General features: G+C 36.7%; 4 protein-coding genes and 5 long non-coding RNA genes across 26 annotated transcripts; 4 read left to right on the top strand and 5 right to left on the bottom strand.

The window, feature by feature from the left end:
- Nucleotides 1-20,145: 20,145 nt before the first annotated feature.
- On the bottom strand, nucleotides 20,146-30,164 carry LOC144303790 (uncharacterized). Its single transcript, XR_013370766.1, has 4 exons — nucleotides 29,748-30,164; nucleotides 25,399-25,476; nucleotides 24,477-24,523; nucleotides 20,146-21,230 (listed from the first exon to the last, which is right to left on the bottom strand). It is a non-coding gene; the product is annotated as an uncharacterized LOC144303790 (long non-coding RNA).
- Nucleotides 30,165-30,272: 108 nt separating this feature from the next.
- On the top strand, nucleotides 30,273-119,597 carry CENPE (centromere protein E). Of its 6 annotated transcripts, XM_077882174.1 has the most exons (50): nucleotides 30,283-30,443; nucleotides 40,592-40,683; nucleotides 42,031-42,120; nucleotides 42,206-42,324; nucleotides 43,030-43,149; nucleotides 43,610-43,691; nucleotides 43,845-43,912; nucleotides 43,986-44,051; nucleotides 47,169-47,220; nucleotides 49,735-49,822; nucleotides 50,153-50,282; nucleotides 50,831-50,950; nucleotides 52,398-52,556; nucleotides 55,267-55,408; nucleotides 56,488-56,576; nucleotides 57,842-58,009; nucleotides 61,885-61,959; nucleotides 62,187-62,306; nucleotides 64,129-64,251; nucleotides 64,335-64,500; nucleotides 64,948-65,102; nucleotides 66,849-67,166; nucleotides 67,279-67,551; nucleotides 67,707-67,865; nucleotides 71,635-71,838; nucleotides 73,676-73,834; nucleotides 76,144-76,434; nucleotides 77,708-77,998; nucleotides 79,411-79,653; nucleotides 79,804-79,962; nucleotides 80,150-80,434; nucleotides 80,575-80,679; nucleotides 80,849-81,136; nucleotides 81,729-81,887; nucleotides 82,066-82,347; nucleotides 83,149-83,307; nucleotides 83,957-84,226; nucleotides 85,041-85,199; nucleotides 85,364-85,654; nucleotides 86,909-87,013; nucleotides 88,946-89,164; nucleotides 91,195-91,392; nucleotides 92,087-92,290; nucleotides 94,137-94,355; nucleotides 96,510-96,695; nucleotides 103,501-103,613; nucleotides 111,494-111,591; nucleotides 113,800-113,983; nucleotides 116,417-116,703; nucleotides 119,057-119,597. In XM_077882174.1, the coding sequence occupies exons 1-50, from the start codon at nucleotides 30,388-30,390 to the stop codon at nucleotides 119,149-119,151; spliced, it is 8,283 nt and encodes a 2,760-aa protein (XP_077738300.1). In that variant the 5' UTR covers nucleotides 30,283-30,387; the 3' UTR covers nucleotides 119,152-119,597. The 6 variants fall into 6 exon arrangements, with proteins under 6 accessions (XP_077738305.1, XP_077738304.1, XP_077738300.1 ...); XM_077882175.1 differs by lacking the exon at nucleotides 61,885-61,959; XM_077882176.1 differs by lacking the exon at nucleotides 85,364-85,654 and having other exon boundaries at nucleotides 30,284-30,443.
- Nucleotides 64,018-93,998, bottom strand: LOC144303792 (uncharacterized). Its single transcript, XR_013370767.1, has 3 exons — nucleotides 93,329-93,998; nucleotides 64,472-64,595; nucleotides 64,018-64,236 (listed from the first exon to the last, which is right to left on the bottom strand). It is a non-coding gene; the product is annotated as an uncharacterized LOC144303792 (long non-coding RNA).
- A 4,906-nt stretch (nucleotides 119,598-124,503) lies between the features above and the next one.
- On the top strand, nucleotides 124,504-145,969 carry BDH2 (3-hydroxybutyrate dehydrogenase 2). Of its 2 annotated transcripts, XM_077882162.1 has the most exons (10): nucleotides 124,504-124,650; nucleotides 126,929-127,020; nucleotides 127,887-127,965; nucleotides 129,789-129,885; nucleotides 131,652-131,760; nucleotides 138,384-138,444; nucleotides 139,642-139,755; nucleotides 142,877-142,935; nucleotides 143,489-143,581; nucleotides 145,618-145,969. In XM_077882162.1, exons 2-10 carry the CDS (start codon nucleotides 126,949-126,951, stop codon nucleotides 145,669-145,671), a joined length of 738 nt encoding a protein of 245 aa, XP_077738288.1. In that variant the 5' UTR covers nucleotides 124,504-124,650; nucleotides 126,929-126,948; the 3' UTR covers nucleotides 145,672-145,969. The 2 variants fall into 2 exon arrangements, with proteins under 2 accessions (XP_077738288.1, XP_077738287.1); XM_077882161.1 differs by lacking the exon at nucleotides 124,504-124,650 and having other exon boundaries at nucleotides 126,919-127,020.
- LOC144303786 (uncharacterized) lies at nucleotides 133,347-144,905 on the bottom strand. The gene is made up of 2 exons (XR_013370762.1): nucleotides 143,388-144,905; nucleotides 133,347-136,685 (listed from the first exon to the last, which is right to left on the bottom strand). It is a non-coding gene; the product is annotated as an uncharacterized LOC144303786 (long non-coding RNA).
- An 830-nt stretch (nucleotides 145,970-146,799) lies between the features above and the next one.
- SLC9B2 (solute carrier family 9 member B2) lies at nucleotides 146,800-211,239 on the top strand. 4 transcript variants are annotated; one of them, XM_077882158.1, is made up of 13 exons: nucleotides 146,800-148,055; nucleotides 149,595-149,665; nucleotides 161,446-161,580; nucleotides 162,244-162,424; nucleotides 167,139-167,309; nucleotides 170,955-171,097; nucleotides 171,639-171,766; nucleotides 173,314-173,489; nucleotides 180,998-181,104; nucleotides 185,070-185,219; nucleotides 199,800-199,908; nucleotides 202,835-202,971; nucleotides 206,381-211,239. In XM_077882158.1, the coding sequence occupies exons 3-13, from the start codon at nucleotides 161,491-161,493 to the stop codon at nucleotides 206,600-206,602; spliced, it is 1,614 nt and encodes a 537-aa protein (XP_077738284.1). In that variant the 5' UTR covers nucleotides 146,800-148,055; nucleotides 149,595-149,665; nucleotides 161,446-161,490; the 3' UTR covers nucleotides 206,603-211,239. The 4 variants fall into 4 exon arrangements, with proteins under 4 accessions (XP_077738284.1, XP_077738286.1, XP_077738283.1 ...); XM_077882157.1 differs by lacking the exon at nucleotides 146,800-148,055 and adding an exon at nucleotides 148,700-148,882; XM_077882160.1 differs by lacking the exons at nucleotides 146,800-148,055; nucleotides 202,835-202,971 and adding an exon at nucleotides 148,699-148,882.
- On the bottom strand, nucleotides 146,960-148,713 carry LOC144303784 (uncharacterized). The gene is made up of 3 exons (XR_013370761.1): nucleotides 148,296-148,713; nucleotides 147,977-148,037; nucleotides 146,960-147,767 (listed from the first exon to the last, which is right to left on the bottom strand). It is a non-coding gene; the product is annotated as an uncharacterized LOC144303784 (long non-coding RNA).
- On the bottom strand, nucleotides 162,377-244,123 carry LOC144303788 (uncharacterized). The gene is made up of 2 exons (XR_013370764.1): nucleotides 243,825-244,123; nucleotides 162,377-162,668 (listed from the first exon to the last, which is right to left on the bottom strand). It is a non-coding gene; the product is annotated as an uncharacterized LOC144303788 (long non-coding RNA).
- SLC9B1 (solute carrier family 9 member B1) lies at nucleotides 214,132-275,613 on the top strand. 9 transcript variants are annotated; one of them, XM_077882151.1, is made up of 15 exons: nucleotides 214,142-214,272; nucleotides 214,542-214,671; nucleotides 223,179-223,268; nucleotides 234,439-234,508; nucleotides 236,635-236,770; nucleotides 249,196-249,366; nucleotides 250,575-250,717; nucleotides 251,842-251,969; nucleotides 263,979-264,154; nucleotides 268,057-268,163; nucleotides 269,047-269,196; nucleotides 272,773-272,881; nucleotides 273,332-273,468; nucleotides 273,849-274,005; nucleotides 275,273-275,613. In XM_077882151.1, the coding sequence occupies exons 4-15, from the start codon at nucleotides 234,440-234,442 to the stop codon at nucleotides 275,437-275,439; spliced, it is 1,650 nt and encodes a 549-aa protein (XP_077738277.1). In that variant the 5' UTR covers nucleotides 214,142-214,272; nucleotides 214,542-214,671; nucleotides 223,179-223,268; nucleotide 234,439; the 3' UTR covers nucleotides 275,440-275,613. The 9 variants fall into 9 exon arrangements, with proteins under 9 accessions (XP_077738275.1, XP_077738277.1, XP_077738278.1 ...); XM_077882152.1 differs by lacking the exon at nucleotides 223,179-223,268; XM_077882150.1 differs by lacking the exon at nucleotides 214,542-214,671 and having other exon boundaries at nucleotides 214,145-214,272.
- The last annotated feature ends 12,745 nt before the right edge of the window (nucleotides 275,614-288,358 follow it).

Raw genomic sequence — 288,358 nt, 5'->3', positions numbered from 1 at the left:
ACAAATCTTTTTAACAGACTCATTAAATTTGTCTTCTCAGCTTAAAGTTCTAGTTCTTTGCAACTTGTTGAAAGACTGAATTTTCAATAACCCTAATTGTCTAGATAAATAGATAAATCAAAGAGCATAAGATAGTGATAGCAGCCCATGATGAATTTATTTATTTTTTTTTAATTTTTATTTATTTATGATAGTCACAGAGAGAGAGAGAGAGAGGCAGAGACACAGGCAGAGGGAGAAGCAGGCTCCATGCACCGGGAGCCTGACGTGGGATTCGATCCCGGGTCTCCAGGATCGCGCCCTGGGCCAAAGGCAGGCGCTAAACCACTGCGCCACCCAGGGATCCCCCATGATGAATTTAAAGAAAGGTTTCATTTTCACATCAAATATTTAGCACTAACACGGTGTCATACATACAGTAAATGCTAAAGATGAATTATTAATTAACTTTTCAGCATCACTCAAGGAACAATAGTTTTAAAAAAAAAAAGTAGCATAAACCAGAATGAGAAAAAACTATATATTTATTCAGTGTCTGTTGCATAGCAAGAACTTACCCAAAATTCTTTTAATATCCACTTAACTGATCTATAAGTGAGAAAAATTCACATATAAAACTGACAAAGTTTAAGTAATTTGCTCAAGGTTATAGAGTTAGTAAGTAGCAGGGCAGAAATTAAACCCAAGCCCCGAGCTTGGGGAATGGGGAGGTGTTGATCAGCAGTACAGACTTCCAGTTATAAGATGAATAATTCTGAGGATATAACGTACACCATGGTGACTATAGCTAACAATACTGTATTACATACTTGAATGTTGCTGAGAGTAGAACTTAAATATTCTCACCATAAAGCAAAACCAAAAAAAGGCAATTACGGGAGGTGATGAGGGTGTTAACTAACCTCATTGTGGTAATCATTTTGCAATATGTTTGTGTAACAAATCATCACATTGTGTGTCTTAAACTTAATATGTTACTTATATCTCAATAAAGCTAGAAAAAATATGCCTTAAAAAAGCTGAGGCAGCCAAAAACTCTGAGACTCAGTAATAGCTCAATTTATCCTGGTCATCATCATCATCATCCTCATAGCATAACTTTCTCATCAGATCTTCTCAAATTAGATTCTCAAAACTTAGCAGACCATATGTTTTAATTTTTATTTTTCAGGCCACATGTTTTTAAAGATCTAGCACCTAATAAGGAGAACACAGTAGTGTCTAATAGTTGTTTATATGAATGATTATGGATAAAAACTATCCATAATATGAGAATTGTTGGCAGTTTCTTTTTTTTTTTTTAAGATTTTATATATTTATTCATGAAAGACAGAGGCAGAGAGGCAGAGAGGGAAGCAGGCTCCATGCAGGGAGCCTAACATGGAACTTGATCCTGGGACTCCAGAATCACACCCTGGGACAAAGGCAGCACTAAACCGCTGAGCCACCCAGGGATTCTTTTGTTGGCAGTTTCTATTGAAAATTAGTTAAGCTGTAACAGATCCCCCAAAATTATAAAAATATAAAGTATTCCAATTGTTTTTAACTTTCATTGTTTTCATGGCAATACTGAAGCAAGTAAAAAGATATAAAATTAATTAATAAGTGTAATATGCTTTCTCGTACTTCAAAGTTTCTTAACTAATATATACCATAAATCACATACAATATTGAGCCTTTCAAATATTTCAAAGAAACCAGAAGCTATGTTTGGGCAAACTATGTAATAGAGGGAAAATTAAGTAGAAGTCAGGTTGGGTAAAACACGAATTTTCTAAAAGACTGGTTTTCTCCATATTTTTAAGTAAGACCAGACATTCCCTGCTGATAATAACATTCTAACAAGAAAACAAACAAACAAACAAACAAAAACTGTAGACAAGGTTTAAGCTCTGTATGCTATAAAAAAAGAAATACATGTTTTCTCTCTGGAATGTCATTATGACATGGTCAAGTATAGGAAGAAAAGTTAAATTTTTCAAAATAACTGCCAGGCTTGTACTTTCATGATTTTATTATTTCTGGTATTATGTTTATAAAAATGTTAATGAGTCACTAAGAGTATAAAGAATTTGCTTGTCCATCCTTTCTTCAGCCATAGAGAAAGTTGATGAGAGATTATGTACTATCTCTAAATCTGTCAAATCAGCAGTATTGAAAGCCAGTGATAATATTCACTTACAGGCTACTGAACAGGTTCATAAAAGAAGAGAAGAGCAAGGGAACCCGAAACCATGTTTACTTTTAAATCAACAAATATCCGTTATAAACTAAGTGAAATCCAGTTGATAAGTGCCTTTGAGAATATAAAAAATTCAAGCAACACACAATCTCTGTACTCAGTAATGTGTTTTTAAATTTAGAGAAATTTTTTAAAACACATAAAAATGAGCAAGCAGTATGAGCGTGCAATTATATTAAATGTAAATATTTTGTTAGTGCTTCTAAGAAAAGGTCAGCAGACAAAACAGACTACTAGCTTCCACTCTTCTTGAGAAGTAGAGAATGATCTTAAGACTACATATTTTGGGGATCCCTGGGTGGCTCGGCGGTTAAGCGCCTGCCTTTGGCCCAGGGCACCATCCTGGAGTCCCGGGATCGAGTCCCGCGTCGGGCTCCCGGCATGGAGCCTGCTTCTCCCTCTGCCTGTGTCTCTGCCTCTCTCTCTCTCTCTCTCCCTCTCCCTCTCTCTGTCTAAAATAAATAAATAAATAAATAAATAAATAAATAAATAAATAATCTTTTAAAAAAACTATATATTTTGTTTTTGTGATGCACAAACATGAAAGAATTCTGAAACACAGTAGAAATCTACGAGGAATTACTTCAACAGAAGATAAAACTAAAGTCTAGACGCATTACTACCACAGGTGGTAGCCAGGAAGAGATACACAAGCATTTACTCTAAGCTGACTCACAGTCCAAACTGCTAAGGACATCCAAGGACTTCTAACTTCAAGTAAAGTACCTCAAATGTATACTAAACACATACAAATTGAAGTCTGTGGATCAAAGTGTTGTTGCAATAAGCAAGTATCAATAAGAAATCAGGAGAGTACCAAATGCTACAGAAGTGTGTATTTATCCTGTTAAAAACACTGTAAGAAATATTTCCCTTACTGTTTAATTTTATTTACCATAGTGTTTTACCTTTTTAAGTAAAAGTAAAATTTAACCTGTATTTTATATAAAGCATTAGATGAATAAGACTAAAATACCAACTACCACTCAAGAAACGTTTCATTCAAGACAAACCTTAAAAACTTTAAGTGGTAGTACTGTGAACCAAAAAGCTAAAATGTAACACATGTACGACAAACATAAATATTTGAGTTTAGACATTGTATTAAAACAGTAGCTGACCTACATTTTCTTTTTGTTGATGTTTATCACCACAATTTAATCCAACAGAGATTTATTGAGCACTCATTATGTACCAGCCACTGTGACAGATGATGGGATAAAGAGATGAATGAACTAATTAAATGGTGGTCCAGAATCTAGCATTGGTTTTTCTCCTCACAATTTTCACACTCTTCTCCTCCCATTTATCTCATCTCATCTAAGCTGAATTTTGAACCAATAAAAATTAATCTGATAAAAAGCATTTGGAGAAATTCATATCATTTTAGATTTGATCCAAATATTTTCCAATTTCAGTGAAATAAGCAAAGTAATTCAATTATAAAATTCAAAACAGACTATTGCATAGTTTTAGCTCCGTCTTGCATTTTTCAATAATAGTCATCTTTTCAATATTCCTCTTTTAATCTCTCTCTCTCCCACATACACACACCCCTACAACATTAATCCACATTTAATCTTTTAGACATCATTCTCAGCTAATTAGCTAACTTCTTGAATGATCACAATTTCAACATTTTCATTGGTCATGTATATTATTTAAAACCTAAAATCATAGTAATGTGCTGCCTCTCTATAACAGTATATACAGTAAATGCTATTAAAATAGCTCTAAAGTGAGTCGGGCAAAATATAAAATCCATATTGAATGTGAACTCATTTCTGCTGATTCACTATGAGAAACAACATAGTCGGAAGGTAGAGGAATTTAACTTGAGCAACCTTGAAGCCCCACTTAGGAAACGGGGGCACAGGTGGTGCTTCATCTGCCTCTATTGAATGAAGATCATGATTTTGGAAATGAAAACTGAACAGCAGCTACATAGATGTTGCACAAGAATAGGGTTTATTCATTCATAAGCCCTACTTTGCCAGGCACTAGCATTTAGATGAGGGAGAAAGAGAATAATATCATTACAAATCCCCACATAGAAGAAAGGAATGATACCTCACTGGCAGAGGTTACAAATCCAGTACAAAGGTAAGAGATTGTAGTCTCAATTAAACAGACTATCTGCTAAAAGTCAAATCCTTCTTAGGAAAAAGTACTCTACTTCAGAAATTCATTCTCTTTCTCTCTCTCTCTCTCATTCTTGCCTCTCTGATAATATCCTTATGCACAAGATTAAAAAATATTAATATTCTATTTCGGACTTATTTGTAATATAGACATGATAGAAATTTATATAGGGAACGGCTTCTTCATTTTAAAATAAATAATAACAAAGGAAGGAAATATTGGAAAGAGTCCAATATAGTCGAACTACAAATATAAAATGATTTGAAAGAGAAAAGGAGGGGGATCCCTGGGTGGCTCAGTGGTTTAGCGCCTGCCTTTGGCCCAGGATCCTGCAGTCCTGGGATCTAGTCCCACGTCGGGCTCCCGGCATGAAGCCTGCTTCTCTCTCCTCCTGTGTCTCTGCCTCCCTCTCTCTATGTCTATCATAAATAAAAATAAATATTAAAAAAGAGAGAAAAGGAGAGAAAAATGTGATATCAAAGTTTTAAACACAAATATCACAAAAGTGACAGAGCCTTAAAATAGCTCTGGAAAGATTTAAGCCCAGGATGCGCTGAAATTGTGGGAAACAAAGAAACAACTGAAATGTTTTCAGCTCATTCCAGGAAAGCAATAATCAAGGAATGTCTATTTCCCTGCTGGAGGTAGATAATGGGATGTTAATGGATAATAAAGGAAAGGCAGAAAGATCCATTAAGCAATTTCATTTTCATCTTATCCAATGAGTACAATCTTTATCAATATGTTGCCTCTAAAAAATATATATATATGTTGCCTCTTAAGCTTGCCTGAGCTGTTAAGATACCAACTGCAAATACTAAACAACTTCTGGAGAGCCAACGAGGCAGGACTAAGTAACCATTTCCACTGAGGAGCAAATATCAGACATTTCATTTCACCCCTAAATGTTTTAGAATATATATCTATAAGAAAAGGGTTCTTTAAAAAAATACCATTATCATTCTTCTTAAAATTAACAACTTTTTAACATTACCAATGTTCAAGTGTCTAATTGTTTCATTAATGTTTTATTTGGAGTTGATTTGTCTCAACCAAGAACTAAACCAGGTCCGTATGTTGCATTTGGTTAACACGGTTCTTAAATCTCTTTAAATCACACATTCTCTCTCCCTTTTCTTTTCCTTACAATTTTATTTTTAATTTTAAAAAACAGGACTGCTGTTTCTATAGTTTTCCACATTCTAGATTTTGCTGACTATATACCCATGGTGCCAGCATATCATGCCATCTCCTATACATAGTTAGATACAGAGATCTGATCAGATTCAGTTTATTTTGTTAAGACTAAGACATAGTTAATATGGTGTACTTCTACCAGGAAGTGTGTCATATTTGGCTTTCCCTCTCTTTGTGACTTTAGGTGTTGCTGGCCTGCTTCTTCCATTAAAATGTTTTTAGCAGCTATTGTTGGCCTTTGCCTAGATCTATTTTTTATTAGAAATTAGAAAATGATAATGTTCTCATCATTTGATTTCTTCTTTATTATTATTAGCTGGAATACTTCAATAAAGATCCCCTTATCATCTCTATGGCCACACTGAGGTTCTTCATACAGGAAAGACATGTTTATATACATCCTCTTCCTTACCAGGATTCAGATGAATGAGTTGGTTCTGTAACATTATTCAAAAGTAACCAATGAGGCACTTTTTTTAAGGTTTTTTTAAATTCCAGTTAGTTAACATAAAGTGCAATATTAGTTTTATGTATACAACTCAACACTTCTATACAACACTTGTGCTCACCACAAGTATACTCTTAATCCCCATTTCCTATTTCATCCATCCGCACTATCCACCTCCCTGCTCTGGTAGTCATCACTTTGTTCTCTATAGTTAAGAGAGTCTGATTCTTGGTTACCCACTCTCTCTCTTTTTTCCCTTTGCCCATTTGTTTTGTTTCTTAAATTCCACATATGAGTGAAATTATATGGTACTTGTGATTCTTTCTCTGACTTACTTTGCTTAGCTTAATATTCTCTGGCTCCATCCACATCATTGCAAATGGCAAGATTTCAATCTTTTTCATGGCTGAGTAGTATTCCTGGGTGTGTGTGTATGTGTGTACCACATCTTCCTTATCCATTTATTTGATTATCATTATGAAGTCATGAAGTTTCACATATTTGATGTCTTTTAATCCAATACATTCATTGATCCTTATATGAGGAAGCCTCTTTAATTTGGCTCCTATGCCATGTTTGTCATAACTCATAACAATATTTGGTAGTTTCCTCACTTCCTGCTGTAACAAGATATTTTTGATCCCTCTTGTACATTCTCTGTCCTGGACCTGGAAACACTCATTTCTGCAAAAACTGTGGTTTCTTTTTATGGAAAAAAAAGAAATTTTAAAACCATAGCTTGAGTACAATTAATTATTGTCTCAGGACTTTTTTTAGCAGACAGGGCTAGGAAACAACTTGTTTTAAGAAAAAAAAATGTATCATCATGAATTCGTGTTAATTTTTCCAATGCAAATTTAGGTTGATGTTTTTAGTTAATTTTTTGTTTCTACTTCTATATGTGTCTTATGCTAAAAAAAAATGGGTTCCTAACAGCTTAACATAATTAGTTACTAATTAGTTTTGAATAATACCATCGGTAACACTAATAACTGAAAAAACAATCTAATACTTCTTTGCAGATCTTTTTATCCTTAGGGCATATTCACTAGAGCTTTACAGTCAAAATTATTATGTTTTAAGGTCACTTGAAGAATCTACTCTCTGTGTCACGAACCTACCAACTCAATTTGTTTCATTTTGCTCCCAGTTTTTAGGAACTCCTTTTTACTTTGGATTAATTTATTACATAGTTACGTAAAACATTCTCATGGTTCCAAAGTCAAATCTAAAAATTTAAAATTAAAAAGATATATTCTGAGAACTCCAGCTTCCATTTCTACCCCTCCACTCTGTTCCTTCCACAATCCTTGCAGTTCTCAAAATAATGCCCCCTAGAGTCATTTGGCAATGTTTGGTTGTCACAACTAGGAAGATACATCTATAGGTTAGAGGCCAGGAATGCTGTTACCCATTCTACAATGCATGAGATAGTCCTACAGCAAGGAATTATTCAGTCCAAACTTTCAATATCATTGCTGCTGAGAAACCCTACTCTATAAAAAACACTTGTTTCTTTTAGTTTTGGGCTACTCTTTCATTTTCAAATACAAGCAAAAGAAAAAATTACTTTCTTAGATAAACAGTATGTATAATACATAGTTTTCCCCTTATATTTTTATGTAATGATCTACCCTGGAGTGCATTTCAAAGCAGTGTATAGATAAATTATTAATTCTTTTTTACAGGGGCATAGTACTTCATAATGTGGATGCATAATTGTTTATTCAACTACTTATTCATGGATATTAGACTTGAATCTTTTTCTATTAAAGACAGTTCTGCAATGAGTAGTATTGTGCATATGTCCTTTGTACTTTTGCAATATCTATTTATTTGGATGAACTTCTAGAAGTGGGGTTGTTAGGTCAGGTTTGTACCTTCTTCATTCCCATCAGGCAATAAAATGTATTTTCAGATTTTCTTAGTATTGTTTTTCTGAAGATTGAGAAATTGTGTGAGTATAATTTTAGTTTGCATTTCTCATTATTTGTGAGTTGAATAGCTTTCATTTCATTTAAGACCATTATCATTTATTATTACATGTTTTAGTTAGCTTCTGCCAATTTTTCTTGGTGTTACTGGTCTTGTTCTACTGTAATTTTAGCAGCTTTTTTGCATTTGAGGTAGAAATCTTTTCTCTGTAATATAATCACACTTTTCCCAGTTTATTATTTTTTCTTTTAATTTTCTTTTAGCTTTTTTCCATGCAAAAGTTTTTTCAATTTTAGCACAAATTTATCTGTCATTTTCCATGTCTTCTTTTGCATTTTCATCAAGAAAATTTTCCCATTTACAAATTATAAAGGAATCTGCACATTTTTTTTTTAGTAGTTGCACGACCTCTCTGATACATTTGGAATTTTTCCTGGCATATGGTTCAAGGAAGGATCAAATTTTATCATTTTCCATGTAGCTATTTATTATGCCAATATCATTTATTACAGTATCCATCTTTTCAGCACTGCTTTGATATGCTAACTTTATCTTATAACAATTTCTATATGCACTTGGAACTATTTCTGAATTTTTTTATTCTATTAGTCTGTCTAGTTATATTTCTATCACATTGGTCTGTCTAAGTCATGCACCAATAACGTCTGCTAAAAACTAGCATCTCAATCATTTCAGAGCTTCCCTAGCTATTCTTGCTTGGTGTTCTTTTTCTTTTCTTTTTTTTTAAGATTTTATATATTTATTCATGAAAGACACAGAGAGAGAGAGGGGGGCAGAGACATAGGCGGATAGAGAAGCAGGCTCCATGCAGGGAGCCTGATGTGGGACTCAGTCCTGGAACTCCAAGATCATGCCCTGGGCTGAAGGTAGGTGCTCAACCACTAAGCCACCCAGGCATCCCGCTTGGTGTTCTTTCAAGTAAAAATTGAATAAACTAATATATCTCTACTTTTCATTTGGATAATAATAAATTTATAAATTAACTTAGGAAGAGTTGTCATTTTTATGCTATTCAGTCTTTTAGCTAATAATATGGTGTGTCTTTCCATTTGTTCTAATCCAATTGTGTGCATTTTGAAGATGTCTCATTGGTTTCCTCAGTTAGGCTTGAATATTTCTTAAGTTCATGCCTAGATACTCTATCTCCGTTCGTTTCATTTTCTATCATGAACAGGATCCTCCATTTCTATTGCATTCTAATAGATTATTAAGTGTAAATATGAATGCTATTGATTTTGTCTATTGATTCTTTAACATACTCTTTTACCAAATATCAGATTATTAGAGTAGGTTTAGCATTCCCCTTATAGTAGCTGGAAGAGGTCCAAAGTAATACTGCTTTATTATGCTTGAGAGTTTCTATTTTTAGCTTAGGTTGATGTGGCCAAGGGAAACAGATTGCCATGAATCAAAAGAGTAAAACAAGTACCACTGAGAAAAGATGGAAGACCCAATCGGTAAAGGAAATACCAAAAGAACACTTAGGAGAGGAAATTTTCTGAAGTGATGGAAATATTTTGCATCTTGATAGATTTGTGTGTATGCAAGTGACATGAATTTGTCAAGATTCATGGGATTGCACACCTAGAAGATTTCTACATGTCACTACATAGAAATTTTATCTCAGTAACTTGTAAATAAAAAGTGTACCTAGGGTTTTTTTTCTTACTTTTTTAATCTAGATAAATATCCACTAAAAACTTAAAACCAACAGCTATAAAATTTTTTTTTTTAAGATTTTATTTATTTATTCATGATAGTCACACAGAGAGAGAGAGAGAGGCAGAGACACAGGCAGAGGGAGAAGCAGGCTCCATGCACCGGGAGCCCGATGTGGGATTCGATCCCGGGTCTCCAGGATCGCGCCCTGGGCCAAAGGCAGGCGCCAAACCGCTGCGCCACCCAGGGATCCCTTTTTTTTTAAATTTTTTTTTTTTTAAAGATTTTATTTATTTATCCAACAGCTATATATGGTTAAAATTTCCCACCTTCCCAAGCCTATTCTCCAGAGAAAATCACTGTTAATACTCTGATGTCAATACCTGTAGATTGTCTATAACAAATTTTCAGCTGTTCTTCTTCCCTTCTTCCTCTCTCCCTCAATTTCCTCTCTCCTTTCTCTATCTCCTCTCCCTTCCTCCGCCTCCTCTCATCTCATCTTCTTCTTCTTCTTCTTCCTCCCTCCCTCCCTACCCTTGTTAAATTCAAGAACCTATACAACCCAAATTCAAGGAAGAGACTCCTAAAGGAATAAGTTTCAACAACCAAAACATAGTATCAAGTTCTTTTATTTCTCAAATATAGTGAACAGGACATATACTTCATAGCAGTATTTCTTAACCCCCCACCATTTTTTTCAAAGATTTTATTTATTTCTTTGAGAAAGACAGAGAGAGAGAGAGAAAGACAGTGGCGGGGGGGAGCAAAGGGAGAGAATCTTCAAGCAGACTCCCCACTGAGCACAGAGGTGGACACTGGGCTCAATCTCACAACCCATCTGATCACGACCTCAGCCAAAACCAACAGTCCAACGAAGAACCAACTGAGCCACCAGACCCCAAAATTCCCCTTCTTCCATCAGTTTGCAGTACAAATGAAGGGACTTCATCCAATTTGGGGGAACAATCCTCTGAAATATCTCTTCCCTCATTCCCAAATTGCTCTCTTTTTCTATTTTACCTCATCCCTTTTCCCACCTCTACATCACTAACACAGGAAGTATCTGACAGCTTAGACCACTGTTGGAGCCTTAGGAAGAAGAAAAAATGTGAGAAAGCAGAAGCCACCAAGGAGTGGGAAGGAAGCTGAGAATAATATTTGTCATAATAAAATTATACACATATAGATACACAGACACAAATTATAAACCTAGTTTACAAATGCCCTGCAATATGATTTTCCATTTACTCAACTATAAATTCAAAGTGCTTAACTGTACCATAGACCAATACATATTTTAATTATTTCAAGTCATCAGACAAGTCAAAAGACTCAGAGATGTGAATTGGATAAAATAACTAGGTATGGTTACTGGTATTGAGAATAGTAACTAGATTGGTGATTAATGAGCGTCAACCTGGAGTTTTCTCTAGTGACTTACTGAAGAATTCTATCCTTGCCTCTGCCCTGTTCAACATTTTTATTGATAATTCAGATAACATAAAAATCATGCTTCTGAAAATTGACAAGCATAAGAGGAATTGCTAATGCAATGAGTGACATAATCAAGATTCAAACTATTCTTCACAAGTCTAATTAAACTAAAAACCAACAAGAAAAAATGTAAAAATAAAATATAACATAGAACAAACCTCGATAACTTAAGTATAAGATGAAAAATACTAATAGAATTTCCAATAAAACCACCAAAAAGTACATGCCAAAAGTACAATATTAAGTAATAATAACTCACAAAACCTAAAATAGCTAATAGACTTCTTCATTTGCATTAATAGGAAGTTAACATCCAGATCAAAGTAGGTCATAGTACCCAATACGCACTGTAACCTGACAATGGTCAACAACATTAATTGTTTTAATTCTGAGCACCATGCTTTAAGAAGGACATTGACGGGCAGCCCCAGTGGCGCAGCAGTTTAGCGCCGCCTGCAGCCCAGGGCGTGATCCTGGAGACCTGGGATCAAGTCCCACCTCAGGCTCTCTGCATGGAGCCTGCTTCTCCCTCTGCCTGTGTCTCTGCCTCTCTCTCTCTCTCTCTCTCTGCATTTCTATGAATAAATAAATAAAATCTTTTAAAAAAAATGAGGTATGTTCTGCTGTCACTAGTGATGCTCATCATTGGTTAGCTATGCCTTCTATTTCCTCTTTCCCCTGGTCCATCTAGAGCTAAAATGGCTTCTTTGCCCTAGCATGCTAATCAAACTTTTTTTCAATAACAGATGGTTCAATAGCTGTACATTTGAAAAATTCTTTTCTTCTTATCCTAGAAAATTTTTTGTATTCTCATTAAATGCAAAGGGAAGAAATGAAAGAAAACACAAGAGAGGGACTGTGGACAAAACTATCCTTCAAAGAACTTTCAAGCTTAACCTATGAACCATGAAATTAGTGAGGTGCTAAATAAGCTGAAAATTTTACAATTTAAAGATCCTCACAATATAGAGTGAGCTGCTTCCTTGTCCATGTATATATAAAGAAATACATAATTAGGGACAGAAACTGCAATTTATGTAAACACGCAAAAAGAGCACCTAAGCTCTTGTTTCTAAGACAGGGGTTGGTAAATGGGCCTATGTGCCAAATCCAGCCTGCCACCCATTTTTGTGTGGCCCAGGAACTAAGGATAGTTTTTACATTTTTGAATGGTTAAAAAATAAAAGAGGAATAATATTTTATGATATACAAACATCAACTGAAATTTAAGTTTCATTGTGGGTAATTATTTATTAGAACACCAGCACACCATTCATTTAAGAACTGTATATACCTGTCTTCACACGGCAGTGACAGAGTTGAGTAATGCCAACAGAGACCAGATGGCCCACAAAGCCTAAAATATTTACTGTATGGCCATGGCCTTTTAGAGAAAAAGAATGAAGAGTATCAGAAAACGTTTAATCATGTGAATGGATGCTAAGTAAATACTTTTTGAAAGCAGCAGTGGTGGAAGAGAAGCGCTGGAGCTGCACTACACATTTCATTCATGGCACATCATATTTTCATTTAGATCCCTCAACTGTGAAATGGAAATGAGAATATTTCACTCGCATTTTTAAAATAAACCATGTAATTTGAAGTATAATATACATAATATACAAACTACAAGGGTCCATTCAATGAACATTCATGAGGTGAACACACACTTATAACCTCTATAAATATCAATAAATAAAATATTATCAAGACCCTCAAAATCTCCTTTCCAAATTACAATGCTCCTCTTCCCAAAAAGAAATCACCATTCCTCATTTCTAACACTATGAATTTCTTTTGACTATTTCTGATCTTTAATTAAAGTAGACCACACAGTATACATCCTTTTGTGTCCAGCTTCTCTTGTTCAGTGTTGCATTTGTGACTTTTACCCATGTCACGGTCGGTAGCAGTACCTCCTCCATTTCATTTCTGTATTTTATGTCATTGTATGAAAATACTATATTTATTCATTCTACTGTTGTTAACCATTTGGTTGTTTCTATGTTTGGGCCATGGCAAATAATGCTGCTATGAACATTTGGAGGGAGGGGGAGTAGGCAGAGGGAGGAGGAGAGAGACAATATCAAGCAGGCTCCAGGCTCAGCAGGGAGCCCAACACAAGGGCTCCATCTCATGACCTATGAGATCACAACCTGAGCTGAATCAAGAGTCGGGAGCTTACCCAACTGAGCCACCCAGGCTATGAACATTTTTACATGTACATATGTACGGATTTCTGTGTGGTATATACACAAGTTTCTCTCACCTATTTACTTATACCTCAAACTGTTCCAAAAAGTATTAAAGACAGCTTTCACAATTACTATAGTCGAGTTGGAAGTATTAATAGCTAATGCCTAAACTCCATCAAAGGAAGAATTCTCTGTTAGGAATGAAAGGTAAGACTCTGGAAATATACATTGGAGAGAAACAATAAGACAAAAAAAATCACTGCATTTTTTTTTTTCATGAAGAAGTGTATGGGGGAAAAAAGCATAAGAGAAGAGGAAAGAATTTATGGAGATAAAGGGAGAAGACAATGTGGCAGAAGAGTGCAGCCTATAGATCTAATTGGTCTATGAGAAGTCACCAAGGAACTTTGAAGAAGAGGAATTTTAAACATTCAATATTAAATTGCACGAACTGTACTGTGTAAACCATCTCCATTTATCTCCACCTAAAAACTTAGCTGCCTGTGCAAATGCCGTTGTGAGTAAATTGGTCAAATTTTTTTTTCATGAACAGCAAAAAAAGAGGGAGTTACTACACATCTAGAGTAACAAAGCATAGCAAATTTAAGAATATAGCTAGAATACAGCACAGCAAAATTAAGAAATAAGCAAATATGTTGAGTGCCTGAAATGATTACTTTGTCTTATTTGTTATGGACGATGGAAGCAAACAACAATAAATAAGACACAGTCTCATCCTGAAGTCCAACGTAATTGGCAATCTATAAAATTGATCAATTTATTTTTATAAGTCATATGGCTTTAAACAAACTAACAAAAAGAACCCTCTCTTTTTCTAAGCAAAATATTTACAATTGTGTTACCTAGAGTGTGAAGAGTCCATCCTCTACATTCATAGAAAACCTATTTTATTAAATATAATTTAGGGCTTTCAAAATTCTAACACAAAGATTAGAATAATTATTTAAGAAACTGTTAAGCATTAAAGTAGATCGCTTTTTTAACTTTCAATTTTGAAATAATTGTAAACTCACAGTAAATTGTAAAAACAAACAAAATGTAGAGGGAGATACCATATTCTCTTCATCTAGTTTCTCCAATGGTCACATCTTTCATATTTATAGTACCATACCAAAGCCAGGAAAATTACCTCTGTACAATCTACAAAACTTACTCAGATTTCACTACTTTTATATGTACTCATAACTGTGTGTAGTTCTTTTTTTTAAGATTGTATTTATTTATTCATGAGAGACATAGAGAAAGAGAGGCAGAGACAGGCAGAGGGAGAAGCAGGCTCCCTGCAGGGAGCCTGTTGCAGGATTCCATCCCAGGACCCTGGGATCACAACCTGAGCCAAAGGCAGATGCTCAACCACTGAGCCACCCAGGTGCCCCAAGGTGTGCAGTGCTATGGAGTTTTATCACGTGTGCTGATTTCTGTAACCATCACCACCATCCAGATACAGAATTGTTGCATCACCAAAAGGTTTCCCCTGGCCTCTTTATAACAACTCTACTCCTACCTCCCTTCCCTAATACCAGGCAACCACCAATCTGTCTTATGTCTTCATAATTATATTTCAAGAATATCACGTAAATGGAATCATAAAGTACATAACTTTTGAGATTGACTTTTTTCCACTTGGCATAATTACTTTGAAATCCACCCAAATGATTACATATGTCAATGGCTCATTTTTATTGCTGACTAGTACTGAATGTCATAGATATACCAGTCTGCTTAGCCATTCACCTGTTGAAGGACATTTGAATCACTTCCAGTTTTTGGCTATCGTGAATAAAGCTGTTAAGAACACTGATGTACAGGATTTTGTGCCAACTTGTTTTTCTTTGATAAATGCCCAAAAATGCAATTGCTGGGTCATATTTTTTAAGAAACTGTCAAACTATTTTCCAGAGTGCCGGTGCCATTTACATTCTCACCAGCCATGAATGAGTGATCAAATTTCTCTGCAGTCTCGCCAATATTTGGTGGTATCATTTTTAATTCTAGCCATTCTGACAGGTGTATAATGATATCTTTTTGAGGCAGCCAGCTTTAAAAAAAATACCACTCACTACCTCTGGCACTAAAGAATTAAGAATGATAGTCTTTATATAACTTAAATAATAAAAAAATCTTTTATCACCATTGATTTTCTTTGTCCTTTGAATTAGAAAGCATGCATATAAAAAGTTTTGTCCTCTTTGTTCTAAATGAGGAAATGTATATTAGGCACGTGCTTTACATACAGTAATCATATGCGGAAATAATTTTACCTGTTAGCAGTAGTATGAATAGTAGTAGTAGCAGTAAGACAAAAAACCCTTTATAATAGGTTCTGCAGAAAATAAGTAGTCAATATTTACAGGGCTCTATGCCTGCTGAAAAATAAGTATATTCTTAAAGGAACAAAGTCCTATAATAAACCCAACTTGTGTTCTTTACTCTTGATTAGTCTTAATAATGTTTTTTATGTAAGAGTGAATTCATCAGTTTCTCAAACTTCTGTAATGTTGGTTTTCTATATTTCAAGGCTATATGGCCAGTACTTACAAATAAATGATTATTTTATCATTTTTGTAATGTTTCTTTTATGAACATATATTGCCTTATTTTAACCTCCATTAATACTTTTACCATCAATTCTATCTTGCTGGATATTAATATTGTTCTACCATTCTTTATTGGCCATGCTTAGGTTGGTATATTTTTCCCCTTCTGTCTACTATTAATCCTCTAGGTCATTTTGTTAAATCTGTCATTGTAAGCAACATTTAGCATTTTTTCTTTGTATCCAAGTGATTTTTTTTTTTTAGTGACTGAATTTTTTTACAGTAATTTTTCTATATATGTATATATCAGGACTTATTTCTATTCTTAGTTGGTACTTCTGTCTCATCTATTTTCCTCTTTATCCTTGGCTTAATAAAATTTTCTATTCTCCTTTTCCATCTCAAACACACATACAGAGTTTTTCTCTTCTTGATCTAGTAGTTATAGATTTCCTCTGCTGGTTGGAAATTAGTCATTAATGATACCAGATTGGCAGAAATCTCAGATCACCACCTGGGTAAAGCAAACAGGGTTTAACAATTCAAAGTCATCAAAAATAGGGGGAAAAAAAAAGATCAGTAACATTCTCTAGAAGAGACAACAGACCAAACTTTGAGACCCCAAAAGCTTCAATAGTGTGTAGACTAATAGACTGGTATGAGTAATAATCTCTGTCAAATTAAGAGGCATATCAGAAATTCAGTTGTCCTGAGGTGACTGCGTGGCTCAGTTAGTTAAGCATCTGACTTTGGATCAGGTCATGATCTCAGGCTCCTGGGATGGAGTCCCCTCCCCCACCACCACCACCAGGAGGCAGGCTCGTAGGGAGTCTGCTTCTAGCTTTCCCTCTGCTCCTCCCGCTGCTTGTGTTCCCAGTCATGGGCGCATGCACACACACACACACACACTCTCTCTCAAAGAGAAAGAAAAGAAAGAAAAGAGAAAGGAAGAGGAAGAGGAAGAGGAAGAGGGAAAGGAAGAGGAAGAGAGAAAGAAAGAAAGAAGAAAGAAAGAAAGAAAGAAAGAAAGAAAGAAAGAAAGAAAGAAAAGAAAGGAAAGAAAGAAAAAAAAGAAAAAGAAAAGAAAAAAGAAAAGAAAAGAAGAAAGAAAAGAAAAGAAAAGAAAAGAAAAGAAAAGAAAAGAAAAGAAAAGAAAAGAAAAGAAATTCAGTAGCCTAAATGTCCTCCTCCTGGTCCAGACTTATATTCTCAGACCAGTCAGGAGATGTACCAACTACTTCACCTGGACTGGGTGCAATTCACCAATGTAGAGTTAGAAATATGATCAAATACAGGGTAGAACTGACCCAGTAACAAGGATATTTAGATGTCACAATAAAGGAGATTCTTAGTTCATCCACATAGCCTAATTTACACATTCTTAACTCTACTTTTTTTTTTTTATCTAAGTATAAAGTTATTGAGGATCTTCAGTCTCCTCCCAAAACAAAAACCTTAATATGTTTCAACTACCCTTTGAACTTTACTCCTCTCTCATATCCCTTATTTACTAGGGGTTTATCTTTTCCTAAAAATATGCCTTGAAAATCAGTAGTTCATTAAATTTATCAGAACATTTGCCACTTCCTGTTTCTTTCATCCACTTCTTCCTCTCCACCACCACCACCACCACCCCCCCGCCCCCAACACATGCTTTGGTAGTTTTCTCAATGAACATCTAAGTTCTCTTATTATTTCTATGTCTGCCAATATTGGTTTAATCCTACCCTCACTCTTGTAATAGGTTCACTAGATATAAAATTCTAAATGACAATTATTTCACCCCAACATTTTGAGGACAATTGGTATATTACCTTCTGTTATATGCAACTACTGGTGGGGAATTTGCTGTCTAATGTCAATCCTCTTAGGTAATTATTTTTCCTTTCTGGAAGCTTTAAAAATTTTTCTTTGTATTCTTGATGTTCCCCAATTTCACAAATCTGTGACTAGGTGTGAAGTTACTTTTAATTATCCTACTTGCTCTTTGCAGTACCCTTTCAATCTTGGGCATTTTGAAAATTCCTCAAATTTTGAAAATTCTTCAGGCATCTGAACATTGAATATTTGAATATTGCTTATTTCCTCTATTCTTCACTTCTGGAATCACTGTTCGATTTAAGTGCAAATGTTGGAGCCTCTCTAGCTATCCTTCATTTCTTGTAATGAATCAAATCGTTTTGTCTATCTGGGGTGCATTCTGAACAAACTCCTGAGTATTATTTTGCAATTCACTAAATCTCTCTTTGATTGCGACCTGTCTAGGAGGAAGTCCTCTTCTACCTACTGCTTTTGTTGGATGGGTTTCCTAAAGTGAATTTTCCACATTTTGGAATTTGGATTTTTCAGGTTTTTTTCTCTAATTGAAGGTTCTTGATGACTCTCTCTCTCTTCTGCTCACCTCTCTTTCACCCAATGTTTTGACAGTCCAGAACCAAATCTTCCATTAGCAGCTCCAAGTTCCTCCCTCCCAATAAAATTAAGCCTACTGCAAATCAATTTGCTGCACCAGAGGGAAGCTTGGCTTGGGACCTGGTCAAAACACTAAATCCAGAAACCTCCACAGACTCAAGCTTTGTATAAGCCACTGCCTTAGCAGTCATTGGTAGTAACCTTCCAGTCTCCCCTGCTGAATAGAGAAGTCCTCTTGTAGCCCCTGGATTCAAACCAAACCTGGCTTGGTGTTTTGTTTTTGCCCTCAGCCCATTACCTCACAGGAGCCAAATACCCAGCAGATCCTTGGCTTCAACTTTTCATCTTGTACTATTTCTGTACTATTTATACTCTTGTACTATTTCTGGTTTACAGAAATTCTAACTTTAATTTTTTCCCCTTATATTGTATACAGCATTTATAATAGGTTTGGATGCAGAGAGTAGGGTGAGGTCATGAAATACTAAAAAGAGTGAATTTATAATCCTTGTTCTTTCTATGTTATATTATTAAATAATATTTCTTATAGAATAAGGGAAGTTTTTTTACATATAAGACAAAATCCAACTTTGTTAATTGATCCTCAAATAAAACAATGTACATAATGCTTCAAAAGTAAAAACATTGTGCTTGAGAGACATAAAATCAAAAACATATAAATGATCATTAAACTTTTGTTATCTAGAGATTAAAAATAAGTCCTAAAACACAACAGCTTAGCTAAAATAAAAATGTTAAAACAGATTCAGAAAGAATCATACTTGATGGTCTGTAGCAAGAAAAAAGTAGAAGTGAAAGGAAATCTAATTAAAAGTACATTTGTATTTCAACATTTACCATTAAATAATACAAATTTTACATAGGTGAGTGAATTAGCGTGTGTGTGTATTTGTGGAGAGGAAAAACAGGTCTATAGGGAATGAAAATGTAGTTGGAATTTCAAATCTTTTGGTCTAAGCCATTATTAAAGTAAAACAAAAAACGAAACATTATTAAAGTAAAGTAAAACAAAAAAAAACGAAAATTAGAGCAAAATATTTTTATCTGTTTTGTTCAAAGATGCATCCCAAATTCCTAGTTCCTGGCACAAAAAAGATATTCAATTACTAATTGTTGATCAATGAAGAGTATGTGGTTGACAGATTGTACCTTGATTTTACCTACATAATTAACAAGTATTTTTACTTAGGGAACAATTAAAGAAATTAGACTGAATAACAAGTACAATTAGGTAAAGTAATCATTAGTTCATGACCTTTCTCAATGTTATTAGTGAATTGAAGTGATCTGAATTGAAATGAAAATAAAATAACAGTTTCAGACAATCTAATTCCAGGACAGAAAGGAAGAATGCCAACTATAGTTATCCATCTGGAAAAGCTGATATGATCCATCCAGAGACACCTTCTCTAATGGGGATCATTAGCTACACGAGTTGCCTTCTATTTTAACAGCCTCCTCCCTATATAATCTCTTTCCTTTTTACTCTACCTAGAGAACTCCATTGGGTTGTTTGGCACCCAAATGTATTTCACTGATGAGAACCCAGAGCTCAACATCTCCAAAAGCAATGGGTTCATAGCAAGTCAAACCCAGCTAGTGGGGGCAAAGGAGGGGAAATTTCAACCTGGTCTCCATCTTTCCCCATAAACCATGAAGTCATTCTAGCTAATTTTCTCCCCAGTATCAATCATGCTAGGTCAAATTACATAATCTGATCAAAGGGACAAAGACTGGTAAGAATTACAATTTGGACAAGCTGGAAATATTTTCATTTTACTTTATTACTTCTTCAATTAGCAAGCAAAGGAGATTCACATTTGGAGATGCAAGTGAATTCTGCTTTCATGCTTCTCACAGTCAAGACCAGATTTAGTGAAGGATCCGTATCCATATACCCAAGGATCCCAGAACTACTAACTTTCTGGTTTCATTCTCTTTTACACAAGAAACATCAGTCCACCATACTAGTTTTTGGAAGCAAGGCAGAAAGGACTGCATTAGAAAATAACCCTTTCTCTTTGGGAGTGCTTAAGGAATCTCTTACCTGTGGTTCATTTGATATAATAATGGTTTCCCTGTGTTATCTGGCCATAACGGACTCCTGCCTCAGTCACTGATCCTGTGTGTTTCATTCTTCTCTGCAGTTCAATCACTCCTGGAGAGTCTTTGGAAGAAGTACTACTCAAGGAGGATCAATCCAGCTTCCTTTCAATGGAAAGGAATAGCCCATAAGAAATAACACAAGAAGTAAAGGCCAAATTTAGGGTTAATAACTTTTTTTGTAAGTTTTCTTTTTATAAGTTGTTTTATTTTTATTAAAATAGCATGTGTACATATTTTACAAATCAAGTAGTGCTAAAAATCTTGGGAATATAAGGGAAGGGAGAAGAAATGTGTGGGAAATATCAGAAAGGGAGACAGAACGTAAAGACTGCTAACTCTGGGAAACGAACTAGGGGTGGTAGAAGGGGAGGAGGGCGGGGGGTGGGAGTGAATGGGTGACGGGCACTGGGGGTTACTCTGTATGTTAGTAAATTGAACACCAATAAAAAATAAATTAAAAAAAAAAACTTAAAATAAAAACAGAAGTTCCCCACCTTATACCCTCTACCCCTCATCCACTACCTACTCCCACTCCTCAGAGACAGCCATTTTCAAATCTCTTGAGACTATGTAATGTGGACACTGGGCATGTTTCCAGTTAATAGATGCATACAGTTCTACAGGATTAGGTTGTTACTATTGGGTTGTTTCAGTCTGAAGTAGCAAAAGTTGGCAGTAAAATAAAGGGATCAGTTATTTTTAGGAGTTCCCTAGGACTTGCTTCTTTCTACTTTCAGTTAACGCTCCAACAGTTTCTCATAAGATGACAGGTTATTTCACAAAGAGATCAAATTACAAACCTATTAAGAAAAAAAAGAAAAACAATTAAGAGTACATTCCAGCAAAAAGCTCAATGTTTTACTGTGGCAAGTGCCACTATTAGGTTTTCAAATAAACCCATTCCAATGATTATTCTGTGTACTAAGAAAATTCATGCTGTTCCCATGCATATATTGCAAAGGATTTGGAAGTAACTCTCAAAAAGTAAAGAGGTCATGCTTACAAACTTAATAGAAACATAGGTAGCAATAAGTTTAAGCCAGGGTGTTTTACTGGTGAGATCTTATACTTCACCAAATTAAATAAATATTTTATTTTAAAATTTCAGTGTTTCCTCTTGTACTAAGGTATATACATTAAAGATTATAAAAGTCAAAGTAAGCAAAAAATTAAATACGTGGAAATCATAATAAAAATATATTTTTAAAAGATTTTATTTATTTGAGATAGAGAGAGAGTAAAAGCCTGGAGGCAGAGGGCGGGTGGGGGGGAGAGTGGGCAGAGAGAGAGGGAAAAGCAGACTCCCCACCGAGCAAGGAGCCCAAAACAGGGCTTAATCCCAGGACTCTGAGATCATGACCTCCTGAAGGCAGACACACTTAACCAACTGAGCCACCCAGGCGTCCCCAAAATAATCATTCTTACTCACCATGCAAATGTAAAAGTATGTAACCTACATGGTAATTTGTTCTGCTAATTACATATGCAATGCCCTTTATGTATCCTGGAATGAAATGATGTGGTTCTCAATACTATGAGTATACACATATTCCAGAGATTACATTGCAGAGATAGCTCTAGGCCTGAAAAAATTATGTTATTAGGGTTCATTCTAGTTATAGCATATCAATTAACATTTTTAAGAAGATAGTTACTTCATGGGTATTTTCAGCTACTTCTCTCAGTACAAAAATAACTTAACTTCTTAGACAACAGTAATTTTTCATAGTTATTAAAGAATTTGTATTTCATCTCCGTCAAGGGCATGATAACTATCACCAATTGTGATTTAAGAAATGGAGACACAGCCCTACTCTCAAAGAGCTTATAGCCTAGTTGGGAAGCCATATGGAAGCTATAAGATAGATATAAGTACTACATATCATGCTAGAGGAACACAGAGGACCAACAAAGGCTTCTTGAAAAATGACATTTGAACTACTTATGGAAAAAAATAGTCATAAAAGGAAGATGAAGCTGAATGTATCAGTGGTATTAGTGATGCGCAAGAAAACAAGGGTACAAAAACCTGTAGGACTTGCTGACTGGTTGGTTGTGTTGGCTGTGAGAAAGAATAGGACTTAAAAACAACTTCCAATTTTTCTCTTAGATAACGGGGTTGTTGTTGAACCAACTGACACACACATAACTTGGAAACAGTGATCTGAAGAGCACGTGGCACAGAGCGGGGAGGTTATTCACTTAGAGTGCATCTCTGAGAGACAGCATTCATGGAGAGACCCCTCCAGGGACAAGGAACTGGCTGGCAACATTTCCTTCTTCTGCCCCTCATCATAAGCACAGGGCTACCTGTGGGAACCAGCACAGTACCAATACTCCCTACCCAACTTGCGTACCTCACATCTAAACCCCCATGCTCCAGTGGAACAGCCCTTTCTAGCCAAGCTTGCCTCAGTCCCAGAGCAGCAGGCCCTCCCCCAGAAGACTGGCCCAAAACCCCGCCAACATTGCATCTCCCCACTAGGGAGTTTGGCAAGGCCTCAGTTCACATGGAGGCAGCAGCCACGGATCTCATTTCCCAAGCAGATCAAAGCACACCTAGTTCAAACACACCACATTCAGGCCAGGGACCAATGCTGCCTACAACACACAAAGACAGTGGTTGCAGACAACTGTTCTGAAGGATAAAGCAGCCAGGGTACAACTGCAGAGCACATGCAGCAAGGGAGCAAAGTATTTGAACAGATAAAAAACCCACCAAAAAAATAGCAAAGGACTTTAATCCAAATGAACAAAAAATAAGAACAATAAATAATACATAATAATGAAAGGATGCTCAATTCTATTTGCAGTCAAGGAATTGCAGGTTAAGTTAATAATAATAAATTAGTAATAATAAAATATCTTTTTCTCCTATAAAAATTTTAAAATAGAAATACCTGATATACTATCAAGGAATAGTGATGAATGGGGAAGCAGACACTCACATGCTCTTGCTTGTAGTATAATTGGTACAAGCTATTTAGAAAGTAATTTGGTAATATTTGTTATAATTCAAAATAAGCGTATTATTTGGGTCAATATTTTAACTTCCAGCAATCTATTCTATGAAAATAAGGGCAAGAGTATGTAAAAGTGTACACAGATGGATTTTTGTGTTATAAGCTATATTAAAACGGTGGCAACAATCTAAAAGTCCATATAAAGGAATGGCTGAATATACTACAATATAACGATACAATTGACTATTAGACAGCCATTCAAAAAAAAAAGACAGATCTACACATTGATTTGTTAGCATAAAAAGCAAATTGCATATCAGTAAGTACAGAATGATTCCATTATGAAAATACAAATACGGCTACTTCTCCAAATAGGTTTTTGCACATATTCAAGAAAAGGTCAGAAAGAAACGATGTTCATCACCTTAAGGAAGATGGGAGATAAGGAACATTCACTTGACAACTTTAGACAATTTTTTTAGAGTAGTAGACTGACAGATGATTCTTCCTTTTGTTATTTTATAGCCTTTTTTCTAAAATAGAGAATAATTCCTGATGCAAGGTCCTGAAGGAGACTGCAGAGGATGGAATCAGGGCATACACAAAAGAATCTGCCTCAGACATGACAAATACCTCATTCTCTGGAAGTGTGTGAAAATAGAATTGGCAGGATATAGGTCAGCTGGAGCACAGTCAGCAGGGTAGGAGAGCTGGGAGGTGAGACATCCTGCCTGGCGACCTGGTCTCTCAGTAAGGATGAAGATGGGACCCAGGCATGCGGAGGGTGAGAGAAGTTTGGAATCATTAGTGAGGGAAAGAGGAGGCTCACTGACCAAATGGACACCATGCACCCATGAAGTTCTTGTTCTCTGGGCCTAGAAGTAACAGCTTTAAGTGCAAAGCTTGCTTTCTGGCCAGAAAGAAGATGAAGGATTTTGGTGAACTATTATATACATCTCTGCAGCACCGTGACCACCGGGGATATCCTCTGCAAACTTATCCTGCTCCCTCATTCCTGTTCTGACACACATCCAAACTCAATTTTAACAAGTTCCTCTTTTTATGAAGATGTCATGGACTTACTTGTGCTGACAGGAATGCTAGAAATTCTCTCAACCAATTTCTTCATTCTGTGGAGGAGAAAATGGTAAATCACATAGATGAATGATTTTCTGGTACTGTTGCAGAGATTATAAACAGTGAAGCTGGACTGACCCAGGTCATTGCCATTTCCAAGATGCCATCCAAATCCAATGTAACCATGATTAAAAGGAAATGGGTACTATGCTTGTGATCACTGCAAATAATTATACCAAAATTAAAGATAAGACTTGTGCTTTGGGAATTAAACATCGTGTCTATTAAAGAAAAAGCATTCCTGTTGAAGGTAATGGTATAACTATATATTGTAATTAATTTTATCCCAAATGCATAAAATAAGTGAGTACAGGAGAACAAGTTGAATTGATGCATATTTTTAATTATCAGGAGCTTCTCTGAATCCTAAAATTTGCTCCATATTCAAGAACTGCAAAACACTCTTTCAGGCTATGCCATGCTTTTGGAAGGTGTACAGTGCCCTCTGCAGCTTCAGCAGAAATAAACACAGTTTGGGGGGAGAAACAGTAATTTAAACAACATGGAAAAATACACAACTAACATGCCTCAAAAATTCACTTTACCGTCTTAAACTGAATGAAAATATTTAGGTAAAGATCACATTTTAAGCAAAGTGCACTACAGCATGTACAACAGGTATTTTTGTTAAAAGATATGTAATATAGGAAAAGATATTTATGTGTACATCCATAGATTAATTTGAGGATAACACTCTAGGAAATGGCAAAATTACCTTTGGGATGACAATGGTACCCTGGGGACCAGACGGGCCAAAAAGATTTATTTTTCACTGTGATTCTTCATTTACTACTTATAATTTTTCATCATGTGCATGTACTAATCTTCCAGGTAAGAAAAAAAATTAATCAATAAATGTTTTAAGTACCTTTTTGAGAAAGGTTATGCATCCAAATCTTAAACCACTCTCTCCTGAAGTTCCATAACTTCAGACAAGTTGTTCAATCTGTTAAACAAATAAACAAACCAAAAAACAGGCCCCAAATTAAGTTATTTATGCCAAGCCTCACATCACCAAACTGAATTTAATTACTCTTTCAGTTCTTCCAGAAATAGAATCTTAAACCAATCAATCAGGAATCACCTAATCAGCACTAGTTAGGTAATCTGACTGGTTAACCACTCCTATCTCCTAAAGGAAAGTAACTTTTCAATAACTAACCTGTTTTGTTTTGTTTTGTTTTGTTTTGCCTAGTATGACTTCCTTCTTCCCATTCCCTTCCTCCTATAAAAGTCTCATTTTGTACAGGTCCTCAGGGCTCCTTTCTATCTATTAGATTGGAGAGATAGAATCAATTTGAATCAATTTGAATTCAATTTGAATTCAATTTTTTGCCCAATTTGTTGTTGTTGTTTTTAAGATTTATTTATTTATTCATGAGAGAGACACAGAGAGAGAGGCAGAGACACACAGGCAGAGGGAGAAGCAGGCTCCATGCAGGGAGCCCATGTGGGACTCGATCCCAGGTCCTGGGATCATGCCCTGAGCCGAAAGCACTCAACCCCTGAGCCACCCAGGCGTCCCCAATTTTTTGCCCAATTTGAATCAATTTTGTCTCAAATTATTAAAACTTAATATGCTTCAGTTTATCTTTTAACAAATCTCTTTGCCTTACCTGACCACTCATTAAAATATAGCTTCCTTCACTGTATTTTATATTAGATACAGCCTAGTATCTTCATAATTTAAAGTTGTCTATACTAGTTAACCAAAACCAATCCTGAATGAACCAATCCTATTTTACATACAGTTTTTACCTATCAACTAATTTCTTAAAGTTGAGGGAAATAATTAACATTTACTAATTAAGATATTAATGATTATGAAAGAGTATACAATGAAAGGTAGACCTATTTTCTAACACACTCCTCCTCACCAAAGAAGATTAGTGGTCCTCTGTGTAACCTTCTAGAAATTATGTTAAAAAGCACTTATTAAATAATTGAATAAGCAATTTTGTAATTGAATGTTTACTAGACTCCAAATCTCTTACTAGGTGCACGGCGTAAGGTATAAGCAAAAAGAAGTCGCTAACCTCATAGAGCTGACACTCTAATAGGAAACAAACAATACACATAAATTGATATATACATATCATTTCTGGAAGTTATAAGTAATCTTTAAAAGAAGAGTAAAGAAAGAGAAGTCATAAAAAAGACAGTTGCTATTTTCTAGGAAGAGAGTTCTGAGAAGGTGACATCTGAGCAGATAGTGGATTTAAATGGAAGAGGGAAAACATGGATATCTAGGGTAAGACCCTACCAGGCAGAGAACAGCCAGTGCAAAGGCCTTCAGAAAGCGTCTGTCTAGTATTCAAGAAACTGTCAAGAGACCATTGTGGCTGTAGTAGAAACAGCAAAAAAGAGAGGGTAAGGCCACAGAGATTACAAGGGATGATATCATGTCAGAGCAACAGCTGAGACTGTGAATCTTATTTTGAGAAAAAACAAGGTTGGGGGTGGCACTGGGAGTCTTAAGAGAATTAACATGACCTAACATACTTTTAAACGATCACTGAAATTGTGTTGTGAAGATACTAGCAGTACTGGTGGGCAAAGGTAGAAGCATGGAGATGAGCTCGGTGAGAGATACGGGTATTTTGGACCAGATAGGTAGCAGAAGTTGTGATAAATGGTCATATTCTAGAAAATGCTCAAGGTAGCCCCAACAAAATTTTCAGGCACACCAAATATAGACTAAGAGAAAATAAATTAGACCTTTGTGGTCTAGGTAACTGGAAGGGTGGACTTGCCATCAACTGAGATGTGGAAAACTGCAGATCCACTAAGTTTTGAGAGGAAGATCACAAATTTGGTATTAGACATTTTAAGTTTGCAATATATCTTAAATGTCCAAGATGAAAGAAATTATGACATATATTTGCTAACAACTAGTTTATTAGAGAAGAGGAAATGACGACATCAGACAGAAAAGCAGGAGGGCCAGGATCTAATATAAATGTGAAGAAGGTTTCAGAGTGGAGGAGAGACAGTTGTCGACCTAGTTACAATCTGGAAATGGGCACATACAAGTAGGTGTGTAACCAGGTTGGCAGGAGTCAGTGTAAAGTTTCTTCTGGTTGCTTCTATTTTCATAGTTAAATAGAAAAGAAAATCTTGTTTTTTTTGTTTCTATTCTATATCTATAGAAAATAAATTATCTGTTGAAAAGAAATTAGTGAATCTCTTTTTACCCCCTGGCTTAAAACCTTCCATGGACTTCCCTTCACCATTGGAATAACAGCCAAACATTTTATCATAGCCCACAAGGCCCCACAGGACCTGGCTGGCCCTCACCTATCTCCCACCATTGCCCAAAATGTTTCAGCCGCAGGGGCCCTCTTTCCCTGCCTCAGACATGTACAAGACAAACTGCACAAGCCTTGGGTTCCCTGACCTACTTGTCTCTCTGTCTGGGACATGTAAAAAAGGTGCCCTATCCTCCCAAGCATGGCTAATTCTTATCATATAGGTCTCACCTCCGAAGTCCCCACTGTTGGCCTTTCTTGAGCATCCCATCCAATATGGTGCCTCTTCTTATCAAAAGTTAGTTTACTTATGTGTTATTGTCTGTTTCTTCCCACGTATGTGTTGCATGAGAAACTAGCACCTCCAGCCCACCTTCTCATTCTCTTTCCTCTGATCTGCTGTTTACTTTTCTTCTCGATACTCATTACCACGGTATATATAGGGCATTATCCATCTCCCCTAAGAGAAGAATAGCTACATCTGGCACAGTAGGTGCTCAATGAGTATTTCCCAATGAATATATATGGAAAATTAAATGAAAAAAATGCACGTGGAGCATATAACAGAGCACCTGGCACATAGTAAATCTCAATAAATGTTAGCTGCTACGATGATGACAACAGAGACTAGCATGGCAACAATCACAGCTATGAAAGGCAAATCCTCTGTGCTTTTGAACCAACTCCCTTTGTGCTGTCAGAGATTTTTCTCTCATTAATTGCATGTTCCTTCTTCCTCTTTACAGGCTCTTTCCCTTCAGCTAAATATGTGCTGTATTTCACTACTATTTTTTTAAAAATCAGTTAAAATATACTTTGCTTAACTCTGTCTTATTAGGTACAGCCAAGTACCATCACAGTATAGCCACAAGAGAGAGTAGTCTATACTAGCTCGCAGCTGGTTAAACAAATCTTGAATGATTAAACTCATTGTGACTTGCTGGGTTTTTTTTTTTTTTTCCTATTAGCTAGTTTATTCAAGTTGAAAGAAACTACTTAATATTTGCATGGCTGAAATATTAATAATGATAGTAATGATTAATAATGAATTATACAAAGGAAGATAGATCCGGTATCTCACTCAGCCTTCCCTCTCCAAGGAAATCAGGTATATTCTGTGTATCAGAAACTACGTATGCATATCCAGACATAAACATCTTTTGAAATATCAACTAGGATCCCATCCTGCACACAATTCCACACCTTGGGTTTCTTTCAAAGGAAACACCCTGAAAGGCTTTCTAAAGTTCACATTAAGAACTGTAATCATTCTTTGTACTGGCTACATAGCATTTCACTGTATCGATAAAACGCCATCCATTTAACTAGTCTCATATTTATTATTTACAGGCATTTAATGTTTTTAGCCATTTGCTATTATAAACAATGAGGCAACCTATCTACATTATATCCTTGCACAGTCCTTTAAATACGGGTATAAATAAATTCTTAAAAGCAGAATTTCTAGGGGATCCCTGGGTGGTGCAGCGGTTTGGCGCCTGCCTTTGGCCCAGGGCGCGATCCTGGAGACCCGGGATCGAATCCCACGTTGGGCTCCCGGTGCGTGGAGCCTGCTTCTCCCTCTGCCTGTGTCTCTGCCTCTCTCTCTGTGACTATCATAAAAAAAAAAAAAAAAAAGCAGAATTTCTGCAGAAAAGGCACATGTGCCTTCAGTTTTTTATTTTTGAAGTTTTTTATTGATATTGCCAAATTACCTTCCAAAAGTTTTATTAAATCACCAGAATTTTCTACTCCTCCAAATAATAAGCAATTATTAACTGCAGGTCCTATTTTCGGTGAGGGAAAGGGAATAATTCCCGAAACGCCTTAAATCAAGAAAGGGAATGAAATGCTTCCTAAGGAAAATGTTAACACTTTACTATGATACATATTTTTAAAAAATACAAACAGCACCATTTCTGGGAAAGCATTAGAATTATTTTCCCACTTTTTCCTAGTAAAAGCTCACCTCACTCCTCATAGTTTTTCCACTCCTCCATAATTCCTTTTTTTCTAAAACAACCTCGTAGGAACTCACAGCCAATGGCAACAGGAGTTCAAAGAAAAAGGAAAACCCAAAACTCAGTTTCTAAGGAGCACAAGATTCTTAGGTTTCAGGGCAGTGCAGGGACTTCAGTTCTTGTCGTTCGAGGGGTTTTTAATAAAAAAAAAAAAAAAAAAAAAGTGGATTCTTTAAAGGACTTAACACCTATTGGTGAAAAAATTCTCTGCCTTATTTGTCGTACAGATTGCAAATACTGTTAGGGTGAGGTGGAGGAGGAGTCCGTAAACGGCGGCCTGCATTTCTGGGGCTTTCAGCGGGAAACAGCCGCCGCCGCTGCCGCCGGAGGAGCGCGCTCCGCGGGCCTCCCGCATCCCTCTCCGCGACTTCCTACCCGACCCCCCCCGCCCCGACCCATAGACGCGCCGCCGGCCTCGCGCCCCCCGCACCGCGCGCAGTGGAACAACCCATGACGTCATGAGGCCGCGACGCAATCAGACGCGGCGTTTCGGAAATTTTAAAATTAAAGGCGGGGCGGCCCGTGCGCTCTGGAAAGCGGCGGAGGTTGAGCTTCTGCGCCAGTTCGTTTGGAGTCAGCCTTGGCGGGATGGCGGAGGAAGGGGCTGTCGCGGTGTGCGTGCGGGTCCGTCCGCTCAACGACAGGTAGGTAGGCCCGGCCGAGAGCAGGGCCCCGCTGCGGCTTCCCGGGGAGTCCGCGCTGCTCCATCCCGGCCGCTGACTGGCTTTGTGCCACGGTGTCCCCTCTGCGTAAGCGACGGGGAAGGACCGGAGGAGGAGGAGGAGGAGGAGACACGTTCCAGCTGTAATCGCCTAACCGTACAACTCGGGCTGGCTCCCGTGTAGGCCCTCCACGCCGGCGCTGCGCTGACTTGGCCTGTCGGCGCCTCCCCACCCGGCTAAGGGAAGCCCGGTCGGACGGTTGTTACCGGCCCTCCTCACTCCTCAGGGCCGGTCGTTTTGCCTAACTGCACCTAACTGCCTCTGCCTCCTCGCTGTATATGCCCTGAGAGCAAGGACTAGTCTGTCTTGTTGCACTGTATTCCTAGGCGCTCAAGACGTAAGTCGCTGAATCCGACATTCGCAACGTCGGCTGATCGCTATCAATACGGACTTTTTTTTTTTTACAGTATAGCTGTACACCCCTCAACAGACACTGCTGCTGCAGGAGAGCTTGGTTCTCGTCTCACGGGAGTCCCAAGAATGAATCTCACAGAGGACGAGAGTGAGCGAAGCGCTAGGTAGAAATGTACTAAGCAGAGAGAACAGCGAAGAGGGGTCCCGGCAGGGTTGCCACTGAGGGCTTTGATGGTCTTTTAGAAGATGTCCCAGAAACTTGGTAAATTTCTTGTCAGCACCAGAGCGGATTTGTAAATGTATCTATATTTAGAACAAACATGGGGGACCTGTAACAAACAAAATGTTTCTCTGTAAATATCCTGAGCACAAACAAGGTGTTCCCCTCTCTCTGGTTAATACGCCCTCCATAAGATTTCTCTACATCTGGGATTTCTTGAGAGTACTCAGTAGCCATTAAAGGGGAATACTCCCTAATATTTTGGAGCTAAGGAGCCCGGTTTATTTGTTTTTTACTGTCTCATCTCTGTTTCCTTGGGATATTAGGAGCCTGACTCCTGGGGCCTTTCAGGGTCTATGGGAGCCCACAGATTGCTGGAAGCCTGACTCTGGACCTTTCCCTTATCTTTCCCTGTCTGCCCCTAACTCGTTCCGTCGTCTTCCTCCCCCTGGAAGAGTAATCCTAACTACCATTAGGGAACTGGACGATGACCAGTCTGGCTGCTTCAGGCTGAAAAGGGGCGGTGTGGGGTGGGACAGCAGAGTATTCTCAGGGGTTGGGTCAGGAGGTCCATGGTATGGCTCCCAAGAGATGTTGGAAGGCATGAAGGGACATAAGCACCAGCAAACAGAGAAAAAGAAAACCTAACAATTATTTCTATGAAGAAAAAAAAAAATCACTGAAATAATTGACCCTGGTTTCCAAACCAATCAAATATTGCCCCAGTTTCCAAACCAATCGAATAATCCTGGAGAGACTGATTTTGTCCAGTTGAGCTTGAATGTCATGTATTAATTGTGAGAGCTTATGAGAATTGTCAGTTATATTAAAACAGCACATGTGGAGAAACCCTTTCAACCTAAGTGATGTTGAAGTAGTAAGTAATCAGTAGTGGTCTGATTCTCAAGAGTCTTGCCCTGACCTCACTTAGTTCTTGATTTAGGGCATCTAACGTTTGAGACCCGTCATTCAGGGTTCTGCTGAGTAAGCAGTTTGTTGGATCTTAGGATGTAAGACTTTTCCTACTGCCGGCAGAGTCACGAGGGAGAGAGCCAAAGCCGCTGTTTCCCTGTTTGATATGAGAACCACATAATCATGGGGGGGGGGGGGGGGGGAGGGTAGATGAGGCATTTCTCCTTGGTAATGGGCTGCTGTGGGGGAGGCAAGAGTGATGACGCCTAATCCCTGTTTGCCTACAGCAGGGAATCCCAAGAATTGTTTAGGAACGGTGTAATAGGCCATATCAGGGCAAAACAAAGTCCATTCTCTTGGCAGATGGGCAGATGTGATTCGTTAGTTGGCAATGGGAGGTATAAAGTTTCATTGATAGTAGCCTCACTGCAGACTATACATATACAATTGGCTTGAATGGTAGGTTTTATACGTATGGAGTGGGGGGGCCTGTATTGCAGAGAAGCAGCTTGAAGCTGAGTAGTAAGGCTTTGGTTGAGTCATAAAATTTCATCATGGCCCCCACACCTATTACACTATTAAAAAGCAAACTTCGTGGGAGTTAATGCAAAAGGATAAAACAAGTATTAGGTTCTAAATTATGATTACTTACATAAGATTTTCAGTTACCAATTTTGTTGAATAGATCATGGATACCTTATATCCTTTTAATTGATCACAGATGTCCGCTATTAATTGAACACTTTGTAGGAGTTAATCGTAATGTTGAAACAACACATGTGAGGATACTCCTCCTACCCCAAATGATGTAGCAATAGTCCCTAATGGTGCGGTCCTTGAGAAGTCCTCTGACTTCATTTAATTATTGGTTGAGTGTATCCAGTGCCTGGGAAGTACCATTTAGAGTCCTGTCCAGCAAGCATATTTTTTATTTATTTTATATTGCAGTCCTTCTAGCAGTCATACTGTCCCATAGTGTGCCCTGAGGTTTTTTTTTTACCATGAGAGCCAAGGTATGCTTGGCTGTGCTTGTTTACAATTATACCTTAGAGGTGGCTTCTAGAATAAATATGACTAAAGGATAAAACCACCAAGAAGCCCTCTTGGTTTGAGGTCTAGCCTGAACAGTATTATAATTAAAAGGAATCACTAACAAGTAGGAGAAAACTTGTCTCAAGAGATATGGGCATCCCCATGTACATCATCCAATCCAATCAAAAAGTAGGGTCATCCATTATCTTTACAAGTCCATAGTTCACCCCATGCAGTAGAGTACGCTCTGCCTTTAAAGGAGCAATTTTGTCATCCCAGCCATACAGAATGGTCAAAGTGCTAGTTGTATATACAATTGCTGGGGAATTCCATTTTTTTGTTGCTTTAATAATCAGACCAATGCTGTCCAGTTAATTATCCCCATAGGATAAAAAGCATAGAGTATCTTGTACATGCCCTATTATGTAGAAATGAAAAAGCTATTTCTCTGAAGTTTACCTCAAGAAGTCTAGCTAGGCAAACGACATTCATTTAAAGATCATCAGCTACAATTTAACATCCACAAAGATGTGATTTTGAAAGTTTCTCTCTATAATCCTCACTTCTTAATCAGAGGTAGCCAAGTCAGGACTGACCTGTCTACAAAACAAGTCCAGTTTTAATAAACTTGGCCTAATTATTTACATAAGCTCAGCAAGAATAATGATTTGATCACATAGGTCTTTTAGAATCTGCTTTGCTGGAACTTTTTATAAGGAATCTCCAGGTTGAACTTTTAGTGGCCTCTACAGGCCAGAAGCCAGGCCAAGTACTTGCCATCCAACATGCCTGCAATACCTGTAGATTTGGGCAGGTTCTTCTTCACAAGGTCCCCGAAGTATCTCCTTGCACCTGCCAGTGAGTGACATTCTTTACTCACTTGATGAGGCTGTGGGGAGCTTACTTAGCTCCTTAAGCAAGGTATCAGGCCAACATTTCCAAGGGGCTTTATTGCTCCAGGTTTCACGAAGTCAACTTTCGTTCCTTAAAGCTGTTTGGTCATATCTGAGTCTATGCAGGTCTCTCAAATATGACATTCTAGTCAAAGCCTTGGTAAAATAACCAATTATTTCCAATGGTGTCCTGTTAAAAGAATGGAATGTATGCAAATAACTATGATTGCCATGGAAGAATGCTTATTACTAAGACACCTTTTGAATTTCAGAGGGTCCAAGTAGGGAGAAAAGTTAATGCTTTATTTTGTTTACGAATGAATACTTCATATTTCTGTAAATCAGGTATCTTAAGAGAAAGTTTTAACCTGGGAGAGTAAACAGAACCAGTAGTGGATCAAACAAGGAGTCACAAAACTATAATCATCCTTTTGGTTTATTTATTTCCATGTTACTTGTTCTTGTTTAATTTGAATGCAATTTTAGTTCTGGAAATTATTACCCATTTCAGTTTTGATTTTAAAGAAATTAAAACCTATATTTGTCCTAACGATCCCTTATATGAACCTCCTTGAAAATGAAATTCATCTTACAAGAGATAACAATTATAAATGACAAAAACTTAGAAATGGAATCTAATCAGTTATTTCTGTGACACCTAACATTTCAATGATCAAAATATCACTTGATGACCTTATATTAAAACATACTAAAACTTCAGATGTTGCATATTATCTCTTGAATAGTTATAGTATTTACCCAAACGTAACCTAAGGTGTATCATTTGTTCAACAGTACTTTCAGAGTAACTTAACATACTAAATAAAAGTCCTAAGGAGTCAAAAAGACTCCATTTCCAATTAAATCTTGAGACATTCCTTAAAACCTTAGAAAGTTTTAAAGCACATGCCTAAATAGGATTAGGGATGTTAGAGACCTGATAAAGGCAAAACCTAGAAACTTTTCTGGGTAGGCAAAGAGAAAACTTTATTTTATTCTCTAGAGCAACCAACAATTCAAGAAAACTTGTCTTTTCGAACAGAGAGAAAGCAAACTAATTTTAGTCTTATACCTGTGTACTTTAAAAAAAAATTCATTCATCATCAATCTTAGTGTGTTCTGACCACATCTAGAAATCTTTTTCAAGGATTTCCCTTCACAAACCTGTACAATTTTCTTTTGCATGCAGATTTTTGTACCAAGCCATTTCTTTTTAAACAATCTCATTTAGGACAAAATTACCTTCTTTTACCTTTAATAAAATGCATTCCCATTCTTAGATTTCTTATGTCTCGCCAACCTTTCTATGTACAGAGGTTTCCTTATTCTCCATGAGTCTTAATTACATTTAGCAGAATTTTTCACTCTTAGAAACCTTAGCCTCCAGTGAAAACTAAGTAGTAACCAATTGTGAACTGTTACACAAGAACTTTAGGTGGCAAATTTATGATTAAGGGCAAAACATGTTTACAAACAGATTCGAGTATTCTTAGTTTCTCTGCAGTAAGAAGTCAAAAGCACAAATATATTTAGTACTTGATGCATTAGCATTATATCCTATTTGGAAAAGATCTGAATATCCAATGAATTCAGTCTCAGTTACCATCCAAACAAAACTTTGAAAACTATCTTAACAATTACCTATTAAAACCAAGACAGGAGATAAACCATTTTTCAGTCATCTTTGTGCTAACATCGCAACAGATAACCCAAGTTTATTTGACCTTTAGCAAAACCGAATAAATGTTACACGTCTATCTTAAACCAACAAACTTTAAATACTGAATAGGTTTCACCTGGGTCTACTTTTTAAAAGCCCCTTTGCTCCCCATTTGTCAATTTTTACCTGAGACACTGGTCGGGAAATCTGAAGTGAGTGGAGTATGCAGGCAGCACCCAAGATGGTGCAGACCCAGGAGTGGGGGGGTGGGGGAGGCAAAGTGCAGCCAGAAGACTGAGAAAAAGGATTCACTGTTCTAAAGCTCATCCACTTGGACAGATGAGCCAATTTCATGTTCTTCCCCAATGAGTGGAATGAGGCAGTGGATGTCAGTCTAGAGAAGACAGGGAATTTCCCCGGAAACAGTTTCGGCAACTGCTTGGGAATATTCCTTAAAGTCCCTGTCCTGAGGGAGACTAACCACAGATGGCTCCAATTATAACCATTAACCTGGGAAATAAATGAGGGAGAAGCTCCTCGTGTATAGCTAGAGTAGCCCGTATCTTTTGGGAGAAACAGAGAGAGAGTGTCCGCATCCCCTTTACTAGGGAGGGCCTGCGTTTCCTCCAGCAACCTGGGTTTATTCTGAGGCCTACTTAGATAACTATCCAATGTCAGGAGGGAGTTTACCAGCCAACAGGTTCAGGCAAACACACATTCTGCTAGAGGCCCTTAGGTGGGGGTCCTGATGTAGAGCCCTGTTCTCTGCAGAAGAGCTGATAAATCCCAGTGAGGCCATGCAGTGCTCCAGGAGATCAGTCCTTCCTTAAATTTTGTAATCCAAATTGTTTCCAGTGGGTTAAAAAGGCGCCCCAAGGGGAAGTCCTTGGGAACTGACCAGACCATGCCTTACCACGAAGGTCACACCTTATTTTAACCTTGCCCTGAAGAACTTTTTTAACCCATGGAAAACACTAGGAAAGTTTTACAAGGGGAAAATACTCAACTTTGCAGTACCCAATCTGGAGAAATAACCACGGAGGATGGTTTGTTTCCCATCTCGTGATCCTGGCAGGAATCTCTTACCCCATACCTGTTGTTTTAAGCATCAGTGGGTCAAATTTTCCCCAACTTTTCATAGTGAAATCCAGAGGCATCTCTGCCTAGGATGGGTTGTTTCCCATCTCGAAATCCTGGTAAGAGTCTCTTACCCCTACCTGTAATGGAGAGGTTGACTATGAAGGCATCCCTACAAGTCAGCTCTCACCTAAACCAATGCGTCCCTTGGTTCACTGCCTACCCAAGGTGATAGTGGCCTAACATCTTAGGATAAGGAGGGATCAGGCCAGCAGCAGGAGCCACTCTTACCCACCCATTTGCCACCTAATCCGCCTGCCTCCTCTAGATTTCCCTGAAAAAAAGTCTGACCTAATCACAGAACTTAGTGAGGTTAATAATTTAAATGGTGATACTCCTTTTAGAAAGGTGAGGAAGTAAGCAAAACACCTAGGACCTCTCAGCAGGAGGCGTGTGCTGCTTATGGATGAAGCTTTCCCAAGTGTGACCCCCCAGGGCTGGTCTCATCCTTTTATGTGTCTCAGAGACTCCAAGGCCGTCAGTGGGAAGGTTCAGAGCCCTGGACTGCTAGTCCTAAAGTGCACCCTCCAGATGAATCTTAGGCTAGCAAGGAATCCTATAAATTACTTTATTCCTCAAAGTTCTCTTGTTTGAGCCCTCCTCCTTTGGTCATGTAAATTCACTTGCATGCCTAGCCCCATGGTGCCTGATCTGTCAGGCCAATTATTGGCCAATTTCATTTAGGTTTTCCTCCCCTCACCCTTGCTGCCTTTCTGTTCCCTTACCTGTGGCCCCCTTTAGGAGCATGGCCCTGCAATAAGCAAAACCCCTGAGCTGGGGAAAAGCCAATTCAGAAAGCTCGAAAACAGAAAGTGGAACTGGTTAGGGTTAGGCCAATATTCCCTTCCTTTGGGGAAGGGGGATTGACCAAACCTTTCCCCAGAAGCCTGTCACCTGAGTGTTTAAGACCAGCAGCTGCACTATTTGCCTTTAACTGGCTGACAGATGTCTGGTTTTGCTGTTTGTTACAAGAAGAGGTTATCCAAGGGAAAGACTTCTCCCAGGAAAGAAAAGAAAAGAAGAGAGTCCACTTTTACTCACCCCTCAGTGGGAGTTCTGGTTTTGGGACCAAAATGATACAGGAGAGCTTGGTTCTAGTCTCACTGAGTGGAAGAATGAATCTTGAAGATAACAGAGAGTGAGCAAATCACTAGAGCTTTATTAAGCAGAGATACAGAAAAAGCTCTCAAAAGTGAGAGAGGTGGACAGGGTTACCACTTAGGGTTTTTATAGTTTGTCTTTTACAGGAAACTGACCAGGGAACTTGGTAAGTTTCTTATCAATATCAGGGTGGATTTGTAAATATCCTGTCTATATTTAGAACAAACACCCCTGGACTTGTAAGGAACAAGATGTTTCTCTGTAAATATTGTGAACACAAACAAGGTGTTCCCTTCTCTGGTTAATGTCTGCTCCGTAACACTTTTCTAGGTCTGGGATTTCTGTGATTGCTTGGTAGCCATTAAAGGGGGATACTCCCTAACATTTTGGAGCTAGGGAGCCAGGTTTATTATTTTTTTTAATTTTATTTATTTATTTATTTATTTATTTATTTATTTATTGTTTCTACTGTCCTATCTGTTTTTTGGGGATGGGTAGGATTCTGACTCTAGAGCCTTTCCTTTATCTTTCCCTGTCTAGCCCTGTCTGCCCCTCTTGTTCCTACATCACTACCATCATTGTCTCTGTGGATGTGGATCCACATTCTGGGCGAGAAGATAGGTAATAAAAAAAATACAAACTGTTAAGTTGACATAACATTATAGGAGTAATAAATGCTGTAGAGAAAAAGCCAGAAGGGGAAGAAATGAAGTCTTTGCCTTCACTCCAGAATACTAGCGTATTTTGCGTGTAAGAAATAATTGCTAAATATTACCAGGTGTTTAATAAATGACAGTATCAAAATCAAGAATTTCCAATTTTTTTATAAATTTATTTTTTATTGGTGTTCAATTTGCCAACATATAGAATAACACCCAGTGCTCATCCCATCAAATGCCCCCCTCAGTGCCTGTCACCCAGTCACCTCCACCCCCCGTCCACCTCCCCTTCCACCACCCCTAGTTCGTTTCCCAGAGTTAGGAGTCTCTCATGTTCTGTCTCCCTTTCTGATATTTCCACTCATTTTTTCTCCTTTCCCCTTTATTCCCTTTCACTACTTTTTATATTCCCCAAATGAATGAGACCATATAATGTTCTTCTCCGATTGACTTATTTCACTCAGCATAATACCCTCCAGTTCCATCCACGTCGAAGCAAATGGTATTGGTATTTGTGGTATTTGTCATTTCTAATGGCTGAGTAATATTCCATTGTATACATAAACCACATCTTCTTTATCCATTCATCTTTCGATGGACACCGAGGCTCCTTCCAGTTTGGCTATTGTGGACATTGCTGCTATAAACATTGGGGTGCAGGTGTCCTGGCGTTTCATTGCATCTGTATCTTTGGGGTAAATCCCCAGGAGTGCAATTGCTGGGTCGTAGGGCAGATCTATTTTTAACTCTTTGAGGAACCTCCACATAGTTTTCCAGAGTGGCTGCACCAGTTCACATTCTCACCAACAGTGCAAGAGGGTTCCCCTTTCTCCGCATCCTCTCCAACATTTGTTGTTTCCTGTCTTGTTAATTTTCCGCATTCTCACTGGTGTGAGGTGGTATCTCATTGTGGTTTTGATTTGTATTTCCCTGATGGCAAGTGATGCAGAGCATTTTCTCATGTGCTTGTTGGCCATGTCTATGTCTTCCTCTGTGAGATTTCTCTTCATGTCTTTTGCCCATTTCATGATTGGATTGTTTGTTTCTTTGCTGTTGAGTTTAATAAGTTCTTTATAGATCTCGGAAACTAGCCCTTTATCTGATATGTCATTTGCAAATACCTTCTCCCATTCTGTAGGTTGTCTTTTAGCTTTGTTGACTGTTGCTTTTGCTGTGCAGAAGCTTTTTATCTTGATGAAGTCCCAAGAGTTCATTTTTGCTTTTGTTTCCCTTGCCTTCATAGATGTATCTTGCAAGAAGTTACTGTGGCCAAGTTCAAAAAGGGTGTTGCCTGTGTTCTCTAGGATTTTGATGGAATCTTGTCTCACATTTAGATCTTTCATCCATTTTGAGTTTATCTTTGTGTATGGTGAAAGAGAGTGGTCTAGTTTCATTCTTCTGCACGTAGATGTCCAATTTTCAGGAATTTCCTATTTTTAAAGGGCTTATCGTGTAACGCATTAGAAGACAGTTACATAAAAAACCATTACAATACATGATAACAAGCGTTATGGTGGCTAGAGGAGTCATTCATGCCTCTGAGATGACACCAGGGACAGAGCTGGTGTCAGGAAGTCCTGACACTTTCCATGAATGAAAGAACAGTTACTTAATGGAAAGATAAGTCAGGGTATTCCAGATACAGAGGGGCTGCATTTCTTATTTTGAAAGGGATCTTCAGGTGGCTGTATGGAGGTAGCTATATATCGGAATTTAGCACAAGATAACATTGAAGAGAGAAATAAACATGATCCAAATCTAGTGTGCCATGGTAAGAACTTCAGATGTTTTCTTAAAGTTTTGAGCAAGAGGGATATAATCAGAGTTGCATTTGAATGTATCTTTTCAGCAACCAGTACTGGGTAGGAAGGTGGAAATCAAGAACTTCACAAAGAAATTCCCATGGGAAGGCAGGAGGTTACTAGTTCCCACTTACAAGTATTGACCTCTCAAAGTCACATTTTCCATATTTCTCTTATACATAGCATAAGCCAATACTGTCTTTTAAAATAATCTTCAGAAGTTGGGAATCTTTTATCTGTCCCCTATAATATGATTTCTATGACCAGTTTTACTAAAGTGCAATGTTTTTTTTCTTTCAGAGAAGAAGCTCTTGGAGGAGATACCCAAATTTACTGGAAAACTGACAATAATGCCATTTATCAAGTTGATGGCAGTAAATCCTTCAATTTTGGTAGGCTTATAATAGCATCAAAAGTTAATCTGTCATCCTTTTCCTATTAGGAATATAAAAGCCTTTTATATTCCTGGACTTGGCATTAAAGATCAGACTAAAACTTCTATAAACTGCTTCAGTAGAAGCTTTAAAAAATTGTTCATCCATCTTGTGTGATATATAAGATAATAAATTGATACTTAAAATGCAATTATATCAGAGTGCCTTATAGTTCAAACTAACATGTTTTCTCTTATTCGTTAGTGTCACAAAACCCCATAAGCGTAAACCATGTTGCTTAATGTCAAATCATCTTTAAGATCTTTCAGTTTATTTATTTATTTTTTAAGATTTTATTTATTCATGAGAGATGCAGAGACATAGGCAGAAGGAGAAGCAGGCTCCATTCAGGAAGCCCAATGTGGGACTCGATCCCAGGACTCCAGGATCTCACCCTGAGCCAAAGGCAGACGCTCAACTGCTGAGCCACCCAGGCGTTCTTCTTTCAGCGTAGTATATACTTTCCAAAATTATTTTTAAGGAATTATTTTTAAGAAATCCCCATAAAGAATAAATAGTAAAGATATTCCTTCTTTGCTGGAATACAGCAGATACCTACCCTGTCTTACGTGGAACTTACCATATGGTGAGAGAAAGGCTTTAAACAAGTAATTAGCCTTGTGTTGACATAAGCTCTGTGAGAGTTTATGGTAAATCTAACTAGTCTAGGTGTCTAAAAGGGTACCACCGACCTGGGACCTGCAGGATGCGTGAGAGCTAGCTAGGATAAACATGGAGACACTGAAGGTTGACTAAGTTGATTTGTGTGTTGATTTAATATGGATATGTGCTGAGAGTATGCCAGACACCGTTCTAAACATGCATGCATATTAACTCATGAATCCTCCAAACAAGCTTATATGACCAGTACCTTTCCATTTCAGTGAGGAACGGAAACAGGCCTGCAGTCACACAGCCAGCAAATGGAAGGGTCAGACTCCAAATCCAGCCACACTAGCATGCTACCACTTAGGCACCTCAGGGCAACAGTGAGGTCCTCTCAACTGCAGGAGTAAGAATGGTTAGGCAGTTCGACTAGCATTAAACTAGAAAGCCATCATAAAAGGTTTTAGATCAAAGCTATATGAAAGAGAAAAATAATTTCTGGTAAAGGACTGTTTTTAGAGCATTAACATAACTTTTAAAGAAGTATGAACAACAAATAAGGTGAAGAGAATATTGTGTCCTAAATATCTTACCATATCCTGACAATTTTATTTCTTTGGACAACTGCTAAGCAAGACAACAAAGTTGATTTGTTTGATTTAACTTTTGTGTATATGTGTGTGGTTTGTCTTTTTTTAGATCGTGTTTTTCACAGTAATGAAACTACTAAACATGTGTATGAAGAAATAGCAGTCCCAATCATAGATTCTGCCATACAAGGCTACAATGGTTTGTATTCACTGTAGAAATATTTGCGTATCAGTTCTGTGTTCAAGTATTGATAGTTTTACACGTGTGTGATTTATTTTTACAGGTACCATATTTGCCTATGGGCAGACTGCTTCAGGAAAAACATACACGATGATGGGTTCACAGGATTATTTGGGAGTAATACCCAGGGCAATTCATGACATTTTTCAAAAAATTAAAAAGGTAAATACCTAGGTAAACTTCTAGTACGTACAGATAAAAGTAATAATAGTAGGATCACATAACCTTAGTATTATCTTGTAATGATGAAAGGAAGTAGGTTTAGGGTTATCTCTTCATTACCTATGGGTAAAGACGGTATAACATGAATTCCTTTTTTCCACACAAACTTACTTTGTAGAGCTTACAGTTTTTTCATTCTTTCCCTTGAATCCTGAAACAGTACTAATGACACCGAGAAGTAGGTGTCGAGGAACAGGAATATCTTACCAGAATGGTTAGCTCCACATTGCCTTTGCTTAGCTACCAGTGATTATTAAGGGGCAGAGAAAAGTAGAGGTAGAGAAAAGACCAGAATAAGCAACCTACTTTAAGAGTTGGTTTTAGGTTTATTTTTTCATTACTTTTTTAATGATTTTTAATGTCCTTATTTGAACATTCATTGGTAGGGTTTTATTTTTAGAGTTTAGAGAGATGGACTGAGCACTCTCCTTTTCTAATAATTTGATACTATTCATTATTCCTGAAACCTATTTTTAAGTTCTTGTATTTATTGTCTATATAAAATCAAATGAGGTTTTGTTCGTTTTCTTTACGAAGATAATTCTCAGAACATTTCTATATTTAATATTAGCACATAAATACTCAATATTAGGTTTTCATAAATGGATGATCTCTGATGTTTTTACATATTTCTTTTCCTTCTAGTTTCCTGATAGGGAATTTCTCTTACGTGTGTCTTACATGGAGATATACAATGAAACCATTACAGACTTACTCTGTGACACTCAAAAAATGAAGCCTTTAATAATTCGGGAAGACTTCAATGTGAGTAACAGAGTTGAGATGGCTCTAAAAACAAACTTGCTTATTGAGATTATTGTTCTTGAACATTTACCTTTAAGTTCTGTAGTTTTTAAACTGTCTCCTGTTTGTATGGTTTATTTTTTGTTTCTTAAGTGTTTACAGAGATCGCATATGAGCAATATATATAGTTTTTAAACATTGACAGCTGTGGTATTTTGACATAAGTGCCTTAAAGAGCAAGATGGAAATTTCAGGTTAGAATATGGTGTACTTTGGGATAGGAAATAAATTGTACATATCATAGGTTTACTTGTTACTTTCATATATTTTCCACTTGTAACTTCCACAAATGAATTCTATAATAGTTTACACTTTTTTTGAGAGTGTTTAGCCATTAAAGAAGGATAAACACTTACTATGATGTGTTTCTTATCTCTTAGTAATTTCTTCTCTACTCTTCTCATAATTAAACTTGTTTCAGAGGAATGTGTACGTGGCTGATCTCACAGAAGAAGTTGTTTATACATCAGATATGGCTTTGAAGTGGATCACAAAGGGAGAAAGTAAGACTTTATACTATATTTCTCCAAAACACTTGTAAAAACTATTCAGCTAAATGTATTTAGGTTTCAAATCACATCTTTCACTCTAAAAAAACAAGTTGATGTTCTTTGGAATTTTATGTACACAGCTGAAACATGATTTGCTTTTTACAGAGAACAGACATTATGGAATTACAAAAATGAATCAAAGAAGCAGTCGTTCTCATACCATATTTAGGATGGTAGGTAACTCTCTGTTTGGCCTCTCCAATTAAAAATGCACTAAGTTTTTTACAAGTTTTCTTTTCTGTCTAGATTTTGGAAAGTAGAGAGAAAGGGGAACCTTCCAATTGTGACGGATCTGTCAAAGTGTCCCATTTGGTAAGTACTGATGGACCATGATGCTGTACCATATGGGTCAAAGAATAATTTAATTTGGTTGCTGGATGTTTGGTTTCCTAAGAACTGTTAACTGAATTAAGAAGGCAGAAACATGTATAAATTGGTAGTTTAATTAATTTCATCTATAAACATGAAATTACTAGCTAAAACATAGGAAGAATTCAGAGGGTCTTTCTTTCTGTTGTTATGGGTGCCATCTCCTATGATTTATATGGAAAGACTTTTCCTAACCAGAGTGTTTGGGGAGAGTTTCCATTTGCATTTAGGAGTTAGAGTATTCTTGGAATGGGGGTGGGGGCCATTTGGTTTTGTTGTTGTTTTGGTCTTTGCCTATAGAATTGAAACTTATGATATCAACAGAAACCTAGCTGGGACTGGTAAACAGTAAATCACATTACTCAAGTATATTTGTAAATATAATAAGAAAATGTTTTATATTATAAACCTAGTGTCTTAGATTATAAATCCCTTGAAGGGAAGAGTGATATCTTATGCATATTTATAGCCTCAGCGCATTTTACATAGTTTATATTCAATACTTGTTTGTTGAATAGTGAATGTAAACATTATTCAGATGTTCCTTTTTTCCACATCAGTAAACCTCCCCTTCCTTCTTGTTGTACTCTTATCACTTCCCTCTTTTTTTGGTGCTTCCTTCCTGTTTCTTCCAATATTCTCTGTCTTCATGGTCTAAATTTTTTAGCTTTTTTTAAATTTTTTTTTTTTTTTTTTTTTTTTTTTTTATGATAGTCACAGAGAGAGAGAGAGAGAGAGAGAGAGAGGCAGAGACACAGGCAGAGGGAGAAGCAGGCTCCATGCACTGGGAGCCTGATGTGGGATTCGATCCCGGGTCTCCAGGATCGCGCCCTGGGCCAAAGGCAGGCGCCAAACCGCTGCGCCACCCAGGGATCCCAATTTTTTAGCTTTGTATAGGATGATGTCAGATTATTTTTTCCCTAAAGTTTTCAAATCAAATAGAATAATTTTTTTTTCACTTTCAGATTTGAGAAATCAGAATCTTAATTAAATATCGAATTCTAGTTTGCCTAGAATTATTTTACTGTACCACTCTTAACCAACCTAATTTCACTTCCTTCTACTCCATGTGAGCTGCTCTCTGATAGGTAGATTGGGTCTCTTGGTGCCTTGAACACTGATACTTGTTACCACCTTTATTTCTTAATTCATGCTGTCTTCCTCACCATTTTACTCCTTTATTACGTATCTAGGTCTTCTGTAATATAGATACTATACAAGAAAGATTAGACGTTGAGTATTTTAGAGACAGTAGTGTCTGAGACCGTACATAACTAAAGCAGAAGTACACATAATTAATGCCCATCCTGAAAGTCTCCACACAGAGATAGAATTTAAATCTCTTTGTTTTAATTCATTAAAAATACTTGCTGAGCTTTCATCACATTCTGAGCGTAGTACGGCTCTGAGATTGAAAGAATAAAGAAGATATCTCTCCACCACTCACTGTCTGCACTGCTACTTCCCTGGCCCAGGCTGCATCACCTGTCATTCAGACTCCTGCAGAAGCCTCCTAACCAGACTCCCTGCTGCCACTCTTGCCCCTCTCCAGTTCTTCTCCATCCAGGGGCCACAGGCTATCCTTCAGAAAGTTAAATCAAGATGTGTTTGTCACTCTCTTGCTTAAACCCTTTCCCATCACATTTAGAAATTCCAGAGTTCTTACTCTTCCTTACAATGCCCTGCACAGTTCAACCCCCACCTACTTCTCTTACCCTATATTGTCCCATTTTTACTTCACCAACTCTGCCACACTGCCCTATTTTTGAATAGACCAAGCTGATTTCTGCTTAGTGACTGGGTGTCCTGGCTATTCTTTCTATCCAGAGTATGGTTCACTTGGTCTTTGCATGACTAGCCTCCTCTTCTCTGTCATTCCAGATGGTAGCTTAATGGGAGATCTTCTGCCATTAAGCTACCATCTGCTTATGCCATGGTAGCCATGGCATGTCTAAAGAACCTGCTCTGTACCTTCCTCTTTCCTCTTTCAGCATTTTATTTAAATTTTCTTAAACACTTACCATGATGTGTTTCTTATCTCTTTTTCTCACTTCTCACCTCTTCTTCCCATCCGGCCCCATGTAGAATAAAAGCTCTGTGAATACTGAGAACTTACTTTTCTGGTTCACTGCCATATCCCTAGCACCTAACACACTGCCTGGAGCATGACAGGCAGTAACCTTTGTCAACAATATTTGTGAACTGAAGGAGAGGCCAGTGCTTTTAAAGACTCTACAGTGTATTTAGAGACACAAATGACTAGCTCAACATAGTAAGTGCTAAAGAATAAGTTGTATTTTCAAAGACCTCTGGGGAGTACAGGATTGAAAGAGAAGTTTATTTAAGGTGTGGGAGAAGAAGGATAAAGGTGGAAAAGTTTTACTAAGGAGGTAACAGTTGTCTTGGTCCTGAATAAAAAATAGAGGCAGACTAGAATATTAGAACTAACTAAACAAAGGGAGTGGCAAGGGACATCTGGTGGCTCAGCAGTTAAGTGTCTGCCTTCCGCCCAGGATGTGATCCTGGAGTCCCTGGGATCAAGTCCCACATCAGGCTCTCCCTGCATAGAGCCTGCTTCTCCCTCTGCCTATGTCTCTGTCTCTCTCTCTCTGTGTTTCTCATGAATAAATAAACTCTTTTTAAAAAGGGGGGGGGGGGGAGTGGCAAAAGGTAGCTCTTGGAAGCATAGAAAAAATACGTAAGACATTAAGGGATAGGCAGTAGGTCAGCTAGAATTCACAGTGAGTACTGGCTAGATTTAAGGCTGGAGCAACAAAGTGCCAGTTAGTAAAGAATCGTATTCACTGCTAAGGTTTTGAACTTTGTGTAGAAAATGGAGAACCTATTCTGACAGTATTTTGGAGGATATGTTATAAAGAATGAACAAGGTTTACAGATCAGTTTGACTCAGAAAGGGGAAGGCCTAAACAGTGGGATGAAAGACAAGCATTTCAGATGGGATATGCAAATAGACCATGTGTTAAAATTGTTCTTTCAGTAATTGGGATTTTTTAATTTCAAGTTACCCTTCCTAAAGTTTTATTTTTATCTATCTTACAGAATTTGGTTGATCTTGCAGGTAGTGAAAGAGCTGCTCAAACAGGCGCTGAAGGTAATGAAAACTCATAAATGGATTTGATCTCAATGTCATCTTGTTCTTTTACAGAATAAAAAAAGTGCTACCTTGCATTTTAGAGACTATTAAAAATGGTAATTTTGTCATGAAAGTCTTTAACATAAACTGTAGCTTCTGAGGGCACTTGGGTGGTTTAGTCAGTTAAATGTCCCAACTCTTGATATCGGTTTAGGTCATGAGCCCTGTGTTAGGCTCGTGCTGGGTGTGGAGCCTACTTGAGATTTTTCTCTCCCCCACTCCACTCTCATGTTCTCTTTCTCAAAATATTTTTTTTAAATGTCTTTTAAAGATTTTATTTATTTATGAGAGAGAGTGCACGCGCGCACACACAAGCGGAGGGCAGGGAGGGCCAGAGGGAGAATTAGACTCCCCATTGAGCAGGGAGCCCAACATGGGGCTCAATCTAAGGATCCTGGGATCATGACCTGAGCTGAAGGCAGATACTTAATCAACTGAGCCACCCAGGTGCCTCAAAGTTAAAAACGTTTTTAAAGTTCATTTAAAAGCATCTGTATCACTGTTGGGGATTTACCCCAAAGATTCAGATGCAATGAAACGCCAGGACACCTGCACCCCGATGTTTATAGCAGCAATGTCCACAATAGCCAAACTGGAAGGAGCCTCGGTGTCCATTGAAAGATGAATGGATAAAGAAGATGTGGTTTATGTATACAATGGAATATTACTCAGCCATTAGAAACAACAAATACCCACCATTTGCTTCGACGTGGATGGAACTGGAGGGTATTATGCTGAGTGAAATAAGTTGATCGGAGAAGGACAAACATTATATGGTCTCATTCATTTGGGGAATATAAATAATAGTGAAAGGGAATAGAAGGGAAGGGAGAAATGGGTAGGAAATATCAGAAAGGGAGACAGAACATGAAGACTCCTAACTCTGGGAAACGAACTAGAGGTCGTGGAAGGGGAGGAGGGTGGGGTGGGGTGAATGGGTGACAGGCACTGAGGTTGGCACTTGACGGGATGAGCACTGGGTGTTATTCTGTATGTTGGCAAATTGAACACCAATAAAAAAAAAAATTATTTAAAAAAACATCTGTATCTGGCAAATTACCTATTTTAGGCTACTATAGCATCAATTAAAAAGCTTAATTAACTATGCAGTTGGTAGGATTGGATAGCCACAGAGTTTGTGAGAGTGCCATGAAAACCATCTAAATTTTCATAATTAGTAAGGAAATTCAGAAAGTTAGTGGAATACAAAATTAATATACAGACATTAATAATTCATAATACAAACAACAACCAGTTAGTATATTTAGTATACAGAAAGATACCATTTACAATAATGACTTGAAGATCTAATACCTAGGTAGAAACTCAACAAAAATTACCCAAGACCAAAATAAAGAAAACTCTAAAGCAGACCTAAGGGACATAATCAAATATTAAAATAAATGGAAAAACATACTTAGATGGGAAGTTTCAAAATTATGAAGATGTCAGACCTTTCTATGTTAATATCCTACAGCCTAACAGAGATACTCATTGAGCATGTCCTATGTCTACCAAACTAGTGGATCCTGCAACCTGTGAATAAGAAATGAGTATTTGTGTTTTAATCTGGCATGTTAAATAGCATATTATATCTGGCATATTACAGCAGTAGGTGAATAATTCACCTGTGAAGTACTAGCTGTCCAAAACTATTTATTGTAGTACTTTTTGTGTATGTGGTAGATTGAAAACCTACATGTCCCTCAATAGAATGCTGAGTGAATGAATTCTGATATATCCATACAGTGGAATTTTATGCTGGTAAAAGGAAGGAAAAACACCAGTGTTTACTGATATGATATATAAATTAAAACAAAAAACCCACAGTACAGATTAGCATATATACTGTGCTACTATTTGTGTAAAAAAGGATAGGAAGAAACAAATGTATATGAGTTTGTATTTCTAAGAATCTTTACAAGAGTCGACTAACAAAAGTGATTTCCCAGTAGGAGGACTGGAACTGATTAAATGGAACATTAGAGTGGAAGAGAGTTTTTTTTTTTCAGTGTTGTTTTTCTTGTTTTGTTTGTTTACACGTAAGCCATGTGAGCATCTTAGTTTAAAAATAAGAACTTACCCTATAGGAATTAATTTGGTTGCTAAACATATAGTTGCCTATATTTGGAGGTTTGGAACAAACAGATTTAAACTGAGGAGCTAGGTTTTTTTTGGAAGTGAACTTCCCTCTGATTGATTGATTGATTGATTGATTGATTGATTTTTTTTGCCTTAGCTATCTATTTCTTTTCGTTCTTTCTCTCAGGTGATAACCTTTCTGATCCACTTAATAGGTGGGAGGAATAAGGAGAGCGCTCCTTATAGCAGTGGTATTAAAGGGGATTTCAGTCTAATAAAAAGCATATACTTTACCATCTGATGCTTTAATTTTTAACTTCTCATAATTTATAAGTTCATCATCTAGTACAGAGGTCAATTTTTGTTTTCATATTTGCCTAATAAATGCAGGTGTGCGACTCAAAGAAGGCTGTAATATAAATCGAAGTTTATTTATTTTGGGACAAGTAATCAAGAAACTTAGTGATGGACAAGTTGGGTAAGTTTATTCCATTGTACATTTACCTATTAATGCTTACTTTCATGAGGTTGAAAATTGTAATGTTTCAGTTGCAATCAAATAATGTACTGATTTCTTCCATGTATTAAAAAAGCTTTTGTGAATCTGAGCATGCGTAGTTATACATATGACTGTGATCTAAATTTTTTATTTTAAATATTTTTTAGTTAGTAGTTTTGATCTGCCTCACATAACCTGTAAAGAAATTTTTTTAAACTGTAGCTAATTTAAGATTCTGCATTAAAAACCAACCACTTTGTTGTATAAAAATTCTTATTATTTTTTTCCCCAAACTCCTTTCTCACAAAGTGGTTTCATAAATTATCGAGATAGTAAATTAACACGAATTCTCCAGAATTCCTTGGGTGGAAATGCAAAAACACGTATCATCTGCACGGTTACTCCAGTGTCTTTTGATGAAACCCTTACAACTCTACAGGTAAGTTTAATTTTTATTTCAATATGGGGGGGAAATCATCTTTAAGCAGAAAAAATAACCCACTAAAATTAGTGTATCTTTTTTTTTTAATGATATAATGTACCAGCTACAATAAAACTGATGTGTTGCCTACTAAATTTCACAATTTAGCAGTCTTAGAAGATAAGACCTGTCTTCCAATGTGATTGCCTTGGATTAATTAACTATTAATAAATAGTTTGGAGGAAGGAGAGGTACTTCCAAGTAGAAGCAAACTTCAAAGTAGAGGGAGCATTTACACTGGAGTTACTGGGATTCCAGTAAGCCAATGTTTTAGGTTCGCTGTTGGCATCCATCTGTCTTCAAGATAATTTCCTTCACTCTTCTGAAGACTAGTAGCCAGTGTAAATTATAAGGACATGGAATACTCTGCATGTTCAAAAGTATTTTAATCTACTTAGGAAGAGTATTGATCTTTCTTTATAAAACTTAATTATAAAAAAACCCTAAATATTATTAATTAATTTTTTAATATTGAACACTTAACAGTCTTATATTTTTTCCCCCAGTTTGCAAGCACTGCCAAGTATATGAAGAATACTCCTTATGTTAATGAGGTATCAAGTGATGAAGCTCTCTTGAAAAGATACAGAAAAGAAATAATGGATCTTAAGAAACAGTTGGAGGAGGTATGTATGAATGAAGTATTTTAGTAAAGAATAGGGACGGAATGAGAACTAATATCTGCCCAAATGCCCAGAGATCCATTATTCATTAATAGTTGAGATCTATAACCTAAATTTATTGGGGTGGGAGGTTATATGTTTATTTTTTATTTTATTTAAATTCAATTAACATGGGGATCCCTGGGTGGCTCAGCGGTTTGGCGCCTGCCATTGGCCTTGGGCGCGATCCTGGAGTCCTGGGATCGAGTCCCACGTCGGGCTCCAGGCTTGGAGCCTCCTCCTGTGTCTCTGCGCCTCTCTCTCTCTCTCTCTCTGTCTATCATAAATAAATAAATCTTAAAAAATAAATAAATAAATTCAGTTAACATATAATGTATTATTGGTTTCAGAGGTAGAATTCAGTGATTCATCAGTGTTATATATAACACCCAGTGCTCCTTATATCACCCAATTACCCCATGCTTCCACCTACCCCACCCCCCTCCAGCAACCCTCAGTTGTAACCTATATTTAAAACAGCTTTCAAAAAAATAAAAAATAAAAATAAAAAATAAAAAAAATAAAAAATAAAACAGCTTTCAAGTAAGGAGAAATCAACTCATAAAAATTTTAGTTTAATTGACTATAAACTGAAAACTTTAGGTTTCTTAAAATTATTTTAGATTTTGTTTTTCATTTCCAAAGGGCAAAATTTGAGATTTTTAAATGAACCAAGTAGAGATATTCTTTCTAAATTATCACAGATACATAGGGAATTAGGTTAAAAAGAGAGACCACATATAGGTACTTAAAACTATCTTTTGTATTTTCACATTATCTTGAATTCTTCTTCTGACCCTGAGATAACCGTCTAATATGGTAGCATAATCACTTGTCATAATTTCTTTGTTTTAACCATTATGGTTTCATATTTTGTAAAAATCTTATATTTTAGTTATCTTTTTAAAAATGAGCTGAAATTTTAAAAAAAATAAAATATAAAATGAACTAAAATGCCAAATGGAAGTCTTATGAGAACATCTGTTCTTTTGCTGTAGGTATTGCAAGTCTCTGCTTTTATGACTTCTGTACCTATTATTTATATATTTTTAGGCAATTAATGGAATTACTTTAACAGCCTTGTTACAATCTTATATATGGCATCTAGAATACTCACATGGGAAAAATACATTTTATACTTCATTATATGTTTGAGAAATTACCATGGTAACTGCCATAGTATTAATCTTTTGTAGGTAGGGTATATTTCATTTCACTAAACCTGATGTGGGGCTCAATCTAACAACCCTGAGATCATGACCTGATCTGAAGTCAAGAGTCGGACGCTTAACCGACTGAGCCACCCAAGAGCTGCCACATGTGAATTTAATATTCTATTCTTAAACTACTTTCAAGGATTTAAAATCTAGCTACAATTATTATTAACATAACTTAATATTACATACCATAGGTTTCCTTAGAGACTCGGGCCCAGGCAATGGAAAAAGACCAGTTGGCCCAACTTTTAGAAGAAAAAGATTTACTTCAAAAAGTACAGACTGAGAAAATTCAGAACTTAACACGGATGCTGGTGACCTCTTCTTCCCTCACATCACATCAGGAATTAAAGGTAAAATTTAAAAGATGACAACTCAGGCTTGGTATACAGAGACTAGGATAGGTATTCCTATATGTTTATTATATAGTTACATATCTCTTAACCCCTTGATACAATATATTCAGAAAACCTGGAACATTTTGTGTGTTTGCTATGCATCAGCAAAACCTAGAGGTTCACTAAAAATATTGATCTCTGAGCTTACATTTAGAGATTTTAATTCAAGAAGTCTGAAATATTGACAAGCAATCTATGTACAATATGCTTAAGAAATTCTAACGAAGTTGGCCAAATGATTGGAAGCATAGATGTCTAGGATATATGGTAATATTTTCTATTTAAAGAAATATTAATCTCAGGAAAATTGATTTAGAATATGGATCACAATGATCAAAATTCTGACTTCCAGTATTTGTACTTTTTGTTTTGACTAGTTAGGTTTTTTTTAGTCCAGTAGATATTTTTTGGCTATGATGGTATCATGATTAAAAGGATAGCCTGGAGTTTGACTGCATGGATTTAAATCCTGATGCTGTCAATTCCTAACTCTACCTTAGGCAATGTCTTAAATCCATTTGGTTGCAGTTTCCTTATCTGTAAGATAATTTGATTCCCACCTCATAGGATTGTTGTGAGAATTAGATGAAATAATATAGAATGTGCTCAGCATACTTTCCACAGGGCAGATCCTCAGAACATGGATGCTCTTAAGATAATTATTAGCAGACATTATGTTCAAGTCACCATACTAGGTATAAAGAAGGCATTTCAAGAGCTGTTTGTTGACTGATGGATGAATAGGAAACAGCCCAATGGAAGGTGTAGGGAAGAATATTTCAGGAAGAGATCCCCAAGTACAAATGCTTGGAGTAGTGAAAACAACATAATGTATTCCTTGGACTTAAAATATTTTGGTGGCAGGGTCTGACTTTAAATCACAATGAAGGATTTGAATATTACATTATGCTAAAAGCAAGGAAAAATCTTATATGGTAACATCACAGTTGTATTTCAGAAAGATGTGATTGCTAATGAGCATTGATTGGCTGGGACTCTACAAGGACTGTGACTCTAGAGATGGAAAAAAATGGATAAATTGGAGAGCTATGTAGGAGGTTGACCCAACAGGGCTTTGTGATTGTTTATATGTGAGGGGCAGGGAAAGGGCAAAAGAGGTATACAGGATGACTTGTAAACATTGCTGGGTAGCTGGTAACAGTATTCATTGTTAAGGAACACCAAATGAAGAGCAGTGGAGCTGCTGTTTTATTTGGGACATCTTCAGTTTAAGACTTGAGGCCATTGAAAATGCAAATATATGAAAATCAGGTGAACAATGTGACGTAGAGCTTTCCACTTGGACATTAGCTACTGCAGATCCAAAGTCAAGTCATAGTAATGGATGGGCTTGTTCTGAGAGCATGCTGAAAGTGAAAAGAAGACCAAAGACCAGATCCCCAGAACAGTTTTTTAGATAAAGGCAGACAATTTTTTAGATAAAAACAAGCCGAGATTAGCTCTAGAGTTAAGAAGGAAATCAGGTGAATTGTGGTCACTAAAGGAAGAGCATATTTCAGAGCGGTTGTGGTCATCAGTGTCACATTCTGATGAGAAGTTAATTAAGATAAATATAGTCAAAATTTTTTTGGATTTGGAAACAAGAAGCTTATTTACAAAGCAGTTTGAGTTATGTACTAGGTATGAAAGCCACCTTACAGAGGGTTGGAATGATTCCAAGGGATGGGATCACAAACACAGTAGAGGGGACTGGACTTAGAGAAAAGGATCATTTATAAATTAGCTCACCTATGAAAAGGATGTAGTAAAAGGAATGTGGAGAGGATCAAATAAGATGAAATAGTACTTGTACCGTATAGAAGGACAAGAGAAGAATGGTAGCTGTGAAATCTGGAAAAACACAAGAAGAGGAGGAAAAATCAGCAAAGGAGAGTGAGTGGTGAGGGTAGCTGGCCGGGTGGGATAAAGACCAGAAGACAAAGGTGTTCCTAAAAGGATGAGGAAGTAGACAAATGACGAGAAAGGGCACAAAAGAAAAATGAAAAGAAAATTGTAGCTAGAGAGAAGTAAGGAGTAAAGAGTTTAAAAAAAATCAAAAGCAGACAGGCCTGGAACATTCATTCATCAGGAGAATTCACCAGGAGGGAGCTGGTGAAGATAACAGATGAATAGATAACCAGGGAGCAAGAGGTCCCAAGGGAGAAAGGAACAATGAGGTTAGGAGCTCTGGAGCAGGCATTAGCTTTATTGAATTGAAAAAGAACTGGCATCTTGAAGGCTGTGCGTAAGATTTACTCATTGAAGAAAGTTCAGATAGACTCTTTGTCCCTTCCCAGTGAGAGCTGGACACCCCAGAGTGCTTTGGGTAGCTATGGTGTGACAGTGGCAGGTTCCCTAGATTATTTAAAAGGGTTGAGTCAGCCCATTCCTTTCAATGAAGTCCCAGAAAAGTTTGTAGGGAAACTTTCAAATAAAACATGATTTTTAAATCATAATTTCGCATCACATTTTTTTTATGGGGTTAAACACTGATTTTAAAAGTTTGAGTGTTTTCTTAGGATGTCCTTAGACTAATAAGATATTAAACCAGGCTTAAAAAGAATTCTACCAAGTCCATGGTTTCCAAAAATGTAAACTAATCCCCATGTTTTATAACAGTTGAGCCCAGATCTGCGTGAGGTAATTTTGATTTCTACCCTTTTAGGCTAAAAGAAAACGAAGAGTCACTTGGTGTCTTGGCAAAATTAACAAAATGAAGGACTCAAATTATATAAATGAATTTAATATGTCAACAAATATAACAACACGTAAGGCAGCTCTAACAGTAGTGGGCGAAATTGATGAATGTAAGTGCTTTTTCAGCTACTTTTAAATTACAGAAGCATCCCTGTAAAGAATTACTTTATTTATAACTCCATTAATGTGATAAGCATATTTAATAAAATGTATGTATTTTAAATGTGATTTCATTGGAAATAATGCTAAAAATTAGTGACTTTAAGAAAATGAACATTCGAGATCCCTGGGTGGCGCAGCGGTTTGGCGCCTGCCTTTGGCCCAGGGCGCGATCCTGGAGACCCGGGATCGAATCCCACATCGGGCTCCCGGTGCATGGAGCCTGCTTCTCCCTCTGCCTGTGTCGCTGCCTCTCTCTCTCTCTCTCTGTGACTATCATGAATAAATAAATAAAAAATCTTAAAAAAAAAAAATAGTTAAAAAAAAAAAAAGAAAATGAACATTCTCCATTATTTTCACATCTCTTAATGATACACTGTAGTTAAAACACATGAGACTTTTTTTTTTTTTTTAAGGTTTTATTTATTCATGAGAGGCACAGAGAGAGAGACAGAGACAAGGCAGAGGGAGAAACAGGCTTCCCATGGGGAGCCTGATGTGGGACTGGACCCTGGGACTCCAGGATCATGCCCTGAGCAAAGGCAGGCGCTCAACCACTGAGCCACCCAGACGTCCCCACATGAGACATTTTTATCATTGGTTTTGTACTAATCATTATCCAGTTAAATTAGTATCCATATAACATCTGCCTTAAGTTTTGTCTAATCTTGAAAGGCTGGCATTACACAGGCATGTTTCAAAATAATGTGTCTCCAACATTAGCAGTATTTTTAAGGGGCATTTTAAAACCTACTTAAAATGATCACTTCCCAAATTCAGAATTTGTCCATTTAACCTATACTGTATTAAGGATTCAGTATTTTATTACTAATTCTTACTAAGAATCTTAATTCATACAGTAATATAAATGATCATATTTGTTATTAATGCATTTTTGGCATTCATGCTGTGAGCACATGTTAGCTAATTGGAGCTTATTACCTCTGATCAGATTTTTTTTTTTTTGTCTTCAACTTTTAAGAAATTTTATTAACATGTTTATGGATAAATTTCCTTCTCCTAATTATAGCTCTCTGCTCAGAGTCTGATGTTTTCAGTAATACTTTTGATACATTAAATGAAACAGAGTGGAATCCAGCAACAAAGCTACTAAGTCAGGTAACTTAAATGCGTGTTATAGTATATTACCCTTACTCTTTTTAAAATTCATTTCTTATTGGTGTTTATGTTGTTGCAGTACATTACTGGCTCTGACTTAATTTCTTTAACAGTTTTGGTTCTAATTATTCACTATATTCCTAGTTGGTATCTGACATGTAGAAGGAAGCTAAAAACTTCATAATGCAGATGTATGGCAATAGGTAAACTTTTGTGTCTAGTTCTTTACCAGCAGATCTTGGTATCTATGATTTTTAATTTTTTAAGTTTTTATTTTTCCTTAGACAATCCCTAAGGATAAAAAGAGCTAATTCTTTTAAAGTGTCAAAATTCTCAGGCATATAGTAGAAGAATGGCACATCAGGGAAGCGGTAATACTGCCAAATCATACTGAAAAATAAAAGTCAATATATTAGTACGTGTGGTTTTATCAAAACTTTAAGGAATACTATAGTGAATTCTTTGGTAGGTATAGAGTCCATGTTTACTTTCTAGGCTACTAATGTCCAAAGAAATACAGTATAGTTTTATAAATGCATTTAAGAAAATTTCATGTTCGTTTTAGAATAAAATTACAGTGATTCTTAGGAATTATTATTATCATTACTTAACGATTGTATTAGTTTAAATTAAGTGAGTATTATAAAGTGCTTTTACATCTCTAAAACATTCACTAGAAGTGTGTTGTTTTTGGAAAATCCCTGATGTTAATTTTTTTTTTAACTTACAGTTTATCACTTTCTGATAATAGTATATAAAACAAAAACAGGCCTCTTTTGAGTATGGTAAAACATAGCAGCCATTAGAGTGTTAGAGGTCAATAAATAATACCTCTGTTCCCTTTCTAAATTCAGACCTATCTGAGAAATAAAACAGGCATCAAAAAGGTGGAGAATTAAATTATCAGCTTTATGACTATGGAGCTTAATGATCTGTGGTCAAGTGGACTTCCCAGGATGCTCCCCAGCCTCTTACATCTGAAAACTTTTCCAGTCAGATACAGGCAGAGCACTTGTTTACATGATCTTTTCTTTTTTTCATACCCCTTTCAAAATAGTCTTCTAAGCTAGTTTACGAAGTGCACACCCTTTATTTTACCCTGGATCAAGTTAGACCATTAGAAAGATATTGAAGAAGAGAATGGCCTAAGTTAACTACACGATTTAAGGTTAAAATATTTGACAAATCCAAATTCTAGTTAAGGAAACAAAGAATATATTATTTGAATTCTCTCTGACTTAAAAATCTGGTTTTGTTTCTAATAGGAGAACTTAGAAAGTGAGCTGAATTCACTTCGTGCCAACTATGATAATCTGGTATTGGACTATGAACAACTAAGACAAGAACATGAAGAAATGGAATTGAAATTAAAAGAAAAGAATGATTTGGATGAATTTGAGGCTCTAGAAAGAAAAGCAGAAAAAGATCAGGAGGTAAGAGATATGGAAACATGAAACTAAAACTACACTTTTAAAATAAGGATCATTCTCTTAAAGATACTTATTTCTAAGGTTGATATGTGGAGAATCCAACCATTTTCTCTATGTATACACAATTTAGAGAATTTAAGAAATAATTTGTTTATATTATTTTTAAAGTATTTAAATCGTATTTGTTTCACTTGTACTTCACACAAGAAGTACCAATTTAAAATGGGAAGGTTTGGTGCATCTGCCTACAGGTGGATTTGTCTTGAAGAAATGATTTCCTTGTAATTTGTATATTAGTTAATTTGTTGAGTACACTGGAAATACTGTCTAGAGTATAACCATTTCCTACTGAGACCAATATGAAATTTTACTATCTGGCTGAATGTTCTATGCATGGATACCATGTATTAATGGATTTCATTTTCTTTAAAAAATATATTCCTAAATATTTAGAACATTATTGGAATAACTGGGGAAGCTGATTTTGCTCATGTCTTTTAACATATCAGAGTTACTGTGAAAATTAGTGTAACTAATACTAGTAATGAAATTTTAAAAAATGAAACCGATCACTTAAATTTTCTAAATATTTAATATTAGGCTTCATGTGAAGAAAACCTAATCCAAAAATCCTCAGACTTCAGACACTTAGAAATTATCCAAGAAATTCAAGAGATTTCTTAGAGTCCTTAACTTAGAAGTTACAGATATTATGAATTATTTTACAGAATTTTTGAATGCATATTCATTTCTCTGGAACAAGTGTCCATAGCTGTTATCAAACTATAAAGCGATGTAGGACTCTCCTCTCCTACCTCAAGTAGTAGCCAGTGTTCTAGTGTAGTTAAAATATGAGTTTATTTGCAGCTACTTCTGAGATTACTGTAAGGTTAGCCCAAAGGGACACAATGCTTTTTCCTCTGTTGCTTCATTTCTCATCCTCCTTTTTTTTTTTTCTTTAAAGGAAAAAGAGTTCAGTGCAAAAAGTATTATTTCCATTCTAAGAGGCAGTCTATGTGTTCTCCACAGGGTTTCATTTAATTTGTTTTAAAATTGGCATGTTAACAAAATACAAACTGTTGTATATTAACCCGTGGACTTCAATCAATAAAATTGAGTTTCATAAGAAGGGATGTGGTCTAGTGTCATGGTTAAGAGCATGGCTCTGGAGACAACCTTGCATCTGAGTGGAATACAAGGCCTTGAGCGAGTCCCAGAATCTCCCAGGGCTTACTTTCTAAGTTTTTTACATGATTTATATATTCAATTAATAATAAAAACTAAAGCTCACAGAGTATAGGACTTGACTCTCACATCCTGATTTTTTTTTTTTAAATTTTTATTTATTTATGATAGTCACAGAGAGAGAGAGACAGAGAGACAGAGACACAGGCAGAGGGAGAAGCAGGCTCCATGCACCGGGAGCCCGACATGGGACTCGATCCCGGGTCTCCAGGATCGCGCCCTGGGCCAAAGGCAGGCGCCAAACCGCTGCGCCACCCAGGGATCCCCTGATTTTTTTTTTTTTCCTTTTAACCACACTCAAGGGGGTAACAGTGCTTTTTCTCATTATTTGGACACAATTAAATTTCTAGATTTTATAAGGTAACCTAAAATGTTAAGTAATAAAAGCTTACTCCGTTCAAAGGCAGTTCCATTCCATTTTAAACTAAAAATGAAGTCTGTGTATGCAGTAAAATATGTTCCTAAACCTCCATTTTGGGGAAAAGCTTAACCAAAAAGGAATAAAATGTCAAATTATAGCCTTAGGACATGTGGTCTTTGCCCTGGTTTGCCTAATGGTCTTATAAATCACCAGAGCTGTGTATCATTTTCAAATGGGAATATAGAAATACGGGATGTTTAGATAGTAATTTTTAGAAGGAGGGGTAGACAAGGTCAAGTATCATCAAGCTCAGGGAACAAAAGAAATTCCAACCCTCTAACTGATTTAACTTGATTTATGTTAGAATTTTAACAACTTGGAGGTTTTCATCTTAAGTTAAATATTTTCTTTCAGCTGCTGAAAATTATAGCTGAAATCTGTAATATTTTCTTAATGTAGCAACTGATTAACTATCAGTCATGTCATATACTTTCTCCTATGCTCAACATCTTAAATAATACCTCATTAGGAAGTTACAGTCCAAGCTTTACAAAAGCTAATCTTTCTCCATTAATGAGAACTAATACTTAAAAGTACTATTTCAGAAGAGAAGATTTCTTTCTAAATGTGTATTTTCTAAAATGAAGACTAATGATTTAGTTCTTTATTGGTAAATGTGATTTTGTTGCACAAAATTTACAAACAGGAAAGAAAAAAGACAAAGCCAATTTAAATTATACCCAATGCAAATGTCTGAAATTTTGCCAGTTGATAACCATTAACCATATGTGATGGTTGAAGTGTAGCTAGTCTGAATTGACTTAAGTATAGAAAAAAGAATGTAAGCTATTTCTTTAGTTTTTTATATTGATTACATGAATAAATGATAACATTTTGTTACATTGTCATTTGGATATTTATATCAGTGTGTATCAGTTGGATATTTTAGGTTACAATAGATTTTTAAAATGAATTCTGTTTTTTTAATGTGGCCAGTAGGAAAATTTTTTTTTTGATATTTTATTTAAATTCAATTTGCCAACATAATAACACCCAGGGCTCATCCTATTAAGTGAAACTTCGCTTACTAATTTGGCTCACATATTTCTGGATGATGCTCTCCTAAAATGGGAATGCTAACACTAGCACTGCTCTGAATCTAAAACTAATTAGGACTGAATTATTAACATTCAGAAAATATTACTTAAACCAGCTGCTATTTTCATAAATCCCTTATATTCTACTAGAATTTGCCATTACTTATTTTCTTCTTTTTTTAGTCTTATTTAAATTCAGTTAATTAACATTTAGTGTATCATTACTTTCAGGTATAGAGTTCAGTTAATCATCAATTGCATATAACACCCAATGCTCATTATATCAATTGTCCTCCTTAATGCCCATCACCCAGTTACCCCAACCCCCCACCTACCTTGCCTTTAACTTTTTAAGGACTCATCGAATTATGAAAATTTCATAATTCTAAGAAAAAATGTTTATCTGTGGCAAATTGTCATTTACATGTTTTGACACAAAAGTGTCAAATATTTAATGCACCAGATATTTGATGGAAAGGAAACTTTAAGAGAAATTCTTAAATCTTTAAGTATTCTTTATACTTTACACAGTTAAAAAAAATAGGAACAATAAATCATCATTCCAATACTTTCTGTAGAATGAGTCAACAACAAGGTAATAATTGGTAGTCCTATACATATCTCTGTAGCTTTAGTGAATGGTGATATTATTGTAAAGGCACCACATGAAACTACCCTAAACCAAACCTAAATTCTAAACCACAAATCCTTAGAAAGTATGCCATTTAAAGCTAAATGGATAATTGATGGGAAGAAAAAAAAATAAATACACAACTGCATTTAACTTAGCCAAAACAAGATCTATTAAAAGTGTGGTTTTTTTTTAAGTTTGCTTACCAGTTTATCCCCTCCAAGGGATGCGTACTAATTTGCTTTTAACATTATAGCATTATTAACAGATGACATAACTGTTACTTGGGCCACGCTGAGGGTTTTTTCTTGTTTGCTTGTTTTGTGAGGTTTGGGGATTTTTTTTTGTTTGGCTTATCATGTTTCTGTTTGTTTTGTATCTTCAAATAATGAGGTGCTCTTACTGTTTTGGTGTTTCTGAATCAGTGAGTAAAGCAGTCTTTTGGGAGTTTTATTTTTTTTTTTTCTTTCTCTCTTTTTTTTTTTTTTTTTTTTGCTTTATTAACTGTTGGTTTGCTCTGTTGTCTATTCACATGCTCTTCCAGATGCAACTAATTCATGAAATTTCCAACTTAAAGAATTTAGTTAAGCATGCAGAGGTGTATAATCAAGACCTTGAGGTGAGCATTTATGTTGGTATTTCTATTATAAGGAACTAGAACTATAAAATGTACAGTATATGTAATTGAACATGATTTCAGAAAATAGAACATTTTGTCTTTTAAATATCAACTTTTTAAAATTTCACTCTTTAAACTATTAAACTTTATTTAAAACTATCAACTATTTAAACTTTTTAATCCCCTAAAATTTAAATCCAATAAAATATGTTTCACACTTCTTATAGAATGAACTAAGTTCAAAAGTAGAGCTGCTTAGAGAAAAGGAAGACCAGATTAAGAAGCTACAGAAATACATAGACTCTCAGAAGTCAGAAGATATTAAAACGGACTTGTCCTACTCATCGGTAAAAATCAGGTTTATTTTGTTGTTTAGTCATGTTAAGCATTTCTAGTATACCATCATCATTATTACAGCAAATACTTATATTGAGCCTGCTCTATGTCAGGCACTCTTGTAATTGTTTTACATATTGTATTTTGTTTAATTTTGTCAATAAGTCCATGAAAGAGGGACTATTAGTATCATTGCCATTGTGTAGTTAACGAATCATTTGTAGAGAATTGAGGATATCACTCTGAATGAGAATAAGTCAGTTAAAGATGAACTTCCATTAAAAATCAGTTATTCCGGGAAGCCCCGGTGGCCCAGAGGTTTAGCGCCACCTTCAGCCCAGAGTGTCATCCTGGAGACCAGGGATCGAGTCCCACGTCAGGCTCCCTCCATGGAGCCTGCTTCTCCCTCTGCCTGTGTCTCTGCCTCTCTCTCTGTGTCTGTCATGAATAAATAAAATCTTTAAAAAAAAAATAAGTTATTCCAACATTTTTATTTCTAATTGTTTTATGCAAATGCATGCAGAAGTATGTAGTCCGTATCTCCAGGTAAGCTCTTATGTTGATATTGATAACTAGAACTATACGTATCATGAGTGAGCATGGTTTTATAAATTTCATTAATATTAATGCATTCTCACTATAATTTAAATAAGTATTTTAACAGTTTGGTATTTTTCAGAAACTGTAGCTCTAGATGACTTTAGTTGGTATAAGATATGGCATTAAATTGAATCTCATGGTGAAATTGTTAATTTTCGCTATTTGCTTTCTATTCTATTTGCTCTTGGTCCTCCTCATTGCTTCAAGAAAGTATCAGTTTGATTCCCATTTTCAACATTCTCTTTAAGAAGTTAGCAGATTCTAGCTGGAATTTCAGTTTCTGTTCTTTTGTTTTCATTTGAGTTTTTCAGAATACTTTTTATTACCTTCTCTTGGTACTCTTCTATTACCTGTTATTAATGACAATCCGTTGTGAAAGTGATCTTACTATGGTAAGGTCATGGGAAGAAAAGCAGTTTCATCTGATCCTGGAGTATCTATTGATAGAGTGGCAAGCAGAATTGCCCACTTTTTAAAAATTGTTATTTCTTTCTCTTAATTCATCCAACTTATTCATTTGTTCATTGTGCATTAATACTCTGCCAAACACATGGATGGCTGAATTTATGTAAGCTGAATTTAAGATAAAAAATTATATTATCTTAAAATGACACTCAGAGACTGGATCTTCTCATGTATTTATCAATCATTTGCATTTTCTGTGAGTTGCCCGTTCATCCTGTTTGTCTATTGGATTTTTTGTCTTAATTTGTGGTTTCATATACTTAATTTTAACTATGAACTACTCACCTACCATGTTTTAGAATAACTTAAAAATACATAGGAAACAATTGTGTGTTAACTTTTTTTTTTTTTTTAAAGATTTTATTTGTTCATGAGAGAGACAAAGAGAAAGGCAGAGACATAGAGGGGGACATGGAGGGAGAGACATGTGGGACTCAATCCCCAGGCCCGGGATCCCGCCCTGAGCCGAAGGCAGATGCTCAACCACTGAGCCACCCAGACATCCCTGTGGGTTAACCTTTTATAAACAATAGCAAATTTCTTCAGTCTATGTAATACTATAATATGGAAAAATATAATCAGAGGTTTTAAAGTATTTTTATTATGGAAAATCTTTCTTTTCATCTTTCCTAAATACACATTTGATAATTAGTATATTTTCACTATTTTTTTATTTATCTGGAATAACATCTGTGTACGTGTTCTCTAAAGTCTTTTCCAATTCTCAGAAAGTTAGATTTCACTAAATTATTTTTATCATGTGTATAGGAAAGCACTGAAGACCTAAAACAAATGAAACAGACTTTACTTGATGCTGAAACTGTAGTCCTTGATGCTAAGAGAGAATCAGCCTTTCTTAGAAGTGAAAATCTGGAGCTGAAAGAGAAAATGGTAAGTGATTCCTATAATATTTATAATAAAGCAGTTTTTACAATCAGTACATTTCTGTGAATTTGTAATATTTTTCTTAATAGAAAGAACTTAGAAGTAGATACAAGCAAATGGAGAATGATATTCAGTTATATCAAAGACAGTTGGAGGCAAAAAAGAAAATGCAAGTTGATCTGGAAAAAGAATTACAATCTTCATTTAATGAGATAACGAAACTCACCTCCCTTATTGATGGCAAAGTTCCAAAAGGTATTTCATAATTTCAGACTTCCCTCTTTGCAGATTTGACTTTATCTGGAAACCTACATGAAGGATTTTGTGACTACATTTCAATGATTAGAAATCTATTATTCAAAAAGAAAAAGAAAAAGAAATCTATTATTCTCTGATCTGATTTTTTTAATAGACTAATATAAGTTTCAGTATCATTTGGTATTACTATTTATAACTGTTTCCATGGAATTAGAGTCATAAGGGTTTAGGAATTATTTTTCAAATAAATTGGACCTAATTTTCAAAAAGTAACAATCTAATTGTTAAAATTTGAAGAACTATTAACAATCAGGTTACCTGTTAACCAATACTCTTTCCTTAATAAATTTTATATGGTCTGATTAAATGATCTAACTTTGCCTGTAATTTAGATTGTTACAATAACTGCAAGCTGTTTTATTTAATTTACCTAAAATGTCCTAGGTTTGCTCTGTAATTTGGAACTGGAAAGAAAGATTACTGATTTCCAGAGAGAACTAAATGAAAAAGTTGAAGAAAATGAAGCTTTGCATAAAGAAGTTAAGTTGCTCTCAGCGTTGAAATCTTTACCCTCAGAAATAGAAATGCTGAGGAAAGAGGTAAACACATTTTCAAGCAAATAACTCTTCTTTTGAAATAAAAACCTTTGTGATAGCACTTTAAATATTTTGCCATAGTTTATTTTAAAGTAGCAAGCAAGAGACTATAAACATTTCATTCAGCTTGTTGGGAATAGAAATGATTGTAGTTCCTCCTGATTTTTACTACTAGACGTAAAAACACATTTTCAAAGCATACTTAACAGTATACTTAGTAACATTATTCACCTTGCAACCATTTCTACAGTCCTCAAATGTTGCATTTAAACAGAGTTCTAGGGGTGTCTGGGTGGCTCAGTCAGTTGAGCATCAAGTCTTGATTTCAGCTTGGTCATGATCTCGGAAGTGGTGAGATCTAGCCCCGCAGCAGCTTTGCACTTAGTCCATTCCCTTTGCTCCTTTCCCTTTGCTCCTCCCCCCGCACTCTAAAATAAATTTAAAAATAAATAAATAAACAGAGTTCTATAGGGGGTGTCTGGCTGGCTCAGTCAGTAGAGGGTGCAGACTCTTTTTTTTTTTTTTTTTTTAAAGATTTTATTTTTCATGAGAGACACAGAGAGAGAGAGACAGAGACACGCAGGCAGAGGGAGAAGCAGGCTCCATGTAGGGAGCCTGATGTGGGACTCCATCCTGGGACTCTAGGATCACGCCCTGGGCCAAAGGCAGGCACTAAACTGCTGAGCCAATTTTTTTTTTTTTTTTTTTTTTTTAAGATTTTATGAGGGTGCAGACTCTTGATCTCAAGGTTGTAAGTTCAAGCCTTACATTGGGTAGGAAGATAACTTAAAAATAAATTCTTTAAACAGAGTTCTATGGCCCATCCTTTTTCTAATCTTTTTTTTTTTTTTTTTGCACTAGTCTTATCACTATGTTGAATAAAAAAGAGTAATGAGATATCAGGGAGGGCAGTGATAGTTTAGAAATCAGTGTAAATCTTGTAGGCTAGTGAATAATCCCATAAACCATCTACCAGCCTTTCCTTTCTCTCTGCCTTTCTAAAAGAAATAAAAATGACAAGTGTTTGAAGACCAAATGACAGACATCATGCTAAAGAACTCTAGAAACATTATTTTATTCAGTCATCCTAAAAACTCTTTAGTGTAGTTGCTATTTTTTAGCTCAACCAATAGTTGAGCTTCATAGATGCACCTCCTATCCTCAGCCTGTGATTGAAACAGCCCTGCTATATTATCCCTGTCCTTGGTCTCTGCTTTAGTTCACTTCTCTTCTTCCCACCATTTCTACCTTACCTTTCACAATGATTTTACTTTTTATAAGCTGGCTATGGCTTATTTAAATAATAATTCAAATAAAGCTTAATTATTTAAACTATTCAGGGATTACATTTTTAGAAATCGGAGCTGCATTCAAAGGCTTTAGGAAAAAAATGTGTCAAATTCTAAGAAAAATCATAAAATGTCTGACACACCAAGAGGTTAGAAAATAGAATGATAGATAAGGAAATAAAGGCACATATTGAAATGAAATGTTTCTGAGTGTCCCTTATGCATGCATTTCTTACTAGAACCCAAAGAGATCAGAAAACAAAACTTTTAATGTATTAAAAAGGATAATACATTGTTAAGGGGTTGGTGATGATAAAAATGTTGCCTTTCCTCGGTCAAAGCTTTGCTTAGTTACAGTCTTTCCACCCTGCCCCAGAAGAAACTCTTTCTTTTTTCCCTGACAACTGCTTCAGTAGATCACACATTGCTCACAGAGCTAAATTTTATTTCTTTTCCATAGATACATGATAAATCTGAAGAGCTCTATATAATAACATCGGAAAGAGAGAAATTGAATTCTGAAGTAGTTCAAAAGGAAAGTAGAATTCAAGATTTACTTGAAGAAATTGGGAAAACTAAAAATGATCTAGCAACTATCCGGTTGAATTATGAAAGCACTGATCAAGAATTCCAAGATTTTAAAAATCATCATATTGAATTTGAGCAAAAGTATAAGATGGTCCTTGAAGAGAATGCAAGAATGAATCAGGAATTAGGAAATCTCTCTGAACAAGCTCAAAAACTTGGTTTAAGTTTGGATGCTTTGAGCAACACAGAGGTTGGTATAAGACACCCTCTAGGGAAGTGATCTGTAGTCTTCTGGGGTTTAGTTTCCATATATATACACCATGGAGTGCTCTGCTTTTTCACATTTACTTCTTATTTTAAAGCTTTCTCCCAAATCTGAAGAACTTCTACAAAAAACAACTGAGAGTCAAAAAAGATTAAATGAAGTGGAAGAGCTGAAGGAACAATTAGAAAGTACAGGTTCAAGGCTGCAAACTATAGAAAAGGAAAAAACACTGATTGCTGAGCAACTTCAGCAAACCTTGGTAGAAGTAAGAACCTTAACCCAAGAAAAAGATGACCTAAAACAACTCCAGGAGAGCCTGCAGATTGAGAGGGACCAACTCAAAAGTGACATTCAGGATACTGTAAACATGGTAAGGCTTTGAGTAAACTCTGAAAACTCAGAGCCTCTTCATACAAATATTACAGGAGCCATCACTTAAGATTCACGTTCAAGTAGTCACTACAAAGTTATTCCTACTGGTTCACATTATTCTAACAGAAATTGTTTTCCGTTTTTCTGACAAAGAATATAGACACCCAAGAACAATTACGAAATGCTCTTGAAGCTTTGAAACAACACCAAGAAGTAATTAACACACTAAGACTGAAAATTGCTGAGAAAACTTCCAGGCATTTGGAAACAGAGGAAAACCTAGGAGAAGCTAAGGATGAATTCCAGGAAGAGGTAAAAATAGTGCTTCCATCCAAAGTTTTTATATATGTGTAGATGAGTTTTCCCTTTTACTTGAAACACTTAAGAACATAATGATAGTCTCAATCCCATTTATCATCCACTGTGCTAGTAACTAAAATAATTTACAAGCATAACCCTAATGTCTTTGAAATAACTTCAGATATAACTGCTTACAATCAATTTGAAACAAAAAGAGAGAAATTCATTTGAACTTTGAGCTGATATTTTCAGAGGCCTGATGTATTTTTAATGTCTTTGAAAACGCCTCTGAATTCTAAAATACTTGGTTTTATGTCAGATTTTAAATATGAAACTTGCTTAGAGTTCACTATAAAATCAATGTGTATATTGCATTTATGACTATTTCTAGGGCTTGTGCTATAATATTAATGTTAGAAAAAAAATATTAATGTTAGAGGCTTAAATCTCAACCTTAATTTATTCTAGATGGTATGGCTCATTTTGTCCTGCGACCTTAGGAGAATAAGGTCGTCTTTTTTTTTTTTTTTTTTTTTTTTGGGAGAATAAGGTTATTTAATTATATACAAGAAAGGCTAATGTTGTGTTTGTTTGTTTGTTTTTATAAATTTATTTTTTATTGGTGTTCATTTTGCCAACATTGTTTTTTGTTTTAAGAGCTGTGTTAGTCCACTAGGGTTGCCATCACAAACTATCACAGACTGGGTAGCTAAAATAACAGAAATTTGCTTTCTCTCAGTTGTGGAGGCTAAAGTCCAAGATTAAGGTGCTAGAAAATTTGGTTTCTGTTAAGTCTTTGCTTCCCTGCATGCAGATGGCACCTTCCCTCTGTGTCCTCACATGGCCTTTTTCTTATACTTGAGCTAAGAAAGAGCACTAATGTTTTTTCCTCTACTTAAAAGGACACTGATCCTGAGGCGCCTGTGTGGCTCAGTTGGTTAGGCAACTGATTCTTGATTTCAGATCAGATCTTGATCTCAGGGTTGTGAGTTTGAACCCCACATCTGGCTCTGAATGAACGAATGAATGAATGAATGGTCACCAGTCCTATGAGATTAGGACCCCAGTTTTATGACCTCATTTAACCTTAATTACTCTCCTTAAAGACTTTATTTTCACATATAGCCACATGGGGTTAGGGCTTCAACATGAATATTAGGAGGACACAATTCAGTCTCTAACAGGTGATTGCATATAATTTTGTACGATGGATTCATTTACTGTCTTTCAATTTTATGTACTTAATACTATTTAATCTAGAATATTTGCTACCAGGAATTTAAAACATTCATCAGTGGGAGACTGATGAAATAATCTTTTGTACATCCATAGCTTGGAATAGTCTATGTAGATATGTATGTATATAGATAAGGCAACTGGGTTTTATATGGTCATATAATTTTTTAAAACTACATATTATATGCAAACAGAAAAGTCACCAGATGGACATATTACTAAATAAAAGCAAATAACTACTTCAGAATAATTCAGTAAGCTCCAGCTTATGTAAATAAATCTTTATATAGATTTATCTACTATTCTATATAAGCAAGCTTTTATTTTTCCCATGGGGTACAGTATTTTTGCCTTGGAAAAGCTTTTCCTCCCTCTCCCTATGCTTCAGTTCTTCTCTCCTAGAAAAGCTTTTTCACTTGTTTTAAATATCTTGTGTTCTCAGCTTATCTATAGTTTGGATCCACCAAATGAGCCAAAGGCGTTTGACCTTGATTTGAAATTTCTGACTTTCACTTTCATTAGAGGAAGGTTTTTTGAAAAGATTTTTGAAAATAAGCCAAAATTAATAGCTGCTTTAAACAAATGTAAAATGCAATCATAGGGCCCCCTGAGAAGGGGCAATGGCAGCAGAGTGAGGGAGAGGGAGAGTTCTATTCACTGGAACCAGCTGGTTTGTGGTATTAAGTTTATGTTAGAATCATCTGTGTTCATAAAAAATGTCCTACTGGCACTTTTCTGTTTCTTGGAGTTTCTCAAATCTGGGATAGAAGGGTAGGATCAGCTTGGTCTTCTGTTAACATGTTCATGATGGAATCTCATGTGGATCCCTCTATTCATCTGGGCCCCAGAGGGCTGTATTAGTAGGTCTCTCATGAATTCCCTTAGAGTGCCCAATTTGAATCCTGCCTGATGTTTCTCTCTAGAAATGCAGTTCCTCTAGTCTGTCTCAACAGAAATTTTAAACAATGATTAGTAAGCTTATCTAATGTAAAAGACACAATTCTTTTTCTTTATTTTATAATATCTGTTAGATTTTGCTCATGATAGCTGAAATACTTTCTGGGCTGAGTTCAGTTCTGAAATGTACCTTGGGTATTCTCACATACTTTGTCTCAGCCTGCTTTGTTTTTGTGTACATTCCTACATTTAGAAGTATAGATGCAAGTTTCTGAATTACAGTATCTGACAAGCTAGTCCCAATGACTTTTCCTTACCTTAAGTTCTCATGTAATTAGCTCTGTGTTTGCTATTGTCAGAAACTCATGCATGCTGCCAACAGTAAGAGAATAGATTTGTCCAAACTCATTTAAGAGAATTGAGCAACTACTAAAAATTACAATTTGAAGATTATGTAACAGCATGGGAAAATGCATGTGATCTAAGTGGAAAAAAGCAAAAACGAATTTTACATATATTAATCATTAGTCATAATTACTGTGTTCAAAATTTTTTCAAGGACAAACTGAAAGAAAATATTCTAGAATTCTAGTACTGGATTGTGTAAACTAGTGACATTGGATGGGATTTTTCTTTCTGTTTTTCAGTTTCTAATGCATTTGTAGATTATCATAGAATTTTTTTAAGCTTTTATTTATTTGAGAGAGAGAGCAGGGGACAGAGAGAGAGGAAAAGAGAATCTCAAGCCAACTCCCTATTGAGCGTGGTGCCTGACACAGAGCTAGATCACATAACCTTGAGATCATAACCTGAGCCAAAATCAAGAGTTGGATGCTTAACCAACTGAGCCACCCGGGCACCCCTATTATTAAAACTTTTTAAAACATATGTGGCCGATATGGAGCTGAATTTATTTCCTGGATGTGTAAGGTTATATAGTGATAACCTAATTTCATACCATTGATTATAATGTCAGTCTTTGTCTCCTTTTATCAAGGAGTAAACATATTAGATTATCTTTGCTTAAGACTTATTAACAGATAAATGAATTTATACAACATGCTTTTCTTAAGCAGAATATAAAAAGTATATATTTTAGAAAGATGGATTATACTACTATAATATGAAATCCGTTTCCATCAAAATTATTTTGCCCTCTCATATGATAAAACTCCATCCAGCCTTGTATGAATACGACTGCTTCTGAAAATAATGATTTCTTGAGTGTGAGGGATAGAGAATTATTTCCAACTTTTGATGGAAAGAATGTGGGGGAAATGTGAGGTAGCTTACTCTTTCATAAAATTAGGTTGATCTATTATCATACATGACGATACTTTTAATTATCTACAGCTGTGTAGGTAGTTCTTATCCATGAACAAAAGTATGCTTAAGGGCATAAACTCTGGAGCCAGACCTCTTGAGTTCAAAACCTGAGTGACTTTGGGCAAAGGACCTGTCATCCTCTCTGGGATTCAATTTCCTCATCTGTCAAATGTAAATATTACTAGTACATACCTCATAAGGTTAGAGTGAAGATTAAATGTATATGCAAGTAGTGCCTGATAAATAATTTTAAAATGTAAGTTTTGGCAATTTTTATTTAAATTGTTATTAATTGAGAAATTCTTCTTTATTTATATTTTAGATGGTTGACACAGATAAAAAACAGAATTTGAAAGCCAAAAATACTCAAGCACTGGTTGTGAATGTTGAAGATAATGAGCTAACTGAGCAACAGAGAAATATATTTTCTTTAATACAGGAGAAGAATGAACTGCAACAAATGTTAGAGAGTGTTACAGCAGAAAAGGAACAGTTAAAGACTGACTTAAGGGAAAATATTGAAATGGTAGGATCTGGCACTGTATCCTTACTTAGCAATATGTTTTTGTCTTGTATGTTCTGGGTTTTTATGACTTCACTGAGGCATAATTTACATATGAGAAATGCATCTCATGCAAGTGTACAGTCTGATGGCTTTTGACAAATATCACTCCTTGTGTACCCTCCACCCTAGTCAAGATGTAGAGTATTTGCCTCACCCTACAGAGTTCTCTTGAACCTTGACCCAGTCAATTCTAACCTCACACTCTGCCCTATATAGTCACTGTCCTGATGTTTTTTAAATATAGATCACTTTATCTCTTCTAGAACTCCATACAAATAGAATCATACAGCATGTACTCTTTTGTACCTTACTTTTTTTTTTTTTTTTTTTTTTTTTTTACACTCCTTTTTATTTCTGGTAGTGTTCCATTTTGGATAGACCACAAGTTGTTTAACCTTTCTCCTGTTGATGGAAATTTGAGTTCTCTCCACTGTTTGGCTATTTTGAATGAAGCTGCTGTAGTAAACATTCTTACATAAATCTATGAACTCTTTAAAAAAAATTTCTCTAGGCTAAGTATCTAAATGGAATAGCAGGGTCATAGCAAATTACTAAACTGATTTCCAAAGCAGTTGGACCATTTTACATTCCTATCAGCAAATTAAGAGAATTCTGATGACTCCACATACTCAGTACTTCATATTCCTGGTGATTTCAATTTTAGCCATTCTATTGGATATGTACCTCATTGTTTTCGTTTGCCTTTCCCTAATGATTAAGGATATTGATAATTTTCTCATATGCTTTTTGGCCATTGCATATCTTTCTATAAGTTATCTGTTCTCTCAGTGTTGTGTTGTAGATTTTAGTGTTCCAATCTTGTCCATATTTGGTTAAATTTGTTCCTAACTGTATTCTCTTTTATTTATTCTGTTGTAGTTTCTAAACTTCATTTCTAATTATTTGTTAATGTTTTCCATATTGTCAAATCTACTTTAGTTTTTGTATTTAGGGACAGTATAATATGGGTAGATCGAAATTAGCATTTTTAGAAGTTTACTGTGGATTACAAGAGAACCTGACCTTTTGTGTAATTTTCCATATTCTTGGGATTGTCTGTTAGGTCAAAAGAGCTAAGTATAAATAAGAATACAGACAGAAGTTGTAACTCTTCTTGGTCTTACTTTGCAGTGTTTCTGTGGTCATGACCCTTGAGAATGTCACTGTTTTAAGTTTATAACTAGGGTTAGCCCAAGTCATGCTAGCAAAGATTGGCTGCCATTTTGAGCTTGCTGTTAACTGGTGCCCCAAACCATAACCATTCTAGCATATGAAAAGCCCATAACTGTAGTCTCACCATCAGTTCATGAGAGCTTAGAGACAGTCTCCCTTGGCTTGAGGGTGGGAAAATATCAAACCTCTCAAGATAGAATACTAAATCCAGTTCTAATTCTCATGGTAGGAATATAAGTGAAGCAATAAAGAAACAGCATAAAAAGCAGATGTTTGGCATCTATATGATTAAATTAAAGACTTTCTTTTTTGGGGCGTGTGAGTGGCTCAGCGTTTAGTATCTGCCTTCGGCTCAGAGTGTGATCCTGGAGTCCCAGGATCGAGTCCCACATCAGGCTCCCTGCATGGAGCCTGCTTCTCCTTCTGCTTGTGTCTCTGCCTCTCTCTCTGTGTCTCTCATGAATAAGTAAATAAAATCTTTTTTAAAAAAAAAGAACTTTCTTTTTAAGGCAGTCTTTTCCCATAGAATTTGCCATGATTTCTTCATTTTCAGGCTGAGATAAATGCTGATTTTTATCGGATTTCATAAATGTAATATTTAATCTCAACTTTCAAAAAATTCTAGACTATTGAAAACCAAGAAGAATTGAGAATTCTTGGAGATGAACTTAAAAAGCAACAAGAGATACTTGTACAAGAAAAGAACCACACTATAAAGAAAGAAGAAGAACTCTCTAGGACCTATAAGAAATTAGCAGAAGTTGAAGAAAAGTTAAAGGAAAAGGTGAATTTTTAAAGCTATCATCCTGACTAAACTTTTTTTTAGTACATTTTGATTGCAGTAGAACTAAATTCTAGAAATAGCATATATTTCCCAAATGAACAGATCTTAATGCTAATATTAGTGGACAGTTTCAACACCTACCTAGCTCTTAACCAACATCCTTTTTTGTGAGATTTATCTTACCCTAATCTTTAGATGAGACATTACCTTGATTCATCTAAGTTAATCATACAATATTCATTCATCAGAGACTTACTGGGAACCACCTTAGCCCAGGAGCTGTTCTGGGTACTTGAGATCCATCAGTTAATAACACAAAGATCCTGCCTTTATAAAGATATATTAATGATTCTTAAAATTCTTTAAAGAATTCTTTAAGATTCTTTAAAGATTTTTGACCGTTACCATCTCTTAGACATTTACAGTTTCCTGTGTCATTTCTTTTATGGAAGTCAGGTGCTGTTATAATTCATAAGAGCTAAGACTCTTGTAATAATGGTGCTGCCCAAGTAATTCTAGAGTGTACCTACAAAGATTTTTTTCTGTTTTAAGGATAGTGCCAGATGCATTATAAATAATAGATTGTGATTTCCCACTGTGCTTCTGTGGAGTGCTTTTTCCTAGTATGTACTCTCTTAATTCTCCTCCTTTTCACTATAACGTAATCAAATACTAAAATCTTATGTCAGTTTCATACTCATCCTAAAGAAGGGAATTAACAGGCTTGTATAAAACATAATGCCTCACTAAAATGGACAACTCAACTCAGGAAACAACACATATTGACAAGGATGCAGAAAAAGGGGAACCCTCTTACACTGTGGGTGGGAATGCAAACTGGTGCAGCTACTCAGGAAAACAGTATGGAAGTTCCTCAAAAAGTTGAAAATAGAGCTACCCTGTGACCTAGTAGTGCACTATTGGGGATTTACCCAAAGGATACAAAGAGTGAATCAAAAGGACATGTGCACTCCAATGTTTATAGCAGCAGTGTCCACAATAGCCAGAATATGGAAAGAGCCCAGAAGTCCATTGACAGATGAAGGATAAAGAAAATGTGGTATATACACACAATGGAATATTACTCAGCCATGAAAAAGAATGAAATCTTGCTATTTGCAACAACATGGATGGAGCTAGAGGGTATTAGCGTAAGCTAAATAAGTCACAGAAAGACAAAAATACCATATGATTTCACTCGTGGAATTTAAGAAACAAAACAGATGAACATAAGGGAAGGGAAGGAAAAATAAAATAAGAGAAAAATCATAAGAAATTCTTAATTATAGGAAACAAACTGAGGGTTGCTGGAGGGGAAGTGGGTGGGGGAATGGGGTAACTGGGTGATAGGCATTTAAGGAGGGCACTTGAAGTAATGAGCATTGGGTATTATATGCAACTGATAAATCACTAAATTCTACCTCTGAAACTAATAATACACTATATGTTAATTAAATTGAATTTAAGTAAGTTTAATTTAAAAAGTTGATGCCTTATTGTTTGGGCCAACCCGTAAGGACCTCATTAGAAGTAAAAATAGATTATCCAAAAAGTTTTTAAGGAATGAAGAATTACAGTTATTTGGCAGCTATACCTTTATATTTAATGTTTCTTTTCAAGTTTTTCTCATTTTCACTTTGTCTCCTTAATTAAGCTACTGATACTGTATTAATTTCCTAGACCCTCTATCAAATTACCATAAACTTGATGGCTAAAAAATAAGAGAAATTTATTGTCAAATTTCTGAATCTTAGAGGTCCAAAGTCAAGTTGCTGGCAATACCATGTCCCTCTGAAGGCTCTAAGGAAGAATCTTTTCTTGAGTTTAAATGTTTCTTTAAAACCGAGCCAGCTGGAAAAGAGGAAGGCAGTTAGGATGATGTGGTTATAATACCAACTATTCCTGGCTGCCAACTGTCCTTGGTGTCCTGGGCTTATAACTATATCCCTTTTATCTCTACCTCCATCTTCATAGAACTTTCTCTGTGTGCCCTTTTTTGCCTCTTATAAGGACTCTCATTGCATTTATGGCCCACCCTACTCCAGTAGAAATCCATCTGTAAAAACTGTATTTCCAAGTAAGGTCATATTCTGAAGTTCTGAATTGACTTGAATTTTGGGTAGAACACTGTTCAACCAACTACAGTCACTGTGCTTAGAAGGTTACTTTACTTGAAAGCTGTTTGACCATTTACATTGGGAGTGTATGCAGGGCTGTGATAATGATTATTTCAGTTCAGAAAATACATTTTACGCAAGAATTTTAAGAATATATAGGCAAAATGATAATTAAAAATTTTATTTCTTAAGAACCAACAACTACAAGAAAAACAGCTACAACTTCTTAGTGTACAAGAAGAAATGAGTGAGATGCAGAAAAAGATGAATGAAATGGAGAATGTAAACAATGAATTTAGGAACCGAGAACTGACATTGGAACGTATAGAAATGGAGAGGCTAGAGGTGGCTCAGAAGCTCCATGAAAATGATGAGGAAATGAAATCATTAACCAAAGAAAGAAATGATCTAAAGGAATTACAGGAATCATTTGAATTAGAGAGAGAGCAACTTGAAGGATTCATAAGAGAAATCGAAGTTACAGTAAGTTATTACCCTTTTCTTTCATCTATTAAATGTTTCTTTAAAATGGAACTGATTGGAAAAGGGGGAGGCAATGTTAGGATGATGTGGTTATAATATTCTTTAAACTCCATTTACTAATAAAGGGACTAGAAACAAAAGAACAACTAAAAATTGCTCACATGCATCTTAAAGAACAACAGAAGCTATTGATGAACTAAGAAAAAATGTTTCTGAGAAGAACGTTCAATTAATAAATACTTAGAAGGACTTAGAAAAATCCAATACTGAATTACAAGAAAAGATTTCTGTCTTCCTTCTCTCCTTTGTCCCTTCTTTCCTTTTCTCTTTGAAGGAAAGATGATTAGTAAGTGGTGAATGTGTTTGTTCATTTATTGGATATTATTTGTTGAAAGTCTAATGTGGCAGGCAGAGTTACAGGTTATAGAAATAAAATGGGAACAAGAGGAACAAAATTTCTGTGATCATAGAGCGTAATCTAATGGAAAGAGATGATAACGGGTAAATAAGCAAACGAACAAAGGTAATTTGAGATAATGGCAGCTGCTATAGAGAAAATGAAACATTGAGATAACTGAAACAACCTATGTTAAAGGCCACCATGTGCAAGGTATTGAAACTGTGAGTGAATGAGTCATTGTCCTCCCCATGCCCCCCCCCAGTAGGGGCATATAAAATAATCCCTCAATTCCAGTAGGACAAATGCAGAAATAGGACATGCAAATTTATATGGAACCATTAATGACCATAGGAAAGGGGAATCAATCTGTAAACATAAAAAAATTGAGACATAGCATTGGAGCTCATCTGAAAATGAGGGACCATTCATTAATTGACATATAATCTGCTCAATGATTGATTTTTCTCTGGTAGCATTTGGGAACTAGTAAAGAAATTAAGTGTACAACTCACTGAATCAACAGTATGTTAGTCAAGTATAAGAATTGGTTCACTCTGGATGTAAGCTGGAGCAAAAGAAAATTATGGCAGAAAATGACCAGCAGAAAAGTCATGAAGAACTTCAGTAGGAATCAAGAGAATGTGAATAAATTGGGGAGTTCATGATCCACAGTAGGCAGTGGGTTCTAGATCACTTTTATTTCTGTGGACAGTATCCTCATCTTTTCTCTTTAAAGAATTATGATAATACAGCAGCTCTTTCTGCTCATGGGTCCTGTCCCCGTGCTTTAATAAAGTCACCTTTTTGTGCGCACACGCACAAAATCATAATAACCTCCAGATAGTAACCTTGGTATTTTATGTATATCACAAGATCCCAGTGCTTCATGAGGAACAGGAGCTACTGCCTAATGTGAAAGAAGTCAGTGCTACTCAGGGAACAATGAATGAAGGGGAGATATTGAAAAAGCAGTCCAAAACCAAGGATTCAATGACACCAGCACGCATAGAAATAGAAAGGCTTGGGTTGACTGCAAAACTTCCAGAAAGTCATGAAGAAATAAAATCTCTAACTGAGGAAAGAGACAACCTTAAAACAATAAAAGAAGCAGTTCAGGTTGGACAAGAGCAACTGAAAGAAGACAGTAGAGAAATGTTGGCTGAAGTAAGTTTCATGCTTTCCTTTGATTTAAGAGGTGTTTTATAAGAATCAAGTCTTTGAGGGATGCCTGGGTGGTTTAGTGGTTGAGCATCTGCCTTTGGCTCGGGGCATGATCCCAGGGTCTGGGATAGAGTCCCACATTGGGCTTGTTACAGGGAGCCTGCTTCTCCCTCTGCCTATGTCTTTCCCTCTCTCTTTGTTTCTCATGAATGAATAAAAAAAAAAAAGATCTAAAAAAAAAATCTTTGGGGAAGGAAGCACTTGTGCTACAGTTACAATATTACTACCATGTTTTCTTTAAATGTCTCTTAATTATAAAGTGATTGGAAACAGAACTAAAAATATAAATACTAGCAGGGTGCCTGGGTGGCTCAGAGGTTGAGTGTCTGTCTTCAGCTCAGGTCATGATTCCAGGGTCCTGGAATTGAGCCCCATGTCAGACTCCCTGCTCAACAGAGTCCACTTCTCCCTTTCCTTCTGCCTCACCCCCTGCTCGTGCTCTATCTTTAAAAAAAAAAAAAAAAGAAGAAGAAGAAGAAAATCTTAAAAAATTAAAATTATAAATACTAGAAAACTAGGTAGATGTGAGTGTAGGTAGGTGTGTGTGAGAGAGAGAGAGAGAAATCTTCCCCCTTTTCTCTCCACATTGCCAACACCCTGATCCAAGCCACTGTTATTTCTGTCCCTGACTTTCTGCAGTAGCCTCCTTACTGGTCTCCCCATATTCATTCCTATAGTTCTGTAATTCATTTCCCATTCTGAACCCAAGTAATCTTTTCTTCTTGAAGTCCTTTAAAATCATTTATTGCTGCTCTTGAACTGAAGACCAGAATCCCTCACATGGCTTACTTATGAGGCCCTAAGTCCCATTCCTTACTGGTCTCTAGCCATATTTCTGCTCACTCTTACCCTTGCTCATGATGCTTCAGCACTGTGCTTGGTCATTTCATGGCTTCCAGATGTTCTGGGGTCCCTGCCTACAGCATTTCCATTCCCCCTTGCCCAACTAGTTCTCTCATCCTTCAGATCTCAGTTGAAGCTTTCCATCCCCCAGGAAACCTTCCTAACCACTAAGGGTAAGTTAGGTCTGCCACATACCCTGCAAGAACCCAGAACCTCTGTTGGATAAGATTTGGCATAATGTCTATCTTTCCCTCTAAAGTGCAAGTCTCAAAATGGCAAATATCATATAAGTCTCATTTACCATTTTATCTCTAGCTTCTAGTAGGATGGTGACAATACAATGAGCCCTCAGGAAGTTAGTGTTCAGCACCTGAGTATTGTCGAGTGGGAGTGAAAAGAATGCTCTGTAACGAGCCACTGAATCCTGACTTCATTGTTTTAGGAAGTATCATGATTTATTTTATCCTAGAGTTAAAATAAAAGATCTTTGATTGTCAACTCTATTGTTTTAGGATTCTCTTAATATCTCAGAACCTCAAAATAAACAAGAACAGTCCTTTGACATGAAAGAAAGAGAAGATGAAGCTGAGGAAATCGTGAGTGAGTTGGAGCAACTGCAGGAGCAGCTTAAAGCCAAAGAGGCACCACAGCCAAGAGTGGGCATGGAAAGGCTTGAGATGTCTGAGAAGCTACAAGAAGTTCTTCAGTCTGAAACTAACCAACTCAAAGAAAACATGAGAGAAATCATAGCTAAAGTAGGTTTCACCTTTCCCCATGTGCTTTTTTTTTAACACTTTATAAGCAGATATTTGTGCAAAAATTAAGCCTTTCAAAAAAGAAGTTAGAGTGTAATAGTTAAAATGTTTCTATAAATTTCTCGACAATTTTCTCTGATAATAAAGCAGCACCTGGAAACTGAAGAGGAACTGAAAGTTGCTCGTTGTCACCTGAAAGAACAAGAGGAAACTATTGATAAGCTGAGAGTGAATCTTTCAGAGAGGGAAACTGAACTATCCAGCCTTCAAAAGGAATTAGAAATAACCAATAATGAATTACAGAAAAAGGTAAATTGGGGGTGAAGTTCATGTAGGAGAAAACTTGAGGGAGCTAGCTTAACTGAATTGTAGAAACTAATTTTATGTACTAAATTGTTATGCAGAACACTCTGGGTGTTTTTCCTTTAAAAACAAAAACATTTATGTATACACACACACATATAAACACACATGTTTTATGTGTATATGTATTAAGATCCAAGAGCTTCATGAGAAACAGCAATTTATGAGCACCAAAGAAATCACTGAGACTCAGGAAAAAATGAGTGAACTGGAGCAATTAAAGGAGCAACTCAGAGTCAAAGATTCATCATTACAAAATATAGAAAGTGAGAAGCTTAAGTTGACTGAGAAACTTCAGGAAAGTCAAGATAAAATAAAAATTGTAATTAAGGAAAGAGATGAACTGAAAAGAGTACAGGAACTTCTTCAAATGGAGAGAGACCAACTCAAAGCAAACATTAAAGAAATTGTAGCTGAGGTGAGTTTCCTTCTAATGTTTTTTGGGGTGTAAAAATAGTGTTAAGGTAGTTAACAGATTCACTATTGTTTCATTTTTACCCAACCATAAAGGGACTGAAAATCAAACAGGAACTAAAAACTACTTATGTTCTTTTGAAGGAGTACCAACAAACCATTAGTACTAGGAATATTTCAAAGAAGACAGACCAAGAAGCAAATATTGAGAGAGTTATAGAAAGTTCAGATGCTGAATCACAAGAAAAGGTAGATCTTGTTTCATTAAGTTGGAAAATGACATCTGATTATTGTGTTGCTCATTGTCCAGTAGAAGAAAATAGTATATACATTAAAGATGACTGATTTAATTTAGAAACAATTTTTATTTTTCCTACAAATTTCTGCCTGTGTCCTAACTTGTTTTATTTTTTCCCAGATTCAAGAACTTCAGGAGAAAGAGCATCAGCTTCTTAAGATGAAAACTGTCAGTGAGACTCAGGAAAAAATATGTGAGATGGAACACTTGAAGAACCAGTTTGAGGCCCAAAAGTCAACTCTGGAAAATATAGAAATGGAGAATGCAAGGTTAACTCAGAGACTTCATGAAAACCTTGAAGAAATGAGATCTGTTACAAAAGAAAGAGATGATCTTAGGAGTATAGAGGAGACTCTCAAAGTAGAGAGAGACCAGCTCAAGGAAAACCTGAGAGAAACTGTAATTAGAGTGAGTTACCACCTTTCCCCCATTCAGTAAATATGACATTGTATCCTAAAAGAACCATGGGCAGAAGGGTTGATGGGAGTGTAAAATCCATCCAACTGGGTAAGGTTGGAGGGGTAATATTTGATAATATATTTCAAATATTTCAATAAGTTTATTCATTGACCCCAAAAGTCCAGTCATAGCTATTTATCCTGTACACATCACATTAACACAGTTGTGCAAAGATATCTGTAGAAGGATACTCATTGCAAAAAGTTGCAATAACAAAACAAAGCAAACAAAAAGAAAATAAGGAAAATGCTAAATGTCTATCAGCAGGGGACTGGTTAATTAAGTATAACACATGCAGACCATAGACTAGTAGGCCACTAGTAAAGAATGAGGTGGTGCCAATGGTGCTGATTTGGAAGTATCCTATTGGGGAAAGGAGATAAGCTGTGGAGTAATATATCTAGCATGTACTGAAATTAAGGTGAATTTAGAGGATGAGACCTAAGGGGGCAGGGCATATTTACCTCTTGCCCTCTCTATCTTTCTATACACTGAATTTTCTTACTCTGAATATACCATTTTCCTTTCTCTAATAATAAAGGACCTGGAAAAACAAGAGGAACTAAGAATTGCTCGCATGCATGTGAAAGAGCACCAGGAAACTATTGATAAACTCAGGGGCCTTGTTTCTGAGAAGACAGATGAACTATCAAATATGCAGATAGATTTAGAAAACACAAATGATGCCTTAAAAACACAGGTATTTCTTTTTTTTTTTTTTTTTTTGAAAGGTTGAATTAGGTCTTTTATGTAATGAAGCAGGATATGAATTAGCCTAAAATTGAAGACAAATATTTGCCTACCTAATTTTGAAAGTATTATTTAATATTTTTTTCAATATCTATCTATATCTTAATTTATTGTATGATTATCTCAAGATCCAAGAACTTCAGGAGAAAGAACATCAACTTCTTAAAGTAAAAAATGATCTCAGAGAAAATATGTATCAAACAGAGCAATTGAAGGAGCAATTACAGGCCCAACATTCAACCCTGGAAAGTGTAGAAACTGAGAGGCTGAGGTTAAGTCAGAAACTTCATGAAAACCTTGAAGAAATAAAATGTGTTACTGAGGAAAGAGACACTCTAAAAAGAGCAGAGAGAACCCTCAGGATGGAGCAATGCCAGCTCAGAGAAAGCCTCAGAGAAAAGGAAGCTCAAGTAAGTCACTCTTCCTATACTAGTGAGTAAACATGATGTTTTCCTGATAACGGTGAACCATTCTTTGACATAAGTGGCACCATAGATATGAGTGAACTGATAACCTTTCAGGCAGGTAATTTGGTATTGTTCTAAAAGTGTTAAATTCTGTAACCATTATTTTCTTTTTATTTATTTACTTATTAAGAGAGAGAGAGAGAGCGAGCACGGGAAGGCAGGCAGAGCAAGAGAGAAAGTCCTAACAAACTGAGTTTGGAGCCCCACATGGGGCTTCATCTCAACAACCCTGAGATCATGACCTGAGCTGAAACTAAGAGCCAGACTCTCAACAGCACCACCCAGGCGCCCCTGTAACCAGTATTTTCTTTGTAGACTTCATCCTACATATATATTTATGTATGTACACAAGCACACAAGGTTGTTGATTGTAGCAATTTGTAATAAAAAGTGGGAAACAAGCTAAATGTCCATCAGAAGGAAACTCAGTAAATATGAGCGATATGTCATAATACTCTGCAACACATTAAAAAGAAGAAATTGATTTGGGCTTCCAAATCAGGTTATTCAAATCTTAGAGGGAAAAGCAAGCTGTAGAATAGTATATATATCATGTGTTTGCTTCTCAAAAGTAAGACTAGGTCGTGGAGAGGTGAGGGCAGGGAAAATTTATAAGTTTCTAATAACAAAGTTGGAGAGTAAGAAGTAATAGTTTTATTATTTTTACTAAGGAAATGGGTCACTTTTAGGAAAAAAAAAATAGCATTAACCTGTGTCACCATTCTTAAAATTTCTCTGACAAAGGATCTGGAAAAACAAGAAGAACTAAGAATTGTTTGCATGCATGTGAAAGAGCACCAGGAAACTATTGATAAACTCAGAGGCCTTGTTTCTGAGAAGACAGATGAAATAGCAAATATGCAAATGGATTTAGAAAATTCAAATGCTAAATTACAAGAAAAGGTATGGAGAATATGCTTGCTTGGATATTTGATTTAGTTGTACCTAAACTCCTTTGGGGGATGTAAAATGGTTTAGCCACATTGGAAAACATCTTAACAGTTCTTTACTGTTGCTGAACATATACCTACCCATAACTCAGCATTTCTTTTTTTTTTTTTTTTTTTTTTTTAACTTTTTTTTTTTTTTTTAACTCAGCATTTCTATTCCTTGAGTATATACCTAAGAGAAAAAAAATGCATACTTCTACATGGCTATGTGCAAGAATGCTCATAACAGTTCTGTACTCATAACAGCAAAAAATGGAAAACAAGTGAAGTGCCTATCTATAGGAAAATGGATAAATCTATTGTGATTTATAAGTTCAAAAGCAGGCAAGATTCATCTAGAATGAAAAAAGTTCAGAACAGTGTTTAGTTGTGGGGGGGGCATACAGGAACCTTATAGTGGTGCTAGATATGTATACATGTGTCAAGAGTAATTAAGCTATATACTTAAGATTAATGTACCTCAAAAGAAAAATTCTGTATGAAATTAGGCAGGATATTAATGAGCAACATAGGAAGACTTGTCTTAATCAATTTAGACACTATTCTTTATGCTTCTCTTAAAAACTCTGTGTCCTAACACATTATTTTATGATTACCTTCAGATTCAACAACTTAAGGCAAATGAACATCAACTTTTTAAGCTAAAGGAGGATGTCAGTGAGACACAGAAAAAGACGTCTGAAATAGAGCGATTGAAGAAACAATTGAAGGGCCAAAGTTTAACTCTGGATAAAATAGAAATGGAGAACTTAAATTTGGCTCAGAAACTTCATGAAAACCTTGAAGAAATGAAATCTGTAATGCAAGAAAGAGATAATCTGAAATTGGAGAGAGACCAGCTCAAGACAAACCTACAGGAAACCATAGCCAGAGTGAGTTGTGCTCTTTTTACTTACCCAGTAAACATGTTTTTAGTACAAGAAGCTTTCTTTTTATTTATTTATTTTTTTTAATTTTTATTTATTTATGATAGTCACAGAGAGAGAGAATGAGAGACAGAGACACAGGCAGAGGGAGAAGCAGGCTCCATGCACCGGGAGCCTGACGTGGGATTCGATCCCGGGTCTCCAGGATCGCGCCCTGGGCCAAGGGCAGGCGCCAAACCGCTGCGCCACCCAGGGATCCCAGAAGCTTTCTTTTTAAAGTACTGTTGAACATGTAAATGTTAAAACCTTCTAGGGAGACAGTTTAACAATGCCTTATTAAAGATTTGTCAGCATATATATTTGCTACAGTGATTCCACTTGTAGTGATTTATCCTACCAATATATGCGCACATTGGGGCAGAAATACAATAGCGTTCACTGCAACATTGTTAGTGCTGACGAAAATCTAGAAGCAATCCAACTGTCCACCAGGCTAAATGGGGTACACCTGTATAATGGATTACTCATAAGCATGAGAATGGGGCCCTTTTTACATAGTGTACTGATTTAGAATGATGTCCAAGTGGTATGAAAGGGACGAAAGCACTGACCGAGTTCACCAGGAAGCCCAACGAGGATAGATGAGGCTAGGGACAGGGACTTTCATTTATGTCCTTCTGTACGGTTCCAATCTGGAGGTGGTGTGCTTGTTTTTTGAACTATGAGCGTGCATTTTTAAAGATTTTGGTTAACTATTACATCATTAAGAAAAGGTAATGTACCTTTATACCATGGTATTTCTCAATTTCTTCTAATAAAGGATTTGGAAACACAACAAGAACTAAAAATTGCTCTTTTGCATTTGAAAGAACACCAAGAAACTATTGATAAATTCAGAGAGAGAGTTTCAGAAAAGACAACTCAGATTTCAAATATCCAAAAGGATTTAAATAAATCTAAAGATGAGTTACAGAAAAAGGTATGTGTTGTTTTGTTCTTTGAGGAGTAACTGCCCACAATCATTTGTGGAATAAGAAAGGATATAGATACAGATATAGAGATATACATATAACCAGTAGACACTATTTTCCTTCCTTGAAGGAATTCTGTTCACATTCTAACTTGTTTTATAATGATCTCAAGATAGAAGAACTTCAGAAAAAAGAGCTTCAACTTCTCAAAATGAAAGAAGATGTCAATAAAACTCATAAAAATATAAACAAAATGGAACAATTGAAGCAACAGTTTGAGGCCCAGAACTTATCTATGCAAAGTGTGGAAATGGATAACTTAGACTTGACAAAGAAACTTCATAAATGCCTTGAAGAAAAAAGAATTATAGCTAAGGAAAGAGATGAGCTAAGGAGGATAAAAGAGTCTCTCAAAATGGAAAGAGACCAATTCAGAGAAACCTTAACAGAGATGATAGCTAGCGTGAGTCCAGAATCTTCCCTTATCTAGTAACTGTTTATAAGAATCAAGCTTTTTCAAAAAGGGGAATAATTTGGTTTTGTTGTGGTGTGGGGTTTGTTTGCCTTTTTTGTTTTGTGGGGGGAGAGGAGGGTTGTTTGTGGGTTTTTTTTCTTTTTAGAAATTTCTACAAACAGTAAAAGATCATAGGATAACTATTACTATAATTTTTCACACAAATAGAAGATGCAGTTTTAAAAGAAGCCAAAATATTTTTCAGGAAATATCATTTTAATTATTTATTTTTAAGAAAAAATTTCTTACATAAAGCATACTATTTAATTTTTTAAAAAGGTTTTTAAACCAGGAAATGCCATTATCCTCCATAAAAAAATATTTGAAGGACTAGATTTGTAAAAGAGCTAAGTGCCCATCTCTCTGTCTCCTTATGATGGAGTTTTAGGCATGGGATCTTCTCAGTGAAGTTAGAGGGAAGCGGCCAGACACACAGCAGAATGAAATTCATCCAGTGAGACTGTCTTTAGGTATTCAGAATCACACCTTAAAAAACTCAGTGGAACCCTCTAGAAAATAACATACAATTCAGACAAGAAATTGCATAAAATCTATAAAAATCTTTTATTCTCATAATTCAGCAAGACTAGAACACCTTATCATTTGCAATATCAACAGAAACATGGACACTTGGGAACCATCCTTATGTGGGCCCTAATTAAATTTATAAAGAAATTTAATTCATTCAACAAATATTTATTAAACAGTGATTCTTCTAAATAGTGTAGTGAATAAATGAGAGAAAAGGTTTTGTTTTATATTTCTAATCAGAAGTACAAAAAGGAACAGGATATGTATTTTATGTTCCATTGTGCTGGGAAAAGTCTGAATAGATAGATATATTTCAGGTGGTTTTGCTAGTGTATTAATTGGCAACAATTCAGAGACTTGAAATTGTAAGAATCAGATATAAATCTAAAATCAAATTTGTGACTGAGCGTTATGGGAATAAATCCTGTCTCAAAAAATAATGTGGTTCTTACACGATTTTTCTTAATGAGTTGAGGCCACTCCCTACAATACTTAGTGGTACACTTGTTATTTATTTTCTGGCCATTTTTAACTTTGTTTTTGAGTTGCAAGCTTATAATTCCATTATTGAAATGACATGAAAAAATGTAATTGGAAAAGCATATAGAGGTTATAAATATAAATGAATGTAGCTATAGTTGAAGCCTTATTTTTTTCTTTGTATCAATGCAGGACCAACAGAACCAAAAAGAGATAGTAAAATATGAAAAAAGGTTACAATGTAATGAAAAACACCACCTCACAGAAAGCCTAAGGGAGAAGTGCTCTAGGATAAAAGTAAGTGTCCCATGTTAAAATTATGAATGAATATTGGTACCCTTCCAAAGGCCTAAATGGAATCAAAGGAACCTCTATGGAATGAATAGATAGTGTTCAGTGTTTTTTTTAAACTTTATAATCTAGTATAGGTGTGCATGTGTATGCATATGTATATGCATAAACACACAAAACTGGTAGGGGGAGGGAGGTATGATTTTAAGGCCCCATTGGAAAGGTGGTATTTGAGCAAATACCTGAAAGAGGTAAAGAATTAAGTCACATAGCTGTCTGGGGGAAAAACAGGATGAGAAGAAAAAATGATGAGTACAAAGCTCCTGAGGCAGAAGCCTGCCTGATGGGTTCCAGGAACATCAAGAAGGGGAAAAGCTAATAAGAAATGATGTCAGAGAGCTCATGGGGAAGATACAAGCTGTGGGGCCTTGAAAGATCTTTGGGTTTTACTCTGAGTGAGATGGATATCTGTTGGAGGCTTTTGACCATGTGAGAGACATAGTCTAACTTACATTTGAAAGGGATGACTCTGATCGTTGTGTTAAAAATAGAGAGTAGAAGCAGGAAGAACATTTGGGAAACTAATTCCAATAATCCAGGCAAAGATGATGGTGGCTCAACCTAAAGAGGTATCAGTGAAAGCAGTGGGAAATATTTGGATTGTGAATATATACTGAGGGAATGATTTAACTGTCCTTCCTCTTAGAAGGCAAGATCCCTAAAGACTTTTTTGGTGTGTTTTTTATATCATTGAGCACATTCCTATCAGAATATGTTTTAAAAGTATAAACGAATGACTATACAGGGCTGTTCCATACCATAATTTGATCATACTGAGACCAAAGGCGGGAATCCCCTTTCCAACATCCCAGATGAATGAACAGCCTTAAGTTATTAAAAAGGAAACTCATTGTCAGCAGCCCTTTGTTTTATTATTTAGCACCCTGAATTAAACGTGTCATTTGTTATATGACTAGCAATTTGAACTATTGTGTTCTTCCACCTATACAATAACCAGTGTCCCCTGCATGGCCTCTAGTCTTTTTGAGCTTATAGGCCAGGCTTATTTAGTGTCTACCATTTGTATTAATACCAGGTGCCTTACCTCATGAGATACTCTTTATTGTTCCACTTACAGAGAAACTGAGGAGAGGAAGTTTAGTAGTTGCCCAAGGTCACATTAGCTAGTAGGTTGGTAGTCAGGATTTGAAATCAGGTGTAAGTTTAAAACTTGACTACAGAAACATTTTTATAAATAAAATTTTATTTCCCTTAAGCCATAATGTCTGTATTTTATAGATTACATAGATACAGGTATCATATAATAATTATTTTCCCCTAAAAACTCCATGGCAGTTACCATAGTCTTCATTTTGTAGTTGGAAAATGGTTCAGTGAGTTCCCTAGATAGAGCCTGAACTCTAACTCTGATAAAAAGTTAGAAAACTGAAATGCTAGGCAGATAAATAGAAATGTGTAAAGAGGCTGCACCAAGCAGGCAAACAGCTATTGGATTCTTTGTCACTTGTTTTACCTACAAACTCACACTGCCTACTGTAAACATGAGCCAGGATTCGGTCTTGAATTGTAATAGGTACTAGTTTGAATTCACTCAAATTTGTCTTCACTCTTTGTAGGTGGTCATTTAAATCATGAATGCAAAAAACTAAAAATGTATCAAAATGGTAACAGTAGTGGTTTCTGGGTTTGTTATATTTAAGTCTTTAAAATTTTCACAGTAATCATACATTATTACTATAATCCAAAATCAACAATGAACGTTTCTTTTTTTTTCTTTCTTTTTTTTTTTTTTTTTTTTTTTTTTAGCACAAAGGTCTTAATTTGTTTCTGTACTACGGAAAATGTTAAAGCATAAATTTTGTTACAATTCTAGGACAAGGACTATTGTTAAACTGAATGATTTCTAATTTTTCTTAGGAGCTTCTGAAGAGATACTCAGAGATGTATAATCATTATGAGTGCTTAACTAGACTATCCCTTGACTTGGAGAAAGAAATTGAAACCCAAAAAGAGCTTTCAGTTACAATAAAAGCAAACCTCTCACTTCCACATTCACAAATCAAACAAATTGAAAAACTTCTCGCTGTAAACCAAAGATGTTCAATGGAATTCCACAGAATCATCAAGAGATTTCAGGTATCACCTTTTTTAGGAAAAGCTTTTAAATATTGCTATAAATTTTAGTTTTAACATCAGTATATTTAGGTCCTACTTTGGGAGTTGGCAAATTTGCTACTTAGTATATTTGCTACTGAATTAAAGGTTATGTGTATCTCAGTATGTGCAAGATCCACTGTACATCTAGGATCTGTTCATTCACCAAAACTTGAGCTCTACCTGTGAGCCTAGATATCATCATGGTGCTTAAGAGACAGATAGCATTAACATCTCAGGTATCTCCCAATCTAGTGCATGAAGCAAACATAGAACCAGGTAGTAAGTATTGTGATAGAAGCAGGTGCAGGTTGTATGACATACCAGATAAAGAGTTACAGAAAACGAGATCACAGTCGAAGCTGGACTCAAACAGTAATGCTTGGAGTTCATTTTGCAGATGATGGGGAGCCACTAGGCAGTTATTTTCAGTGGTGGCAAGAGATGATCAGATTACCATCTTAGCTGCTTAACTATAGAAAAGCAGTGAGTTTCCTTGCAGCAGCGGCAGCTCCTGAGCAGGGTTGAACTAATAAACTAATGGTAACCAAATGGGAAAAAAAAAAAAAGAAAGAAAGAAAGAAAGAAAGAAAAGCAATGAGTTTGTGGCAGAGAGAAGAGACAAGAGGCAGTATAATTTATAGTGGTCCACATGAGATAGGTGACCATACTACTAGAAAAGGATTTATAGGCATAGGTAGGATAAAAGAAATTAAATATTCAGCAATTTAAAATAATAGGTTCATGTGATTGATAGTGGAGGTAAAGGGGGAGACATTTAGATTGAGTGCCAGAATTTGGGTGTAGCCAGGTTTGTGCCATTAACTGACAAAAAAGAAAGAGAAACAAGGCAGATGAGGGCAGGAGAAGAGATCAGGTGTTTAGTTTCAGATGTTGTAAGGTAGAAATACCCATGATGGAGCATTCAAGAAGAGAAACCAAGTAGGCACTTAGTTGTGAGTCTGAGGTTTGTCAGGACTAAAGATAAAGGTATGAACTTATCAGCATGGAGATGCTAGATAATACAATATGTATGATAGGGCCACCCAGAAAGCATAACAGAAAAATAAGAGCCTTCGGATAAGAAGAGAACTCTAGAAAAGATCAATTTTCAAGAGCCAGTAGCAGAAAAGAGAGCAACACAGGGCTTTGAGGTTGGAAATGTCAAAGAGGCAAGAGAAAAATGAAGCAAAAGTGCCATTGCTCAAGTCAGTGGCGGACAGCATGTCAAAGATGAGGTGGTCAAGACAGACAGATTCTTCAAACAGCCAGAATATGAACTGAAGAGATGCCCTTAATTTGTTGATAATAGACTTTATTGTTGACCTTTGTCAGAGTGATTTTAATTGAGTGGTTAGGGAAAAGCCAAATTATAAGAGGTTAAGGAAGAGTGGAAAATTGAAGAAGTAGGGAGCTGGTGTCTGTCTTTCCTAGGTAGATTGCCTCTCAGGTCCTGATATTTTTCCACAAATCTTGGCAATCAGATACCCAGAATTTATCCAGGAGGTCTGTGGAACATAATGGCATTCAAATTGTCACCTTGATGTCATACATCTAACTAACTACATGTGAGAAACACATCTTGAGGCTGGCATACCCACATTGGCCACCCAGTCAAGGTAGGAGGAAATTGAAAATGAATCTCAGGCATCTAGCTGGGAAGTCTGTGTGATTGGTAGTATAATTAACTGAAAAATGAGAAGAGAAAAGGAAGTTTATAGGGAAAGAGATTATGTTACATTGTAACAGCAAATCTGAGGTAATTGTGGGACATCCATGAAGTGTATCCAGTAGGGAATCCGAAATAAGGAACTCGAAGTCTGGAAGTTATTCTCCCAAGATACTGAGGAGAAAATTAGGGATAGAGAAATGTTCTTTCCTGCTTCCTCAGCTTACCAGACGATATAGATAAAAGATGCCATCCCACTTCTTAGTCCTGAGTACTCAAAACTTCCTCTAAATGTGTTGTTAAAAGGTTCATTTCCCAATCTGTTTAATGTTTTTCTTAAAAGTACGTATTAAGCCAGATTACAAAGATAAAGGAAGAACAACATGAATCCATAAATAAATTAGAAGTGGTTTTTATTGATGAAGTGGAAAAGCACAATGAACTGGTAATTAAAATACAGCACCTTCAACAAGATTTTAATGTACCATCTGGAGAATTAACGGACCTCAAATTGAGCCAGAAGATGGATCTACGTATTGAGGTATAAGTTATTTCAAATGATTTAGATTTTTTTAAGCCTTTTTATCATATAGAGAAGGTACGTTTTCATGGGCTTGGAGCCATTTTCATATTCCAAAAATTAAAAATAGCTTGCATGCTGACTGCTGGCCAGATGTAGAGAGTGCCACGTAATGGACTAGGTGGCCTCCTTTTAGGACTCCGCAGATACAGAAAAATAGATTTAGTACCAACAAGCAGGAATTCATAGAATCCCAGAATAAGTTTCCAAATGCTTTCTAAAACATCCTAGATCTATGGTTGGGAATCAGGAACATTTTTATTATAACTCCACATGGATTATCTGGCTTTCACCCAGCAGTGTGAGGCTGGCAAACAGTTACCAACATGCATACAAGGCCTGGGTGCACAGAAAAGCTACATGCCGAAGCATTTCACATACTGTGATTATTTGTCACATAGTTTTGAGTTTTCAATTCTAACAGGCAGAATTTGTAGACATTCCTTACATAGCCTGTACAGGCAGATTTTTATGATTGGAACAAGGTTGTAAATTAGAATTCTATTTCTAATACAATTAAAATAAATTAGAATTATTTCAAAATATTAAGAATGAGAGTTCAGTAAGGTATTTTCCCCTTTTTATGATATTTGTATGCTATTTAGATAAAAACTTTCTTAATGTCCAGACAACTCAATACTTATTTTTCAAACAGGAAATTCTCAAAGATCTTTCAGAAAATGATTTCCACTTACTAAAGACTGAATTTCAACAAGTGCTAAGTAATAGGAGAGAAATAACCCAGTTTTTGGAAGAATGGTTGAATACTCATTTTGATATAGAAAAGCTTAAAAATGGCATCCAGAAAGAAAATGATAATATTTGTCAAGTGAATAACTTCTATAATAACAAAATAATTGTAAGTAGTGATTTTTATATGCTACCTCATTCTTCTTGTTGTTTGCTCTAGTTTCTCTACCTTTTTCTTATAAAGGACTTCGAGCAACTTAATCTTAAGTATGCTTCTTTAATTTATTTGTATATACTTTATTTTGTTATTTGAAAATGAAACGAGAAAAAATTGGGTAAAACATGTTCTTCCTCTAACATGTTATAATTTAAAATATCAACTTAGACTTGTAAAGAAGACAAAATCTTGGGATATAATAATCAGTTTCCACTTACAGAATCTTGAATTATCTTTCTCAATTCTCTCTGCTTCTGTAGGGATTAAGTCTTTTCTCCAAGTAGCCTCAGATAGGGTAAGATACGAGCCTATTTCAGGGCTACAGACAGCTGCTGTGTGGTCTTTCCATAGAAAACTTGTCTAGTGACTTTACTGAGATGTTATTTTCATCTCGGTGACCTTATGCACTCACTGGTCCTTCAACTCTGAGGTTCAGAGATGTGGTTTGTATCTTCATTCCCAAAGTGACTGGCAGAGTGTACAGATTCATAAGAACCAACACTGCTTAGGACCAGTTTGTTAATTTGTTTTACTTTGCACTGATCAGAATATTCATTCTGCTCTCTGAAGTATCCTGGTAAAATATGCAGTGGTCAGAAAGTTGTGTGTTGTATCATGCAGCTGGAGGAAAGGGAACTAGATCAATATTATAGCTTCTAAGATTGGTTTTATGTTTCATATGTTTGCGTAGGTCTTTTTTGAGACTTTAACTTCATCTGGAAACTATACTTAAATCACACTGAAATGCAGATAATATTTTCAAAATATGTTTTCTTCTGGATGTTCCCATTTGTTGACTACCTCAAGCTAGCAAAATAGTAAACGAGATGCCTCAAAAAAAAAAAAATATATATATATATATATAAAGTCCACAATCAGTAGAGAAAAGCATCAAAACCAATATTTGGATAAGATAATTGCCATGTATAATCAGGGTTTTTCTTGTAATATCGAAGGCCTACTTGTGAGGTAGAAAGTAGGGATACCTACTGTGCGGATGAGTGGATATGTGTAGATATATGGCTTCTTCCAGCACCTTGAAAATAGGAATTGATAACTTCATCTGGTATGAGCGCAGTAGTCTAGAACAAAGGAGAGTCCAGGATGCCAGCAAGAACACAACTAATTTAGCATCCAAGTCTGATAGAAGTGCCTTAAAGATGTAGATAAGACCAATAAGGCATTAATGATGAGAGCAAAGAGAATATCCCATAAGAATTAGAAGTAAAAAGATGCTATAGGAGTAATTTCAGAATATGCCTTCAATATAAAGTATTAATTGACTGTTACTCCCTGCACAGAAATACAAGATTTTCAGATTCATTATAAAAGTCAGTGAATTCTTTTCCCTGTAAACACTGAGGTTTGAACTGAAGCAGGAAAATAGATTGCTGTTAAGTTTATTGGATATGCTCTGCCATTACATGTCAGTTAATGTTTGTATATGACATTATAAATGTCATAATACACATAAGGACTTTAACCTGCACAGTTGTGCAGATTTCCTCTTCATGTTACGACTGATCTAATAAAGTGAGATTTATCATCTTGCAAATCAATGTAAATCCTCTCCAATCCTTATTCTCCTTTTATTCTCATCATCAACATCCAGCATCTTCTGAAATTTCAGGAACTGATGCAAACCACAAAGAATGTTCACATTCTTTTAAAGTACTGCTCTAGAATGTTCTAAATAATGAATTTCAGCATATGCGTTGCCCTAGAATTCTAGTAGTTTTCATAGTATTTTTACATGTAGTTGATTTTAGTGTTATAATGGTGTTTTACTATTTAATAGGCTATAATGAATGAATCTACAGAGTTTGAGGAAAGATATGCCATCATAGCCAAAGAATGGGAACGTGACCTGAATTCAGTGAAAGAGAAAAATGAACAACTATTTAAAAACTATCAAACTTTGAAGCTCACCCGGACGTCTGGTATCCCGGTAAATTCTGCCACAGAAGACAATAAGAATCTTCATGTTACATCAGGAGCCACACAACTAACCACAGAGGTATGTGATTTCTTATAAGATGCTTTTCAGTTTGCAGATTGATCAGAGTTAAAATGTATTTTATATAATATTTCAGAACAAAATTATAGTACCAAATGTATTAGGAAATATGGACAACGTTAGTGTGTGTGATGGGCTTATTTTTTAAATATAGTTTTATTGTGGCTATCACTCAAATAACTACAGAACTGTATACTATATGACATCTTCCCTTTGAATTATAAAACATAAGTAACTCATAACTTAATTTGATTAAGAGATACATACACCTCTTAAGGTGCCATTACAGTACATTATAAATTTCTTTGATCATGAACTGTAATCTGTGTCTATTTATAGAAGTAGCTTAAGGGAAAGAATAGTCCAGCTCTTCTCTATCATCAGAGTCTTTAATATTGGTTAATGTTCTATCAAAATTAAAATGGAAGAGGTTAAAAATATAACAAATGCCTTGCAGATTAGCCTGTATCCAAGAATCAATACCTTATTCTAATGATTCACTTATTTCATCAACTAGCCTTACTTGGGAATCTGTGAAGCAAATATGCTATTTTATTTTGTTAGCACACAAAATGACTTAGTGAAGAACCGAAGAGTAAATTACAATTTATCATTTTTACCAAAGTAAATACAATAAAACATCAACCACTAGTTTAGTAATCAATTACCAGTGGAAACTAGAAGATCACTAGTACAGTTTATTGGTTTGCTAATCCCTACAGATTTGCTAGCTGGAGGAGACAAAAGTAGCAGAAATATTAAACCTATCTACCAAAGCAAAAAGGAAACAGAAGGAAATTCCATCTCCAACGATCCCACGAAATACCTTATCCGATAATTATCATTTGCTAGGAGTTTGGTAATTATGCCAAATTAGAGTAGCACAGCATAATTTGGTAATGATAACGGAAATAGTCAAATAGAGCAGTGGACCAGAGTAGAGATTCAGCAGCAGTATACTCAAGTAAGGATGAGAACTGATAATGTCAATAGCCTAAAGAGGATTTACGTAATATTTGATTCCAGACAACCAGTTAGCCACCTGGAAAAAAATAAATCTGGATTCCTCACTCATTTAAACAAAAATAAACTCTGCTTTGGCCAAAAAGAAACAGACGTTTTCTAGGAAAACCTGTATATGTGTGTAGGTCAGTAATCTTGTAAATATGAAACAATTTGGGTATTTGGGGGACACCTGTGTGGTTCAGTTGGTTACGTGCCTGCCTTCGGCCCAGGTCATGATCTCAGGGTCCTGGGATGGAGCTCCTCATCTGGCTCCCTGCTTCTCCCTCTTCTCCCCCCACCCCCAACACACTCCTGTTCATTCTCTCGTGTGCGCGCATGCAAAAAACAAGTAAATCTTTTTATAAATAAATTCAGGTATTTTTATACTTGCAAAAAAAAAAAAAAAACTGGAAATAACCTAGATGTTCATTAGTGGTTGATGGGTTAACTAATTTATAGTACAACCAAGAAACTAAGTATGTATCCATGAAGACAAAAAGGTGGAGACATTTATATGTGTTGGTCATGGAAAGATCTGGAAAATACATTGTCAAGTTAAAAAAAAACTGTATACTCAGTATGTTCCTACTTGTGTATATGGCTGTTTTTATAACTATAGATTTCACAAATGCTCAGATAGGCCTAGAAAGTTTCTAGAAGGATACAGTTGAAAGAGTTTAGTAGTGGTTGCTGCAGGGTCAGCTGACATTCTGAGATGGGGAAACTTACCCTTCATTATATGCCTTTGAATTTTTCTATATACTTGTATTTTTTAATTTAAAAACCAGGTAATAAAAATAAAGGGAAAGATATACTATGTACATTTCTTAAAGAGTCAGTTAACAAGTGTGCTTTAAGTGATGTTAATTTAAAATGTTAATTTAAAATGTTAGTGCTTAACACTGCACTAACCATAAATAAAATAAGCACTAAACCTTATATTATAAAATTTGGGTCTTTTTTAATCCAAAAATCATCAGCTTCTAATAAAGAAAACAATACATGTGTAAATTGAGTGACATTTGGTTTCTCTTCTATTCTTTGTTAATGCAGTCTGAAACATTAATATCTATAGATGATCATCTTTGTCTTAAACTTATATATACTGTGATTCTGGCACACCTTATATATGTGTGCTTTCTCTAACAGAAAATTCAGGAGCTGGAAGCTTCACTGCATGAAGCTAAAGAAAGTGCTTTGCACAAGGAAAACAAGATTGTAAAGATGCAGAAAGAACTTGAGATGACTAATGACATCATAGCAAAACTTCAGTCGCAAGTTAATGAATCAAATAAATGCCTTGAAAAAACAAAAGAAAGGATCCAATTACTTCAGGTAACTTAACGAACTCATTCTATAATAACAAGGTTTTTTTTTTTCCTTTTACTGTTGAAATGGAGGATAATTTGGGTGTCTGAACTTTGAACTTCCTATTACCTATGTACACGTGAAGTTCAGTACTCAATCTTTTAAAAAGCAAGTGGAAATTGAGAAATGAAATGCATGTAAAATATTTCCATATAAAATTATTATTTTTATATTCCTAGAAAAATTATTTTGTAAAAGATATATAAAGATTATTCTTTATAGTTTAAAATGTAATTTTCTTTTTCAAAAAAACCCCACTTATCTAAATATTTATTAAGTAAATTTTAAAATCCTTTATTTTTTTTATTTTTTATTTTTTAAAGATTTTATTTACTTATTCACAAGAGACACAGACAGATGGAGAAGCAGGCTCCATGCAGGGAACCCGATGTGGGACTTGATCCCAGGTCCCCAGGATCATGCCTTGGGCTGAAGGTGATGCTAAACCCCCTGAGCCACCCAAGCTGCCCCCTGTTGTTTTTTTTTTTTTTTTTAATTTAATCCCATTAGTAAGTCCCACCTGGTAGCCTGTGGCCTGACTCTGACCTGTTTAGGAAAGCTTGTCTTTGAACTTGATTGCCGTTAAACAAGTCACCTTCATTCATCACATCTTTACCACTTTTTTTTTTTTAAAGCCCCAGCCCTTCCCACACTTCCGTTGCTTGAGCCTGACCCCTAATAAGCACTTAAGTTTGCTATCTCTTCATTTCAGTTAAAATTAGGAGCAAGTCAAGAATGTCTGCTCCTTTCATCATTTTAACATTGTTCTGAAAGTTCTGATTCATTCAATAAGACATGAAACAGAGAGGCAATAAAAAACAATCTTGTAAAAAAAAAAAAAAATCTTGTTAAATGTAAAGCTAAAAGCCATGAAAATCAATTGGAAAGCTCTAGAATTTTTGAGAGAAATCATTTAATATGTCAAATCACATTTTTATTCAGTCAAGATACATATCTGTTGAATATCTGGCATATGTTGGTCATTGCTCTAGATGTCATGTGTACAGCAATGGAAAGAAATAAAAGTCCCTCCTTCCTTCAAGGAGCTTACATTCTGGTTTAGGAAGACAGAAAATAAGCAAGTACATATTTGTGTCAGATGGTGAAAATGCAGTAGGAAAATATTAAGCGAGACGAGGGGTATATGGGTACTGGGTGGATGTGAGGGCATGAGGGAAGCAGACATGATCTTATAAAGGGGAGCTGACGAAAGCCACACCACTGAGGTTTCTTGAAGGGATGCGTGAGCTATGTGGTAGCAGAAGAGCCTTCTTAGCAAAGGAAATCGCAAATAGTGCAGGTATGTTTAAGAAACAAAGCCCATGTCTCCTGAGCAGAGTGAGCAAGGGGACAGAAGTGGGAAATAAGGTGAGAAGTAGCAGAGAGTCCAGTCATAAAGGGTCTCACAGGCTGTTGTAAGAACTTTGGTTTTTATTTTGAGTAAGATGGGAAGTCATCAGATGATTTTGGCAAAAGGTTATGATGGTCCGATTAAATTTCTTAAAAGATGCCCTTTGAAAATAGAATCCAGGAGGGTGTGTTTGTTAATCTGACATACCAACTGCTACAACAAAGGGAACCAAACTGCAACAACTCAAACAAGAGGGAGCTTTATTTCTCTATCTCCTATAAAAGTGTGAATTCCAGGTTGGCAGATGGCTCCACAGGCTCACTTCCCTCCTGTTTTTCTGCCACCCCCTCAGGTGCTGTTTTCATCTGCATGGTTAAAGCCAAGTTGTTAACTGTCCATGCCCTGGTTCATAGGAAAGGGACAGATAGAAAAGTTAAAAATCATCTTAAAACCTCTACTCTTAAAGGCTCTGGCCCAGAAATGGGACACATCCCTTCCTCCCATATTTCTTGGAGTCAGAGATGATTCCAGAGTTTTTGGCCTGAACATCAGGAAGGATGGACTTGCCATTTATGGAGATGGGAAAGATTGTCAGAAGAGCAAGTTTGAAACCATGAGAGCTGAATCAGAACTAAGTTTTGGACATATTGATTTTGAAATGGGTACTAGGGACATCCAACTTGAGATATGACTAAAGCAGTTGTATACTTAAGTCTAAGAGAGCTCTAGACTTGTGGTGTAAGTTTGGGGAATTGTCAGTATATAAGTCATGAGATTGGATGAAGGCATGAGCATAATGCGGAAGAGATAAGGAGTAACCAAAGGATACCAAGGTGGAGTAGCCAGTAAGTTGGGCAGGGGCAGTACAGCATAGAGTGCAAAACAGTGGTTACAGTTTCTTCATGTAAGTAAAAGTATTTCAAGAAAGGAAGTAAGCAACAGATTTCTTCACATTCTGTCTGGATTGATACAGGCATCTATGGAGACAGATATATTTTTGCTGTATACCAGGAATAACTATTTCTGGGTTTTGGCATTATATAACACCTATGGGGAAAGAAAGCAAAATATAGGGTATTCATAAAATCTTTATACAGTTTGAGTTTTCTTTCATTTGCTTTTCGGTATTACTATAAACATTCTATAAAATGCAACAATGTGGGCAGCCAAGGTGGTTCAGCAGTTTGGCGCGGTCTTCAGCCCAGGGCCTGATCCTGGAGACCCTGGATCGAGTCCTGGAGACCCCGGATCGAGTCCCACGTCGGGCTCCTTGCATGGGGCCTGCTTCTCCCTCTGCCTGTGTCTCTGTCTCTCTGTCTCTCATGAATAAATAAAACATTTTTTAAAAATACAACAATGTATTTAACTCAAGACTTGACATAAGAAAAAACTTTTGTTTAACCTATTCACCATTATTTGAAAACATCTTGGCTATAACTGTCCCAATATAATAAATAATGTAGGGTTTGTTAATTGAATAGAGAAGAAAATAATTTGAACAAATGAATCATTAACAATTTTGTTTAAATATTGATACATTTCCTCTGTTATATCATTACAAATTGTTTATATCAAGTAGCAGTGAATTGATCAAAACTTTAAACTGTGCTGGAAAGGCATCTGCCTTCTGCTCAGGTTATGATCTCTCACCGGGGGTTCTGGGATCAGCCTGAGTCAGTTTCCCTGCTCAGCAGGGAGTCTATTTCTTCCACTCCTTCTGCCTCTGCCTCCCCACTCATGCTTGCTCTCTCACTCTCAAATAAATAGATAAAATCTTCAAAAATAAATAAATTGCACTAGAACTTTATGGACATCCTGCATGATGAGAAAAAGATTTTGCCATTATTTATAATGGACACAAAATCTAAAGATGTTTGAATGACTAACCTTAACAAAAAAAGTGAGGGCAAAGGATGTGAAAAGAAAAAAAAAATTAAAAAGAAATAGAACATGTGGTTTTATAAAAAACACATCATTTCCTAGGTTGGAATCTAAAAACTATATGACCCTAAGTTTTTCCCAAATTAATTCATAAATTTCATGTCATTCAAATCAGAATTTCAAAGAAATTCTTTTTCCAGTAGAGCCACAAAAGTTTAACAACTGAATCCATCCAAGCTGCAGATGATAAAATAGGTGATGTTAACCAAGAAATTCGTTTTCTGTCTTTTCAGACAGTAAAACTGTTTAAGATCATCAATGTTTCTTGAGTGTAATTTTGGCCATGTGTTTGAAATACGGAATTCTCTTGTCTTTCATTTCTAATTCAGTATTTTCTATTTTGATTTATTTTACCTAAGAATGTTTTAAACAATTTTAAATATGACTGATTTATTTTATTATACTGTGGCAAAAAACAAAAACAAAAAACAGTAATTTCTGCATTTCTAGAATATTTTGAAATTTCCTTTTTGGTGTCATAAATGGATACCTTTTATTTATTTTGAGAGTTCTTTGAATTTTTTTTTTAATTTATTTATGATAGAGAGAGAGAGAGAGAGGCAGAGACACACAGGCAGAGGGAGAAGCAGGCTCCATGCCGGGAGCCCGAAGTGGGACTCGATCCCAGGACTCCAGGATCGCGCCCTGCGCCAAACACAGGCGCTAAACCGCTGAGCCACCTAGGGATCCCCTTCTTTGAACTTTGAAAATAATATGTAGACAGATAGTTCAATGGAAGAGAATAGAGAGTTTATAAATAGGTCCACACAAATGCAGCCAACTGATCCTTAACAGAAGAGCAAAGGCAATTCAGTAGAGAAGGATAGTCTGTCTTAACTAATGATGCTGGAACTGGTCTTCCACAAACAAAAAAATCTTGACACAGACTTTCTATATTCCACAAAAATTAACTCGGTTGATCAAAAATCTAAGTGTAAAACACAAAACTGGAAAATCCCCAGAAGATGAGATAGAAAATCTAGGTGACCATGGGTTTGGTCATGACTTTTTAGATACAACACCAAAAACACTATCCGTAAAAGAAAAAAAAAACTTGGTAAGTTAAACTCCATTTAAGTTAAAAATACCTGGGACGCTGGAGTGGCTCCGTGGTTGAGCATCTGCCTTTGTCTCAGGTCATGATCCTGGGGTCCTAGGGCAGAGTCCCACAAAGAACTCTTAACAGTGATCACAAAAACAAGCCGATTAAAAACTAGGCAACAGATCTGACCAGACACCCCACCTAAGATGATATACATGTGACAAGTATATGAAAAGAATCTCAGCATCATATGTTATGAGAATTACAAAATACCACTACATAACCTGCGATACTTCAACATGCCATAATGGCTAAAATCCAAAACCACACTAAATGCTGGTGAGGAGGTGGAGCAGTAGGAACTCTCATTCATTGCCAGTAGGACTGCAAATGGGACAGCCAGTTTGAAAGGGAGTTTGGCAGTTTCTTACAAAATTACAATACTCCAGCCAGTCATATGCTCAGAGAGTCCCTGATATCAGCACCTGATTGAGAAGGTGGGGTTGAAGTGGTGCTGTGACTGAGCAGACAGTGGGCTCCTCCAAGAATGGGCTTCTCTTACCCAGTCATCGACCTCCTTAAGCTGAGCATTTACCATTTATGGAAGTTTTGCACCTCTTTAGTCTGCTAGCCATGGTGTGCATGTAAATGTACAGCGGTTGGGAATAAACCCAACCCCCATAGAAACCCTATTTACCTGGAGGAATAAAGAGAACTCTCTGGGTCCCTATTTAGATGGGTTTTATTTTTTGTAATTCTAATTCTCCATCGTATGGCTGTGGTACAGCAATAAAAAGAAATGAGTGATTTATTCAGTAATGATAAGAAATGAGCTATCGAGCCATAAAAAGATATGGATAAACCTTAAATGCACACTTAATTAAAAGAAGCCAATCTGAAAAGACTTCGTAATCTGTGATTCCAACTGTATGACATTCTGAAAAAGGCAAAACTATGACAATAAAAAGATCAAGGCTCGCCAATGATCCAAAAGGGGTAAGAGAGGGAAGGATGAGTAGGTGGAGCAGGAGACTTTTAAGACTGCAAAACTATTCTGTAGGATATAGTAATGATGAACACATGTCATTAGATATTTGTCAAAATTCATATAATGTACAATAGGAACAGTAAACTCTAAGGCAGCCTGAAATGTATATTGCCTCATCATTTGTAACAAATCATACTAATATGTGATGTTAATAATAAGGGAAATAGGTGGGGGGGGGAGGGAGATGGAGCATATGGAACTCTGTACTCTGCTCAGTTTTTCTATAAACCTAAAGTTGCTCTAAAAAATAAAAATCTATTTATAAAAAAAGAGCCTAAATATATGTAAGTATGGGGGCACCTAGATGGCTTAGTCAGTTAAGTGTCTGCTTTCTGCTCAGGTCATGATCTCGGAGTCCTGGGATGGGAGCCCGGATATCTGCTCAGTGGGGAGTCAGCTCCTCCCTCCCTCTGTCCCTCCTCCTTTCCACTTGTGCTCTGCTCTCAAATAGATAAAATCTTTAAAAGAAATAAAACTCAAAAGTTTTTTTAAAAACTAATAAATACATGTAAATATGTATTTGCATAGGATTTTTGATTATCTAGGAGAAAGTAGATACATTTACAGCACTGGATTTAACCATCTTTTAGTCCAAATATCACAACAACACTTTATAATACTCTATACCTTGAATTCAGTTCCAGTTTGGTATTTATATTGCTATTCTGACTTTTTGTTGTTGTTTCATTTTCCTGATTTACTTTGTCTACTCCTTATTTTCAACTTTTCTGTTTCATTTTGTTTCTCTCTCTCTCTCTCTTTCTCTCTCTCTTTTTTTTTTATGATAGTCACAGAGAGAGAGAGAGGGGCAGAGACACAGGCAGAGGGAGAAGCAGGCTCCATCCACCGGGAGCCCGATGTGGGACTCGATCCCGGGTCTCCAGGATCGCGCCCTGGGCCAAGGGCAGGCGCCAAACCGCTGTGCCACCCAGGGATCCCCTTGTTTCTCATTTTTAATTGAAAAAAAAGTCTTTTAAGAACTGAAAGTCAGGGCAGCCCCGGTGGCGCAGCGGTTTAGTGCCTCCTGCAGCCCAGGGTGTGATCCTGGAGACTTGGGATCAGGTCCCACGTTGGGCTCCCTACGTGGAGCCTGCTTCTCCCTCCGCCTGTGACTCTGCCTCTCTCTCTCTCTCTATGAATAAATAAATAAAATCTTTAAAAAAAAAACAAAAAAACCTGAAAGTCTTATGTTCTTAATTATACCTTCCAATAGTTTCATGTATACCTCACATCAGATATCTACTTGTTATTCATTTTAGGGTTAAATTTTGTGCCTTTTTGCTTTTCATATGTTTGGAATTTGCTGTTTTAAAATGTTCCTACCAAATAAGGTAGTTAACAGCTCTTTAAAAGTGTTCTGGAATTATTTTTCTTTTCCCTAAAAATTTAGGATAAAGTTGCTTTAGGAGCTAAGCCCTATAAAGAAGAAATTGAAGATCTCAAGATGAAACTGGTGAAAATGGATCTAGAAAAGAAGAAGAATGCCAAAGAGTTTGAAAAAGAGTATGTCTAACTGAACACGACTTTAATAGCTTAAGTTTCCCTTCTAAATTATATAAAATTTTTTGCTTTGGTTAACGTTTTAAAATAACTTCTTAAACTAAATACAAACATCCACAGATTTTAAACTTGTTAAATTCTTACTACATATGCAAAGTTTTTAAAAATAAGCATAGTTCTGGTCAATTACTAACACACCATGTTTTTTGATGATGATTTTTTTTTTTTTTGATGATTCTTGCTGTCTTCTATAAACAGCTTAAAACTGGCCTTTTTTATGCTTGAAGATGAATAATAATAACATATATATATATACACACACACACACATCTGTGTGTGCTTGGCAGTTCAACTAAGATTTCTGTTGGCTCTCATAATTTAATTTGTTCTTCCTGTTGTGTTTTTATGTAAAATCGTATTTCCTTTTAAATTATGGTACCTAGTACCCAAAAGCATAACCTCTTTTTATTTATTTATATATACTACTATACATCATGGCATGCCTAAAGTTCTTTATGATCTAATCTGATGAAAGAACATTAAACAGAGTCAGGGACAATGAATTAGAAATATAATATTGCCACTTATTATTATATCACTTTACATACAGGCAGTTTAATCTCTCTGGTCTTTATATTCATAATCAGTTAGGATAGGTTTGTAGTAGAGGATTTCTTAAGATTCCTTCTGACTCCTGATGCTTTTTGTTCTTCCTATAAATATTTAACCGTGATACCAAATTTGCCCGGAAAGCACTCAAGCTTCCCACATTCCATTAAGAAGACTATTGGTGGGGGGGAGGGGCAAGATGGCGGAGGAGTAGGGTCTCCAAATCACCTGTCTCCACCAAACTACCTAGAAAACCTTCAAATTATCCTGAAAATCTATGAATTCGGCCTGAGATTTAAAGAGAGAACAGCTGAACGCTACAGTGAGAAGAATTCGCGCTTCTATCAAGGTAGGAAGACGGGGAAAAAGAAATAAAGGAACAAAGGCCTCCAAGGGGGAGGGGCCCGCGAGGAGCCGGGCTGAGGCCGGGGCGAGTGTCCCCAGGACAGGAGAGCCCCGTCCCGGAGGAGCAGGAGCTGCACCGACCTTCCCGGGCGGAAAGGGGCTCGTGGGGAGTTGGAGCAGGACCAGGAGGGCGAGGAGGCCCTCGGGCTCCCGGGGACAGTAACAGCAACTGCGCGCCCAGGAGAGTGCGCCGAGCTCCCTAAGGGCTGCAGCGCGCACGGCGGGACCGGAGCAGCTCGGAGGGGCTCGGGCGGCGGCTCCGCGGAGGGGGCTGCGGGGCCCCGGGAGCAGCTCGGAGGGGCTCGGGCAGAGGAAGAGGCTCCGTGCGGAGGGGGCTGCGCGGTTCCAGGAGCAGCTCGGAGGGGCTCGGGCGGCAGCTCCGCGGAGGGGGTTGCGCGGCCCGGGAGCGCGAATCCACCAGCGCAGGCTTCGGAGCACAGGGCGCCGGGACACAGCCCAGGATCCCGCCTCCCCCGGGACAGGCAGAGGCCGGGAGGGCCCAGGACAGCGAGGACGCTCCTGCCCCAGCTGAGCACATCAGCGGCCCCGCCCCGGAGCCTCCAGGCCCTGCAGACGGAGTTCCTGCCGGAGCTGAATCCAGGTTTCCAGAGCTGCCCCGCCACTGGGGCTGTTCCTCCTGCGGCCTCACGGGGTAAACACCCCCGACTGAGCCCTGCACCAGGCAGGGGCACAGCAGCTCCCCCAACTGCTAACACCTGAGAATCAGCACAACAGGCCCCTCCCCCAGAACACCAGCTAGACGGACAACCTCCAGGAGAAGCCAAGGGACTTAAAGAACACAGAATCAGAAGATACTCCCCCGTGGTTCTTTTTTTGTTTGTTTGTTTTTGTTTTTGTTTTTGTTTTGTTTTGCTTTTTGATTTGTTTCCTTCCCCCACCCCCTTTTTTTCTCCTTTCTTTTTCTTTCTCTTTTTCTTCTTTTTTTTTTTTTTTTTCGTTTTTTTTTCTTTTTCTTCCCTTTTTTTTTCTCTTTCTCTTTTCTTTCCTTCTTTCTCTCCTCTCTTTTTCTCTTTTTCCCAATACAACTCGCTTTTGGCCACTCTGCACTGAGCAAAATGACTAGAAGGAAAACCTCACCTCAAAAGAAAGAATCAGAAACAGTCCTCTCTCCCACAGAGTTACAAAATCTGGATTACAATTCAATGTCAGAAAGCCAATTCAGAAGCACTATTATACAGCTACTGGTGGCTCTAGAAAAAAGTATAAAGGACTCAAGAGACTTCATGACTGCAGAATTTAGAGCTAATCAGGCAGAAATTAAAAACCAATTGAATGAGATGCAATCCAAACTAGAAGTCCTAACGACGAGGGTTAACGAGGTGGAAGAACGAGTGAGTGACCTAGAAGACAAGTTGACAGCAAAGAGGGAAACTGAGGAAAAAAGAGACAAACAATTAAAAGACCATGAAGATAGATTAAGGGAAATAAACGACAGCCTGAGGAAGAAAAACCTACGTTTAATTGGGGTTCCCGAGGGCGCCGAAAGGGACAGAGGGCCAGAATATGTATTTGAACAAATTCTAGCTGAAAACTTTCCTAATCTGGGAAGGGAAACAGGCATTCAGATCCAGGAAATAGAGAGATCCCCCCCTAAAATCAATAAAAACCGTTCAACACCTCGACATTTAATTGTGAAGCTTGCAAATTCCAAAGATAAGGAGAAGATCCTTAAAGCAGCAAGAGACAAGAAATCCCTGACTTTTATGGGGAGGAGTATTAGGGTAACAGCAGACCTCTCCACAGAGACCTGGCAGGCCAGAAAGGGCTGGCAGGATATATTCAGGGTCCTAAATGAAAAGAACATGCAACCAAGAATACTTTATCCAGCAAGGCTCTCATTCAAAATGGAAGGAGAGATAAAGAGCTTCCAAGACAGGCAGCAACTAAAAGAATATGTGACCTCCAAACCAGCTCTGCAAGAAATTTTAAGGGGGCCTCTTAAAATTCCCCTTTAAGAAGAAGTTCAGTGGAACAGTCCACAAAAACAAAGACTGAATAGATATCATGATGACACTAAACTCATATCTCTCAATAGTAACTCTGAATGTGAACGGGCTTAATGACCCCATCAAAAGGCGCAGGGTTTCAGACTGGATAAAAAAGCAGGACCCATCTATTTGCTGTCTACAAGAGACTCATTTTAGACAGAAGGACACCTACAGCCTGAAAATAAAAGGTTGGAGAACCATTTACCATTCGAATGGTCCTCAAAAGAAAGCAGGGGTAGCCATCCTTATATCAGATAAACTAAAATTTACCCCAAAGACTGTAGTGAGAGATGAAGAGGGACACTATATCATACTTAAAGGATCTATTCAACAAGAGGACTTAACAATCCTCAATATATATGCTCCGAATGTGGGAGCTGCCAAATATATAAATCAATTATTAACCAAAGTGAAGAAATACTTAGATAATAATACACTTATACTTGGTGACTTCAATCTAGCTCTTTCTATACTCGATAGGTCTTCTAAGCAAAACATCTCCAAAGAAACGAGAGCTTTAAATGATACACTGGACCAGATGGATTTCACAGATATCTACAGAACTTTACATCCAAACTCAACTGAATACACATTCTTCTCAAGCGCACATGGAACTTTCTCCAGAATAGACCACATATTGGGTCACAAATCGGGTCTGAACCGATACCAAAAGATTGGGATTGTCCCCTGCATATTCTCGGACCATAATGCCTTGAAATTAGAACTAAATCACAACAAGAAGTTTGGAAGGACCTCAAACACATGGAGGTTAAGGACCATCCTGCTAAAAGATAAAAGGGTCAACCAGGAAATTAAGGAAGAATTAAAAAGATTCATGGAAACTAATGAGAATGAAGATACAACCGTTCAAAATATTTGGGATGCAGCAAAAGCAGTCCTAAGGGGGAAATACATCGCAATACAAGCATCCATTCAAAAACTGGAAAGAACTCAAATACAAAAGCTAACCTTACACATAAAGGAGCTAGAGAAAAAACAGCAAATAGATCCTACACCCAAGAGAAGAAGGGAGCTAATAAAGATTCGAGCAGAACTCAACGAAATCGAGACCAGAAAAACTGTGGAACAGATCAACAGAACCAGGAGTTGGTTCTTTGAAAGAATTAATAAGATAGATAAACCATTAGCCAGCCTTATTAAAAAGAAGAGAGAGAAGACTCAAATTAATAAAATCATGAATGAGAAAGGAGAGATCACTACCAACACCAAGGAAATACAAACGATTTTAAAAACCTATTATGAACAGCTATACGCCAATAAATTAGGCAATCTAGAAGAAATGGACGCATTCCTGGAAAGCCACAAACTACCAAAACTGGAACAGGAAGAAATAGAAAACCTGAACAGGCCAATAACCAGGGAGGAAATTGAAGCAGTCATCAAAAACCTCCCAAGACACAAGAGTCCAGGGCCAGATGGCTTCCCAGGAGAATTTTATCAAACGTTTAAAGAAGAAATCATACCTATTCTCCTAAAGCTGTTTGGAAAGATAGAAAGAGATGGAGTACTTCCAAATTCGTTCTATGAAGCCAGCATCACCTTAATTCCAAAGCCAGACAAAGACCCCGCCAAAAAGGAGAATTACAGACCAATATCCCTGATGAACATGGATGCAAAAATTCTCAACAAGATACTGGCCAATAGGATCCAACAGTACATTAAGAAAATTATTCACCATGACCAAGTAGGATTTATCCCTGGGACACAAGGCTGGTTCAACACCCGTAAAACAATCAATGTGATTCATCATATCAGCAAGAGAAAAACCAAGAACCATATGATCCTCTCATTGGATGCAGAGAAAGCATTTGACAAAATACAGCATCCATTCCTGATCAAAACTCTTCAGAGTGTAGGGATAGAGGGAACATTCCTCGACATCTTAAAAGCCATCTATGAAAAGCCCACAGCAAATATCATTCTCAATGGGGAAGCACTGGGAGCCTTTCCCCTAAGATCAGGAACAAGACAGGGATGTCCACTCTCACCACTGCTATTCAACATAGTACTGGAAGTCCTAGCCTCAGCAATCAGACAACAAAAAGACATTAAAGGCATTCAAATTGGCAAAGAAGAAGTCAAACTCTCCCTCTTCGCCGATGACATGATACTCTACATAGAAAACCCAAAAGTCTCCACCCCAAGATTGCTAGAACTCATACAGCAATTCGGTAGCGTGGCAGGATACAAAATCAATGCCCAGAAGTCAGTGGCATTTCTATACACTAACAATGAGACTGAAGAAAGAGAAATTAAGGAGTCAATCCCATTTACAATTGCACCCAAAAGCATAAGATACCTAGGAATAAACCTCACCAAAGATGTAAAGGATCTATACCCTCAAAACTATAGAACACTTCTGAAAGAAATTGAGGAAGACACAAAGAGATGGAAAAATATTCCATGCTCATGGATTGGCAGAATTAATATTGTGAAAATGTCAATGTTACCCAGGGCAATATACACGTTTAATGCAATCCCTATCAAAATACCATGGACTTTCTTCGGAGAGTTAGAACAAATTATTTTAAGATTTGTGTGGAATCAGAAAAGACCCCGAATAGCCAGGGGAATTTTAAAAAAGAAAACCATATCTGGGGGCATCACAATGCCAGATTTCAGGTTGTACTACAAAGCTGTGGTCATCAAGACAGTGTGGTACTGGCACAAAAACAGACACATAGATCAGTGGAACAGAATAGAGAATCCAGAAGTGGACCCTGAACTTTATGGGCAACTAATATTCGATAAAGGAGGAAAGACTATCCATTGGAAGAAAGACAGTCTCTTCAATAAATGGTGCTGGGAAAATTGGACATCCACATGCAGAAGAATGAAACTAGACCACTCTCTTTCACCATACACAAAGATAAACTCAAAATGGATGAAAGATCTAAATGTGAGACAAGATTCCATCAAAATCCTAGAGAAGAACACAGGCAACACCCTTTTTGAACTCGGCCATAGTAACTTCTTGCAAGATACATCCACGAAGGCAAAAGAAACAAAAGCAAAAATGAACTATTGGGACTTCATCAAGATAAGAAGCTTTTGCACAGCAAAGGATACAGTCAACAAAACTCAAAGACAACCTACAGAATGGGAGAAGATATTTGCAAATGACATATCAGATAAAGGGCTAGTTTCCAAGATCTATAAAGAACTTATTAAACTCAACACCAAAGAAACAAACAATCCAATCATGAAATGGGCAAAAGACATGAACAGAAATCTCACAGAAGAAGACATAGACATGGCCAACATGCACATGAGAAAATGCTCTGCATCACTTGCCATCAGGGAAATACAAATCAAAACCACAATGAGATACCACCTCACACCAGTGAGAATGGGAAAAATTAACAAGGCAGGAAACAACAAATGTTGGAGAGGATGTGGAGAAAAGGGAACCCTCTTACACTGTTGGTGGGAATGTGAACTGGTGCAGCCACTGTGGAAAACTGTGTGGAGGTTCCTCAAACAGTTAAAAATATACCTGCCCTACGACCCAGCAATTGCACTGTTGGGGATTTACCCCAAAGATACAAATGCAATGAAACGCCGGGACACCTGCACCCCGATGTTTCTAGCAGCAATGGCCACGATAGCCAAACTGTGGAAGGAGCCTCGGTGTCCAACGAAAGATGAATGGATAAAGAAGATGTGGTTTATGTATACAATGGAATATTACTCAGCTATTAGAAATGACAAATACCCACCATTTGCTTCAACGTGGATGGAACTGGAGGGTATTATGCTGAGTGAAGTAAGTCAGTCGGAGAAGGACAAACATTATATGTTCTCATTCATTTGGGGAATATAAATAATAGTGAAAGGGAAAATAAGGGAAGGGAGAAGAAATGTGTGGGAAATATCAGAAAGGGAGACAGAACATAAAGACTGCTAACTCTGGGAAACGAACTAGGGGTGGTAGAAGGGGAGGAGGGCGGGGGGTGGGAGTGAATGGGTGACGGGCACTGGGTGTTATTCTGTATGTTAGTAAATTGAACACCAATAAAAAAATAAAATAAAATAAAATAAAAAAAAAAAAAAAAAAAAAAAAGAAGACTATTGGTTTTAGTGAAACTAATACCCATCAAGTTTTTCATTATAAAAAGGCAATTTTAGAGGAGCCTGGGTGATACAGTCAGTTAAGCATCCAACTCTTGGTTTTGGCTCACATTGTGATCTCAGGATCTTGAGATTCAGCTTCATGTCTGGCTCCCTGTGGAATCTGCTTGAGTTTCTGTCTCCCTCTATGTCTTCCCCTCCTGCACTCTTTGTGTGTGTGTGTCTCTCTCTCATAAATCAATCAATTGATCTTTTTTTAAAAGATCAGTTTCACATATAGAATAGAATCGGTTGATACTGCCAGAGTCTCTAAAGGCAGAAAGTCTCTTGATTCATAACTGCTGATTAATACTTAAGCCTACAATACATAAAATGTCACTTTGTACTAGGGAATAGTGAGTAGAATTTGACCTCTGATTGTATCACATTAGACTAAAGCTGCAGCCAGTGTTTGCTTCCCTGACAATGTAGAAATAGGTGTAGAAGTTCTCACTTTATGGTCTGGTAATTGTATCCAATTAATAGCTATTGGCCTTCCAGAAATTTAAGAAGAATTTTAAAAATTACTCTTGCAACAAAATAGAATACTTCCAATCTGATGGTGTTATAGCTATAAAATTTGATACCAGGGAGTTATCTACTGCCACTTATGGGTTTTATGTCAATGAGATAAATCTTATTAGAAAATTCTCGACAGCATTTCTGTTTATCCTTCCATTAAAAATCGGTTGCTAGGCTTTTACATATTTCCATTGTTGTTCTTATTAGAATTACTTCTACAAAGGCCACTGTAGAACATCAAAAAGAAGTTATAAGGGTACTGAGAGAAAATCTCAGAAGAAATCAACAAGCCCAGGATACCTCAAGTAAGTAGAAAATGCTGATGTTTCGAGGTCCTTTCCATCTTATTTCTCAATACACTTAGACATTTTGAAGACATTGTATATGTGACAGTCAAGAATAAACCTGTTAATCACTAATTTAGAAAAAACTATCTTGAAATGAATTTATTGGGATCAAATTTATTGTGTGACAGACATCTCCTTAGCTTCCTGTAATCTCAACTGCTTATCCATTATAGATTCTTAAAAAATATTAATTTTACCTTTGTGTTATTAGATCTTTACATGAGTAGAGTATCTTCAGTACTATAAAAGAATCCTGTAACTATCAAGGTAGAAGTACCCTTCCCAATAAAAACACAAACATGTTCTAATAGATTTTAACCATATGCGCAGTAAAAATACAATCAGCACACAGTAGAAATAAGGAAATAATATCCTACATATTCTTAGTATAGAAAATAGAGTTGATGCTTACTTGAGAAAAACTTTCAGATTTATCTTAGACACAGTTTCAAATCTTTTTTTATTTTTATAAATTTATTTTTTATTGGTGTTCAATTTGCCAACATATAGAATAACACCCAGTGCTCATCCTGTCAAGTGCCCACTTCAGTGCCCGTCACCCAGTCACCCCCCACCCCCTGCCCACCTCCCTTTCCACCACCCCTAGTTCGTTTCCCAGAGTTAGGAGTCTCTCATGTTCTGTCTCCCTTTCTAATATTTCCCACTCATTTTTTCTCCTTTCCCCTTTATTCCCTTTCACTATTTTTTATATTCCCCAAATGAATGAGACCATATAATGTTTGTTCTTCTCCGATTGACTTACTTCACTCAGCATAATACCCTCCAGTTCCATCCACGTCAAAGCAAATGGTGGGTATTTGTCGTTTTTAATGGCTGAGTAATATTCCATTGTATACATAAACCACATCTTCTTTATCCATTCATCTTTCGATAGACACCGAGGCTCCTTCCACAGTTTGGCTATGACACAGTTTCAAATCTAATGATCAAATTTCTACATATGCATTCCTCAACCTGTACCTTTTTCCATATTACTGCCTCTTGTGTTTCATTTGAAAAGAGAGGATGCTGAACAGTGTTTGGGACAGCTTTGTGTAGTAAACAAGCACTGAACTAAGGGCAGATTCCCCTCACTTCATGACTAGATGAAATCATGGGGACAATACCTGTCCTTCTAGCTTATGTATATACTTATTGTAAGGATCAAACTGAAAATTATGTGTGAAAGCACACTACAAATTCTGAATGTCAAGCAAACATAAGATAATACTTCTGTGTATTTTTATCCATTCACTTAAAAATAATGAGATAGTGTTCAAGATGTTGTCTAGTACATGTTTGGCCTGAACTTCTCTAGAGTCTATTGCAGGATAAGTGCACCCCTATCTGGAAAACTTCAAGGGATAAGATCGAAAACAAGCAAGCAACGAGTATGCCTTTTGAAGGGTCAGGATGATTATTCTTGATTTGTGACTTTCGGGTACATATTGTATCTGAATTCAGAATAATTCAAAAGGAAATGGATATTGAGTATCTTCCCCCCACACACATAACCCTCTTGTAAATTGTCAGTTATGCAGTGGATTATTTTACTTTATAAGTACCTCACATTTTTATGCAGTTTTACCTAAGATTTACAAAACAATTCCTTACCTTATTTTCACACACATAGTATAGAATACTTAATAGTATATACTTAAAAGTATACTTTAATAGACTCTTGAATTTAGTATATCGTAATAGTATAGCTTTGGTATCATTCTGAGTTTTATTTAGGTAACAGGTATATGTTGAGAATTTACAGTGTGCTGAATGACTGGTGGTGGACCCTACACACATTCTGTGTTGCAGGAAGCCCTGCTGCGTTTCCACTGATGTAGAGGAGAGAGCAGTGAAGGACACCACTAACTAGGGTGATTGCTACTGCTGCCATGGTAGTGAAAGGTTCCAGCGAGCAGTGTTGGGCTAGTGGAATTGGTGGGTAAAGAGAAGCAGAAGGACTCTAGAAACAATTAGAAGTGTTGATCAAAAAGGTATGGGAGGTGAGGTAGGAGGAAGAAAGCAAGGATGGCTTCTAGGGAGATGGTGATTAAGATGTTCTGGTTTTTGCAGTGACTTCCTGCTCTTTTTGTAATGTTACTTTTATTTTGAACTCTGGAGATAATTAAAATTATCACCTATTTGTGTAATTTGTCTCCCTCACAGTTGTATCAGAATATACGGACTCTCAGCCTCCAAATAAACCCTTAACTTGTGGAGGTGGCAGTGGCATCGTACAAAGCACAAAAGCTCTTATTTTAAAAAGTGGATATATACGGCTAGAAAAGGAAATCTCTAAGTTAAAACAGCAAAATGAACAGCTAATAAAGCAAAAGAATGAACTATTAAGGTAAGATCTGCTTAGGGCAGCCCAGGTGGCCCAGCAGTTTAGCGCCGCCTACAGCCCAGGGCCTGATCCTAGAGACCTGGGATTGAGTCCCACGTCAGACTCCCTGCGAGGAGCCTGCTTCTCCCTCTGCCTGTGTCTCTGCCTCTCTCTTTCTGTGTCTCTCATGAATTTAAAAAAACAACACAACAGATCACAAGATAAAAGCCCTAGCCTTTAGAAAATGGACACACGCACACACACACAAAAGGTAAAATCTGCTTATATGATATCAAAATTAGGTATCTGGCTATTACATGTGGGGAGCTTGGTGTATACACATACGTATTTCTTGGAGTTGACAACCCTTCACACGTGGGGAAAGTCATTTTTAGAGTAAATGTAATAAATGTCTTTTAAAAGGAATAAGACTGGTACCCCCCCTTCCAGATGTTGGCTATCAATTGATCTATTTTTAACAAAGCCAAGAAACAGGAAGTAAATAAAGATCTTTGAGGGCCAGCTTAACTATACCACAAGTCTGCATACCCAAGTCAAAAGAGAACTCCTTAAGTCCATTACTGTAGCCTATTTGCTTTTACTTTTTAAACAGTTCTGACAAATTATTTGACTTCTATCAAAGATTAGAATCTTGTGCCAACCACTTTACTGTGATGATACAATAGAGGAAAAGTAGGCATTAAACAAATAACTATACAAACAAGTAATTTTTTGCAATGAGTGCTATTAAACAGTAACAATAAAAAGCCACAAATAGGACCTTATCTGGGTATGGGGAAGAGTGATGATGAAGAAACTGATGTAAGAGTAGCTGTAGGGCAGCCCCGGTGGCCCAGCGGTTTGGCACTGCCTTCGGCCGGGGTATGATCCTGGAGATTGGGGATTTAGTCCCACGTCGGGCTCCCTGCATGGAGCCTGCTTCTCTCCCTCTCCCTCTGCCTGTGTCTCTGCCCCCCCCCCCCCCGTTATGAATAAATAAATAAAATCTTTAAAAAAAAAAAAAAGAGTAGCTGTGGGAAAAGGATAAGAGGCCAGATAAAGGCTTTCAGTCAGAAGGAATAACCAATTGGTGGAGCTCAAAGACAAACAGTGTGGGCCAGGGCATAGAGAACGAAACAGAGTCAGGTGCAAGGAGAGATGCCAGAGGTAACTGGTGTAGGTTACACAGGACACTCTGAAGAGGTTTGGGTGGTATCCAAAATGTAATGGGAAAATTACCTCCAGTGGAGGATTTTAAGCCAGGGCCTGATGAGATCAGATAGTGTCTCTGGCTGCTGAAGCAATCAAGGAAACCCAGTTTAGGAATCTATCTGCTGCAGTGCAGGCAAAAGATAATTTTGGCATGGGCTAGAATGGGGTCAGTGGGCATAAATATAAGGAGATAGATTTGAGAATTAAGTGTGGAGTTGTGTCCACAGACATGGAAGACCAGATAAAGGAGAGCAGGGCCTCTGGGACTTCCCTCTAGGTTTCTCTCTGCAGGAACTGGTTAAATGCTGGTGGCATTTCCTGCAACAAGCAAGACTATAACTCAGAAGTATGGTGTAATATATTTCTTTTAAAATAACGGAAGTACATTAAAGATTCATCTATTAGGGGATCCCTGGGTGGCTCAGTGGTTTAGTGCCTGCCTTTGGCCGAGGGTGTGATCCTAGAGTCCTGGGATCAAGTCCCACATCAGGCTTCTGCATGGAGCCTGCTTCTCCCTCTGCCTGTGTCTCTGCCCACCCCCGCTCTCTCTCATAAATAAATAAAATCTTTGAAAAAAAGTTCATCTATTCAGAAGACTAATGTATCAAATTATTGCTGCAAGGTATCAATAAGTAAACCACTCTGGATGATATTGATCCATTGGAAACCTAGTATCATACTCTAAGCTTTCTTTTTAGGACTTCATGATTACAATTTTTCAATTTACAAGGCCTCATTTCATTTTCTGAACTGTGGAAATAGTCCATATAGGAGGCATTAGGTGGAAATTAAAATTAGAAGTATGAGATCAATTATAACAAGCAAAGGGAGAAAAAGAGACCAAGAAGCAGAGTTTTTTAAAATTTAAATTCAGTTAATTAACATGTAATGAAATATATTATTGGTTTCAGATATAGAGGTCAGTGATTCATTATCTTATATAATGCCCAGTGCTCCTAACTGTAGAGAACAAACTGATGGTTACCAGAAAGAGGGTGGGTGGGAAGGATGGGGAGTGGGGGGAAGGGCCCTTGCTATGTTGAGCACCATCACAGGTGTTGTATGAAACCGTTGAATCACTATATTGTACACCTGGAACTAATATAACACCATATGCTAACTATAGTGGAACTAAAATTTTAAAAAAAAGTTAATCATATATATTTTACCACAGTTAAAAAAAATGTTAATAAATTCAGAAATTGCACAGACTTAGTCTCTCTCTCTTTTTCTGCTACATTCAAGCAATAACCATCATCTTTCCAACGAAGTCAAAACATGGAAGGAGAGAATCCTTAAAAGAGAGGCTCACAGAGAAGTTACTTGTGAGAATTCTCCACAGTCTCCTAAAGTGACTATAACAGCTCCCAAAAAGAGGCCGCATACGCCTTCTCAATGCAAGGAACGGAATTTACAAGATCCTGTGCCAAGGGAATCGCCAAAGTCTTGGTTTTTTGACAGCCGATCAAAGTCTTTACCATCACCTCATCCAGTTCGCTACTTTGATAACTCGGGTTTAGGCCTTTGCCCAGGTAGGTAAATATACTGGTTCTTTGGAAATCAAGGGATAACTGTCAGAACTTATCTTTAATTTTGGCCCCAAAGGGAAAGTTAGACAAGATATAGTTGAGCAAGCTAGAGAGTGCAGACTTCATTTGACATTTCTGTTGTGAGAAAGTTTCTCCAAAGCACAGCCCTAAAGTGCATCATTTTTTACCCTAAGTCTGTATTATGCCTCATAAACCCTCAACTTTTCCCTAAGATAAATAAGCAATTCTCAAAAATATGAAAGCACTACCCTATAAATAAAATTTTTTACTGAGGAAGCCTTTCTTATCAATGCAATGGGCCAGTATTTCCAATTATATTCATTTTACACAGCCAAATCATAGACTTGTTTCATTAACTTATTCATTCGGTCAGCAAAAAAATTTGATCTCCAACTATGTGTCAGAGTAAGACCCTGATGCTACATTGATAAGCAAAACCAGACATGGCCCCTACCCTACTGGAGGTTAGAGTCTAGTAGGAGATACACACAGTAATCAAGTAGTCAAAAATAATAATAATAATAATAAAAGTAGGTAAAACTACGGAGTGCAAAAGGCTGTGAGGCTTATAATAGGTTTTTGTTTTGGGAATATTAAGGAAGTCTTCCTTGAAGAAGAAAACAGATCTGAGAGGTTAACGTGAGTTAGCTTAACAATCAGGCAGATGGAACAGTGACAAGCCCAAGGTAGAAGGGACCATAACCAGGGGAGGGGTTGAAAGAAAGATGATGTGGCCAGACCACAGATTATATAAAGGAATTTTTACTTTATCTTGAAAGCATATAGAGGAAGCCTTTGAAATATTTTAAAGAACATGATGAGGCGCAGGAGAGGGGAGGGTTGGGGATCATAAGGAGTTGTAAATTTTGAACATACCATCTTACCTAAATGGTAACCAACAAATAATAGGAGCAAGAGTTTATGACAGTTGTCCAAGCAAGAGGTGATGGTAGCATGGACTTGAGCGGGTACAGTAGAGATGAAGAGTGGATGGTCAGGTGAGATTTGGGGAAAAAATCAGCGCTAGGCACCTGACTGGATAGAGGGAGGCAGCCTCAAGGGTCATCCCCATCTCTGCCTGGGTGCCAGACACAGAGGTGTGGAACATTGCCAGAGATGCTCTGTAATACTGCATTTCTTGTCCTTCTCACTGCTCAGCATTAATCATGTGTCCATGTGCCAGTGCATCTGCCTGTCAGAAATGCTGTTACACAGTTGGAGGAAAGCTAAAGCAACAAAAGTATATGCTAAAAGAGGCAGCTGTCCGATCATTTTTAGCTAGATCAAGTCAGCAGTCTGGAAGTGTTCCTGGGGGTATAGGAAGGCACCAACTTTGAGAACATTTCTGAACCATTTATTCACTTTATGGAATAATATTTAACAAACATTTAAGGACCTTCCATTAGCTGGCACTTAAATGGAACTTTTGCTGTATACACATACATGCTATTTTAGAAGATTTTTTTGAAAAATGGAGAAACTTTAAATCACCTTTTGATTTTTTTTTCTGATCGTGCCAGAGGCACATGCTTGATATGAATTAATTCAACTGTAAATAGAAATGTTTAAGTCTTTTTATCAATATATGGATCACTCTGGTACTACTTTTTTTGGGCGGGGGGGGTACTACTTTTAAGTGAAATAAACAAAAGTGTAGTCTGGAAGAATATATGAATAAAAACTGACCAGTTCAGAATTAAAGGAGATGGTTCCAGCCTGAAGTAGTAGAATACTGTTCTAAAAGAATTTTAATGTTAGTTTTTAATTTGAATTATAAAAGATAACTTGAATTTTCTCAACAACTTGAGGTAATTGCAAAGACCAGATATATGAGATTTACTTTATTAAATATGATCCTTTGAAAATGAATATTGTTTATAAACAAATAAATGAAGTACTTTTAAAAGCCTCAGAGTTTTCTGAGAATGACTATTCTTCAAAATATATGCTATTTGTTTAGCACAGCATGTATTTTTCCAAAATTAACGCAAAGGAAAATAAGACCCAACCTATGTTTGATTCACTTTGAATCTCAAACTGATGAACTTCAAGTGACACTTTATTACTTCTTGGTTTTATGTACAAAATGGCTTTTCTAACAGTTGATTTTATGAGAAAATGGGGAAGAAACTTCTCCACCTTTGGTGAAGTGAAAGGCACCTTTTTAATGACCAAACTTGAGCTCATTAATGACCAGATTGTCATTTTTCATTCTTCATATCTCTACTGTCTTAACATTGGTTTCATTTCTACTTGTATTCAAATTTTATGGGTTTTCTTTAATAAAATAAGATGATTTAGGTTTTTTTTTTTTTTTCCTTTTGTTTTTTCTCAGAAGAACAAATTGCTGGAGCAGAGAATGTGGATCCTCAGCCTGGTCTATGGCATGCCTCCTCAGGAAAAGATGTGCCCGAGTGCAAGACCCAGTAGACTCCTCTACTGTCACTTTTCTGGGGGCCCAGTATTCTGTGTTTGGAAATTATTACTTTATGTGCCTATCCCTGGCATTGTTGTCACAATCCAACTTAATTTCAATTCAGTTTTTACTTTGCCGTTACAATTAGAAGATGAAGGAACAGGAGATTAATGCATTCCAGTAATTTAGAATGGTGATAGCAATATCTTCTTCTTGAATGTGGTAATACTTTAGAAGTTGAATTGTTTTATTTATATATTTTGTAAAGAGCAAAATTATTGAAGGAAATTTCCAGTCTTTCATGTATACATAAAATGTATTCATTTTTATTAATGTAATGTTATCCACATATGATTTAGATAATTCTAAGGCATAATATATCCATTAAAGCATCATTTAATTTGTAAAATTATAAGCTTTTTTTTAAGTACCTAATAAATGTTTAATTAGTGGTTCTGAATCACAACTCTAATATTAATGATTTCTTGGTGGGATATTTGGTATATTTGGCTTTATTCGCTTGTTGGCTTTCAGAATTTTGCTATGAGATTATATACATGCTTTCTGGATTTAAATTGCTACGGGATAGCAAAATGCTATGACCTCTTCATTTTCTAGGCTAATCTTTCTTTGGCTATAACAAATACAAAAATTATCCTGTGCTTTTCTGTTACCCACCAACCCCCTATACAAGCACTCAGAATTGGTTGGTTTGTTATCAGATTTTGTACTCTACTACATTTCACTCCCAGCTGGACGAACTTCACAGACCATTCTACCCTTTTATTTCAGACATGAGGAAACAGCACCAGAGTTTCTATCAAAGTAGAAAGTCTTCTAAACCCAGAATCCCCACAGATACATAAGGCATCTATGGATGGGCTTCATGCAGTCTGTGAAACCTCTGAAATTTTATGTTAATTTGTATGTATAGATTCCTTTTTCTAGGATACTTGGGTCCATACTTTTATCATATTCTTAAAGGATTTGTCATCCTATTGGAGGTTAAGAACTGTGGTTTTAGAGAGTATCTGATACTACTTCTCTATCGTGTGACTTTGAAAAAGCACGTAAATCACCAAGTTGCATAACGTTTAGAACAGAGTTAGTGATTTCAACTCATCCTTGGTTCTTTGGTAAGAAGATTCATTGAAAGGAAGAGATTATGGTTTATATCATAGCCATCATTTTACAATCTATGAGTGGATATTTGCCCTTGATATACTATCACAGGAATTCACTGGGGCTAAGGGGAAGGTGTCCCTCCCTATAATTCTCTCCCCCAAGCCTGCCCCTTCAGGGTCTTGTTTCTCATTGCCATGCTTCCCCAAATAAGACACTGGAACAGAGCTGCAGATTTGATTCTTTACAATGTCTGCTCCTCCGCTGAATAAAAGTAACTCAATAAGCCCACCTAGATAATAAAACTAAGGCCATTAAAAGCATAATCAGTCATCAGATATCCTGTCTAGTAAAATGTTGCTTAACTTAGAATTTGGATGTTCATTTTCTTCAGATTTGGGAAATTTGGGCCCATTATTTCTTCAAATAAATTTTTTGTCCCTTTCTCTCTACTTGGAAGTACCATAATGCAACTCTTGGTCCTTTTGCTGATGTCCCATAAGTACCTTAGGCTTTCTTCACTTTTCTTTTTTATTTCTTCCCTTTTTCTTTGATTCTTTTTGCTGCTTGATCAAGTCTGCTATTGAACCCCTCTAGTAATTTTTTTAAATTCAGTCATTGTATTCTTCGGGTCCAGAATTTGTTTGGTTCTTTGTTAGTTTGTTTCTTTATTTTTATTTTAAGATTTTATTTATTCATTCATGAGAGAGAGAGAGAGGCAGAGACACAGGCGGAGAGAGAAGCAGGCTCCATGCAGGGAGCCTGATGTGGGACTCGATCCCGGACCCCAGGATCACACCCTGAGCCAAAGGCAGACGCTCAACCGCTGAGCCACACAGGTGTCCCTAGTTTCTGTTTGTTAATAGTGTCATTTTGTTCATACATTGTTTTCCTGATTTTGTGTAGTTGCCTATCTGCATTCTCTTGTAGATCTTTGAGCTTCTTAAAAACTATTTTTAAATCTTCCTCTGGTAATTTGCTTCCATGGTGTTGGGTTCTGGAGATTCATTTTGCTCCTTTGGGTCATGTTTTGTGTGTGAATGTGCATGCGTTCTGATTTTTTTTCTGAGCTTTATGCATTTGAAAAAGCAGCCACCACTACAGACTGATTCATACAGGGGAACACGTTCATCTATCAGCCTGGTTGGAGATTCTCAGAATCTCTGAAACCTTTTTAGGAGGATGTGACCTCTCTGGGCTGTGTGTATAATTTGCCAATTAGAGAGGCTTACCAATTTTCCTAGGAGCCAGATCTCTGGCTCCCTCTGGTGTCTTTCTGCAGTAAGCATGTTCTTGTGGTAAGAGGCTACCCCACTCTGTTCTCCTTGGCCCTCAGGCATCCAAAGTATTTTGGCTCCCCCTTAGCACCTCAGGTAGGCAAGACAGCAGTCTTGGACAGCCCTCCAAAAAGTTGGAATACCAAGCACTTGCTCTACACTTCTCCCTCTCCCAATTGTGCTGAACCACTCTGGCCTCCACCTGGAGCACTGGCCCTCTCGTGCCAACTATCACCAGTTCCATCCGCGCTCCCAAGTCAGGCAAGACAGAAACCAGCCCCTTGGCCTCCCATATAAAAAGCCAGAACGTTGGATTTGTTTTCTACTCTTCTCTTCCCCATACTCCCCTGGAGAAACTAGGAGCCAGAGGCTGAGATGTGCTAGCTTGGGCAAGGGGTGAGGTGGGTGGAGCCATAGGAAAATGAAATGACTCTTCTTACCCATGTCATTGCAGCTGTTCTCAGCTTTCCCCTTACCTAGGGTACTGCGACTTCTTAACTAGCCTAAGTTCTCATAAAGGTATTTTGGTCTGTATATTGTTTTAAATCTGTCTCTGGGAGAAAGAGGTGGAATTTTCTGGTCCTCCATGTCATTGACATCTCCCTTTTAGGATCTGGGTTTCAATATCATGATAAACGGCTGTGAAGGTACAATGATGAAAGTCAACAATGAAACATGCAACAATGTTTAAAAGAAATAATATGGTCAGACAACACGAAAGTGGTCTGAAAAGTAAAGACAAGACTAAAAAAGACAAATTATTTTTTTTGTAGGAAATATTTTCTTGAGAGCCTGGTAAAATTATATCCAAGAAACCTAGTGAGAGCCTACCATGCATATTCAGGAAATATTTAATGGCTGTTTACTGTGCCAAGCACTGATCTAGGCACCAAAAGGTACTGCCTTTGTGAAATTCACGTTTAGAATTAAATATCTCATAAGATGGGCTGATTGTAATATAAGGGTGAAAAAGATATGGTCCCTAGCCTTAAAGAAATTTAGTTCATGGAAAATATAGATGGGTAAGCAAATTTTTGCAACACTATATTAGGCTGTCACAGAGTATGATTATTGAAAATCCAGACAAAGGGAAGGTGAAGAAAGCTGCATCAAGAAAGAAGAATTAGATTTGACCTTGATTAGAGAATTCTCATATCTGTATAAAATCTATTCTAAAATTCTCAAAAGTTAAAGGGAAATTGTTAGTAAAGCAACAAGCACAGCTGGGTGTGACTAGAGATCATTAAACTCCACTACAAGCTATCGTGGGCAATAAGGGACAGTTTTACCAAAGACTGTGTGCATATGTTTTTATACGTGAAAATTAGGTCAGGGATTTTTTTTAAATCCATTTTTGCCATCTACTCTAATTGAATTTTCTTTTCTTTTAATTGGAGTTCAATTTGCCAACATATAGCATATCACCCAGTGCTCATCCCGTCAAGTGCCCCTCTTAGTGCCCCTCACCCAGTCACCCCAACCCCCTGCCCACCTCCCTTTCTACCACCCCTTGTTCGTTTCCCACAGTTAGGAGTCTCTCATGTTCTGTCACCCTCACTGATATTTCCCACTCATTTTCTCTCCTTTCCTCTTTATTCCCTTTCACTATTTTTTATATTCCCCAAATGAATGAGACCATATGTTTGTCCTCCAATTAACTTATTTCACTCAGCATAATACCCTCCAGTTCCATCCACGTCGAAGCAAATGGTGGGTATCTAATTGAATTTTAATAATAACATTTATTAAGTACAAATGTAATAAATGTGCATGCCTTGTCCTTCCTTCTCACATGCCTGAGGCAGGTGCTATGGTTACCTTCATTTACAGATAAGAAAACTGGGGCTTGGAGTGTTAAGTGATTTACCCAGCTAGTGAAGGATATGAGACTTAACCTTCATCTTTCTCACTACACAGTCTTGTTCTGAACTGCCATGACTGTTATGAATATACTTGGCTCCAAAGACAAAAAACTAAAGAAAGATGTGATTCAAAGAAATTAACTTTTTCTCACATAAGAATCCAGAGGAGTTGGTCTAGAACTGTGGCATAGAAGCTGTCTTCAAGAAATCAGGTTCCTTCCCTTACCCTGCTCTGCCTCTGACCTCAAAAGTCACACAATGGCTGCCATGTCCCAAAGCAGATCCACATTCCAGACAAAAAAGAAGGAAAGCCTTTCAAAGTGGCCTTGCCTTTCTATTCAAGAAGGAAATCCTCTCAACTTGCCTTCCATTGGCCAGCTCTAGCAACAAAGGAGGCTAGGAATGTGAGAGTTTGGTTTTCTGGCCTTTATAAAATAAAAGGCAGCGGAAAGTGAGGTGGGGGGATGTTGAGTGAACGAAGGCAAATAGTACATGCACAAAATAACCTACACAATCATTCTGCTCAATTATGCACCTGATTAAGTATGACTTACTAAGCCTAGCACACATGACCTAGTCCTTTTCAATCTCTACTATCTCTGTTCTCTTCAGCCAAATTTGAGTTTTTGTTCTTGCCCAACATGAGCCTCCACACTAAAGTTCAAAGTGCTACCCGGACCTTGCCCCTCAGTGTACTCAGGATGCCTGCACTCTGCCACTAAACATTTACAAGTATTAGAGTGTGACAAAACAACCATAAAAAAAAATAACTAGATTTTAAACACAAGGGAATTTTTATTTCCCTCCCTCAAAACAATCTTGGGAAATGGCCTAGAAGGAAGCCTGTGCTATCTTAAATGACCTAGGGTCCTTCTATTTTATTGCCCTACTCTCTTTTATATGAAATTTCTGGCTCATTAAATTTTTAATATCCTAGAGCAGCACATAGTAGGCACGAACAAATAACAAAGACTTAGGTTAAAGTGAAGGTGATGATTTCCATATCCTAAGTAAGCTGTAGGGCGCTTTTCCATTTTTCACCTCCTTGGAGTTAACTGTACCACCTGAGCTCCACTTGGTGGCAGCACACGCACATACGTAGTATATAAATGTGCGCCTCCTTTTCTTAAAACTGACGGAAACTACAAATCCCAACATGCATTATTAAGCGCCTGACTTGCTTCTGCACAAAGGTCTCAAGTTTGTTTCTCGCCCACGGATCTGAAGGACGCCGTCCACTTGCTGCTCTAAAGTAAGATTTCCTTTTATTTTTTTAAATGATACTTCAGACTGGGGGAGAGTTAGATTTTGCGTTCTGCAAGTTACCCATTTCAAGATTAATTTCAGCCGTTAGATCAGTATAAGGGTGCATTTTTAACAAGTCTAAAACTCTGGTATATAAGTTTTTCAGTGTGGTTTTCATGTTGGATTTATGGAGAGTTGCCTCATTTTACCATTTCAGGTCATGTTTGTATTACATTTTCCCAAATAAATCCATTTTAGTTTGATAGTATAGTTTTTTCCAACAGTAAGTCTTTGTACCAAAATCTGGTCCCAGAAAGGCAAGACCAGCTAAGATTTCAGAGCGAGCAAAGCAGCTGTGCTTCAATAGTTGTTCAGTAAGTGCTTCTCTGGGTTTCAAAGATTCCTAGGGACATCTTTGGTACTGGTACTTGCTTTCAGTGCCATGCACCCAAAGCCAGCAGCACTTATGACCTCCGAAGGAAGTGCACTGCTGACCAGGCCCTGTCTCCTGTCTTAAACACTGCTCTGATCCAGCCCCCTTCTCCATCCCCTCCCTCTCTGCTGTTTCACCGGAGGCCCTTCAGACCACTGCACACCCTCCCAAAGACAGCCTCCCGCAGCCTGCTCCACAGTGAGCTAAAATACGTGTCTGATTGTGTCACACTCTTTCCATCAATCCTTTAGTGTCCGTTGCCCACAGGAGTAACTGGCCTCTTGGCATTCCGAGCTTAGATAAAGCGGGGAGGCTTGGTTACAGCAAAAAACCAAGGTTGGCTAGTGAGAACAAAGATTGGTTCAAAAAGAAAGGACTCGATCATGTGAGCCTTCTAAGCCAGACTTGCTACCTGTTTTCTATCAGGCGGATAATTGAGTAGGGTGATTGTGTAGGTTATCTGTACATGTACCTTTTAAGTTGGCTCACTACCCTCCTCCCCTAGCTTTTCTCTTTACAGAGGCTAGAAAACAAAACTCTCAAATTCCTAACCTCTGCAGCTAGAGCTGGCCTGTGAAATGAACGTTGGAATTTCTAAGGAGGGCTTCCTTCTTGAATAGAAAGAGAGGACACTCTGAAAGGCTTTTGGCTTTTATTTCCCACCACCAGCCCCCCACTACCTTTTTTTTTTTTTTTTTTTTTGCCTGGAATGGTGATGTGATGCCTTGGGACAAAGCAGACATTGTGTACCTTGGTGTGAAATCAGAGACACCCATTAAGGACAGCAAGGTGAGCAAACGTACTCAGTTCCTTGAAGACAGCCTCAGTTAACCATCATTTGACGTTTAACTACCCCCAACCCCATCATTAGCCATTCCCCTCATCCTGCAAACTACTGCTCAAGAACCAGTCAAGTGTCTTATGCATATCTTATTTTCCCTAGGTCAGAATTCCTCAGTCCTCCAATCTGAAAATTAGATAGTATCTGTTAAAGTGTTACTACTGCATGCTTAAACTTTTCTTTTTGAAGATTCTTATTTATTTGAAAGACAGAGAAAGAAAGAGCACAAGCAAGGGGAGCAGCTGAGTGGAGAAGCAGGCTCCCAAAAGCAGAGAGCCCCAATGCAGAGCTAGATCCCAGGACCCTGGGATCATGACTTGAGCTGAAGGCAGACGCTTAACTGATGTAGCCACCCAAGCACCCCTGCATGCTTAAACTTTAAGAAAGGTTCAGCAGTATTGTGGGGTGGAATTTCACATAGTGAAGAAGTCAGGAGGCCTGAGCATAGTTCTGTCTCTGTCATTAACTGGCTCTGTGACCTTGAGTAAATCAGATCAGTTTTCTCATCTATAAAATGGGAGTATTGGATATGATTTGATTTTTCCAGCTCTTTTGTTCAATGACTCTCTGAGGCCAACCATGAAATCTTTCCAGTGACAAGGAAAAGCCATAGACAATTGATAGTACAAACCCCCAACAAAAGTTTACAGCAGAGAAATCGAGAATGCCATAGCAGTTTGTATAGGGACAGTGGGGACAATGGTGGTGGTAGTGAAGGGAAGGACTCCAGCCCTGCTATATCAGTATCAAAGGCTGTCTTCTCTAAGTACTCAGGAAACCGAATGGTGGATTAAAGTCCAATGTCTGTTACCACTTAAGTGGGTTATGCTAAATATTTCTGATACACTAAGGTAGGTATCTAGTGTCAGCATTCTTGGAGAATTCAGATGATGGGACTATTTGTACAGAAACTGTCATTAAGTTCTTAAGGAGTACATTAAACTGTTCATTCTAGATGTCACTGCACAGGACCATGTGCTACAGTGTAAGCCATTAAATATATGTCTCTAGCTTTAACCACAGGTTCCATTATGGGTCGACTTGATGGGAAGGTCATCGTCCTGACAGCTGCTGCTCAGGGGATTGGCCGGGCAGCTGCCTTAGTAAGTTATTATCTCTTGTTTACTTACTACCTTTTGAGGTATTGAATTATGTGGACAGATCCTATGATTACTTGATTCTGCTCTACTTTTTATTTTTTTAAATTTTGTGCTTCTCTTGTCTTACGTTACAAAAGAAAAGTCCCTATTCCTGACCCCAGGCAGATGAAGGAATGAACACCTCACATGTTTATTATGCAACATTACTGATAATCTTTGACTCTGAGAGACTTCTCTGTCTCAGTTTCTCTGCACTATGATATATTTACTACAGTGGCCCTACAGGAATGCAGAAATTACATCAATTCAGGTATAAGACTCGAATTACAAGACTGTCAGGTTACCTTTACCTTCCTAATTTATATCAACTTCTTGCACATTATTACCCCCACTTGACCTAATTAATGCATTTAAAGTGTAATAGTAGGGTATGGTTTGACATTTATGAAACTAATATACTCAGGAGAAAAAAAAGTGTTGAAATAACCCATTTTCTCTTATTATTTGGAATATAATAAGAACTAGAAAACAGTAAGAACTTCCTCAGAAATGAAATAAATACAGGCCATGACATCACAGAATAGTATTTTGAGAAGTGTCAATAACAGAGGCCTCGTTTTTAAAAACACTATTTTATTTGATAATGCTTAAAGGGACAAAGTCAGATGACAAGCATAATGTATGTCACGTTCTAAGTAATGAAAATAATAATGGGATGGGTGAAGTGAAAGAGAGCTTGAAATTCTACCTATTTTATAGGGAAAGCAATGAAAATAAGATAAGGGAGAAAAGGCTAAAAGACTTTCCATTCATGAGAACAGAATCAAATCAAATAGACAAAGGATTTACTTGTACATTGTGTCTCCCAGGCTTTTGCAAGAGAAGGTGCCAAAGTCATTGCCACCGATATCAATGAGTCCAAACTTCAGGAACTGGAAAAGTACCCCGGTAAGCAACTCGGCAGTGTGAACTTGGAATTCAGACTCAGCAAGGTGTCACAGAACTTGATCCCAGGCCCTGGGACCATGACCTGAGCCAAAGGCAGACGCTAAACCACTACAGGGTTCCTATTCTGAATCTTTGAAATGCACATGTATTTTACACTTACAGAACATTTCAATTCACACTAGCTGCATTTCAAATGCTCAGTAGCCACATGTGGCTACCATATAATGGAAACAGCTTAGCCTTAAAATGACATATGATCAGAAGCTGTAAGAGTCGGGTCGCCTGGGGTAGCTTGGTGGTTGAGCATCTGCCTTTGGCTTAGATCCCAGGGTCCTGAGATCGAGATCCGTATCAGGCTTCCCGCAGGGAGCTGGCTTCTCTCTCTGCCTATGTCTCTGCCTCTCTCTGTGTCTCTCATGAATAAATAAATAAAATCTAAAAAAAAAAAAAAAAAGCAGCAGCTGCAAAGACTAACTTGTTTGGCTGCCCCTTAGTATACCACACCGAACCTAATTCCAACATCAGACGGCTTCAATCAGCATTACTCAGAAAGAAATCAGGACATAGAAGTCACTTGAAATTTAACCGTTTCAGCAAAATAGAACAGGTTACATGAGCAAACACAGTTTAGTTCATTGAATTAGTTAACTGAGCTAGACTATGTTGAGTTACCATTTCAACAAGTCTAAGGGGTAGCTGCTGCCCTGGAAAAACACAAAGCAAAGGAAGTTCTTCTGAAACTCAAATTTAGTCTTCCCTTTCTTTATTTATAATCTACCTTTTCTATATCCAAAAGGGAATAAAATAAACTATATATTTTTAAATCATAAAAAATAATAACTGCTTCTTTCATTAAAGCAGATTTGTTGGTTTTTTTTTTTTTTTTTTTTTTTTTTTTTTGGTTTTGGGGTTTTTTAGTAGCTAGTATAGTGTGTCTCTCTCAGATCCCACACCAGATCACTCCTGGTTAGTGTTTTCATCCCTTCTTCTGGCCTCTCATTTCTTCTTGCAATTTAGTCCAGAAATAAATGATGGTACCCATGACCAACAAAGTTATTTCTAGTAAACAAAAGAATTGGCATAAAGGTAAAGGGCACAAATAGAAATAATTTCTTATTCCACTTCCCCTGCCCTTCCCTCACAGGCAGAATTCAGCATCACTGTAGCAATAATTCAACCTTTAGGGAAAGAAAGGGCTAGAGGGGCCCAGTTGCTTTATTCCTGCTGGCTTACTGAGAGGCATCTAATATAGAGGTCAAGACAAGGAGGATTTTCAGATTTTTACTAATAAGATTCCTAAAACCCTCAGGGATCCCTGAGTGGCTCAGTGGTTGAGCATCTGCCTTCAGCTCAAGGCATGATCCCAGGATCCTGGGATCGAGTCCCTCACTGGGCTCCCCGCAGGGAACCTGCTTCTCACTCTGCCTATGTCTCTGCCTCTCTCTGTGTCTCTCATGAATAAATAAATAAAATCTTTAAAAAAAAAAAAAAAAGATTCGATCTCTGGGTGGCTCAGCGGTTTAGCACCTGCCTTTGGCCCAGGGCACGATCCTGGAGTCCCGGAATCGAGTCCCATGTCGGGCTCCCAGCATGGAGCCTGCTTCTCCCTCCTCCTGTGTCTCTGCCTCTCTCTCTCTATCATAAATAAATAAATAAATAAATAAATAAATAAATAAATAAATATTCCTAAGACTCTCTAATGGCGAACAATCCTATGAAGTCTAACTGGACAAAGACTGCAATCCTCACACTTTAAAACAGCTAAATCTTCAAGGCTAAATATTTTTATGAGTACAGATAGATTCCTTTGTTTTATTTTTCAGGTATTCAAACTCGGACCCTTGATGTCACAAAGAAGAAACAAATTGATCAGTTTGCCAATGAAATTGGGAGACTTGATGTTCTCTTTAATGTTGCTGGGTAATTCATGTTTTAATTTCACTGTTCTTACAGAAAGTTTTCCATGACTTTAATGATTTTTGATAAAATGGCAAAATTATTCATCATGAACCATAATATATTTCTTAGGAAACACAGCTAGATTTTAACAGAATTTTTATTCCAAAATTCAGCAAGTAAGAAAGCCAAAGAAGTGGACATAGAGGGATGCCTGGGTGGTCCCGTTGGTTAAGCACCTGCCTTTGGCTCGTGTCATGATCCCGGAGTCCTAGATAAACGCACTGGGTTCTGTGCCCCCCGGGAGCCTCCTTCTCCCTCTCCCTCTGCCTGCCACTCCCCCTGCATGTGTGCGCTCTCTCTCTCTCTCTCTCTGTCAAATAAATAAATAAAATCTTTAAGAAAAAGAAGTGGACATGGGCTTGAGGCCTAAGGGAAGTTATGATCTACCGAAGAGAACTGGTATTAATCTGAACCTGTTGATTTCTTAAGGCTAGCAACAGCTCACACCAATGGACTCGTGGTGGGTGCTCCAGTAAGACTTATAAATTAGAAACTATTTTCCAGTAGATGTCTCTAAAACAAAGTATATACACCAGAAACCAAGTACTCAGCTTCTTGAAATGCAGGTGTTCCCAATTTTTTTGGCACAACCTCCCAAGCTCAGGGTTTCTTAGTGGGACAATGAGTCCCATCCATCAAAAGAAGTTTCTGTGTTGCACTTCTGTATAGAGCACAAAGAGAATGGCTTAATTGAACTTACTAGGTAGTAGCAAACATGCGGAACTATGTGTGAATGAGAGGAGACTGAAAGTGGAGCAGCTGCACATAGGACAGGTAGTGCCAGTATTTTCTCTGCTTAGGTGTGACAGTAGAGACGAATACAACTGAGGTTTATACAGGACCCAAGTGACATTCCACCTTTCTTATGTAGTGAGATATTTGTACTGCTGCATTGGTAGAAAACCTCCAGAGCTTTCTAATATGTTTTTGTTCTCCTTAATCATGTTTCAGTGCAGAAAAAAAAAAAAAAAAAAACAAACATCTATAGTTTGTCATGTTACATTACATGAAAATTAAATTAAAGCAACAATTTTTGACAATCTGTTTTATAAATTGTCCATCCCTTATATGAGAATATACTCAGAGCCATGACAAAAATAAATCAGGAAAATTAGTTTTTGAACATCTACATGTTAAATTTTAGGCAGTGTAAGGGATATAGAAATAGAGCACGTGGTTCTTGCTGTCACGCAAAGGATGAGCAGGTTATTTATGAGTATGACTTAAAAGGCAGTGAGTGAAGGCTGCTTTAAGAGTTTGTTTTGTTCTGCTTTGTTTACTCAATATGTTAGAACTGTATGATAACCATATTACTTGGCCGTCCTGAGATGTTGAGACAATGGTTTCCCTTGCAATTTGATTTTCCCTTTGAAAACACTAAATCTGTGCCACCTGAGGGCACTATTGCTCTTGAAAAAGTAGGGCAGGCGTCCTAGTCTCATGTTTTTGATATTTCCTGTGCAATCGCTATCAAGCTTCTTACGTTTGGTGGCCCCAGACTTTTGCCTTTCTCTTTTAAAAGAAGGATATTGTTTTCAAATAAATTTATTTAGCTTAAGTTGTTGGATACTCATTAACCTAGTGTACTAGGTGATATCAGAATTGTTAAAATCTTCACAAGAGTCAATGATCTAAGTTAATATATTACAATAAAAAAATGATAAGGAAATGGAATACAGATCTTCTTAAATGATCATTTTTTCCCCGCTATTTAATTCCTCTTCCAGTTTTGTCCATCATGGAACTATCCTGGACTGCGAGGAGAAAGACTGGGACTTCTCAATGAATCTCAATATCCGCAGCATGTACTTGATGATCAAGGCATTTCTTCCTAAGGTAAGGACTACCACCACTAGGATAAGCACTACTGGATAAGTAGATCTCCACACTGGGCATCCAGAAAGGGTCCTCACATGTGCTGAAGAGTGACAGTAGCTAACGTAATGACTAACCTGTACTGAATGTTTATATCAAGGCACTTAATATAAATTAATTGATTTAACCTTTCAGTTAAGAAATATTCAAGAAATATTAAGCACTTTCTATTGGCAAATCTCCACTCTAGGTGCAGAAAACACATCAGAAAACTAAACAAAGTCCCTTCTATAAGAGATATCCCATTTTTGAGGAGTGAGACAGGATAACAAGGAATCGGAAATATAACTTGGGAAGTGATTAGAAGTACTATGAATAAAAAGCAGCTAGGATATCAGTAAAGCCCAGGAGGGCCTCACTGACATGCTGAAATTTTCATAGAGGCCCAAGTGAAATGAGGGAGCTAGCTATGCAGGTATTTAAGGAAGAGGGACCCAGGGAGAGGGACAGCAAGGAGGCATGCAGGACCAGAAGAAGGTAATGAGGTACATACTACTTTATCACATCCACCGTACAGAGAATAATAAAACTGAGAGGTGAGGTAACTTGCCCAAGGTCACATAATTAGCAGGTGGTTATAACAGGATTTGAAGGACGCCTGGGTAGTTCTGTGGTTGAGTGTCTACCTTATAAATAAATAAATAAAATCTTTAAAAAAACAAAAAACAGGATTTGAAACCTGGAGTTGGGCCCCTTTTTGAATTTCAGTGTCTAGGCACAGGCTCTCAAGATGGATGTACCCCCATGGCTTTTCTGTTCCCTGATCATTTTTCTTGTTTTTAGCTGAGCCATAGAGACCAGAGAGGTGAGTCACAGCATGTGTTAAAGAGAGAGCATTCCTCATGATATATTAACCCTTGAATTCCACAGCTTTCACACAAGTCGTCAGTGTTTTTCGTTTTATTTTACAAACAAGCATTAAATGCCTTTTGATATAAAACATACACTAGGTGTTCTGTGGGAGGGGAGCATAAATATGAAAAATATTGAGTTCAGATGAATTCATAAGCCAATAGTAAGCAGACAGCACAAGCTCAGACACTGAAAGGGGTTGACTAAGTACAGAACCAACTCAGTCCAAGGTTGTAAACCGAAGCCTAGTGAAATGCAGAGAAGCTATTCTTCTCTTCCATCCTAGATGGATTAGATGACGGACATACTGAATGCTGCCAACCCATGGAGAAAAGCTTTTTAATGGCAAGGCACGGCTGATGCTTTGCTCTGAACATTCAACCTAAAAGATCCAGGTGAACATTAAAAGGAAAATTACGAAAAACTGACTTAGAAACAAAGGAATTTGGGATGCCTGGGTGGCTCAGCGGTTTAGTGCCGCCTTCAGCCCAGGGCGTGATCCTGGAGTCCCAGGATTGGGTCCCACATCAGGCTCCCTGCATGAAGCCTGCTTCTCCCTCTGCCTGTGTCTCTGCCTCTCTCTCTCATGAATAAATAAAATCTCAAAAAAAAAAAAAAAAAAAAGCAATTTGTTTCAATCTGCTTAGCACCTAGAAAGGATCTCTCAGTGAGCCCATGGGATGTTGAAGTAGCAAATTTTTAAAATATAAATCTCTTTTTTTTCTTTTTTTTTTTTTTGTGCTTATTTGGAGTTCATGAGAATCTATGCTATTTGGAATTGGATTATTTTTTGAAGACTGATTCTTAACCTAGGATATAGGAGAGAAGCAGAAGCTATGGTAAAAGGAGAAAGTCACAAATGGTAAAGCTGTCACATGTGCATAACCAGCCTACTCCATGTCTGGAATGCTTTACAAACATTAGTGAAGGCAGCAAGTGTGGGGTATGGTCCAGTGGTACTCAAATTTAAACATGTCAGTGGGCAACCCAGGTGGCTCAGCGGTTTAGCGCCGCCTTCGGCCCAGGGCCTGATCCTGGGGACCTGGGATCGAGTCCCGCATCGGGCTCCCTGTGTGGAGCCTGCTTCTCCCTCTGCCTGTTCTCTGCCTCTCTCGCTCTGTGTATCTCTCATGAATAAATAGATAAAATCTTAAAAAAAAAAAATTACTCTTCCTTTAAAAATAATAAACATGTCAGTAAGTGTTAATTTTTTTAAAAATCTTATTTATTTATTCATGAGACAGAGAGAGAGAGAGAGAGGCAGAGACATAGGCAGAGGGAGAAGCAGGCTCCTCGCAGGGAGCCCAATGAGGGACTCAATCCTGGGACCTGAGCCGAAGGCAGACATTCAATCAACCGCTGAGCCACCCAGGCATCCCAAGTGTTAACTTTTGAAGTATCAAACATGAACTTGCAAATTAGTGAGTTTACCTATGATTTAAAGCATCTTAACAATAAACCATATGAACCAGTACCACTGATTTGTAAAAAATCCCAGGAGATATTAATGTTTGGGATAGACAATCAGATAGAGTCAATCTTATTAACCAGTACCTGGTTACTTTAACAGTAACCAACCTGACCCCAGATTTTGGACTCTGGCATCACAGCCTGAACTCTGCCCCTACTTCACCGTGTGCCATGGGAGATGGCACTTGTACTCTATTCTATTTAAAATGGAGGTGAGGGGGCACCTGGGAGGCTCAGTCAGTTAAGTGTCTGCCTTCAGCTCGGGTCATGATCTCAGGGTCCTGGGATCGAGCCCCACATTGGGTTCCCTGCTCAGCAGGGAGTATGCTTCTCCCTCTCCCTCTCCTCACCATTTGTGGTCTTCCACACTCTCTCTCTCTCAAATAAATAAAATATTTATTTATTTTGATTTTATTTATTTATTCATGAGAGAGACAGAGAGAGAAGCAGAGAGAGAAGCAGGGAGCCCGATGTGGGACTTGATCCCAGGATTCTGGGATCATGCCCTGAGCCAAAGGCAGACGCTCAACTGCTGAGCTGCCCAGGCATCCCAAATAAATAAAATATTTTTAAAAATAAATAAAAAATAAAATGAGGGTGAGAGATTACACAATCCCTAATTGTCTGGGATCTTCTGGGTTCATTAACTATGATGCACATATACCAGGTTAGAACTTTCTAGGGGAAGCTGGGATTTGGAGTCCAGGCAGATCTGAAAAGTCAGGTGGCCAAAACATAGAAACACTTGTAGGAAATTTTTGTTCATGGGTAGACATACAGAAAACCATTCCAAAACTGGAATATGAGTCAAAAGGCAAAGAACAAGTTGAAAATACTGTAAATAGAGATCAATGCAAAATCCAAAGTCAAGGGAGTCTCAATATGTGGAGATTTTTTCCCCCTTTGCTGTATCTTAGAAGACACTCTAGCACATAGAAGTGCTTTAGCAAGTATTTGTTGAATGAATAAATGAATCTAGGTTGCCAATCCAGGTAGAGGTCAGACATGAACTCACCAAAGACCCAAGAAACCAAGGTCTGCCAGGTTTAGGAGCTGATAAAAGAGCTGGATCGGGGTAGGACTAACTGGATCTACAGCTAGAGGGAATTTTCAGAGCTCTTTCTAGCCCCTGCCTGAGCTTCTGGGAGGTTGATCCTATATAGGAATACTGTGTACTAGACACTTCACTTTACACTTGCCAAGTCATATTTGCCTGACTACAACAGAGGACTGTTAGCCTGAGAAGCCAGGAAGAGCATGCACCTGTACCAGGAGGTACTGAGCCAGCATTGAGAAGGCTGCATGGGAGGAGGCTGGCACAGGGCTCTAGAACCAGCAGAAAGACCTGGTTGAATGGATGGCACAAGTGCTTGGGGGCAGCACTAGCATCTCCTAGGTGACTGTATTCTTTTTCTTTAAAGATTTTTATTTATTTATTTGAGATAGAGTGAGAGCATGAGAGAACACAAGTGAAGGAAGAAGCAGAGGGAGAGGGAGCAGCAGACTCCCCATTGAGCAGGGAGCCTGACTTGGGACTCAATTCCAGCACCCTGGGATCATGACCTAAACCAAAGGCAGACACCCAACTGACTGAGCTACCCAGGTGCTGCCACCCCAGGTGACTATATTCTAAAGTTTTGCTTGAAGAATTACTGCATTTCAAAAGATTATAGACTGAACTAACTTAATAGCTAATCTTTATATATTCAGTTGGGGTATATGTAATCTCTAGGTATTAAAAATGGGTTATGTAGGGACAATGATAGCTCAATAAAACTGGGAAAAAATTAAACATAAGTAAAACCAGGTTATTTGCAAGTTGGATAAGAAAGAATGTGAAGGCTTCGTTTTCAACACCATTATACTTGACTCATATCCCTGGTCTTTTTCATGAGGACCTCATTTCATTATGATCCTCTTTATCATGAAGACAAACAAGTTGGGTTAAATATTTTCACCCCTACTGCAGGGGTGAAAGTATTGGTTGGGTCACCTCAGCCTTGGTGGACTCACCTTGACTTGGTTGGGTAACCTCAGCCTCCCCTGTATCCTTTAATCCATCTAGCACGATGCTTTAGGTTGTTGTAGACCCTATGCTTTTGAGTACAAATAGTAACTAAGTATCAAAACAAAGGCAGAAGAATACTGTAGGGAGACCTGTCATCTTGGTAGCTTCATCCCTGGACCAGTCACTCACCTCCATTCCTTCACCTCTCTGTCTGAAAGCTGCTAGAGCAACTCACCCCAGCAGAAGCGACTTCTCTCTCTACACTTACTGTTAGGACACTTTTTAAATAATTCTTTTACTTGGCTTTCATGGCACAGCATATCCTGCTTTTCCTTCCTCCGTTCTCTGGTGGTGGTCTTCCATTTCCTTTCAAACCTTGTTTTAACTCTTCACTCCTCCTCATGTCCACCATCCTCTCCTTGTTCTTTGTGGTCATCCTGTGAGCTTCTGATTTCAATGAGAAGGTAATGTCCATCGGACAGGAATTCTCTCCACCTCTTGCTTCTTCCCCCAAAGCATTCATGAGTCCCCATGTCCCTGGACATACCTGTATACCCTTGAAAACACACATACATGTTATACTTAAGTATAAGTTCATCTGAAAACATTGTGAATTCATAGCAGCTTTTTCATCCATTATATTATTCCTGTAGGTCTGGGACAGGGCCCAGCAATCTGCACCTTAATCTAGTATCTCAGGGTGCCTCTGTGGTAGTCAGTTGAGCATCTGACTCTTGATTTTGGCTCAGGTCATGATCTCAGGGTTGTGACATCGAGTCTCGTGTATGGCTCTGTTCTCAATATGGAGTCTGCTTAAGATTCTCTCTCACTCCCTTTCCCTCAGCCCCTTCCCCCACTTGCGCTCTAAATAGATTAATCTTTTTTGAAAGAAAACCCTAACACCTTGGGATGCCTGGGTGGCTCAGCAGTTGAGCATCTGCCTTCAGCTCAGGGTGTGATCCTGGAGTCCTGGAATCAAGTCCCTCATCAGGCTCCCTGTGGGGAACCTGCTTCTCTGTCTGCTGTGTCTCTGCCTCTCTCTGTGTCTCTCTCATGAACAAATAAAATCTTTAAAAAATAATAAATATAAACAAAAAACCTAGCACCTCAAGAGATTTTGATTCATCACAGTATATGGACCACCTACTGGGTACCATCTCTAGGAGGACAAAATAGCCACAGACCCTCCTCTTCAGCCATTCACACTTTGAGTGGGGGAATTCTGAGGGAGGGGTTCTTAGGAAACACTTCCTTGTTGAGGGAAGCAGGCCTCACTGAATAACCATTTACCACATCCTGCATTTAATCATCTCAGTCAACTCCACCCTTGTTGCCCACGGACATTTCTGCATCAGTCCTATCTGAAATCACTCTGTCAGCTTCCAGTGGGTCTCCTCTACGTGGCACCACAGTAAGCATAGTATTCCCCAAATATAAACATGGCACTTCTCTGCATTAAACAACTCATCGTCACCACACTGCCTTCAGGGTAATGCCCAGATTCCTAAATTCAGCCCCCATTGTCCTCTGCAGCCTCATTCCTCCCATGCCTTGGCATTCTAAGCAGACCTATCCTTTCCTCCCAGATCCGTGATGCAGCCTTTATACATGTGGTACTTGCTCCTTAAAACACCTTTCTTTTTTCACTTTTCAGCCTAACACTCTAGCTTTCAAAAACCATCCAACCTCTCTCCTCCTTAGGAGCCCTCCTCTGAGTGTCCCAAAACCTGGATTTGTCCCTTCCTGCCACCCAATCCTCCTCTGTGGAGGTCTCTGATGCCGCTGGATCCTGGTCACATCAACCCCTCCAGTCCACTGGCAGCTCTCGCTAGGCAGGGAGTGTGGCATTTATCTTCCAAACTCCTGGACCTAGTGCCGCATCTGATTATAGTAGGCCTTCAACAGATACGCATTGAATAAAGTAAAGAGTTTTCCAGCATCAGGAATACAAAGTAACAATTAATGTTCATTAACTTTCATTTAGCTCAGAGTACCTTCTTAGTCTTGCTGATGCTCTCGTGCCAGAGGAAGGCAGTAATCCTCCTGAGAAATATTCCTGCCAGTAAGTGCGTAAGCATGCCATCCACTCCCAGCGATGACTGGGTGAGACATTAAAACTGCCTAACAGGCTTAATGTTAATAGTTAATAAGATGCTTCTGCAAACCATAATAAGCAAATGCAAACCTTTTAAAGAGGTATTATTTTTATCTTGCAGAGTGGCATTTTTGTTTTGTATTTGTTTTGTTTTGGCAGATGCTTGCACAGAAATCTGGCAACATAATCAACATGTCATCTGTGGCTTCTAGCATCAAAGGTAGGTCTGTCTTCCTCTGGGAATCAGGATGCACATACTCCCGTACCTTCACCAGCTATGGGTTTGTTTTCGCAACAAGCATAGCAGAGGTTATAAAACCCACAAATAATGTCAAAACCATCTTTTAAAAAATTAGTAACAGGTTCCTTACCACCAGTCCTTTTTGCCTTCACTGTAAACCAGTCATAAAAAATAAGTTTCATTTTCCCTTCCTTTTATTCCTTCTAAAGGATATGGGGATAAAAATCAAGCTGAAAGAAGGAAATATTTATCCATTTAATTAACCAAAAGAGATGTATTGAGCAGTATGTGCCCCTGCCCCAAAAGAGTTCAGTCTGAAAGGGGAAGAGTCAGGCAAATGCATGTCTCCTACATTGTGACAGTATTATAACACAGGCTTTTGCAAAGTGCTGTCTCGATTCAGAGGAGCATAACAATTTGGGAAGTGCTTCACAAAGACAACCAATCTAGGCCCTAAACAAGAAGTCCAGCCAGAGAACCCAGATTGCAGTGCCAAATGGAAATACCATCACAGTCTGGCAGATGGATTTGTGAGTTTAAAATGAAAGAGCTACTGCAGAAATAGCATCCCTTCTCTCTACAAGAACACACATGAGCCTGCCCAAGACAGGAAGGCAAAAAAATGTGCAGTCCTCTTGACTTACTTGGTTTGGTAAGTTTGGTTTGGTTTTTGTTTTGTTCTTTCCCTTGATTTTCATTTGGAATCTGCCCAAGGTTTCTACCAACCGATAATGAAAACCTAAGATCACTGCCATCATTAAGTGCAGATTCTCAACGCCTAAGCCCTGACTGGGTTGTGTCAGGAATGATATTATTTTCCCACATTCAGACACTAGCCCTCTTCAGGGAGAAAACCTGATACCAAATTTTTTAAAGGGTAGGATGGGAGGTGGTATGACAGTGGTTATGGGGACAGCTATTTGTGTTCCCTTTTTTTTTTTTTTTAAGATCTTATTTATTCATTCATGATAGACATAGAGAGAGGCAGAGACACAGGCAGAGGGAGAAGCAGGCTGGGAGTCCGATACGAGACTCGATCCCGGGACTCCAGAATCACGCCCTGGGCAAAAGGCAGGCACTGAACTGCTAAGCTACCCAGGGATCCCCTTGTGTTCCCTTTCTAAAGGAGACTGTTGTTTTATTCCTTCAACTGTTGAACCTTCCCTTCACCCTCAGGAGTTGAGAACAGATGTGTGTACAGTACAACCAAGGCAGCTGTGATTGGCCTCACAAAGTCCTTGGCCACAGACTTCATCCAGCAGGGGATCAGGTGCAACTGCGTGTGTCCAGGTGAGGTGGGCTCTACAAGGCTGTGCACTTGTCCCTTATGACACTCTGGTTGCCACTGTGACACCTACCTACAGAAGCTTGTTAACCACATGTTATATTGTATCCTGTCACTGGGAAAAAGCTCAAACGAAAAAGGGTCTAGGCTTATTAAGATAATAGTCCAACAGTAGGTTGGGAACGAGATTCTAAGTCATTAGGAATGAACCACAGATGCAAAGGGTTTAAATGGTATTTATGCGTGTGGCACAATTCCAAATCTCGTGGCCAAGCCACATTACTGGCCAGAACTTGGTGTTTTGGAAGCAGACCAGAGATGGCCTTGTCAGGGGAAAGAGGAAAAGTAGGCCATGCTCACAGAACCACAGGAAGAAAGTAAGAGACTCCCAAAACACAGAGAGCTACTGAGTTTTGTAAATCACCTGGGATGACCCATAAATTAAAAGGAGGGATCAGTACCTTCCTTTATGCAAACTATGGCCTGCAGGAGAAATCCAGCCCATCACCTGTTTAGTAAATACTGTCCTATTATAACACATCCACACCCAACTTGCATTATCTATTGACTATGACTGTGCTCTTGCTACAAGCAGAGTTGAGCAGTTCTAACAGACCAAATGCTTCTCAAAGCTAAAAGTATTTCCTATCTGGCTCTTTACCAAAATGTATGCCGACTTCTCATATAAAGGAAAGAAGAAAAGCAGAACTTAGTAGAAAGGACATTCAATCTGTCCAAATAAAAGCATTCTATAACTTATTTCATAAGAATAATTTCTCATTTTCTCAATAACTATGGATATGCCTATTAAATAGATATGCCCTTTCACCTGGTTCCACTAACCCAAAATGAACACAAGATGCCTAAGAAGAATCACTAACTTCCTTCTCTGAAAAGGAATTAAATATCACATTTCCAGAATCAAGGTTGCTCTCGGTGGTCACAACTGGTATTGGGGGGTTAGGGAGAGGAGGTACTTCACGCTTACCTACGGAACTTTTCTAAACCTAAAGTGTATGCTAGAACTTGGGGAAAGAGTTGATGGGAAAAACTGTGTGTAGTTTGGAAAGTTCCACACGAGACTTTATATATTCCACCATGGTCTCCCCTCAGGTTAGAAACCATTGACTTACTAATTTAAAGGAGAAATACAAAATACCCTGCAAGCTGCAGAATTTCCATGATTGAGGTGTTCTGTTTAATTTTTCTTGGACTAGAAAGGCAAACATAGGTAACACTAAGAAAAAGCATATAAGAGAGACAGTTTCACTGGGTTTTAGCATGCCCACTGGTGACACTTGACTGTAACTATTCTTGGTGCCATTTACCCAATGGAATAAATGGCAAAATGATCTGGAAAATGTGGTTGTTTTAGCAGCTGGACTTTTTAGAAGATTGGAAAATATATTATCAAACTGTCTGGAACAAGGAACTAGCTGTGACTCAAGAGCCAGTCGCAAAAGAACCTGACAAAGAATGAGTGTACCTGGAATTGCACTGATGGCGGTATAGTCATAACTCTTCAAAACCAGGCTTGTATAGACTATGGCATGCTGTGTCAGTCTGTACCACAGAGGACAGAGTAGAGTAGGGACAATGGAATTAAGCAGAAGGCATAGGCTTGCTCTGTAGTTTCATTTACTAGCCATGAATACCAGCCATATGAAAGAGATGATGCTTGCTCTCCTGAGTGATACAGGAAGGTATCAAAGTTGTATTTTAAAACTGAATTTTGAGGATATTAAGTGAAAGCTTAGGATGTCTTGAGCATACTGTTGGTATGATCTTGGATTATAAGGAGGGTATGGATGAGAGAAGTGAGGAAAATATTATTGGAAGCTGGGTACAAGAGAACTTTGTTATGTGTTAAGTTTATCAACACCATTGCCTGCAGTCATGTGGAAGGTAGAAAGTGTTCCTAATGAACTGAGTGATCTAGTAAAGGCAGCTTCCACTGAGTGTGGACAGGGCTGCCCACTTATGGTGAAATGTGAGAGGATACAGGTAAGCTAAAGAAAAGGGTGTTAAACACGAAAGAGCCGAAACTTTCTGACTTTGAAGAATCCCAACCTCTCCAGAGAAATGACAAATGATGCTAAAATTAAAAAACAGTTTCTGGTAAACACTGACCTCAGGCACTCTCAGGACTAGAGGGTATGACTATAAAATCATTTGTTATGAACCTACAAGTATCATATGGTCGCCCAGAGTACTGTCAGCAACCCCTGCCCCCCAAAAAAGGGCTTCTAAAGAGAATTTACAAATTACATAAATTAACAAGAAGTGTGGAGTCCTACTTGCTCTGTAGGAGCTCGAACTAAGTGGAATTTAAAAAATTTTAGCATCGGGATCCCTGGGTGGCGCAGCGGTTTGGCGCCTGCCTTTGGCCCAGGGCGCGATCCTGGAGACCCCGGATCGAATCCCACGTCAGGCTCCCGGTGCATGGAGCCTGCTTCTCCCTCTGCCTATGTCTCTGCCTCTCTCTCTCTCTCTCTCTCTATGTGACTATCATAAATAAATAAAATTAAAAAAAAATTAAAAAAAAAATTTTAGCATCATTCCTACCTTTTTTAAAGTGAAATAATTTCAAATTACATTTTTTGTGAGAAACATGAAACAATGGTTAAAAATAGGAATTCAAAACCAGTGAAAATAGGCAAGATAATGAGGAAAATGTAGAACCATCTAAATTACTGAGGACCAATGACAGGCATGGCATTGTCCCTGAAGATACTCAGGGATTTTTTTTTTTTTTTTCTTTTAAGGCATCCTGGGTTCTTGTACAAGTACTTATATGGTTGTATCTACATCTCAGGGTTGTTTTGTGGATTAACTGAGATAATGCATGCAAATGTGCTTAAAATTGATAAAGTGTCATACCATTGTACTGTGATCAAAATACATCTTGGGAATGCTGAGTGATTCACCCAGAGTCCTTGCCTCGGGTCACAAAGAATTATGATCTGTGTTTTTAAAAATCATAGAAACTGGAGGTGAAATGATCATTCGAAGTCATGGAGAAGGATTTCACTGATTGTTGTATCATATAGAAAGGAAGTTTAAAGTTTGTCAATTTCTTTTTCAGTTTGAATAATTAACCAAGCCAAATGTCTTCCTTTGATTTAGCAACGGTTGATACCCCATCCCTGCAAGAAAGAATACAAGCCAGACCAAATACCGAAGAGGTATAACTACTATTTTAAATGTGTTTAAAGCTTCTGGTTGAAAAATGTCCTCTTCCTAGAGTAGACAAATTCATGGAGACAGATAGGGTGGCTGCCAGGAGTTGGGGGGAGGAAAGAACAAGGAGTTATTGGTTAATCTGTATAGAGTTTCAGTTTTGCAAGATGAAAAGAGTTCTAGTTTGTTGCACAATAATGTAAATGTACTTAACACTACTGAAACATACTTAAAAATGGTTAAGATGATGAATAACATGTATATTTTACCACAGTTTCAAAAATTAAAAAAAAAAACTCTCCTCTTTAACTGATCTGATACATTGTAGATTTTAGCATAACATATAGTTTGACTAGCTTGGAAGTCACCATAGTCCTACTTGGTCCACAATTAATGAGACTAATGATATTTTCATGTATCACGTATCATACATAATAAAGCAGCATGCCAATGGTACCTCTGTAGATTCCTCTTGCCTTTGACCTCCTGTAGGAGCTGCAGGTGAGTTCACACTTCACCTCACATCACTGATATCATGGTATGGCTTTCTGGTCTCAGGCACTGAACTACTTCCGGAAGCGACAGAAAATTGGAAGATTTGCAACCGCAGAAGAAATAGCCCTGCTCTGTGTGTATTTGGCTTCCGATGAAGTAAGCACTCTTCTTCCCAAGGAGTTCATTATCCTCATTTGGCCATGATTTGCTTATCAAGATAATGTCATGTTAGAGAGTTACAACATATATATGCTAAGAGGTTGCATTTATAAGATAGGGATAAGCTGTGATTTAATTTGCTCAAAGAAAGGCCACTTGATCTGACCCACCAACTCTTCTTCATTCAGCTCTACATGTCACTAAATCTTGTAGCAAATGACATGGAGGACTGAAAATATTAAATTGCTTAATTTTATGAGAGGCAGTTGCTTTCAAAAATTATAATTGGGGAAAGCCTGATCAAATGTAAGTCAAGCAACGAACCTCCAAAACTATGAGAGCTTCAGGTGAAATGGGGAGAGAGTTAAGCAGATGTCATTGTTTCTAATAGACACTGGGTTGGCATCTGGTATTTTTAGTTTTACTTGTGACCAGTTCAGGAAAATCCTGCTTTTTTTCGATGAATTCTTGTTGGTCATCACATATGGATATTCCTAATTCTCTTTCCACTTTGCATCTATTTAGTCATCAATTTCTTCCTTGATAGCTATTGTATATATTCCTAAATGGAATTAAACTACGAAAGCAGACTATATTTATAAAGGTACAGAGCACAAGAACATCCCCCTCTGTTTTATGTGTTTGAATATTCCATGACCAAGGAACTGCAGTGTATAAGAGAGGAAGAGAGAGAGAGACACAGGCAGTAGTGAGGAGGTGTGTTATTAATCTGTTAGCACTTCTTTATAGTAACTTGGTGTACATCAGGTGGTTGGTGAATGTGACAAATACACTGGTTGAAATGTTTTAGTGATAGAAGTTCCCTCTTCTCTGGACTGTTAACAGTTTTTAGCAGCTAGGGACACTGCTAAACAAATTAATGGAACAAGTTCATTGGCCTTTGTGGCTTCTCTGAATCTGTATCTACAGAGCTTATCTGATTTGAGGGTACTGCTGATAAGCTAAATTGCCCTCGTTTAGCCAGAGCTTAGGGTACCAAATATTTGGAAATGTTCTGGCTTGAAATGTGCAATAAAAAGACCTTTGGACTTTTATAGAGGAGTCCATATGTATAACAGAAAGCTTGCTTTAAAAATAAAAACTTCAGGAAGTTGGGGTCATTTCTTGGTAAAATGACTAGTAACCTCCTAGTTTATCTACAGTATTTGATCAGTTTTCATAGATTGAAGTTCAAAAATTTCTGTACTCATACTATGGTGTCTTACCTCCCAGCTTTTCTTATTGTCTTAGGCTTTAGATAAATTTAAAAGAACACATATTTAACATCCATGCTTAAAAGATTTTTAAACCCCTCCCACAAGGATTACTTCAACATTATTTCTTTGGAAAATGGAAAATTCTATGGAAAAAAAGTAATTTTTAAAAATCCCCTAGTTTTGTACAGATTTGGATATCTGAAACTAATATAGAATACTAAAAAAAATTAAAAAAAAATAATAATATAGAATACTTTTCATACTTTAATATATATATTGTTATTATTCATTTAAGTTTTTAAAACACATTTAGTGTGCTCAGCTCCTGGAAATACCTATGTATTTTGATCAACTATACAATATCTTATATAAAAAAAAATTCTGTTTGGTAAGTCACTTTATGACTTACATACTTGATGATGTTCAAAAATTTATTAATGGCATAAAGCTCAGGTACTTTAGAGTAGTTCTGAATTTCAAAATGAAAATGTACTATTTTAGCTTATACTTTATCCTAATTTGGGGAATGGCTTCATATCACTAAACTTAATTTTCTGATCCTGAAACCAAACACCTGCTTAGAATGTGACATGCGCTAGAACACTAGCCAGAGGCTAATTAACTAGATCACAAGAACATGCAGCAGTTTCAAATCATCCAAAATTTAATTCAGATTTTCCTAAAAATCTGTGTTAGGTGAGTGTTCCTATTACCATGAATACATTGTTTAGCTATCTCAGTCATGGGAAAATTGAAGAAACACAATCTGTGTTAAACCTGGTTAATTGTTCTGTCTCCTTGTGTTTATCATTGCAGTCTGCCTACATAACAGGTAATCCTGTCATCATTGATGGAGGCTGGACCTTGTGATTTTAGAATCTGTTTGCTGGAAGAGCAGGCCCTTCCTCCCCACAGTGAGACTGGTTATGAAGAAAATTCAGCCATCATGTCTTTCCCATTCATGGCTTATTTATGACAATTAGCCCTTTTTAATGATGCCATTGTTCACAAAAGTCAGATTCTTTAAATATATTAATCTCTTTCTAACCTCTTCTGAAATCATTATAGGGAGATGACATAAAAGATAATGAACTCACTGCAAATGAAAAGTTTTAAAATAAACCACAGTTTGCAAGCATATAAAATTAAAGTGTGAATATGAAAAATTGCAAGTTGTTAAGAAAAAGGTATTAATTTGTATTTTACTTCTTCCTAATATTCAACCATTTTGTATGATTCTGCATTGGTCTTTACATAGATTCTAATTTTAAAATTCTACACCATTATAATTGAACACAAGGTAGGAAGGAATTTAGCTTCAGTAACTTATATTAAAAGGAATTTAGATTCGGAACTATACTGTTGATCTGTTATATAAAAGAAAAATAATCATCAAGTGTTGATACTTAACCAATGTTATAACTCATAATAAGTACTATTTTCTTAGTTCAACTAAAAAAATCTTTCTTAAAATAAGCAATGACATTTGGCATGCGCCTAAAAACTTACAATGAACTAGCAGTATTGTTAGTTTAAGTGATATTTTTTAGATTAAGTGTAGATTTTTTTTTTCACCAAATTCCAGGCTAACAGTAAGAGGACATGAAATTTAGAAGCAATCTCTGGATCAATAAATATAAGTGAATCATATAGCATGAAATAAAATTAAAGAAAATAAAATTTGCAAGGGATGGTTGAAATAGATAAAGAGAATTAAGGAATACAAACTTCCAGTTATAAAATAAATAGGTCACAGAGATAGAAAGTACAGCATAGGGAATACAGTTAATAATATTGTAATTAGGGATCCCTGGGTGGCGCAGCGGTTTGGCGCCTGCCTTTGGCCCAGGGCGCGATCCTGGAGACCCAGGATCGAGTCCCACGTCGGGCTCCCGGTGCATGGAGCCTGCTTCTCCCTCGGCCTATGTCTCTGCCTCTCTCTCTCTCTCTCTGTGACTATCATAAATAAATAAAAATTGAAAAAAAAAATAATAATAATATTGTAATTACATTGTATGGTGACTACACTTACCATGGTGAGCACTGAATAATGTACAGAATTACTGAATCAATACGCTGTACACCTGGATTTAATATAGCATTGTATGTTAATTATAATTCAATAAAAATGGTTTAAAATTTTTTTTCAAGAAGAAGCTTAAGCAGATTCATGGATGATAATTCTGTACGAGAATAAGAAGTTTTTTCTTGTTCCTTTAATTTTAAGGTTCTATGTTTGTTTTTTATTTGTTGTTACTTCAAAAGACCAAATGGTATGATGCACATATACTCAGTAAATGAGCATGTAGTCTTTCCTCTTAGAACCTTAATAATTAATATTAATCCATATTAACAAGGAAAATTTTGAAATGGACAATGAAAGGATAACATTTTATGTGTGAGGAAGAATATTATGTGGTTGATGAAAAAGTTAAAATTGACAGCAAAAAATATTTTGACTAGCATTCCCAAAGAGTTCATTGATTAGAAGATTTGCTTCGGGGTTCTGGACCAAGTATTCCACAACTGCATCACAGATAGCTTGGTTTGTTATCTAGACCAAGTCATCCAATTTACTTTGGATTTTAGTTTTCTGGTTTGTGAAATTAGGGAGTTGCACAAAATGACTTGGGTTTCTTTTGGTGTATCGTAACCAAAATGCTGTACTTCTCCTCAAGTGAAGTGATGGGACACTGAAGCTTATAATTATGTTATGAAGTACTTTATACTGTGAGTGACATACATGTGAATGTATAGCGAAGACGAATAAATTCTAAATAAGCACACGATGAATTCTGCAAAATGAATTCTAACATTAGCAAACGCTTCCTCGGAGTTCTCTCACCTAATTATGAACAGTAAAACATTATAAACAATAAAGGCAGAGGTAAAATCTAACCAAAAGTTCAATGTTCTCCAAAGTCATGTTAATCAAATCCGGTGATGAGTCAATGAAGATCATATGACTGAAAGAAAAGGAAAAATCTATTTGATTCCTGTGCTAAGAGGAAGCTGGATACCACTAGAAATTTCTGCAAGCTTTAGGAGAAGAAGAGTTCAGTTCTTCTGAACACAGTAATCACTTTAGATGCTCTGAAGATCATTGGATGGAATGTAGGTTAAGCCATCCTACCCACAAAGTAAGACCTGAGAGAAGGGAATGAACGGTTTTTACCTGGTGGAGACATTTCCTTGACGTTGTCCCTCGTGCTTGAAAAGTGGTGATTAAAACTGGCCTGAGGAGTGAAAAACAGGTAAGAATTTTTATTTCTGAAGGAAATGAAAATGACCCGGCAAGGGGCATGTGCGTATACACACACACTCACTTTGGGGGGAAGGCGGGGGGGAGGTAACACAGGAAAGGAAGACCCAGAAGTGGAAGGGAGTTTTACAGAAGAAAGTAACTGTTGATGGAAAGGTCAAAATCTAAGATGATGCGGTACGAAGGCATCGCGTTAAAGAAGCAATAAAGAGTCGAGGAGGGCAAGTCTTACCTCCCCTCATTGGTCACCCACACCGAAGAACCCTGTCTTCCCACCGTACCGGAGAAGACGCTTCTAAAAGCACACTGAAAGGTGGCGTTTGAACCCAAAATGTGGAAGTTGGTTTGGGGATCGTTAAACCCGGTTACCGGCTGTGGGGCCTGCACTCCTGGCTGCAGAGGAGCCGGCGCTGCGCGTCCCCGCCAGGGTCTCGAGGTCGCCTGGTCACCGGGGTCTGCGCGCGCTGGGCCACGCGCTCTCCGGGCGGCAGGGGCGCCGGCTCCCGGCCAGGGCGCACGGCCGAACCCCCACGGGCCCGCGCCGAGGTCTCGGGAAGCGGGCCGGGACCCTCCCTCCCGGGCTGGCTCCGGGGACCGAGACCGGGACCCTCCCTCCCGGCCTGGCTCCGGGGACGGCGGCGCCGGGAGCGCGCGGGGGAGGCGGAGCCTCGGAAACCCGCGGCGCCGAGCGCTCCGACCTCTGTGGGTCTCGCAGCCTGGGGCTCCGCCTGGGGTGATGCGCTGCGCGCTGGGCGGATCGAGGCGCACCTGCGGACCGTGTACCCTGTTGCGCAGCCCTCCTGCGCGGGAGGCCGCGAGGTGAGTAGCCCTCAGGGGACACTAAGGGCCCAGAGCGTGTGTTTCTTGTTTGCCGGTGTTTTCCTTCTCCTCTCAACCAGACCGTGTTGCTGCTGTGGGCCACGTTAGCACCACCGAGGTGCTGAGAACCTCAGATCCTACTGACCCAGCCATCAGCTTGTTGTCTCATCCTTATTATCTCACGCTAGACCCTGGGGATTTCTTGCCCTAAAAGATTAATATCAGAAAGCCACCGTTTCCTTTAGCCTCCCGTCCAGGAATGGGCACCACCAGTGGACAGAGACAAGGCGGGTACCTCACTTGGCCAGGTCAACCTCTGTGTTCACTGAAAGACACACACCCCGGCTTCCACTCTGTAAGGAGGCCTCCACGTGACATTATTGCTGCCACCAACTGCTCTCATGAAATTCTGGTTTACTGTTTCTCTCTAAGCTAAGAATGAAGCATTTCACTTCAGCAGATATCTGTGTGTCTTCTCTGGGCCAAGCTGGCATGGAGACAGGAAATCCAAATATGAATTAAATACAGTTTCTGTCATCCAACACCTCAAAAAAAAAAAATCCAATGAATCAGAATATACTTAAGTAATTAGTGTGATTCATGCTATACTAGTGATGTGAGCAAAATGCCAGATTCACCTATTTTCTTGAATATTAAGATCTTTAGCATTATAATCCTACTGACTAGATCTTTGCTTTTTTTTGTTTTTCAGGATTGCTGTAGAAGCGGGAAAAAGTCAGTGATAGAACTCTACTCCAGAAGTTGCTGTGCCGGATATAGAAGGTTGGCACTCACATCCATTCCTACCTACTTCTAGTATGTACAGGACAAACTGGAAAGCTAAAAACGCTTCTTAGACTCCATTCCAGCTAGAGTTCTAGGTGTAAAATTAGGATCTGGCAAGTAGATGATGAACTTGTCTGAAATTTCAAAGGCAAAGGCCATCTCCCTGCTATTTTTGGCTGTTTTCTGTTGGCAGGGAAGGTCCAGGACATGCCAGTCCTAGTCTTCAGAACTGTGGGTGTGGGAAGGGCCTTAACAGCAGTGGTGACGGCCAGACTCAGCATTGTCATGTTGTATCACCACCTCTGTGGCTGTCAAGAAGCAAATGAGGAAGGTAGTGAACATATTCTTCTTCATAGTGTTCCTTGTTCCAGGCAGCTTCCAGATCCCAGCTTCTCCGGGGTCACAGCTACAATGGTGTTCTCGAACTACATAGTCCTTGCAGGGCCTTCAGATTGTAACGAAAGTAGTACATTCCTCTGTGGTTCATTTATTAGTGCTTTAGATGTCATTCCTGGAGGCCCAGCCTAGAACCTGCACTTCTAGCCCTTTCAATAATCTCTCAGCCTTTAAACAATTCACTTAATTCCCTGTATAAAAACTCTCTTCCTGTTTAAAATACCTGACATGATTTCAATTTTATGCAATGATTAATATGTTTACCATGTGGCTTCTAAGAGTCACCTAAACCAAATCTCTTCTATTTCTTTAGATGGGAAATGAAACCATGAGATTAGACTCAGGGGCTTGCAGTGATGTGAATGCCTTCAGTTTGGCTCCTCCCTCTACAGTTGCCATAGACGCCTTACAGCTGAGTTTGGCTTCTGAAGATATTTGAGTTTGTTACCCATTGACTGGTAATGAGATAATTCAGAGATAATTAGATAATTAGATAATTCAGAGATTCAGAGATAATTCAGATTATCTCTGAATTCTCTTTATGTTACAAATGTAACGTAAAATACTTCTTCATTTAAAACATCTATAGAATATGTTCTGTGACAAAGGATTGTTGAGTATCTGGTTCATGACCAACTATTTACTAGTCCTGTTGATAATTGGCAGGTCAGCGACTCTTGGTCAGCACACAAACACCAATGACAGAACAGATCTTTCCTCTGGGAGAAAGGATTTATATCTTTGTCCACACAAAGCCTAGGAACATTGTATGTGGAAAAATGGAGCTCCGTATATGTGCACTTATATAATGAGGAAGTGTCCTCAGTATTGTAGTCATGTGTCATACAGGTTAAGAAGAGTATAATTATGATAAGTTTTAAAGAGTTAACAGCCTTATAAAGTCATCGAATATCTCTTGTCAATATAATAAAAGCTCTTTACCTATTTTAGAAATCTATTATTTCTTTTTCTGCAGTTTATATGAGGGACTAAAAGGCTTGAATTTGGCAGTGTCCCTTTTCTTTGCTTTTCAGTACAGTATATGTATGCTTTTTTTTCCTTAAGGAAAATATTATAAAAGGAAGATAAAGCATGGGGGAGTACTTTATTGGGACTCTATGATGTACTTAATACTATATTACAATTTTCTGCAACATAGGCATTATCGCCATTTTATAGTTGGAAAAAACTATCCAGACTGGTCAAGTAACTTGCCCAAAATGGCCCAACTGGGAGGCAGTGACACAAGGATTTACATTCAGGGTTTTCATCTCCATTTTCCTCTGATCGCTGCACATTTTGCACCGTTATGCTCATTATACTCTAATTAATATAAATATGCTTAGAATTCCCTTCATGCACTTTCCTTTTCACTAATCATCGTTTATTTTTTTTATTTTTTTTAAAGATTTTATTTATTTATTCATAGAGACACAGCTAGAGAGAGACAGGCAAAGACACAGGCAGAGGGAGAAGCAGGCTCCATGCAAGGAGCCCAACATGGGACTCGATCCCGGGTCTCCAAGATCACACCCTGGGCTGCAGGCGGTGCTAAACCGCTGCGCCACCGGGGCTGCCCCCATCCTTTATTTTTTTAAAAGATTTTGTTTATTTAGTTGACGGAGAGAGAAAGCACAAGCAGGGGGAGTGGCAGGCAGAGGGAGAGGGAGAAGCAAGCTCCCCGCTGAGCAGGGAGCCAGATGTGGCGCTCATCCCAGGACCCTGAGATAACCTGAGCCAAAGGCAGACGCTTAACTCACTGAGCCACCGAGGCGCCCCACTCCTCATCCTTAAACATGTGGTTCCTTTGCCAGTAATGATCTTTATTTTTTATAAGGCTGTCATCTTTCAAGACTTTTTTTTTTTTTTTATTCATGATAGTCACACACAGAGAGAGAGAGAGAGAGAGAGGGGCAGAGACACAGGCAGAGGGAGAAGCAGGCTCCATTCAGGGAGCCCGATGTGGGATTCGATCCCAGGTCTCCAGGATTACGCCCTGGGCCAAAGGCAGGCGCTAAACCGCTGCGCCACCCAGGGATCCCACCTTTCAAGACTTGACTCAAATATCACTTGACCCCAGCTACACTGGGCAATACCTCCTCTCTCTGTTCAGCTCTGGGCCTGCACTTCTCATATCATAATTAAATTACCTTAAGATAATACTGTTATAACATATAAACTCCAAAATCTCAGTAACTTAACACAGTAGAAGCTTCTTTCTATTCATGTAAAGTCCAATCAAGTGTTCAGCTGATGGCATTCTACTCAGTAATTGAGGAACCCATGGCTTTGTCATCGCCTAAGACTTTAAAAGTTCTTAGGTTCCAGGCATTGGACAAGAAAAGAGAGGGTATGTAGCATATTGCATGGAGGTTTCTTATAGGTAAGAAATAAGAGTAGCATGCATTATTATGCTCACATCCCCTTGGCCACACCTCACTGACATGTAAGAGAAGCTGGGAAATGTCTACTATCTGTGTGCCCAGGCACCACAGGAAACTGATTTGATGAAACATACTGGTCTCCATCCCTCCCTAAAGAACAGGGACTACATCTCAGTAATCTTCGTATCTCTTGTGCTTTACACATTATAGAAAATCAGTAAAAATCTAATGAACTTTAGTAACTGTGAAGGGATGGAGTTGCTATCTCATGTGCCTAATATAAAAACTTATGATGCTTTATTATGGTTGTTTAAGGAGTGATCTATCATTCTCTGACTAGGTTGCAACCTTTGAGTGTGGGAACCATGTCTGACCACTTTTTTTTTTTTACTGTTTTCTTTTTTAATTGAAGGATAATTGACACAATGTCACATTATTTTCAGGTGTGCAACATAATAATTCAACAAACCTATATGTTATGCTGTGCTCACCCCCAAGTACCATTTGTCACTACCACTGTCACCATAACATTATTACAATGCCATTGGCTATATTTCCTATGCTTTACCTTTCATCCCTTGAACTCTTCACTCTTGAATCCCCAGAACAAGAGCTAAAATCTGGCAAGAGCTTAATACATGTTTGTTGAATGGATAAATGAGTCCTCAGAAAGAAAGAGGGACAGAGCAATTGCTGGGTCGTAGGGCAGGTCTATTTTTAACTCTTTGAGGAACCTCCACACAGTTTTCCAGAGTGGCTGCACCAGTTCACATTCCCACCAACAGTGCAAGAGGGTTCCCTTTTCTCCGCATCCTCTCCAACATTTGTGGTTTCCTGTCTTGTTAATGTTCCCCATTCTCACTGGTGTGAGGTGGTATCTCATTGTGGTTTTGATTTGTATTTCCCTGATGGCAAGTGATGCGGAGCATTTTCTCATGTGCGTGTTGGCCATGTCTATGTCTTCCTCTGTGAGATTTCTCTTCATGTCTTTTGCCCATTTCATGATTGGATTGTTTGTTTCTTTGGTGTTGAGTTTAAGAAGTTCTTTATAGATCTTGGAAACTAGCCCTTTATCTGATACGTCATTTGCAAATATCTTCTCCCATTCTGTAGGTTGTCTTTTAGTTTTGTTGACTGTATCCTTTGCTGTGCAAAAGCTTCTTATCTTGATGAAGTCCCAATAGTTCATTTTTGCTTTTGTTTCTTTTGCCTTCGTGGATGTATCTTGCAAGAAGTTACTGTGGCCGAGTTCAAAAGGGGTGTTGCCTGTGTTCTTCTCTAGGATTTTGATGGAATCTTGTCTCACATTTAGATCTTTCATCCATTTTGAGTTTATCTTTGTGTATGGTAAAAAAGAGTGGTCTAGTTTCATTATTCTGCATGTGGTTTATGTATACAATGGAATATTCCTCAGCCATTAGAAACGACAAATACCCACCATTTGCTTCAACGTGGATGGAACTGGAGGGTATTATGCTCAGTGAAGTAAGTCAATTGGAGAAGGACAAACATTATATGTTCTCATTCATTTGGGGAATATAAATAATAGTGAAAGGGAATATAAGGGAAGGGAGAAGAAATGTGTGGGAAATATCAGAAAGGGAGACAGAACATAAAGACTCCTAACTCTGGGAAACGAACTAGGGGTGGTGGAAGGGGAGGAGGGCAGGGGGTGGGGGTGAATGGGTGATGGGCACTGAGGGGGGCACTTGACGGGTGAGCTCTGGGTGTTATTCTGTATGTTGGTAAGTTGAACACCAATAAAAAAATAAATTTATTAAAAAAAAAAGAAAGAGGGACAGAGTTATTTACATATAGTTAGGAAATAGTAACTGAGAACGTGACATTAGAGTTAGATCTTGAATGACTGGTAGAATTTTACCAGGTAGAAAAAAACAAAAAATGAAACCCCAGACAGCGATAGTAGTGCTGTTTTGTTGCGGTTTTATTTGCTTCACGAATAAACAGGACACAATCAGACATTTATAAGCTCAACTTTGTTTTTATTCAGTATTCAAATATTAAAACTGAACTTCAGGGACAGGGAAGGAAAAATATATAACCTTACAATCTATATAATCTCTATTAACTAAAAGAATGGCACTAAAAACCTTGACACTGATTTTTTTAGCTATTAAAATATTATTTTCTGAATATCTTTGAGAAATATCAGTACAGAGACAGTGTTCTGATTGTTCATCCTCCATAAAGATTTTGCACCATGTCAAGATGCTAGGGAGGCACGTATAAGCCAAAGGTTCCTCATGACTGCTCTGAGCTGGCTCTGCATCAAAATCACCTGTTGTATTTGTTAGGACGCTTTTGGTGGCAGGTAACGTGACATTCAGCCAAAATTGCCGTTGAAAATGCAAGTTTATTTTCTCACACGAGATGTCTAGAGGTAAGTAGACCCAGGGTTTGTTCAATAGCCCCAAAATATTAAGGTGTATGTTGCTTTCTATGAGCTAATCTTGACTTTGTCTTCATGAGTAAATGATGGCCACTAGAGCTCCAAGAAACACAGGTCCTATCCTCAGCTCCATCCCCTCCAACACACACATACACACCATTTAAAGGCAAAAAGAGGAGAAGAATAAATGAATAAATAAAGTTTTAAAAATTAAGTTTTACAATTAAATAATTTTTTAAAAAAGGAGAGGGTTCTTTCCTCTCTTTGGAGGAAGGAGAATCATACCCAGTGGTGCCCAACAGCCCTTCCCACAGATTTCATTGGCAAGATATGAATCATGCTCAGTCTTAAACCAACAGCTGGCATAAAGGAATGGTGTTATAGAGACTGATTCAGACCAAGCATGATTTATCCGTAGGGGTGGAGAAGGTACACACTGGCATACCTGAGCAATAGCTCTTAGTAGGTAATAAGTTGTGTTGCAGCACTTGGGGAGATTAAATCTCTGGAAATTCTGATTTTACTAGGCCTAGAGGTAATATTTTAAACTTTCAATTAAATGCATTTGTCCTTGGTAGGGAGAGAAATTAGAAAGGAGAAAGCAAGTATTGGGCCCCTTCTTACCAAAGGATAATTTCCTTGTATTCATATCTCATTATGTAGTGTTTTACTTCACAGTGATTCAGCCAAATCACTGTATCAGTTAGCCAAATAGAATAGCAGTTGTTTTCCTTGGTTTCGTGTGGTCAGCACACCTAACACTTTCAGATAAGGTCATTTTGTTCAGGGAAACATTCTTAGACATTTTAATAATTAAATCAAGGAAATTTTAAGTCCCTCCGTTCACCTGACCTCACTGCTAGGTAGGTATCCTTTTGAAGGAAAGAATATTAGATCAGAGTTGATTAACAGAGAATCCAAAAACTGAAAGGTTTCTGTATGTTCTACATAAACATACTATATCAGACTGAGAACCTCCACTTTCAATACATGAGTGGATAAACCTCGAAGGTAAGAGTTTTTCATTACAGAGCACTTAATGAACAATCATGGAGATGTTCTTTCAAATGTATGAATATAGCACATATAGTACTCCGGCCATATATATAAATTCTCAGTAAGATTACCCCATGAAGTATTGGTCTGTTCCTAGCTCAGACACACACAAAAAACAAGAATTACCAGGCTTTATCTGTGTAAAGATCTGTTAGCGTAATTTACCTGATAGTAGTAAGCATATTTTACTTGACCAAGAGCCCATGGACATTCACAAATTGAGAGTTCTTTGATTTCCTCTGGAATATTACAGAAAACACTTTTAAACATTGAGATTAATAAAGTACTCTGAAAAAGAGAAGGCTGATTTTACAGACATCTTTCTGTATATGAAATCGTATTTACAGAAGTGGTTTACAAAATGTGCTTTGCTTCACTTGCCAGGAGGAATAGGGGTCAGTGGACAGGGCTCCTGCAGCTCCATCTTTATTTGTCTCATGTGTTGGATTTCAGGATAGGGTTTATTTGATAAAAGATTTCCTTGGGCTTAAAAAATATTTGAAAACTGCTGTAGAAGATGTTAGGCAGTTCCCCCATCTTCTTTGAAAACCACAAAAACAAACAAAAAGACCTTAAATTGTATGTGGGATTAAGTTATCTAAAATGAAATTACCAGATTCTATCTCTGAAAAATATAATTATTGAGGAAAGCTGTATCATTTTCTTTTCTCTAAAGCTTTAAAAATTATATAACTTTTTAAAAATGAATTTTGAATTGCATAAGAATATCTTATTATAAAAATCCTTATTGTAAAAATGTAAAAATATAGAGAATAAAAATGAAATTCCGATCACTCTAATTCCATTTCCTTCCCCAAAGGCAACGACTATTATCAGACTTTTTCTATGTATTTACATACATATGCATATACATAATTGCTCATATTCTTGATCTGTTATTCTTGATGTACAATTTTCTCTCAAGTTTGGAGGAAAGATATAGGAGACTGCTCTTTTCAAGTCCATAGCGCTATGATTTTGGTGGCATATGTCCCTAGTATTGCAACATGAACCTCAAACTAAGCCAATATGGTTTCTAAGCATGTGGATCAGTTCTATGAGAAATTCTGTATACTGGGAATGCTAAAGAGAGACGTGAGTGGCCAACAACCTTTGCATAAGTTTTTAGAAAACCCTTGACCTGCTAACCTCCTAGCAAGTGGCAATCATAACAGCCACATTCTTTGGCTTAGGTCAAACACATTCTTCTGTTGAATTCTATATTTGAGTCACATAACGTTGATTAAATTAACATGATTTACTAAATTTGGAACCTATAAAGTTCTACCATTTGACATGAATAAATTTTTTCTAATATGCCTTACTGTTGTGTTTTGGTCTGAATAATGCAACATCTTGGTTGAAGAGCAGAAAAAAACTGTTGCTTCTGTTTATAGGCCCTTTTAGTATTTATCTAAGATGTGTTTTGCCTTCCTACTTTTTGGTGTCCTTTTTTTTTTTTAAGATTTTCTTAAAGCATAGGGATAGAACCCATGGGCAAAAAGAGCAGCTGCCTCAGTATCATTTTGTATATACAGAAATCTCTCAAAGCATCTTAGTTTAACTGAATTTCTTTTTAAAAAGAGCTCCTTAATCCTTAGACTCTTAAGGCATATTTAAATGGCAAGTTGTCAGCCAATTAATAATTCAGAATATGTAAATAATATTTGTTGTGGGAACAGATTAAAAGTTCTAGTTTCATTTATTTTGTCACCAATGTTGTGCAACCTAAATGTATTAGTAACATTTTTTTATTATAATAAACTCTGTAACAGTCATAATAATGGGAAAGAATAAAGCTGAAGATAATACAAGATAGAAAACAAAAATATTTTCTTATAGGATGTATTTCCAAACTTCTAATAGAACATGTTTTCAAACTTACAATTAATTATAACTATATATGAGATTTTAAACAAAATATTACAGCAAAAAAATATAATGCAGTGATTTGGTAGAAATGACATGAAATCAAAGATATAGATTAAAGAATTCTATCATTTCACAAGTTTTTACACAGTTTTACTATGAGACTTGGCTGATACTGGCTATGTTGATTGAAAAGAGTTATTTCACTTCTCTAGGCTTTAGTTTTCTCATGTGAATATTAAAGAGATTGAACCAGGTAATTTCTAAAGGCCTTTCCAACTTTTATTATTCCATTAAACTATGGTTCTTAATTACTAGGAAACCATCTAGTTTCTCCATATTTCCCCACTTTTTAATTTTTCCATTCAAGACACCCAAGTATCTCAGTTTAACAGCTTTCTTGAAGCTTTTATGGGATGAAAGATTTGAAAAGACTTTCATGAACACAATGAAAAATAATTGTCTCATTTAAATAGCATTGTTGAAAATGAAGAATTCCATTTAAATTAACTTTCTAGATAACTAACACCTATTTTATTGAATACCACATTTTTTTAACATTCTCTTTACATTTCTAAACCATACAATATACTTTAATGACTCTTAAAACAGAAAATATTAGCACATCATTTTTTTCTTTCCATTTTCTTGAAGATGTAAAATCACCTTCCTAAACATCTGTTATAAAGGGGATCCTTCAGCCAATTCAGGTGTAAAGGTTCTTATTGAGGATTCATTTGGTGGCAAGTGACAGAAATCTAACTCAAACTTAAGGAATTTATTGGCTTACCTATAACTGAAAAGGAGCTGCTTCAAGGTATATCAACAATGTGGTTATTAATATGGGGCTTTCCCTTTTTCTCCTTCCATATTAAGGATCTGCTTTGCTCTGTGGTCACTTCATTCTTTGGAAGGCTTTTCTGTATGTCAAAAGAATTGTCAATAGTGAGTGTGGGCTTAGCAACCCAGAAATAAAGCTCTTTCTCCAGGATTCCAGTAAATACCTTAAAGCTGACTCTCACTGGCCAGCAATGGATCACATGCTCATGCCCGAAACAATCAGTGTGACTGGGAAAGAAGGTCCTCATTGGCCAGGCCTATCCTCATCTCCAGAGCATTGGTAGAGTATGGGGATTGGGAAGGTGAGGAGGACAGGAGTATCACATGAACCACATGGGTGGAGAATAGAGGAGATGTGGATTACATAAAAGAAAATTAATATGCTGTTACCAAAAGTCAGGGAGAAAGATGCTTGGCAGGCCAAAACTGGAGATATAGGAAAGATATTAATCCCCACATTGTATAGCCTTAAATTTCTGTCTTTCCATCTCTTTCCTGTCACCTATCACTTATGCTGCTCTCAGTTTGCCTCTTCTACAATCTCTTCCTACATTTTAACTTATAACATCTTATCTTCTGAGAGTTTAGAAACCAGATGAGCAAAGTCATTTGAATTGTTTTCAAAGTAAGAGTTAATGGGCGCTGAGTTGAGAGCTTCTCTATAAGCAAGGAGTATAAACTTTCTATTTTTTTAAAGATTTTATTTATTTATTCATGAGAGATCCAGAGAGAGAGAGAGAGACATAGGCAGAGGGAGAAGCAGGCTCCCTGCAGGGAGCCCAATGCAGGATTCAATCCGAGAACTCGGGATCATGCCCTAAGCCAAAGGCAGATTGTTCAATCACTGAGCCACCCAGGTGTCTCTAAACTTTCTACTTTTTAATGGATTTCATAACATCTCCTAGACTCCACAAATGGTCATTTTTGTGAATTTTCTGATTTCTTTGCCAAAACTGCCTTCTTGGTAGGGGATACACTATTGTAATTTTAAGATTCAATGACTGTGAACAGCAAGTGCCATGAACATGGGTGCTTTACAATAAAGGTTACATTTTTGTCATTTTCATAAATTTAAGCGGGTTTCTAGAGTGAGACAGATGGTATAAGTGTTCTTTTAGACATGGAAACGTAGCAGAGAATAAACAACTGTCCAGTTGTAAGTTGTTTTCCTGGCTTTATTAAAATACTAGTATTTTATTTTACCTTTTCTCTCTGCAATACCTCTCTGATCTCAAATAAGTACTTTGGCATCCATGATGGAGATTTTAGGAGAATAGGGAATTTTTTTGGAATGTGAAAACCTATGTAAATTCCCATAAATAGCATACTATGCAAAATGCCAGGTTTTGATTGTTTTCATTAAAAGAGACTAGAATAATAAGTTCTCAAGACTTCATTTTAGTCAATAGCTTATGTCTATTAGAAATAATCATTTATACTTGTTGGCTGTTCAAAAATATTCTTCATTAAATGGAAGAATTGACTGATTTTTGAAATTTGATAAAGGAGGTGATTCTAGTAATACTGCCCAAGAGTATGATCCTCAAAAAGCCTTGGCTTATTGTCTGGGAATAAAAGCCACCTCAGGGGTGGGCTTTTATATCTATATCGTATATCTCATTACATAGAACTGTGATATATGGTCATCTACAGCTTCAAAAATGAATAGGAAATGGAGTTTTTGGCTTTTCAGCCAATAGCATGGGAATCCAAGAGAGAAGAGATTAATGTAGTTGTTTATGGAGTCAACCTATAGGTCTTTCCTACAGATTTTTTTGTTACTTTATGTAAGTTTATTTTTCCTGGCATATTGTCAGCCTGCAAGGGAAAAAAAAAAATGTTTTGGTAATCTTCTAATTACTCACAATGACTCCCAAGAGACTAGGTGTCTAAGACATTGTGGCTATTCAATCAGTGTTGTATTATTTTAATTTTAATTTAGAAATATGAACCAGAAGGCAGCCCCGGTGGCTCAGTAGTTTAGCGCTGCCCCCAGCCTGAGGTAGGATCCTGGAGACCCAGGATCAAGTCCCACGTCTGGCTCCCTGGACGGAGCCTGCTTCTCCCTCTGCCTGTGTCTCTGCCTCTATCTCTCTTTATGTTTCTCATACATAAATAAATAAAATCTTAAAAAAAAGAGAAATATGAACCAGAAAGGAATTAGTGATTCTAGTTTCTTTGAAAATAATGGAATCCACCGATTTCTCTTTGGTCACTCATTTCAGCATTGAAAAATTGCCTACAACTTTCCTGTTTCATCAAGTTGACCTATTAGAGAAAACAATTTAACAGTAATATTGCTTGTAATATTGGAAATATAACCCAGAAAACAGGGTGGGAAAGAAATCATATAAAAATATAAACAAAGTTTTTTCAAGAGAGGTAAAGGTAAATAAGAATTAGTATACTAAAAAAAAAAAAAAAATTAGTATACTAGGGGGATCCCTGGGTGGCTCAGCGGTTTGGCGCCTGCCTTTGGCCCAGAGTGCGATCCTGGAGTCCTGGGATCGAGTCCCGCTTCAGGCTTCCGACATGGAGCCTGCTTCTCCCTCTGCCTGTGCCTCTGTCTCAATCTCTCTCTATGTCTATCATGAATAAATAAATCTTTAAAAAAAAGAATTAGTATACTATATTGTAATCAAAGAAAATATTAGCAATTTAAAGCTAAGAATAGAATAATTTAAAGTATTTTAGATATTTAGAGTTCTAAGGGAAAAAATAAGTGCGATTCATTCATTTAAATTGCTCAAATTGCTGCTTAATTCATTCATGTAAATCTCAAGTTTTTGTTCCATATCTATACTATTTCTCCTTCAAAACAGATCCTATTCCTTTTCTCTGTGTCATCTTGTTTTTAATTATAAATCATGGGGGACGAAGATAAAGCAATTGAACATGAAGATTTGGAACCATCTATAGGAATGGATCACACAGCCTCTACATATCAAGAAACACAGGTAACCTATGATCAAATGTAGAATATTCCAACCATTTTCTTAAAAAAGGGACTATGTATTTCCAAATCTATGATAAGATTGTGTTCTCTTCATTCTCTATCACTCAGTTAACAATTCTCCCATTCTTAATCTCCAAAATCGTACAGTAGGTACTTCTACCAGTTTTCCTAATCATCATTAGCAGCTGGCCCCACATGAGGCTAGAAAAATAGAGAGCCTGTGAAATGCTTCGTGTTCCCAGCCTGACCCCTAGAATTCTATGTTCTTCCCTCTCTTTTTATTGCTTAAATTCAAGTAGATTAATGAATTTGAATTTGTTTTCACCACAAAAAGTTATCTTTTTCTGGACCACTTTGACATATTTACCAACTATTACTTTGATTAATACCTTAAATAGAGTGATTTTTAAAGCCAGTACTACAAAACAAAATGGAACGGTATGTGATTCAAGCATTTATAATGTTATCAATAGTGACTCAATGGTAAATACTCCTAACATAGTTCTTGTTCCAACCATTTACTGATTAGCTACTAATATAGCACTATAGAGTGTTAGCAATGATTCTAGCAATGGAAATTTGGTCTGTGATGTGGTGGCTCGGTAACTATAAAAATGTACAGCAAACTTACAGTTTTAAGGATTCTTAAATTGCCTTAACACAGGAGGAAACAGTTATGAATGCCAGGGGAATAGATGCAAAAGAACCAACAGAAGGAAGTAACCTACTGAATAGCAGTGAAAAAAAGCTACAAGAAAGACCAACTGAATCAAATAATTTGCAAGGACTAAGACAAATATTTGCTTGCCCTCCACATGGTTTACTGGATAGAGGAATAACAAATGGTACGTAAATGGTAAAAATTAATTCAGAAAGAGAGTAAAAGATGAAATTGTAATAATGAGAGATTCCAAAATGATATGGTTTAAAGAACAAAAATAAGTTGACTTCTCTCACACACAAAAACTCCTGGGTGAACAATTCATTGTGGTAGGTAGGTCTGGTCCACAGTCATTGAAGGGCCCATGCTGACAGGTTCCATCATCTTCAACACGAGGCTTCCCACAGTGCAGTTGCCACCCATTCCAGCTGGCAGGAAGAGGAAAAGAGCAGAGATCAACGACATTTTCCTTTTTTGTATCTGAGTAATTTCACAAGATTACATTTGGGCTCCAATGAGAAAAATTACTGAGAAATCACTTGTAAACAGAAAACCACTACATAAATGTTGGTTTTAATTATTATTGAATAATGCAACTAATGTTTGAACAAACACAGCTCAATTTATACTTCCAAATGAATCCATCATTTTATAAGTAAGAATCTTGGTTTCCAATTCAACTTATTCCAGTACAACTACTATTATGTAAAATACTGGGGGGATTTTTCTTTGGGAATGTAATCTGAGCACTACTTCAAATATTGTCTTTGAGGAATGGATTTGGTTTTGGGAGGCAGCCAAACATTATAATGATATAAATTTGATGAATAGATGCATGTTCTGATTCAGTAATGCTGTTTTTTGTTCAAAAAGGAAATGTGTGTGTGTGAGAGAGTATATATATTTTGTACATTGGAGGATATGTAAAATAGTACCACTACTGGAGTACATATATATGGATTCTCAAAATAAATATGCTGAAGAATATAACACATTAGATTTAAAAGTTTTGTTTACTAAAAATCAGACTCACTTCTTTATTGTTATACTTTATTTGTAAGCTCTGAAAGACATTTTTACCATTCTGAACTGGGATGGAAGCTAAGTATAATATATTATACTTTAGGCTCTACATGTTTTTAATGAAATTAGGTAAGTCTCTAAACTAGCATGAGAAAAAAAAATATCGAACTTTACTTAAAACATGTAGAAAAAACCAGGTTCCAAAATATATACCAGTTGATAAGGCAACAGATAATTTAATACCTTTTCTGTCCTTTTTATTATTTTTTTAAACTTTCACCATTCAAGTCATGGCATATTTCTAGTTAAAATATTTACAGTAAAACAGATAGGGATTGCATTAAGGAAAGGTTATAAATGAATGATGTGATTAGGGATTCATTTTTTCTAATTCTATGATCATCGTCCATAAAGCTGCCTGAGAAATGGGAAATCATGATATATAAACACCTCTTCACTTGTTTTCCTGTACTCCTTCCTGTGTTCCTTCAGTATACTTAACTATTTTTTCTTAAGAAGTAGATCTTACATGCGAAAATATGATTTTCCAAAATCATAAATGAGAAAAATTACTAACTGAATTACTAGCTGAATTAAATGTTATTTAGAGCAACCTTGTAAATGTACATTTACTATGTACTTAGAACTGCATTTTGAATATGAGAAAGGAAAGGAACATTAGAAGTTTCAAAGAAAAGTGGCCTTTTTAAAATCTTTTATTTATTTATTCATGAGAGACACAGAGAGAGAAGCAGAGACACAGCAGAGGAAGAAGCAGCTCCCTGCAGGGAGCCTGATGTGGGACTCTATCCCAGGACTCTGGGATCATGACCTGAGCCAAAGGCAGATGCTCAACTGCTGAGCCACCCAGGTGTCTCAGAAAAGTGGTCTTGAAGTGGAAAACTTTATTCTATTTTTCTGAATTTAGTACAAAACTGTTTTTATGCTGTGATTAAGTAAAATTTAGTAGCCAGCAGTTCCTACTTTCCTATTACACCTCCCGTACTACGTAGAAATTTCAGCTCCTATTCCCAACTGAAAAATACAAAAGCTTCTTAGTCATTTCACTGTAATGGCATCATAGCCTACAAAACTATAATAATTCCATGAAGGTTAAAAAATGGGACATCGGATTTGATCTCCAGCAATATGGTAGGTGAGACTCAACCATCCTCTCATTTGTGTAAGTGAAAACATCTGAAAACAATATTTTAAGTCTTCTTAAATGTATCTTTTATCTGTCAAGAAAACAGGAAGTTGTCAGACACCAAAAACAGAATGACTAGAAGAGATAAATAAGCACTCAAACTGGCTTCTACTCTGGAGGCTTCTGTAAAATACCAGTGAACTTGAGTTTCTTTTTGAGAACCATGAACGTATCAGAGGCTATGCTTGAGTCTGCCCAGGTTAGGAGAAGTTTCATAGGAGACATCATTCTCCCTCACCCACATTGGGAAGCTGGAACCCAAAGTGATGGTGAATTTGAGGCAAACCTGCCCTGCAGAGGGGCCTGCAACTAAACCTATTTGTCTCAACTGTAGTGTTGGCTGGAGGAATGAGTCTTTACTAAAAATGTGTGACTTCATACTGATTTGTGTTCCAAAGTCACAGAAAAAAACTCAAGCTGAAAATATATCTAAAAGTCATCCTCGATTGTTCAGATTCTAAGCACATGATAGGAACAAATTCAGATCCTATCTGGAAAAACTCACATTCAACTCCAACAATTCCCAAAGATGAAGTTTCACGGAAGAGCTCACTGTTGCCAAAAAAACAAAAAGACAAATAACAAAATCACAACATGTATAAGGAAGCAGATTTCAAAAATGTGTATTATTAGAAAATAAAATACAAAATATTTTTAATATCTATAAAGAAGTTAAAGAGGAGGTAGGAAATATAGGTATAAAACAAATAACTATTTACAAAAATGAACAGATTTTGATAAGCACCAAATTGAAGTTCTAGAAATGAAGGACATAGTACAGTAATTGAAATTTAAAACTCAGTAGATTAGGTAGCGATTAAGTGAAAAGAAGATTGATAATCTAGCAAAGATCTGAAGAGATTACAAGGCCATGCACACAGAAGAAAAATGGACATTATGAAAACTGAGGTTAGGCAAATGGAGAAGGGACTATGACTTTAATTATTTAATCATAGTTCCAGCAAAGGAGAATAGGAAGAAGAATGGGGAAGAGGAAATATTTGAAGAAATAAAGACAGAATGTTCCATAATTGATGGAAAACAAATCCTAAGCAAACTAAAGATCATACTAAAATTAAACATAAGTACTGAACATTTCCCACTGAAATTGCAGAAAACTGAAGAAAAAGTGAAGATCTTCAAAACATCCAAAGAAAAAGAATTCTCTAAAAGAGACTTAAAAACAATAATGAAAGCCAGAAAACCAAGGAATAATATTTCAAGGAACTGGGAGAAAGTGACTCTCAGCCTAGAACTGTATACCCTGAAAAACAATCTTTTAAGAATGAGAATAAAGGTAATTACAGATAAATAAAACTAAGAATTTACTACAAACAGATCTTCATGAGAAATATAGTGTGCCTTGCTACAGTGTTTCCACACCATGAATTAGTTCATATAAAATGGTAAATAAGGAATTGTGTCAGTGTAATATGAAAGTTTGCATTTGTACCTAATTTTTCCTGCCACATTAATGTTTTGCATCATCAAGCAACAGCGAGTGAATGCAAAATGCATTGAAAAACAAAAAAAGATCAGGTATATGGTTTCTTACAATTAAAGATAAAGCCTTCCTAAAATTAGGGCTTTCTAAAAAGCTGAACTCTTTCAGGCAGTTAGTTGCTGGTTTAGGGGCCTCAAAGACTTTTCAACTTTCTACACCATTGAACTATCTAATGAAACCACATGTGGATGTAGAAGCTGACAGTACAGATAAAGTAGCTGCCAACACTTTTCCCTCAGTTAAAACATCAACAATAACAACAAATATTTGATTGATGGAGAAGGCTATAATCTGGGTCAGATTCGGATAGAACTGCTTTCTATTTAAAGCAAATGCTTTCAGGATTCTACATCTTGAAGTAGTAAGTGTGGTTCCAGGGTTTAAGTCCACAAAAAAGAGACCATGAGATGCAAATATCAATGGAGATTTAAGTATGCTGGTATTTTTATTAGGATTCTTACTGTTTTTGTCAGTACAGTTGATGACAGTTGGTTATAAGTTGGTTATAAGTTTGAGTAGTCTGCCCAAGTGCTTTCCCATAAGTCTGTATTTTCAGTGTACAATTTAGTACAACACAAGGTTTTCAAACAAACCTATTTCACATTCTAATAGAAATGCCTCTATTAAAGGAAATACTTCAGTCAACAAAATAATTGTCCCAGATAAAAGGCCTGAGTTACATAATGAATAATGATCAAAGTAGAAAATAGGTATGTGGGTGATTCTAAACAAACATTGACCATAGAAAAGAAACAAGAGCATTTAATTAAAGACAGAACTAAAATCCTGGAATGGGATTGTTCAAGTATTCTCCTGTTCGTATGAAGAAAGAAAGATAACCATTGTTTCCCTTTTTATTAAATAATGAATATTTATGGTAAAATTATAAAGAAAAATAGGGGAATTCAAGGTAGTAGTTCCTTCTGGCAGGCGATGGGGGATGGGATTAGGAGGGGCCATAAGGGATCCAAAGGCACTGGTAATATCCTGTTTTTTAAGATAGTTGGTAATTACCCAGTTGTTCATATTACTGATGTTCTTTAAAATTACACATGGTTATAAATGTTTGTGTGTATATATTCAATTTTTTAAAATTTTTACATTATATTCAAACCTACATATGACAAGTTACTGGTAGAAACTAGTTTTCTTGGTTTATTTCAGTTACCATGGTTGTTCTTCTCTGGGCTGTAGTTTGGTCAATTACTGGTAGCGAATGTCTTCCTGGAGGAAACCTATTTGGAATTATAATCCTATTCTATTGTGCCATCATTGGAGGTAAACTTTTGGGGTTGATTAAATTACCTACATTGCCTCCTCTGCCTCATCTTCTAGGTAAGTGCTAAACACTTTCTGTTTTCTTCAAGGGTAAATCATATTTTAAAAATTATAGTTTGGAACACTTTGGGAAATAAATATAAAATATTTCTGTATTTGTTGTGCTGAAGCCAAAAGCCAGTTGTTAAATTTTGAGTTTGATGAGCCAGTTGTTAAACAGTAATTTTTAAAAATAAATTATATATGTTTACAACTAAATAATTTGCATAAAAACAAGACCAATAGATTCTCAAAACTGATCACTTCCTAATTATTTTACTGCATTTTCCCTTTATCAGTGCACTTGAAATTATATAATTAATATATAATGGTGTGCCACTGGCTAGCTCTTCCCAACTGCACATTCATTGACTTCATATTGGTAGCTTAACACCAACCATGGTAGAAATATCTATAAAACAGAAATCAGTTAATGATACAGAAGAGGGGGCTTAATATACTGTAAGTCACTCACATCATTGACAAAGGGGTGAAGGGGTCATCTGCCAAATCAATATCAGGTGGCCATGTCAAAGCAGACCATCAGCAAAGGAAACAGTATCCCAGAGAAGTTGTTTTCACATTCATTTGGGAAATAAAAAATGCTTCTTCCTGCCCCCCACCAGAAACCTCCAAAAGAAACTCTTAACATATTTTTGAGTTCTTATTAGCTTATTATTTCCTTTGAACTGTGCTCATTTCAGCACTATTTGTAATGAAAAATCTGAAAAGTTCCATAAAGTCCATTAATTGATCCAAAAATTAGAGTACTTCCAAACAATGAGATACTATTACAACTATTTTTTTAAATATTTATTTATTTGCTTTAGAGAGAGAGAGATTGTGCACAAGCAGAGGTGGGGAGCAGAAAGAGGAGAGAATCTCAAGCAGACTCCATGCTGAGCATGGAGCCCTGTGTAGGGTATGATCCCAAGACCCTGACATCACAACCCGAGCCAAAACCAATAGTCAAATGCTCAACCAACTGAGCCAACAAGGCGCCCTGATACTATTAGAAAATGAGGCACATGCACACATACAGAAGCATGCTTAAATAGGTATAGAAACTTTCTGGAAAGGCACAGAAAACCCTTAAGAGTGAATACCTTTGGTAAATGAAGGTTGAAAATTTGTACTTGGGTTAGGGCAATGTGCTTGTCACTTTATACTTATTGATAATGTTTTAATTTACCATCAGCATGGGTTATCCATATTATTCTTTTAAAAACGACTGTTGTAAATTAGTTCATACTTCCAGCAATTCTGGAAAGACTGTAACTGGAGAATCCAGAACTTAAACTTTCTAGATTAAATGGCAGCAATGAGAGATGCCTGGCAGTGATGCTTCCTGGCCTAACAGTGTCTGGAGCAAGTCACAAAAACTATGCTTGTAATTAGCCTCTATTCTTACAGCTTACATACAGAATGTTACATTAGTAAATTAGTTTAATCATTTAATGTGTAGTGCTTGTAAGGACATGCTGAAAAGAGGATCCTTCTGGGGAAGAACAGAGTCTGAAAGCCTCATGATGTCTGATGGAGGAGACTTTCCTGTTGAAGGGGCCTCACAAACTCCTCAGCTACTTCAATTACGTATACTTCCCAGATGTGTCACACTTGATCTTCACACCTTGGAAGAAACTTCTAGCCCATCCAGAAACTTCTCAACTTCCTAGCCCCTTCTTCCCTTCTGTGAATTCCTCTGACTCACCCCTTCTGTCTGAGCTCATGTAATACTTTCCTATGTTTCCATAAAATTGAAGTTGTCAGTTTAACTTGCTCCCCTAGAGACTGAAAGCTTGTTGAGGTGAATGAAGTACCAAGCTTTTTGTTTCTCATTATATTTCTAATACCTACCATGATGTCTAAAATACTGAAGGCATTTGGTAAATGTTGTATGGCTGAACAAAAGAAGAGTCAGCAGCTGACATGATAGCAATGTCTATTTCATCATACCATAACTCACCAATAAGCCTTCGTTTTTTTTTTTAAAGTAAGTTGTATCTTTTTTAAGATTTTATTTATTTATTCATGAGAGACACAGAGAGAGAGAGAGGCACAGACACAGGCAGAGGATGAAGCAGGCTCCATGCAGCGAGCCCGACATGGGACTTGATCCCAGGTATCCAGGATCACACCCTGGGCTGCAGGCGGCGCCAAACCACTGAACCACCTGGGCTGCCCACCAATAAGCCTTTGCAAAGCAAGTTATATATTTTTTATTAAATTATCTGGCTTGAAGGTAAAATAGAGCCCATACAGGTATTGTTGGTAATTCAGGTCATCTGACATAGCAAATAATTTCAGGAACTGTTTGCTATTTGCACACAAAAGAGTGACTGAATTGGGCGTTATATTAAAACATTTTGTGTTGAGAATTTGACCACATGTCTGTCCAAATACTGCATCCTTTCTGTTTCAAGTTCAATTATTTAGGAATGATTAATGATTGCAATCATTTTTTAAAGATTTATTTATTCATCTTAGAGAGACAGGGCCCGTGCAAAGGGAGAGAATCTTCAATCCAACTCCCCACTGAGTATGGAGCCAGACTCGGGGCTCTATCCCATGATCCATGAAATCACGACCTGAGCCAAAACCAAGAAAGTCAGATACTCAACCTCCTGAGCCATCTAGGGACCTCTAATTCTAACCATTTAAATCTGCATATTAAGACCTTGTCTTAGTTCTTCTAATATATTATTTTAATTTTTTTAATTAAAAGTTTAATATTATTTCATCTAGGGACTAAGGATAAAAGAAGTGTTTTCTGGGATTACAGGGTAGTCTCTTTCACATCTCAAGTGCAGAAAAATACCTGTCAGAATGGTAAAATCAACAACACAGAAAACAACCAGTATTGCCAAGGATTTGGTAAAAGGGGAGCACTCTTACACTGTTGGTGGGAATCCAAACTGGTGCAGCCACTCTGGAAAACAGTATGGAGGTTCCTCAAAAAGCTAAAAATAGAGCTACCCTACAACTAAGCAATTGCACTACTGGTATTTACCCAAAAGATACAAAAATACTAATTCAAAGGGACATTTATAACCTGAACATTTATAACAGCATTATCTACAATAGCCAAATTATAGAAACAGCCCCAAGTGTCCATCGACCGATGAATGGATAAGGAAGATGTGGTATATTCATATGCAATGGACTACTACTCAGCCTTGAAAAAGAATGAAATCTTACTATTTGCAAGGATATAAAGAGAGCTAGAGAGTATTATGCTAAGTGAAATAAGTCAGTCAGAAAAAGACAAATACCATATGATTTCGCTCACATGAGGAATTTAAGAAACAAAACAGATGAACATGGAGGAGGAAAAAGAGAGGCAAATCAGAAAACAGACTCATATTTATAGAAAACAAACTGATGGTTACCAGTGGGGAGTTGAGTGGGGTAATGGGTTAGGTAGGTAATGAGTATTAAGAAGGGCACCTGTCCTGATGAGCAGGTGTTATATGGAAGTGTTGAATCACTATATTGTAAACCTGAAACTAATATTATACTGTATGTTAACTAGCTGGAATTTAAATAAAAACTAAAAAACAATATTAAAGAGGCATGAACTCAAAAAATAACTAAAATAAAATGCCAAAAATATTTTCTATATTTAACTACTAACTAAAGAGTTATTTGACTTTTCCATTTTAGGCATGCTGCTTGCTGGGTTTCTTATCAGAAATATCCCTATCATCAGTGATAACGTACAGATCAAGTACAAGTGGTCTTCCGCTTTGAGAAGCATAGCCCTGTCTGTCATATTGGTCCGCGCTGGCCTTGGGCTTGATTCAAAGGTATGCACTGTAAATTTCTAATTATTGACTAGGAATTGTAGTGGTAGTCTGCAACTAGTGGTAGTCACTAGTGGTAGTCACTGAGCTTTAAACACTTTGCATGACATCTCAAGAAGAGATTGGAGTTTATTTCATGCAGGACTGACTATTCCCAGAAGATGTTGCTATATTCTTTCTTGGAGTAATGTGGAATTCCTGTTTGGGGACAGCACTAAGAATAAAGGCTCCCCTTTTCTCTGACAGAGATGTAGATCATTCTTAAAACTAATGGTCAAGAGAGAAGATATCTCATTTTTGATGTGCAAAGCCTTATGCAAGTGTTTAGAGCTAACTATACCAGCTCAAGAAACTGCTTGGTACATAGGGTGAGTCTCAAGTATACTTATTTTATGCTATTACTATTATTATTCATGATAACCCAGGCATGGTCTGCATACTGAAGAAAAGTTTGTTTGTTTGTTTTTGAAGAAAAAGTATTTAATGTCATAATCTCTTTCTGTCTTTATAGGATTATTTTAGTATCTCTATTTGTATATTTCAGGCCCTGAAGAAGTTGAAGGGTGTTTGTATAAGATTATCCATGTGTCCTTGTCTTGTGGAGGCCTGCACATCTGCTCTCCTTGCCCACTTCCTAATGGGTTTACCGTGGCAATGGGGATTTATACTGGGGTAATGATTTTTCTTTGTCATATGAAAATAGTGCAGGGATGTTAGGGCTTTCTCTGATTCCATACAAGAGAATGCATAACAGCATTTCTTAGGACATCGGAAAATACAACATCGATATTTCAGCATAATCTAAATATTGTAACTTCAAAATATAGTATATGTCTAACTTTTACAGAGATTGTGATTTAAAGTATTGAAGAAGTAATGGTCTTTTACCTACACCTGATTCCATGCCAGTGAGAGAAATGTCATATCTCACCTCAAAGTCTGTAGAAAGGATGATAAATACATCAACAGTAGTCCACATCTAATACTGTTTTTCTCCTTTTTCTGTCACCAGTTATAATTAAGTGCTTCCACTGTCTCTTCCTTCCACTGCCAGTTCTTCTAATGGGTTAATAGCCATGAGAAGTAAATAAATATAAAAGTAGTTAGTAAGAATTTAGTATTAATATTTAGGGAAGAAAAAAGAAATTCTTACTCCTCATGGTTGAGACTGTGGAGCTGGACTGCCTGGATTCAAATCCCAACCCTGTGACTTTCCAGTATGTGACCTTTGGCAAGTTAATGAATCTCTCTTCATCCCAATCTCCTGATTTACAGAATGAAGATAGCAATTATAGCTACTTTCTAGGATTATTGTGAGGATTAAATTAGCTAATATATGTAAATCGTTTAAAATAGACTTTGGCACACAGTAAGCACCATATAACATTTTCTGCTGTTACTGCTCCTACTGGGGTTCTATCACCATCATTGCTACTATGGCCTTCTCCTAGTCTGTTGTCTATTTTATATACCAAGTCCCAAAAGAATGTCTAACATCAGTCGGTTCCTATTTATTTATTTAAAATTTTATTTATTTATTCATGAGAGACATAGAGAGAGAGAGAGAGAGAGACACAGGCTGAGGGAGAAGCAGGCTCCCTGCAAGGAGCCCAATGTGGGACTCAATCTCGGAGCCCAGGATCACGCCCTGGGCCAAAGGCAGACGTTAAACCACTGAGCCACCCAGGTGTCCTAGGTCGGTTCCAATTTAAAAAGCATGTGGCTGTGTTTTTCAACCCTCATACCATGAATGCTTTAGTTTTGTTTGTTTTTTTTAAAGGCAGATTCCTGGAACTGAACCCCATTAGGTCTTCTGTACCACCCATAATTAGATATTTTTGGGCAACCCAAGTAACTGCAGTATAGGTTGTCTGGCCACATTTTGACATCATTGTAGAACTTGTGTGTGTGTGTGTGTGTGTGTGTGTGTGTGTATTTCTGATTTAGTGCTTTACTGCCATTTGAAAGATGGCAGTTAAAAAAAAAAAAAGAAAGATGGCAGTTATCTAAAATATAACCTCTAAAACAATAGCTTTATCTATAATTTCAACAACAATAATCTAAAGTATAATCTCTAAAACAATAGCTTTACTATAATTTCAAACAACAGCTTTTACTATAATCTAAAGTATAACCTCTAAAACAATAGCTTTACTATAATTTCAACAACAATAATAATGAGTAAGCTGCTATCACATTTTAAAGTGCTGCCTACTTAGTTTTGTTTTAGGTGCTGTATCTCCAGCTGTCGTGGTACCTTCCATGCTCCTTTTGCAGGAAGGAGGCTATGGGGTTGAAAAAGGCATCCCGACCTTGCTCATGGCTGCTGGCAGTTTCGATGATATTCTGGCTATCACTGGCTTCAACACATGTTTGGGCATGGCCTTTTCCACAGGTAAACAAGGAGCTGTTTTCTTGTGATCTAAAGACATTAATCATGATGTTACAAGCTAGGGATATTTGCTTGATAATTGAATAAGGCAGACTGAAATAGGGAAAGCAACTCTAAGAGCTAGTTCTATACCTAAGGAGGGACCTGTAGCTTCCCATTTTATTCCCTTCATCCTCTGGACATGGGCTGTTCCAGTGTTCTGGTCATTGCATTAGTTAGGGATCCAGAGTAGCAAAGTTTAAGGAAGGATTCGAATAGTTTTTGCGTGGAGCCTTCTGGGAAAGTTAAATTTTGCAGACTTCACATTTAGTAGGTTTTTCAAAAAGCACAAATGACTAGAGAGCCATCCAAGTGGAAGGAATAGCATTCTTCCAAAACAGGAAGAGTTTCTGCTCTCTTCTCTTTAACATGTCACAGGCGATACAGCAATGATGGTTATCTTATTAATACTTACTAAGTGATATGGATGTCTTTTATGCTAAGTAGTAGTAAAAGAAAGGTGTAAAGCATTTTTTGTCCCACACTATTATCAATACTTTTATTCTCCTTTGGAACAGGAGTTTATTTTTAATCCATGTCCAAGATTGGGAGATAAGATTTGCAATTCCATATTACTGACAAAATGTAATTGTAGCCTACCTTTAGCTTCCAATTATTGTGGGAACACACTTTCTTGGAAAGTTATGTGTTCTTAGTCTCTCTACCCCCACAGTTATCTTACCATTTTACATTTATGCTGATTACTTAGAACCTCACCCCTTTCATTGCCCTAAATTTGCCTTACATCCAGTAATTAAATTAATCTTAGCAAAACATTGTTTTCATAGTGTTACCTTTTGGTACAAGAACCAATGAGATTTCCTTATTATCTATTAGGTCAAATCTACACTCTCATCTTTCTTTTAATTCTACTGTACCTATCCAAACTTGTGTTCTCACTGCCTTCCTGGTATACATCTTTGTTTACCTTTTTTGTCTTCTCCTCCCCAGCTTTATTGAGGTATAACTGACAAATAAAATTGTAAGACATTTAAAGCATATGGCATGGTGATTTGTTATACATACATTGTGAAAGGATCCTCTGTCGAATAAATTAGCACTTCCATCACCTCACATATTTACCTATTGTTGTTGAGAACATTTAAGTTCTGCTTTCTTAGCAAATTTCAGATATCCAATATAGTGTTGTTACAGTTACCATGTTAAACATTAGATCCTCAGACCTCCTTCATTTTATACCTGAAAGTTTGTACCCTTTACCAGCCTCTCCCTGTTTCCCCTACCCCCGCCCTCCCAGCAACCACTTTTCTACTGGCAGGTCTGAGTTCAACTTTCTGTTTCTTTGCATCTTTAAAACAATGGTTCTCAGCCTCAGCTGCATACTAGAATTACTTGGGGAGCTTTTAAAAATACTCATCTGTGGGCACTACCTTAAACCAATTAAATCAGAACCTTGGGAATGGAAACTAGGCATTAGAGCAAGAGCTTGCATTAGAATCACAGGGGAGGGGGAGAAGGAGGGGGAGAGGCGGGGTGGGGCGGATTTACAGGGGTTTTCATAATCTGGGGAGAGTATGGGTTATAGATAAAGAACTTTCCAAGTCAACAATGCTATGTTCCCTCTGTGCTGCTCCACTAAGTGTGGTCCTTAGACATTATGGATGAGAACTACCCGGAGCCTCTTTATACTGTGGATCCCAAGCCCTGCCAGGCTTACTGAATCAGAATTTTAGAGGTGGGTCCAAGAAGTCTTTTTTTCTTTCTTAAGCAACCTTACATACCAGAGACTGAAACTAATTAACTACTTTCTACACATTTATAGTAAATTATTTACTGTAATAGCTTGAGACATATGCTATTATCACAGCTAGGTGATTCTGACAGTCACACCATTACCTAACATAGAGCTGCCCAGCTAAATAAAATGACTACAGAGGTAATTATTTTTTTAAATAAGAGAAATGAGTGACAAACTCTCAGGAAGGAATAACTGTTGCCCCCCTACCCAGCTTAAGTCCATTAGCTGGGGCCCTGTAAATCAGACTGACAAAAAACAAATTAACAAGAGAAAAGCAGTTTGTCAGCCTGTGCACCCTACTTACAGAGGGGCATACTCAGTGATGACTAACTCAAAGGGGTGGTTAGACTTTGGGTGTGTGCATGTGTGCATGCCTGCGTTCATGTAGCATCTTAGCAAAGAACAATAATTTTGTAGAGAAGACCAAGACAAAGGAAAAGAACTTTGAGCTTTCGAAGGCAGCAAATTGTGGAAAGGCAAATTGGGAAACTAATGGTAGCTAGGGCTGCTTTTAACAAAATTTGTTATGCACATTACTCTGGTCCTGTCTCTGGGCTGGTAAGGATCCGAAATTGTCTCAGTGGTTAACTTCTGTCCTTCCTGGTGGAGGGGAGAAAAACACTTTAAATATTTATGTCCTTTTAGGCAAATATAGTGAGATAGATGCCTTTTCTTGATTCTGCTGCTTCTCAGTTGTCTTCTGCTCGAAATAATCCTTATGCCAAAGTGACATATCTTGGATGGTATGTTCTGCTACCCTACACTACAATAACAAGAAACCACATAACTAGTTAGTACATTTTTTCTTACAACAGTGGGAGAAAGGACTTTATGTGTTGAGCAATTTATTTTCAATATAATATACTAACAGGTTTTTTGAAATTAAAGTATTCTAAATTCTGTTGGCTATGGACAAAAACTAAGATTCTACTTACCTATATATTATATTTCTTTCTTGTTGATTTTGGGGTTTTTTTGTTTTTTGGATTGATTTTTTATGTCAAGTTTTTATGTAAATGCCAGTTAACATACAGTGTAATATTAGTTTCAGGAGTAGAATTTAGTGATTCCTCACTTACCTATAATACCCAGTACTCAGGACTCAGTGGTTGAGCATCTGTCTTTGGCTCAGGTCCTGATGCCGGGGTACTGGAATCAAGTACTGCATCAGGCTTCCCACAGGGAGCCTGCCTCTCCCTCTGCCTAGGTCTCTGCCTCTCATGAATAAATAAATAAAATCTTAAAAAAATACCCAGTACTCATGACAAGTGCCCTCCTTAATACCTATCACCCATTAGCCTACCTCTCTTGCAGCAACCCTCAATTTTTTTCTATAATTAAGAGTCTGTATTATGATTTGCCTTTCTCTTTTTTTTAACGCATGCTCATCTGTTTCATTTCTTAAATTCCACATGTGAGTGAAATCATATGGTATTTGTCTTTCTTTTGCTGACTTAATTCTTTTAGCATTATAGTCTCTAGCTCCATCCATGTCATTGCAGATGGCAAAATTTCATTCTTTTTTTCATGCTGAGTGATATTACATCTTCCTTATCCCTCAATCAGTTGATAGATATTTGGGCTATGTCCATAATTTGGCTATTGTTGATAATGTTGCTATAAACATTGCAGTGCATTTATCCCTTAAAATCGGTATTTTTATATCCTTTGGGTAAATACATAGTAGTGCAATTGTTGGATCCTAGGTTAGCTCTATTTTTAACTTACTGAAGAACATCCATACTGTTTTTCAGAGTGGCTGCACCAGTTTACATTCCCACCAACAGCACAAGAGAGTTCTTTTTTCTCTGCATCCTTGCCAACATCTGCTGTTTCATGTATTGCTAATTTTAGCCATTCTGACAGGTGTGAAATGCTATCTCATTGTAGTTTTGAGTTTTATTTCCCCAATGATGAGTGATTTTGAGCATCTCTTCCTGTGTCCATTAGATATCTGTATGTCTTCTTTAAAAAAGTGTCTATTCATGTCTTTTGCCCATTTCTTAACTGGATTATTTGGTTTTTGGGTGTTGAGTTTTATAAGTTCCTTATAAATTTTGGACACTAACTCTTTATCAGATATGTCATTTACTAATATTGTCTCCCATTCCAAAGGTTGCCTTTTAGTTTTGTTGATTATTTCCTTCACTGTGCAGAAGTTTTTTATTTTGATGAACTCCTAATAGTTTATTTTTGCTTTTGTTTCCCTTGCCTCAGGAGACATATCTAGTAAAACGTCGCCATGGCCAGTGCCAAGGTGGTTATTGCCTATGTCCCTCTCTATGATTTTGATGGTTTCCTGTCTCACATTTAGGTCTTTCATCCATTTTGAATTTATTCTTGTGTATGGTGTAAGAAAGTGGTCCAGTTTCCCCAACACCATGTGTTGAAGAGACTGTCTTTTTTCCAATGGATATTCTTTACTACTTTGTCAAAGATCAGTTGATCATAGAGTTTGAGGGTTCATTTCTGGGTTCTCTATTCTGCTCCATTGATCTATGTGTCTGTTTTTATGCCAGTATAGTACTGTCTTGATGATTACAGCTTTGTATATAACTTGAAGTCCAGAATTTCGATGCCTCCAGCTTTGCTTTCCTTTTTCAAAATTGTTTGGCTATTCAGGGACTTTTGTGGTTCCATACAAATTGTAGTATTTTTTGTTCTAGCTCTGTGAAAAATGCTCGTGGTAATTTTCGTAAGGATTGCATTAAATGTGTAGATTGCTTTGGGTTGCATATACATTTTATAATATTTGTTCTTCTAATCCAAGAGCTTGGAATGTTTTTCCAAGAAATCTTCAATTTTTTCATTAGTGTTCTATAATTTTCAGAGTACAGATCTTTTGCCTCCTTGGTTAGGCTTATTCCTAAGTATCTTATGGTTTTTGGTGCAATTATAAATGGGATTGATTACTTGATTTCTCTTTCTGCTGCTTCATTATTGGTGTATAGAAATGCAACAGATTTCTGTACTTTGATTTTGTATCCTGCAACTTTGCTGAATTTGTGTATCAGTCCCTAACAATTTCTTGATGGTCTTTCAGGTTTTCTACATAGAGTATCACATCATCTGCAAATAGTGAAAGCTTGACTTCTTGCTGATTTGATGCCTTTTACTTCTTTTTGTTGTCTGATTGCTGAGGCTAGGACTATGTTAAATAAGAATGGTGAGAGTGGACGTCCTTGTCTTATTCCTGACTGCAGATGAAAAGCTCTCAGTTTTTCCCCATTGAGGATAAATTAGTTGTGGGTCTTTCATATATGACCTTTATGATGTTGAGTTATGTTCTCTCTATCCCTACTTTGTTGAGTGTTTTTGTCAAGAATAGATACTATACTTTGTCAAACGCTTTTTCTGCATCTATAGAGAGGAACATATGGCTCTTACCCTTTCTTATCATGTTGATTGATTTGCAAATATTGAACCATTCTTACAACCTTGGAATAAATCCCACTTGATTATAGTGAATGATTCTTTAACTATTGGATTCGATTTGCTAGTCTCTTGAGAATTTTTACATCCATATTCATTAGGAATATTGACCTGTAATTCTCTTTTGTTGTGCAATCTTTGTCTGGTTTTGGAATCAAGGTAATACTGGCCTCATAATATGAGTTTGGAAGTTTTCCTTCCATTTCTATGTTTTGGAACAGTTGAAAAGAATAGATATTAAGTCTTCTTTAAATGTCTGATAGAATTCCCTTCGGAAGCCATCTGGCCCTGGACTTTTGTTTATTGGGAGATTTTTGATTCTTGATTCATTTTTTTTTTTTTTGCTGGTTATCAATCTGTTCAAGTTTTCTATTTCTTCCTGTTTAAGTTTTAGTAGTTTATATCTCTAGAAATTTACCCGTTTCTTCCAGATTGCCGAATTTGTTGGCATGTAGTCTTTCATAATATTCTCTTATAATTACTGTATTGCTGTGTTGTTTGTTGTGATCTCCCCTCTCTCATTTGTGATTTTATTTATTTGGATTTTCTCTTTTTGAAAAGTCTGGCTAGAAGTTTATGAGTTTTATTAATTTTTTGAAAGAACAGCTCCTGCTTTCATTGAGCCTTCTACTGGTTTTTTGTTTGTTTCTGTATTATTTATTTCTGCTCTAATCTTTATCACTTCCCTTATTCTGGCTTTAGGCTTCATTTGTTCTTCTTTTATTAGCTCCTTTAGCTGTAAGGCTAGGTTATATATTTGAGATTTTTCTTGCTTCTTTATGTAGGCCTGTATTGCTATATAATTCTCTCTTATGACTGCTTTTGCTGCATCCTAAAAGTTTTGGAACGTTATGTTTTCGTTATCATTTGTTTCCATGTATTTTTTTTTCTTTAATTTCCTGGTTGATCCATTCATTCTTTAGTAGAATATTCTCTCTTTTTAAAGATATTTATTTATTTATTTATTTATTTATTTATTTATTTAATTTATTTACTTAGCATGAGGAAGGGGAGGGGCAGAGGGAGAGGGAAAGAGAGAATCTCAAGCAGACGACACACTGAGCATGGAGCCCAATGCAGGGCTCAATTTCACAACCCTAGGATCATGACCTGAGCCAAAATCAACAGTCAGATGCTTAACCAACTGAGCCACCCACATGCCCTTAGTGTAGGATGTTCTTTATCCTCCATGAACTGGTGGTCTTTCCAAATTTTTTCTTGTGGTTGACTTCAAGTTTCATAGCATTGTGATTGGAAAATATGCATGGTATGATCTGTCTTTTTGTATTTGTTGAGGCCTGATTTGTTACCCAATATGTGATCTGTTGTGGAGAATGTTCCATGTGCACTTGAATATGGACTTTGCTGCTTTAGGATGAAATGTTCTGAATATATCTGCTAAGTCCATCTAATCCAGTGTGTGATTAAAAGCCATTGTTTCTTTGTTGATTTTCTGCTAGGATAATCTGTCCATTGATGTAAGTGGGGTGCTAAAAGCCCTTACTATTATTGTATTATTATCGATGAGTTATATGATGATATTTCAGAGAAGCTATACAACTAATAAAGGCTCATCTGGGAACAATTTAAAAAATAATTTGTTTTCAGATTTACTTTTAGAAATAACTTTTAGAAACAGTAAGTCCCCTACATTCATTGTAGTAAGAAAAGATTCTTAGGGCTCCTAGCTAGCTCAGTTGGAAGAGCATGTGACTTCTGATCTTGGAGTTGTGAGTTTGAGCCCCATGTTGGGTGTAAAGAGTATAAATAAATAAATAAATAAATATTTTTTAAAAAGAGAGATTCTCGATTTTAAGTTACTATATTCTACACATCAGAGCTACTAAAATCAAAATACATTATGATTTTTAAAAATTAGGCTCTTAAATGGCAATTTGAAAACTAGATCTGTCTTTTCACTCAACCTTTACCTATTGTATAGTAGAACAAATTAGCTCTGATTCATAAATTTTATTTTATTCATATTTTCCTAGGCCCTTTAGTAAATTTTTATTGAAATAAATGAACAAAAAGGCATACAAATCATTGTGTGTGCCTGTTTTGAAATTTATCTGCAATAATATACATAGCTTTCTTATAATACAGGCCCATTTTATTAGACATTTTAAGTCACATGTATTTAAGAATGTGGAGATCAGGAATTATCTATATACTTTTCCTTCTATGTAATTATATGCTTTATGTTGATGATTAAAGTAAAGTCTAAGTATTTATGGACTTAGAATTCTGTCTGAAGTTTATCTTTTAATATGTTTTTAAGGCTCCACAGTTTTTAATGTTTTCAGAGGAATCTTAGAAGTGGTCATTGGTGTGGCAGCTGGATCTCTTCTTGGATTTTTTATTCAGTACTTTCCAAGCAGTGACCAGGTAAAAGAAATAATTTATAGGAAAGTCATGCTTTAAAATGTCATTGGAAAAACATTCTGGAAGAGTCCTCTGAAAGCCAATGTGAAGAACATAATCTAGAAAATAGCTCCGCATTCTAAAGCTGTTTATTGCTGAATCAGTGCTATCCATGAGATTTATGAAGAGGGCTAGAGATAAAGTTGACCCTTGAACAACATAGGGATTATGGGTGCCAACCCCCTAAACAATAAAAAATTCATGTATAATTTTGACTCCCCAAAAACTTAACTACTAATAGCCCACTGTTGACTGGAAGCATTTCTGATAACATAAACAGTTGATTAACATGTTTTGTATGTTGTAGGTATTATACACTTTTTCTTACAATATAGTAAGCTAGAGAAGAGAAATTATTAAGAAAATCATAAATATAAGAGAAAATATATTTATAGTAGTGCACTGTATTTATCAAAAAAAATTGGCATATAAGTAGACCTGTGCAGCTCAAAACTATGTTGTTAAGGGTCAACTGTGTAAGATTTTAATACAACCCTAGAATTCTTTTGAAAGATTTTACTTATTTATTCATGAGAGACACAGAGAGAGAGACAGAGACATAGAGGGAGAAGCTGGCTCCTTGCAGGAAGCCCGATGTGGGACTGGATCCCCAGACCCAGGATCATACCCTGAGGCAAAGGCAGACGCTCAACCACTGAGCCACCCAGGCATCCCCAATCCTAGAATTTTTTCTCTAATTTATAGTATGTAAACTTCAAATTTTACCAAAAAATAAATAACATCAATTCCAAATACATAAGCCGTTTTTATTATTTTTATTTTTTATTTTACTATTATTCATAATGTTCAGCTAAATCAAGATATAAAATAGCTTTTGGACTTCTTTTTTTAGTACCAGCATATCTTAGATTCTAATTTTATCAAATACCTAAACTTTAATATCTTATTATAATATCATCTAATATTTCTTACCAAGGAGATCAAAGTTCTTTATTTTTTTTCAAAGTTCTTTATTATGCACAATGATTTTTTAATATTCACAGAGTTTGTTTTGTTTTGTTTTACCCTCCTAAGTTCCTTGGGATAGATAAACATATAAAAGTCTTTCTTTTCTCTAAGAACTGGTATTATTTTGAGATTTCAGGGCATTTTGAATGGAATTAGAAACTCAACTAAAGTAGAATTTTAAGAAAATTAATATTTCCATTGTCAGAAGGTATATTCATTTGAATTTTTACTATGCTTTTAAAAACTCCAACAAAAATTATAAAAGATTTTATGAATCATAAAATAAAATTGTGAGATTTTCTAATTACAACAAAATAAAGAGAAAAATTATGGCTTACATTTTGTTGCTTACTATACATAAAAATGATGTGGTAAGTACAGTAAAGTGCCACTCCATTTAATATGGAAGCCACTAGCTAGCTACATATGGCTATAGCAGATAGAGAACATTTTAATGGCAAGATACAGAAATTTCCATCATCCCTGAATGTTCTTTTGGAAAGCACTGATCTAAAGCAATCATATAAATCTATGTAGTCTAGTGTAAACCATGAAAAAGACCCATGAAGAGAGTACTATTAATATAATCTTTTTTATTGATGAGGAAATTGAAATTTATGGAGAAGTGACTTGAACAAGTTCACATAGCTGGAAAGCAGCAGAGCTGGGAATGAACTCTGGTAATCTACCACTAGAGCCTGCATGCCTCCAAATCAAGAACTTCTAAAGAAGTACTTGCTTGCCTTCTAAACTGATCATAAAGTTTGGGCCATGACAACATTTTTCTAAATATGTCTCCTAAGACGAGGGAAACAAAAGCAAAAATAAGCTATTGGGACTACATCAAAATAAAAAGCTTTTGCACAATGAAGGAAACCATCAACAAAACTGTAAGACAGCCTACTAAATGGGAGAAGATATTTATAAATGATATATCCAATAGGACTTAATATCCAAAATATATAAAGAACTTCTACAACTCAACATCAAAAAAAACAAACAATTCAATTAAAAATGGACAGTACCTGAATAGTTTTTCAAAGAAGGTATACAAATGGACAACAGACACATGAAAAGATTCTTGTCATAACTCACCATTAGAGAAATGCAAACCACAATGAGACATTACCTTACACCTGTCAAAATGGCTAAAATAAAAAAGACAAGAAATAATGAGTGTTGACGAGGATGTAGCGAAAAAGGAATACTTGTGAACTCTTGGTGGGAATGTAAATTGGTGCAACTGTGGAAAATTGTATGGAGGTTCCTCAAAAAATTAAAAATAGAAATACCATATGACCCAGTAATTCCAGTACGGGGTATTTACTCAAAGAAAATACTAATTTGAAATGATTATGCACCCCTATGTTTATTGCAGCATTATTTACAATAGCCAGGATATGAAAGCAACATTAGTGTCCATTAATAGATGAATGGCTAAAAAAGGTACGGTATATATATGGAATATTGAGCAGCCATAAAAAAGGATGAGATCTTGCCACTTGCAACAACATGGATAGATCTAGAGGGTATTATGCCAAGTGAAATAAGTCAGACTGAAAAAGACAAACAGCATATGATTTCACTCACATGTGGAATCTAAAACCAAAACGAATAAACAAACAAAAAGCAGAATAAAGCCTATAACAAACTGATGATTGCTGGAGGAGAGAGAGGAGGGGGATGGACAAAATGGATGAAGGGGAGTGGGAAGTATAGGCCTTCAGTTATGGAGTAAGTCATGGGAATAAAAGACACAACACAGAATATAGTCAGTGTTATTATAATAGTGTTGTATGGTGACAGATGATAGAGCTACACTTGTGGTGATCATGGCATAACATAGAGAAGTGAATCACTGTGTTGTACAAATGAAACTAATACAACATTGTGTGTCAAATATGCACAAAAAAATTAGAAATAAAAATTTTAAAAAGTGATCAAGAAGTTTAAAAAGTTGAAGAAGAAAAAGTAAAGGGAGAAAGGTGCACATTTCCTAGACTTTAAAAACCAGCAGCAACAGAAAACTACTCTCAGTCTATAGGCTCTTAAAGCTTCTCAGTTATCAAGGTTTTTTTGTTTAGAGTTTATGTATTTATTCATGAGAGACACAGAGAGAGAGACAGAGACATAGGCAGAGGGAGAAGCAGACTCCCCACAGGGAGCTCGAAGCGGGACTCGATCCCAGGACCCCGGCATCACGACCTGAGCCAACAGTAGATGCTCAACTGCTGAGCCACGCACGTGTCCCAATCTTCAAGGGTTTAGAAAGAAAAACCAAGGGAGTGTTACATTAAAGAGAAAATAGCCTAAAAATTATAGAGCTATCACATCTTTAACCTTCACAGAAACCCTATAACATAACTGCTTTCAGGGAGGAGAAAACAAAGCCTGAAGAAGCTAAATAATGTGACCACTACATATGCCAGAGGTAAATAAGAGTTAGAGTTTTAACTCTGGTCTGTTGGCTCAAAGCCCATGCACTTTTTTTTACTGTTGCATTCATCCCTGTGAAATTCCACTTTGATAACTACAGAGGAAGGTAACTAGAGTTCCTGAAAGAGGAGCTGGCATCTGTACATGTGCTGACTCTATCTACTCTTATTAAGGAAAAGAAAGTATTATGGTGTGCATTTATGGGCACAGACAGACATTTTTATTTTCCACTAAAGTCCTGAATATAGAAAAACCAATCTTTAAAAATCAGCTATATATTGGGACACCTGGGTGGCTACGTGGTTAAGCGTCTGCCTTTAGCTCAGGGCGAGATCCTGGAGCCCCGGGATCGAGTCCCACATCAGGCTTCCTGCGGGGACCCTGCTTCTCTCTCTGCCTCTCTCTCTCTCTCTCTCTTTCTCTCATGAATAAATTAAAATCTTTAAAAATAAATAAAATATAAAAAATATAAAAGTCAGCTATATGAAATAATTGACCTAATCAACTTTTTTTCTCTCCTCAAGGACAAACTTGTGTGGAAGAGAGCATTTCTTGTTTTGGGGCTGTCTGTGCTAGCTGTGTTCAGTAGTGTGTATTTTGGTTTCCCTGGGTCAGGAGGACTATGCACATTGGTCATGTCCTTCCTTGCAAGCTTGAAATGGGCCGGCGAAAAGGTAAATTTCATTTGAAGTTCTACTCATTTACTTTCTTTCTGATCAGATAATTTTTTTCTTTCCAGATACTTTCTTAATATCAAATTACTAAAATTATTTAAAATGAAAGCTATTTTCTATGCATATATAAACGTATGCCAAACTGTATACACATGCGCCCTCTTCCCCTTTATATAACAATATAATTTGATGTCTTTACTTAAAATACATCATATTATATTTCCATGCTGCCTTCCTTATTCTTTGTAAGGGCTACAGAGTATTGCATTGTATGTGGTACTATATTTAACCACTCTCCTACTAACAGACATTTAGATTGTTTCTGGTTTTCTACTAGGACAAAAACTTTCAGTAAAATATCCTACAAATGCCATATTTCATAAACTCTAAGATATTATCGAGTCTAAGATCACTATTATTTTACATGCCACTAAGAAAGAAAATCCATGCTGCCAATTAAACTATGATATGACATCCTAATTTCAGAAATGAGAAAATGTGAAAAAGAGTCAACAAAATATAGTATACTTTGAGTTTACCTGTAGGATAAATTTCTAGAAGTACAGTTCCTCTATGAAAGAATATGTACACTGATAGTTTTGATAATATCAGCTTACCCCTTTAAAAGACTGCACCGGTTTGTATTCTCACTAACAGTATGAGAAGGTAATCTGTTTTTCTTTTTCTTTAATTTTTAAAATTTAAATTCAATTAATTAACATATAATAAACTATTGGTTTCAGAGGTAGAGGTCAGTGATTCATCTGTTTTATATAATACCCGGTGCTTACTACATCATATACTCTCCTTAATGTCCATCACCCAGTTATTCCATCCTCCCAGGCCCCTCTCCTTCAGCAGCCCTCAGTCTGATTCCTATACTTAAGGAATCAAATGGTTTGTCTCAATCTCTGATTTCATTGTGTTTTATTTTTTTTCCTCCCTTACCTATGATTCTGTTTTGTTTCTTAAATTCCACATATGAGTGAGATCATATGATAATTGTCTTTCTCTGATTGACTTTTTTGGCTTAGCGTAATACCCTCCAGTTTCATCCATGTCATTGCAAACGGTAAGATTTCATTTTTTTGATGGTTGAGTGGTAGTCCATTATTTATATATATATACCACCTCTTTATCCATTCATCTGTTTATGGACATCTGGGCTTTTTACATAGTTTGCCTATAGTGGACCTCACTGCTATAAACATTGGGGTGCACATGCCCCTTTGGATCACTACATTTGTATCGTTGGGGTAAATACCCAGTTGTGCAATTGCTGAGTAATAGGGTAGCTCTATTTTCAACTTTTTGAGTAATCTCCATACTGTCTTCCACAGTGGCCTCACCAGCTTGTGTTCCCACCAAACAGTGTAAGAAGGTTCCCCTTTCTCTGCATCCTTGCCAACATCTGTTATTTTCTGACTTGTTCATTTTAGCTGTTCTGACTGACTGGTGTGAGGTGGTATCTCATTGTGGTTTTGATTTGTATTTTCCTGATGCTGAATGATGTGGAGAATATTTTCATGTGTCTGATGACCATTCGTATATCTTCTTTGGAGAAATATCTGTTCATGTCTTCTGCCCATTTCTTGATTGCATTATTTGTTCTTTGGGTGTTGAGGTTAAGTTCTTTATAGATTATGGGTACTAGCCCCTTACAATTGCAAATATCTTCTCCCATTTTGTCAGTTGTGTTTTGGTCTTGTCAACTGTTTCCTTTGTTGTGCAAAAGCTTTTGATCTTGATGAAGTCCCAATAGTTCATTTTTGCCTTTGTTTCGTCTTTGGATACGTGTCCAGCCAGAATTTGCTGTGGCCAAAGACAAAGAGGTTGCTGCTTGTGTTCCCCTCTAGGATTTTGATGGATTACTGTCTCACATTTAGGGCTTTCATCCATTTTGAGTCTATTTTTGTGTGTGGTGTAAGAAAATGGTCCAGTTTCATTCCTTTGCATTTGGCTATCCAGTTTTCCCATCATCAATTCTTGAAGAGACTTTTTTCCATTGGGTATTCTTTTCTGTTTTGTTGAAGATTAGTTGACCATAGAGTTGAGGGTCTATTTCTAGGTTCTCTATTCTGTTCCATTCATCTGTGTGTCTGTTTTTGTGCCAGTATCATACCATCTTGATGATTACAGCTTTGTAATATAGCTTGAATTCCAGAATTGTGATGCCACCAGTTTTGGTTTTCTTTTTCAACATTCCTTTGGCTATTTGGGGTCTTTTCTTGTCTCATACAAATTTTAGGATTATTTGTTCCAACTCTGTGAAATAAGTTGATGGTATATTGATAGGGATTGCATTGAATGTATAGATTGCTCTAGGTAGCATACATATTTTAACAACATGTGTTCTTCTAATCCATGAGCATGGAACATTTTTCCATTTCTTTGTGTCTTCCTCAGTTTCTTCTCTTAGTGTTCTTAGTTTTCTGAGTACAGATCCTTTGCCTCTTTGGTTAGGTTTATTTCCAGGTATCTTTGGGTTTGGGTGCAATTGTAAATGGGATCAACTCCTTAATTTCTATTTCTTCTGTATCATTGTTAGTATATAGAAATGCAACAGATTTCTGTGTGTTGATTTTCTATCCTGCCATTTTGCTGAATTCCTGTATGAGTTCTAGCAATTTTGGGGTAGAGTCTTTTGGGTTTTCCACATAGAGTATCATGTCATCTGTGCAGAGTGAGAGTATGACTTCTTCTTTGCCAATTTGAATGCCATTTAATTCGTTAGGTTCTCTGATTGCTGAGGCTTGGACTTCTAGTACTATGTTGAACAGGAGTGGTGACAGTGGACATCCCTGTCATGTTCCTGACTTTAGGGGGAAAGCTCTCAGTTTTTCTCCATGGAGAGTGTTATTTGCTATAGGCTTTTCATATATGGCTTTTATGATATTGAGTTATGTTCCCTTTATCCTTACACCGTGAAGATTTTTAATCAAGAAAGAATGCTGTACTTTGTTAAATGCTTTTTTTACATCTATTGATTGTATCATATGGTTCTTGTCCTTTCTTTTATTAATGTAGTACAGCACATTGATTGATTTGTGGATGTTGAACCACTGTGGCAGTCCAGGAATAAACCCCACTTGGTCGTGGTTAATAATCCTTTTAATGTACTGTTGGTTCCTATTGGCTAGTATCTTGCTGAGAATTTTGGCATCCATGTTCATCAGGGATATTGGTCTGTAATTCTTTCTGACAAGTCTTTCTTGATTTTGGGATCAAGGTAGTGCTGCCCTCATAGAAAGAGTTTGAAGTTTTCCTTCCATTTCTACTTTTTGAAACAGCTTCAGAAGAATAGATATAATTCTTCTTTAAATATTTGGTAGGGTCCAAGTCCCTGCTCTGCTGTGTCAGGTATACTTGGACCCAAGCTCGAGCTTGTAAATAAACCCTCGTGTGTTTGCAAAACAATAAAAATAAAAATAAATAAATAAATAAATAAATAAATAATTGGTAGAATTCCCCTGGGAAGCCATCTGGCCCTGAACTCTTTTTTTTTTAAGATTTTATTTATTTATTCATGAGAGACACAGAGAGAGGCAGAGATATAGGCAGAGGGAGAAGCAGGCTCCCTACCGGGAGCCCAACACGGGACTTTAATCCCAGGACCCTGGAATCACGCCCTGAGTTGAAGTCCAACACTCAACCACTGAGCCACCCATGTGTCCCTTGTTGGGAGATCCTTGATTACTCCTTCAATTTCCTTGCTGGTTATCAGTTTGTTCAGGTCTTCTATTTTTTCCTGTTTCAGTTTTGGTATTTTATACGTCTCTAGGAATGCATCCATTTCTTGTGAATTGCTTAATTTGTTAGCATATAATTGCTCATAATATGTCCTTATAATTATATTTCTTCAGTGTTGGTTGTGATCTCTCCTCTTTCACTCATGATTTTGTTTATTTAGTCCTTTCTCTTTTCTTTTTGATAAGTCTGGCCAGGGGTTTATTGATCTTATTAATTTGTTCAAAGACCAGCTCCTACTTTCATTGATCTGATCTAATGTTCTCTTGGTTTCTATTTCATTGATATCTGCTCTAATCTTTATGAATTCTCCTGCTGGGTTCAGTCTTTATTTGCTGTTCTTTCTCTAGCTCCTTTACATGTAAGGTTAGGCTGTGTATTTGAGATCTTTCTCGTTTCTTGAGAAAGGCTTGTATTGTTATATACGTCTCTCTTAAGACTCCCTTTGCTGCATCCCAAAGGTTTTGAACAGTTGTGTTTTCATTTTCATTTATTTCCATGAATTTTTAAAATTCTTCACTAATTTCCTAGTTAACTCATTTGCTCTTTAGTAGGATGCTCTTTAGCCTCCGTGAATTTGAGTTCTTTCCAAATTTCCTCTTATGATTGAGTCCCAGTTTCAGAGTATTGTGGTCTGACAATATGTAGGAAATTATCCCAGTCTTTTGATACCAGTTGAGACCTGATTTGTGACCCAATATGTGATCCATTGGGGAGAATATTCCATGTACACTCAAGAAGAATGTGTATTCTGTTGCTTTAGGATGGAATACTCTGAATAGATCTGTGGAGTCCATCTTGAAAGAAACCCTTGTTTCCTTGTTGATCTTCTGCTTAGATGATCTGTCCATTGCAGTGAGTAGGGTGTCCCCTACTATTATTGTATTATTATCAATGTGTTTCTTTAATTTTGTTTTTAATTGGTTTGTATAATTGGCTGCTCCCATGTAATTGTAAATATTTACAGTTGAATAGACCCTTCAATTATAATATAGTGTGCTTCCTCATCTTTTATTACAGTCTTTGGTTTAAAATCTAATTTGTCTGATATAAGGATCACTACTCCATCTTTGTTTTGATGTCCATTAGCATGATAAATGGTTTTCCAGCTCTCACTTTCAATCTGGAGGTGTCTTTGGGTCTAAAATGAGTCTCTTACAGGTAGCATATTGACGGGTCTTGCTTTTTTATCCAATCTGATACCCTGTGTCTTTTGATTGGGGCATTTAGCTTATTTACATTCAGAGTAACTATTGAAAGATATGTATTTAGTGCCATTATGTTACCTATAAAGTCATTGTTTCTGTATATTGTCTCAGTTTCTTTCTGGTCTATATTACTTTTGAGCTCTCCATTTGCTAAAAACATATCCTTTAGTACTTCTTGCAGGGCTGGTTTAATGTTCACAAATTCTTTTAGTTTCTGTTTGTCCTAGAAGCTTTTTATCTCTCTTTCTATTTGAATGACAGCTTTGCTGGATAAAACATTCTTGGCTGCATATTTTTCTCATTTAGTGCTCTGAATATATTATGCCAGTCCTTTCTGGACAGCCAGGTCTCTGTGGATAGGTCTGCTGCCAGTCTAATCTTTTCCCCTTTTATGTTAAGGACCTCTTGTCCCAAGCTGCTTTCAGGATTTTCTTTGTCTCTGAAATTTGCAAGCTTCAGTGTTATATATTGAGGTGTTGACCTATTTTTATTGATTTTGAAGGGTATTCCCTGCGCCTCCTGGACTTGAGTGCCTGTTTCCTTCCCCAGATTAGAGATGTTCTCATCTATAATTTGCTCCAATATACCTTCTGCCCCTCCCTCTCTTTCCTCTTCTTCTGGGATTCCAATTATTCTAATATTGTTTTGCTTTATGGTATCACTTATCTCTCGAATATTCCATCCAGTAGTTATCTTTTTCTCAGCTTCTTTATTCTCCATCATTTTGTCTTCTGTATCACTAATTCTCTCTTCTGCCTCATTTATCCTAACAGCTAAAGCCTCCATTTTTTTGTATCTCATTAATAGCCTTTTTATTTCAACTTGATTAGGTTTTAGTTCTTTTATTTCTCCAAAAAGGGATTCTCTAGTGTCTTGTATGCTTTCTACAAGCCCAGCTAATGTCTTTATAATTGTTATTCTAAATATTTCCAGCATCTTATTTATTAGGACATCTTACTTAATCCATACTGATTAGATCCCTAGGAGCCAGTACTGTCTCTTGTTCTCTTTTTTGAGGTGAATTTTTCCATCTTGTCATTATGTCCAGAGAAGAATAGATGAATGAAAGAACAAAATACTAAAATAGCAACAATGACACCAGAGAGATAGACACTAAACAAACCAGAAGAGACTTGAACTGAAAAAAAAGAAATTAAAATTAAAAAAAGAGAGAGAGAGAATATAATCAGATAGGTGAACAGAAGAGAGCAATACACTAGATTCTAGGTATATTTGGGTCTATTTGTTAGAAGAAACTACATCCCAAAATTGTAAAGAAAGAAAAACTTACATATATATACAAAAATAAAATTAAATACAATGAAAGGATGGGCTGTAACTGTAAAAATGAAAATTAAATAAGACTTACAAAAAGAGTTGATAAAATAAGAAATTGGTGGAAAAGGAAAAAAATTAAGATTGAAAGATTAAAGAATCTTGAGGAAAAAAAAAACATGAATTCTATATACTATTTCCCCCTAGCCTGGAGTTTTGCAGTTCTGTATGATCCTTAAACTTGGTCTGAGCTGGATCTTCTCAGAGAGGGGCCTGTTGTACTGATTCTCATGTGTCTTTGCCCTGGTCAGAATTATACTACCCTTGTCAGGTGGCCAGTCTAAGCAAGCAGCTTGGGATTGCGCTGTGTGGCTTTTGTTCCCTGAAGGCTTTCCATACAGCTTTAGTTAATGAGAATGAAAATGGTAGCCTCCCAGTCTCCAGCCCCAGACCTGAAAGCTCACTTCCCCCCACTCCTCAGTGCACCCTCAAGGAAAAGCAGTCAATCACTCTCATCTCCTTGGCTCCTGTCTGCTCTCTGTGTTCATCTAGCCTGTGACTGAGCATTTTTTTTCAGGCAGCAACTCCATTTGGAGTCTCCAAACTTTGCAGACTCCTGCAGAGCACACTCACACCACTCCTCCCCCTTGGTGGGGGGTGGGGAGGCAGTGTCATGGGGGGGTGGAGGTGGGGTAGCAGGGGGGTCTCGCTGCAGTTCTGCCACTTGTTGAGGCCCTGCTTAGAGAGCAGTCACCCAGTGGTGCTATGATTTGTGGTTTATGGCAACCCCTAGCAGAAAGCCCATCCCTGGGCTAATTGTAGCCGGCTTCCAGAACTCTGCTGAACTCAGGCAAGCCTGTTCTTTCTGTGACCCAGGGATTCTGAGACCACACTGTCTCACCTAGCATTCCACCCCTCTTGGCTACCTGAGCACCTTTCAGGTGGGGATGTCCCTCACCAGAGCACACTTGTAAAAGTTCCAATTTTGTTCTCTGCTCTATCACTTTCCAGTAGCAGTTTACAGAGGCTCCCTCCCCCTGCAGTTTATTTATCTTTCCCATATATTGCCTGGGATTAATTTTTCAGCACCTCCTACCTTGCAGAAAGTGGTTACTTTGCTTTTTGTAGAATTACAGCAATTCTTTTCTTAGATTGCTTGTTGAGTTCACAGGTGTTCAGAATGATTTGATAGCTATCTAGCTGAATGCCTGAGACCAGACAAAACTAAGGTCTCCTGCTTCTCTGCCTGGGATGTTTTTCTGAAGAAATCATTAAAAATCAGATATTTGGGGCAGTCTGCATGGCTCAGCGGTTTAGCACCGTCTTCAGGCGTGATCCTGGAGACCCGGGATCGAGTCCCACATCAGGCTCCTGCATGGAGCCTGCTTCTCCCTCTGCCTGTGTCTCTGTGTGTGTGTGTGTGTGTGTGTGTGTGTGTGTCTCATGAATAAATAAATAAAATCTTTTAAAAAATGTCAGATATTTTGCAAATATGATGGGTGAAAACTGTATTTCATTATTGATCTGATTTGCATTTCTTTATGAGTGAGGCTAATCATCTTTTCCTATACCTGCTAAACCATTCAAAAGCTTGTGCCCATTTTTTAAAAGATTGTTTTGGTTTTTCTTACTGATTTTCAAGGTTATTAAATTATTTATTTCTCGATATGTATGATGGAAATCAGTTGGTGGCCATTTACTAACTTTAATTTCAAGTTACATCTTTATAAATTTGAACTTGACAGGAGCACATGCTATTCTGTTTAATGAAGAAATTATCTGTAGCTGACCTAACTAAATGCAGATATATCATTTTAGACAACCTGGAAACAACTGTTCAAAATAATTATGCTTAAAATAATGCCATTTGGAAAAATAAATGACGGTTATAAAGCTTGAGGTTAAGTATATAATTAAATTCAGTTGAGTGAATCTCTGCAGAGGTATCCTAGAGACAGAATTTTCTTGTGAATAAAGAACACTCAGATGAGTGGCTCCCTATAAGGATGTGATTACTAAGTTAGGACAAGTAAAAGTGAATCGTCTTGCTTCAGAGGAGAGAGGGATAATAAGAGCTGCCTGGAGCATTGTCTACAGAAGGGTATTGAGGACACAGGAAGTGAGCCTAGATGTATTGGGCTTTGAAGGAAAAGAGAAAGTCCCTTTCAAACCCTGCTCTATGTATTAGTTGCACACCTGGGTTTGCTGTCTTACAAGAGGTTTGGTTATAAGGCTTATTTCAAGTCTTTTTTTCTTTCCTAGCCGCACCTATGTTATTCAATTTTACTTTTTGATTTCAGGTAACCTAACATTTAATAAGGGCAGAGCTATAGAGTCAACTAACTTCCTAGTTATAAGTTGGGTACTCATCATCCCTCATTTCTTTTAAGCATTTGATCTTATCAAAACATTTGTTTCCATGGCTTCACTTTACTTGTGAGCTGAAGCACAGTTATCACCTATCCCTGGTCAGTCTTCTGTGTAATCTCAGCTCTAGACTGAAGGACTGTGCTTCCTCCTTCACTTCTCTCTGTGGACTCACTGCTGTCTGTCTTCAGTCCTCTCCTGGGCTGCTGACAACCGTGCCCTGCTCTTTGAAGCACTCAAATCTATTGTCTGCTCCAGGACCAAGATCAAAGTTTTACTTTAGTGAAGGATGCTGCTACATTCAAGTTGTGAACCCTTGTCCAACACCTGGGAAGTTTGCCTGGCATTGGCATTTTACAAACTGTTCATTTCTTAATGGTAACAACTTTTTTTCAGCATTATTTTTTTAAACGTTTTATTTATTTAATCGAGAGAGAGAGACAGAGGCAGAGACACAGGCAGAGGGAGAAGCAGGCTCCATGCAGGGAGCCCGACTGGGACTCCATCCAGGGTCTCCAGGATCACGCCCTGGGCTGTAGGCGGCGCTAAACCGCTGAGCCACCGGGCTGCCCTTTTTTCAGCATTAGAAAAGTAAATTACCACAACCATAATTTTTAAAAGAAAATTAATTTTATTTTTGAGTATGAAGGTGATATATGCTCATTTTTCAACTTTGGAGGGGAAAAAGTCTGAAAGGAAAGAGGGGCACCTGGGTGGCTCAGTAGGTTGAGCATCGACTCTTGATCTCAGCTCAGGTCTTAATCTCTGGGTCATGAGTTCAAGCCCCACATTAGGTTCCATGCTGGGTGTGGAGCTTTCTTCAAATTTTTAAAAAAGGAAAGAAATCATTTGCAATTCCTTCACCTGAAACCAACAGTTCTGTAAACTATTTAAATATTTTAGGTTATTTCCTTTCATTTATTCAACAGAAAAACTCAAAAATGCTTATAATAAGATTTTTCAAATTGAACTTTACAGGTAAATGTTTTTCTGTTGTCACCTCTTTTAAAATCCTCAAAAATCACAATCAACTCATTATTTTATACTGTAATGGGTAAAGAGGGAAGGGAACTAATAACTTTTTTTCATCTTTCTTTTTCTAATCAGATTTTGGTAATTAAATTTTTTTAAGATTTTATTTAAATTCCAGTTAGTTAACATATAGTATAATATTATTTTCAGGTGTACAATATAGTGATTCAGCATTTTTATACATAACCTGGTGCTCATCACAAGTGTCTTCCATAATCCCCATCACCTATTTCAACCATCCCCTCCACCCACCTTCCCTCTGGTAATCACCTATTTGTTCTCTATAGTTAACAGACTTTCTTGGTTTACCTCCCTCTCCTTTTTTCCTCTTTGTTCTTTTGTTTCTTAAATTCCACATATAAGTAAAATCATATGGTATTTATCTTTCTCTGACAACTTATCTAGCTTAGCATTACACTCTCTAGCTCCATCCCGTCATTGCAAATAGCAAGATTTCATTCTTTTTCGTGAATATACCACATCTTCCTTATCCACTCATCAGTCAATAGAATTTTGGGTTATTTCCATAATTTGGCTATTGTTGATAATTCTGCTATAAATACTGGGGTGCATTTATCCCTTAAAATCAGTATTTTTGTATCCTTTGAGTAGACACCTAATAGTGCAATTGCTGGAGACATAGGGTAATTCTATTTTTAACTTCTTGAGGAACCTCCATACTGTTTTCCAGAGTGGCTGTGCCAGTTTACATACACAGCATCAGTGCAGGAGGGTTCCCCTTTCTCCACATCCTTGCCAACATATGTTGTTTCTTGTATTGTTAATCTTTGCCATTTTGACAGGTGTGAGGTGATATTTTATTGTAGTTTTGATTTGTATTTCCCTGATAATCAGTGACATTGAACATCTTTTCATGTGTCTGTTGGCCATCTGTATGTCTTCTTTGGAAAAATGTCTGTTTATGTCTTCTGCCCATTTTTTAATAAATTTTTTTTTGCCAGTCTGTATGGTTCTATGCTAGGCACTACGTGGATATTCTCATTTATGTTCACACACACACACACACAAAAGCCTTAAAAAATATTACCGTTTCCATTTTATAGAGACTATAAATCAGAAAGACACAAATAACATGTCCAAAGTCACAAAATTAGAAAGTGGCACTGTGATTTAAGCTCAGGCTTACCTGACTCCCAAGTATACTAATCTATAATACAACTGTAGCATTATTGGGCAGGGAACATTTTTATATTTTTGACATCTATTTGAATAACATATACCAAGTATATTAAAAACATACTGCTGTGCTTCATAATTTTAAAATTAGTCTCTAAATTCATAAATGATAGGATAAAAAAACAATTAAAGGGAACCACAGCATTTGGGATAGAGCATAAAAGAGTAGTTTTAGGGGCATGTGGTGACTCAAGTCAGTTAAGCATATGCCTTCAGCTCAGGTTATGATCTCGGGGTCCTGGGATCAAGCCCCAGGTCAGGGCTCCCTGCTCAGTGGGGAGTCTGCTACTCCTTCTCCCTCTGCTGTTCCCCCTGCTTGTGCTCTCTCTGTGGCTCTCTCTCTCTCAAATAAATAAAATATTTTTTAAAAGAGTAGTTTTAGCAATAGGGAAATCAAGGGAGAGGCTATTGCCTATGGTGAGTGCACATTAGCTACAGGCAGGGAAAGGGAAACTTTGATGACTTCCATTCACACTAGTCTTTGAAAAACTATAGTATGGGTTAGAAAAAAGATTGTTTATAAACCAAAACACAGCATTTGGTTCTTCTGCATTTGTCATAATTTTGCCAGAATTGCCTGCAGTCCAACCGATTATTAGGTCAGTGTAATCCCACAACTCAGTGAAAGAACTAAGAACAATTTTTTCATATTTATCTCAAATATACTCACTTTTTGAAAGCCTTTGTCATATTGTTTTATCTATTTTCAAATCCAGTACTGCTTCTATGACCTTTGTAGTTGTGGGATGGTTTTCCTGACATATTTTGAACCTTCTGAATTTTGAAATGCTCTTTTCTCTGAGAAGGGAAGTATCAGCTTAAGTACATATTGAAGTCATGATAAAAACTCTGTTTCTGATCATTTTCTTCTTTTGTCTATCCCTAAAAGTGATTTATGTTTTTGAAGATTCTTACTACTAGTGTAAACAAATGTGTAAAGTAGCCCTAACATTCAGTGTGGGCAACATAGTCTTCATTCCCCTGTCTCTTTTACACTTAGCCTATTCGATGACTCCATTTTCTTTATAAGCACATTCGTTTTAGTTTTGATGTTATGAAAAAGCATTAAGAAGATACATTTTGACTCAACCCATTATTAAGTTTTACAGTATATAAGTCCATGTCTGATGTTCAACCAGTCTAAAGTGTTACAATCAAGAAACAAATGGTGACCTTTGTCTACAGTTTAGAGATAAGAACTATTTGATAGAGAAAACTAAAAAGTTTTCTTTCATTGAAGTTCTGAGTATGTGAAATATTTTTGAGGCCTTCCCTTAAATAATTAGTCATGGCAACAAAAGGCTCAGTAACCTAGGAATAATAGAGCTGATTTTTATTCTACACTAACGTGGATATCAACTAAAGTCTGAGTTTTATCTACAGTGTACTCTAAAAGCCAAGTTAAAAAGTAAAATTTAAAGATTTGTAGAAAGGTGTTCACTGGACCCCAGTTTTGGTAGAACTAGTCATTGGCAGTAAATGATAAAGGATCTTGGATGTCATCTAATATAAACCTCTGATTTTACAGATGAGAAAAAATAAGATGCTGAGAGAAAAGTGACTTGCATTTAGCAGGTGGCAGAATTTGAACCTAAGTTATTATCTGATTCCTTATGATGTAAAAATGTAATTATTTACATGATGTAAGAATAGAACAATATAAGTAAATCAACCAACCCCTTCACATATGCACTCAACATTTATAAGCCAAGAGGAAATAGAATCTTTATCGGAATAAACATACCAGAATTAATAAGAAAAAAAAGAAAATAGAGACACATTGTAATCATCTTTTGTTAAACTGCTGAAAATAGATATGGAAAACCAGATTCTCAAAGACGTGTAATTATAAATGCAAAAGTGTTGTCCAAAAATATAGATTCTTATTAGTTGATTAGAAAAATTTGTTTAGTATAAAATTTTAGATACTGTAATGAGTACTGCTAAATTGCCCTCCAAATAAAAGCACCATTAATTGTTCTAAGAATTAGTGAGTTTCCTTACAGTTGCAGGTACTTAACATTATAAAAATTTTTAGTATTTTTTTCTAATATGGTGTCCCCCCAAAAAAATGTGGCATATCATTTTAATTTGTGTTTCATTGATTGCTGAATTTTAGCATTTTATATTTTTTGGTGATTTGTGTTTTTTCAGTTGTGAATTACTTGTAGGTATGCATTGCCCGTTTTTCTATTAGGCTCTATGCCTTTTTGTTATTGCTTGGATATTGCTCCTTATTCTGTTATACACAGCGCAGATATTTTCTCCTGGTTTGTCATCTTATTGTTCTTTGTTTGCTTATGGTTTTTTTTGCCACACGACATTCTAGTCGTGCTACCCTAATTGTGTCTATCTTTTTTTTAGGGATTTCTCAGTATGTGTTATAAAGTTAGTACTTGTATTAGTTAGGATCTTATGGGGAAAGGGAAATCACCTAGTAACTGGAATAGGGAAAATTTATTATTAACCATACCAGGGGATTAGATAACCAGGGATTGGCTTGTAAAATGTAAAAGACCCCTGAGGAATATAGAAATAGCAACTATAAACTCCTAGGGCTGAGATTGAGCCATGCCCTGGCATCTCTCCACTCCACCCACCTACTCCCACCCCCAGGCCTCAGATTCCAGATCTTGTTAGAAAGCCTTTGTTCACTGGATGGTAGAAAAGACCCCTATGGTGCCTGGCTTGGACAATTTGCTGGAAATCTATACTCCAATGTGCAGGAAATTCACCCTCTAGGGTGCAATCCAACTCCCTTGGGTTGGCTATGAAACTCCCTTGCAGTAAGCTGGGGGCAGCTTCTGGCCACTCGGTGGTGCTGTCTGCCATGCACTATAGGAGTCCAGCACTGCAGAAGCCACCTGTGTACTGAAGAAACCCAAGTGTGCTACAGGATCCTACTGTGAGGAGCCCTGAAAATCAGGAAGAGCATCTTCCTTGCAATATCTCTTCAGCACCCTCTACTGACAAAATTTAATATAATGCCAGGTAGCAAAGGAGAAATATTTAAAGGGCTCAGCTTCATTTTCTGCAGAGCCAACAAGGGGTAATAAATTAATAAACACAGCACTTCACTATACCTGAATTATATTTTTGTGCATGATTTGAGGTCACCTTAAACTGTTTTTTATAAAGATAAAATTGGAGAGGGGGCACTTGACAGGATGAGCACTGGGTGTTATGCTATATGTTGGCAAATTGAATTCCAATTTAAAAATTAAAAAAAAATAATAAATAAAATAAAAAGATAAAATTGGAAACAACTTAAAGGGCCATCAATAAAGAAATTATTGAATATACTGAAAATTCTATACCATAGATTACTATATAGCGATAATTAGATGTATATCTAGATATATTTACTATTATAAGATGTCTAAATCATATTGTTGAATGAAAATTAACATTTTAAGCTATAAAATAATACTAAGTATTACATATGTACACACATACATATTGTATATTCACAAGTAGAAGTCCTCCTAAGAGGAGTCTAACAGAATTACTAGACTCTTTATCATTATCATCTATTTGCAAACAACTCTAAAGCACCTCATAAAATAACTATGTTGGAAATATCTTTATATAATTTTTTGTTTTATTTTAGCCAACCTCTTATTTATCGATGTCACAGAAATAAAGCCTGGCTCAGGTCAAATTGACTCAAATTTCAAATTAGTAAAATTCTTAGAACTTGTAACTTCATATAATAAAAATCTGTGTGGGGTATGTATATGTGTGTTTCTTCTAGGCAGAGGTTGAAAAAATTATCGCAGGTGCCTGGTACATCTTTCAGCCCCTTCTCTTTGGACTGATCGGAGCAGAAGTATCTATTGCATCTCTCAGACCAGAAACTGTAGGTAAGAATTTCCAAGTAGCACTTGCTAAAATTAACTTTTGTTAATACCTTTGGAATACCTTTGGTAGGTATTTGTCACAATTATATAAAAAGCTAATAATCTAAGTGTCTTAGAGTAGTAGGTCAGAAAATAATATTTGTCAATCTCAGGCATAGATTTTATACCATTAATATTATTCATTGTAAAGAAAAGTAACACTGCTAACTACTATCCAAAAAATGCAGGTCTTAAAAGTTTTTTTCAAGGATAAAAATATTCAATTAGACTCGTTCTGATGAAGGGCAAGAATTGTAAAGATAACTCATCAGTTCTATAATATACACCCATGGAACAAAAATGTTTCTTTTTTTCATGCATGCATTTATTTATTCATACATTTGAAAGCAATTATATTAAAACTTTTGATTTCATAACACTGCACTTAAAAATTTTTTTTGTGTACATGTACTTGTTATTTTCTCCTTTCCACTCATTCCATATTTGTCCATCTTTACTGGGAATCCCATCTTCTGCTATCTCCTTCTTGATCTCACACATAGATTCTTCCCCTGTCCTCATGTATCTTCAGATATCCATGTGACAGTTTTCTCCTCTTTGGAATTTAAGCAAACTCTAATCTCTCCTGTCTTAAAATAATTTCTTTCTAGGCAGCCTGGGTGCCTTAAGCGGTTTAAGCACCTGCCTTCATCCCAGGATCCTGGGATCAGGTCCCACATCGGGCTCCCTGCATGGGGCCTGCTTCTCCCTCTGCCTGTGTCTCTGCCTCTCTCTCTCTTTCTCTCTTTGTGTCTATCATGAATAAATAAAATCTTTTAAAAAAATAAAAATAAAAAAATAATTTATTTTCATTCCAACACATGCTACAACATGGATGCACCTGGAGGACATTTGTCACCAAAAGACAAATACTGTATGATTCCATCTATATGAGGTATCCAGGGTAGTCAAATCATAGAGACAGAAAGTAGAATGGTGGTTGCCCGGGACTTGGGAGAGGAGGAAATAGAATGTTCTTTAATAGATCAGTTTTGCAAGATGAAAAAATCTGGAGTTTGGTTACACAAAAATGTGAATGTTTAAGTTAATGCTACTAAAGTGTACACTTAAAAATGGTTAAGATGGTAAATTTTGTTGTGTATATTTTACCATGATTTTATATGTGTGTATATATAAGTATATAAAATCTCCTTTTTTCCATTTAACTTACGCCCTCACCTGCCACACTTCCTCTTAATCCCCTGTTCAAACTTTTCCAAAAAGGTAAATATATCTCCCTTTTCCATTTCAACTCTCACTCTCTTCTTCAATACATTTCAGCCTAGCCTCTGCCCATCACACAATTGACCCTGCTCTCACCAAGGTTATATTGTTAAATACAATGAATACTTATCAGTCTCTTTTTTTCTTTACTTGATCACCCAGCAGCATTTGATACTATTGACCTCTTTAAAACACATTTTACATTGAATTCTGAAACTTCATATTTTTCAGTGCACTTTGAGTCCTCACTTACACTACATATAGTTCTTCATCTAAGTTCTTCAAAGCCTTCAATGCTTCTCACTCCATGTTATTTTTCAGAGCTCATCTACACTTAGTAGCTTTGATTATAAACTACATAATTCCAAAATTTTTATTTCTAAATCTATGTACCTAATTGCTGATTGAACATGACCACTTGTAAATCTCACAAAACGTCAAACTCAATATGTTCCAAACTTGTAAATCATCTTCTCCCCAAACCTTCAATGCTCCCTCCTGAGAATGGTATCATCTCTTTTGTTTCTTATATTTCAGGCAACAAATACTTTTGAAATGTCCATCCTAGGTGCAATATCCTTCAATAAAAAAAACACAACACAAGCCATATTGCAGGTTCACAATAAATCCTCCAGCAGTGTCTATCTGTTGTTTGACTAGCCTTTTGAGCTTAAGAAAGCCATTTATCCTTTTTAAACTTCACTTTTTTCAACTGTTAAATAAGTAAAATTACCCAACAGATTGTAAGGATTAAAAGATTAATGAATTCACTTAAAGCTTAATACAGAACCTGGCACACAGTAAACATTTAACAAATATTACTTCTTAGAAAATCACCCTATTCCTTAGCAGTCACCTTAGCTGTGCCATTCTCAGGTTCATTTTTCTAGTCAGTCCTTATTCTGCCAATCAAGATGAACTGATCTTTCTCAGCAAAGGATTCTAAAGGATGGAATAAAGTAGCTGTGTCAACCTGGCTAATGGGCAGTCAGTGTATACACCAATATGGTGAAACAGGTGTAGACTGCCAGTGTCTATTCTGATTGGTCAGTCCCCCGCCAGTTCTGGCTGATTGCTTCCATACTGGCTAATAAATATTTTTCATATCACCTCGGGTTTATACTCTGTAAAGAATTCTCAACCATTTTGATGAAAATACCAACTTTTTCCTCTTCTGTGACCTCTTATCAGTATGTTCATACTGCACTTAACCCTATAGTACTATAGTATTCATTGTTTATATTTCTTTTTTCCTCCAGCTTTGAAGTTTACAGAGGCAAACAAAGTCTGTACATTATACATTTTTGTATACCCAATATCTAGTCCAAATCCTGTCATGCATAGTTATTTAATAAATTCATGTTGAATTAACACACAGAAAAAAAGTTTGGTTCTTGCTGTAAAGCATAAGAGAAATAACATTCAAATCTCCTTTATAATATATATCAAATATGTTTAATTAATTTCTGATTTAATCTAGGAAAAATACCTTCTTTTAAACAAATAGTTTGTTATTGCCATTTTGATAAATTATGCCTATTTTTGTCTTCTTAATTTTTTGATATATTTAGATAATTGCAATTGATAGTATTTTGAATCAACAACCATGAAATTCAGTTTCTCTCTCACTATTTTATTATGTCTAAAAAGAAAGCATTTCTTGCAGGCCTTTGTGTTGGCGTCCTGGGCATTGCAGTATTGATACGAATTTTGACTACCTTTCTGATGGTGTGTTTTGCTGGCTTTAATATAAAGGAAAAGATATTTATTTCTTTTGCATGGCTTCCGAAGGCCACAGTCCAGGTAAAGATGATAGGATGGCTTAGCATTTTAACTCCTATGTCTATATGATACCTTGAAATTTTGAATAAGAGGGCTTATTCAAATTTTTTCCTAATAATTACATTAGGAAAAAATTTAATCTAAGTTTGATTTATGAAAAGGTTTATACTAATCTACTCTTTAAAAGTTTTATTTTGGGCATATTGATTTCCTAAATATGATGGCTTATTTAAATTTATCTAGATCATCAGCTTTATTGAAGTCAACTAAAAATCTGAGAATTCCCTACACTAACTAGAAATCAGTAGCCACAGGAAGAGTTTGGAATTTTCATCAGTCAGAGCCCTTTAAATCACCCAGAGAAATAGCTGTTAACTCTTTTCATTTTAGTATCTTCCAAAAAGAGAGTGAAAGAGAAATAGCATGGACCATCTTAGTATTTGGAGATATTTCAATGTATGATAGATAATCTGTTATGCTTGACTACAGCCTTTATATATAAAGGAGAAAGATTTTTTAAAAACCAGGGAGGGACACCTGGGTAGCTCAGTGGTTGAGTGTCTGCCTTTGGCTCAGGTAGTGATCCCATGACCCTGAGATCAAGTCCCACATCAGGCTCCCCCCGGGGAGCCTGCTTCTCCCTCTGCCTATGGCTCTACCTCTCTCTGTGTGTGTCTCTCATGAATAAATAAATAAAATCTTAAAAAAAAAAACTGAGGAAATACGTTATTGATTTCCTAGATTATTGGTTGATAATAAATTTTTCAAACTAGCTAAACCTGTTGTCAAATGTATCAATCACATACATTGACCCCAAAATTGTTCACTATAATGAATAAGCATGAACAGATATGTGCTTGAAATTATTAATCATGTATTTGGTAGAATTTCATTACTAATGAAATTAAAACTATATAGATTATTATTTGTTGTAAATGTAGTATATTTCTGATTATAGTCTTTATTTTCAAACTAATTATAGCAAACAAGATTTAACTGTCTCCTCCCTGATTATTTTGCAATTGTTTAAACATGCAAATCTCTGTTTCATGAAATGAAAATCAGATTTTTTTTTAAAGACTTATTTATTTTGGGGGTGGCAGAGGCAAAAGGAGAGGGAGAAAGAAAATCTCAAGTAGACTCCCCGCTGAGTGCAGAGCCCAAGATGGAGCTCAGTCTTATGACCCTGAGATCATGACCTGAGCTGAAATCAAGAATTGGATGCTTAACCAACTAAGCCACCCAAACACCCCCAAATCAGATGTTTTTAATTTAGGAAGCTTTAGGGATATTTATGCTGTGTAACTATATGCCAGATTTTGTATGGCTGTGGGCTATGGCATTATTCCAGAGTTGTTTTCATTTCCAACAGACTTTCAAAGAAGTCTGAGACACTGGATAAGAATACCGTGAGGTTAGTAGTACAATAAGTAGAAGAGTTTCTCCCTCAGAGTGCCTTCAGCTTCCTCACTACCTTTGGTAACCTTAGTGGGTAAATATCAAAATAATCACTCTAATAGCTTTAGTATGAAAAATGTGTTTTGAAACATTAAAATTTGAGACGTGGCACTCTCCTGCTATCAAAGCCAATTTAAAATAAGAAAATATTATCTAGAATGTGTTGAATAATGTATGTACTGTGAAGTATTGTACTTTTTTTTTCTCTTTTTGTCACTGCACAAGAAACAAAACTTTCTTACATACTTATTCTACTTTAGTGTTTTTCAAACTTTTTAAATCATGTAATACTGTAAGAAATATATTGGGACATCAGGTGACTCAATCCATTAAGTGTCTGCCTTTGGCTCAGATCATGATCTCGGGGTCCTGGGATCAAGCACCAACTTGGGCTCCTCTCTCAGTGGGGAGTCTGTTTCTCCCTCTGCCTCCCCTGCTCATGCCCTCTCTCTGTCTCTCTGTCTCTTTCTTTCTAATGAATGAATAAAATATTTAAAAATATTTTTTAAATCACAACTCAGCATGCATACAAACCCCAAAACATACATGCATACAAACACACATCATAATATGTGCAATTCCTGCCAAGAATTCTTGAAATGTTGTATTAGCTATGGTACAAGGTAACCTGCTATAACTGAAAGTCCTCAATAAATTCTCTGGGCAATCCAGAGCTGGCAGGGTGACCATTACCCTCAGTGTGTGTCTTCCATCCATGAGTCCACCTTTCACCATTTCTTACAGAGGGGTGGGGAGAAAAAAGTTCACGTGTTGATTTCTTTCCAGAACAGGCTACTAGTAGCATTTATCACTTCTTCTCACCTCTCAGTGGCTAGAACATAGATACATAGCTTCAGCTAGTTGTAAAGAAGGCTTAAAAAACTCTCTATTTGTACAGCAATGTGACCAGCTGAAACTGAAGAGTTCTATTATAGAAGAGTGTATTCAGATACTTGTGGGCAATTAGTAGTCTCTGCCATGCGTCTCATGCACATGATATTTTCTTTCCTGTTTCATCGTTCTAGAGGCTAACATTGTGTTCTGTAGAATAAGGGAATAATCAGATTGTTTACTATATTATTTTTCCATGTGCACTGATAATATTGTGTTTTGCCTATAAAAGAAAACAAGTTTTCATGAGACTTTCTAAAAGATAAATCTTAAATAAAACATTTTGCCAACTCCTGAGGCAAAAATTAACCAAATACCTAATAAGATTAACTTCAACTTTTGAAGATATCTCACATTTTCAAGTTCCCTAATGTTTAACAATTAGTCTCTAGGGACGCCTGAGTGGCTCAGTGGTTGAGCATCTGCCTTTGGCTCAGGAGCCTGCTTCTCCCTCTGCCTATGTCTCTGCCTCTCTCTCTCTCTCTCTCTGTGTGTGTGTGTGTGTGTGTGTGTGTCTCATGAATAAATAAATAAATATTTTTAAAAAAACAGTCTCTAAAAAAAAAAAAACAGTCTCTAAAAGCAGTACATATTCTTATGGGTCTTTTTGTTTTTAATTTTGTTTTTTACATTCAGAACTTCACCATCTTTCGGTATTACTGAATTTTTTCATCTTATGTTTTCTTACTTTGAAATTACCAAAGATGAAAGAATGAGATGACTAATAGCTTTAGTAGCTTTCATCTTTACTCAGGGGGAATTTAGTAAATGGGATCATGTCATAGTTAATTAATATCATAAGTCAATATTTGCCTTGTGTTTTAAATTATATTTTCCTGATATTTTTGTAACTCTGCCTTATGCAAATAGGTACATATGAATCATTATGCTTTCCCCCAAGCAAGGGCAGGGAGCATTTTCAGACAATCAAAACTCACTGCAGTATACTTTGAAAGAAGACTAGTGTAACTTTCTTAGCTGAGCAAAAGAATAAGCAATTTGTTATTGCAATGACAAAATAATTTACCTTTTCTCCATGCACTTGTCTTATGTTTACAATGTTACCTTTAAACTTTTATAGGCTGCCATAGGATCTGTGGCTTTGGACACAGCAAGATCACATGGAGAGAGACAGTTAGAAGAATACGGAATGGATGTGTTGACAGTGGCATTTTTGTCCATCATCATCACAGCCCCAATTGGAAGTCTACTCATTGGTTTGCTGGGCCCCAGGCTTCTCCAGAAAGCTGAACATCGAAATAATGGTGAAGAAGTTCACGAAGAGACTTCTATACAAGTTTAGAGGTGAAAAGAGAGAATGTTGAATATATAATGATCAGAAAGCTTCTAGCAGCTTCTTTTACCAATTAGCAGAGGCTATGTAATCTAGATGCATATTGTGATATGTAATATTCACACTTTAAATGTAAAAGAACCAAAAGTGTGGCTGTTTCTTTAAGGAGCATTTTTAGCCATTATCCTTCTATGTGGATCATAATATTCTATATCTCCAACCTGATTTCTTGACCGTTTTTTTTTTCCCCAAATACACGTATTCATCATGTATCTTAATTTGTTTAGGAACATATACACTAAAATGAACTACCACAATTTAAAATCAACATGGAAAAGATCAAGTTCAGTGTCCTGTTCTACTAGCCAATAGCTTGTTCTAACTTACTGTTATTGTCGTAGTTTCATGATTAATGGTCACCTGACTAGTCATGCCTTGAAATGTTTTTGGCTCCTCTTTTTTCTTTTTAAATACCATAACGCAACCCATCATCAGTTTCTACCCCTACTTCCTGTCCCAGTCAGTCTCTTCTCCATTTCTACCTCTCTTGCTACCTTTCTGTGAATTATCGTAACCATCCCACCAAAATTTGCGAGTATGCGAAGTGTCTTCATTGGTTCTTCCTCTTGCACATATCTAGATATCAAAAGACCTTACCCTCTCTCTGAGATGGCAACACAAGAGTCTCCCATTTTAGTAGTTCATCTGAGTTTGCCTTCCCCTAAGGAGTGCCCTGATTCAGCCCTTTCTTACTTGTTTCTTGTGAACCACATCTTTGGGCTCTTCCTCTTGTCTTTGTAAGAGATAGTTAATTTACAAATCTATGCTAGACTTATCAACATAATATTAATTAGGGTAAGGCAAGCTGCTATAATGAAGAAACAAAAAATACAGTACTCAGAATAGAAATTTATTTCCCTCTCATGAAACTGACTGGTTGATGCTGATGGGATTACTTGACTCATGAGTCTGCTCATAGATCCATGTCCTTCTATCTTGAGGCTCTGACATGCAGTAAGCCCTAGTTTAAGATGTAGGTTAAAGGTGAATCTCTCCCGTGTCTCCTTTCTAGACTTCAGGAAGTGGAGGGGGCAATCCAAGGCAAGCAATTTATTTTTGAGGAAGTGATATGGAATTTGGCCACATCTCTCCTTTTGCATTCTACTAGTGATGACAACACCCAGCTCTGAGGAAGTCTCAAAGTATTGCCTCCTACTAACCATTTTTTAGTGAGATTCCTAGGAGGAAGGAAAGATCAGATTTGGGAGATAGGAGTACCACTGTATTGAGTGTTACCATCACTTAGTAGCATAATCTTGCATGTTAAGAGGCTTTCTACAGATTGTACCTTAAACCCAAAGAGTGATTTCTGTGGCAAGACACTGTGGCATGCTTGTGAGAAGATAGTAAAGAAAGACTTATGGGATGCGTGGGTGGCTCAGTGGTTCAGTGTTTGCCTCCGGCTCAGGGTGTGATCCTGGAATCCCAGGATCAAGTCCCACATCAGGCTCCCCACAGGGAGCTGCCTGCTTCTCCCTCTGCCTATATCCCTGCCTCTCTCTCCCACTGGTCTCTCACGAATAAATAAATAAAAATCTTAAAAAAAAAGAAAAGACTTCTCTACATAGATCACATTTTATCCCACTTATTCAACAGACCGTCTCTGCTTTTGTGCATCACATTTAAGTTCTTCTTGACACTAAGGCGACTCCTGCGCAGTTGCTAGAATAATCATGTTTGAATATAGTACACAGCTTTTCTCATGGTGTATGTATACCTGAAGCATTTATTACTCATATCTCATCTAAACTCTTTAATCCAGATTCCAAAGTTCAGTCTAATCTTGAAGTAAACATTAAATATATGTGTTAAATGAATTGATTCTAAATATTCTGATCCTACTAAGCTGATCTGCATGAAGCCTGTCCATTCCTCTCTTGACCTTAGACTACCTTCCAGACCCTTTCTCCATGACTTTCACCTCTGTTCAAAACCAGCTTAATTTTTATTAAGCTAACATAATATGAAGCTATAACAGCTTAATTTTTACATTAACTTGACTTTAGTTATGCTTTGGTACTGCGTTTTCTTCTAGTTTATGCTCTTTATTTTTTTCCCTTTTAAAAAAAATGTAAATTCAATTTGTCAACATGCAGTATAACACTCAGTGCTCATTGCATCGAATGCCCTCCTTATAGTATATGCTCTTTATTTGGATTGGGTTAATTTATACCAAAAATCAGATGGATATTTCAAACTAAACTTAATTGGTTAGGTGCACCTTGGTGGTAGCGACATAAACCTAATGCTCATCTGGTCCTCTCCTTTTATAGGCTTTGAAACCAGATTCATTCAACAAATACTTAGTGAAAGCTTAGGAATACCTAGGCTCATCCTCAGAACTGTTACTGTTTCTGTCCTTAAGGATCTGACAGTCTGATAGAGGAGACAATTAAATAAGACATTTCAAAACAGTATAATTAAGTTCTATGATGCAGGAAATACGGGAGTGTTAGGGGGCTCATAACAGGAATACCCACCCAATCCAGGGGTGGTGCAGTTTAGGTACGGTTTCCAGAGAAAGTAGAGTCTTGGCTAGGATGTGAGGGATGAAGACTGAGACAGAAAAACCCATGCAACACAGAAGGGTGCTGCATTTAATGCTAGGTCCCACATTTTCTAGTAGTTTTTGTCAAAGAAACAGGCTTTGAATGCTTGTTAACTTATACAAAATACAGTTAATATAGGTAAATGAGAATGTTGTTATAAGTATTCAAGAACCCAAAGAAGAATGAGAAGTGGAAATTCAGTGTAGAAGTGGTGGAAGAGGCCATTCAGCTGCTGCCAATAGCCTGTTTCATTGTGGAGAGTATGCAGCAAGTTCTGTTCTCCCTTTCCTCGGTAGGTGGCCACCATCTAAATCTCTGTAACTGTCCCATATGGGCCTGTGCAGAGCTCACCATTGAAGTCTCTGGTTTATCACCACATTGTGAGCCACAGCTGTTGACTTGGTTGACGAACTCAGAGTTAGCATGATACAGTGTTGACTCAAGCCAACCAAACTTCCCCAACTCAACCATAGATAGGAACAATTACTCCAACCTCTGAGTCTCTGAAAAAGGGATGTATGTACTCCATACATACTTCTGTCAAAGCACTTACAGCCCTTTTTCAATTTGTTTATATGCTTGTTTCCTATGAAGTCAGCTCCTTAGGGGTGAGAGCCTTGTCTTGGTAATCTTTGTCCTCAGTACTTTGCACGGGGCATGAAACACAATAGGCATTTAATAAACATGTATTGACTGAATCACTGAGGGGATCCTCTTCCAGTACAGAAAACTACTTGCCGGGCAGACCCGGTGGCGCAGCGGTTTAGCGCCTCTTGCAGCCCGGGGTGTGATCCTGGAGACCCGGGATCAAGTCCCGCGTCAGGCTCCCTGCGTGGAGCCTGCTTCTCCCTCTGCCTGTGTCTCTGCCTCTCTCTCTCTCTGTGTGTCTCTATGAAAAAATAAAATCTTTAAAAAAAAAGAAAAGAAAAGAAAACTACTTGCCATATAACAGTTAAGATCTTAGTCTACTTGCTCTGTCTTAGTCTGCTTGGGCAGCTCTAACAAAGTACCATAAACTAAGTGACTTAAACACAAACATTTATTTCTCATAGTTCTGAAGGATGGAAGGCCAACATGAGGGTATTAGCATAATCAGGTTCTGATAAGGGCTCTCTTCCTAGTTTGCTTTGGCCTCCTTCTTGTTATGTCCTCACATAGTAGGGAAAGAGATGAGAATGGGGTCCAGGGTAGTGGTGGGGTGTATGTAAATGCTCTGGTATCTTTTCTTACAAAGACACTAATCCCATCATGAGGGCCTCACCCTCATGACCTCATCTAAACCTAATTAACTCCAAAGGCCCCATCTCCACATAAGATCACATTGGGGATTAAGGCTTCAACATATGAATTTGGGGGAAAACAGTTCACAGCAAGAATGTGACACTACTAAGGACACTGCTAAAAAAAAAAAAAATCACTATAAGCACTTGTTCTACAGTGTCCTTTTTTTCCTATGGTCAGTGCCATCCATCTCTCCCTGTGAGGATTTTATTTTATCTTATTTTATTTTATTCTGGCAAGCTGATGAGATTTCAGCTCTAAGTTATTTTCACATTCCAATATTTTTTTCTCTGGTATTTACTCCAAATAACCTTGTTTGGACTCGGGTGTCCTTAAAGTTTCCTCAGCCACACATTTGCAAATGATCTCATCCTTTCCATTCTTTAAAAATAGTATTATTTTTTCCTGATTGCAAAAAGAAGACATTTTCATTGCAGAAAATTTAGAACACAGAAAAGTACAAGGAACAAAACTGAAACTTCTCTTAATGTAAACAACCATTTTATTTTGGTTCTTTTATATTTTGCTCTTGCAGTTTTAGGGGATGTCTTATTTTCAGAAAGATACATCATCCACTGAATTAGGTGAAAGGCAACATAAATACTTTGTATTTGACTTCTGTGAAATATACATATTGAAGTACTTTTGTTGTATATAAAGAATACTGAGCCTTCCAAATAATCATTCATTCACCTGGTAATAAAACAGACAAATCCTTGCCTTCATGGAGCTTATGTTTTAAAATCCATTTAGTCACTCACTCAAAATGCACTTATAATATGCTTACTGTGTGCCAGCCATTATGCTAAATGCTGAGGAATACAGTGATAACCAAGATGTGTGAGGGCTCTGTTTAATGGAATTTGAATTCTAGTGGGAAACTGAGACTGTGAAGAAAACAGATATGAATGAAATATGATACTCGCCTTCAAGAGTCTTAAATGGAAACAAGGTATTTACAAACAGCTGTAATCCAAATGAATGATTCAAAAGTGTTCTAAGTGAGCAAAATTTCCTGAAGGAGGCAAAACTTGAATTGGACCTTCAATTTGAATTGATGGATTAATATTAGAGAGTAAGGTGAAAAAGGAAACAACTAGATCGAGGGCGGGCATATTAGAAAAGTTTGAAATAGAAAAGCCTGGAATATAGTAAATAATTGGCACTTAAGGATGATAAAGAGAATTAGTGACAGGACTGGAAAAGAAAATTGGCAGTTAAATTGTACCAAGTAGATCATTGACCACATTTCTATTTTTATTACTAGCAATAGCAATTTATTGCTTCACAAAGTACAGAATCATTTATATAGAGGATTTTTTAAGCTATTTCATCATGTCAAACTTAGTGAAAAATGCTGTCATTAATAAGGTTCTCATTCGTCAAAAGTGTTTTGCTTTCAGTTAAATGGTTGCAAATATAATCAACTTAATAATTTTTAAGTTACTATTGAGTTTTTATAAGAAACGACATTGATGTTTTTTAAACCCTTATTAAATTTTCATCACTGTTATCTTTAAATAAAGGACATTTTTGAAATGTTTCAGAATGTTCTATTTCTGTATGAATAATTTATGTGGTTCTTTGTAACAGGTGAGAATTGTTTTGCACTATTTTAGGAGCAAGTAATACAGGTTTTAGTTGATGAACCCAAATTAAATCTGCCTTGAGCCTTCTGTTCTGATGAGAATTCCAAAACACCACTTGTTGATGTGCCCTAAAGCACTAAACTATCCAGTCGTTTCTTGCATCTGGAGCACAGAGCAGTGTGCTGGAGGCCATCAGACTCCTCTCAAAAGCCTTCCTTCCCAGTTCTACCATTTGTACTGACACCAGTACCCTGCTTTTCCCTTCCCTACCATGAGAACGAAGCATTTCCCTAACTCTATAATCACAAAAAATCTTGTCTACTCTCCTAAAACAAGGAAGAAAATGACTTCCAATCCTTGTTGAGATGCCTATACCATGCTGAAGATGAAGGAGAATTTTTGTATTTGATCACCAAAGAAAAAGTTGTAACTTAAGTCAGATTTTAAAGGACAAATAAGAAAAGGGGAAAGAGAACGCCTAAAAAAAAAAAAAAAAAAAAAAAAAGGTTTTATTTATCTATTCATGAGAGACACAGAGAAGAGAGAGAAACCGAGACATAGGCAGAAGGAGAAGCAGACTCCCGGTAGGGAGCCTGATGCAGGACTCAACCCCAGGATCACACCGTGAGCCAAAGGCAGAGGCTCAACCATGGAGCCACCCAGGAGCCCCAAGAACACTTTTGATAGAATAACTTTAGGGGCTCCTGGGAGGCTCAATCCATTATATGACCTGCTCTTGATTTCAGTTGAGGTCATGATCTCAAGGTCATGGGAATCAAGCTCCTCCTAGGGCTCCTGCTGGGCCTGGAGCCTGCTTGGGATTCTCTCTCCCTCTCCCTCTGGCACACTTCCATTCCCTCTCACATGTGTTCTCTCTCTCTCTCCCCCCCACCCCCCAAAAAAAAGGAAAAAGAAGAAGTACTTTAAAAAAAAATAAGGTAGGCAAAAAAGGGATAGAGTGTGGGGAGTTGAAGTTTGGAGTATTGGGAGCAAAGTTAGAAAAAAGCTGTTTTTCTAAACAGTTTGGACTCTCTCCAATAACTGGTTTTCCTCTTTTAGGACACTTGGAGATTCCATTAAAGGAGGTTTAGGACTAAGAACCCAAAGCTTCTAGGAGCCCCCACCCTCAACTGGAGTAGTTCTGCTTTCATTTAATATGAAGGTCTCTCCACATAAGATTTCATGTGGAGGAAAGAAAAAGGGGAGGGGGGTTATGCTAACCTGTTTTATACTAACAGGACAGTGAGTATTTGCTTTGTACAAGCCCTGTTCCAGACACTTGTATCAATTAATTTTTCTCACACCACCACCAACCACATCCTTTGCAAAAGAGAAAACTGAAGCCCAGAGAGCCTATTATGTATTTGTCTGTCGTTCCATATCTATAAAGTGGCAGTGCTGAAATTTGAGCCCAGACAGTCTTAATTAACCCCAGGGACTATTCTCTTTTACAATTGCACTATATTTAAGCTGACTTATGGGGAAACATGATGCAAGTTGTGACAAGTCACTTCTGGCACGTGCAGCCCCTGGCGGTGCTTTTTGGCTGAAGGGCCCTGTGATGTCAACCCTGTCCCTGGACTTTGACAACCCAACAGGTCAATGTTCACAAAAGACGTGAAAAGGAAAGGGTCGAACAGACGGAAAGCACACCAGTCCGTCCCGGGGAACCCCCAAACCCTCACCTCCGCAGGCCAGAGCGCCCCCCAGGGCACTGACAGGCGCTGGCGCCACTAGCCCCGCCCCCGCCGCCAGGCCCCGCCCCCGCCGCCAGGCCCCGCCCACGCCGTCGGCCCCGCCCAGGCCCTGCCCACGCTGTCGGCCCCGCCCACGCTCCGCCCACGCTCCGCCCACGCCCCGCCCCGCCCACGCTGTCAGCCCCGCCCACGCCGTCGCCCCCGCCCAGGCCCTGCCCACGCTGTCGGCCCCGCCCACGCTGTCAGCCCCGCCCCCGCCGTCGCCCCCGCCCAGGCCCCGCCCACGCTGTCGGCCCCGCCCACGCTGTCAGCCCCGCCCACGCCGTCGCCCCCGCCCAGGCCCCGCCCACGCTGTCAGCCCCGCCCAGGCCCCCGCCCCGCCGCCCTGACCGGATCCTGGTCCCCGCCGCTGTCCTCCACGCGGCGCGGCGCGTGGTCCACGCGGCGGTTGCTGGGCGGCAGGGCCACTCCCGGGGGAGCGAGGGATGCTGAAGGAATTGTAGGTACGGTCCATTTTTCTCAACTTTCTCCCTTTCCAGGCCCTTGGGCAGTCCTGGCCCCTCGCCTCGCGCAGTCCTTCCCTCTCTGCAGGCTCAAGGAACCCCTTTCCTCCTGCTTCGGAGCGTACAGGGGCTCCTTTGCCAGAGGCTGGGGAAACAGCCGCACACCTTCTTCTCTCCTCCCCCTGACTCGTTTCTTTACTTCCTCATCCCACATCTCTTCTTTATTTTTCCTTTATTTTCCTTCCTCCTCTGTTTTTCTCACTTTACAGGTAACTCGCAAGTAAGAAAAAAGAGGTCGGTCACTCAAGACTGACCGCAAAATTAATTTTATTAAAAGCACACCGTTGTACACATCGTGAATATCTGCACATGAACCTTCACATGCTCCTGGGACTGGAGGTGTGTTCCAGGACTAGTTGCTTATCCCGGGAAGGCTTTCCTCCCTAACCTGCCCACCTCTCAGGTCCTTCGTCCCCGGATGATTTCTGTTAGCTTTATCACAAAGGAAAAGCCTTTTCGATCAGTGCTTTTGAAGGATTAAGGACGGTTATTGCACAGGTACCATGTGTCCAGTACATCATTCAGGAGTCATAAGAGCTCTGCAGGCCCATATCAGGTCCCTGACACCCCTCTCTGTGTGCCTTAGGGCCTATGAAAAATTAGATGGTATGATAGAAAGGAGCAATTGAGCTGAGTACTCCCTAATTTTCCTTAAGGGTAAATAGAATGATTACTTGCAACAACACTGTGAAAAATTAACACTTGTTTCTATCACAGCTAAAGAATTAATGACCCCAAATGGTTTAGTCACTATGTGCCTGTGAAAAGGGCATTCGTATTTATTGCCTTCTGTGAGTAACAAAATTTATATAGCGGTTTTTATCAGTTGGCTGTCTCTTGCCATGAGCTCCTGCCCATTACCAGACAAAAGGAAAGAGGCAAGTGCATTAACAGTACTATATAAATGACATGTATATACTTCATCTCATTTTGAACATTATTTTCATACTCATCCTGTTTATACACTTATGTGAGTTGGAGTTGGTTAGCAAAGCTCCATTTTACTGAGGAGAGAACTAGACATAAATTAAACAGTACCTGGAACTGTATATAATATGTATATTAGTATATGCATTCAGTAAAGATCTGTTGAAGGGATGAATGGATGAGATCCTCAAGGAGCCATGCCTTCTTCGCCTTTGTATTGCCTGGATACAGAGCTAAGTTTAGTACTAGTAAATTTGCAAATGTGAGAGAGGTTGAGTGACTCAGGAACAGACATCCAATAATGATCTTTAAGGAATTTACTGTCTTGCCTTTATTCTGAATACAGTGGTAAGAAACAATGGCAAGATTCCTGTTCTCATGGAACTTAAAATTTAGTGAAAGAAGATATGAACAGGGAAATTTTGAATAATGTTAAGTGTAGTGAAGAAGTAAGCAATATGACGTAAGAGAGATACTGGGGAAGAAGTTGCTTTAGATTGATTGGTTAAGGAAGGGCTCTCTGAAGAGCTAACATTTGTGCTGAGACCTCAGTGATTTTAAAAAGCCAACCATAGAAATACTTAGGATCAGAGTATTGTAGTTAAAGGAAACTCCAATTGCAAAAATCCTACAGTAGGAAAGAACTTGGCTTTTTCAAGAAACACCATAAAGACTGCTATAGCTGGAATATGGATAAAGTGGTATAATATGACCTTGAAGAGATAGGTAGGGGCCAAATCATATAGGGCTTTGAACAAGTCATGGAGGAATTCATTTAAAATGTGATGGTAAACCAGCAAGGAGTTCTTCTGGAAAAGAGTAATATAATCTGATTGATTTGCCCTGAAAAAAAAGATGTGTTCGGCCTATTATGTGGTTAATGGATCATAGGGATTGGGGAACAAGATTAGTAGCAGAAGACAATTGTGATCCAGGAAGGAATGACAATAGTTTGGGCTAAAGTGGTATAAAACTGGATAGATATGAGATTTTTTGGAGGCAGAACCTACAAACTTGATGTTACGAATATAGGGGTGAGAAAGAAGAGAAGCCCCTAGGTTTTTCTCTTGAATTTGAGTGAATGATTGTGCTATTTACCAAATGAAAAAGACTAAAAAAGAAAATGTGCATGCATATGTATTGGGGGGGGGGGTGCTAAGTTCTGTGTAAGGAGCCAAATATACAAAGTTGAGAATCATCAGCATGTAGAAAAAACTACTTGGAGAAAATGTATTTATAGAGTGCATTCCAGTGATTAGAGAGAAAGCAGAGGAAAAGAAGCAAGCAAAGGAGTTGGAAAAGGAGTAGCCAGTGAGGTAGGAAGAAAACTGAAAGAGTGTGGTGACTTAAAAGCCAAGACAACAAAGCACAGCCAGTACTACTGAAACATGCTGAAATGTCAAATAAAATAAAGAGATCTGACCATTGGATTTTGGCAACATGTAGTAGTTATGTGCCTTGACAAGCACAATGAGGAGAAAATGTAAGAAGAAATAGACATAACACTATAGATATCTCAAAATATTTCATGAAGAAGAGCTGAAAAATGTTGGTAATAGAGGAATATGTGGGGTCAAAGTAGAATTCTCAAAGATGGAAATACTGAAGTGTATGTCTAGGTTAATGAGAATTATCCAGTAGAGAAGAGAAAAAGGTATAGTATGAGAGAATGTGTATATTTTAGGAGTCAAGTCTTTTAGAAAACAAAAGGGAATGGAATCCAGGTAATAGGTAGAAGTGTTGGCTCAAGAACATGAACATAAAATTTATAGTAATGAAAGACAGTGGTATAGATGCAGATAGATGAATAGATTCAGTGATTTCAGGAGAGAGTTTCTGCCTGAGACTGATTCTCTTTTTCTCAATAAACTAGAAGGTCTGAGGCAAGATCAGTAAGGAGAGAGAAGAAGAATGTTTGGTTGGGTAGGAGGCTTAAGGAGTGAAAAGGCATAAAACAGTCATTTTAGAGGGCAGAAGGCTGTCATACTTGTCTTAATCTGTTTAGGCTGCTATAGCAAAACAGGATAGGAGGAGAGAGGAAAAAATAAAACCAGATGAAATCAGAGAGAGAGACAAACCATAAGAGACCCTTAACCATAGGAAACAAACTGAAGATTGCTGGAGGGGAGGAGGATGGGGGGATTGGGTAACTGGGTGATGGACATGAAGGAGGGCATGTGATGCCGTGAGCACTGGGTGTTCTATAAGACTGATGAATCACGACCTCTACCTCTGAAACCAGTAATACATTATATGTTAATAATTGGATTTTAAAAATTTATATACAATAAAATGAAAATAATTTTTATTTTTAAAAAATATTTATTTATTTTTTAAAAATATTTTATTTATTTATTAGAGACAGAGAGAGAGAGAGAAGCAAAGACACAGGCAGAGGGAGAAGCAGGCTCCATGCAGGGAGCCCGATGTGGGACTCGATCCTGGGTCTCCAGGATCGCGCCCTGGGCTGAAGGCTGCGCCAAACCGCTAAGCCACCAGGGCTGCCTGAAAATAATTTTTTAAAATAAGCTGCTATAATAGTTTATAAACAATTTTATTTCTCATAGTTCTAGAGGCTGTGAAGTCCAAGGTCAAGAGAAAATAAAGCATAGCACAAAATGTAAAAGGCTACCTCAATGCTGTCTATTATTATCATTATATATTATTTTTATTATTAGAATAAATACAGATCAGGTCTCCCTGTTATGATCATCTCACCCCTCCAGCAACAGGATTTTCAAATTTCGTCCTTTATCTCCACTTTACCATTTAAGAGATAGGGTTTTGCAATTTAATAAACAAATATTGATGGAAGTGGTTTAAAAAAACCAACAAGGAAAACAAACCAAAAAATTTAACAAGCAAATATTAAAGGGATAAGAGATGGCAGATTCAGTGACTGGTGAGAGCCCTATTCCTGGCTCCAAGATGGCCAAAAGGGATTAGAGAGCTCTCAGGAACTCATATTAAGGTCACTAACCCCATTCATGAGGGCTTTGGCCTTCTGACCTAATCATAAACCAGAGACCCCCACCTCCTAAAACTATCACATTAGGGGTTAGTATTTCAACATACTCATTTTGAGGGGACATAAATATTCAGTCGATAGCAATATTAGAGAAGTATAGTAGCATAGCTGGGCAGGATCAAGTGCCTGTTTGAGATTTGTGGCCTTGTGAGTGGGTGTTGAGATAAGGTGGCAGGAAAGATCATCGGAGCCAATGAGCCATAAGAGCAGACTGTTGGGAGGGTTGGCTACCTGTTTACTAGTTATTACTGGTAAATTTGTGGCTGAGTGAGTTCTTAAACCCAGATAGCCTGGCTTCCCAGCTCAATAGGTTACCATTTTACTAAGAAAGGGGTCACAGCAGTACTCTTTTGTGCCACCTACCCTTCCAGTTGATATTAAAAAAAAAAAAATGTGGCTTGATTTTTTTTTGATCCATATATCCAAATTCTAGATTTTCATAGACTGCTGCTTTTGTCTCTCTTATCCCTTTAATATTTGCTTGTTAAATTTTTTGGTTTGTTTTCCTTGTGGGTTTTTTTTAACCACTTCCATCAATATGTGTTTATTAAATTGCAAAACCCTATCTCTTAAATGGTAAAGTGGAGATAAAGGACGAAACTTGAAAATCCTGTTGCTGGTAGAGGTGGGATGATCATAATAGGGAGACCTGATCTGTATTTATTCTAATAATAAAAATAATATATAATAATAATAATAGACAGCATTGGGGTAGCCTTTTACATTTTGTGCTATGCTTTATTTTCTCTCTCTCATTTAATTTTATAACTACCTTTTTCAGATGAGGAAACTGAGGCTCGGAGAGGTTAAGGGTCTTGACCAAGGACACATACCTAGTAAATGGCAGAATTATTAACCACAGTGTTCTGACAATAGGTCCCATATTTTTTACTGTAGTAGTTTGCCTCTTTGCTTTTTACACTCTATTATATCCAAAGTGATATCAAAGAAAAACTGCTAGATAGAAAGTAATGGCTGGCTAGAGGCTTTTACAATTCAAAAACTTTTTTTTATATGTTTAAAACTCAACAGTTAATGGGATTAGATAATTACCAACCAACTATGTTAGGTAATTCAAAGAACTCAGAAATGATTATGAAATCAGCACTGATTTAATCTAGTAGGGAAGTGAATGGAAATGCAAGTCACTAATAGCATTTCTTGGGCCCTCTCCCACATACTGTATGTGCTTCCACAGTACCCTGTATCAAGGAAACCTATGTATAAAGGAGAATGAATACAGTACCAGTTATATAGTGGGCTATTGCTGAATATTTGTCAAATAATAGAACGATGTTAGTTAAAAGCGATTGTAATAGCAGGATGAATGCTGTGATAAGGGATGGACGCTATTAAAAGATGCATCCTGTAGAGAACTTCTAAAGGAAGGGCCTCAAACTGTTATAGAGTTAGTTGTGCAAAAAACAGGGGTTTAGGATTGGAAGACAGCCCACAGAATGTATAAAGTCTCAGAGATATGAGGCTTGGCAAGTTTAAATAACTAAAATATAGTTTAGTTGAAGTTTAAAAAGCCAAGTTAAAAATTAGATAAGCAAAAAAAAAAAATTAGATAAGCAGGGAAGGGGTTAGCCTTTATTAAAGTGAGTTCCATAAACTGGGATTAAGGAGTTTGATCATTTTTCTTCTGTGAGAAGCCACTGACGAATATTAGGCAGGAAGTTGCCATAATCATGCTACATTTTAGATTCTGCTGCACTGTGGAGATTACAAGGGGAGGACCAAGACTGGAGGTAGGAAGAACAGTTGGAAGGCCATTAGAGAGCTTATGGGGAAAGGTGCTTATGGCCTGGACTGGAGCAGTGGCAATTTATAATGAGAGAAGGGAACAAAATTTTCAATTATTTAGTAGCTTGTATTAACATGATTTAGTAACTCACTGGATATCAGCAGGAAAGGAGAAGGAATGACTCCTCAGTTTCTAATTTTAGCAACTGGTATATAGTGGCTTCATTCTCTGAGATAGGAAATTCTCTGAAGAAGGAATAGATTTAGTGGGGGAAGGTCTTGATTCCAGTTGTGCATATATTGAGTTTAAGATGCTTGTAAAGAGAATGAAGTAGAGATATCCAATAAGTACTTAAATACACTACTTAAAAATCTCAACAGAGCTTCCTAGGCCAGATTCATCAGCATATTGGTCATAATTGAAGCCATGAGAATATAATAAATTTCTTAAGAAATATATGTAGAGTAAGAAGGAAGGGGGCATAGGGAAGAATGCCGAGGAACCCCAACATTCGAAGGATGGATAGAGGAAAAGAAGACCAAGAAAAGACAACCAGAGAGATAGAATGAAGGTACGCCAAGTGATAAAGTGATGTGAGAATTCAAAAAGGGAAGACGACTTCTACTTTTGTGCTGTGACTTGCAGGAAGTTCTATTGGAATGTCCCTTAAGCAATAGATTTCATTTACAAAGAAAAGATGCAGTGGTAAAGTATTACAAGCAATGAAAATAAAAATGCATGGGAGAACAATTAACAGTTTAACATAACTGAAATGTAGAGTCAAGAGAACTAGAGAGAAAGCCATGATAGTTTGATGCCATATCGTGGAAAACCATGGATTCTGGGTAAGTTGTTGGTAACTTTATTATTTGGTGAGAAAAACCATTGTGATTGGGGCTAAGGGAAATACAGGGATATAAAACATGCTCTGAACCCTGGAATTTTATTGTGGAAACAAGATCTAGGTTCCTGAAAAGAATAAAAATTCGAGGTAATATCTGTTTAAGGAGAATGAACACTAAATACTATAGGAATTTTTAACAGTGGCAAAGTCAGCCTGAATTGGAACACTAGTTTAGCCCAGATTTGTATTGTCCCGATTAAATAATAATAATGCCAGCTAGTCATCATCTTAAAACAAAAGCAAAACAAAACAAAAATTCCTGTTCTAATTTGAATTCTCTGTATAAAGAATATTCTCTTTGTGAATGTAGCTCTCAAATTCATTTGTTTGGAAAGGCTTATACTGTAGTTTTTACTTGATGATCTTTGATGTACACTCAAAAAGACTTCTTTGTATGAAAGACAACATTAGTTCCAAAGATCCTAAAGCAATACATATAAATAGATATTGATGAAAAAAAAGATATTGATGCATATGCTTTCTAATATTCATTCAATAAATATATGTTAAATGGCCATTATGTGTCAGTAATGCCTGGTGGCTTAGGGCATGAACTACATATTGAAACACACCTGAATTCAAATCTCAGTTCTGCTTGCATTGGAAGAAAAAGAATTGCAATCTCGCTTAGAATAATTTATACTTTAAGTATTATGATTTTTTAAAAGAAATTTCAGTTATTATGTATCCCAATTATTATTGCTGCTGTCAAACTTAATTGATATTTTAAAAATCTTTAAAGAAGAAAAATAAGGGATGATTTTAAAGTATTTAGCTGAACTACAGAGTGAATCATCCGTATTTAGAGAACTAAGAATTGGCCAGAAATTTTGCTGAATGATGGGTGATACAGTCACTAGATGTCACCATTGCACAACATTGCTTCAAAATGATAAACGCAAAAGTACAGTATATAGTACAAGAACACATACCAAGGAAGTTGTTTCTATTATGTGATATATATACATATACACATATATATACATGATATTTATATAATATGTGTAGGTAGTTCCCAAGCAACATGTGTTGGTATTCTCTTATGCTGTTTCTTGGTAGTTCCATAAGTGAATAGAAAGAACCATAGATTAAAACTGATAAGAACCTTAGCTCATCTAACCACCCCCCTCTCTACCTCATTTTATAAGTTTGGAATTGAGGTACAGGGAGGTGAAGTAAGAAATTTACTCAATACTCTATAGCAGATTAAAAGCAGAAAGCTTAGATTTCCCAACTCTTTGTGATACCACACTGTGTCTGTTATTAATATTCACAGTGAAATAGACATTCTTTTAAGATTTAATTTATTCATGAGATACACAAAGAGAGACAGAGACACAGGCAGAGGGAGAAGTAGGCTCCCCCATGGGGAACCCGATGTGGGACTCAATCCAGGACTCAGGGGTCATGCTCTGAGCAGAAGGCAGATGCTCAACCACTGAGCCACCCAGGTGCCCCTGAAATAGACATTCTAATAAAACCAGAACCTCTTAAATCCATCAAAAATTTCCACTATTTAAAAAATAAGTTTAACAACAACAAAAAATAAGTTTAACAATATAACATTACCTATTTTTAATAAAAATTATCAGTTGAATACCATAGCTTTTGCTATGAACTGTATGTACAAACATCTTACTTTATCTGCATAATAGTAAGATATGTAATATGTATTTATTTATTTATGTTTTGTTCCAAAAAGGATTTTTAAGAAGCTTATTGAGGGGCACTTGGGTGGCACAGTTGGTTAAGTATCCCACTCTTGATTTGGGCTCAGGTGGATATCTCAGAGTTGTGAGATTGAGCCTCTCACTGTGCTCTGCACTCAGCATGGAGTCGGCTTGGGATTCTCTGCCCCTCTCCCCCACTCTCTTTCTCTCTCTCTCTCTCTCTCTCTCACACAAATAAATAAGTAAATATTTTTTAAAAAAGAATCTTATTGAAATAAATATATAATAAAAATTTTAAAAATGGTCATCATAAATATAAGATACTAGAATATAAACTACTATGAAGTCTTCTTTTTGTTAATATATGAAAATCATGCCCTAATGTCTAGTAAAATCAAATTTAATTGGCTAGTCTCAAATTTTGTCCTGCTTTCTCTAGCTGTGAGAAAAAAGTAAGAAAAGTAGATAGTGTTATGTTCACTAAAAGATGACAAGATACTATAATTTTGCCAAGATTATACAACTAGTATATTTCTGATTTCAAAACCCTCATTCTTTCCATTATGCCAGCCATCCAGACATATAATGAGAGGATTCCTAATAGGATACAGTCACTGTAACCCTTAGACACTTGGATTACCACAATTCTGATTTATACAGGTAGGCTTTTGCTTATATCAAATTTATTTTTAAATAATTGAGCTGTTGACAAGATTAATTCTGTCAAGAAATTTACTCCTGGGATCCCTGGGTGGCGCAGCGGTTTCGCGCCTGCCTTTGGCCCAGGGCGCGATCCTGGAGACCCGGGATCGAGTCCCACATCGGGCTCCCGGTGCATGGAGCCTGCTTCTCCCTCTGCCTGTGTCGCTGCCTCTCTCTCTCTCTCTCTGTGACTATCATGAATAAATAAATAAAATCTTTAAAAAAAAAAAAAAAAAAGAAATTTACTCCTAAAAAATTATTAAAAGAAAGATAAATTTTATGAGTTTATCTACATTTTAAATTACAAAATTTGTATTATATTAAGGAAATGAGCATTTGAAAAATTGATTATAAAAGAGAAAGATGTCTCCAGGGGAAGCGAGAAGTCCAAAGGAAAATAGGAGATACTCAGAACAAAGAGGAAAGCACATAGGCACAGTATTAAAAAAGAGAGAAAGGGGCAATGGGGAGAGAGCTAAGGCTCATATAGCCTGCCTAGCCTGCTTCTGATCCTCACATTACTCAGTTATCTGTATTTTTCTCTTTATCTTCCTCCATTTTTGTATCAAAAATCTACATTAGTCCTAGTTCTTTAAAACTTCCACTATTGTTTTTTTTTTCTATAGATGTGGAACCTTTTTCTAATTTGTCCTGTTGATTTCTTGTTTGTCTTTGCAGCATAATCATTAAGGATCTTATTCATTCTATAATTTGCTTCCTTTTTCTTAATGTATTTGTAAAGCCTATTCTTGGCTTTGGAATATCTTACTCTTCAACGAAAGATTCCTTTCTTGTTAACGTGCAGAAATGTTTTTGTTTTTGTTGTCATCTTGAGTATCTGGCATTTTAAAATCCTCAGTTCACTCTATATTTATTCCACAAATATTTACTGAGTGCTCACCAAGTGGTAGGCACTATGTAAATCAAAGGTAAAACTGGACATTGTGCCAGCCATCCAGACATATAATGAGAGGACTCCTAACGGGATACAGTCACTGTAACCCTTAGATACCTGGATTACCACCTCCTCCTCTTGTGGAATAAACAGCCTTCCAGTTCCCTCCAAGATGTGATAAGTCCACTGCAACCTCTTTTTTACTGCTCACAGTCAAAAACTAGACAAATTGTGAAGAGCAACTACCTGAAGATTGAAAAGTAAACAAAAGCAAGTGGATTGTGAAGGAGAGTCAAAACTACAAGAGTGAATTTCTCTTGCTCTTGCAGCTTTGACCTGAAGACAGACTCCAGTCATAAAACCATGCAAAGACAGCACAGGAGGCCAAAACTACAATAAAAAAAAAATATTTTGGGGCCTGATAATTGGTAAAATGGACTCCATAGTTTAATAAGAGTGTAAGGAATCCTTGTTATTGTTGTTGTTTTCCTTTTGTGGTTTTTTCCTCCAGGGCAGGTCCTATTTATAATGTTTTGGGCAGCTAAAAATCAGAGAAAATCCCCATCTTCTGACCAGATAAACCAGAAAAGAAGACCTGGAGAGATATAGCAGGGTGCAGATTCGGGAAAGGAAAAAGGTGGAGAATGAGGTTCCTTAGTTCTGTTTATGAACCCACCCAGGTGCCTTGGGTTACCTCCAACTGTTCATGCATGAGACAGGCCTAAAGCAGCATAACAGCTTGAAGAACCAAAGATTAAAAATTTTAAATTAAATGGGAGGGAAACACTGCCCAAATCATAGACTAACCCCTTAGTGGCTCATGTATGGGACAGACCAAAGACAGCATAGCAAAGGCTTTGAAAACAATTGACATTGGAACCAGTGCCCTCAGAAGGTAAGAGAGAACTTATGCTCTGCATCTAACCAAGTTGATTACCTACTGAAAGAAACAAAAAATTTAAATATTCTTCATAGGATTTTAATAGGACCCAGAGTCTATGCAACAAAATATTAAAGATATACTCCAAAAGTACTTGACATACAAAGAACTAGGGGGACGCCTGGGTGCCTCAGTGGTTGAGCTTCTGCCTTCGTCTCAGGGTGTGATCCCCGGGTCTGGTGATCAAGTCCCACATCCGGCTCCATGCATGGAGACTGCTTCTCCCTCTGCCTATGTCTCTCAGCCTTTCTCTCTGTGTCTCTCATGAATAAATAAATAAAATCTTTAAGAAAAAAACAAACCAAAGAACTAGGAAATGAATGTCTTATAAGAAAAGAAAATCAATAGAGTTGAAAATTGTCTGATAGGAAGAAAAGAATGAAATAAAAGATGGAAAAATAAAATGAACATAGCCTCAAGAACCTGTGGGACACTGTTAGGGAGTTTACAGCCTAATGAGACTAACACACTGAACAATCACTCTAATGGATACATAATTACAAACTGAGACAAATGTTCTAAAGAAAATGATCAAGATTCTATAACTGCATATAAAAACTGGACCTGACTTAGCCTAAGGGTAGAGGTGAGGATATGGCCCTTGAGCTGAGGGATGAGAAAGAGAAATCTTTCTATGAGGATATGAGGATATGGCCTTTGAGCTGAGGGATGAAAAGGAGTTAACCAAAAATAGGGGGGAGAGTGGTGGTGGAGAGTGTTTCAAATTAGAGAGAAAAGCAAATGTTAAACCCTGCAGAAGGAACTTCGTTCGCACTTTCAAGGAACTGAAAGAACATCGGAGTTACTAACAGTGGGGAAAAAATGGATGGGGAATGGTATGAAATTAGGCTAAAGAAGGGGCCTGGGACCACACTATGTAGAATCCTGTAGGTCATTGCAATGGACTGAATGTTTGTGCCCCCCACAAATTTATATATTGAAATCTTAACCCCCAATGGGATGGTATTAGGAGGTGGGACCTTTGGAAGGTCCCTGTGGGTATATCTCTTATAAAGGGATTAGTACCCTAATAAAAGCAATCCCAGGGAGCTCTCTACTCTTTTTTGCCATGTGAGAATACAAGAAGTTGGCAGTTTGTAACCCGGAAGAAGACTTTCAAGCTTACTTGCTGAGACCCCCCTGAGTTTGGATATGCAGCCTCCAGAATTGTGAGGAATAAATTTCTGTTTATAAGCCACTCACTTTGTGGTACTTTGTTATGGTAATCTGAACGAGGACAATCATGTTAAATATCTTTGTCTTTTTTTATCCTAAAGCCAGTGAGGATTATTAGGGCACTCAACCAGTGAACTGGTGGAGGATTGAAAGATGAAACCTTTAGGATACCCGGCGTATAGTAATTGAGAAGCTTGAGCCTGTAAAGAGAAAGAGAAGAAATAAGAAAGATGGGGACCAGATGGATATGAGAGAGTTATTTAACAAGAGCTAAAAGAAAAATGTTTCACCACACCCTTGGTCATTTGGGGATTCCTTATGACCTTTGCCAGAACATTTTTTTTGGGGGGAGGGGGGGTGAAAGGAGTAGAATTTTCAACTAGAGAACAATGAGGGGTGAGAAGTTTATGAGAAAAAAAGAAACTATGAGAACTATCAACTCTTTGAAAAGTTTATTGGTAAAGGAACAGATGGATGGGGCAATCACTGGATGAGCCGTTGGGTTTCTGGGAAACTTTTATTAAGATGAACTCATTTAAAAGTCATTGGGAAGGATCTAGTTAAAAGGAAGTGTGAGGGGAGGGATAGTTGGTACAGGCAGAGAAGGATCCTTGATAGTATAAAATTCTTGAGACTATAGAAAGGAATATAATCCAAAATACAAGTGCTCTGATTGCCTTAAATAGGAGGAAGGACACTTCCTTCAATGTAAGAAGAGAGAAAAAAGAGGAAAATAGATTTGTATGTGGAAATGGGAGGTAAGGTTATCAACTGAGAAAGAAGGGGAATGTGTGAAGGATCTGTGGTTTGAGAAGAGTGGAAAAGGGTTGGAATAGTTATTGGGGAAAGTGACTTGACAGAGAATATATTTTTTAGTATTGGTACATTTTAAAGGCTCACTGAAGGCTGTTGGTTATGAATTTATAGTGATGCCAGGTTACTCTAGTGTAGCTTTCTATGGCAGTATTCAGTTGCTCAGTTAAGTGAATGAAAAAAATGGGTTGGTTCAGGATCAATCAATTTTTTTCTAGAAAGGTGCAATGACAGTAACATATTTCAGGAGAGTATAGGATATTGGTAATATTTTGGAGATGACAGATCACACATTGAATACGAAAGGAAATAATGAGGGCAAGGGCTAAAGGCTTGAACCAAAGGTATCATTTCACTACACATCCTGATGAGGTTGAAGAATAATTGGAAGGGATGAAGCAAAGGTAACTGAACAAGCAAACTAAAGGAAGATAAAGTAGTATTTTTAGAGGTAGATGTTTGAATTAGTGATTATTGATTATAGAACATTTCAGATGATGGAAGGGTCTAGCATGGCCTTTACTTTATTAGAAAGGAAGTAAAGAACTGAGGAACCAAGGTAGCAGATGAATTATCCAAGTATATGTTTAAGACTCACAAGCATTACAAATTTGGTGTCAGGTGTTCATCATGCCTTTGGTGAATAATGGAAAGGGACCAAGATGAGGTCAGTAAATGACAGTGACTAGAAGAGAGATAAGGTGGTATTGTCAAATCATATAAGCTCAAAGAAGCAAGGTTGTTTTTTTTAATAATGTTTAGAAATAGCAGTAGGGTGTCAGAAGGAATGCTAGCAAATAAACAGGTAGTATGTAAGAACTATAGGGGAAACAGTGTCCTTAAGAGAAGGAATTGGTTTCAGAACACAGAATTTAAGAGAACGCTTTGAAAATAGGTTGAGAATGTAAGAGACCCAAGAGTTTGATAATAGTCCATCAGAAGTTCTGGAGTACTCAGTCAAAGGGGTTGATGGATGAGGGGCATGTAGAAGGCTGAATCACAGGCGATGAAATGATGGCTAGGGATCTTAACACTTTATAATTGACTTCCAATGAGCTATTTCTAAATGATGTTAGCCTTCTATAACTTATCATTTATACTTTGTTTTAATAGATTTACTTATGTATTTTAAAGAGAAAGAGTGAAAGCAGGGGCAGAGAGAGAGGAAGAGAGAATCCTCAAGCAGATTCCATACTGAGTGTGTATGACACAGGGCTGATCCCAGGACCCTGAGATCATTACCTGAGCCGAAATCAAGAGTCAGATGCTTAATCAACTGAGCCACATAGGTGCCCCTTGTTATTTATACTTTATTTTGAAGTTCTAAAACCCTTACTTTTAATAGTTTCTTTTCTAAAATGGAAAAGCCAAAAAGTTAGATATCTCATAGATTTTTCTTCTTTTCCAAAATAGATTTATTATGGCCATTTCCTAAATGTTAGCATCTAAACCCTTGTGAAAGATTTAGTCTATATGTGGCACAGTCTCTGCATATTATAGGCCCTTTAGTTTTAAGAGTGTAGGCTCTGGAACCAGACTGCCTGATTCTGGCCCCACCCAACTCCTTTATTTATACTGTCACCCTGGAGAAGTTAATTCAACTATTCCAGGAGAGTAAAGCATGGACAAAAGGAGTGAACCAAGGGGAAGTGGTAAAGTATACTGATCTGTGAAAAACAAATGAGGCTACCATAATTGGGGGGCGGGGGGAGCAGGGAGTATCATTCGAGGCAAATACTTAGAAAACTATTCCCTAGGAGCTGGGGCAAATTGAGGTAAAACTGAGTGCCGTAAAGCTGTATCAACCAACCTCAGTCTCTGATTTGCTTAGTGATTAACACTATCTCCCTCCCCCACTTCAATATTTCTCTGGAAGGTATTATCTAGAGACTATAAATTTTTGTACACAGTGTCAAGCTTTCAATAAAAATTATTAACCATGAGGGACGCCTGGGTGTCTCAGTCGTTGAGCATCTGCCTTTGGCTTAGGTCATGATCCCCAGGTCCTGGAATGGAGTCCTGCCCCCATAAGGAGCCTGCTTCTCCCTCTGCCTATGTGTCCCTGCCTCTCTCTGTGTGTCTCTCGTGAATAAATAAATAAAATATTTTTTAAAAATTATTAGCCATGCTAGCTATTAGATAAAACTGTATGACTACAAGCCAAGAGAGAAAATTGAAAATAAGAGCAGACTCAAAGGTGACCGAGAATTTTTAGTTAGAGTTAGAAGACAAAAATGTTAAAATGACTATGACTGTAAGAACTAAAACTATAAAACTCTTATAAGAAAATATAGAGGGAAGTTTCATGATATTAGATTTGGCAATGATTTCTTTGATTAGATAGCTAAAACACAGACAATAAAAGAAATAGATAAATTGGGCTACATCAAAATTAAAAATGTTTGTGTGTTGAAAAACACCATCAAGAAAAAGAAAAGGCAACCCACAGAATGAGAAAATATTTGCAAATAATATATCAGGTAAGTGATTAATATCCAGAATATATAAAGAACTCTTACAACTTGAAAACAAAAAATAAATAACCCAACTAAAAACTGGGCAAAGGACTAAAATATACATTTTTCTGAAGAATATATACAAATTACCGGTAAGGACATGAAAGATGCTCAATAATCATTAGGAAAATCGAAATGAAAACCACAATGAGATACCATTTCATTAGGCTGGCTATTATGGAAAACAAAATAACAGGTGCTGACAAGTATATAGAGAAATCAGAACCCTTGTGCATTACTGGTATGAATATAAGATGATATAGCCATAGTCACTGTGGAAAACAGTATGTCATTTCCTCTAAAATGAAACAGTTACCATATGATCCAGAAGCTTTCCTTCTGTGTATATACTCAGAATACAATGGAACATCTTTAAAATTCTTAAAGGAAATAGGGGTGCCTGGGTGGCTCAATTGGTTAAGCCTCTGCCTTTGGCTCAAATCATGATCCCGGGGTCCTGGAATTGAGCCCTGCTTTGGATCCCTGCTTGGCGGGGAGCCTGCTTCTCCCTCTTCCTCCACCACTTACCCTGCTTGTGCTCTCTATCTCTATCAAATAAATAAAATTTTTAAAAAATCTTAAAATAACTTGTAATATGGAATTCTGTATTCAATGAGAATCTCTTTCAAAAGTGAAGGTGAAATAAAGACATTTAAGGCAAACAAATAAGGAATTTATTGCCAACAGATCTGTATTAAAACAAATACTGAAGACAGACAATACCAAGACCAGCAGGGATATTAAAAAACTGTAAAGACAGATTACAACTAGTACAATAAAGAAAGAAAAAGATAAAATATATAAAATTTAGAAAGGAAGAAATAAAACATATTTGCTGACCACATGCTTGGTACTTAGAAAATCCAAAAGAATCTATTAGAATAAAGTGAATTTATCAAGGCCTAGATGTGAAGTGAATAAATAAAAATTAGTTGTATTTTTGTCTATCAGCAAAAAACAAGTAATAAACTTTTTAAGATGATACTGTTTGACACATCCCAAAAACATCAATACCTAGAAATAAGCCTATCTAGAAATAAGTCTAATGAAAGATATATAAGACATCTACACTGAAAACTATAAATACTATTAAATAAACTAAAGAAAATCTAAGTACATGGAGAGATCCATACAATGTTAAAGGATTAAAAGACTCAGCACTGTTAAGATGGTCAGTTCTCCCCCAAATTAATCTACAGATTCAGTGCAATTTCAGTCAAAATACTACCAGAGAGAGAGTGTGTGTATGAATGAACAACTTTATTCTAAAATGTATGTGGAAAAATAAATAAATAAATAAATAAATAAATAAATAAATAAATAAATAAAATGTATGTGGAAATACAAAGAGACAATCCTACTCTGAAGGAGAACAAAACTAGAAAACTTACAGCACCAGGTAATAATTTCTATTATATAAGTACTAGTGTAGTGTTGGTATAAGGATAGAAAAATAAGGGCAGCCTGGGTGGCTGAGCGGTTTAGCGCTGCCTTCAGCCCCGGGCATGATCCTGGAGACTTGGGATCAAGTCCCACATTGGGCTCCCTGCATGGAGCCTGCTTCTCCCTCTGCCTGTGTCTCTGCCTCTCTGTGTCTCTCATGAATAAATAAATAAAATCTTTAAAAAAAGAAAAAATAGGCCAGTGGAACATCAGAAAATCCAAAAATAAATTAGCATATATGTAGTCACCTGATTTACAACAAAGGTGATGCCGGAATGCAATGGGTAAAGGATGATCTTTTTAATAAATGATACTGAGTCAATTTGATATTGATATGGGAAAAAATGAATTTGTATCTCTTCTCACACCATACATAAAAATCAATTCCAGATGGATCATAGACCTAGATGTAAAAGGCAAAACATTAACGCTCCTATAAGAATATATAGGAGAATACTTTTATGATTTCAGGATGGCAAAGACTCATAAAACAATAAAAGCTTTAATTAGAAAAAAGGTTAATTAGACTAAATTAAAATAAAAACTCTGTTCATTCAAAGACATCAGTGTGAAAAGGCATGCCACACACTTGACGGGATGAGCACTGGGTGTTATTCTATATGTTGACAAATTGAACACCAATAAAAAATAAATTTATTAAAAATTAATTAATTAATTAATTTTTTAAAAAGTATGCCATGGAGTAGACGACAGTATTAGCTATTTATATATCTAATAAAAGATTTGTTTCTGGAATACATAAAGAACTCAAAAAAATCAGTAATAGCCAATACATTTTTTAAATGGGCAAGAGATTTGAACACTTTACTAAAGAAAATATTCAAATAGCCAATAAATGTGTGAAAATATGTTAGTCACCACGAAAATGCAACTTAAATCCACAATGTAACATCACCAGAATAACTAAAAGGAAAAAGAAGATACCAAGGTTAATAAGGACTTGAATAGTATTAAAGAGTATTTGGTTCAAATTCCAACTATGCCACTTGCTAGCTGTGTGACTTTGGGAAAACCTTCCTGGGTCTTAGTGTCAACACCTGTAAAATGAGAATAACAAATATTTCATAGTGTTGTGGAAATCTAATGTAATGATTCATGTCAACTGCTTAACATAATCCAGCTTGTATAAGCTATTATATCATTTAATCCTCACAATAACCAATAAATTTAGCAATATTATATCATTACAGATAAGGAAGTTGAGGCCTAGGGAGATAAATCACTTCTCACAGTTATTAAAAGATAAAGGGAAGAGTGAAACACATTTCTATCTCAGCTCCAAACTCCTTGCTCTTAGTTACCAAGCCTACAACTACCTACGAATTCCTCTCTTGGCAGATATGTAAAGAGAGTATTGAGTAGTTGCCAGGCATAAATATTACTTGACACAGCATCAATCTTCTCTTATAGCGGCTAACATGGACATTTGTTGTTCAGACTCCTTATCTAGGATTTGAAGTTCTATTGCATGGTCTGCTTGCCTGAATTCCAGTCCTCCTATCCTAACCATGACATAGCTATAGATTTTTTTTAAAGATTACCTTATTGATTTTTTAGAGAAAGAGAAAGGAGGAGGAGGGAGAAAGGCAGAGGGGGAGGGAGAGACCATCTTAAGCAAACTCTGTGCTAAGTCCAGAGCCAGACTTGGGACTCAATTTCACAACTCTGAGATCACAACCTGAGTGGAAACCGAGAGTCAGACAGATGCTCAATCCACTGAGCCACCTATGTGTCCCAACATAGCTGTAGACTTTAAAATATGCTGCCTGGCTTTTTGTATGATTCTTGATATTATGTTTGCCTATTCTTGTCCATCTGCCTAGTTATGACTCATAGTTTCTCCTTATTTAGGTCACAGCTCAAATGTCACCTTGATCACTGTAATATCATGAGGGTTTATTTTCTCCAGTACTTCATCACAATCTGAAAATACTGTTTATTGTTTTCCTCTTCCAACAAGAATATAACATCCATGAGAGCAGAAACCTACATTTATTTTATTTTGTTTTGCTGCTTTATCTTCAGAGCCCAAAAGAATAGACATTCAATAATCACTGTGTGGATGGACTTTGTGACCTGACCTCACAACTCTTATGCACTCCAGCTTAATTTTTTTAATGATTCTAACCCTCAGTCTATCCTTTCAGAACTTGACACAGCTTAGGTGATTTACCCACCCTCTTTGTGCTTGGAATTTACTCACATTTAGCTTCTAGTCTAACAGTTAATGACAGGTTGTCATTCTAATGACCAGGTAGTTTTTATATTCCCTTTCGTTAAAATGGAATTTTACTTTAAAGGGACTTAGAGATCTAATTTTTTCATCACATTTAAAAAGTAAATGTTATTTTCTGTTTTAATGTCATTAATTAGTTATGATCCCTTATAAGATTTTTACACTCTAATATTTTATTTCATTAAAATGAGGCAATATATGTAAAGCACCTAGCATATGTGATAGGTACTCAAATATTAATGCTCCTTTTCATTAAAAATTTTCATTACTAAAATTGCTTGCCTTTTAAAAAATATAGATACTTTAAATACTGTGGGGTTTGGTCTTATCAAGTACCTAAAAATTAAGACTTAAAGCTTTTAATTTTGTCCTCATTCCAACTCAGGAATTGAAAGATATTTTTATGGTAGATACTCTTCCTACGCTCAAAAGCATCAAAAATCACAGAGAAGGTAGAAACAACAGATAATTTAGAAGTCCAATACGCTACCATTGCGCCACGGAGCCACCTACAACAGATAATTTAAATAAGTTTCCAAACCTAAATCTTCTAATGTGGTCCTATTTCATACCCTTTTTTTTTTAGTTCATTCTTATTAAGAATAAAATTTATTTTATTTAAATGTTGACCCTCAAATCTTTCAAATGGATCACAAATAAAGACAGTATGTATCAGTAACTTACAGATGTAGGTATTAATATTGTTGATCATATTTAATTTTTAAAAAGTTTGGACTCTTTTCTGACATAAATGTGACTAAAGATAGAGTAAAGCAATTGTGGAAATTATTTCAGTGCATAAAATAAAGAACTGAGTTTTCTGATATATGCTTTTAAGATATGACCCACCATTATGAACTACTGAGAAGTATTAAGTTTCTGTGTGATAGTGGTTTTTAAAATTTATGATTTTGCTTCATAACTTTACAATGAATATTTGGAGTTGTCTTAACCACAAAAATATCTGACTTGACTGTGATACAACTTTAAAATAAAAAAATCATTAAAAATTAATCCCATTTAACCATGTTTGTTTCAGATAGATTTACAGTACTATTTTTTCAAACTATTTTTCTTTTAAATATTAGCATGTACACCATAGAACCACAAAATGAACATTTGGAGGATAAAAACACCCCATCATCTACAACTCTTCAGGTAAAAACCTAAAACTATTTTGTAATACATGACATAAAAATCAATCTGATCTTAAAATTTATCTTTCAAGTTTACTTATTAGGCTTCTATTATATGTCTGGTTAAAAAATAAGAAGTGGTCATTATTTTAAAATATTTTATTTATTTAACAAAGAGAAAATGAGAGCATAAGCAGGGGGAGCAGTAGAGGAAGAGGGAGAAGCAGGCTCCCCTGTGAGCAGGGAACCTGATATGGGACTCGATCTCAGGACTCTAGGATCATGATCTGAGCTGAAGACAGACACCTAACCAACTGAGCCACCCAGGAACCCCGAGAAGTGATCATCTAAAAATAACTAATTTAAATAAGTCCTAAGAAATTAGCGGAAGGAATAAAAAGATGGAAAGGGGTGATTAAAGATTATTTTGGAGCTAAAGAGGGCAGATTTTAGGAATAATGGATATGGCTTATTATTTCTTCTATATCTAGGAAAAACTCAGTAACTTAGACTACATGAGGTAAAGACAAATTAAATGTGCTGTGTATTTGAAGAGAACCAAATTTTTATTTTTCCAACTGTACAGAGCAAGTCATATACCTTCTTTTGGTCTAGTTCTACTGCATAATAATTGCCCATAATTAGAATGATAAATTTTTTACTTTTTAAAAATTTGTTTACTTTTTTTTAAGAGGTTTCTATAGTTCTTAGGGGCCCAAATGTTCTTCTTTTGGATATTTAAAATATTTGCCATTGATTCTAATTATTTATCTGTAAAGACCTCATCCTAGTCTATGTCAGTTTCTTTTTTTTTTTTTAATTTTTATTTATTTATGATAGTCACAGAGAGAGAGGCGCAGAGACATAGGCAGAGGGAGAAGCAGGCTCCATACACCGGGAACCTGATGTGGGATTCGATCCCGGGTCTCCAGGATCGCGCCCTGGGCCAAAAGCAGGTGCCAAACCACTGCGCCACCCAGGGATCCCTCAGTTTCTTATAAAATCTGAAATAATAAAACTTAAAATAATATGGTCTTACCTCATATGACCTTTTACCCACACTAATCAAAATTCACCTTTGTATCTTTACCTTGCCCTTTTGTATAGTGACAGACTTTCCAAAATGTCTCTATACTAGAAATCCAACAAATTAATCATGATTATATAGAGAGAACTATGTTATTAATAAAGCTACATAATTCATTTATATTAGCTGCAGTGGTGCCTCTGCCTCCCTAGTCATTAAATGTTTCCTCTTCCCTTCCTTATTAATCTGTCCATGCCTCTAGCCTTTGTTACCATTTCTTGTGACAATGCAATATTCTCTCTACACTGCACTTAAAGTATTATCAATACACTCAAAGTGTTGGCCTGTGTGTGCAGGTACATACATGCACATTCATGCACACACATACACACAAATACACACATACTACATCATGGTAACAATAAGGCAAATTTGAAGATTTCTATTTCAGGGTTAACTCTGTTTTGTTTTTTTTTATTTTTGTCTTGTTTTGTTTACCTTGGAAGAAGCCTCTCAATTTCTCACAAACTAAGATGTCTTTTTTTTTTCTAAATCAGCAGTTTCATAATTAGACTAACTACCATTTAAAAGCCTGAAGATGTAGCTAAACTCATGAACTACCTATGGGTGTTATCTATAATTAATAGTGGGAGCGTGAACCTTAAATTTCTGAAAGCCTGATCTACTTTTCTCATTTTTTCCAGTTATATAATTTTTCAAATGAAATGAGTCTAAGTAAAATTATATTTCACCTCCTTTCCAACTTAGTTGTATTTTCATTCTACTAAAGTTTTATTGAGTAATCTGTGGAGGTAAGACTAAAGACGGACACTTTTAATTATTCTGCCTACACTATAGGCTCACTTATTCAATATGCACAAATCACAAATGAAAATGGCAGGGATTCAAATCTATAAAAGCCAAATCAACATGCACTACAAAGTGCACTCCTGTGACATCCCCAAATACCTAATGATATAGTGCATGAATATTCTTTTATATGTGTAATTCTCATGGTGACAGTAATAATATGAATTTAATTATGAGATTAGGTGGTTTTGTACATTCATAAAATTGCATGGAAAATATATTTCTTAAAAGATTTCCTTGCTTTACCTCAGAACCTCAAAGATAGTAATAATAAACATGAAGAAACTACGGAAACTGTCTTGTCACAAACAGAGGAAACAAAACCACAGATGGAAAAGAAGTATTCTTGTCCTCCACAAGGAATATTAAATAAAGTTATTACAAATGGTATGTGAAATTAGAAATGTAAGTGGAGAAAAAATGAGAGATATATTTGATAAATATTGAAATATAAACCAACAAAGCCACTGCTTTATCTATATATACCAGATCAAATCAGCTGCATACCTCAGCTATATACTTCAGCTCTTATTACAAGCAATTTGTGGACAAAAAGGAAATATTTCCTTAACTCTGTCAGAATAATAATTGCTTAACAGATATATGTTTTAATGTTTTCCATGACTTCTTATATTAAATCTTGGGGATTATAAACAGCATTTATTAAGGGGCTGGCTCAGTCGGTAGAGTATCCAACTCTTGATCTCAGGGTTGTGATCTCAAGCCCCATATTGATTGGGTGTGCAGTCAGAAAGAAAGAAAGAACATTGATGAAAGATTTTTATTTAAAGCCTACTTTTGATATTTAGTTTTTTTAAGAACTATTTATTTGAGAGAGAGAGAGAGAGAGAGAGAGAGAGAGTATGAGTATGAGTAAGGGGAGGGGCAGAGGGAGAGAATATCAAGCAGACTCCCCACTGAGCCCAGAGCCCAATGTGGGGCTTGATCTCACAATTCATGAGATCATGACCTGAGCCAAAATCAGCAAACACTTAATCAGCTGAACCACCCAGGCATCCCTGATATTTAGTTTTAAGTCAGCTGGAAGGAATATTCCTGGAAATATTAAGGTTCTTAATAAAATTAGGACCCACATTTTTATTTTTATTTTAGTTTTTATTATTATTTTGTAAATAATTTTTTTTATTGGTGTTCAATTTACCAACATACAGAATAACACCCAGTGCTCATCCCGTCAAGTGCCCCCCTCAGTGCCCGTCACCCATTCACCCCCACCCTCCACCCTCCTCCCCTTCCACCACCCCTAGTTCGTTTCCCAAAGTTAGGAGTCTTTATGTTCTCTCTCCCTTTCTGATATTTCCCACACATTTCTTCTCCCTTCCCTTATATTCCCTTTCACTATTATTTATATTCCCCAAATGAATGAGAACATATAATGTTTGTCCTTCTCCGACTGACTTACTTCACTCATAATACCCTCCAGTTCCATCCACGTTGAAGCAAATGGTGGGTATTTGTCATTTCTAATAGCTGAGTAATATTCCATTGTATACATAAACCACATCTTCTTTATCCATTCATCTTTCGCTGGACACCGAGGCTCCTTCCACAGTTTGGCTATTGTGGACATTGCTGCTAGAAACATCGGGGTGCAGGTGTCCCGGCTTTTCACTGCATCTGCATCTCTGGGATAAATCCCCAACAGTGCAATTGCTGGGTAGTAGGGCAGGTCTATTTTTAACTCTTTGAGGAACCTCCACACAGTTTTCCAGAGTGGCTGCACCAGTTCACATTCCCACCAACAGTGTAAGAGGGTTCCCTTTTCTCCGCATCCTCTCCAACATTTGTGGTTTCCTGCCTTGTTAATTCTCCCCATTCTCACTGGTGTGAGGTGGTATCTCATTGTGGTTTTGATTTGTATTTCCCTGATGGCAAGTGATGCAGAGCATTTTCTCATGTGCATGTTGGTCATGTCTATGTCTTCCTCTGTGGATTTCTGGGATGTCTTTTGCCCATTTCATGATTGGATTGTTTGTTTCTTTGGTGTTGAGTTTAATAAGTTCTTTATAGATCTTGGAAACTAGCCCTTTATCTGATACGTCATTTGCAAATATCTTCTCCCATTCTGTAGGTTGTCTTTTAGTTTTGTTGACTGTATCCTTTGCTGTGCAAAAGCTTCTTATCTTGATGAACTCCCAATAGTTCATTTTTGCTTTTGTTTCTTTTGCCTTCGTGGATGTATCTTGCAAGAAGTTACTGTGGCTGAGTTCAAAAAGGGTGTTGCCTATGTTCTCCTCTAGGATTTTGATGGAATCTTGTCTCACATTTAGATCTTTCATCCATTTTGAGTTTATCTTTGTGTATGGTGAAAGAGAGTGGTCTAGTTTCATTCTTCTGCATGTGGATGTCCAATTTTCCCAGCACCATTTATTGAAGAGTCTGTCTTTCTTCCAATGGATAGTCTTTCCTCCTTTATCGAATATTAGTTGACCATAAAGTTCAGGGTCCACTCCTGGATTCTCTATTCTGTTCCATTGATCTATGTGTCTGTTTTTGTGCCAGTACCACACTGTCTTGATGACCACAGCTCTGTAGTACAACCTGAAATCTGGCATTGTGATGCCCCCAGATATGGTTTTCTTTTTTTAAATTCCCCTGGCTATTTTGGGGTCTTTTCTGATTCCACACAAATCTTAAAATAATTTGTTCTAACTCTCTGAAGAAAGTCCATGGTATTTTGATAGGGATTGCATTAAACGTGTAAATTGCCCTGGGTAACATTGACATTTTCACAATATTAATTCTGCCAATCCAAGAGCATGGAATATTTTTCCATCTCTTTGTGTCTTCCTCAATTTCTTTCAGAAGTGTTCTACAGTATTTAGGGTATAGATCCTTTACCTCTTTGGTTAGGTTTATTCCTAGGTATCTTATGATTTTGGGTGCAATTGTAAATGGGATTGACTCCTTAATTTCTCTTTCTTCAGTCTCATTGTTAGTGTATACAAATGCCACTGACTTCTGGGCATTGATTTTGTATCCTGCCACGCTACCAAATTGCTGTATGAGTTCTAGCAATCTTGGGGTGGAGGCTTTTGGGTCTTCTATGTAGAGTATCATGTCATCGGCGAAGAGGGAGAGTTTGACTTCTTCTTTGCCAATTTGAATGCCTTTAATGTCTTTTTGTTGTCTGATTGCTGAGGCTAGGACTTCCAGGACTATGTTGAACAGCAGTGGTGAGAGTGGACATCCCTGTCTGGTTCCTGATCTTAGGGGAAAGGCTCCCAGTGCTTCCCTATTGAGAATGATATTTGCTGTGGGCTTTTCATAGATGGCTTTTAAGATGTCGAGGAATGTTCCCTCTATCCCTACACTCTGAAGAGTTTTGATCAGGAATGGATGCTGTATTTTGTCAAATGCTTTCTCTGCATCTAATGAGAGGATCATATGGTTCTTGGTTTTCCTCTTGCTGATATGATGAATCACATTGATTGTTTTACGAGTGTTGAACCAGCCTTGTGTCCCGGGGATAAATCCTACTTGGTCATGGTGAATAATTTTCTTAATGTATTGTTGGATCCTATTGGCTAGTATCTTGTTGAGAATTTTTGCATCCATGTTCATCAGGGATATTGGTCTGTAATTCTCCTTTTTGGTGGGGTCTTTGTCTGGTTTTGGAATTAAGGTGATGCTGGCCTCATAGAACAATTTTGGAAGTACTACATCTCTTTCTATCTTTCCAAACAGTTTTAGTAGAATAGGTATGGTTTCTTCTTTAAATGTTTGATAGAATTCCCCTGGGAAGCCATCTGGCCCTGGACTCTTGTGTCTTGGGAGGTTTTTGATGACTGCTTCAATTTCCTCCCTGGTTATTGGCCTGTTCAGGTTTTCTATTTCTTCCTGTTCCAGTTTTGGTAGTTTGTGGCTTTCCAGGAATGTGTCCATTTCTTCCAGATTGCCTAATTTATTGGCGTATAGCTGTTCATAATATGTTTTTAAAATCGTTTGTATTTCCTTGGTGTTGGTAGTGATCTCTCCTTTCTCATTCATGATTTTATTAATTTGAGTCTTCTCTCTCTTCTTTTTAATAAGGCTGGCTAATGGTTTATCTATCTTATTAATTCTTTCAAAGAACCAACTCCTGGTTCTGTTGATCTGTTCCACAGTTCTTCTGGTCTCGATTTCGTTGTGTTCTGCTCGAATCTTTATTAACTCTCTTCTTCTCTTGGGTGTATGATCTATTTGCTGTTTTTCCTGTAGCTCCTTTATGTGTAAGGTTAGCTTTTGTATTTGAGTTCTTTCCAGTTTTTGAATGGATGCTTGTATTGCGATGTATTTCCCCCTTAGGACTGCTTTTGCTGCATCCCAAAGATTTTGAACGGTTGTATCTTCATTCTCATTAGTTTCCATGAATCTTTTTAATTCTTCCTTAATTTCCTGGTTGACCCCCCTTTCATCTTTTAGCAGGATGGTCCTTAACCTCCACGTGTTTGAGGTGCTTCCAAACTTCTTGTTGTGATTTAGTTCTAATTTCAAGGCATTATGGTCTGAGAATATGCAGGGGACGATCCCAATCTTTTGGTATCGGTTCAGACCTGATTTGTGACCCAGTATGTGGTCTATTCTGGAGAAAGTTCCATGTGCACTTGAGAAGAATGTGTATTCAGTTGAGTTTGGATGTAAAGTTCTGTAGATATCTGTGAAATCCATCTGGTCCAGTGTATCATTTAAGGCTCTCGTTTCTTTGGAGATGTTGTGCTTAGAAGACCTATCGAGTATAGAAAGAGCTAGATTGAAGTCACCAAGTATAAGTGTCTTATTATCTAAGTATTTCTTCCCTTTGGTTATTAATTGATTTACGTATTTGGCAGTTCCCACATTCGGGGCATATATATTGAGGATTGTTAAGTCCTCTTGTTGGATAGATCCTTTAAGTATGAGATAGTGTCCCTCTTCATCTCTCACTACAGTCTTCGGGGTAAATTTTAGTTTATCTGATATAAGGATGGCTACCCCTGCTTTCTTTTGAGGACCATTCGAATGGTAAATGGTTCTCCAACCTTTTATTTTCAGGCTGTAGGTGTCCTTCTGTCTAAAATGAGTCTCTTGTAGACAGCAAATAGATGGGTCCTGCTTTTTTATCCAGTCTGAAACCCTGCGCCTTTTGATGGGGTCATTAAGCCCGTTCACGTTCAGAGTTACTATTGACAAATATGAGTTTAGTGTCATCATGATATCTATTCATTCCTTGTTTTTGTGGATTGTTCCACTAACCTTCTTCTTAAAGGGGAATTTTAAGAGTCCCCCTTAAAATTTCTTGCAGAGCTGGTTTGGAGGTCACATATTCTTTCAGTTCCTGCCTCTCTTGGAAGCTCTTTATCTCTCCTTCCATTTTGAATGAGAGCCTTGCTGGATAAAGTATTCTTGGTTGCATGTTCTTCTCATTTAGGACCCTGAATATATCCTGCCAGCCCTTTCTGGCCTGCCAGGTCTCTGTGGAGAGGTCTGCTGTTACCCTAATACTCCTCCCCATAAAAGTCAGGGATTTCTTGTCTCTTGCTGCTTTAAGGATTTTCTCTTTATCTTTGGAATTTCCAAGCTTCACCATTAAATGTCGAGGTGTTGAACGGTTTTTTTTTTTTATTTTAGGGGGGGATCTTCCTATTTCCTGGATCTGAATGCCTGTTAGCCTTCCCAGATTAGGAAAGTTTTCAGCTATGATTTGTTCAAATATGTATTCTGGCCCTCTGTCCCTTTCTGCGCCCTCGGGAACCCCAATTAAACGTAGGTTTTTCTTCCTCAGGCTGTCGTTTATTTCCCTTAATCTATCTTCATGGTCTTTTTTTTTTTAATTTTTTTTTTTTTTTTATGATAGTCACACACACAGAGAGAGAGGCAGAGACACAGGCAGAGGGAGAAGCGGGCTCCATGCAGGGAGCCCGATGTGGGATTCGATCCCGGATCTCCAGGATCGCGCCCTGGGCCAAAGGCAGGCGCCAAACCACTGCGCCACCCAGGGATCCCCTTCATGGTCTTTTAATTGTTTGTCTCTTTTTTCCTTAGTTTCCCTCTTTGCCATCAACTTGTCTTCTATGTCACTCACTCGTTTTTCCACCTCATTAACCCTCGTCGTTAGGACTTCTAGTTTGGATTGCATCTCATTCAATTGATTTTTAATTCCTGCCTGATTGGATCTAAATTCTGCAGTCATGAAGTCTCTTGAGTCCTTTATGCTTTTTCCTAGAGCCACCAGTAGCTGTATAATATGTGCTTCTGAATTGGCTTTCTGACATTGAATTGTAATCCAGATTTTGTAACTCTGTGGGAGAGAGGACTGTTTCTGATTCTTTCTTTTGAGGTGAGGTTTTCCTTCTGGTCATTTTGCTCAGTGCAGAGTGGCCAAAACCAAGTTGTATTGGGAAAAGGAGAAAAAGAGAGAGAGAAAGGAAAGAAAAGAGAAAAAGAAAAAAGAAAAAAAGGAAAAAAGAGAAGAAAAAAAGAAAAAGAAAGAAAGGAAAAAAGGGGTGGGGGAAGCAAATCAAAGAGAAAAAAAAAAAAAACACGGGGGAGTATCTTCTGATTCTATACTTTAAGTCCCTTGACTTCCCCTGGAACTTGTCCGTCTAGCTGGTCTTCTGGGGGAGGGGCCTGTTGTGCTGATTTTCAGGTGTTAGCACTTGGGGGAGCTGCTCTGCCCCCTGCCTGGTGCAGGCTCAGTGGGGGTTGTTTACCCCGTGAGGCCCCAGGAGGAACAACCCCAGAGGCGGGGCCAGCTCTGGAGCCCTGGAGTCAGCCCCCCAGTAGCTCCAGAGCTCTCCGTCTGCAGGGCCTGGAGGCTCCGGGCGGGGCCGCTGATCTGCTCAGCTCGGGCAGGAGCGTCCTTGCAGTCCTGGGCCCTCCCGGCCTCTGCCTGTCCCGGGGGGAGGCCAGATCCTGGGCTGTGTCCCGGCGCCCTGTGCTCCCGGCCTGCGCTGTTGGATTTGCGCTCCCGGGCCGCAGCCCCCTCCGCGGAGCCGCCCCCGACCCCCCCCGAGCTGCTCCCGCCCCGCAGCCCCCTCCCCGGAGCCTCCCCCGAGCTGCTCCCGCCCCGCAGCCCCCTCCGCACGGAGCCTCTTCCTCCGCCCGAGCCCCCCGAGCTGCTCCCGCCCCGCAGCCCCCTCCGCGGAGCCACCCCCGAGCCCCTCCGAGCTGCTCCGGGTCCCCCGTGCGCGCTGCAGCCCTTAGGGAGCTCGGCGCACTCTCCCGGGGCGCAGGTGTCTGTTAGTGTCCCCGGGAGCCCGAGGGCATCCCCGCCCTCCTGGGTCCTGCTCCAACTCCCCGCGAGCCCCTTTCCGCCCAGGAAGGTCAGTGCAGCTCCTGCTCCTCCGGGACGGGGCTCTCCTGTCCTGGGGACACTCGCCCCGGCCTCAGCCCGGCTCCTCGCGGGGCCCCTCCCCCTCGGAGGCCTTTGTTTGTTTATTTCTTTTCCCCGTCTTCCTACCTGGATAGAAGCGCGAACTCTTCTCACTGTAGCGTTCCAGCTGGTCTCTCTTTAAATCTCAGGCCGAATTCATAGATTTTCAGGATGATTTGAAGGTTATCTAGGTAATTTGGTGGGGACAGGTGATTTGGGAACCCTACTCTTCCGCCATTTCGCCCCTCCTCCCCAGGACCCACATTTTTAAAAAGCTGCTGCCTTGTAAAGAATTGTATAAAATTTGCTTTACCATTAAAATTTTAAAGCATCTCGTTGTCATATATTTATAAGTTGTCACCTAATAACAAGAAATTTTCTTGATTTTTTTTCCTGGATATATGATTTAACTTAGATTGGCTTCCACGATTATACAGCCTATAGAGAACAAAAATTAGACTAAAATTTGATAAAGGATAAGCAACTGAAGTTTTAAATTTTTTTTTCTTTTTTTTAAGATTTTATTTATTGGGAGGGAGAGGGTGAGAGTGTGTGCACATGCATGAGCTGGGGGAGGGGCAGAGGGAAAGAGAGAAAGAGAATCTCAAGTTGACTTTGTACTGAGCACCAAGCCTGATGTAGGGTTTGATCTCATGACCCTGAGATCACAACCTTAGCAGAAACCAAGATTCAGATGGACACTTAACCTGCTAGGCCTCCAGGCACTCCTAAAATTTTATTTTATTTGTTGCTTGCTAACTTTAAACTTTTAAAACCAAATTTCATTAATTGATGTTTTCATTTAGTAAAAGTTACTTTTTAAACTAATGTCAGTATTTTTAAGGTTCTAAATCTGAACTTGAACATCTGACAGTATAAAGTGATTGGACTCCTTTATAAATATAATTTCTGTACATCGATCTTACATGCATAGTCCCAGGACCCTATACTCCATATAGTGGGCATTGTCTATACAGCAATTGTTAGGAGTAGGGTTAGGACCTGTGAAGAGAGAAAAATGTATTGGTCACCAAAGATTATCCATTGAGATTGAGAACTACAGTTTGCTCAGGAATTAATTAGGAGTTTTATAGCACCAGTATTGAAACTACAAACATACTTGGATCTATAACTGGTTTTCCCCTTTGTTTTCTTTCATTTTTGGTTTTTTAAATTTAGAGAGGTTTATAGGAAAAGGATCTTTCATGTTTCTAGCTTGGGGGGTTATATTATTGTACCCTTTTTTTCTGTCTCTGTCTCTATCTCTTGGTCTCCATCTCCATTTGTCCGTCTGTTCTTGTCTCTGTCTCTCTCACACACACACCCATACACCCTACTTTCACTAAAGAAACTCTTAAAACATATTTTCCAGATAATAGCATATAGAGATAGAGCTGTGATTTAACATATTTAACATTCAACATATTTAATTCACCAATCCCATAGTGCATATAAGTTAATTTAAATAAGAAATCTAAACTCTCAACAACATGCAGAAATCAGTCTCATCACTTTTATTCACACTCTTTAGGTCTTTTATTTGGGTGGTACCTTGCCTAGTTCCAAAGAAATGGATATTCTGGGGAAATAGGCTTAGGTTTTACGCTATTAGTCCTTTTTTGTTTCTTTTAAGTGTATTTTCAATAAAGATACTTTATTTTCAATAAGAAGAACTTTATAACTTTTTTCATGAAGTTGTTTTTCCTTTAAGTAAATGAAAGTAGGTAAAAAAATTTAAAAAATAAAATAGTTTTACTAGGGATGCCCTGGGGAGCTCAGTGGTTAAGCATCTGCCTTTGGCTCAGGGTGTGATCCCAGATTCCCAGGATTGAGTCCCACATCAGGCTCCTTGCATGGAGCCTGGTTCTCCTCCCTCTGCCTTTGCCTCTACCTCTCTTTCTGGGTCTATCATGAATACATAAATAAAATCTTTAAAAAAAAAGAAAAGAAAAATTGTTTTACTAGATACTGAATTCTTGATTTACAGGGTTTTTTTCCCTACACTTTTTTTTTAAAGTAGGCTCCATGCCTAGTGTGGAACCCAATGCAGAAATTGAACTTACAACCCTGAGTTCAAGACCTGAGGTGAGATCAAGAGTTGGATGCTCAACTAAGTGAGCCAGGTGCCCCTTTTTCTACACTTTTGAAATGTCACTCCTCTGCCTTTTGCCTTTATTTTTTCTGATGAAAATGCTGCTGTTAATTGCATTGTTATTCCCCTGTACATGATGAATCATTTTCTTGCTACTTCCAAGATTTTCCTTTTGTCTTTTGTCATTAGCAATTTGACAATGATGATGTCTCTAGGTATGGATCTCTTGTGCTTATTTCACTTGGGTTTTGTTGAGCTCTTTATATCTATAAATTGATGTTTTTATTAACTTTGAGAGGTTTTCGGACATTATATTTTCAAATATGTTTCTGCTCCTTTATTTCTCTTTTCCTCCTGGGACTTCCTTTATGCATATGTTATTACTCTTGATGGTGTTCTATAGGTGTCTGAGGCTCTGTCCATTTCTCTTTATTCTTTTCTTCCTTTTGTTTTTCAGATTGGTTAATTAATCTCTATTGATATATATTCAAGTTCACTGATACTTTCTTTCAGAAGCTCAAAAATGTTATTGAGCCTTTCTAGTCAGCTTTTCATTTCAATTGTACATTTCAATTCCAGATTTCCATTTTTAAATAAATGTTATCACTTTATTGATATTCTCTATTAAATGACACATTGTTGTATTTTCACTATTCAAACATTTATAATGACTGTTATGAAAACTTTGTAAATCCAACATCTGGACTCATATACTCATTGTCTATTGACTGCTCTTTTTTTTTCTGAATGTGTTGTATATTCTCATATTTCTGAGTGTCTAGTAAGTTTGGGTTGAAAATTAAACATTTTAATTATACATTATGGCAACTTCAAATTCAGTTTTATTTTTTTAAGGTTTTTATTGTTGTTTGAGTAATTTGCATGTACTTAAACTGTGGAATCATTCTGCCCCATGATTTGATTTGCAGCAGCTGATGTCTCTTAGTTTTTGTTTGTTTATTTGTTTTTAGCCTGATTTCCTCAGGGTTTCTCTTTTGTCTGAATAGCTTAATAGTCACCTAATGATTTGGGAGAGACACTGTGTTCAAGCCAATAAGGCTTCCACCTTCTGCCAAGTGATCTGTAGGTGGGTTTTCTGGAGGCATCCAAAATTGCTGCTGGTAGTCAGTCTCACATCGTTTTTTTAACTTTTTGCCTTACTCTCTGGAGTCTTCTCTGCACTTGCATACTTTCCCAATCAGCCATAGATATGTGGGGAACTCAGTCTTTCTGACTCTGTCATATCTGAGATCTCCCAGTTAAATTTTTACCTTGTCTGCTTCTCATCTCAACTTGAACTACAGCATCAAACTAGCACCACTGCATGTTTTTTCTGCCTGTTCTGAAACCAATCTACCATTTTTAGCCAGCAAAGTCATGGGTTTTCTCCCTCCATTCCGTATCAGATCTGCCCTACCTCTTCTGGCAACAAAGCAGCTGGTTTTTAATCAAGCTCCATTCTGATAAAACTAGTTTTTCCCAAATGAAGTAAGTGGGGAGAAATGAGGAAAGGAGTGGTAGCAATCTCAGGCAAGAAGGCCTCAGACTTTGACCAGTCCTACCCAAAATCCTGGCTTTTTTTTAAGAATAAATGCTTCTTTCAAGGAAATACAAATGATTTTGATTTGTATTCTCTCACACCTGTCAGAATGGCTAAAATTAACAATCCAGAAACAACAAATGTTGACAAGGATGAAGAAAAAAAGGGAACCTTCTTAAACTGTTGGTGGGAATGCAAACTGGTATAGCCACTCTGGAAAACATTATGGAGGTCCCTCAAAAAGTTAAAGATAGAGTTACCCTATGACCCAGCAATTACACTCCTGGATATTTACCCAAAGAATACAAAAACACAGATTCAAAGGGATACATGCACCTTGATGAATCAGCATTATCAAAAATAACCAAACTATGGAGGGAACCCAGGTGTTCATCAACTGATGAATGAATAAAGAAGATATATGTGTACAATGGAATATTACTCAGCCATCAAAAAGAATAAAATATTTCCATTTGCAATGATATGGATGAAGCTAGAGCATATTATGCTAAGCAAATAAGTCAATCAGAGAAACATAAATACCATATAATTTCACTCATATGTGGCATTAAAGAAACAAAAGCTACTCTAATATACAAAATGAAGTAAAGCTCATCATATTGCCATGACATTTTTTTAAAAGATTTTATTTATTCATGACAGACACAGAGAAAGAGGCAGACACACAGACAGAGGGAGAAGCAGGCTCCATGTAGGGAGTCCGATATGAAACTTGATCCCACATCTCTAGGATCAGGCCCCTGACTGAAAGCAGCGCTAAACCACTGAGCCACTTGGACTGCCCTGCATGACATTTTTAAAATGTCATATGACAATTGATAAGCACTTTAAAGGACTCACATATACTTTTTAAATAGTTTTTTAAATTAATAATACTTTGTTAAAACTTGTCCATAAATTGATAGGGACTTTGGAATATATGTTTTTTTAATAAATTAATTTTTTCTTGGTGTTCAATTTACCAACATACAGAATAACACCCAGTGCTCATCCCGTCAAGTGCCCCCCTCAGTCCCCGTCACCCATTAATCCCCACCCTCCAACCTCCTCCCCTTCCACCACCTCTAGTTCGTTTCCCAGAATTAGGAGTCTTTATGTTCTCTCTCCCTTTCTGATATTTCCCACACATTTCTTCTCCCTTCCCTTATATTCCCTTTCACTATTATTTATATTCCCCAAATGAATGAGAACATACACTGTTTGTCCTTCTCTGATTGACTTACTTCACTCAGCATAATACCCTCCAGTTCCATCCACTTGAAGCAAATGGTGGGTATTTGTCATTTCTAATAGCTGAGTAATATTCCATTGTATACATAAACCACATCTTCTTTATCCATTCATCTTTCGCTGGACACCGAGGCTCCTTCCACAGTTTGGCTATTGTGGACATTGCTGCTAGAAACATCGGGGTGCAGGTGTCCCGGCGTTTCATTGCATCTGAATCTTTGGGGTAAATCCCCAACAGTGAAATTGCTGGGTCGTAGGGCAGGTCTATTTTTAACTCTTTGAGGAACCTCCACACAGTTTTCCAGAGTGGCTGCACGAGTTCACATTCCCACCAACAGTGTAAGAGGGTTCCCTTTTCTCCGCATCCTCTCCAACATTTGTTGTTTCCTGCCTTGTTTAGAATATATGTTAAACAGATATTTCTTCAACCATACTAGCAAGCAACACTAGTCTATGCTATGTGTCATTCATTATACGGGACTATTAATAAGACATTTAATAAAATAGAATTCATCTTTTGTGTATATATATATGTCTATGTAGATATATAGATATATGCCTTTTTTATATTTCAGGAGTTGCATTTTTTATGATATGGTGTGTAGCCTGGTCATTCTCAGGCCCTGAAGTTCTCCCTGGTGGAAATTTATTTGGACTATTAATTATCTTTCATAGTGCCATTATTGGGGGGAAACTTTTGGAACTCATTAGAATACCTTCAGTGCCTCAACTTCCACCTCTTCTTGGTAAGTGTACAGTTAGTTCTTATTTCTTTGTTATTAACTATATGTAAATTATGAACATACTCAAGTCAGAATAGATATAATTTAGAAATATTTCAATGTAACATGATCTTTATGTATGTATTTACTATATATGTATGGCCGTAGCTTACTCATAGAATATTTATTCTTTTTACACATAAGCACACAGATATTTTTCTGAAATACATTTGCAAATAATTTAAATATGTTCAATATATGATTCCTCTTGCTTTATTGTTTAGTAGGACTTTTTAAGTTAGTTTTAAATATATTCTAAAAAGGAAACATTTGGAAAAGACTGAATTTTTCTGTAGATAATCTAATTCAAATATTAATTGTAAGATTCAAATACTATAGTGACTAGGGCATCAGAAGGCTTTAAGGTTTTAGAGTAAGCTATTTGGTTATCTCCACTATGTACATTCATGGATGCATCATCTGCCTAACCAATATTATATCCTATTTCTTCATTAACATTATTATATAACTCTCCATCTGGACAGAGGAAAATTAGTGGAAGAACTTCTATTAGTGGTGTCGCATATCTTCTAAGTATTAAATACACCCAAATATTCAGTACTCTGTAAGTAGAGATAATCACTCCATTCTATTGCTAAACACCCTTTCTATGTCCACAACATCCTTTCAGCACCTGCTAAGTATTCACTGAATCTTTTTTTTGTCTCCAAAACTTCCACTCCTGCCCTAACTTAGGCTATTTGTTTTCCATCTCTTCCATGGACTATGAAAGAGCCTTCTAATTGTTCTCTCCTTCAGTTTTATGTCTATCTAATTCATCAAGACCATCACATAGAAAATACAAGATTCATTATGTCACTTCCTTCTAAAACTTTCCTATGGTGCAAAAGCATAAAGGCATTGCCAAAACCAGTGAGGATGGAGGCTTCAGGGGGATTAGCTTTATATTATTTGGCCCCTCCTACCCATCTCCCACTCCCATCCTTGTTTTTTATGTTCCAACAACACTCAATTACTTATTGTAGCCATTTGAGATATGTCATTTCTTATCTTCATTCCTTAACTTATACTCCCTTCTCTATTTGTATGTAAGCTGCCCTTCACCGAAGTAATGAGACATAGTGTGTTTGAGGAAGGGAAATTAAATATTTCTATTTTCTAACTTAGAAAAATGAACTGAATCAGACATGCCTTATTTTCTTTCTTTTAAGGGATGTTACTGGCTGGTTTTGCCATAAGGAATGTTCCATACCTCAGTGATTACACCCAAGTTAATAGTACGTGGTCTTCAATTTTAAGAAACACTGCCCTTACTGTTATCCTAATACAAGCTGGGCTTGGACTTGATCCACAGGTAGGTTTCTAATTATATGTTGAATAAAGATATTTTAAATACTAGAGGCTAGTAGAAAAGAAAAAGGCAGAATTTTTGTTACTGCTGTTGCAAGTAAAGCCTGTAAGGGAAAAAAAAGACAAAGATTTTGCAGAAATGTGGCATCTTTTAAGTTCTACTTCGGGTCATCATTATTACTGATATAAGGCAAAATTATTATGACGTGAGATCTCTATTTGAGATCATCTTTAATGATGTGAGATCTTTATTAGAGCTCATCTTTAATTATTTGCATAGAGATACGTGCCCCTTGCACAGCATTTGTATTATTTAGCAGCTGTGGCTTTTCTCTGGAGAATTATTTACTTTTCAGTTAAAAAAGGATAAGATCTACTCCTAAACCGTTTTTGCTTTTCTTTTATTTTGTTTTTCAGGAGGATTAGGAATTTGATAATATTTTTGTTCCATGACTTTTTTCCTACACTGAAGTATGTTCCTGATTATCTTTGCATCATTGTAGAAGCTAATCTTTTTAAATATTTCTTAAAATATCCCATAAATCTATTTGGGTTTTAAAAAGATGACTAGTCATGAATATAACTGTACTCAAACACCAAATATATGAGTTTAGTGGAAATATTTCAAGAGCATAAAGACAGTGATAATTATATCCTCCAGTAGAAAATTTGAGCCAATGAGAAAATTTTAAAATTCACCTTTTTAGTGAGGTATGCTGTTTTTAAGTTATTTTCTCTTTTGGCACATTGATATTTTCTATTATAATTATCAAATTAATCAAACATATCATTTCTAAAAGTTAACTGATAGAAATAAACCTATAGGTTACTTTCATTATACTATTTACAAGAAAGATTGTTGAAGGTAGGAATAGTTATTTAGTTACAGAGAAATGGAACTTTTAAAATAATTTAGATACAACAATGTTTTATAAAATGTGAAATAGTTTATAATCCAATCTGTGATGACATATAAAATTAGCTGCATTTGCATTTCAAGCAATCTGGAAGATTTAACTTAGTGAAAGCTAATTACTCAGAAAAGACCATATATTTCAAAATTTACTTAAATAATTGTCTTATTGGCCATTATAAATTTGTCTAAATGTGATTATTTTTATATTTCAGGCTTTGAAGAATTTGAAAAGAGTTTGTTTAAGATTGGCTATGGGTCCATGTCTAATGGAGGCATGTTCAACCGCTTTTATTTCCCACTTCCTTATGAATTTTCCCTGGCAATGGGGATTTCTGTTGGGGTAACTTTTTCTCATTTTCTCTATGAAAATATTGAGTTAAGAATGCTTAGTTTAAAATTACCAGAATATTATATAGACAAACTTCTCATTAGAATTCTTTTCACAGTGGTAGAAAATCTTGGAAATTTGTTGGTCAGAAGCAGAGTCATGTCCTAAATCTACCATGTCCTTAACAAACATGCATATTCCCTAAATGTTTAGTGCAAGATAATTCACTTCATCAATTTATTCCTTCTCTCCTATATTTTAATCTATTTCTACTGTTCAACCCATCCAATGCCTTTTTCCTTATACATTGTATGTATATATTACATACACATATGAGAGAGATTCTGTATAGATATAGATATTATAGCAAAAACACTCTTTCCCTATATCCAATGTCCCATCTGTTTTTACCCACTATTCATTTACCTTCATGTCCCAATTCCTCACTGTCTCTAGATCCTGACTGAACTCCTTTTCATTTTTCAATGCATTTACCTTTGGCCTCCACTTATCCATTTGAATGTAAAGTTCACCCATTACATACATACTTATTGCCAAATGCAATGTGTTTTTTAAAATTAGTTTTTATTATAAAATACCCAAATGAATTTTATTTTTGAAAAATTAGAACCTTACAGACAAAAGTAAAAAGCCTTTTAATCATGTTTTCAAATCCTAGTACCCATGGCCCTACCCAAAATAACAACTTTTATGAGTTTTATGTTATCATTCTAGATCTTTAAAAATAACATTTTGTGTGATTTATATGCAAACACACAAAAAATACTCTTTCCAGGGATATAGCTACTGTATACATATATACTATATAAATCATATCAAAGAATATCACTTTGTTTGCAGTTCCCTTTTTTTAATTCAACAGTATTCTTGAGATTTATACCTATTAAAAAATATAGTTCATTTGTTGTTTAATTGTTGTATAGTGTTACATTGCATGATAAGACCAGATTTCATTTACAGTGTTACAAAAAATACATTTTATTTGTCTCCTTTTGCACAAATGTGGGTTTTCTAGAATGGTTACCTCGATTATGTGCATTTTCAGTTTTGATGGAACTGCCAAATTCCTTCAACCCTATATCCAGCAGGGTATGAAAATAACCTATTATTTTCAAATCCTTGCAAATTCTTGATATTATCAAGCTTTATGATTTCTTCCACTCTGGTGAACAAAAAATGATATTTCTTTGTTGTTTTAAGATGCATTTATGTAATTATTAATGAGCTTAAGTATTTTGATACTAGCCTGTTTATATCCTTTTTCTACTTTTCTGTTGAGTTATTCTTTTCTTTCTTATTATTTCAGTGTTTTGTTACAAATATTGCAAATATCTTGTCCTAATATACCACTAGATATTTAACTTTGCTTATGGTGACTTTCTTTTTATTTAAAAAGGGCATTTTATTATTTCCAACAGATAAAAGAACAAATACATAATATTCCTTGACCTTGAAAATCAAAAAGAAAAATGAGGCCATGGGGAGGCAGTGTAACTGTTTTTGATATACCAAAGGGTTTTTTGATGTAATCAAACTTATCAATATTTGTGTTTCTGTTTAATAACTTTCTATGTGTCATTCAAAAGGTCCTTTTTACCCTAAGGTCACAAATATATTCTTCTATATTTTATTCTCATTACTTTTAGGTTCATTTTTTTACATGTGAGGATCTAGCTCCATTGTTTTTCACATGAATAGGTAGTTGTCCCAACACCATTTATGGAAAACTTCTTTCTTTTCTCTATTGATTTGAAATATTGATTTTATAATCTGAGAAATACCATATATTTGTTTTTATAATTTGTGTTCTGCTTTCTTCCAATCTATTTTGTCTATTTCAATGTCACTATTCTACAGTTTTAATTATTTTGCCTTTACAAAAACAGCATTTTTTTACATTGACTTCATTTTTCATTCTAAACCCTTATTCTCCCAAATGAGTCTTATAATCAGCTAGTCTAGTTCAATGAAAAATCATGAGAATATTTTAATTGGCATAGCAACAAATTAATGAATTAATTTGGAGGAGAGATTATACCTTTATAAAATTGAGACCTCTCTCTAATTATTTAGGTGTTATCTTAAGTTCTACAATGTTTCCAATTTTAAGAAAGATCTAGGCTATCTTCATAGTTTTTTTCTTAGGTATTTCGTGCTTTTTATTGATGATAGATTTTTTCATAACGTTTTCTACTTAGTTTTTGCAGATATTTGAGAAATCTACTAATAAAGTTTTATTGAGGTATAGTTCACATACAATAGAATGAGCACCTATTTTAGTGAACATTTCAGTGAGTTTTGAGAAATTTATATACACATGTAACCACCAGCACAACTGAGATGCCAAATATTTTCATTAACCCTCCAAAAATTTTCTTTACTCCCCCCAGTTAATTCCACATGAGCCATAGGCAATTCACAATCTACTTTCTGTCACAATGGACTCAATTTTTTAGAGTTTTATTTTTTTTAATAAATTAATTTTTTCTTGGTGTTCAGTTTACCAACATACAGAATAACACCCAGTGCTCATCCCGTCAAGTGTCCCCCTCAGTGCCCGTCACCTATTCACCCCACCCCCCGCCCTCCTCCCCTCCCACCACCCCTAGTTCGTTTCCCAGAATTAGGAGTCTTTATGTTCTGTCTCCCTTTCTGATATTTCCCACACATTTCTTCTCCCTTCCCTTATATTCCCTTTCACTATTATTTATATTCCCCAAATGAATGAGAACATACACTGTTTGTCCTTCTCTGATTGACTTACTTCACTCAGCATAATACCCTCCACTTCTATCCACGTTGAAGCAAATGGTGGGTATTTGTCATTTCTAATGGCTGAGTAATATAAGTGTGGACTTTTTTTAGAGTTTTAAGTAAATGTAGTTATGTAACATGTACTGTTTCCTTTCTGGCTTCATTTGGTCAGTGAGTTGTTTTTGAGATGCATCCATATTATCCATTCCATTTTATTGCAGAGTAGTATTTCATTGTATGAATATACCACTAACCACTTCTTGATGGATGTTTAGATTGTTTCCAGTTCAGCCATTATAAATAAAGTTGTATGAACTTTTGCATTCAAGTCTTTGTGTAGACATATGTTTTCATTTCTTAGGGAAAAACCTAAGAATAGATTTGCAGAATCACATGGTAAGATGTTTAATTTTATTTAAGGGATCCCTGGGTGGGGCAGCAGTTTAGCGCCTGTCTTTGGCCCAGGGCGCGATCCTGGAGTCCCAGGATCAAGTCCCACGTTGGGCTCCCAGCATGGAGCCTGCTTATCCCTCTGCCTGTGTCTCTGACTCTCTCTCTCTCTCTCTCAGTAATAAATAAATAAAATCTTTAAAAAAAAATGGGGCACCTGACTGGCTCAGTTAGTAGAGCATGTAACTTTTGATCTATGTGTTGTGAGTTCCAGCCCCATGTAGAGATTACTTAAAAATAAAATCTTTAAAAGAATAAATAAAAATAAGTAAAAAGTGCCAGTTTTCCAAAGTATTATAGTACATTCCCACTAACAATGTATAAAATTCTAGGCCATCCACACCCTCTCCAATACTTGGTACTGTCTGTCTACTTAATTTTATCATTTTTTAGTGGATGCATAGTGGTATAAAGTTGTTGTTTTAGGCAAGGGAAACAAAAGCAAAAATAAACTATTGGGACTGCATCAAGATCAAAAGCTTCTGCACAGCAAAGGAAACAATCAACAAAATTAAAAGGCAACCTTTGGAATGGGAAAAGATATTTACAAATGACATATCTGATAAAGGATTGGTATCCAAAATATATAAAGAACTTATAAAACTCAATACCCCAAAAAGCAAATAATCCAGTTTAAAAATGGGCAGAAGACATGATTAGACATTTTTCCAAAGAAGACATACAGATGGCTAACAGACACATGAAAAGATGCTCAACATCACTCATCATCAAGGAAATACAAATCAAAACTACAATTAAATAACACCTCACACATGTCACAATGGCTAAGATTAACAACACAGGAAACAACAGCTATTGGTGAGGATACAGAAAAGAGGAATCCTCTTACGCTCTGGATGGGAATGCAAACTGGTGGAACCACTCCGGAAAACAGTATGGAGGTTTCTCAAAAGGTTAGAAGTAGAACTACTCAACAATCCAGTAGTTGCTCTACTGGGTATTTGCCCAAAGGATAAAAAAATACTGATTCAAAGGAATACATGCACGCTAATGTTTATAGCAGCATTATCAACAATTGCAAAATTATGGAAAGAGTGTGTGTGTGTGTATATATACATATATTCTCTAGTTCTATTTATATTGTTGCAAATGGCAAGATTTCATTTTTTTTATGGCCGAACAATATTCCATTGTGTGTGTGTGTGTGTGTTTGTTATATCTTCAAGTTCATTGATCTTTGCTTCTAGTGTTCAACATTCTCTCAATCCTATCCAGTGATTTTCTTTTTAATTCAGATGTTGCATTTTTTTGTCATAAGCCATCATACATTTCTTTCCAACTTTATTAATATGTAATTCACATAAAACATTTTGTAAGTTAGATATACAACATGCTGATTTTATACACTTATATATTCCAAATGATTACCAACATACCATTAGTTAACACTTCCATCTTGTCACATAATTACCTTTTGTTTGTGTGTGTAGTGAGAACATTTAAGACCATCTGCCTTAGCAACTTTCAAGTATATAATATAGTACCATTATCACCATGCTGTACATTAGATCTCCAAAATTTACTCATCTTATAATTGAAAGTTTATTGTCTATTGACCAACATTTCCCCATTTCTTCTACCCTTCAGACCCTCATAACCACTATTCTATTTCTATGAGTTCAGTATTTTTAGATTCCACACATAAATGATATCATACAATATTTGTCTTTCTGTGTCTGACTTACTTCACTTAGCATAATGCCCTCAAGGTCCATGTTGTTGTAAATGGCAGCATTTCTTTCTTTCTTTCTCATGGCTGAATAATATTCCATTGCATACACACACACACACCCCCCACACACACACACATACCGCAACTTCTAGTTTATTTGTGCATTCTATTGTCAGTGGGAATTTACATTGTTCCCAGCTAGGGGTTGCTATTATTAATGTTCTTACAAACATTTTTGTAAATAACTCTTGGTACATAGTTTTCTATAGATACATAATTAGGAATTGAATTGTTGGTTCACACAGTAACTATATGTTTAAAAGTTTGGATTACATCAAATTATTTTTCAGAATTCCTAATTTACATTTGCACCAGTAGTATATAAGAGTTCCTGTTATTCTAATCCCTGCCACTTCTTGGAATTATCAGTCTTTTTATTTTTTTTATTTTTTTTTAAGATTTTATTTATTTATTCATGAAAGACATAGAGAGAGGCAGAGACACAGGCAGAGGGAGAAGAAGGCTCCATGCAGGGAGCCCGACATGGAACTCCATCCTGGGACTCCATTCTGGGACTCCAGGATCCCACCCTAGGCTGAAGGCGGTGCTAAACCACTGAGCCACTGGGGCTGCCCTATCAGTCTTTTTTTTTTTTTTTTTCCTATCAGTCTTTTTAACTTGAACTATTCACATGGGTATGTTGTGATAGCTCACTGGGATTATTTCTATTTCTCTGATTTCTAATAAAGCTGAAGAGTGCCTGTTAAGTTTCTTTCCCATATTTCTAATGGGTTTTTGGTTGTTGTTGCTTTTTCTGATTTGTTGATAGGAGTTCTTAACATATTCTAGTCCTCTGTTAAATATGTTACAAATATCTTTTTCCATTTAGTAACTACCCTTTCTACTTCCTTAATGGTAGAAATTATTCATTTTAATGTAGGCCAATCTGTCATTCTTTTTCTTCATTGTTAGTACTTTCTGTTTAAGAAGCCATTCCCTGGGCAGCCCTGGGTGGCTCAGCGGTTTAGCGCCACCTTCCGCCCAGGACGTTATCCTGGAGACGTGGGATGGAGACCCACGTCAGGCTACCTGCATGGAGCCTGCTTCTCCCTCTGCCAGTTTTTCTCTCTCTCTCTAATAAATAAATTAAAAATCTTAAAAAAAAAAAAAAAGCCATTCCCTATCCAAAATAATAAAGATACTCTCTATATTATTTTCTGGTAATTTTACTGTTTTACCTTCACATTTAAATCCATAATCTACCATAAATTGATTTTTGACGTGAAAGAGGGCCAAGTTTTTTTCTGTCTCCCTGCTTCTCTGCCCTCAATTTAGGAATATCCAATTGACTCTGCACTATTGATATAAGTGACTGCTTTTACCAGTCCTATTGCTCTATAGTGTATCCTTTGTCATAAATAATCTGTCCATATAAGTATGCGTCTGTTTCTGGACTCTATTCTTAATCATTGTCTATTTGTCTATCTTCTGTGTTAATTACTACAACTTTGTAATAAATATTGATATCTTGCATAACAAAACTTTTATGATCTCCAGATGGTCTTCACTATTAATAACCCTCTGTATTTCCATATAAAGTGGGAACCATTTTGTCAATTTTTACCAAAAATTTTCATTGAAATTATGTTGAATCTATCAATTGGGAGATGATTGATACATTTATTGTATTGAGTTATTCAGTTCATACTCATGACTTGCCCCTCCATTTATTTAGGTATTCTCTAATTTTTCTCAAGGGATTTTTATTTCCTACATAGAATTTCTGTGTATATTTAATTACATTTATTTCTAGGCATTTAATAGTTTTGAGGCAATTATAAATAGTATGTCTGCATTTTTTATGTTTTTATTACTTGTTGCTGGTATTTAGAAATATTGTTTATTTTTTATATTATTTTTGTCTCCAGAAACCTTGTGCTCATTAATTAAAATTTATCTGTAGTTGCTTTGGTTTTTCTACACGTATAGCTATGTCATCTGTGGATAATGACAGCCATACCTCTTTCTTTCTTCTTTCTTTCTTTCTTTCTTTCTTCTTTCTTTCTTTCTTTCTTTCCTATTTTTCTTTCTTATGGCACTGATTAGGCCCTTAAATATAATAATGTTGATTAGAGTAGTGATAGTAAACAGCTTTGTTTTGATTCTATATCTGTCATAAGTGTTTTGTAGCTTCCCTTAATTAGATTAAGAAAATTTATATCCCTTCTTAGTTTGTTAAGTTTTTATTATACCTGGGTGTAGAATTTTATCAAATAATTGTTTGCTCCTATTGAGATGATAATATAAATTTTCTCCTTTATTTTATTATAGTGAATTATGTTGATTAACTTTCTAATGTAAGCCAAAACTTTCATTTATGAAATAGATCCAATTTATTCATCCTACTTGTAATTTTCAACTTCTCTGTACCATTTTGTATTAGATATATATCTTACTAACAACTCAGAGCTAAATTTTAAAAATTCAGTCAAAGAGGCTCTTTCTTAACAGGTCCATCCAACCAATTCCTTGTAGGTCAATTTTTACTTAACCTTGCTTTTATTTCACTTTTTAAAATATTATACATTCATGTGAATTTCATTCCTTTTTCACTTTTTTAATCTTTTGTTGGATTAACAGCATTTTCTTTGTTCCACTTTTGTTTATTCCTTTAATACTTAGAAATTACAAACACATTCTCCTTGTAATTACCCAAAATTTTTGAAAAACCATACTTAATGGCTTGTTTTTACATTCCTTCACTGCCTCATACATTTCCCCACCAGTTAATATAATCTAGAATTTTAGTCTAAGATTATTTTTAAGTTTTCTTCACAATGAACTATAGATTTAGCAATGAATTTCACTATTCATCATTATTTCTTATGATGATAATCATAATAATTATAGTAATAGTAGTAATAGCAAACATTTATATGGTGTTACCATGTGTCAGGCACTTTGTGAAGTACTTGATAATTTATTTAATCCTCACAAAGTTCTGTGAAGTAGATACTATTATTATTCTCATTTTTTGCATACAAATGGAGACAAGGAGATGCTACATGGTTTTCCTAACATCAGATGACTAGATAGATAGATCCAAAACTTTGGCTGTGCCTAGAGCCTTTATTCTTAATGTCTGCATTATGCTACCTATGCCCTTTTATTTTTTTAAACTCTTTTCTTTATATCCTTCCTAATGAGTTGATCTCCCAGTTCTCTTAAAACTGATCAGTGGATAATAAACTGCATACTTGAATGTCTGAACATGACTTCTGTGTGACTCAGAATTGAATTTTAGATTCAAAAGTATTTTCTCTCAATACTTCAAGGGTATTGGTGTTATCTCTTTGCATTAGTTTTGCCCATGAGGAGTCTCTTATCAAACTAATTTTTAATTCCTTTTCTAGGTAAGCTATCCCAATCTTGTTTTCTCTCTCTCTCTTTGGAAGCTCAGTATTCTGAATTATTCCAATTAATTTCTTGCTATACAAGGTATGTTCTTTGGACAGCAACATTAGTATCACCTAAAAGCTTGTTAGAAATGCAGAATCTTGGGCCCAGATCTTTTGAAATAGAATCTGCATTTTAATGAGATTCTCATGTATCTTGTTTTCATATTAAAGTTTGAAAAGAGCAGTCTCAGATAGGTCTCTTCACTTAGTGAAAACTTTCAAACTTGTACAGGAGTAGAGAGAATACTAACAAACTCCCAAATATCCTTAATTTAAACTTGATAGTCCCTAATGAATCCTAAAGTAAATTACACAAATAATGGTATTTCATCCCTGTATCCTACAGTATGCATTTCTAAAAGGTAATGGCATTTTTCTTACTAAATTAACAATTCCTTAGTATCATGAGGTGAATCTTTTAAAAATTTGTTCTACTCAATATTTGGTGTGATGTGTCAATCAAAGGGTTGTGTATCTATTTTTTTTTCCAGGTCTTGAGTATGTCTTTTTCCTCTCTGGAGTTCTCTTCTATTATGCCCTTTTGTAACTCCTCTATACCTATTAAGTTTTCTTTACACTTTTTTTGTGCTTACCTTTTTGCAGTACATGCTGGAAAATTTTCTCTGCACAGTCCTCTAACTTATTAAGTCACTTTTTAGCTATGTTTATATCACTAATTATTTTAATTTGGAGAATTTATTGTTAAATAAATTTATGTCTTCCTAGTATATCTCTTTTCTCAGGTATAAATTTTTTCCACTTAATGAGCATGGTGCCTCAAAGTGACAGATTTCTCTAAATATTTTGTGATCCTTTAATGGGGGCCCATTTTTGTATTTTACTCTTAACATTAATTTGTGATTAGTTTATCTATTGGGTTTTGTTTGTTCGTTCGTTTGTTTGTTTTGTCTTCTTGAAGGGAATAGTCCAACCATATTACCAAACAAGGTATCTCAGAGGCTCAGGCTGAGACTAAGATTCTTATGCAAGTAATGTATTGAGGGAGGTCTCAGTAGAAACCTCTGAGTGAAGGAAGCTACGGGGAAAATCAATGGTTCCCAAACTTTGCTATACATTAAAATCACCTGAGGAGCTTTCAAAAATCCCAATAATCAGAAGAATAATGTCAGCAAGATGGAAGAATACAAAGCCCCAGGCTCTCCTCACACAACACTGACTTAAAAACATAAGAACCAGATTACCTTTGTGAGAACTCCCTTCCAAGTGCAAGGCCAAAGACACATGGGAGCAGTTAGAACACCTCATTGCACTTACCTACCATACCTCATCCCCTCCCTGCACAGCAAGGGGCAATTGGGAGAAAGCTCCCAACTCCTGGCTTCTCCATCAGGAAGGAGAGAAAAAAGCTAAAGCATATGTTCTTCATTTTGACTTTTTGAGCCGAGGGACTTGTTTCTGTCTCACCTGACTCAGAATGCTGGCAGAAAAAAAGAGTGGCACACTTTGGATACCTGAGGCCTATTGAAAACAAGGGATCTCAGAAATATTTGCACATCGATGTTTATTGGAACATTATTTACAATAGCCAGGAAGTAGAAGCAGCCCACACTGACAGATGAATGAATGAAGAAAATGTGGTGTATACATAGAATGGAATATTATTCACCTTTTAAAAAAGAAAGAAATTCTGTCCCATTCTATAACATAGGTGAACCTTCAGGACATTATGCTGGGATAAGTAAGCCAGGACAATACTGTATGATTCCACTGATATATCTAAAGTAGTCAAAATCATAGTAATAGAAAGTATAATGATGGTTGCCAGGGGCTGGGGTGAGGGAGAAAGAGGACTTGTTTGATGGTTATATAGAGTTTTAGTTTTGTTAAGACAAAAAAGTTCTAGAGATCTGTTATACAGCAATGTGAATACAGTTAACACTACTAAACTGCACATTTAAAAATGGTTGAGGACAAATTTTATATTATGTCAATTTCCTTGCCACAATTTTAAAAAATTGTTTAAAATGCTAGTACCAGGTCAAAGACCATCTTATATCAAATTAGTATGTCTTGGAATGGGAGCCAGGCATCAGTATTTTGAAAGATCCCCAAGTACATTGTACTCAGTATCTCAGATCACTCCCACTGATCCCTACTTTCTGATATTTACAACTTTGTATAACATCCTCTTCTTGAATATGGGCTGGACTTACTGACTTGCTTCTAACAAACAAAATATGGTGGAAATGGTAAAATGTCAATTCTAAAATTAGGTCATGAGAAGACCATGCCTTCTATCTTGTATGTTCTCTCTTGCATTTTCTTTGATTGCTTCTCTTGGGGGAGGCCAGCTGCCATATTATGAGTACAGCCCGGTTGATTGACAAGCACCCATGACAAAATATTGAAAGCCTGCAGCAGCCATGTAACTAAAGCAGATCATCTTCTACCTACCTCATGAGAGACCTGGATTCAGAGGCATACAACAAAGCCACACCCAGATTCCTGGCCCACAGAAATTGTGTGATAAGTGTTGTTTTAAGCTACTAAATTTGGAAATAATTTGTTAAGCAGCTACCGATAAATAATATACCAGGTGATTCCAAAGTGCTGTAAAGTTTAGAAACGATCAAGCTAGGCAAATAAATATTTTCAGAGAATTCTAGGCTCTTCTTGAGTCCATGGGGAAGTTTTGAGAGTAAACTGTATCAGATTGTATAGCCAGAGGCAAAGTACTAAACTATAAGACCCTCTACTTCAGTCAGTAATTGACAGGAGCTGTCTAGAAGAAGGAGGAGTGGGAGGAAAACCTCCTTAGCATCCCCAAGTAAGCTCTTCTCAGCAGAGTAAGACTGCTAGAAAGCTCCAGGTGTAGGGGTTAGCAGCCAGCAGCAGCATCTGGGGGATGTGTGCACTGGTAAACAGGTTCTGGTGGAGCACCAAAAACATCTCTGCACAAAGTATATACTTCAGTCTTTATAAAGTGAATGTGGAAGAGATGAGGTAAGGTACTGAATGGGATATACCAACGAAAGACATTGCATTCACCCCAGGAATTTTCTCATTTGCCTTTGCTCATTGTTCCTTCTTTGGGGCAGACATCTCTGTTCCTTACTGACTTGTTCAAAAGTTAGAAATGGGATGGAGAGTACATTTGTCTGGCCATTCTTACTCCAAATAATCATCCATTGGATTTCCTCAGAGATCCCTCCTGCTCCTGGCATCTATTTCTGAGCTTGGAGCATTTTTAGAAATACCTTTTGTAGCAATATTTCCTTACATACACTTGTCCTATGATTTTTTTCAATCTTAAACTGTGTCTTATCTTCCTTGGATATACTTGGTTTCTTACGCACTGGAGATTCTCCTTTTTTTTTTTTTTTTTTTTTCTAGTTAGGTTATGAGTTTTTGTATTATTTTTATATCTTCATCTCAAAGATTTAGGGATGAAGGTAGAGACAATTTGTTCCCAAACCAGCATCTTCAATGAAATCTCTATAACTTTCAACCAGTACTAAAAACATGTAAAAATTTTTACCACCATTAAATGACATTAACTCAGCATTTTTACTTTGAAGTTATTGTAAATCTGTAAAGGTTAGTGTATTTGTTTTACAGTTTAATGTAAAACACTGCTTTGTTAAAAGGATGTTTTAAAATTGGTTTTCAAAGTCTTTCTATTAGTTTTGTACTAGGTGCTGTCTCTCCTGCTGTGGTTGTCCCTTCCATGCTTCTTTTGCAAGAAAATGGATATGGCATTAAGAAAGGCATCCCAACCTTACTAATAGCTGCTAGCAGTATGGATGACATCATAGCAATCACTGGATTCAATACATGCTTGAGCATAGTCTTCTCCTCAGGTAAACAAAATACAACTGCCATCTCATTCATAGCTTTTTCTGGTCATTAACCAAGGTTTCTGGCTTTGCTTCTTTATTAACATTTATTTATTTTTGCATGTAACATATTTTCATTCTTCATAGAAACTCATTCTAAGGCAGGGAAGAAGTTTCAATGGATTAAGAAACCACTATTTAACAAAAGATTTTATTTTAATAACCAAATATTGTAATGAATCTGATATCCCATATTATCATTTTTCTGTTCATGTTGCTTTGAAATTTTATCACAGTTTTCAATAGAAAATTTTAAGCAGAAATATTATTAATACTGGTATTTAATATATGTTTCTAAAATGTGCCTTTTTGGCCATCATTATAAATATTTGTTTTGTTATTAAGAGAACCTAAATATATAGAGCATGAACAGCTATGTATCTTTTTGGTAGTGGTGGGACAAGATCTGCAGCAATTCTGAATCCCAAAATATTTGATCTTGAATGTCAGTCTCCAGAAATTGTGAAAGTAAATGTTTCCTTGTTTTGTAATGCTTTAATTATCTGCAATGTTTGAAATTCAGTCTTCTGTATTATTGAAGCACCAAAATATTTCTTAAGTTGACCAATAATTTGTATAGTTTCTCTTAAAAACATAAGACATAAATAAGGAAAAAAAGGAAAAGATAAAAATAAACTCTGTAACAGCCACAGGAATAATAACTGACTCTTGATATGAATCTAGACTTCTCCTTCTCTCTCTCTCTCTCCCCCTCTCTCTGACTTCCCTCCCAATAGTCTTCGAAATTTATAAGAATTGGCCTTACTTTCTTGTAACCTGATTCTTTCCAGTAAATATATTTCCATGATATTTTAATTGTATAGTTTTCTATTGGCTGCATCATACTTATTGATGTAACCTGTTGAAAATTGAAGTTGACTCCAATGTTCACTATTAAAATAATGCTTGGGGGATCCCTGGGTAGCTCAGCGGTTTAGCGCCTGCCTTCAGCCCAGGGCCTGATCCTGGGGTCCCAGGATCGAGTCCCACATCGGGCTCCCTGCATGAAGCCTGCCTGTGTCTCTGCCTCTCTCTGTATGTCTTTCATGAATAAATAAATAAAATCTTTAAAAAAATAAAAAATAAAATAAAATAATGCTTGGTTGAATGTCTTATGGCCAAATAGTTGTGCCTAACCTTAATAATTTTGAAATATAGTATATATCTATACTATATATCGTACTACAATATCATGTCCTACCAGGGTGTAAAAGTGTGCCTCTCCCTCTTCACCTTCTTCAAAACTTGGTATTACTAGTCTTTTATATCTTTGTTAATTTGATAGGCGAAAGGTAAGTTCTCTTTAAATGAAGTACTTTGTACTTTGAATACTAGTGATATTTTAAAATGTTCATGTTTGTTGACCACTGGCATCCTGAAATGTTTTATAAATTACTTTTCTTGAAGTCTTTTGCTTTTATCTTATAGGTGTATTCATCTTTGTTTCTTTTTGATTTGTTAAGATTCTGCATAAAATTGAGAATGATAACCTTTTGTTTTATATCCTATAATTTTCCATATTTATAATTTTACTTTTGATTTTATCTTTTTTTGTAATTCAGAATTTTCTAATTTTTTATTGTCAATCTGACAATTTTTTCCTTCATAACTAATATCAGTAATTCTTTCAAAAAATATTTTTTGTGCTCCTCTTCCATTGTGCCAACAACTGTGCCAAATACTGAGGATAATTTTACTGAGTAATTTCTTGGTACTTGCTCCAAGTTCCATAGCTATTTCCACTCATTTAATAGTCACACAACAGTACTAATTTTACAGAATAAGAAACCAAGGAACAGAGGTTAAGTAACTTGCTCAAAGTCAGAGAATCCAAAAGTTAGGGAAGCCAAGATGCAGTCTGGCAATCTGACCCCAGACCACACTTTTAAATGCTATTCTATACTGTTTACGCAGCAGAGAAGACCATGTGGCTCATGTTCTCAAGGAGTTTGTGTTAAACAAATAATTACAAACTGTGATGAATAGTATATAGTATAGGGTACTGTGGAACATGCTACCAGAGATCAAACCTAATTTGAGGACAGAAAGAGTAAAAAACCAAAAGCAGAAACATGCTTAGAAAACCCTCTTGACTCATGACTATGTAAACTGTCATTTAAAATGTTAAGGATTTGGGGCACCTGGGTGGCTCAGTCGGTTAAGTGTCTGCCTTCCGTTCGGGTCATGATCCTAGACTCCTGGGATCAGCTCCTAGTCAGCTCCCTGCTCATCAGGGAGCCTGCTTCTCCCTCTCCCCAACCCCCCACTGCTGGTATTCTCTCTCACTATCTCTCTCTCTTAAATAAATAAAATGTTTTTTTAAAAGGGCCTTTTAAAGTTTTATTTTTACAGTAGATCTTCAATACATCTATATTTTAGAATATGGTAGATATGGAGACCTAACCCTATCTTCTAGGTTAATTGGCCTTTTTATCATTATATAATGCCCTTCTTTATCTCTTGTGACTTATTTGTATTTGACTTAAATTTTAATTTGTGTGATATAAGTATGACCACCCTGCTGTCTTTTGGTTATCATTTGCATGGAATATCTTTTTCCATCCCTGTAGTTATAAAACCTTAGAGTGATACTTTAATTTCAATCACATATAAAAATTCTAATCCTTTACATCTCACCCTCTTCACTTTGTTATCCATGTCACAAATTATATCTTTTTATGTTATCTATCTACTAATGCTGTCTTACAGTCATTTTTATGTCTTTATCTTAAATTCTGTAACAGAATTGAATTCTGTTTCAACACTTTAAATATACCATCCTACACCTTTCTGGTCTGTAGGGTTTCTGCTCTGAGATCCTCAGATAATCTTTTTTTTTTTATAATTTTTGTTTATTTATGATAGTCACACACAGAGAGAGAGAGAGGCAGAGACACAGGCAGAGGGAGAAGCAGGCTCCATGCACCAGGAGCCCGACGTGGGATTCGATCCCGGGTCTCCAGGATTGCGCCCTGGGCCAAAGGCAGGGGCTAAACCGCTGCGCCACCCAGGGTTCCCTCCTCAGATAATCTTATAGGAGTTTCCTTGTACATGATAAGCCACTTTTCTCTTGCTACAACTTCTTAATTTGTTTGTGGAATTCCATCAAGTTTTGGACTGTATATTGTTGTTAATGCCTTCTTGGGGGATCAAGGTTCTGTGGCTTCCCATTCTACCACCTTGCTTTTGTCACCCCACATTTCTATTATATTTGCATGAAAAAATATTTCTAAAATATATATATTTACACACCTACATTGGGCTAAATACCCATAGCATAACAACTTTTTTGTGACTTAGAATCTTTTTGGCTTTTAATTTATTACTCTAACTACAGACATGGGTACATAAAATATGTTGGAAACTCAATTGATTGCTGACTGGAATATTCCTAAGATTGACACTGGAATAAATCCTTTTTTCTGTTGTTAAATTTTTCTTTTTTATCTTTGCCATTTGTTCCTTTGTTATAATAGTATATCAGAAAAGAAACATTCCCAGACATGTGCTAGGTGCTAGAGGTGCTCCTTTGTCCATCTCTGTCCGTTCTTCCACTTCCCCTGGTCTTTTAGGTTGTGTTTATAAGGGAGGACGCACAGCTTATTACTTTCTTGTTTTCTGGCCTATATTTTCAATGAACATTTCTGAATTGTGTGTATTTATTAAATCATTTGAAAGTACATACTAAGTTTATCAAATAGACCATGATGTTTTCAACTATATAAATATTAAAGGTCCACTTTTATATATTTGCTCTAGAAGATATGTACCTTTCTTTATGAACTACGTAGATTTGGTCTTCTGTTTTGTTACGTATGTGAAAATATTATTCTTTGAAATGTTTCCCTTATTGTGTGCACTTACAGGTGGTATACTTAAAAATGTCCTTGTCTCTTTTCGGGACATATTTATTGGTGTTCTGGCAGGAGCTATTTTGGGAATTTTTCTTCAATATTTTCCAAGTGAAGATCAGGTAAATAAAAAGTTAATCTATTTTTTGTAAGTATAGTTGTAGACATTTCTTTCAAAAATTTGAACTTTTAGAAGATCCATGAATATTACATGTAATATTTAATTCTCTTTCCCCAAAATAGCTCCCAGTGCTACTCTCTGTTTAAAATGGAGCACAGTTGTAATTGATTCAGGTCAATGGCTTTGACTGAAGTCTCTGCATCTTGATTTGGGAAATAAGAATATCAGAGAAGTGTACATAACCCAGAGTACCTTCTCTATTCCACCCCAGCCCTTTATTCATTCATTAAATTTCCTATTGACCCCTGACAATTTTCCCTAATCTTTTTTCCCTCAAATTTTCCCTTGAACATTTTTGGGGAAATAGATTGCCATTTATCTCTGCATATTTTCTGACTTAAATTCACTCCCACTCCCTTTGACTAAGGCAACACTATTAAACTCTACCCATTACTTCCCTAAAGTATATGCCATTACTCTTGTATTTCTGTTAACTTCCACCTTAACTTCCCTGTAACACCTGTCTTAGCTAAAGAGATATTCAAAACTTTGTTTTTAAAGAATTCTTTGGATATGTTATATATCCAAACTACAGTTTATGTGGGTCTCTGTCCTTTCTTCTTTACTTATAGCTAAAGTACTGTAGCCATTTCACTGACATTAATATCAGAGATGTGGCAAAAGTTAAAACTTAATAATTGCACATATTTTTCACTTGATACCAAGTCTGCTAAAATATTTGGAAAGGAAGAAAGTAAAAATTTTAGACACTTTAATATGACATATAGAGACATGATACCAAAGGGTTAATAATAAATGGTAGATGTAAACATTATATTAAATGTTAAATGTAAAGTAATTTCTAAATATCTACCTAATTCTAGACAAAACGTCCACTGAAGAGAGCATTTCTTATTTCGAGTTTGAGTGTTTCTGCTGTCTTGGGCGGCCATCGTATTGGTTTACATGCAGCTGGAGGATTATGCACACTAGTGTTGAGCTTTGTTGCAGGGTTAAATTGGTCCACAGAAAAGGTAAATATCTTTAATACATCATTTTAAGATAAAATAACTGTATTTTTAAAATATCTATAATAAACATTTAGGAAATCTCTTTGTTTCAGTTGGAAGATGTTCCAGAAATTTGTGTCTTCAAGGATGTGTATAAATCAATCAAAGAAGTAAAATATTTGGGAAAAGGACCTGGGAATACACTAAAATGCAATTAGAAGTTGAGTTATCACATCAGGCTGCTTTCTTTTTCCCAAGTTTTGTGCAATATGATTGTATAACTTATTGATTTAATTATTTTATTCATTAAAATTTTAGTTATACTTATTGATTTAATTATTTTATTCATTAAAATTTTAGTTATGCAGTTAATACATGACAAATGCTCATAACAAATTAGAAAAATACAGAAAGCCCACATACAGAATGAAATGTAAAAGACTCCTTTTCCCCTACCACTCCCAAATATCAGATCCCCTTTCCTAGAATCAATCATCTCATTTAATCAGTTCTCCGTTTGTAGACATTTAGTTCCTTTCCATTTTTGTTATTATAATGCTACCATGAACAATGGTAGCATTGTTCTGTGTCATCCTGTTCCTGTGTCTTTTTGCATATGTACAAGTGCTTTTGTAAAAATAGATTCCTAGAAATGTAATTGCTGACTTTAAAAATGGAATGTTTCTATTTTTGATTAGTACTGCCAAATTATCCCTTCAAAGATTTTAAACAATCTGATGGGTAAAAAATGATACAACATTGGTGTTCTTTGTTTACATTTCTGATTAGTAGTGTAGTAAACTTCTCTTCATATACTGTTTTAACTACCTAGTCATCTTCTTAGCCCATTATTTTAGTTGATTGATTTGCCTTTTGTTTAATTTATTTCTCTATACCTTAGTGTTACTACTTTTTTGTTCTATATATATTGCACATAATTTTTGCTTATTTTCAACTTTGTTTATACTGTCTTTTGTATTGAAGTCAAATTACCTATAGTCAAAACTGACCTTTTTTTATTTTGGTTCTATATCTCGTTTATATATATCCTCTATATCTATCTATATCTTCACCCCAGATTGTAAGATTGTAAACATAATGTCTTCTATAGTATCATCTAATACTTTGGTAGTTTTTTTGTTTTATTTTTGCATTTAGTGCTTTAATTCATCTGGAATTTATTTTTGTAAATGTTGTGAGATAAGGATATGTGTGTGTGTTCATAAATATGTATACACATACATATATGCATATAAACTGGTTAGTCATTTTTTACTAAATTATTTATTGACTAACCCATTAACTATTCAGTGATTTTTTTTGAAAGACTTTATTTATTTATTCATGAGGGACACAGCGAGAGAGGCAGAGACATGAGCAGAGGGAGAAGCAGGCTCCCATGGGATCCCAATGTGGAACTCAGTCCCAGGACCCCGGGATCACGACCTGAGCCGAAGGCAGACCCTCAACCACTGAGCCACCCAGGTGCCCTAAAGAGTATATTTTAAAAATTAAAAGTAACAGGGGCACCTGGGTGGCTCCGTTGGTTAAGCGTCTGCCTTCGGCTCAGGTCATGATCTTGGGATCCTGGAATGGAGCCCCATGTCAGGCTCCCTGCTCAGCGGGGAGTCTGTTTCTCCCTCTCCCTCGGTACCGCCTCCCTACCCGCCTTCTCATGCTTTCTCTCTCTCTCTCTCAAATGAATAAATAAAATCTGTATTAAAGACAAATAAGAGAGACACCTGGGTGGCTCGGCGGTTTTAGCATCTGCCTTTGACTCAGGGCATAGTCCCCGGACTCCCACCTCGGGTTCCCCACAGGGAGCCTGCTTCTCCCTCTCCCTGTGTCTCTGCTTCTCTCTGTGTCTCTCATAAATAAATAAACAAAATCTTTTTTAAGAAATGGGATAATGTCCCACCAAGAAGAAAGGGTAATATTGGGTTTTTTTTTTCCTCTTTTAAACTTCACTTTTATAAATCAGAAAACTCAGTCTTAAGGGAGATAGTTACAAACATAGTTTATACCCAAAGATATTACAGTTTTATCTTCTTTTAAAAAAAAGATAAATAAGCGCATACTGAAACTAAAATTTCTTTATCCAAATTCCTGGAGAAGAGCTAGAGTACTGTTATATCAATAGGGGACTTTGTTGTAACCACATAATTGGGGAAGTAGCACTGGGAGAGGTTCACTCTCAGAAAGGAAAGCCAGGCAGGCAATCAAATTCAGAATCTATGTATGGGGCAGCCCTGGTGGCGCAGCGGTTTAGCGCCGCCTGCAGCCTAGGGACCTGCAGCCTAGGGACCTAGGTCTCTACTGGAGACCCTGGATTGAGTCCCACGTCAGGCTCTCTGCATGGAGCCTGCTTCTCCCTCTGCCTCTCTCTCTCTCTCTGTGTCTCTATGAATGCATAAATAATCTTAAAAAAAAAAAAAGAATCTATGTATGTTTTTGTGTTTTGGGTTTGGTTTTGAGGAAAAAATAAGTTTTTTTTGAAGTTTCAACATGGGTCCTTTGGAAGCAGGCCTGACAGATTACTGACAGTTTTTGCCTGGTAGCTTAGGACATATCAATTCACCACTTTCATGGGATTGGGTTCCAAGATAATTGTTAAGGGAGATCCTCTCAACTTTTTGAGAGCTGAAATGGTTGCATAATTTTGAGTATGTGCTCATCTGACATGATGTAGTTCTAGTTCTGTCTCTGTTCAGTTACCTTATAAACAAAAGCTAGAATTGTTACTGAGCCACTAGAACATGTCTGGAACTCCAAAGATCTTATTTGTTCCAAGACAAAATTACAAAATAATATTTTTATTGAATAGCTTTGTAGATTTTTTTTCTGGTTTCAAGGAGCATTTATTTCTATTCGCTTCTTTTTTAAAGTTTTTGTTTTAATTTCAGTTGATTAACATGCAGTTATTGTATTAGTTTCAGGTGTACCATATAGTGTTTTAACACGTCATACGTTATCCAGTGCTCATCACAACATGAGCACTCCTTAATCCCCTTCACCTATTTCACTCATCCCCCCACTTCCCTCCGCTCTGGTAGCCACCAGTTTGTTCTCTATAATTAAGAAACTGCTTCTTGGTTTCTCTCTCTCTATATATATTTTTTTCCTCTTTGTTTTGTCTCTTAAATTCCACATATGAGTGAAACCATATAGTATTTGTCTTTCTCTGATTTATTTCACTTAGCAGTATACTCTCTAGCCCCATCTATATTGTTGCAAATGACAAGATTTCATTCTTTTTTTTATGATTGAATAATATTCCACTGTGTGCATGTATAGGTATTTACATACCACATGTTCTTTATCCATTCATCAATCAATGGACATTTGGGCTGCTTCCATGTCTTGGCTACTGTAAATAATTCTGCTATAAGCTTTCCGGATTTTTTAAAACCAAATTCTACTTACATGTTTGAGTAAAAGAATTAACCTACTCAATCTTTAAGTTTTACCATTTCTTCTACAAATAAAATATCTTAAGTTCATTAAATGTTAAGAGAGATTTTCATTTCTAAAATGCAATTTATTTTTATGTGTTACAACCACTAAACACAATAACTGAAAATATATTATTCTTTTCTACAGGTTAGAGTCCAAAGAATTATTAAAACTACATGGCATGTTTTTCAACCCCTTCTTTTTGGTTTGGTTGGATCAGAAGTATCTGTTGCATCTCTTAAATCAAATGCTATTGGTAAGAATAATTAGAGACACAACAAAATACAAGATTTGAAAATATTTAAGAAAATTATGAATAATTTTTACTTTGTTTACAATATGTCTTTGAATGCTACAAGAACCTTCTTCAGAAACTCCTGTTGATAGAGTTACTAACATACACTTGCTCTCCTGTTACCCTGTGTGCTCTGTTACCAAAGACAGCCTTGACTATTTTCCCTGAGGCATCCGAGGAAATGCAGATTGGAATTCTTTTCTGACAGAAAGTATTACAGACCATTAGCACCTTTTGAATACTTCCATTTATAGCAAAAGTTCAAAGTCTATTAGCTCCTAATTAAATAAATATAATCTATACTATCTTTCATGGTACCTTTACTATCAGATAATCTCTTGTACTTTTTCTAGGCATAAAGAACCACCTCTTCCCAAATATTTTGTTTATGTTTATTTTTATCTGTTGTAGGCATTTGTGTTGCTACCATGAGTTTGGCATTATTGATTCGAATTTCTTTTACATTTGTATTGATGTGTTTTGCTGGCTTTAGTTTCAAGGAGAAAATATTTATTGCATTATCATGGATGCCTAAAGCTACAGTCCAGGTAAGAATATTTTAAGTCATTTTAATAATTTTTAATATTGATGAGTTTTTAAAATTCCAAATGAATGCTACTTTATTTTTTTAAGATTTTATTTATTTATTATGAGAGAGACAGAGAGAGAGAGAGGTAGAGACACAGGCAGAGGGAGAAGCAGACTCCATGCAGGGAGCCTGATGTGAGACTCGATCCTGGGACTCCAGAATCACACCCTGGGCCAGAAGGCAGACACTTAACCACTGAGCCACCCAGGCGTCCCATGAATGTTACTTTAATCACAAAATGTGGGCTATTAACCTTACTTTTAAAATGTTTGATTGATTGTAACTACTCATTGAAAATAATGTAATCTTTTAAAATCTCAGTTTTATTTATTTTTTTAGTTTTACTTATTTATTCATGAAAGACACACAGAGAGAGGCAGAGACAGGCAGAGGGAGAAGCAGGCTTCATGCAGGAAGCTCGACGTGGGACTCGATCCCAGGACCCCAAGATTACGCCCTGAGCCAAAGGCAGACACTCAACCGCTGAGCCACCCAGGTGTCCCAAAATCTCAGTTTTAAAAGCAATTCTTCTGAGGTTAAAAAAGTGTACTTTTAATGACAAATGCTTCCTATACTTATGCAACATTTTTTTCTATTTTCCCAAAATATAAGAATATATCTGAATACTGGAATGTTTACATTTTGCTGAATATTGTAGGACTAAATGTAATGCTTTTAAAGCAGAGACACATTAATTATTTTAAAAATATATCTTTCCTACATCTGCACCCACTCCCCCATACATGAATGCATATATATTATTTTTAATTATGCATTTAAATTATATTATTTTAATTAATGACCAAATCTCCCCACCAGGCTATATGGGAAAGATAGGAACAGTGTCTGCTTTCTTTCATTATTCCTCACCTCATACTTAACACAGCGCCTGGCACACAGGAGGTACACAATAAGTTAGCACTGCATACTTACAGAATGAATGATGAATGAATGAATGAATAGGGAGACCTTATAGTTTTACCCTCTGATTCAATGGTATTCTGCTCCTACTAAAAGGTATTGCTACTTATTGTTAGACTTTTTAACCTGGCAACATAAAGTCTTCATTTCCAGAGATTTTTTCTATTGTTATTCCAAAATAGAAGTTTGTGAGTTCTCATGCAACAAAATTCTCTATGTGTCATGGTTAGAAAAGCAGGTCCATGGGACCAACCTGGGTGTTTTCAATACCATGTTACTTACCTATAATATTAGACAAGTTACTTAATAATCTCTCAGTGTCCACTTTGTAGATTCCAAATCTCTTTATCAGTTTTACCATACACTGCCTCCCAAGTAGGAAGAACAAAGAAAAGAAAAGCAACAAAATCCTGGAGAACCATAAGAAACCTTAGTATTTTGTGTTTGCTGTCTTATTACAGCCAAGAACCTGATAATCTATGGTAAAGACAAATAAGCAAAACCCTGCTTTGTTTAGAACTCCTGAGGTTCTGAGAGTAATGTGAGCACTAAATATATATATATATTTAAACGGGAAAGCCGAGATGATAAAAATACAAGATCAGCCCCAAAATGCATGCACACTAATTTGTCACTGTTTCACTTTTCATCCAGACATATTTGCTAGGGAGAACATAGAATTGATGAGTAATTTGTGAAATTCCTCAGCACTTTAAGGCTTGTCTCTTTTCTAATAGCCTACTACTAGGTTGTGTTTGTTTTAACAGGGCCATTAACTTTTATTATGTATTAACTATTTAACATTTTTCTTTATGCCTCATCTTTTTACCCCCTAAATGCAGGCTGTATTAGGTCCTCTGGCTCTAGAAACAGCAAGAATCAGCGCACCCCACTTGGAATCATATTCGAAGGATGTGATGACAATAGCATTTTTAGCCATCTTGATCACAGCTCCAAATGGAGCTCTAATTATTGGCATACTGGGGCCCAAAATACTTACACGCCATGATCCAAGCAAAATCAATGTGGAATTGACAAAAGTAGAACTTCATTAAAAAGTTTATTTGCCATCACCTGCCTGTGTCATTTAATAAATTACCTTACAAGAGGAAAATTAAAACATACAAATATGTGGAGATTGTACATAGAACCAAGGATTTAATAAATATGTGATTTCATTATAGAGCTTTCCTCTGATTTTTTATTCCAAGGTTAATTTAATAAGAACAATGAAAATAGAATGCCCTTTTAGTATATATGTATTTTAAGAACAAAGCAAATCTGCCAGTACTCCAGGGAAGTCTAGAGTAATCCATCAGGCTGAATCTGCTGTCATATTACAAACTCGGTATAATAAAAAGTTGAATGAACCCAATGACAGAACGTTAAGATAGCCTAAGACTCCAGACAGGAGCAGAACTCACCATCAGTTTAGTAATTCAGTTAAATAGATCACCAGAAAAAGAAAAAAAAAATGCCAGAAATAAATCCACCACCTTTGAGTCAGTCAAAAAAATGGATATCAAATTCTGTTTTTAGTGACTATCTGAATAAATGATATGTTGAGTAAAAGAACCAAAATTAGACTTACATTACTTCTGCAGTACCCTTAAAATGACAATTTAATAGTTTGTAAATGAAACATTGTAGTATTTATTCATAGATATAAAATTAAATCACAAATAGAAATAAGCCCTGATTTTTTCAATGAGTATAAAATAAAGTAATAATTAGCCTGCAGAAATGAAAGATTAGTAGACTTGTCCATGTGAGATTTTTCTTTTCCATGGTAATACAGAATCATCTTTCAATTCTAGCTGATGAAATCTGCTTTGCTTAGGAAGAACCCATCCCAAGCAAAATGCAGCTTCAGTTTATGTCAGGATTCTTCATTTTAAAGTTGGAAGGGTCATGTAAAAGCTTCTCAAATAGCCTTAGTGGATGGCTTCTTAGAAATCATTCAGACTTCTTTGGCAAAAGCCAAACGCAGGAACTAAACATTACATAGTTTCTCTCTTCCCTCTTCTATATAAGATAGTAAAATAGCACAGAATGTGAAATTTACACATATTCTTTGCAAAGTGAAGCAACTATAATGTAAGGCAACCAAAACTATATATATATTCCTATTAGGACTGGGACCTTTCACAAAATATAACACTAAAACTGTCAAAAGTTTACACACACCTAGATAACTCTGGGAGGAGCTAAAATAGCTACTGTTTTAGCAGCATTTTCTTCAATATTTTTACAACTCAGCATGGATCCTATGCCTCATTTTCAACTATTTTAATTCTAGTACTAAAAGTCTAAAAATTTAAAAGTCTAAAAATTTAAAATTCTAACTGCCCCAATGTTTTAACTATTATTTAAATCATCAGGGCATATCATTTTTACTACTACTAATAAATAAATGAAAATATATTTACATTCACAAGATAGTACTTTACATTTATAAGAGACTTTAAAATAGAATGTTGATCTTAATAAAAGAAAAAGGTACAATAAATCACTTTGAGAATTAGGAACTATGTTTTTTTAAGTAGGGAAATCTGTCATTTTTTTGTGATTTATAGATTTTTTTCTTAAGTAAATTTTTTTAAAGATTTATTTATTTATTCATGAGAGACACAGAGAGACAGAGACAGAGACATAGGCAGAAGGAGAAGCAGGCTGCATGAAGGAAGCCTGAAGTGGGACTCGACCCCGGGACTTCGGGATCATGCCCTGAGCCAAAGGCAGACAGTCAACCTCTGAGCCACCCAGGCATCCCTTTGAAGTAAATTTAATATATGTCCATTAGACTGAAACACTCTACTTTTTAAAGTAGTTTTGCAAGCATTCAAATAATATTAATTTAAGATTTTCTATTTATGAAAACTTTTTATAAAAATTAACTTCTTTAATGTAATTTTAAAATTACAACCAGCTAATCTTGTGTACAGTATTCAAGTGTTCATAGTATTTAAACAAGTAATTACAAGTATATTGTTCCTTATAAATTTTTGGAGTATGTCTTGGTTTACTTAGTATTTTTTCACTATTTAAGAAATTTTTATTAAAGCAAGAATTTTATAATCCAGATTACGTTTTCTTGGTCAGTTGCCAATTCTGTTATTTAAAACAGAAATGACATTCTGAGCTCTTCCACAGTAAAGAATTATAAAATTAAAAGAATGCTTTAAATTTTTGTGATTTGCTGAAAACAGTTTTTCCCAGCACCCATAAAACATTAGTTTTTATATTGCTAGTGTGCGTGCATGTGTGTTTAAATCAGGACGTAATCTAATGCAGTGTGTTTCAGCCCAGCACTATTTACTTTTTGATTCTCACATTGTCCTAAATATGGCCCTTTGTAGACTTCATAATTGATTCTGTACTTTGGACATGATACCATAGTGTTTGAATGCTTTCTTCCTTTCCGGCATAACAAGCTGCCCCAGATTCACACACATTTTCCCTACTCCTGACCTGGAATCAGGTAGTCTCCAAAAGACTGGTATCTTTCCATGAACATTGGTATGTTAAAACCAAAATCTGAAGGTTAGGAATGCTATGACCGGAAGATCATTGCATCTAGACCTTTTCAGTAAACATTGTCAAAAAATACATGTTTCAGAAATTACGAAATACATGTTTTAAAATAAAATTGGTATTTTTTTTTGCTATTACTATCATTGGTGATTTTAGGATATAATTCATAGCTCAGATTATACTTAGTCAAAATCCCTTCAGTGTGGATTAATGAGGAGAAAAAGTAAATGTTATATAAAATAATGCAATTGTAGGACGTAAATTCTATAGGATAATTAAATATTTTTAAATTTCCTAAGTTATCATAGTTTTTGAATCATTTAAACAAATAAAATTATGAGGGGTACCTAGGTGGCTCAGTCTGCCTTGGGCTCAGGTGATGATCCCAGCATCCTATGATCAAAACCGATGTTAGACTCTTTGCTTAGCAGGGAGCCTGCTTCTACTATTCCCTCTCCCCCACCAACCCGTGTGCTTTCATTTGCTATCTCTCAAATAAATAAATGAAATCTTTTAAAAAATTAAAATAAAAAAACTATTAAAAACATAAGATTGAATTGTTACTCTAATTCAAATGTAACATTATAGGGCTTTTACCTTTATCTTTTTTCTCTTATGCTGAATATCTTGGTTCCAAATATCATTAACATAATATTAGCTTTATTTTATAATATTTAAAAATTCCAAAATAGCAATACCAATAATTATTACTTACAATTACTGAATTAAGTTTAAGATATTTTACAGTTCTTTTTGTCTTTAGACTATATCCCACCAAAGATGTCTACCAAAAGTACTAAATTCTAAAGTCTCTTGAAATTATATATATGATTATATATGTAATTATGATATATATACTTTGATATACAGTTATATTTGTTTCTATTTGCTTTCAGTTCTAAGATTTGCTTTTAAATAAGATTTATGTATAATTTTGGTTACATAAAACATTTATAGTTTAAAAGTCAAAACTACATGAAAAGGTACTTTTGGAAACTCTTGTTTCTTTTCCTGTCCTCTAACAATTCTAGCCCACTTTCTTTTTCTTTTATTTCAATTCTGTTTTCTCCATCTCTTTTTTATATTTTAGTAAACATAAGCAAATAAATATTTATTGTTGAAAATTATCCCTCTTTAATTATACAATTGGAGCATTTTATGTACACTTTTCTGTTCCAGGTCTGTACATAGAAATTGTCCTTGTTTCTGTTTCCCACTGAATAGTACTACATTGTGGCCACGTCCCAGCAGTTTGAGCAGTCCTTTGCTGAGCAAAGTTCTTTCCAGTCTTTGGATGTTATAAATAATCCCACAATGATTGAACACGTGTTTATATTTCATGTGCACATGTGTGTGCTTGGGCAGTCTTTTTTGGGTCACACCAAGAGCATATATTTTCAAACTTTGGGATTTTTCCAATCTGATAAAAGAGATAGCCTTACAGTAATTTAAATTTTTTTTTAATCATTAGTGAGTGGGCATCTTTTTCATTGATTTAAAGGTCATTTGCCTTTCTTTTCCTGTTAACTCTCTGTTCATGTCCTCTGTTAACCAGATTTTTGGTATTTCTCTTTTCTCTTTTAAAAAGCTCTTTACAAAAAAATAAAAATTAAAATAAATAAAAAGCTCTTTACATAAAAGAGAATAGTCAGTTGTCTGCGATATAAATTACAAATGTTTTTCTTCAATTTTTCTTATCTTTTGATTTTGTTAAGCAAAAGAGTTTTCTATTCATATAGTTAAATATATTAATCTTTTCCTTTTATGCTACAGATATTGATTCGAAGTTAGAAAGGAATTCACTCATTTTCCCCTTAGCACCTGTGTAGTTTCATTTCTCACTGTGACTTCTCTGATGCATTTAGGATTTATTCTGTTATATGATGTGAGGTATGGATTCAGTGTTATCTTTTGCCAAATGGTTATCCAGTTATCTGATTCTGGGTCAATTTGGTAGAGCTGCCAAAACAAGGTACCACAAGTCGGGTGGTTTAAAACAGAGTACCACAGGTCGGGTGGTTTAAAACTATGAGAAATTTACTTTTTCATAGTTCTGGAGATTAAGAAGTCCAAAATCAAGGTGTCAGCAGAGCCATGTTCCCTCCAAAGCCTCCATGGGAGGGTATTTCCTTGCCTTTTCCAGCTGGTGGTAGTCCCAGGCATTCTTTGGCTTGTAAATGTGTCACTCCAGTCTCTGCCTCTGTCTTTTACGTGGTTTTCTTCTGTGCATCTCTGCATCATTTTCCCTTTGTGCATGTCTGTTTCTGTGTCCAAATTTACCCTTTTTAGGATGTAAATCATACTGGATTAGGGGCTCAACCCACTCTACTATGGCCTCACCCTAACTTAAATAATTACATTTGTAACGATGCTATTTTCAAATAATTCTGACATTCTGAGGATTAGGACTTCACATATCTTTGGGGGGAACACAATTCAACCTGTTATAAGTACCATTTATTAAAATAACTATCCTTCTCCCTTTGTGATTTAAGATGTCTTCTTAAATATTAATTTTAAGAATTTAATGTATATTAAATTTCCATATATATTTGAGTCTATTTCTAGAGTCTTATTTTATTCCACTGATTTATCTATTCACCTACTAATACCAGAGTATTTTTATTAAATATTTATTTATTTGAGAGAGAGAGAGAGAGAGGAGGAGGAGCAGAAGGAAAGGGAGAGAATCTCAAGCAGACTCCCTACTGAGTGTGGAGTAGGATGTGGGGCTTAATCTTACAACACGGGGATCATGACCTGAGCCAAAATCAAGAGTAGGATGCCTAACTGACTGAGCCACCCAGGTGCCCCAATATTTTATGCTAATAAAGATATTATGTTTTAATATCTGGTAGAGCTAGCTACCCTCAATGCTCCTTTTCCCCTAGAACTTTCCTTGCTTATTTATTTTCCTCATGAACTTTAAGATGAACTGTTTAAATACAGAATACAATTCTTGCATATTACTCTGCCTGCATCTTGAGAACAGCATAGCAATGTGTGGTAAAGTATCTGGTCCAACATTCACTGCACAAGAAGAGACACAGAAGGAGAGTGTGGATCAGAAAACATAAGTGCTTTTCATTAAAGAATTGAATAGACTATATTTAAATGACTTTCTTTTGTTTAAGGGAAAGAATGATTGTTGTATTTAATACCCTTGCTACTACATTAGTTTTATCTTTATTTTTTATTTTTTTAAAGATTTTACTTATTCCTGAGAGACACACACACACACACAGAGGCAGAGACACAGGCGGAGGGAGAAGCAGGCTCCATGCAGGGAGCCAGACATGGGACTCGATCCCGGGTCTCCAGATTCACACCCTGGGCTGAAGGTGGCGCTAAACCACTGAGCCACTCGGGCTGCCCAACATTAGTTTTATACTGTACATTATACTCCCATGGTGAGAGTATTCCTAATGTCATATTATTTTTAATAGAAACTAATTTTGTTGTCCTTGTTCATAGGAGCTATTATCAATTGGAATGTACACATAATTACTTCATGGTGTAGGAATCTCTAGCTTTTGGATAATTATTTGTGTCATTGTATTAAATAATAATCTTCTATCAGTTAGCTAGTTACATGTTTAAAGCATTGTCCCCCAGTGCTACTTGTTTGTATTTGGGCAGAGGACCTTAGAATTTCAGAATACAAGAGCAAAATGGTACTCGGTGATCATTTAATCGAACTTGCCTCATCTCCTACATGAGAAAACAGAAACCCAGATATATTATTACTTGGCCAGTGTTCCAGTCTGGCCCTCATATCTACTTCTCTCAGCTAACCCTCTGAACAACAGTGGCCTGCATTGACCGCATCATCATTATTTCCTCTGCTCTTACCAACAGTCTTCCAATAGTTTCACTCTATATCAGTTCATCTCAAGTTTTCTTTTTTCTTTCACTGACAACATATTACTTAAAATATTGTTGTCAATAATTCATATCGATTCTGACGCACCTGGGTGGCTCAATCGGTTAAGCATCTGCCTTCAGCTCAGGTCATGATTCCAGGATCCTGGGATCCAGCTCTGCATCAGACTCCCTGCCCAGGAAGGAAGTCTGGTCCTCCCTCTCCCTCTGTCCCTCCCCTGGCTTGTGCTCTCTCACTATCTCGCTCACTCCGTCTCTCTCAAATAAAATCTTTTAAAAATTTAAAAAATTAAAATTTCATATAAATTCCAATGAAGTAGTCTTTGCATGTGTACTGCCCCCAGGGAGGTAGTATAATTGGGGCTACATAGTTCCTTTTGTCTGAGGGCAATTAAGAAGGGTCTTGGTAGGGCAGCCCGGGTGGCTCAGCAGTTTAGTGCCACCTTTGGCCCAGGACGTGATCCTGGAGACCTGGGATCTAGTCCCACATCGGACTCCCGGCATGGAGCCTGCTTGTGTCTCTGCCTCTCTCTCTTTCTCTGTGTCTCTCATGAATAAATAAATAAAACATTAAAAAAAAAAAGAAGGGTCTTGGTTGTGATCCCTCAACAGACAACACTTAAAGCAAGCAGGGGAACATGTTCCTCAGTCCTGAAAGAGGGATAATTGGCTACACATCACCACCCTTGTACCATTTGGATCTTTGGATCTATTGCTCCATATAATTTCATTCCCATCTAGGAAAAGCTCCTCCAGGATTCTTTTCTTTTGCTGGGGAATTTATGAAAGGAAGATTAGTGGAATGGACTATGTAGCTAGCCCCTTCCCCCTGCAGCTGGTCTTGCACCTTCAACTGATTGTCTCCCTCCTCTACCACATACTATCTGTTCTACATTTTTCATTACCTCAGCTTACACCTCTGCTGGTCTCTGTCACTTATCTGGCAGGGTGACACAGATCTGAAGGGTCTTACCATGTCATCATTTCTGAACATAGAATGCCACACTCGGCCATGGTACTACACTTGTCTACTTAAATTGTGCCATCAAAATTGAACAAAAGATTACCTAAAGATCCCCCAGTGGATCACTTGGAATGTGCCAACCACAGTCCTCTCTCCTTCCATTTTGTAACAACATTGAGAGAGACAAGAAGCTAAAATTTCCCAAGCAGTTCACTGTGAATGATGGAAATGTGCCATTCTTTCTTCTACCCTTGATCCTCTGTCTGCTGGATATATGGGACCATATAATGGCCATTGATAGAGAGTGTATACTGGTACCCCATCTGTAGCTTCAAATGGCTTCTAAAGCTTTTTCTATCACTCCATCAGTTTAGCAGGTTCTGTTTGTAATGATTTTATGATTTTTGATGGGATCACTGATTCACATTGTCATGTGTCCACTGTTACAACTACTGTGCTATAAAAGTGCCCTCCATGGCCCAATGCAATGATGACCAGGATTCTATGTTGGTTGATCAAACATTCTGTTAACCCTTGCATGATGGTTCTGTTTAAGGCCATATGAGCAGGAAAGCAAACTCATACTCAGAATAAGTCTCAGTTCCAGTCAAGGTCAAGATGAATTGCTCTCGTTCCCAATGTGTTCAACTTGCCACCATGTCCCACCAGTGTCCCTGAAGGATGGTGCCATAATGAGGCGTCAGTGTTGGTCTCTGTTCCTGGCAGTTTGGACATTCAGCAGCAGTAGATAAATCAGCCTTGATCAGTAGGAACTTCTGCTGTTTGGGCTTCTTTATAGCCTCCATCCCTGCCACTACATTTATGGACCAGTCACACCAGTACTTAGGTGGTCAGTGGAAGAAGCTGGCTGGACATCAATTGACTGAATCATTTTGTCATCTTGGCTGTAGGTAGATGCCCTCTGTAAGAGTTAACATGTGATACAAAGATTTTCATATCTTGGGTCTATTCCCATAGTTTCATCCATATGCCTCTTTACCAGATTTCTTTGTCTTCAATTTTCCAAGCTTTCTCCTTCCAACCCCTGACTTATCAGCCAAGCCATTTGACCATGAATATGAATTATTCTTATTTTGGACCACTTCTCTATACATGCAAAATGAATGACAAGGTACACAAACCAAAGTTCTGACTACTAGGAGGATGTTATTTTTTTGCTATCTCTCCAGAGCTAAAGTAGGCAGTCAAACAATTTTGGCTTGTATCCACATCTTGAGCTAAACTCTCAATAAACCAAGTTCAACTTTTTTCCTCCCTAAGCAATATGGGAATACCTATACAACCATAGTTGCAGACTGAGGGGAGAAACTAGTGAAATAGTTTTTTATGACATGGGAACCTGGGCCACCTGCTCATACTGTTTACTTGTGCCCTGTGGTACTTAAGCCTGATCCTTGATGTGCTACTTCCATCTTATGACGGGTTACTACTAGGCCAAGTTGTCCTCATGACAGGATAGGTTTAACAAAACCAAGCTCATTATGAGAAGTTCCAATCACATGGTCACTCAATACCCATTGCCAGGTGAATCCAGTATCATTAAAGTGTATGACTTATACAATATGATTTATAATTATCAGTAGATAGCATGGCCTTGCTAGAGACCCCCATAGGACTATGTTGTGATTCCTCCTGTTGCACTTTACCATACACTCCACATGGTGTCTTTCCCACTGCATATATCTTTAATGCCAGAGTCTGCTGGATTGTATGGCCCAAGTGATAGGGCAGCTTGTACTGTGGCTTGGACCTGTTGCAAAGCCCCATCCCACTGTAAGCTCCCATCAAAGCTGGCAGCCTTCTCTGTCCCTCAGCAAATGTGTCAGAGCATTATTCCTAAATTTGGAATATGCTACCTCCAGAACTCAAAGATGCCTATAAGACATTGTGCTTCTTTCTTCATGGTGGGAATACAAGATGCAATACTTTGTCCTTTATTTTAAACCTATTGCAGACCACTAGGCCCTTAAAATCTCTATTAATGTGCTAGGTCCCTTAATCTTCGAAGGGTTTTCTCTTACTCTGAGGGATGCATGTGTCCCAGATGTCCAATATACTTGCTACTTTTTATTTACCCAGTCAGTTTTAACTGATCAATGTAATGAACAAATGTGATATTCTACAGAACATCTAGACAGTCCAGGTCTCTTTGAACTGTATTATGACAGAGGGTAGAAAAGCTAACATACACTTTGGAAAGACTATAAATGTTGTCCTTCTCATGAATATGAGTTGCTTCTTAAATTTCCCTTACAGTACTGCTTCAGCTATACTGCACATCTGTTGGTCTATAATCTTTTCATCTTCATTCAATTTTAAATATATTCTAATTTTAGTATAATTACTTCTTAGTTCCATAAATTATTTAGAATTGTGTTTTTACTTTCTAAACCTTATGTATCTCTTTTGGATAACGTTTTTATTGATTTTTTTTTAATTTATAAAAGGGGAGGAAGGGGCAGAGGGAGAGGGAAAAGCAGGGTCCCTACTGAGCAGGGAACCCGATGCAGGCTCAATCCCAGGACCCTGGGATCATGACTTGAACCGAAGGCAGATATTAAACCGACTGAGCTACCTAGGCACCCCTGGATAACCTTTTGTTATTGATTTCTAATACCAGTGCTTTGTTATCTATACATGAATTTTAAAATGTGATACCTTTAGGTCTAATACCTGGTCAGTTTTTATAAGTATTTCAAGTTTATTTGAAAAGAATAAAAGAATAGGGATTATTTAATTGTTGATTATAGTTTTATATCACTTATATAGCCTTACTAAGTTTATGTCCATTTAGTCAATTTCTAAAAATAATGTGTTAAAATCCCTCAGTGTATTTGTGAATGTATCAATTACTCTGTATAATTCTATTAATTTTGACCTTATTTATTTTGAGGATATATTATTAGGTATCTACAATTTTAGAATTAGTATATCTTCCTCGTGAATGGTGGGAATACAAGATGAAAAGGAGGGAGTTTGAGCATTTCAAGGCTGATCACAGGGGGGGAATATGGCCAGGAGGTGGCAGTAGCACACACAAGCTTTATTTGGGTGATCCTTTGAAGGTTTGCATATTGGGGAAGGCCCTGACAGTGGGAGATTATCCAGAGGCTTAAGGCAAGGAGGCCATGGTTCCAGAAGGGGAGGATAGCCAAGGAACTTCTGGAGGAGAAAGGCATCAGAAAGAGGGCTTATGTGTTTAGGTGGTTTTTGTATGGTGCCACTCAGTTGCATGTCAGGGAGTCTCTAGGTCAGAGAATTCTAAAGAGCAGCAGCAGGTTAGGATCTTTGTAGCCCAAGATTTGTTTTATCTGTGGCAAGCAGATTTAGACAATTTCATAGGGTATGTGAAGCAGCCAAGCTCTAAATAGCTAAAAATTTAATTAAACTATGTTTAAAACAAATGGATGTACAAATTTTGATATGGTGTCAGTGGGCTTTTGAGCTAATCAACAACCCAGGCACCAGTATACAGAGGCTTCCTTTGCTTCATTCATATACATAACAGTGACTCCCTTTATAGCTTTTTTTTTTTGCTCACTATTGTTCATTATATTTTACTCGTTTTTTTGGGTTTATTTTTATTGGCATTATTTTTGTAAAAAGTCAGTTCATTGTAGTCTGGTATCTTACCACTTATTATCAAAACTGCTGTAGCAGCCCCAGTGGCTCAGCAGTTTAGTGCTGCCTTCAGCCCAGATCCTGGAGACCTGGGATCAAGTCCCAGGTCAGGCTCCCTGCATAGAGCCTGCTTCTCCCTCTGCCTGTGTCTCTGCCTCTCTCTCTCTCTCTCACTCTCTCTCTCTCTCTGTGTCCCTCATGAATAAATAAAATCTTAAAAAAAAAAAAAAAAGATGCAAAACTACTGTAATAGGAATTTTATTTCATTCTTTGTCCTGCTTAACTGAAACTGCTCCAGGTAAGGTCATCAATGACCTTTATGTTATCAGCTGCAATTAATGTTTTACATTTTTTTACAGTGTTTACGGAGGTTTAATTTATGTAATTCAAAATGGGATAGCATACATGGAATTTAATATTTTTTTGTTTACTTTCTCCTCTTTCTCCCAAATTCTGTCTTTACTCCCTCTACCCTCTCCAGACAAGTAATGTCATCCTCATTAGAAGATTTCATCCCATTTTTCTCCACACTCATAAAATCATATGCAAACACACATACATATACACACACATGACCCAAACTAAGAGTGTATATATACTACAAGTCTACATGTAAATACACAGAAATGTATTATCATATAAAGGGATTTGGGGATTAAACACCCATACTTCATCTTGCTTTTTTTTTTTTTTTTTTTTTTTTATTCATGAGAGGCAGAGAGAGAGAGAGGCAGAGAGAGAAGCAGGCTAGGCTCCATGCAGGGAGCCGGATGTGGGACTTGATCCCGGGCCTCCAGGATCACGGCCTGGGCCGAAGGCAGGCACTAAACCATTGAGCCATCCAGGGATCCCCTCATCTTGCTTTTTATCACTACATAGAAATGCTGAGTCAATTAATACAGTTCTAATTGTATTTTCCACTAAGATGAATGTTACAATAAAAAACATATATATTTTTCCATACATACTGATTTTATTTTCATAAGATTTCTGTGACATATATTTTTTCTCCCGTTACCAAGTTATCTTCCAAAAAATCATAATAATCCATATTTCTTCTCAGCAATGTATAAGGGTACTTTGGTCCCCTACTCCAAAATCCTCACCAGCAATAGGTACTGTTCTTCTTGATAGATGACCATCTAATGGGGTCTAATGGGGTATAAAATGACAATCCTCAAATGCTTTATTTGTATTTTCTTGAGGCCTAGTGAGCTGGAGCATAATTTTACATTTTGGTCATTTGGATTTACTTTTCTATGGTCATGTCTTTATATTATTTACCCACATTTTTGTGTTGTATTTTCTTATAAGTGCTAATTGTATAATACATATTATCATTATATATTATAAAATACATGTTAGTATAGTATAGATGTTAACTCTTTGTAACCCACACTGTAATTTCCTCCATATCCATATTATTAATATTTGACTTTATTTTTATCACAAAAAAGTTAATTTTTGCCACATAGGTTTTCCCTGTCATTAGTCTATTTTCTCTCCCTCTCTTCGAGATGCCTACTCTCTATCTTTAAAATGATTTTAGACATCATTTTATGTGTCACATCAAAGCCCTTTAATGTAAATTGGGAATCCAGTTTTGTTTTCTTTGAACTGAAACACCACCTTTGTCATATATTAAATGTTCATATATATCTACTCTCAATTCTTTTCTTTTTTAAAAAAATATTTTATTTATTTATTCTTGAGAGACAGAGAGAGAGAGAGAGAGAGAGGCAGAGACACAGGTAGATGGAGAAACAGGCTCCATGCAGGGAGCTCAATGGGGGACTCGATCCCTGAACTCTGGGATGATGCTCTGGGCCGAAGGCAGGCGCTAAACCGCAGAGCCACCCAGGGAACCCCTCAATTCTTTTCTATCAATCTTGTTTATCCTTATTTA

Source organism: Canis aureus, chromosome 33, assembly GCF_053574225.1.
Source record: "Canis aureus isolate CA01 chromosome 33, VMU_Caureus_v.1.0, whole genome shotgun sequence".
Taxonomy (NCBI): domain Eukaryota; kingdom Metazoa; phylum Chordata; class Mammalia; order Carnivora; family Canidae; genus Canis; species Canis aureus.
This window is presented reverse-complemented; position numbering and strand designations above follow the sequence as displayed.

What these genes read in the sequence shown, in the direction of transcription:
- CENPE (XM_077882174.1), top strand. Translation starts at nt 30,388, where the DNA reads ATGGCGGAGGAAGGGGCTGTCGCGGTGTGCGTGCGGGTCCGTCCGCTC. An exon ending in CATCACATCAGGAATTAAAG is followed by an intron (nt 52,557 to 55,266) that starts GTAAAATTTAAA and finishes CTACCCTTTTAG; the next exon opens with GCTAAAAGAAAACGAAGAGT. An exon ending in AAGATGAGTTACAGAAAAAG is followed by an intron (nt 85,200 to 85,363) that starts GTATGTGTTGTT and finishes AATGATCTCAAG; the next exon opens with ATAGAAGAACTTCAGAAAAA.
- BDH2 (XM_077882161.1), top strand. Translation starts at nt 126,919, where the DNA reads ATGTCTCTAGCTTTAACCACAGGTTCCATTATGGGTCGACTTGATGGG. An exon ending in GTTCTCTTTAATGTTGCTGG is followed by an intron (nt 129,886 to 131,651) that starts GTAATTCATGTT and finishes TTCCTCTTCCAG; the next exon opens with TTTTGTCCATCATGGAACTA. An exon ending in TGTGGCTTCTAGCATCAAAG is followed by an intron (nt 138,445 to 139,641) that starts GTAGGTCTGTCT and finishes CTTCACCCTCAG; the next exon opens with GAGTTGAGAACAGATGTGTG.
- SLC9B2 (XM_077882158.1), top strand. Translation starts at nt 161,491, where the DNA reads ATGGGGGACGAAGATAAAGCAATTGAACATGAAGATTTGGAACCATCT. An exon ending in TCCTCTGCCTCATCTTCTAG is followed by an intron (nt 167,310 to 170,954) that starts GTAAGTGCTAAA and finishes TTTCCATTTTAG; the next exon opens with GCATGCTGCTTGCTGGGTTT. An exon ending in ACTTTCCAAGCAGTGACCAG is followed by an intron (nt 181,105 to 185,069) that starts GTAAAAGAAATA and finishes TCTCTCCTCAAG; the next exon opens with GACAAACTTGTGTGGAAGAG.
- SLC9B1 (XM_077882148.1), top strand. An exon ending in AAATAAAGTTATTACAAATG is followed by an intron (nt 236,771 to 249,195) that starts GTATGTGAAATT and finishes TTTATATTTCAG; the next exon opens with GAGTTGCATTTTTTATGATA. An exon ending in CAATGGGGATTTCTGTTGGG is followed by an intron (nt 251,970 to 263,978) that starts GTAACTTTTTCT and finishes TCTTTCTATTAG; the next exon opens with TTTTGTACTAGGTGCTGTCT.